Below are 254,278 nucleotides of genomic sequence, written 5' to 3'. Positions count from 1 at the left end.
CTACTTTAAGTAATTTTGTTTTCAAAATGAATGTTGATGGACAAAAACAATTTTTTTTATATGAAAGAGGGTACATTTTAAATTGAGTGATTAAATTTTAAATTACAAAATTATTTATTAGAAAATTACATAAACAAAAGACAAAAATAAAAAAATGAGCTAAGTTATGAGAATAAAATTAGATGCATTTGTCGAAGATTATGTCAGTGCGAGGATTTATCGAGCCGTCAAGCTCTGAGAAAATGAATAATTGATTTCCACTTGACTCCAAGTAAATATCTATTTACAATGGAGATAGTGACGTCAATTGATTTTTAAAACTTACGTCACCTAAAGAAAATAGAAATACGTATACAATTTTTTGATTATTATAAGATTATAAGGCCAGAACACAACGTTGGTACTTTGAGCAAGGCTTAAAGCTTTCTCTCTGTCTCTGTCTCTCTTTCGCTTTAAAACGACACAGAGGGAATTTTATGTCTTGCTTAAAATCAAAGTAAACGTTGGTGCAACCGAACCTTGAAGAAGAATGAAGAAAATTATCTCTTATTATTTTAATGTCTAGTATGTATTATTAATTGAAATGAAAATAATATATTTAACACTACTTTATTTCTTATAAATAATTTTAAAAGATCAAAATACTTATGGGTGCAAAAATTAAGAAAAGAACATTGCATTTTAATTAAATTTTTATTGATTTATATTAATATATTAATATATAATTATATTAATATATTTAATAATAAATTTTATATATATATAATTATATAATTATATTAATATATTATATTAATATATTAATATATTAAAAAAGATATATAATTATATATTACATTAAAATAAACATAATAAAAATATTATGACAGTGCATGCTTATTTATATACGCTGTTGTTGATCTGTTTTTAACTATGCAACCATGGCATTCCGGAAGTGCGGTCGAACTTCCTTAGGATGCACAGCGTCCGCGAAAGACCTTAGCAAGTTTGTGCGATGCAAATGTACTAACAAGGATGGAAGAAAGGTGATCTTTTCGTTTTTGGCACTACCTCGGTCATTCGAGGATCTGCATACGGCCTCTAGTATACATATACCGGGTGCGCTAAATGCTAAATGCTATTTTCGTTATCGTTTATGCCGGTCGATGGATCCGGCGATACACAGATACGACGAACGAGACCGTATTTATTTTCAATTCGGCCACGGCCAAAGCGACGACAACGCCGATCGGTACCGAGGATGCGATCTTACAGTGACACATGTGCCGACTATGCGTCCTCGTCTCGTTTCGATGCACCCGGAGGTTAAAATCCGTTTGATTGATGTACACACATGATCATCACAAAGATACTATCAAGATGCCATGGTCAAGTGCATAAAAAATTAATAATTGAAGGTAAACATCCCAGTGACGGACGCATGAAACTTTATACTTGTTTGTATTATTATTACTTTCAAATGTTTTTTAAAATAATCTTTAAATACAATTAAATTATAATATTGTAATAAAAATCATTTGAAATTAATATTAATAAATCGTATATAATTGTACATAGATACATTTCTGGTTATTCAGACGTGTACCTTGACTTTCCAATTTAATATTTTTTAAATTCTTTTTGAGTAAAGTAATGCAACTCTTAGTTTTATTATGTCTCAGAGATTTAGGGCGATGTTCATAGTCGATTCTTGTATTCAAGACCGTCTTAAGTAGGGAAACCAAAGTTACAAAATCATGAGTTACAAAAATTCAAACTATTAAAAGTACATCTAAATATAAAAATTTTTGTATCTTTTTCAATAGCATAATGTATATTTTAAAATTTAATAAGTATATATTTAGCAAATATTTATTAATTTTTAAGAAAAAAATAAAAATAAATTTTTTACGAAATGACTCATGGTGCCTCTTATCCGGGGTATCATAAGTCACACAAAATAATAGAATAGCAAGAAATAATAGTGACGAAAATTGAAAAGTATTTTCAGTTTTTAACTTACACATTCTTAATATAGTCACTAATACAATAAAATATAATTGCAACTAATAATTATTAAATGATACAATATAGAAAATTATAAGAAAACAAATGAGAAAAAACCATTAACCATTTATATAAGATAGAAAATTTATTATGTTAAAATAAAATTAATTGCTTAGAAGTGTAAACTTCTAGTATATATACTTTTATGTATTGTCCCATTTCATCATGAAAAATTTAATGCATGATCTATAATACTCCAATTATACACTTAATTATATATTTAAGAAAACAATAAAAAATAAATGTTCGATTATTACTTGTAACGTAGTAAGATGCGAGAAAAGATAAAGAGAACTTGCACTTTATTTTCATACATGTATGTTCTACGACAAAAACAATATTAAAACATTTTTATTTTTATCTTTAAAAAGTTACTATCGCACCATGAAAACCATTAATAATCGATGCTTTTCGATACAATGGAATTTAATGACTGCCACCTAGATAAAAAGTATGGGCAACGAAGTAAAGTTTTCTTTTATAATGTTAACAAATTAAACAAGTATATTAAAGTTGAAAAAGATCGTCGTATACAATCAACAAAATGTAACGTTGTCTACAAAATCGGTTGCAAAGAATGTGATGCTTTTTATATTGAACAAACGGGTAGATAATTAAAAACAAAAATTGCAGAACATTGCATATTAATTGGAACACGACTATCCGTTCTGTGATAACTGAACATAGGTTGCAGATGCAATACGATTGGGATAACATCAAAGTTTTAGACGAAGAACCATGTTACAATAAACGACTGATCTCGGAAATGATAAACATTAAAAAACAAGTCAATGATCTAAATCTTCAAACCGATACGGAAGGTCTTAATAAGGCATATATATTTATTAAGTAAACAAAGTTTGACTTTGTGACAATGATGATATATCAATATATCAAAAATTAGTGTTGAGAAGTCATACTGATAACATGTCTTAGATCGGTCTTTTATAATGTCAGTTTTTTACAAGTACAATTTTTAATTTTTAATTTTTAGACTGTGAATAATTTTATTTCACTCTTAATGTTTCGTTTTTTAACACTCATAATTTATTCTACAAATTTTTATATATATATTTGACTAGATGTTGTCTACGTTTTTAATTGTTTAAATTTTTAACCATCACATTTGGGATGTTTGTGTACGGTGACTGTGTAGAGATAAATTTGAAATGAGTTTCCTTTTATCATACCTTTTATCACACAAATATTGTAATATCATATTGTAACATGTGCAATATTTAGAAAGTTCAAACATTCGACTTGCAAATCGATTGAGAAGGATATTTCGTTTTCTTGGAAGGCACTCATTGAACAATGTTTTATCATGAACTAATTTGTAAACAGTCGATGAAATAATGGATACACTTAAAGAACTTAAAGAACTTAAGGAACTGCTAAATGTTTAAGGATCATCTGAAGAGGGCTTAATAAAAAGCTGAAACATGTAATGTCTATACATATGTTCATTTAAATTTTAATTAAATCTTATTATACTTTATTAATGTAACACCTTTAGTTATTAATATTTTTTTACTCTTATATGTCCTTTATAATATTTATTTAAATTGAAGTAATAGTCGTTTTGTACCAGTAGTATTAATTAAAACATTCTAGATTATGTTAAACAATCGATGACGCATGGTATTCCGGTTTCCCCTACAATTTTAATATGCTACAAACTAATCAGAGAGCCGTATTAGCATCTTAAGACGATCTTGAAATAAGAATGAAATTTGAACATCGGCCTTAGACTTTGAAGATAAATTTTTTAAACTTTAATAATTAAACTAAAATAAAATTTTCATTATTCTAAATTTTTTCTATATTATAATTATCTTATTTTAAACAGAAATATTCAAGTTAGAAAATATGGATTAGAAATATATTATTTAATTTTATTTAAGATATTGATAAGATAAGATATTAAAAGAGAGATAGAAGAAGTGGCATTTTTTTATATATTTTTTTTGTTATGTTATTAGGCAATGATCGAGTTGAAAGCTTGATTACTGTACTCTACACAAATTGTAGTTCGGATTAGTTATCTTGTCATACTAAATTTAGAATTCCACTTACATTTACTTTCTTACGATTCGTCGATGTGATTTGGCGCAAATTTCTCGAGCATCGCATAGGAATGTGCTAAAAAATGTGCAATTTCTAGTAGTCTCTCCGTATTCAAAGCACTTATCGAACGTGTAAAATTTTGTTGAGAGATTGTTTACTTAATTTTTTGTTGCCGTTTTAATAGATTTAATCTCTATCGCGTGACTACCGGAAATTTCATCGAAGTAGAAGGAGAAAAAGAGAGACTTTAAAATCAGCTGTACGATAATTTAAGAGGCAATCGAAGTGAACTTTTAGTCTTGCGTGGAAGTCGAAAAATTCGAAATATATAGAAGTTAATTATACATTCAAAATTTTTTTTTATTAAATTATTTAAATTTTACCTTAATATATTAATTTTCTATATAATATATAGAAACATAGATAATTTATAATTAATATTATGTTTGGATATTATTTTATCTATATAGAAAATTAATATAATATTAGATATATATAGATTTATATCTATATATGTCAAAAATTGTAATCTTTACTTGAATAGACTAAACTTGAATAAATTAAAACGATTTATAAGTTCAATATTTTTATAAATTTAATTCTTTTCATATCTAATATTTAAATCTATATATATCTAATATATCTAAATATATCTAATATTGTATTAATCTATATATATAGATTAATACCTAATATCTATCTATAGATTTATATCTATATATATAAATATATGTAGATTAATACAATATTAGATATATTTAGATATATTAGATATATATAGATTTAAATATTAGATATGAAAAGAATTAAATTTATTAAAATATTGAACTTATAAATTGTTTTAATTTATTCAAGTTTAGCCTATTCAAGTAAAGATTACAATTTTTGACATAAATGATGAATGAAAATAAAGATATTTAGTTAAATGACGCATTTAATATCCTGAGTCTTCTTCATATGTAAATACATCTGCGTGTATTAGGAATAGGATTACAACTTACTGATCTCGCTTGACCTAATTCCTAGATATTCATTTCAGTTTCGCTTCACAAATTTAGATACTCTCTTTCGCAGCATTTATGTTATATATAGGGTGGTCGGAAAAATGTATTTCTCTTTATATGTAGTGACCAATTTAGGAAGCTGCGTCACCTTTGAAAATTTATCGACAAAAATTTTGATTTTTATGATTCATTTTTTACAACTTTTATAATTGTGAGAAATATTTATACATATTAAAGAAAGATATACATACATTTTATTAAATATAGTGCTATTGATAATAATTAAAGATTATCGGAATTATAGAATATCAGATTTTAAACGTGGCATACGAAAATCAGTGAATGAGTCTCATAGTTAAAATTATAACCACGAATCACTACTCTGTTGAATCACAGAATCATTCCTGCAGTAATACAACAAACATCGTTCATGCGAGATACGCGTCGGTTCCTAAATTTAAGTTCGTACTACATCGAAAATATTTGCATCGTAAGCAGAATTGCTGCGTATCTGCATCGTCGATATTTTGAGTTTGTCACAAAATTACGAATATTGAAAGAATCGAAATAATGAGATGAGTACAGATTTATAGAGATATTATATGCACGATATTAACATGTCTCTCGTATATATATTTTTTATACAACTATAGGATATATATATATATATCTATCCTAAGACGAATAAGGATCGATGTAATGTCGTTGCTCTTTCATTGGGAACAGAACGAGGAAGCAGAAAGGACTTGGACGAGAGATAGGATTCTCGGTGTTTGTTTCTCGGTCTCGCCAGATACATGTCACGCTGGATGTTGAAATGCGCGGAAATCAATATGAGGCGCATAGCTTTCGTGAACCGTAAAGCCCATCCGGAGGACGCTGATCCCTCGACTAAATTGAAACTTATGAGTTTCCCAGTCTTGGGGCTCTCTCGGCCGCCTCTTCTTCTCACTCGCGTCCGCCATTCTTCTTCGCCGTTAAGGAGACCTCGTCTCCTTGGTAACTGATACGCCTTATTAGCTGCTCTCCTCACCTTACGAGCCTCAGGAGGATCATGCGCCCACCGGTCCTGAATTTCTCTTGCGCAGTAACCAACCTCTCGTCTCCATGTTCTAGCTTCTTCAGGAACGAACGCCCTGTCCCTTCCATGCGATTCGCTCTTATCGTTGCTACCAATATAAAACTTAGTGGAAGGTAACTACTGAAAGAAGTATACCAACTGACGTATTATCGAATCAAAATTTAGAAAAATTTATTTAATGAAAATGCCATTTTACACTTATATACTTTGTAAAAAGCAATGCTTTTTTACCTTTATGGTTTATTCAGTGATACCTTTTTGATTTTTTAAAAGACATGCTTCCTAAGAAATACAAAGAAATACATCCTTAATGCTGCAAATACTTCGTTGACTAATCAGAATAAAAAATTTTACGAATTGATCAATCAAAGAAAGTTTTACAATGTCTTGGAATGAAATTTCACTCCAAAAGAATAAAAAATCGTGCCACTATTGAAAAAGAATGCAAAATATTTGCTCTCTTAAATAAGAATGAAGCTCTCTTAAATTTTCATTCTTTTTTTTTAGGGTGAGATTTTGATCTTTTGGAGTTAGATTTATTTAAAAAAAAAAAAGTAAGACTTGCTTCTTTTGGAGTGAATTTTATTCCACACCGAGTGAAGTACACCCCAAAAGAAAAGAGAGAAAATCTGCTACTCTTATTCAAGAGTGCAAATATTTTTACTCTTTTTCAGTAGTGGCTGTATTTTTATTCTTAAAAGTGAGATTTCACTTCAAGTTATATGTAACTTTATGTGGGTTAATTATCATTTCGATTATCTACCTATAATATATTGAATATCATCGTGATTAATTGTTGTCGGGAGCTTCGTTGATACATCTCAGCATGGGATTCACTAGTGCATATATCGAATTGCCCATTGAAAGATATTTAAGCGATTTGGGTGGGCTACCGTTGAACCATCAGATTCATTCACATGGCCACAAGCCATTCTGTGACGCCGTCAGCTATTCCATGACCACATGGGCCAACAACAATACCACGCGGGCCGATACAATGAACAGAAAATACAAATATTTTGGACAGACGCGATTTCACGCGACAACGCCTCCCTTTGCGCGCCATCCGATAGATGAGAGGCGCAAGGGATCTTCCCGCAGTCTATCGTCTTCCTCTCGAATATGTGTAAATGACAGCTGAGAAAGCATATATCTTCCAATTCGTTGTTTTTTTTGCGGATTATTTATTTTTTGTGATATTATTACGAAAATTACAAGATTTATTCACGAATAATTCCTTTTATTCAATTTTTATACAGGTATACATTCCTTGAGATAAATTTAATAATATCGAAATATTTGTATCACATGTTAAATGTGCATGAAAGTTGAAATCCTTCAAGATTTATTTAAAATGTGTCTTACTTTTTTTGATATGATAGATTGAAGCAGAATTTTCTGCTACTTTTTCATTATGCACTTAAATCTTGAACTATTTTTATAAAGATGTTGTTATGGAATTCATCTTTTGCAAAGTAGAGGTTGATCTATTGTTAAGAAATTGCTAATCGAATTTATTCTGTACAGTCTAGACTCTATTCGTTTCTACAGTCTAGACTCTATCCGTTTCTTTTCAGATCACCTGGTGTGGTTTTGGGATCTATAAAACAAAATTTGTCAGCAGCTTTCTGTCGCCCTTTACACACTGCACAGTACATCGTGACTTTGGAAGCGATAGAAATTTTCGAAAGTTCACGCCCATTACCATTGTGAATGGGCAGATGCCGCATAACAAAAGGATGAAAGTCACTCGCATCTTTCCGCATATTTCTAAGCAATCCTTAATACACAAAAATAACATCTCTTGAGAATATATATATTTGAGAATCCATTATTTTTTAGAATTTTACTATTTTTGTTTGTGTTTATTATTCTAAGATAAAAAAGACAAATCAAGTTCATATTCAGTGTACGAAAATTTCTATACTCAAAATTTTATTTTTATTAAAATTTTATTTTATTTACAATTTGGATATATTAAAATATTATTACAATGAGAGAAACAATACAAGAGAGATTGAATAAACATTTCTAAAATATTGCGAAAAAAAAGTAAAAGAAAAAAGTAGGTCTTTGCGTGATGACAGGCAGTCGATTTTAAATCTCTCCTCCTGCTTTGGAGGCTGACATCGTATCCTTAAACGGCAGGCACTGACGTTTTTATCACGCGCTTGATTAAATCTCATCAATCTTTATTAGCCGACGAGGCTTCATATCGACAGCGGTGATTTCACGATGACGTTAACCGGGACCCCATGAAAACCCCCGTCGGGGCCATGAATACGTTTATGGTGGCGGAGGGTGCACCCCCTACCGACGCTTGAAAACTCGCTAAGACAATATCCGCTCTCACCCCCGTTATCCCGCACTCGCTACAGTGTACGTGTCTTCCGAGGATTACCCTGTCAACCGTCGTCGTCCACAATTATTTGACGACTACATTATTCGGTTTGTCGCGGTTAAATTGACGGCTGACTCGAATCGCATTTACGGTTTCCGATCTTATATTTTAATGTCATCGAATACACCGTGCCGATGGACAATTAAATATCTATTATTAAAACATGATAGATACACACGAAATATAATCTCATATAATGAGGATTTGTTATCTTCAATAAGTGTACACGAACTAAATATACTTATTTACAAAGATTAATTAAGGGCTTATCTCTAAGATTATCAAAGTTAAAAGAAGAATAAAAGGAACTTTAATCACATCATATTAAGAATAAAGAGTTACGAGTTAAAACCAATGTTAAATTTATTTATAGTTTTTCAGCACATTAACATTTTTCTAATATGCCTTATCGAGCATCAAATTGCTTGTCAATTTAATTTAATTCATAATATTATTACAGTAGTTTAATTGCGTTTATAAGGTCGGAAAACCAATTTGGCACGCAGTTCGAATGACTACAAATACGGTATGCATTTGTACACATATAATATATATATATAATTCACATTTTGAATTATTTAAGGATTAAAGATCCAGCTTCGATCGTAGGCATTTAATTTCTAGTATTGATTGTGTTCTCACATATACGGTCTAAAATAAGATTCTTATTGTAAAATATGTTAAAATAAATAAACGTTTTGACCTTCTGAGGTCTTTTTCAATGTTAAAATATTAATGTACTTTAAAACAATAAGCTAAATAAAATAATTAAAATAATATAAAAATGTTAAATAAAATAATATAAAAATGTGAAATACATATAAAAGGAACTTTATTTTTCTGTATTGCTGTTGATCACCATTTGAATATTGTAGCTGTAGATGTTTGAAAAATTGGTATTGTAATAAAAAAATTGAACGTAAATAATTAAATCGCTAATAACCACACAATTACATTAATGTTTTATTTATTGAAACGCGTTAGATGTTGCTTATAATGAGTTTTACGGTGAAGCTAACGCGTAAAGCAGTCGTATAAAGATCTTCGTTATAGAGACTGTAATGATCCTTTGTATCGCGTTACGTTTTATCCGGCTTTATTGAATGTTCTTGTAAATAGGGTCTAAGTGTTGGCGATATATCTGGTTTAATGCCACTGCGCCCCCTTCTTACCTCCCATCTATGACTTTCCGTCGCGTTTCGTTTTCTCGTGTTTCCACATTATCTCAAATGGTTTCGTAGCTAAATAAAAAGCGCATAAAACGATGCACTGTGCGGCATTTAAAACGATGCAGAAAATACCGTATAATGTTCCGCTATTTTATGCCTGCAATAGGCTCATTATTTTTAATTGGCGTTATTTGTGAAATTATTTGTGAATGCATTAAAATTTTACTTTTCTATAAATGCAATTTATCTATAAAATTAATTGATAAAAAGATATAATTTTATTTCTTTAAATCGAGAATAAATATTAGATAGAGATCGAGAAAGAGAAAAGAGATTTGAGAAAGAGGACATACAATGATAAAAGATTCGTTTTGAAATAAGTTGAGAGATATTTATATCTCCAATAAGATTTCAATAAAATGTATTGATGAGATAAAAAGAAAGAGAAGCTAAATAATAATAATAATAATAATAATAATAATAATAAACATAATAATAATTAAACATATTTTTTAATTTTTTGTCACGACATCATTTTGCATCTCTACATAATGATAAAGCCAATTTATTCCAGAAATCTTTTAAATATCGCTATATAATAAAACTTCAGACAAGTGAAGCTTTTTAAAATAATCAATTTAAAAGAATTTGGCTTGTTCTCTGTACTTGAAGTACGCTTCTTTACTGCGTATATGCGACACGTACAATATCGTGGAATAAATTTTCTTCGGGAGCCAATAAGAAATCAATCGTGCTTTAAGTGCGTTTACTTTTGCTGGCGACCCACCGACCGACCATCAGTCTTTCATATGTTAATGATCAGACATTAGACCGCCAAGTCTAATATCGACTAACGTAATCCAGGCTTAAGGCTTACAAACCCCTTGTATATATGTATATACCTTCTTTCTCTCTTACTCTAGTATTCGTTCTCGTTCACTCGGATGATGGTTTAGCTCGGGTTTCGCCTATATGACAAGTATATTACGTCGTGCGTTTATATCAATTAGCCTCTGACGTTTCGGGGGTGTGCTCGCTCGTGAGGCCGATGCTAAAAGGGTGCTGGGCGATGGCAAAGGGGGTGCTTTCCGTCGAACACACCCCTGGGGCATGCCCGCTTCCCCATTATCGAGGTGGGAATTTGTGAGCATCACTGATTCTTTCATGAAACAAGAAGTTGGGTTTAATCTTAGGACAGAGATTGAGATATATGCTCGAGAGAAGAGAGAGTACTTCTCTTCTGCAAATTTATTTCTTCTTCTTGTGATTCAATTAACTCAAATTAATTTCAAACTATTTTTTTTTAGAATATTTACAATAATTGAAATATTTTTATCGTTTCTTAGTGAAACGTATCTTGTAAGATTCCCAAGTTTGAATTGTCAATCGACACACATCGATCGCCCTTCGACACATTGTACCCATTACACCATCCTGAGACAAATTTTCTGAATGGGCGATGGCCATCGATCTCTCTTTCGAAAAGTAAAAAAGGAGGGAGCGGAAGGAGAGACGAAACGAGATCAGGAGAAGCGACGGAAACACGGGACACGCCTCATAGGAACAGGGATCGCCTCTTTCTCTCGCGGGGCCTGGAAACGAGGTCCCCGACAAGGACCCTTCTTTCTGATGCCCCCAGTCTATTCCCCGTGCAACGTCGTTAAATGGATTTAAACGATCGCCTCGCCGACAATGCCGGCAACACGCAACCGAACTCGGGCAATACGCACCAGCTGGCCGAAAATTTTGATTTATCATCGTTACGACTCTCGTTCGAGACACGCGAGAAAAAGAATCCTAAGTACACACCTCTGCTCCCGTCGAGAATGTACTCATAACCGAGCCGCCCCATCTCGTGAGTTCACCGCTTCGAGAAAGAAAATGAGACAACGAATGTCAAAGCCTCGGTCGATTTGTAGAAAAATACAACGAGAATCTAAAGTAACTGTCTCTATTAATGTGCCTTTTAGCCAATTTGCTTATTATTGAATTAATTATTAAATATTGTAGCTTTAATTTTATCTGCTTGCAATTAATATCGGTTTTTCAACTACTTCTTTTTCTTATAATATTTCTTTAATCTAAAAAATGTTAATACTTTATAAAATTTGACAAAAATACTTTTGACAAAAATAACATGTTTTTGTCCTTATTAGTGAGTCCTAAGCGGCGATGGCCCTATTAATGTGCCCTCAATTTGTGTGTCTATTTACATTTAACTCATTTTAACATATAGTTACTAAAGCAGGTAATAAATTTAATTGTTTATGTTAATATTACATAAATCATTATTTCAATTATATTTATTTCAAAATACACTCATAACACAACGTTCTCAGCTCCAATACAGGGCACATTAATAGGGACAAGTTTAAAATCTTGCGGTACGTATTACTGGATTCACATAAATTCCTCATATTTTTCAAAAAAATATTTAAAATACTTTAATACTCAAAAAATAAAATATTATTTTCGGTATGTATTAATAATTTAACTTAACAAAAAAAAAATATTTTTTCTTATTTATTTGTGCTAGTTTTCTTTATCGAAATACAAAAGCACATTAATAGGGACAAGCACAGTAATTGGAACAGTTACTCTATATTGCAGTTTGAAGATTTTGAGACTTTCATTTATCTCAAAGGATAGATGCTACAATGTCTGCTTTTGGCTACAAGTACTAATTGTTAGTATAAAAAAATATAATCTAATTTTTAATAGTAAATATGATAAAATAATTGAAGCGTTTATTTTTTAAATCATCATAAAATTCTCATTATTTATATGGAAAGACTTATTGGAAAATTTTATAGCAGATAACTTTTAGTTTTATAAAATGCGAATTTAACAGAAGATTGGAAATAAGCTTTTCTATTCTTTCTATTCATTATTTGATAGAAACGCGAATTTATATCTCGCGTTTGTAAAGTCATTTTTCGAAGCACGTTTTTACGAAATAAAATTCAAGGAGAATACAAGCAATCCTCGGACGCAACAATGATGGTACTCTTACGGTCATAAGAACACGGAAATTCGCGGCGCTTTGTGAATTTAATTTTATGTGTGTTTATTCTGGCGAAGGAAAAAAATATCTTTGGGGAGTGATACCAATAAGGGCCAATACGACCGGAAACGCGCGGGACCAGGGAAGGGAGCTGGAATTCGACCGATACGAGTGCACTTTTACAAATGAAAACGTAAAGCCATCCGCTGCTGATTTGCTGCTCGGCCGAGCGGGTGATTTGCCGTCGTTGTCGGGTTTGCATCGCGGAAAAATTAATAAGGTCGCATCGTACACATAAGTCGCGGCGAGCCGCGAGTGAACTCTGTTTTAAAAATATATCTTTAAAATGAAGTGATGGTTCGAAAGCTACCGTTGGGGTTGAAGCACCCTTACCAATATTTGGAGAATTATTAGTTTTGCAGTTGGCATTATATCGAGAATGCAATATATTATCTTAGTATTATTATTATTAATATAAATATTATTTTACCGCAAACAATATTTATTTACTTTTAAATATTTATAAAGAACCCCACACATATATAAATCTTATGGAAAATGGGTTTTAGTCAAATTTTTTAAATATTTTGTAGCTGATGTCAAGCTGATTCAAATTCTTTACGGATACAAATCTTCAAATGTCTTAGTTTTTGTTTCACGACCTTCAAAAAGTTTTTATATTTTATATGAAAAAATACAAAAAATTGAAATCAAATCAATCTTTTTTATTTTACTTGTACATGTATCAATGGTATATTTATAATTTTAGTTTGCATATTTTCTCAGAATGAATTATCCGGAATGAATGATGTAGATATGAATGAAGTAGATATTCCTTTGAGATGCTTGATTTACATGATCTTCTTGCTTCTCACAAAACAATGCTTAAGTCTCATTGCCTTTCTGGAAATCCCAACATGCTTTTTAAATTTAGGCAATAAAATAAAACTTTTTTTCAGGATATTTCATAGTGTAATAATATTTTTCAAAATGACTTTTTATGATATTATGTTCGACATATTTTTTCGACATATACAGGGTATCCTATCTTAACTTTGATACCGAATATCTCGAAAATTATAAAAGATATGGAAAAATATTTCAGACAAAAGTTGATGCCACCCAATATATATATATATATATATATATATATATATATATATTAGGTGTTGGAATTAATTCGTAGCGTTTTACAAGTGATGGGAAGTACTTTCATTAATGTATTTTTTAATGCTCATGTGAAATAAATAACATTCTTTCATTAAAAACGCTACGAATTAATTCCAACACCTAATATATATATATATTGGGTGGCATCAACTTTTGTCTGAAATATTTTTCCGTATCTTTTATAATTTTCGAGATATATATGTGGTATATATCCATGTACATACTATACAGTATTTATAATTAATATTAATAAAAAAGACTTATTTTGACTATTTTTATCTATAAGATATAATGATCTTTCGAAGGTCCTGAAGCAGAAACTAAGACATTTAAAGATTTATATCCGTAAAGATTTTTAATCAACTTGACATGAGTTACATAGTATTAAAATTTTGAAGCAATTTGATCAAAATTTATTTTCCATAAGATTTGTGTGATATTCTTTTATAAAGAAGTTTACTAAAAATTAGATTTTAATAACATAGATTGAAAAGAAGTCTTTATTGCAGTTTTCCGATTAAATTAACAAAACTATTTTAAATTAATAAAACGATTAAATTTTCAAATTTTTATTTAATAGTTATTACGTCAAAGATATGGACGTTTTGCGGTTTATGACAATCATTAAATGCGTATTTCATTTTAAGCTATTTCGCCAGAAATGAAGATAATGACGATTATGTATCCTACCCATCGATAACTGTGTCATTGATCGCGTGTCAACCGCTGGAATTCTTTGCGTTTAAAGGCCATTTCCTTCAAAATCGACGCTTTTCAGTCATCCCTAAACTGGTGAACAATATCGCGGGTCACATCGACCGTAACAATGGAAACATCCGGCCAATTGTCGCGCCTACCGTATATCGTGGACCATGGCCTATGCGTATAATTGTGGTCATGTTAGTCCCCCATTTGGACGTGCTACTGTCATACTCGCTCTTTCTCCCTTCGTCAAAAGAGATCGAATTTTACCTGGCTACTGCGGAAAAGTCAAAGCGATGAGAAGAGTGCTCGTTATGTTTCATGCTTTTGAAAGAATTATGAAGAGAGCGAACTAAATAATCACGTGAGTTCATCACTATAGAAATTTTATCGAGAAATATCAAAATTTCATTTTGATATTTTGACACCAAGTATAGTTAATTTAATTTTTGAAATAAGAGATAAAATAGAGTAATAGAACTCGAGAGAAACTATAATATTTATTTTAAATTTATTTTTTAGACAGATTAATATATGTTTAATTAGAATTTTTTGCAATGTGTTTGTTACTGAAATATTCAATTATGTAATTATTTTATAAGAAACTTTTTGGTACTTGTAAATTTTGCTCTCTAGTTACATTCTGTTGATAATTTTTCTCTTAACACGTAAATTAAATATTTATATATCGTTACATTTGAGAGTGATTTTCTATAATTACAATTGTATCAAGTTTTTCGCCTGTATAATGGATTCCCACTCTTTTAACGACTAAAACGCGTGCGAAAAAGGCTGCGATCGTTTGCACGAGCAAACGCGGCTTGTGAGACAATGGCCCGATATATGATGAGCTTCCACATTGGCTATTACGTTACTTCCGGTAACACAAACCAGCACTTTGCTGGCATAACGCTGACACGGTGATGTTTAGGTCGGATCTTAATCTATTAAGGGGCTTACTCGCTCCCTTGTGAGCCGCGCGTAGGATCTAGATACGCCAGTCAATTTGTTACAATCTTCATCAATTCGGCTGTGAATGTGTCAGTCTAGTTGATTTCTTTACTCGAAATATTTATCAAATGTTGCGCGAATCCATAGACTGGCACAAGAAAATCAGTAGTGCTAAACTAGTTTTAACGGATTGCTTATTGAACAATACTCACTCGATAAGAGATTATTTTTAGATTATCTCATCATAGATTTTTTATATGTTTGAAAAAGATGTAATATATAACAGCAAAAATATGAATTTTTAATATGAATAATATAGTAGTTAAATAATTCTGAAGAAATAATTATACACATTTCAGTTATTGACATTTGATTATTATTATCGCGATTTATTAAATTTATTTCTTGTACCATTACTAAAAATTACAAAAGATCTAGAGAGCTACATAATAAAATTAGGCTTGCACTTCATATTTTCAAAATCTCTCAACATGCTATTGCACATTTGTCGGAAGTTTTCATAATTCGTTGTTGAAGGAGTTCTTAACTACCTTATTCTTGATGAAAGCGCCTCTTTAAGTCTAATTAACTGCAATAGAGTGCTGCATTCAACCGATGTTAGAAAATCTTATTTGCACTCATAACATTACATGAAAATAATATGATTATCTTGATATTAATTTGATTTTTTGAAAAATTGTTTTTGCGACTTTTTTTGTATAAATATATACCTGATTTAATTTTCCCTTCTATTTTATCTTTTATTTTTTATTTCTTAAAATTATCTTTTTTTTTGTTAATTATTTGGATTGTTTTTGTGAATTAATTAATGTTAAAATCTAGGAAGCGTTAAGATTATTTAAGGAAAAAACGTCTAGTGAGTAAGAAGATACTAGTCGAAAATAAAAAAATCAATACAATAGAATTAGATTATGTTTAGTCTGCGATATTAATTTGACATGGTACATAGTATGTTATAAAATAAACGTTCTTACCATTAGTCATGTTGTTTTTTGATCCCTTTGCGAATAATACATAAGAAAATTAAGAAATGAAATAAAAATATATTAAAAATAGATAAACATTAAATAATTTGAAAGCGATAATTATAATTAACCTAAAAGTGTCTCAAGTAAAATTTGATATTGTTACGTACGACGTAGATAGTAAACAGAAGAACATTCCGCGATCTAGAGTTCCTCTCTTTCCCAGTTTGCAGTTTAGCAAATTTCACCAGCGTTTATTCTCATTTTGCGCAAAAGCCGCCGGAAATAATTCTTGATATAAGGGCGAGATATACGTTGCTCTGACAATAATGTCGTCGTCAGAGAGTGTCGATAACTGAGAGTCCTCCGGCTTCTCCTTCACTCTTTCCCCTCCTCTTTCCTCTTCTTTTCTCTTCTCTCTCTCTCTCTCTCTCTTTCTCTTTTTCGCCTCTTTTCACCCCTGAGCATAGGGGTGTGCTTTCCGGGGTAGTAGCCGCGCTATCGACCACTGTCGCAAAAGCCACGCCTTTGCCCAGGTGAGCATTCAGGGAGCTGTTTCCACCCTTCCCTCTAGGGTGGTATAATCCATATACGCGCATGTATACACATGCACGAACATACACATGCACGAACATACACTCACATATGTGAAATATACGCGCGTTCACTCTGGCACATCATAACTAACTTTAATGCAACTCGAGAGAGAGAACGAAATCTTTCGATGCGCTGTATTGCTATTCCGTTATCTAGAAATGAATCTTTTAATTGGAACTTGATTTATACCAATATGGAAATTAATTTAAACTCGTTGTGCTTTATCCGAGAATGTTTGAATAAATATAAATTATGATTTGTTTCTACAGAAAATTATACGAATGATTGCCATACGAATCATGTTAAATAAGAAGAAGAATTACTCTGAGTAATTCAAAGACAAGAAGATTCAAAATAAAAGACAAAGTTTTATTTTATATAATTTAAAATTTTTAATGAAGAAATATTCTTTACAATTGTTAAAATATCTGATATTTAAATTTAAAATATTCCAAACCCTTAATTAATTTTAATGTACCCAATTAAATTTTATTGGATAAAAAGTTATTTCAATATTTCATAAAAAATACTGTGTCAAAATTCATATGTTATTAGATATTGTGCATTAAATAGCGATGTAAATTTTATTTTCCATTTTATGCGTATTTGAAGAGTTTGTAGATTTTTCGTTGCGAATAAATGTGACCTAATATAGCAGCAGATTTGATTTCTATGAATATGCTGGCATTTATTCGCTGGGTGTCTACATTTAACAGGCTTATCCATGGCATAGTAAACGCGCCATTGTGTCTCAATTCGAGTAAATGCTGGCTTACGACTGAGGGAGGAAAGCTGCAGCCGGTGCACTGCGGGATTTCTGTGAAGAAATATTTGGGAGAAATTGAGCGGCAAATCAATGCACGCGTTAACGCCCATCGTGAATGCATCGTGTTTTCATGGAGTTTTCCAGCGGACGAAAATCCTCCGGATAATCACTCGCGTCTCCTACGCGTCGTTTCTTAAATCCTCCTCGCTAAATGCGTTATTGTCCACGTTAAAGCAAACGTTTAAGCGATTGCTACGATTCGATATGTTCAGAAACCATCAATACTTATCGTTTTTATAAAAAAAAAAAATCAAATTTTGCGCAAAAGCGTGAAGTGATTTTTTTTTTAAGTTTATGCTCATTTAATTCCAAAATATTAAAGATCAAATATTAAGATTTTTATAAATTAGTCAATCTTTAATTTATTAAGTCTTAAATTAAAAACTGAGTAATTTATAAAAATCTTAATATTTTATCTTTAACATCTTTTACATTGTCTTCTTTACTGTGTATATAAACATATTATAATAGATCAACTCTATTTCTACGTGAAATTAAATGAGCATAAACTCTTTATTCACAGTAGGCGTACATTAGAGCGTTAATGTGTGTGATGCATTATCTATTCACGACACACAGTTTATTACAATCTCAAGTGTGCTTTCGCGCATTTCGTGGTACGTTAGGACGCAGGAAGAGACGATAGGATCGCGGGAAATATGGTGACAGCGTGTCACCGCCGTCATTGTCGGTGATTCCCGAACGATTTTGTACATGTATCGGCGTAACCATCGGTTAATGGTTTAAGCGCGTGTGCACCCCATTGTCACGGGCGAAATAACCCCGATGGGGCGTGGGAGGATCGTCCGACACGTCCTCGTGAAATTAGGGTTCTCCGATCGGGTGCGTATTGTCCGGCATGGGCTTTTGATCATCCTTACTGTTCTTTAAGAGCTTTTCAAATTTTCATAAATCCCGATAAGTAGAATAGAAAGAATTTGATTTAATTTTTGACATGACAATTAGGTCTTTAGATTACTAATAGATCACACGTCAAATTAAATGTGTATAACAATAAATAGTGTATAATAATCATTACAGCCTGATTCTAAATAAAAATTTAATTCTAATATCTAAATGTTTTATATTCATAGATTCGTCCAGTGAAAAAATTTATTTAAGAATAGGATTTTCCATAATTTTTGGATTCAATTACATTTAGCTTGTAACGATTTTCTGCTTTTAATCTTTAAGTTATAAAGTCATGTAGTGAAAACACCTTGGGCGATAGATACAACGCCGAGTAAATCACGAGTGTCACCGCTGGTAGAAGTGAAAGAAAAAGTTGTCTCATTCTGAAACGGGCAGCTCGTTTAAGCAGATTTAGCCGCGGAACCGGGAAACGTTTAAGAGGGTGAAGGGCTTCGTAAGGAGACTGGCGCAAAGTAGTCGGGATTAAAAGGGCCAGAAAAAAACTCTCATCCTGCTCGGCACGATTCCAATTTTTCCTCTCAATCCCGCTGGCAAAAGGATCTATTGTATCGTCTTGTTGTATCTCGAAACAGCTTCCAGTGAGAATCGATATATTTTTCTGTGACGCATTATACCCTTCGTGTGATTCTCATCGATCGCTGCTGCGAATCACGTAATAGCTTTTCTTGAAACTGTCGGCCACATAGGTCGAGTTACACACTTAGTTTATATACTTCATTTTTTGTTTAGGAATTAATACAAAGAAATTTATAGGGTTTTTTTACATTAATTTTAAGATCTTTATCACGTGTGAAATTTATTTCAACAATGTAAAAATAATGATCGGAGATAACATCTTTTTTGAAAGGAAAAGAATTCTTATAAAGGAGGGGGATATACAATGTCAGTATTTAATAATTAAAGTTAGTTATTTACAGGGTTGGAAGTTAATGTTTTTTTTGAAATTAAGTTAAAGTTAATGGATTATTAAAATTAATGAAATTAAGTTGAAAGTTGAAGGAATAAAGAATTAACTCAATAAAAGTTAAATTAAGATTAAATTAATTTAAGTTTAAAAAAAGTCAATTGAGAAAAAAATTATTTTTGAAATCAGAATATCCTAATTTTTCTTAAAATGAGATTACTTTAAGTAATCCTTACAAATATAGATTATTAGGCAAATTTAATTTTATATCCACATGTAAATTACTTATATATAATAAAAGTCATACCATAAGGTGTTTTTGTCAAAATCTTGCGAGAGAAAAGGGTATATATTTGCATTATTTCTCTTTCTTTAACCTTTATCTAACTTTCTTTAACTTTCTGAAACGACGTTCATGCATGTCACTATATCGACTAGATATTTGTTATAAAAAATATATGTAAAAATTTAGAAAATGAGTGGATGTGCAACTCTTTGTCTACAACAATTCTTCATCTAAGGCTTATTTCATATTTATGTTGCTGAAATATAACGTTTATGATACCTAAAATTAGTGTGATTCAAATATAAGCGGGAATTGACAAAATCTAGCGAATAAATAAAAACTTCCATATAGTGTGATTCTTATCACAGAATTTCTCATCATAAAATCATTTTTTCTAAATTACTTCTCTAATGTTTAAGACTTTATAGAAAAAAAATATTAGCATTAAGAAAGATAGAACAATGTTCAATTTAAAAAAGTTAATAAATTAAAATTTTAAAGTAACTAAATTAAGTTAAAAATTAATGCATTTAAAATTAACTAAAGTTAAGTTAAGTTAAAAGTTATTAACTTTTTAACTTTTTTTTTAATTTTTAATGCGCGCGCGCGTTTCAATTCATTACTACGCAATCCTAGTTATTTAATATAATGTCGTCTAAAATAGAGAATTATTACGTGATTTTCCAAAATGTGTGGCAGTTATATCGCTATTATCTCAACTGAAAATGCATTTCGCAAAGATATAATTTTCATCCGAAAAATATCGCGTTCTCGGAATCGCAAGAGAATACACGCGAATATCGAAGACCTGCTGTTCGAGTCGGAAAAAAAGGATAACACAGAGAGACAGACACGAGACGGTTATATCGACGAGCGTAAACAGCGACAGCGAAGGCGGGTAATAATCAGCAACGCGTTATAAATCCCATTTATTTATCGGAGCATGTGTCAAATAATCCGACAACATGCAGTCGAGCAATGTTGCACATTCTGTAATCCGTTAGGGAAATAAGATGCAATTTTCTTTGCATCTCGCAGGATCACATATATTTTAAATCGAGATTTCGAAGCCTTCTAGAACAGTCGAGAAACAAATCATTTTTTTTTCGAGTATGAGGTCGAATAAGCAATCGAGAGAGGTGAGCGACACTTCTCCGTCGAATCTCGTTACGTTAAGTTGTATAAATCTGACGCGCTCGGAATAAAGACTTTGATTCGAGATTAAGTTGAATCGATCATTGGCGCCGATGGTCATAATCGTAACTATATATCACTGTCCGAATCCCGTAATAATCACTAAAAGTATAACAAATTAATTTTTCAAGACGATATTTTTTCTCAACAAAATATTAATTACGGACCGCTTCTATCCTGGTTGATATGAATCGAAACGCCATCGTGCATATCGAATGTCAATGTTTGGTCACTTAACTATGACTAACGATCTGCTAACTGTCGTTTAACCATAGTTCTGTTTGTTCAATCCACGTTTAATCGTTTCGTGCACGCGTCTCGTTCAAACAAACGACTCGACTTTTCGTTCCCAAAGGATGTAGAAAGCGAAATTTACCCGCAAGGGTGCAAATAGCATACCCTACAAAATTTGTGCCTTACGAAAGTGCGATCTACAACAGTATATTATATATTTATGATTGCTGTTCTTTTATTAGTAATTAAAAAATTTAATTATTGATAAAAGAATATAAAACGTATTAAATAAAGTTTGGCAGAAAATTTAAAAATATTTCGTGTTGAATCCTTAAAAATTATTAGAAAATATTTGATAAAATTAAAATTTTTATTCAAGCAGAAATCGCAACTTCACGTAGCGAATAAATCGATATAAAAGTTTGTAAAAAGGAAGTAAAAGAAACAATTTGATTGACACATCGCATACTGCAATCGAAAACAAGAGACAGCGCGGAAAGGATTCGTCAGGAGGGAAAAACTGAAAAACAAATCAGTTTTCCGTACGGCGCTTTATTGATTAAGTAATCTTAATACATCGCTGGGCCGCAATGTACCATAAAGAGAGCGGAACCGGAAACGATCCATTCTTAGTAGGGAATATGCTTTGTCGGCGGTGGTCGACTCTTGCCGTTCCGAATTTCTGCTTTGATTAATCTACCCCAACTTTTTCTGCCCGTGAGAGAGACTTATCATCTCGACTAGCGATGCACGCTCTCTGGCAAGCTTCCAGAGCATACTTTGCACTCTCAGGTTGCTGTCGTCTCGAGATATCGCGCGGGATGTTACGGGAAAAGTCGACGTGCCCTTATGAATCCCGGCCGTTGCCAAAACGCCGCGACAAGAAAACCGCAAACACCACTGTTATTGCAGTATACAAGTTGTGTCGGAAAGCATCGAGTTTCGATGAATTGCGACAAAAGGAAACTGAAAGAAAGCAATTCGTTGTTTGTCTCTTACAAAATAGCCAAACATGTTGTGATGACGTTTTTCTGGAACATTTTTCGAGAATGTTTAAATCAAAGATCTCGCAAGATAGAAGTACATAGTTTTCTACTGTCAACTTTAGAAGAGATAAATACCGGAAACAAAGAATTTATATGGAAAGAACAATTTGAAGAATAAAGTATTTAAAAATTTAACTAGATACAGATCTGAAATACTTTTGGAGATCAAAATAATTATGTAAGAATTTCAAATATGATAAGCAAAAAATTTAACGTTCTTGTAACCAGTTTAAGTGTCCTATATAATTTATTTTGATCCAAAATTATTTTTTAATCTGTATCTATCTAAATTTTGAGATACTTTAACAAAACCATTCTTTCGTGTATGAAATGTTTCTACATCGAAACTTCTTTAACATAAAACATAAGTCATTGAAACGTAAAGTACGTGACTCTATATCTTAATTATTTTATATATATATAAAATAATTATAAATTATAACTGCGTCACTCTTTGTGGTACACTTAAACACTATTTGAGATTGCAATACGTTTAAGCCAGCCACCGTAAATTAGTCACAAATTGTTGCTGTCAGCGTACAAACCGTGCGTATTTTTCTCGTCTCGTAATCCCGGGGAATTTACACACAATCTCAGGACGCGACGGATCGAGATCCATCTACGGCACGCCCGACAATGTTTGCACGACAACGCTCTCGAGCAACGCCGACGACGGTTCGACCGTTCGACATCCGTCCGACTCCTTTGAAACTCCTAACAGCACAATAAACTGCCCGCGGCGGAAAGTTTTTGGGATTGAAAAAGTTTCGGCCAAACTTCTGCTACCCCTCGACGCGGACGGACATTCAGATTTCCGTTGGACATACCGAGAGAATACCGATCGAACGAGTGCTAAACGCGCCTTTCACTCGGCTGTGAACAAAAACACATTGAACCCGAAATAAGTTAACGTCAATGACTTATTCTCTACGGTATTTTGGAATGTACGTTTCATGACATCTTCTTTTTAGGTCTGTAGATCTAAATAATGTGACCAGAAGACATGTAATGGAAGTTTATAGTAAATATATACCTATATTTGGATAATATACTTTATAATGAAGTTATTGATCATATAATAATTGTTTGTGAATAATATTCGTGAAATTCGAAATTTAAGATAATAATATAAAATGGCATAAATGAGGATGATAGTATATTGATATTTCTGTAAATTATGACTTTATGATTACTGAAAAATGATATAAAATACAGTTGCTCATACGAAGGTTGCTGAACGGCGTGACAGGGGGGGGGGGGGGTGGAAAAGAGCAACGTTGACTCGGAATCGATACCAATTAGGATGCTTCTTCCGGTCACGCGACTTAGCACCCTGGCATAATGTCGGCACGTGCCGCTAGCGTGGTCTTTAAAAAATGGTAAAAAGGGAACATCGCTTCCGGTTCCGACGGCAATCAGAACGGCGATTCGCTGGAACTTGGTTTGATGATCTCAAGGGTTATCAAAGATCATACTGTGCTCTTAGAGCCTTTTGCTACAATTCTATCAAAGCAATTATCAACGTTCACTTGCGAACAGGTTCACGTGAGAACAGGTATGGGAATAGATATCAAAGTAGAATGTCGTTGAATATGTAACTTATAATACAACAAAGCAGAAAATAATATATATATATATATAATTATTTTTTAAAAAAGATTTAGATAGAGGCACTAAAAGAAAAAAAAATGGTTGCATAATTTAATATAATTTATAGTTATTTTTTAGGGTAACTATACTGAAATATATAAAAGATTGACTGCTGTAACAAATTGGATGATAAAATGTGGCATAGCATTTTTAATCTGCTGCAGCAGCTAATTTTTGATTGTATTAGTCTTATCCGCAATATTAGTATAGGCTTTCAATTGGCTAACGCAGTCAAAAATTGACTGTTGCAAACAATTAAAAATGTTATGCGTATTCAGCTAATCTTTTTTTTCAGTGTATGATTAAAAAGATTATATATTTACAATTATTTTAATAATTATATATATGCTATTAATAATAATAATCATACACGTTGCTTAAAAATCCTTAATTTTTCCTTAACATATTTTTTAGTTATTATTAACAAATAAATAGTAGGTTTTAAGAAAATAATTATATTAACAATAATTGTGATAGCATTTGTATACTTAATAAAAATGTTTATTTTTTTTATCATTTACATCTTGACATTTTATTACATTAATATTGAAATTATTATAATTTATAGTACAATTTTTTCACATGTTTTTTCACAAAAGAATTATACATATATCGTTATTATTGTTAACATTATAACAGAAATAATTTAAAGAATGGTTAACTATAATTATTTTATCATGCAATTATTACAAATACCAAAGTTTTCTCTCAATGTATTTTTTTAGGTAAAGAGACTTATAAAAATTAATTAATCAGTGATATATCATGAACTATAAAAAAGAAAATATATATCCAGATAGACTGAATATACGGATATCTTGTTCGCGCAATTCACTGGTCGTAATTTTACGTATTGATACATTTTACGGACCGACTAAGAGAGGCTTGCGATAGCCTCCGCGAAGGGTAGAGGGTTAAAAGAGTCCACGCAAACATCTCTACATTATACGAAATTTCCACCCCACGGAAACCAGCCAATAAAACACCCCCGGAACACGTCGTCCACTCGTTCTCCCTCTCTTCGTGTGCCTATAACTGCATTGTCAAAGTTTTTTTTCGTTTTTTTCTCCTCGGCGACGTTCATCCTCGTTCTCTTTCTTCATTCGTTCTCCTCCACCACCCTCTCTTCATCCTCCTCCACCTCTTTTGTCGTTTTGTATTTTTCCTTTTTTTTCTGGGTTCTCGAAGAGCGCGCACACCCCCTCGATTACATTCGGAAATATTAGGGGACGTCCCGTCGCTCGACGAACTATCAATTTATTTTCGTCTATTGATTGGCATGGCTTTGGCGTGATACACTGACCCTGCGAAATTTTTATCTTCTCGTATGCATCTTCATGATGCTCGCGCTTCGCGATGTAGTTTGATATTTGATAATTTAAATGAACCATTCTGTGCAATGTGCCATCATATAAATAACGATTATTTATAATATATCATTAGTTTTACAATAATTTTCGTTGAACTGTAAAATATTTATTAACAGTATAAGAGCTAAAAACTGTGGCATAAATAACAAATATTTTTAAAGATAAAGTTTGACTAAAAGCTTATTAGGTCAAATCTTGATTTCGTGCACTAAGCGTGCAGTAAAACGTGCTCCTTACCAACCGCGGTAGGTACGTAGAGTAAAAGTCGGTGGACTATGTCCAAATCTATAGATTACGGCTGGTCATATAAATCATGGATTCGGGCTCGGTAGCGGGTTGAATGTTATCTCCCGCTTCCGGTTCGGCGCACCGCCGACATTTCGCGCACATCGCCGTTCGCGCTCGGAATATTCTACGTGTGGGGACAGTTTCGTTTTGTACACAGCAGCAGGAGAAATCGCCACAAAGCATATGCTGCCCGCTGTCCACTCCATTTACCTCGCTACATCATCCGCCGTGATGCGGGACGGAGAGATAAGGGACGCGGAGGGAAACCCTTTGTATCGTCCTGTTCCGATAGAAGTGGAGCAGCGATAGATATTCCTAAGTGCATCCTAATTTATGTCTCATACGGTTCATATACTTGCAATACAATATACGAGATGACCTGCGATCTTCGTGTTAATGGGGTTCTTTGAATTTAGAAAAATTTTATTCTGTCCAAAATTGAGACACTAATAATATATTACGTTAAGCATAAAAAACCGCCTTTCTGCACTTTATATTTTATAGGATCAAGTCGATCAGAAAACAATATTTTATAATTTTTAGTAAACTTTTATTAATTTTAATTTAATATTAAAAATTATCTTACACACAGACATAATTGTGATAAATAATAATTCCCGCGCAACATTTTTACTAAGAAAAAAATTAGTCCTTCAAATTGATAAAAAAATCTGCTATTAAAATTGAGCTTTTGAGTGATTATAAATTTTCAACTTTCTCTATAATACCTACTTAACGTTCCAATTTTAAATTATAAAAAAGATAGAACATACATTTATAAATAGATATAGTTAAATATAATTTATTTATATTTAATAATAGATTATTAAATATAATTTAAATTGTAGAAGGTAAAAATTTTCATGACAGGTTATCGCTTGATAATTCGTATAGATAAGCAATATATTTATTATCGTTTTGGGGATTTTTTTTTGCGAAACTCAACTGATTAATAAAATTCCCCTAAGATATCGATCGTGTTTTACACGATATAATCGGATTAGATATCGCGATTGGAGATCGATTATTTTAATCGCGAAAGGAAATTATAAAATAAAAAATTTGAATTTTCTATCAATTTCTTGTCGATTGAGTGCACGTATGTGGCGTCATAATGCAAATAATGAAAAGTTTTTCTGGGGGTTGCAGAAGTCAAACGTGATCCCCATCGAGACTCGATGGGGCGCCCTCAGGAAATCTAAACCGGTAACAAGATGGCTGCTCGGAAACGGAAACCGGAAGCTTGTCACTCAAGCTACGCGGACTTCCGGCGTGTCCCGAAAAAAGGGAAACAGTTCTAGAACGGTCGAGGAAAAGGGAAAGAGAGAAAGAGAGAGAGAAAAGAATGATATTGTTTCAAATGTATTGTTTCATTATATTCTCTACTAAAAGAAACAATACGGTATTAGAGTGAAATTTTTAAATCTTCTGCCATATTTTTTATATTAATTGTATTTGTAAATGATTATTAAAAATTTTGTAATAGAATTTATGTAACATATTATTAATATTGAAACAAAGCAATTATTATAAAAACAAAATAATTATTGTGCTTTGATATTAACTCGTATTGGTCGAAAGAAATCATTTATTAAAAACTTTAAAATTTATTCAAAAAATTTTTACATGGCAGAATATAAATCTCAAATCTCTCTTTGATTCTCTTTTTTAAATACGTTTTCTTTTTTTAAAGAGATTGAAAAGAGAGAGAGAGAGAGAGAGAGAGAGAGAGAGAGAGAGAGAGAGAGAGAGATAGAGATGGGGGGGAGAGGAGAGGACATGGATTATTGTTTTGTGATAAAATTGATAAGAAGAAACAAACAGAGAAAATTTGATATCTTAAGATCCAGATTTATTAAATATGCTTCTGATATATTAGTTTATTATATTATACACAATTTACATATATACAATTAATCTACAACTAATTAATTAAGGACGAAACATTGGATATTCTTGCGATTACTCGCAATGTTAGGACCTCGCATATATTCTTTGATTACTATAATATTGTAGTAAACATTACTACATCCTGAAACATCACTATATCGGTATAGTACAGGTATATTATTTAAAAATTCAAATATTTTAAATTTAAAATAACGATTTACAAGATTCATTCTAATATCGACAAAATGTTGCTCTCGTACCAAAGTTCTTTTCGTTTTAATCAAACTTTTAATACTTTTTAAATGCGTATGTGTATAACGAAATTATTAACAAAGCTGAATTTATTTTGACAAGGATATTCAGCTATAAAAATTCCGTTTTATATATTTCGGAAATTAATCTCTGTTTCCTTTTTTACGAAAATCTACTATGAGAAATGAAAAATATCGGAAAGTGTAGAATCTTGAAATTATACAGCTATCTTACAGGTATAGAATTTTATCTAGAAAATCTTGCAAAATGTCATATATGCGAATTCTTTGACGATATGAAGAAAAACCGTGCACAGTTTATTAGTTATGTGTGTAAATCGTGAAGAAATATCTATATCGTAAAAATTTTTCGACGATCGAATTAGCGGATCACAATTGAGCCACGAGTCGATCTATTGTGGCAGTAATCCATTCGTGTGATTTATTATCATTCCGCCATGAATGCTTGTAACGTTTTTCATTGGCAGAACTAGTGCGCACTCATTGCACATTAAAGCTGTTGTACACTATTCTAATTTAAATGTAAAAGTGGGATATCTTATTTGATAAAATGCCCAATACGTATTTTATCAAATAGCATAATAAAATGTATTGAATATTTTGCGGTTTTTAATTCGTTTCTATATTTTATTAAACGTATATCTTTATGTCGATTTGTGTACAACGGCTTTAAATTGCACTGAGAGTGCTCTAGTTCTGCCAATGAAAAAACGCTATTTGTTATACGATATCAAGACGTTATGCGTTTTATAATTAAATTGGAATTCCTTGCACTTACAGGATATTCTTTCTCGTGACACGCGTTTTAAGGACTAATTTAAAATCTACATACGTGAATCATTGTAAAGTGTAACAGTTTTGTACAAATATTTTATTTCGTAAGAACGCAACATCGGTACCGTCTAAAATTTCTCTACGCGTTTTTCTTACATTTATTTATAACTATTTATTTATAATTATTTACCTATTCACGTCAAACTAATTCATTAGACGTGAAAGTGATCTTTGGTTTCTGACAATATTCGTTACTGTCTCTAATTCTTTTATAAATATCAACACTTGTAAAAAGTTTCAAGTGGTCACAGTGGATTTTAATTATCTTCTATTGAAGAAATATAGACTTGCAGAATTATGAGATTTATCTCTAATCTGAATTATTTTTCGACGTAACGTTAAATCTTTCGCGCTTGCTTGTACCTTTAACGATAAAATTTTGTCAATTATCGAATTTATCGGTATCAACAGTTTGAAGTAAAGTTTACTTCAAATTGTACATAATCATATATACGTATTAAAGCTACGTATTACGTCGTGAATATAATTAATATATCGCGAACATCGCTCGTCTTGAGGAACATTAAAATTCCATTGTAATATTTTTTCAGAATATAATCGTATATAAGTAGATCAATTAATTCATTATAGTTTCTTTGTTATTATATTTTATGTGCGAGATATATTCGCCCATAAACTGTTTATACGCTACATTCCTTTGCGCATATTTATAAAAATAATAAAATATTTACCAAAAATATATTAGTTTCAATAAATATCTATTGATATCGTAAAACATTTTCTAATTTTCATTTTTTCGCAAATTTTTTTACAAAAAAAGTTGAAAGACATTGAATGAAAGATATATTGAAAGAAAAAGTTAAAAAATTTATATCTAAGAAACATTTCAAATTCATTCAATTTTGAAATATCTTTCTAGGAATGTAGTGACTGATTTTAATTAAGCTTGGGTTCGTTGGACGCGCGTGTTAAACACTCTCGTGAAACTTGTTCCGTAAAACATACGTCAAGCAATTTTACTTTGAGAAGTCCGATTGTATACGTTTCTCGAAATACACCTGATAGTTAAACATGTTGTCAAACTTAGAAATGATTTAGCTTTTCATTTTACGTCTATGTCTGTAATTACGTTCAAGAGGAGATATGCACGAGAAGTTGAACTTAAGAACCAATGTTCCAAAATTTATTCCGTCAATTATTTTCAACTAACACTTGTTAACCATTTATACTTTTTTCTTTGACGATAATATCGATGATGTCATCGATGAATTCATATTATTATTACTATCGCATTATCACGAACCTTCTAACACTTTAACATGTTCAACATCACTGCTATAAGATTATTCATACCTTCCATCTTGAATTTCTTCTTCATCTTTCTTCGTTCTCTTCTCTTTATGACGAACTTCTTGTTCACGACAATATTTTAATGGGATATTGCAATATCGTTTCGCAATAATCATTGATCAGCGTGAATCACCACAGATTCCTCTGGATTGTTTTTATCCTAGTCAGTTCAGTTAACTACTTTACCACCAATATTTCTGTGGTATATATGGCGCCATAGGGACCTGGCCGCTTCCGGGATATGCAGTAGGTTCCATCAGCTTGGATTGGCAGGGTTTGCCATCTCTCACTAACACTGGCACGGCGACTCTTCTGGGTGAGCAGCCGCTGCCACCGGCTTCAACACGTTCACTCGCCGCTCTCTTCGTCTTGTACCTGTGATTCTGGAACCAGATCTTCACCTGAGTCGGCGTAAGGCGAATGATAGAGGCCAAGTGCTCTCGCTCGGGCGCGCTCAAATAACGCTGCTGACGGAAACGTCGCTCTAGCTCGTAAGTCTGCGCCTTGGAGAAGAGCACGCGTCGCTTACGTTTCTTATGCTCGGTTTCATGGGGTTGCGACGTCTCGTTGCCAGTCTGTTGTTCGTCCTCAAAGTCCTGTGACTCTTCGTCCTTCGATGATTCGTGACTGTTCTCCTGTTGTGACGGGAACGACATATCCGAGATTGCCGGGCTCGTCGAGTCTGGTTGTTGAAGAACTGGAAAAGTAAAGGAAAAAAAAAAAAAAAGAAATTAAGATGACATTTTCTTGTATTTTAAAAGATTCTTGTTTTATCGCATTTTTTTCTAATTGATATTAATCTTCTTGAAGTATTATTTGTAGAAAAGTTACATTTTTAACATAATATGAAATAGTATTCAAAAAGAAATTGTTTTTGTAATTAATTAAATTAACCTTGTTATACACTTTTCCGTGAGTTATATTTACGTAGATCATTGATGTAGTCATCAAAATACATAGTTAGATAGAATGACGCAGAAGTATAGTGTTTAGTAATCAACCGACTCAATTACTTGATTGACGTTAACGAACTGCAGCTGCATTTCGATTCAACCGACACCATCGATTGCTCTTAGCGTTGATTACCGGCAGATGCTAGCTTGCATTGATTTTTTAATAGTTCTTCTAATCACACTTTATTCTAATCACAATTAGACAGTTAACTTTCGTAACCATTAATTTATCCTGAGTTTATCCTGAGTTAAATTTGACATGGAAGTTTTTTTCGGATATAAATTTTTCTTTCCATCCCTCTTTTCCAGATATAAATTTTTCTCTCTACAATATGTCTTTTATTTCAATACCTAAACTTTTGTTTCATGACGCTAAATAATGAGAGAATTTATTTAATTAATTATGAAAATAGAAGCGATTGAATATACAAACTGTTATTATAATTCACGATTTAACGCGACATAATGAAAGATTAAATTTAAACAATACGTAAAATATGAAACGATGATAAGGCAAATGTCATTTCGCTGACGCGGTAATTATGCTACGAGAAATATACATACAATAACTTTATTTAGCGAAGTGTGGGTAAATGTTACGACCTGGCCGAGATACTAGCTAATTTCGTGTACAACGTCGGGATACTGGCTTTCGTTGTAGTACAATATGCTTTTGTGAGCGACCCCTGAAACCCGCTTGGGGAGGGTGTGAACCAATATAAAGCCTATTTGATACCCCTGCTGGACCCCATGGGATCAACCATATCATTTTCATGGGAGATTAGATCGTGCTCGCAGTCGTACTGTGATTTCAATTAAATATTCGCCGCCGATTAATGTTTTCAAAGAAAGCTACGCGATGGCGACGAAGGAAGGACTGACGCGTTCTCTTTACTTATTTATCAAAAATGAGTCTTTCTGACTTTAGCTTCGTGCTTATATACACAATTGTATGTATTTTATACTCGAAAAAATATACTCGAACAAATATAAAATATACACTGAGAGAAAAAAAATGGTTGCAAGTACTATAATTTAACTATGATTTATAGTCATTTTTTAGGTCAACTATAAATTTATATAAAATTAATAATAATTACAATGTAAAAAAGGCTATAGGAGTTGACGCTGATTATAAAAAAGTGATAATTTTTAATAATAATCAAATATAATATCTGATACATATAAGTCTTGAACGTTTCAACTCTATTTCGAATCGTCTTCAGCAAAACCCTCCATTCATTAACGCAAAAAAAAATGAGATATTGCATCGCAAAATAATTTTTTCATTGGATGGAGGGTTTTGCTGAAGATGACTCGAAATAGAGTTGAAACGTTCAAGGTTTATATATGTATTATAGATATTATAATATATTCGATCATTATTAAAAATTATCGCTTTTTTATAACCAGCGTCGACTCCTATATCCTTTTTTACCTTGTAATTATTATTACTAAAGGAGTCTATAACTAGATATTAGTTCTTTAAATTGTTGTCATTGTTAATTATAAATTTATAATTGTTTCAACCATACACATTATAACTGTTTTAATATTAAAATGTGATCATTACAACTATAACATCATGCATTAAGATTTTCCTTATCATATCTCTTAGTTATTATTATAATATAAATAATTAGCAAATGTTAAAAAAATAGTTATATTCACTATGGTGATAATTGTATTTATAAAAATGGTTATTTTTCTTTATCATTTATATCTTATAATATTTTACTATTAGGTGTTGGAATTAATTCGTAGCGTTTTACAAGTGATGGGAAGTACTTTCATTAATGTATTTTTTAATGCTCATGTGAAATAAATAACATTCTTTCATTAAAAAACGCTACGAATTAATTCCAACACCTAATATATTAATAGTTTAAGTTATCATAATTTATAGTACAATTTTTTCATATTTGAGGGAACTATGCATGTAAGGTCATTATTACTAATATTTTTTTTATCTATAAATAATATAACCATAAAACTGGACTTCCTAACCATAGTTTTTTTAACCATGTAATAGTCACAAGTATCAAATACTTTCTATGTATATACAATTGCTGTTATTTGAACTTGAACTTGTATATCGAGAAATTTAGTGAGGAGAGTAGATCAATTTAGATTTAATCTAATCTCTTTCTTAATATAAAAATAGAGATAGAAGAAATTTTTCATATTCTGTTTGAAATTATAACAAATTTAACGTGACGGACGATAAAAGAATCTAACATAAAAGAGTCTAGCTCGTACAATTTTTCAAGATTTATCAGACCAGGATATTTAGCGTTTAAACTTTTTATAAATCAGCTTCGAGAGAATTTAGTGTAATACGCTATCCACTGAACAATGTAAATGTCTGATATAAAAGAGATCTACTCAATCGTGCTTCTCCCCTCTTTATCTGCTACAGGACCGCAATTATTCGCGCGTGATGCGTTTCTCAACGGTTTGACACGTTGCCTGAATTTTTCGCTCATGCAAACCGTGGCTACGGAAAAAGGAGACGGTAACGCGGGATAGGTCGTCGACGAATTTTTTGGGCGTGACGATACCGATTCATTTGGGGGGTCGGGGACACAAAACCCCTCTCTCGCATCTGTCCCCGATTCAACATCTGTCCTCTTTCGCGGACCAATCGCTGTGCGGTACCCACGAGGACCTTTTACAGAACCATTAGATCCTGCTTAACCCTCACGGACCAATTGTAGGGTGCTAAATAAATAAGGGTTTCTATCTCGCACCCCCTTCCCCGTCCGCCCGCAAAAGCGCGTGTGCTTTCTGCTGCGTATCAGTGAGGAATGGGGTGAGAAAACTTGCGTCTTAAACGATAGTGCAGCGATCGAAGATGATTAGATCTCATTCCTTAGGTTGCAAGTGATTTGGATAATGCAGTTAATATAATTTATTTATTACGCGCATTTTCTTTAAAAGATTAACTCTCTAAATTTCTTGGAGTGAAATCTCACTCCTAAAGATTGAAAATGCTGCATAAGACTATTGAAAAAGAGTAAAAATATATATACTCTTGAATAAGAGTGACAGATTTTTTGGAATGAGATTTTAATCTTTTGGAGTAAGCTTTACTTTACAAAATGAGTAAGATTCTTCTTTTCTTTGGAATGAATCTTATTCTAAAAGAATGAAATTTCATCTTAAAAAGGAGTGACTATTTTCATTCTTTTCACTGAGAGAAATGTTTTGTATGAAACCAAAGTTGTATTACACAAAAACTTTATTTGTTGATATATGACTAATTAAATCGTTGGTTACTACGACGATATTAATTTGTGGAATTTACTAAGTGAACTTATAATTTAATGATACAAAACTGTTTTTTATGATATTTATAGGTTTTTTGTGTAGTTAGAAATAGAATATTTTATTACTGGAATAAAACAATTACATAAAAATAATATATAACTCTCATTTTCTACAGATTGAAATTATGTTTGACATTTTTGAACTTCCTTAGCTTAGCAAAGGTATACAATAGATTTAAATTTTTGATTACCAATCGCTTTAAAAAAATGATTGATACCATGAGTGGCGAGAGCCGAAATTAGTCTCTAATTTTTCCGGCTTTATACAGGTAGATGTCGAATTTTTCTTACGAGAAGACAAGTCATCTTTGACAGCTCCGCGAAACACTTGTCGCTCTATCATAATGAATTATTTTGTTGAAATTACTAAAAGAATATTTATTTTGTAATGGCAATCAAATTTTACATTATTATTTACAAAACGTAAGTAACCAAATAAATTTGTACTATTAAATAAAAAAATTTTATTCATTCTAACAAATAAATATTATATTTTATTGTTGCTATTTTAACAAAATAATTTAATCAGCCGCTTGTGAATAATTCTCTCTTTTTTTTACCATTACTATATCTTTTTTCTCAGTGTTGAAGTAAAATGTCACTCCAAGAAATTTAGAAAGAATAATTATTTCTTAGTACAATTAAATATACACTTTCAAAATTATGCGATGGATTTTAATAATTTTGCTGCCGCGTATGCTCTCGATTTATAAACAATTGAATAAAGAATAATTATATTTGTTCGCTCACCATTCACCTCCTCCAAGGGTTGAGATAATGTTGTTGGTAATGCCGGTCCAGTTGGCCATCCTAATAATCCAGGTGGAGGCGGTGGTAGTGTACCCCTGTTCAGATTAGCGTGCATAGGTTGCAACATGGCGGTTGTGTGCTCCAGAAATTGCTGGTAAGCCGACGGCATGTCGGTAGCCGTTGGTAAGATCGTCGTGGTACCTAGAACACAAAATTATAGTAAATTTATTAATTTTCTTCTTTTACACTCAAGCAAAAATGTGCGTAGTAAAGAAATTTCTAAAACTTTGAAATTTTTTTGATTTTAAAATTACATTAATTTAATTAAGGTGAATTTTTTTATGAAATTAATATATTCATATTTTAAAATGATAAAAACTGTACTATTTTGTAAATTTTGTCAGTTTTAACTTGCAACAAATTAATACCAGGTATATTTTTATAATTATATTTAATTAATATAATAAAGATAGCAAATATTCTTCTTTATTACTAGTTAATCTAATTTAGTTAATTTAGTAATCTAATAATTTTGATATTACCTTGCACATCTGGTTCTTCTTGCGACGGTTTGGCATCGTTTAATTCCAAAATGTCGCTGATGGCAAAACCAGAAGTTCTAGCCGGCATTTTCATACTTTCCAATAGCCTGTAACAAAAAATTACATAACTGCTATAATTTTAGCCTTGAACAAATACTGTATATATAAATGGTGTTAAAAAAAAAAAATTTTGATATTTGTTATATAGAATTTTCATAAAAAATAAATTGTAAAGATAACATGCACTTGATTTTATACATCACGAATTTATGTGCACTTTTCGATTCGTAAGATTGTTAATGCAATCTTACAGCTTTGTTCACATGACAATACGTGCTTATTAAATCAGTTCTTCCTAATCTCTCGAGATACAGTAATGAATAGATTGATATGTTTCAAGTATTATATTATACTTATCAGCAATTAATTAATATATTACATAATTTTAATTTTAATAAACGTATATATCGTATATTCACAGCAAGTTTGAATGGAAGTTAAAGATAGATGTGTTTTGCGAATGGATTTTGCGAGGATTCTGCGTTGGACAGTCAATACAAAACTCCCTCCTTGACGGTAAGATTTAATTTTCGATCGTCACTGGTTTCGGAAGCTGTGTGACGACCGTCAAAAAGCCACCGTTCTTTTCAGAACCCGATTAAAGAAATGTCTTTAAGGGTACAATACCTGCGCGCGTTTGACTACAATCAACCTGTCTTCGGACTTGTGTATAGAAGTAAATTTTTGGACCCGCTACTAAGCCATACGAGCCATTATCGCGTCACGTTTGGCTAGACGTTCCAATATATTCCCAGCACGAAGTGCGGATGCTTCGATCTTCTTTGGAATCACACATTCTTTTACAGACTGCCGTTTGAAAATTTGGGTGGATACAAGAAATTTGCGAGTTGAGATGATAATTATTTAATATAATTTTTCGTTATGTTTTAACTCGGTTCAATTTTCAGTTACGAACGTGATTTTAACTACAACGACGGTTTTTATTTAACAGAGTTTTATAATGCAGAGAGAAACTTAATAAGTCTAATTTATTTATTTATTTTATTATGCTATCTTGATTTAATTATGTAAAAATCAAATTAAAATATCAGAAAGATGATGCCGGTGAATTGAAGTTCTTATAAAGAGCCGATAATTATTTGAAAGTTCCAGCGTTGAAATCGCTCGCGATTTCAATTTCTTTTAATTATAATATTTTTTACATTATTTGAATTTTATTATCAGAAAATCATTATGATTTTTGTCACTAAAGAGTTTCTCTTTATACAATAAAATTTCAATTATTCAAATTAGAGAGAGATAATTCAGATAAACAATTGCTCCAAATAATCAGTCAACTACAAAAAAAAGAATATATGAAATTTATATATGATATCTTATATTTTGTGATATCTTGTTTATTGTACGATATTTATAAAGATAACAAGATAAAAATTAGAAATGAACTTCTATATGTTTGTAGATTCCAAACTACTGATATTAGAATTATTAATAAAATCAACAGATATATAAAGTACATGAACAATACAGATATATAAAGTACATCTGAACATAATGTGTGCTTGGGCAAATTGACATAAATGTGAGTTTATTTTTATTTCTTACATTATTTCTTAGATCCGGATAATCTTAATGATAACAGCCATTGCTAAACATTGTTTGGACAAAGATTAGAGTGAGAATTGAATTACAAATACAGTAATAAAAGAACTAAAATAAGTAATAGACTTCGAAACTTAAATTTTAAAGCAGAACTATTTTCATACATATTAAAAGTATTAGAAAAAATACTTTTATTTATCAAGATTTATAGTTCATAGTATTTAGATCAAATTATACAATTCTGATTCTCTCTCTCTCTCTCTCTCTCTCTCTCTCTCTCTCTTTCTTTCTCATGTATTGCATTATATTATATTATGTAATATATTATATAAATTAAATGCAATTGAATTATATATTATCTTATATAGTCGTTGCATCGCCGAGAACTTAATATACGTCTTGTCATGTAAACATAAAGTATTTAGTGGTGATTTTTTGGTGTTGAGTGTATGTTCAATCAATAAGTGTTCTAGTAAATATCAAGGATATCGAGAGCCAATCGGATATTCAACGATATCGCACGATAATAAGCGATATATCTTAATGAAGGTAATAAAGTCACGCGTAAGTACTCGAGGGTCATAAAAATCCATAAAGATATTTAAAAAATGACATTACGATCAACAAATCCAAGTTTTTTTTTCAATTTATCTATTAGAAACTTGATTATTTCTTATATATTATTTATATAAAATTTAATAACTATGATATGTTCTTATAATCAATTATATAAAGAAATTTTTATTTATAATGATATATCTAATAGGTGCAACGATTCTCTTATTATTGTTTTAAATTAAATAATTTTAAGAAAAAAACTAAAAAAGTAAAAGGAACTAAAAACACATCAATCTTATATTTATTTTATTTACCTAGTGTTTAATGCAAGTTGACTGTACCAGACATGATTCAAAAGACTAGCCGAATACGGTAGTAACGGCCAGGGTAAAAGCTTATTCTTATCTGCCATTTTGAGAAGATTTTTAAATTTATGATTTTTATTTTTATTAGCGTCGATACATGTTACACTCTTTAACGACGACACATATCAAGGTTTAAAAAAATCTCTTTTAATTCATCACGTATTTGTTTTTAACCCTTGCTTTCTTATCTTTTTCAACTGCTCAATAATCAGAAATTGAAATTAAGTTCTTTTCGTTTAATAATTTAGAAGATTTCTTCCTCTATCTTTCTTTTTACTCCTTCATTTCATTTTTCTTCTTTCACCTTCACTCGTTTTGCATAATACGGATGAAAATTGAAATTTTTGTCTTCTATCTTCCACGCGTATAGATCTTTAATTTATAATTTACCTGTTCTTACTTCAAGAAAATTAACGGTGCATGTGTATTATATCTTTTCTATAGTACATTCTTTATTTCGATCGGCTTTTATAGAAATCTGTCTGGTCTCTTCTATTTTTCCACGATTGCAGCTGCCCATGATATTTTCGGTTCTTTTTTTCTTGTTCACTTTCTTCTATCTTTGTCACACAACACTGTCATCTCTATTTTAGCATAAATAACTGATTTTTCACACAATGGCAATTCGGATATGTGCAACGAAAGTCTAGCACATATATCCGAATAATTAGTCCGATTAATCCAATCACCGATTCTTATGCCGTTTTTTCGAGACACTCGTCAATTATCGGTCGTCAATTATCACTAGCACTAATAACTATTAATGGATTACGCGAAAGGCGACTCTGCTTGAGTGGCATGAAAAGCAGGCTACCGATTCCTTTTCGGAGCTGCTGAAGGACTCTCCTTGTAGTTTTTGAGTGTCCTCGACGAGCACTTGACGGCTAGTGTTCCCTACCTCGAGCAGTTTCGCTTGTCAAGCACCCTCAAAGCGCAGGGCGGGTTCTACGTGGAGGCGGGGATTTCTCGTTCATCCCTCCAGTTCGTTCTCCTCGTCGCGTATCCCTCCCTGCCATCGACACCCGGCTGTAACTTGGGAAAGCTTTTTCACGGCAGAAGCGTCGAATAGGAGATTTTTTTTATTGTTGTTATATTTAGAAGTCTTATTTAAAAAATAAATACAATGATAATAATATATCTCTGATGAAAAGTTCGATTGTTTTATCTTATTTAAACAGCAAGTAATTTATTAAAGTTGTAAACTGATATTTTTAAATGTGTAAAATAATTCATTTTTGACAATTACAAAGAAAGCAAAAAGTATTCGTAAATTTTTCAAGATATGATTTATTGCGATCATACAGAGACCATATCAGCAACTAAGAGTTCCTTATATATGAAAAAATTTAACTTTTTTGAATAGCACAATTTGATATAATCTTTTTTTCCAAAATATGATTTGATATGTAACTTTAGCAAATTGTTTTTGCTAACCAATTCTAAAAATTCTAAAAATATTTATCGCTATATTTTTTCATGGAAAATGTGCCATATTAATTTTTTATATATGTTAAAGTTTCACACTTGTGATATTCTAGCAAAGTTTTGCCACTTTTAGCGATCTTATATGGAAGGATATCCCTTGCTCGGGAGACTCCGTGCGACTGGTAATGTTACCGGGGCAAGTTGCCGAGGGGTGGAACCGTCGGCCAACCAATGGGGTAGTCGCGTGTCGGGAAACCCTCGCCCGACAGCCCGGGGGTTGATTTCAATCCAGCTCGGCGAGCGAGCCAATCGCCGGGCTTCATCGATCAGGAGGCTTTTTACACCGAGAGCATACTTTACGTCGAGTGTTAATGTGAAAGAGCATTAGCGGTGCTTTTACCGTGTCATTTCGATTTTTCACTTGCACCCGTTCCCTCTATCCCCGCCCTATTTTCTCCCTTTCCTCTCCATCCCTCGTGGCACTCAGATCGCTGCCTATTGATACGTAAAACTGGGTTAGAAGCGTGGTCGCGACTTACGGGTGAGTGTTACACAAATGCGAACGAAATATACGTATGATCAATCAGCTCACTGTCCTTTTTTAAGGGCTTGTTTGCAAAAAACCGAATGTCGTCAATTCGAGTATAATTGAAAGGACAAGAAACTAAAGGAAGTATATGCTTAATTTTATGAAATTATTCCCATAATAAAATATCGTACATTATTAATTTAATAATACGATAGGTAATTAGTATATTAAATGAAATCTTATAAATTCTCTGAAATTGAACTTTCTATATATTTTACAGTTCCATACAGCACAGAACTTGTAGTAACATTATTGTAACGTTTACTTGGTACTGTAATATTGCTGGAACGTTGCAATGTTGCTGCAATATTGCTGAAATGTATGGAAATCCTGTGCTATGTAGAAATCACCTGTCTACCAGATATGTATTTACTAAGTTCAGTAATCATATTGAGCGAATTTATTATTCTTTCAATTGTGATTCTTTCAGGTGCTTCTTACTAAAGTAAGAAATTTCAATTAAAAAATGCGAAATCAAATGAAGATGCTAATCTAAACCTGTAATCGAAGAAGTAAATGGACGGAGTAATCAAATAAGAAGTAAAATTTGTTGCGACAGGTAAATAAATCAGACTGCCAGCATAATTTGGACGAAGAGTGTGACGGCTAATTTTATAGTGAGACATTTATTACGTGCGCGTTCCGTGACGATCAGGTCTCTTTTTTTCCCTGATAATCATGATGCTCGCGCGCGTGAAAAAAAGACATAATGCGCAACGACAAGGCTCTGACCTGATTTCTTTTTTATATCCACCCACTCAGTTATTATTCGCGGACACGCATTTATTACGTTGACGTGGTAGATAAAGTCGGTTATTTTGCGATTATCATTTGGCCTAACACGTATCATCATCCGTCGCATAAAAATAATTTCGGACCCTGCGATTTAATCAAATCGAATTCGCTTCGACCTTTTTTCACGACATTTTGATCGCAGATAAAATATTATCACGGTAATACCGAAGCCATATTACATGTCAGGATCGTACAGTATTATTGATTACCAAAGATGTCAAGATATTGTCGTGCGATGCAAAATATTTTGCAATATTTTTCGCGTAATATATCGCATATATCACACGGAGAGAACGATGAAGGATTTAAAAATTTAACCAGATACAGATCTGAAAAAAAATGTTGTCAGATTATCAAAATAATTTTGTAGGAGCTCAAGCTAATTACTAGAATGTCAAAACTTTTTGCTCATTACGCTTGACTTTCTACATAAAAATTTTGATAATCGAACAAAATTAGATTTTTAAATTTGTATCCAGTAAAAGTGTCCTCTCCATGTATTTTATAATTCTAAGGAGAAAATATAAATGTATGTAAAGGACATAAAAAGTATAAGAAGAATAAGATTTTTATGGTGGGAAAATGTCTCAAAGAATTTCGCAATCCACGTTCTTTGGGGTCCCTAATTTATCTTAAACATTTCTCAATATGGTTAAATTTTAAGAAATATTTGGGTACTCCATTTTAAACAGGGGATCTCCCATACTTTTGATCTCCCAGTTCAGCCGACTCTTCGAAATTGATGATTCGTCGGACTCGTTGGTGTCGTTGAATGGAATCGCAGGTTGTATCCAATCGCAAGAAGAGAGATGCGCACCTGAATGCGAGCACTCACAATAAATGCACGCGACGGTAGCATGCTGGAAAAATGGGGTTTCGAAAAGCGCGATTCGAGAAACGTGGAACAGGTAAAAGGACAGCAGTGACGATGGGGCGAGTTTCCGGTTTATTCAGACCGGTCGTCATACAATCGCGCGGCTCCACCACACAGAAAGTCAAAAAGTGCGGAAGAGGGTGGACCCGACTTTTCTGCTGTTCTCATAGCCGCGTCTTGGTCAAATTTATAATCTGGAAATAAAATCTAACGGCTACCGGAAAGCAGGAAAACACTTGTATTATAATGGTCAAGATGCTGACTTTTAGTTATTTTATATCTGAGTTACTAACGTGACGGTTATGTACTACAAATTATACCATTTATAATATGTTTATAATATAAATTTGTAATATACATTGTAAATGATATTAATGATAATGATTACTTTTTATTTTATGAAAAATTCTGATAACTTAAATAGAAAATATAATTCGTTATAGATTGATTTGTATTTAAAAATTTACAAAGTACTTAGAAACTGATTATTATTTTCGGTGATTGGTGTTACATAAATATTTAATAAATAAAGGATTAAAGCCCTACAGTGCAAAAGTTGAAGCAACAATGCTGCAACATTGCAGCAATATTGTATGTTGCAGCAGTATTGCACCGATGTTGCTGCAAATTCTGTGCTGCATTCTATAAAATAGATTATGATGTAATTGATATCGATATTGTAACAGTTTTGTGTAACATTAAGACAATTATTAAAATTATTCATACAGTCTACCATAATTTTATAGAAAAATATTGCGCGTGCTATAAGACCTTTATTGTTAGTTTATAAAAGCTCAGAATGGCAGTTTAAGAGCTCAAAATGATACGTGCATTGCATCGTCTAACTCGGTTAGAATCGTGTTCAACACGAGAAAGAGACCCGCGAGACGTCCGTCGTTTTTCTCGGATTTCTCCTTTCCCCTCGATCCGCTCCTTGTCCAGGAAGTTCCGAGCGTTGGCGGGAAAAAATGGAGAAGTCTCGAGCTCTCGGGGCAATCGAGCAACATTTGCCGAGCTCCCACGACTGTTTGGCGATAGCTGTGCCAACTTGTTTCGAGCACGCAACCCAATTTGTCTGCGTCTCATTGTTTTACTGCTCTCTCTCCCGTCCCCCGCCGTGGATAGTAGTCGCTTCACCGGTGCAGTTGTGCCCGCAAATTATTGCAACCCTCCAATGATCGAGTGGAGTCTTCCCGAGTTTTCTAGTTTAATAACATTTTTGAACGCACAAATTTGCGTGAATGCAAACAATATGACGGAGATTTAACTCAATATTTGGAAATACTATTCGGTATTAATTTATTTGCAATACTTAATACGTTCATATATCCCAGTGAGAAATGACAACGGAATCGACGTTGATTTAATAATTTTGACATCGAATTAATATCGATTCAATGTCGATTCCATTGTCATTTCTCATCTGGAGAGATAAGAAATTTTTATTTGAGGGAAGATATAAATCATATTTTAGCCAAAAAACAGCATCATTTTTAGGTACTGTATTACTTATTGATATTACGTTAAAATTAATTTGAGTAATGAATATTAAGAGTTATAAGTGTAAGTATTAAAAGTGTTAAAAGTATATTACATCATTGAAATTTTATATTTCTTTTATTTCAATTCTAAATAAGTAGAATCTTAATGCACATTATTTTATTAAAGGCACATACTTTAAGTTTTTCTGCGACTAATTGATTTTATCGCTGACTCAACCCTCATTTTTACGTTGTAGGGATCGCTCTGTCTTCGTATTAGTACTCGTGATTCAAACCCTTAGTAAAATGTAGCAGTTAACAGTTTATCGCTTATTGTTGCGGTACACAGAAGTTTACTGCCACTAACTAGCGATTCAAATTAACCAGGTGGTCCAACGAAGACCCTTCTCATTCTCTTGTTCTGTCTCTCTTCCTTTTTATTCGAAATGGTCGGCTGCTGTTTTGATCGTTTTTTTATATTCTTTTAAAAATCTCGAAAGTACTTCTGAAATGCTTGTGAAAATCTGACAAATAAATTCATGTCTATGATCAATAGAAAATCATCGGAAGATCTTAATCGAGTTAAAGGGATAGTTTTTTCAAACAGCAGATTAACTCGGATGGTTATTCTGTTAGACCATTCATTTTTTATACTTTTAAACACTATAATCAGTATTTTACTGTTCAACTTAGGCTACCGCTTGATGCTAAGAATGCTTTGAAGCATTTTTTGGTCAATTAGTAAAATTCTTTCTTTCGATTGGTTAATCAAATCAAAATCTTCGAAGCATTTGTAGCGTCAAGTGGACCATATCCTTAATGTTTAAATAAATAAATAGATTCATTCAAATACATTTTGCAAATTTTTCGGCAATAAATTTGTACTCTGGCTATTGTACGTGATATGAAATTTATGGATAATAACTCGGAGATATATATCAACAGAATCTTTGGAACAACAATTGGATTTATTAATATGGATTAATTAATAAGAAGTTTTTTGTATTTCTAATAATGTTTAATAATTATTCAGTTAAAATTTAATAATTTTGATTAATTTATAATTTTGTTTATATTTATATATAATATTTTTATATATTATTATATTAATATTTACATGCTAATTATTAGATAGTGAGTATATAATAAGAAATATAATATTAGAAAAAAAAAAAGAATATTATTTTTTAATGTCAGCAGGTATTCTTTTCACCTCAAATCGTCAGGATTGGAGGGAGACGTAGGGTCGAAGCCTAGTTTCGTAAAAATACTTGTCGGCCGAGTGGCCACTTGACACTTCGGATCTTGTCGTTTTTAGAATTCGGGTATACCGGAAATCGGAAAACGTGCTATATTGAATGACCATTCACCCATTTTGCTGGATATCTCACCATTAACATCACAATATCGGTACCTGCTCTGATGTAGCAGTCGAAAAGAAAAACACCTGAGGTTGTGCCGACGATCCTTGTATTTTATTGCTGGTACGTGAAGAGGAAAAATTTCCGTTAAGTTTTTCGAGTAACCCTGACCACCTCAGAACTGAACTTTTTTGTTCGAGATATGATACTGCATTTACAACGTAAATAATTTCTTACAAATATGCGTGTGGTCATTCATACAGCAAAGATCCAGTCCTATGAATCCAGAGAATGATTTTATGTCCAATGAATGTCATAAGAATATTTCCAAGATATTTCTCAGATAAAGTATGCTATGTTAGTGTGCTATGTTTGAACATTAACAGTCGAGTATTATTATTTAATTTCAGATTATGAAAATACTCTACCTTTCTCTCTTTCTCTCTCTCTCTCTCTCTCTCTCTCTCTCTCTCTCTCTCTCTCTTTCCCTTTCTTTGTCTCTCTGTAAGATATCACTTCAAGTGGCTATTAAAGAGCATAGTAAATTTGGATAAACTTGAAAGGTTCTGAGAAAGACCGAAAAGGTCTTCTCTTTTCTCAAATTTTTTTTCCACATCGAGATAAAAGGACTGTATATGGCTTATTGTAAAAAATAACAATATCATCATGTATATTTTATGCTCAAAAATCTCTTTATGAGCAATGTTTTAAATAATTCTCTTCTTAAAATTCACAACTTCTTAAAATTTATTATTTCGTTGAATAACTTCCATACTTCACAAAATTTGACATAGTATAATAAATAATTAATCAGGAATGGGGGGGGGGGATAATGCATTATTTATAACGCCCCTATTGTTACTGCCTCTTTGTAATAATGATATGATAAAAACATCACGATCTTTTTATGACAATAATAAAAATATTAAATAACATTAAACGAATTAATATCGTATATTAATTTAATATTAAAAAGTAATTGATTTTTTATGTCATTATTTTTTGTAACACCATTATTTGCAAGGATGAAAAGTAACGTATTACTTGTAACATAGTTACTTTTTTTTAATAACGATTTGATATTGCAATAATTTTTTTGACGTAATAACTTCAGAATTGGAACAGTTTGATTTACTCTTATATTACTTTTCAAAAAACCATAACGGTGTTACAACAAGTAACATAATATTTCCCATTCTTGCAAATAATTATCTTCAAAAATGTAAAAGTGATATAAAAAGTCAATTACTTTTCAATATTTATATTAATTGCGTTTAATATTATTTAAATCTTATGCTTTTTTAAATATTTTTAATAAGCAGCTGATAAAAGAGTGGAATATATTCCGCTTTAATTGCATATTAGATAACAATTTCCATTGAACTATTTTCATTGAAATTTTTCCTTCTCGAATGACATATCTTATGGTTATAAATAATGAAAAAAAGATAATTTTAAAATATTTAATATTATTATAAATAATTAAATATTAATTAATAAAAAAGCTGTGCTCTTTATGCTGTCGCTTGAAATACTTCTCTCATTATGATATTGACTGAAAGAAAAGCCGGAGGAATTTGGCGGAAATGGATCGAAGAATATCTTACGTTCATTCATAAAGTTGCCACAAAGGGAGTGATAGGCCCTGCAGCATGAATGAACGTAATATTTAACTTAGCTTTGACCAGACGACGGGTAAATCTCCAGGGTCACTTCTTTCTTATTCAAGAGGTTTGTTGAGAAGATTTCTTTTCCACAAAGTAAGACCCTCGTTCGAGTCGCATGTCGTTAGACACGATCTGAACTTGGCATGGCTCGTTAAAGCCACCGACGTCGTTCAAGAATCGCTTAAGATGTTATTGTAAGTATAGTAGAATGATGATTTTTCTTTTTTATAGTTTTCACAGGTAGTGAAAGTGTTCTCGTGTGAAATGTTAAAGCACTCTCAAAAATTCCAGTTTTCCTTTAAACGCATTTATAAAGTATGTGAAAGCTATTACATTCCAAATCGGATAAGTTGAAGACATTGTTATACTACATAATAGAAAATTAAAGGGTAAAAATTAGGAAAAGCACAAAATATTAAAGATTAACAATCTGAATTGACTTTAATTTTAATTAAAACTTTAATCAATTAATCTAAATTAATCTTGAAACCCTTTGAAAAAAAGAGTAACTCAACATACATTTGATTTCTATTATTTTTGATATAAGTATATATATTACAGTAGAAAAACTTTTCCCCGTTTCTATTAGCTACACAGTTTTTATCGGTATATCCAGCTGTATAAAAACAATTAAATGATCGTAGGAATAGAGCATGTATAAAAACAAGAATTAGATGGCGATATTAAATTAAATAATTGTCTATTCGGTGATGCTTTGATTCGACGATCTCGCGATCTCGCAGGTGCAACGAACGAAGGAGGGAAGGAGAACCATACATCGTAGCTGAATACGATTAATCCGAAATTTATGATGGAAACCAACAGGTGTCGGCATACCGCACGGCCCTTTCGCTCCTCGTGTGTGTCCCAGTGTGTAACAAGGCGTACCACTCTACGCCGAAGGATTCGCCTAACCGATATGCGTGACTGCTCTTAAACGTTCGCTTCCGGTTTCCGGTATTATCGGCTTAATCAGATATGTTAATTGCCCGCGCAAATACGCGGAGATCGAGTAATCCTTTTAATATTTCGAGATCAACGATGAAGACGTTTTCGTTTTCATAAAATAATACATTAAATGTGTGTTGAAATTTTACAGAGCATGCTTCTTATCTCTTCTACCTCGATAGATTAAATATCTGATAGATTCATATTTTTTAAGACGTCTAATTTATTTGTAGATAACGTTAAATTTATTATTGTGAGGTTTTTAAATTTTCGATTTAAAGTGACAATTTTCAAATTAATTTATCATGTATCTTATAGCTAGAAATTAAAGTTATTGTTTAAAATCTCGTTTTAGTCGCTAACGCAAAAGTTAAAATCAGCTAAACATTGCTATTCTTAACTATTATTTTCCACACAGAATATTATATCTCTAAAATCTTTTTCGCTATTTTTTACCTGTAATCCTCCTCGTTGCTGACATAATCGGGCGGTATCAAATGCCAAGAAGCGTCGTAACAATCGTCATATCCGGCTGCCATTTTTCTTGTTTTTTTTTTTCACCAAATCGATTAATGAACGTGCTCGTTTCTGTAGCCGACACAAAAAGTTGAAAAATATCCCGCAGCTTTTCCGGTCAGAAACGTACCTCCGACAGCTGATTCATCGAAAAGACAGCCGAAAGAATTCTTTGATGACTTCGAATATTGCTTCAACAAATAAATCTTTTTTCTCTCTCTCTCTCTCGGACGCGATAGATCCGCATTTCATGCTCACGTTCCTCGAAAATCCGACGCGAATTTCGTAAGGAGGATCATCTCATATCTTCCTGCGACACGAATTCTATTTTCCGAACTTAAAAAACAAAGCGCAAGAAGGGAAATAATATTGATATAATGTGGATTACCTTACATAGCTTCAAGAATTTCTGAAAAAATTTATTTACAAGCATTCATCGACGTTAAAATAAATGTAAGGAACTAATAATAACGCGACCACCAATTGTCGGAATATGAAAAAATTTTTCTCGATAGTGAGATCTGTTCACAGAAAATTTTCACTTTTTTTTGACATTCTTGCGCATCTATCAAATATTTGTTGAAGAAGTGATTCGACACTCGAAAGAGGAATTTAATGAAAATTATCGTGGAAAATAACACCGAGATTATAACTCTCGTCCAACTGGTGATATAGCTTTACTGAGAACTTTGTGGTAATATATCGATCACCTATATATTGTATCAAAAATATGGCTACCTGATAGGAGCTCCGGCAACCTTATCAGTGTGATAACACCCTACATAGATTAGTTTGACTACCGCAAATCATAACGTCGAAAGGGGCCAAAATATTATCAAGTTTTCTCGATCTCTGATGACGCATTTGCATCATTATTTCCCCCTGTTTTATGTTTTTGATTACATTTCCAAAAAAATCAATTTTTTTGTCTTATATGTAATTAATCCATTATTATCATGAATTCACAAATTAAAAAGCATAATAGCTTTACGAATATAATAATTTTGTTTATGCTATTAAGTAAAACACTATTCTCTCACGTACACATTGTATATATAAATATGAAAGATATATTATAGATAAATATACTGTACATAATGTAGATTGTATATATTCAAAATGCGTTGCATTATTACAAAAAAAGCATTGGTTGCTGTAGCAAATTAGATGGTAACTCTGGTGAAAATTTTTTCTCAGAATTTTTCATATAATTTTTCAGAATTTCTATATAATTTTATCACTTTTTCACATTTTTTTATATGAATTGGAAGATTTCTCAGAAAATCTACATCTTTTCTCAGAATTTTTCATATATGTTAATTATGAAACATCGTAAGATTTCTAAGATTTTTTGTAAGTATAATTGCTCATGAAATGTTATAAAATCTAAAAAATTTAAAAATATTTTTTAAAAATTATGGGATGAAAAATTTCAGAATATTTCAGAATTGATTTGTATGAAAAATTCTGAGAGAAGATGTAAACCTTCCGAATATTTTTGAGTATTTCTGAAAAATGTTCTAATTATATCGTATAAAAATTGAGAAAAATTTTCACCAGGGAAAATAAGACATAGCATTTTTAATTGGTTGCAGCAGCTAATTTTTGATTGCGTTAGCCTATCCATAATGTTAATATACGATTTCGATAGGCTAACGCAACCAAAAATTGGCTAATGAAACTAATTAAAAATGCCATATTTAGCCAATCTTTTCTTTCGGTGTACGTGCAGATATGTTAAGATTAAAAGATGGAAAGTCTTTATCTATCATTTGTGACTTTATAACTGTAAAAAGAAAAAAAAGAAGAAAATTATAGATTGCCGTATCTATCACGTGTAAAATGATTTTATCGTGCATTACTAGGTTAGAATTTTCTACTAAGCTGTGCTGACACAGCGTAATTTCAGCAAACAAGCGCGTTTTTATTATTACTATTATCGATATATTATTTTGTCATTATGTTGTTTTGTTCTATTATTTGTATTTTGTATTATACAATCGCCAAGTTTCATTCTCAAGTTGAGCGATTCAGTATTAATACAATATACAATATATAATTAATCGCCGCAAAAATTATCATTTGGAATATTGTATTAGGTCATTTAAAAAGTATCCGCGGTTTTTTGTTCAATTTTTGAATGAAAAAACAGCGGATACTTTTTAAATGACCCAATATATTTTAGCAAAATCATAGAAAGAGAAAGAGAGAGAGAGAGAGAGAGAGAGAGAGAAAATTCATATAACAATGTTGCGAATTCCAATTGAAAACAGTAAAGAGGTAATAATCGACCAATTGTTCTTGACTACTTGACAGTCAGTTGTACCATACAATTTGTTAATGACAAGAGACCCTCGAGATGAAGTATCCACGGCTTACCGACAAGTGCTACCGAACGAAGCCCACTACGAGTGCACTTGATAAAGTAACATCGTTTCCCTCACTATCTGTATTTATTTATGCAGTGGTTCACACAGATAAGCCAATCCTCGCGTAACGTAATATTAATAACTGTAATTATTGCGGCAGGTACCATTTCGCGTAAGAAAATCGCGTTAAGCGTTTTATCATAAAAATCAATGACATTAGATGATGAAAACTACTATTTGTGGGAAAATTATTTAATGCGATCCACGATGGTGCAATTTAATCGCAGGATGTTGAATATCGTCGTCGTGTGTGTAATTTTTTTGTTAAATTTTCAGAACGCCACGTGACATCGTTTATCTATCCATCCAGCACATCTATAACATATGGGTCTAATCTCCGCTTATCGCGGTTAAAGCGATAAGAGTAAGTTGTTGCGTCGCAAAAATGGACGCGCTCGCGGACGCGGTATCTCTAATAATTTTATGAAAAGGTGGGATAAAGAAATTGCGAGCGTCGTAATGTGTAAAAGATTGATATAATTTTGAGCAACACAAAAATTTATGACTTGAAAGATAAGGGGGTTATAACGAGCAATCAATCATTTTGCTTGCTATTGATTTTGATTATTTTTATCATCGATTGTGTATTGACGATGCGTATTGTGAGTCTTAGTTTATATAATAATGCAATAATCGTTAAATAATTAGCAAAAAGCATATTTATACGGTTAAATAATTTATTATCGTAAGATCAACAGTCTACATTTATAATAACAATATTAATAATAACAATATAAAATAATCTTTGTTAAATATACATTCATAAAAAGGAAGATAGTATACTATTCATTTCAATATCTTAAGTAGAAATTATAAAACTATACGTTACATCATCGTGCCGATTTTTGTGCATTTTGATGATGGGAATTAAACTAATTAAAATTAGACACAAACAAATGATAGGATTTATAACAAAAAATAATCAAAATTACAGATACAAACAATGAGTATCTGTAATAATACTTATTCCATGATCATCATTGACTGAGAAATGTGATCGTTTCGAAAGAGGAATATATACTGAAAAAAAAGATTGGCTACTGCAGCAATTGAGTTGATAAAATACGGCATAGCATTGTTAATTGACTGCTGCAGCCAATTAAAAATGCTATATCATATTCAGCCAATCTTTTCTTTCAGTGTATACGTTAAATATTTTTATTATATTGCTAAAAAAAATAACACACATAATTATAACTTAAATAAAATGCTAAATTGAAAAAGTTAGACGACAGTGCTTTAACTAGTGTATGAAACTATGACATTTTTGTTTCGCTTTGAGAAATAGACTTAGAAAGTGTTGACTTACGAAGCGTTTTGTCACATTTATCTCAACGTATAATCTTTTTTTAAGTATAAAGAAAAAGTTTAAAATTTACGTTAAACAAATATGCGTGTCAATAAAAAAGAACTTATGCTGATTTCTTATTATAACATTTATTTGATAAATAAGCGAATATATCTAAAAAGAGAATCAATTCAACGGTGTTTTGGAAATAACACGCACAACTTTATATATTTTCGCACGTGCTACGTTTTGCACTATCGCGTTGTATAAAAATAACATTCAATTTATGATCGCAATTATGTAATTGTCAAGAGAGATACGATGTTTTGTTCAAATACACTGAAAGAAATAATTGGCTGCTGCAGTAATTTAGATAAAATATAGCACAGCATTTTTGATTGGCAATGTCAATATATGATTTCGATAGGCTAACGCAACTGAAAATTGATTGCTGTAATCAATCAAAAATGATATGCCATATTTTACCATTTAAATTACTGTACCAACTAATTTTTTCTTTCAATGTATGATAATGCTTCCGTACTTTAAACGTGCTGCGATTTAAATACAGTTACATCCACTTGTCTACAAAGTCCGTAATTTTGTAAAGCTTATCACTCAATCAGATTTAAAGAAAAAATCAAAATACATATATATTTCGGAAATACGAATAAAACGTAAACATTATTACTTTTTCCTCTCACATCGTGTAGACTATAATTATTATAGAGAACATTATTATAGAGAATGATTGAGCTCGAGTGAACGCGCGGTAATGACGATGTATTTTGAATCAGTTATACTTTGGACAATTACAGTTCAGATGTTTAACGAAATATCTGCAAGCATCTTAATTCGTTAAATAATTTTTAAGAGTAATTGACGAGCGACTGCGATGATTCGAAGATCTATACAAACTCGACTTCCAGATAAACGTTTTGATTATCTGATATCTCTTTGTTATATCTTGACGACGAACAGTTATCTATTATTCGAAATCATGTTTAATCTTCAACAATTGCGTAACTGTCAATGACGTTTGATATGCGATATTGTATATCGCGTAGTGATTTCTTGTCTCGAAGGAAAGCTTTCGTTCTTTTCTTTCCTCTTCTCTCTTTCTCTATCTTCTCTTTTTTGTTTTGCTTTTGTTAATCTATTATTTCTTGCTATTTTTTCTTGCGATGACTCGTGTGCTTTGTGACTTTTACTCATGTTTGTACTGTGCTTGTCCACTATTGTGTCGTTGTTAGTTTGCTTGGATTCCGAGTTTGTTAAAAAAAATATGTTGATTCTTTGAAGTAAGTAGACTTTGAAATAAGTAGATTCATAATTAACCCCTGGCTATACACATTGAGGTCCCAAAAACTCCAATACAATTTGCTAAATCGAGATTTTTTTCGTGTTTCTGAACGTTTTTTCTCCTTTAAACCTATATATCTCGAAGTTCCTTAATTCTATTAACTATTTTACATTATGGACTTGTTTCTTAATCAATTCTCCATCAATTAAAAAAAAATTAATTGAAATATGTTCATTTCTACGGAAATTACGATACAAATATAGATCCGATGGAGTTTCAGAGACCCGAGTATGTATATTAAGGGTAGAAAAAAAGTGTGTATAGAGGATTAATAAATTTACAATAAATTTGATAATACAGTTGTGAATCAATTTATAAAAAAGTGCGTAATTAGAATGTTATACCTGAAATCATTGATGCCGAGAATAGCCATTGATAAACTCTTTTATCTTTAATATTTTTCTTGAGACATTCTAAATGATTAATAATTTAAATATAATTAATAATTTGAATATAACTTCATTTATTTAATATATTATATTAAATAAATAAAGTTATATCGTGATTATATGCGATATTCGTTGCCACAATGATAGTTTTTCTTCGATTTACTACAAAGCTCATTGATGTCATTACATATAAAAATAGCTTTTACTAAATAATATATCGAATATTACGCGCGAACGCAGAAAATACGCGTATTACTTTAGCAAAGTGTTATTTAATAATAATTGGATTATTTCAAATGTATTCAATTTTGTATAGGAATATCATAAAAAAAAAAATTTTGTTTATTGATTTTTATTTATGGACATATCATATTTTACTTGTTTAACATAATGAAACATCACAAAAAGAATCTAAAATGTATTAAATGAACGTATTGAGACTGATAAATTCGATTTGTGTCCAATTAAGTGGATAACAAAATCATGAGATTTAATTCTAATGAATTACTTCTTCTAGAAATATTTTAAATAATTACCAATATTTTAAATGATTAAACGCAAACAATACAATATAAAGAGAAGTACAATTCCTTTCATGGAAGGATTAGCAATAATTATAAATAATTAGAAAGTCCAGTTGTATCAAAACGTGCACTAAATACTATTGCGACATGTTTCCAAAATTATAATTATAATGTTTCTGTTGGTGCTAACGATATATGCACATTTTATCCAAAATTCTAAGTATTAAATCGGTCGTGCAATTCTAATCAATTCCATTTATTTGCAGTTATTTAAATTTCTCTCTAAGTAATTTGCAGAAAACAATTGATTAGATAAACACAACCAATGTACAAATAATATTTTTTCACATGAGCATTTCAAATGGTGCCGGAAAATAATATTTCAAAAATCATATTTACAAAACGTATTAATGTTTACAAAATCGTTGATTTACAAAATCGTATTAACTTTCAATACAAACAATTTAAGTTCTGTTGTACTTTACTGATTGTTACTGTTGAGGAAACGAATAAAATAATTTAAATACAATAATTTAAATAATAATAAATAACCACATTTTTTAAAATGATAACTCTTAATATGTCAAAACTTAATATATAATTATACATTAAATATAAAATAGAATTATTTATCGCGTATAATATATATAAAACACACGTGTATCATAAATATAAGAGTGATTATCTATCTGTGGCCAGACTATCGAACTGAAACTCGATTCAAACCTCGATTGTTTTTTTGCCAAGTCGCGTAACAATAATGTTTACCGAAATGCTTGCGGCTTGAGGTTCGAGTTGCAGCTCGATATAATCTGGACGCACCCTAATAATACAAACAAGCAGTAAAACAAGCAGTCTCGTAGATTGTAGATGTCTATTCCATATGATTTTTATGATTTAATCGTCAATAATAATCACTCACACATTAATTAAAATTATTAAGTAACAATCCATCAATGCAAAATTTAACTTATTATATGTGTTTAAATGAAGGAATAGCTCAATTAAATGTTACTTGAAAGCAATGTAACGAAAGCGAATTCACATGCGGTGAAGACACAAGCGCAGGAATAATATTAGGTAGAGAAAAGCCAGCTCTGGAGCCAGCTCTAGTCGAGAGATCGTAGATGCAGACGCGTGGAGAATCACTTAGGTTTGGCGATCGACACCGATTTCCGGTCCTTTGGTGTCATTATCCGAATCAGAGCTGACTGGCGAATAGAAGCTAGGATTGTCTTCTTGACTAGATCTGTCGGATGTACAACACTCTAACGAATCGATATGCTGCAAAGTCGCGAAGTGCTCTTCTACCTTATCGCAGCTCTCCTTGGCCGACGATCTCTAAATAAGTTGAACAAGCTCATTGAACATTTACACATTATGAAGAATTCCATTCCTAAAGTGTCATCAATGTTCTTTCGATCTCGTTTCGCTCATACCGCGCGAAAAATTGTGTAAAGCGAATTTCGTACACGGTATAAAATTTTGCTGTTTGTATTTCATTCTGTTTGACGGAATAGCTAAAAAATACAGTGCGGCAGAATTTATTAAAGAAATGCAAAGATATTGTGCGTCTACTTCGCTTGAGTATGCGCTTTTTCTCTTTTATAGTTTATAATGTAATCCTGAGTAAACACGAGGTAGCCATGTATCGAGGGATTTCTTTTATTCCTCATCCTTCGATCATAAAGACAATCCAAAAGATTATTATTCGAAGGTGTTTACCTTTTCGCAAGTCGACTCGACGAGTTTCTGGTTAGAAGCCAACGTGAAAGTTCGCTCGTCATTCACAAAGTGCTCGATGATCTTTTCATTGAACTTGTCTTTGATGTCATAAATCTCATTCGAAGACACGTTGCTGTTCTCATCGTTGCTGTTCTCATCGTTGCTGCTCATATCGCTCGTCAAATATTCTGGCTAAAAAGACGATAGCAAAAACGTAGCCAGATAAATCTTTCCTATATATGTGCAGTAAAAGCACATATATGTACAACATTAAAAATATAAATAAAACAAGCAGCGTATAGCGTCAAAGTTACGGGCTATCTATTGAAGAATCAAGTCATCGAGTTTTTTTCGAATCCGTAAATTGACTGTGAACGGGAAGCCGGGATTATGAATTTGACAATATCGAATTCGAATCCAAAATGATAAAATGAATATTAAACAAAAATATAGAACTTACCTTAAAATCTTCATCGTCCTCGCTATTTTCCAAAGCGAGTCGATTAATCTTCTCAATCAGAGTTTCTTCCGTCTCTTCTTTTTCCTTCTCCTCCTCCTTCTCCTCCTCCTTCTCCTCCTCTTTCTCCTCCTCCTTCTTGTCCTCCGATTCGCTCATTGAATGTTTTGATGGTGTCGTAGAATCGATTGATTCTACTATTGACTTTTCTTCCGACCTTTCTTTCGGCTTTTCTTCCAACTTTTCTTTGGATGTCGTTACCTTAAAAGAATTTTTTGTTGTTTTATTGAATATTTTATTATATATTTTAATATAGCAAGAATAATTCTTAAAACAATAAAGTAGTCACGAACACATTTCATTTTACATTTACGATAATAGCTGCTTTTCATTTACACACAAATGAAACTGAGTCTAAAGTGAGTATTTCATATTCAGATTAATGACGTCATTATTTGCTTTGGTAAAAAGTTATTACATGACAATACGGGTTCATAATTTTACTTTTAAGGTGAAGACGAGACTCACTAAAGCACACGGTCTCGATCTTGTGCAGATTATAGGCAAAAACTCAGTTGTATCTCGTTTGTCAGAGTGTAAAAAGAATGCTTATTCAACTGAGTTATAACAAGTAAGAATTATGTAAATGGAAAGCAACTCAGACTCCGTTAAAAGATATCAATTTTTAGAATAAATAGTTAAAAATTCTAAATTTCTTGGAGAGAAATCTCATTCCAAAAGAGTGAAAATATTGCCACTATTGAAAAAGAGTGAAAATATTTACACTATTGAATAGGAATGGCAAATTTTTACTCTTTTAGAATGATTTACTCCGAAGAAAAGAATTCTCACTTCTTTTTTGGAGTGAATCTCCAAAGTATGAAATCTCATTTAATAGTGGCAGTATTTTAACTCTTCTGGAGTGAGATAATTTCATTTCAAATTCAGAGAGAAACATTTATAAAAGATATGTCACTAAAAAACACTTGAATGAAATACTCGGAGAAAGGATGGGTCATAATATCTTCAAGTAATTGTACAATTACATGTGATTTACGCTTGCATAAATTAAGATAGTTTTATTTACTGGATCGGAATCGAGGTTACTACTAATATAAATTTTAGGCAATGGTGATGGAGAGGGTTTGGATGTATTCAAGTAGGATAAGCTTGACAAAGTCAGACAAATGGACCTGATCAGGGCCTTCTTCATTGACGATCTCTTGTTTTACACCTACCACCGAGACTATTACCGTATTAATTTTATTATCTTTGCATTCGCTGCGTTTCACTAGCAAAAAATGTACATCTTACCTTGAGCTTACACTTCTCTTTTTTATCTTTCTTCATTGCATCATGCAGATATCTCCGATATTTTTGCACGAATTTTATCTGCGACAAAAGTGTTTAATAAATAATAAGTTGAATAATAAAGAAAAAATAATTGAACGCGAATGAAATAAAACAGACGATGTTAAATAATTTTTTACAAAAATATTCATCTTATAACGGAAAAATCAATTATAAAGTTTGGACTTATAAGTGTTTAATTTTACAGTATTAAAATGTTTTACTCTTGTCTTAATTTTTTAATCCTTAAAAGATGTTTGAGTTATTAAATTTTTTTTAATAAACAAAACACTATGTGTTTGGATTTAAAACATTTTAAACGTTTAAAATTGAAATATCTTTTATTAAACATTTGTTTCGCAAAGATGTTTTAATTCGTAAACATTTTAAATACTGTATTTTTACAATGTTTTTGTTGATTATTTCTTTTTGAAATACTTTTTATTAACCCTTACTGAACAAGGTCGGGTCACTAGTGACGATCGAGTGATTCTTGTTCGTGTAAGTTTCTATGAATCTTTCGATAATTATAAATTATATTACATTTTATTTTTTAAAACGAAGTTTCAATATTTATTTTAGAAAGTTGAAAATATGTTGATGAATTTAGAGATTTTTTGAACCGTTTTGAAACGATGGATTTTAGTGATCCATATTTGGATGAATGAAGCATCAAATTTTACCTTGTATTATAAGGATTAAGCAATATTAATATTAAAACTGTGAAGATAACATACCATTTCACTTAACTTGATTTTAGGATTTTTGGATATGAAAGCATCTATATTAACTATCATTCTGATTAAACTTAACATCATTAAGCACGGCAAGAATAAGAACCAAGGCAATGGTTTCACAAGTTTCATTTTTCCCGATTCTTTTTCATCTGAAATATAAATTCAATTCAGTCGTCGAGAAAAATGCATATTTTTCATCGTTTATCGTTAAAATGATGAAAAAATATAATTGATTCGCACCTTCGATATTCTGTTCAGGTAGACTCCATTCCATACACTTCTCTACGAGCGACAGAAAATAATCCGTATATTCTAGTATTATCTGACGTAATTTGCTTTGTAACATGATTGCAACAATCTCAATTCTATTCAAGTACAATTCTCTTGCGGCGTCTCGTTGACTGTCTATAAACGACACGAGCGAACAATAATTTACTCGATCAATCGCACGTTTATTCGGATATATTTTTTAACAAATATAATTTTGATATGCTTACTTTGTTTGATGAACTTGCCGTATCGGAAGTAAATCAATGCTTAGAAAGACTTCTTTCTTCCTTCTTATTATTGGCTCTGCAACCTGACTGATTGGTGCTGGACCACTGGATGATTTTCGAAATTGAATAAATCGTAAAATCTCAGAATGCAATGCATCGGCCACCTCGAACCTCGAATCGGGCAAATGTAACAAAAGGATGATCAGGATGATACAATCAAAATAGAAATGGCGATTTGGCGAAGCGCCTTCAGACACTGCAATTACGACACTTCCGCATCGCACGAACGCATGTTCAGATGAATGAAGAGACTATAGGTGCGTTTGAGGAGACGCTATTAGCGCTATTTGTGTCTCTCATTCTATCTTTGTTTTACGCCTAATAAACAACGAAGATAGAATGATCTCCCCGAATGCATCATATAAGTGTGTAATGTGTAATGCAATTGCACAATCGAAACCGGCAAGAAAGACATTTGAATTCGCATTTGAATAAATGGTTTGTTCACTTTAGGGCTCTTACAGACGAACGACTGTGAGGATCAACGCGATGCTACAAATGCTTTACAGCAATTTTTGACTGATCAATTTGTAAAATTCTTTTTTCTAATTGGTCAATTAAACGCTTTACAGCATTTGTAGCGAAATTCGCGACACTTTTCTCCGTAACTCCGTATGAACGGATTTCGGCGCTTTCGATTGTGGCGCTACAAAGTCGCTCGTCTGTAGGAACCCTTAATTATTAATTTAATTTTAAGGCGAGAGTAAGATTACAACATCGGATCTCTTTAAAAAAGAAATATCAGAAATTACAATTGTTGGAGCAACAAAAAAACAGAATAATATGTAAAATAAGTCGATCATTATTTCCAGAAAAGGTTTTTTTTTTATTATAAATGAATTTTTCTTTTGGTGAAAATTTTGCGGAAAACATAAAAGTATATTTATTCAGAGATTGTTGATAATAGATTGATGTAATAACTTTTAATATTATAGATCGTTTATTTTTATCATCTAAGCAAATATTTAATATAGATTCAATAAAGATCTGTATATAAAATGTGAATGCTTGCGTACTCGAATAATGTTTATATACGGAGACAATCTGTTGATAGTTCGCGATCAGAAATGCATGAATAAAAATTTCCTCCGTTAAATCTTAATGATTTAAGTTAAATAATGATCCTAATGACTCAGAAATGCAAAATAGACAATGAAGAAAGCGATGATGATAAATTATTATTGGGAAAAGGCACGAGTTCAGTTTATCAGAGTGGGACGCCGAAAGAAACGTATTTTCGTGGTAAAACACAATATATGTATATAATCACAAACGATTTTAACATTTCACTGAAAAATATCTAAAAATTTTACGGATTTTATCACACGGCATTGATCTACGCGTGCAATTTCTGTTCAAGCAGTTACATTCAACATGTTGTATCGACAATTTGTATATATCCAGAAATTCTTATAATTTCCAAAAAATTATAAGATATAGTTATAAGATTATATTAGATTATAACAAAATCAATTTTTTATTTTCAAATATATTGCAAAGAAAATAAACTTAAAAATAATTAAGTTGAAATTTAAATTAAATGTTTCCAACTTTAATAATTATATAGCTTAATAATATAGTCAGATAAAGATTTTTATTTATCTGCATGTATTGATTTGTTTATAGAAATGCGATAAAATTTTTTGCAAACTTATAGACGAAGATAATCTTTGCTAAGTATTCACAATGGAATTTAATTTAGCTCAATTTTTACGAGATTGAACATCTACAATTTTAAAAATCCCGTCAGAAAAGTGCTGCATGCACGATACATGATATATAGATAAAAAATTACTAAGTTATCAAAGAAAATTTTCCATATAAAATTTTGTGATTTATCAGATAATGACAATTTAATGTAGTTTTCCTCTCGCATGTCAAATAAATGTTAAATGGATTCATCGCGGTATTAATAGAATTATTATATAATAATTTGTCACGAAAAATGGTAAAAGCATTTAGGAAGTTATGTGTGCGTTAAAACAAGCATATTGATGTATTTAATTACGTAATTTCAATTTGTTCTGAATTCTGGTATTGAAATCTTTATAATATAAAATTTATATTGTGTGGATTGACTAATGGATATAAAATAATTAAATGGATTTATTAATGGATATATAATAATTTAATTGATTGACCGATAATTAGATTTTTAAATCAATTAATGTGATGTAACATAATTTCAACTTTAGAATACTTTAGATTAGCAAAGTGTCAATATTATTAATAGGCACAATTAGTGCCTAAAGTTTTTCGAAGCTATTCGTTCTAATTTTTAATGTTGAGAGATTAGAGAGCAAAATTTAAAAATTAGAAACATATCATTAGTAATATAACATTTTGTACAGTGTGCATAAAATTTTCTTTGATTATATTCTTTTTAATTTAAAATTTAAACAGAAGAATGATCGAATAATATCTTAAGCAACAATAAGTTTACATTACATGCCGAGAGATAACCAAGATTGTCTGTGTGCTCTAATAAAAATCTAATTCTATCACTAGTGTTTTACTAACTCGTAGTTAATCATTTTATCGTAATGTTTGTCTCTTTCGGTATTTATCGTGTTTTCGTTTGATTTGTGTAGCAGTCTTCTTGACCGTCAAACTTTGTATTGCTTATATCGACAACATAATATGACAGAAAAAGATGATTTTTTTTCCGTTCAGTATATAAGGGAGCGTGTCCGCATATACGTGTGAGTAATTAGAGAGAATGTGAAGCCATGTTATTTCAACAGAGGACAAAGCTATCTCGATTGCCATAAATTATGTATAACAGCATAAAATCGGTTATTATTCTTCGAAATATATCTTACAAATAGCGTATTTTTAAAAGAAAAAATTATGCAAAAATTATTCGACAATAAATTATTTATAAACATCTTCTAAGGCATTCTCTTATTGTATTAAAGATTAATATTTGATCATTAATTGATAACAGTGACGAATTTTCTTGCAAACGCAACAATTAAGAGAGAGACAAATAGTAAAAATAAAAATTAATCGTATAGGTACAAATCATTTATTTCTTCTCCGTTGATAAATTGACTGACTCGATGGAATTCGTTTTATTTGTTAAAATCTAACCGTTGAATTTACCACATAATTCAGTCGAATGTTTATAATGTTTGGGTCAGAAAGAACAGATTTTGAAATAGCATCACACACTGGTCAATACATAAATCTCCAGTTGATTTCAATATTAATCAAATCATGGAAAATCTTAATTAAATAATCGATTTCTTTCAATTATATAAAAATTGATACATATAATCTTTCTTAATACATTGCATAACAATATGTTTGAAGCACAGAATAATAGAGAACTTTTCCAGTTATTGATAAGTTTCTTCAAGGGATACAAAACATGATTTTTGCAATCTGTCTATAAATTTTAATTCTAATTACCTCTTATTGCAAATACAAAGACTGGATAGAGAACTATTGTTGCTACCACTGCTAATTGTGATCTTTGTTGCAATCACGTGCTGTAATGTCTTAGAAACGATGTTCTGTGAGATTGTTGTGGAAGCTGTACTTCTGATGTATACTCAAACACGCGCGAACGAGCCGACACTTTCGTGACTGTGAGATGTTGAGTGCGAACTGGGAAAGCAGAAGTTTCACGGACAGTAACATAACAACAATTAAGAGCATGTAAGCGGCGCTTTACATATAAGAGCCCATGATTTTTGAAATCTAGACTCCAGAGAAAAGAATCAAGCTTGTAACATGATACATCTCTTCGCCAGATTGCACGTGAACTAATTAGTAAAAATGCACCACGAAACACACATTTCTAGCAAAACAGTACGAAGAAATGCATCTGCCGCAGCTAGAAAAAGAAAATGAGACTTCATCTTAAATCTACTGACAGAAGAATATCATAAATTTTTCATCTGATCAATTCGGAAAAATTATTCAGTTAAAATATATTCGTACTTATTATTAGCAATATTAAAAAATTTTTCAAGTACTGTTCGTGGATCTTTGAAGCACATCTTCATGAATTTTTTTTCCTTGGCTAATTACGAGATTTACAATCACATTGTTTATCACTATTAACATATATACTTTATACCTCTAATATACATCTTGCAATAATACATGAAAAAAATTATGCCCCATTTATTACATCATGTGTCTACATCAAAATTAATTTTTTACAACGGATAATTTATCTGATAGACAGCTTTGTTTCTTATAAGGTTCTAATTCTACTAGATAATTACACGATGCAATTTAGTATTATTCAAGGCTTTTCTCTCTTTCTTTCTCGTATGACCTTCTCTCGCGAATTTCAATTAAAAAATTACAATTGCATATTTCACTGAGTATCAAATATATCGAAATATTCGAATACATTCGAGGATTCGAAAACAATCGAGTCGATTTTATTAAACGTTTATTATATCGGCATTAAAATTTTAAATTTTGAAGCACATATGCAGAATGATGAACAGCTAGAGCGCAAGCTAAATTGTATTCTTCTTTGCTGGAACTTAGTAAAGATTACGTAGCACGTAATGCAAATTACATTCTAGACAATTATGTCACGATAATCGACGCTTCTCGCTTAAATTAATTCGATTATGACGCATCTACAATCAATGTTGATCTCGAAACGATATAATATTGAAAGCACACACACATGTCAAAAACACGTAAGCGTTCGCAAAACGTCTACATGCCGTAACTCTTTCGCTCGTTGTCCCTCTCATTCCTCTGCTCTCGGAACGTATAGATTTTACAAACTCTTTTTTTTTTACGAAAATGAGATATAGCAGTGTCATAATTGACAGTGCCTGTACGATATAATTATATATAAAAAAAAAAAAAAAAAAACATTTCGCGTTTATTCGTGCGATTCTGAGTATTATACCGGAATCTCAAATTCACCGCGTTTTAAGGCCATTCTTATATCTCGAGAGACTGTCATGGAGATGCAAACATGATCGGTTCTTTTTTAAAATCGATTTGTACGGGATAAACATTAATAGATGAATCTTTCAATATCAGTTCTAACTTTAAGTTTCTCATATCTTTGTAAGTCAGTAATCGCATAAGCGTACCATTTTGTCTCGCAACCTTCACGAAGCGCACACTGTTTAATTTATTGAAATCAAAATATCTGGACTACATACGCGTGATGTTTATGTTTTTACAAATATGTTATGCAGTAGTTTCTATGTTGGTAAGACGCAGATAGAATATCAAAGCGGAATTGAATTTTTAATTATTAATATTATGTATATCCAAATTATTTTGCTGACGATGAAAATCTAGTGTTTCACATGAAACTATTGAATGCATCAGCCATATTGCACATAGAAAATGAATGGAACAAATTGAGCAGTTTTTGTTTGAACTCCTCAATAGATCTAATATTTTAGATGACTATAAATAGATTTCAAAAGACAAAATTATTGACGGGGGCTTCGTGATTCATTATCGATCAAACTTAATACAATTACAAACAAAACACTCACGCATTAAAAAAATGTGTAGTTAACGTAAGTCGCTACGTAACAGTACGGATGCAGATAACATTAATAGGCATCGGTATCCACATAAATTTTTGAGGCAATTCAAGAGCCATTGATCTTCGGAACTCTACCATTTTAACGCTATAAGGAATTGCAATAATTTGTGATAGAGATTACTAGTTGATTTTTTTTTCTAATTTTCTCCATTTCTTTCCCTCTTTTAGTAACGGCCAATAAAGAACAAGTTATTCAAGTGCACTACTCAACTTAAATCTATTCTAATGTTGTGCGAATCTTAATGATTTCAGTGAACTTTATTAACAAAATGTATGCACAATCCGCGCAAAAACGGTTGAATTTGCTCATGTAAAATAGCTTATGTAATAATTATGCAAGGGGTAATGATACTGGCTCACAGACATGATAAACTGAAACGCACTTGGATAATTTGCTGTTGTTCATTTCGATTACATCCGTAAATAAAAAAGGTTAATATTCCTCCTCGTCGTCAGGCGCAAGTCCGTCACCTTCCAATTCCTCAGGTGGTGCAAAACCATCCTGAAAAAAGACGAATAGAAATTAAAGCATTTATTCAAGGGAATTTTTAGAATTGCAGAATTATTATAAATGTAAATTACCTCTGTTGCATAAAGGACTTCTAAAATTTTCTGTACAATAGGTGGAGGATCGCCGCCGTTGTCACAGTCTTGGCACATGACTTCTATGTCACGTAATTTTCCAAAATAGAAATCTCTCTCCTTTTCCAGACCTTCGACTGACATTTTAAGTTCAACCAACTAAAATATTTCAATATTAAGAATCTTTAGTTTAGACTGCATATGTGAGAACACAATCAATATTAAAAATCAAATGCTTACAACGGTCGAAACTGGATCTTTAATGCTTAAATAATTCAATGTGAATTTTATATATTATATATATATATGCATGCATATATATATATATATACATATGTAATAAATATACATTCACATTGAATTATTTAAACATTAAAGATCTAACTTTGACCGTTATAGACATTTAATTTTTAGTAAGATATTTCATTAATTTTTGTTGAAAGATACATAAAAAATATTTAAATCTATTGAAAAAAATATTATGTTATATGATACCTGCGCACTAAGTTCCTCAATTTTTCCGTTATCGCCACGATTGCCAACTGTGTTTTTGGGAGGCGCACGGTACGGCTGTTGAACTTTATTTACTAGATAAAGAATAAAAATATATTACTTCAAAATAGTATCTCTTAAAATCATAAGTAAGTATTTATACTTCTGTAACATAAATTAGAATATTTTTTTGTGATTTATTTAAAAATTAAGAAAGCTACTTAAATATATAAAAATATACATGCTTTTTGTGCAAGCAAAACAAGGCATGCAGAAATACAGTTCAAAATCATGCACGATGTGTATTTTACAATCATAATAAATAAATAAATTTTACAGAAATATATATATACGTATATAGAAATAAAATCTTTATATCTTATTTATAATAAAAGAAAATTGCAAGGCAAGTACTAAGAAATGTGATTCACTCTTATTAACTTGTATAATAATATAGTGTAAATTTGATAGTGACAATCATTATAGAGTAGTAATGATATAGACGATTATCATAAATTAGTGGAAATTATAGTACTTGTATCAAAGTGAGGAAACAATATATTGTGATTATACATCTCATTCTTAGTTATGTGTCACTTTTCAAATTTTCCTGTGTCTTAATAATCATTTTTTTCATAAATTGCAATAATCAATATTAATTAAAACTCATTCAAATATTTTAATCAATGAATACAAAAACTACACACACATAATTTACTCTATACTTTCCTCATATACCTCAGTATTAAAACATGTACGGAGCTAGAGAAGCAAAATACAAGTAACGAGAGTAAAAACAAAAAGAGATATTAAATTTCACCTAAAGAGTTTGTACTATCTGCACGCATGGTAGATGGATGTCCCTCACCTAAAGGCAAATTTTATTTCAAGTTATTGAGGGGATATTATATAATAATCCATAATTGAAACTCCTGTTGAAATATTTAACAAGGAGAAGTATGTCAATTGATATCACGAATCCCTTATTATAAGATTACAAGATAGATTTGTGAGATCGTTTAATCCCCTTACAGACTTTGTATTTATTCTGTAATATTTACCTTGCCTGCTATATAAGGTCAATCCGATTTTCATGTATCAAAGGCTAATCAAGCAATCAAGTCAATATCAATTATTGATTAGTACAAAATCTGTGTTAACGTACAAGTTTCAAATTGTATTTATAAAAAAAACCTATTCTCTCTTCATATTATAAGATTCCATTCTTTTTAATGATGTTAAAATTCAAATTTTTTTGCATCAAAGAGTAAAGTTATTAAATGATGTACCAGTAGTACGAGGAGCCGGTTTAGTCGAACTTATTGTGTCACGTGGAGAAGTACGTTTCGCGTTAGAACCACCACGAGGTGCATTATTTCCGCCACTACCCATAGGCTCTCCTCCTCGCATAGCAAGCGCATCATACGGCTCTGCTCCCGAGTAGTTTGCATCAAAGAATTTCTTGAACCATTGCAAAAACTCAAAGTTGTCTTGGAACCTGCCTTTCACCAGCCTATCAATTGGCACAATCTGCAAAGGAGGAGTGGAAGACGTGTGCAACAAAAGAAAATAAAACAAAATTAAATATACACGAATCTCTAATAAACACGGTTCTATATTAAAATCAATCGATTTTAATATTAGAAAATAATTCCCTTACGACATTATTTAAAATAAACACTCCTGGAACTCTTCTTATCGCTCTGTACAAAATCAGGATAAAATGAAACAGTCTAATCTATGTATACATCTATGTATCTATATATTATACATAAGCTAGTACTTATAATCGATTCTTATATTAAAGACTGTCTTAAGTACAGTCTCCAGATATCATGAACCAATCAGAGGCCGTATTAGTGTCTTAAGACATTACTTAAGACGGTCTTGTGATAAATGGAGTATGAATACTAGCCATAATAATACATGGTGAATCATAATAACTATACCAACATTTTATCATGGGAGATAAATTACCAACTGCAACTGGAAACAGAAAGTATTCTCCCATGATAAAACGTTGGTATAACGATTAAAATTCACCTTGTATGTATGTATGTATGTATGTGTGTGTATGTATGTATGTATGTGTGTGTATGTATGTATGTATGTTATATACCATTTTGCAATAGTTAACAAGATAAAGATATGTATATATATATATATATATTAGTAATTAATATCTTTATCTTGTTAACTATTGCAAAAATTGCAAAATGGTAGAGGACTTTTCGACTCGGTTCGAAATATATTTCGTCACCCATCATGAGCAGGTAGAGTGAATCAAACTGAGTCGAAAAGTCCTCTACCATTTTGCAATTTTTGCAATAGTTAACAAGATATTAATTACTAAAAATTGCCAAATATTAGTTTTGAATAATTTTTTACTCAAATACTATCAACTTTATAGAAAAGCTGCAAGAAGAACAAAAATCATTTATTTTCTTCTCATAAAGTTCTGAGAATTTTTTCAGAATTTTTTAATATCATATTTTCTTATGTTGGCAAAAATAAGAAAATGCAGTACTAAAAAGTTGATAAAAAATTCTGAAAAAATTTTTAGATTTCTATGAGAAGAAAATAAATAATTTTTGTCTCTTGCAGTTTTTCTATAAAGTTAATAGTACTTGAGCAAAAAATTATTCAAGACCAATATTTGGCAATTTTTAATAATTAATATCTCGTTAACTATTGCGCAAAATGCAAAATGGTAGATGACTTTTCAGTTCGATTCACTCTACCTGCTCATGATGGGTGACGAAATATGTTAAAATCAGCCTGTATATAGGAAAAAAATTATTTCAACGCTATGTATCAATAATTTACATATAAATTAAAATATACGCAACATATTTCTATACATCTTCTATAGATTAGATTTCTGCATTAGATTTTCAAATCTGAATGACATATAAAACTAAAGAGTGCATGTAACGTGAAGTGTGCGTGTTTGCATGTAACATTGTAAAAACAGCTTGTAATATGTTTATGCACACAGATTTAAAATAATGTGGCCCAAATAAATTGAGATATAATGCACTATAAATTGCATGTGCATGTGCCTGTACACGTGTAGTATCGCTCTTGCAAAAATATCATTATCTAAACATACAACAACATGCAAGAAGCGGCCATGTAAAATTGAGACTGCAACAATACCCTGTTGCTGCCGCGGGACGATGTTACGTTGCTGTATATGTCTTTGTTGCATTTGCGGCTGTTTCGATTGTGGTGGCAAAGGTACCAACTGGGGATTCGATAAAGTGTGCGTTCCGTCCACGCCAGAACCTAGCGGTATGCAGCCGCGCGCGTCGTAAGCGTCATATTCACGTCCGTCGTAATTTGCGTCAAAAAACTTTTTGAACCACTGTAGAAACTCAAAGTTATCTTGAAAGCGCCCTTTTATCAGCTTGTCCACTGGTATTACCTGAACCATTTCCATGGTCGTATCATTATGATTTCATCCAGCCTCGCACAAAGTTATGCTATTACATGCGAGGCAATGCGATCTTCAAGTAACATCGCAGTTTATATCGCGGCGTTTATCACAACGGCTTACCTTTTATATATTTGTCTAAAATCATCTTTATGGATTTTAATCATTTTTGGATAAGTCTCTTGTTATATATCAGGTCTGTTTGCATTGCTTAAAATCCCCCAAAATTTTTGTATTCAAAATGAAATAAATATATGTTAAATGATGTTGAAGAGAGAAAAAGCGAAGACGCTAAGTACATAAAGATCAAGCAACGCGAACAGACCTATTTACTATTTTTAAAGCAATTTTGTCAGAGCTAGTGGAAAGAGAAAGCAGAAGTTCCTTACCTTATCCACATTCATCTTTTTGAAGCCACCTTGGAGAATTTTGAAATTCTGTATATACTCATGCTCCAGATTGGTCTTGAACTTGACCCTTTTCAAAGGTACACTGCCTGGGAAAAGCATGTCCATGAACTGACAATAGACTGCTCCAGTGCAGAGCTCTTCGATCTTGGTAAACGAAGATTGCAGACAGTCATTCACCCATGCCAGCATGTCGTGGCGACTAAGATTGTCCGATGTCATGTTTGTAGCGTACACGTTAACAGCCATGTTGCTCAGTTTGCTTTAACTGGAAGGCATAGAACAATAGATTAGGTGTTGAAATATTAGCATATTTTAACAATATCAAATGATGCAATAACAAGACACTAGCATAGCAACGAGTCATAATCGGCCTTAACTGGACTGATGTGCATTTTTACCAATGTAGATTAACTTTAATCTCGGTTTCACTAATTTTCTTATCTTTTCCTGTTTCTTAAGACTAAAAGAAGATAAAAAGTAAGTTAAACCGAGATTAAAGTTAATCTATACTGCGTAGAAATTAACGTAGGAACAGGTTATCACGATTATTATCAATCCCTAAAGAAAAGAGGAATGTTAAAATCGCGATTGCATTGCAATTCGGCGCGTTCGATATAAATAAAGTCAACGGACGGGATCTCGAATAATACGAGCGACGACCGAACTCTAGGAGATCCCGAGACGGACGGCATTCCATTCGCTTTTTTTGCTACGAAATTGTCGCGGTCGACATATTCGGCATTCTTTATTCTTGCGACTTCGATGCATGCGACCGCCGCTTGGGTGACCTCGTGCGACCTGCCATCGCCGTCGCCTGCTCGTTAATCCATCTCCTTCGGTCGCGTACCTCGCAAGGGCGCAGTCCGCCCTGAATTCCATGCACAACTTACCGAGGATCGCGAAAACACGGGTAACACCGCACACGGGAGTGGTTCACGGCACGCAGATGACAAATGTGCACTAGATCGTTCAAACACGCATACACAACGGAAACTCGTAACGGTTTCTTCGAGCGCGATTGGCTAGCGTGGCGGCACGGATCACCTGAGAAAATAGATAGCCAACTCCCGGAGCCTTCCGAAGCAGCTCGGAGCAGAGAGAAAGTTCGGAAAGCAACTGGGAAAAGCGGCGATATCACCAGAAAGCCCTGTTTCTCCGACTAGTGACTTATCAATACCCTTTCCAATATTTTTCCCTATGATGTAGTAGTTTCCCCACCCACGCATAAGAATAACCTCTAACCCTTGTCGACTTCTGTCAAATTTACTTTGGCTCTGTTTACTTGGATTTTTGCCGACAAGTAAGTGGTTCAGTTATCGACAATATGGTGTAATTTACGGGAATTTTCCGTAAGTTAAATCTTTTGTGTTCTCTGCTGTTTGAGACCGTTTATTAAAAATATAGCTAAGGTTACATTCCAAAACGTCCTCTCCGAGGAAGATTCTATTCTGTACACTGAAATTGTGTAAATATATGCTATCAGTGAACGATCACATTAGTGCAATTTAGTTTTTTTTAAAGAAATTTAATTGATTAACAAGGAGTGCTATTTAATTAATTGCATAAATAACAGAGATAAATTTTAAGGATAATAAAGATCAGAATAATTGACTCTTATATACATCTACTGACTCATCTGCCTATTTATATTTTGAAGCATTTAATCTATAATATGCTCTTTGCTTTCTGTTTCTTGCTTTTTTTCCTTCTTTGTGATTATTTTATTCAGATTATCATATGTTTCTTATCTCTTCCTTAAAGTTCTTCTTAAAAGTTCGTCAACTTTTATCTCAAGCAACAAAAAACAAAAAAAAATAGAATAAGAGGCAAGGTATAAAAGTCTAATCTACAATATTTAATCTTTCTCTTACTTTTTACTACCTTTTATTTTTTGTTTTTTTATTTATTATACTATTTCTTCATTTTCTGTTGCATGAGATAAACATAAAAGTTGACGAATTTTTGAAGAGACAAGAAATGTAACAAGAAAACAAATTGAAGTGTAAAAGGAAAAAAAAAGCAAGAAGTAAAAGGCAAGAAACAAGAAAAAGTACATTGTATACTTAGATAAGACTAAGAAATGATAAGCAAGAAATAGGAAGCAAAAAACTCTAATTATAGATTAATCTTTAATGGCGGTTTGTACAAGGGTTCATGCTTTTGTATTTCAGTTCTTGAGATGTCGTCTGTCAAGTTGCTAGAAGAGAGAATTGCTAATTTAGAGAAACAAGTATATGGACTTGGTAAGATGATGAATATCGATGATCCTGCACCGCCAAACGCTATTATCGATCGACTCACAGACGTCAATTCATTAATCAGCTCAGCATTATCAGGAAGAGAAAAACCAAATGCGCTTATCAAACGTTTGCCAGAATTAAATGGCTACTTGGAGCCTACTTGTGAAGATGTTGATATACCCACCAGTGCTAAAGCACAGCTGTTGTTGACAATGGAGCCAGAGATTATAGAGAACCACAAGCTGTTAAACAAAGTACAGGAACTCATGCCTGTATTAGAATCAGAACGTATCAAAGATGCACCCGAATTAAATAATACACTTAACAAACTGTCACTGTCATATCTCGAAGCTTACGAAGATTCCAAAGAGTTGGATGCTCATGTACATGATCTGCTGTCTAAATATAATGCAGTTATAAATAGTATATCAGAATCATTAATTATTTTAGATAATACAGTTATAGCTGCAGAAGTAGCAGCTAAGTCGAAGAAACAGACAGATGATTAACGAGATAATTGTTTGGTTTATTTAAATATCGATTAATTTATATGTTTTAATTAATACAAGTTAATATTGTTGCTTTGATTTTTTTATAATACAAAATCATTTTTATCATTTATCTTTTAACTTATTTATTATACAGAAGGATTTTAAAAGCGATTAGTCAGTGATGAAAGAAAATATCAGAATTGTTTAAAATACATTTATTTACCATTTTTACTCGAAATATATAAAAATACGCATTCATCAATGACTACGTATATGTGTAAACATACTTTGTTGTTTAATTTCTATAACAATGCATTTTATTAAAAAATAGTTATATATTATATACATTTATCCTATCTATTGCTTAATCGTATCCATTGTTCATTTCAGAAATCCTTATTTAGGATCTCTGAGACAAACTATTGATTCGTATGTAATCGGACATGCATATATATCGGTCTCTCGTATTAAATAATTAGATAGGTATATCTTATCAATTGTGTATATAAAATGTACTGAAAATATCCAAAATATATCACAAAAATTATTTTTTAATTCAAGTGGAACAATAATTTTATGTAAATAGTAATAAGTAGTAATTTTGAATACAAGAATGTAGAAAGTGTCTTTAAGAGACCCGTAAAACTAATAAATTCTTATACCACATTATCCATAATAAACAATTACTTTATACAATATTTACATAATGATTCCTTAATTATAAGTCGGTATAATTTTGTCTTTGATTTTTATTACAAGTAAGATTTTCATAATTCTCTAGAGTTTTTCACTCTCCCTGCGATCCCTCGTATAATAATAAAGGCCCTTAAGTTTTTCTCATGATAACTCATCGCTGTTGCGATGTTTGAGAATTATTAAAATACCTTTCGTGCTATCAATAGGAACATTAAAATTGGAAAAAGAGAAGACGCGAATGTAAATGAATATGGACTTTTTTAAGCACAAAGAAAATTAGGGAGATCTATTTGAATTTTTCTTCTGTAGTTTTATGTATATATAGAATCACGATCTTTTTCTTATTAAAACTATGTGATTCTCTTGTCTAACATGAAGTACCGGCTTCTTTATTTTCGATAAATTGTTATGACAATGATTTAGCTCTGCGTCTGCAAAGCTGGCACTGTTTCGCGCAACCACGGAAGCGCTGGTTCCAAGCTTGAGTAAATTGCTGGATGACTTCCCAAGCATTCTCTACGATGACTTAGTAATCCCTGGATTTCCCATCTTCCCGGAGCACCCTGCGATTCACTGGCACACATTAGTGGCGTTCCTTTGTCATTCTAAAAATACAAATTGATTTACCATTAATATGTAATTATAATTTCTCAACTTATTAAAATTACGTTTTTAATAATTTGTTAATATTGCATATATTTTTCAATTAATTTTTTAAGTTAAAGTTTTTGTATATTTATGATTTACGTGATACAATGATGCATATTTTATAATTACAATGAATTAATTGAATACGATTATTTGAGGAGATAAGGCAATATGTTAAGAATTACTTGAAAAAATTACAGATTAGTCTAAATTGTATTTAAAAGTAATATAAAAAATTAGAGACAATTATGACCATCTGGATCAAAAGTTACTTCAATAAAAAGATATTTTTAAAATCTGTTAAACTCTAATAGAAATATATAAAAATGTATTATAAAATAATGAAAATAATAAAAATCTCATTTTTTAAATATAAGCACTTTATGAATTCGAAAATATTTATGTAAAATTACATTGAGATGCAGACATTAATTATTCAGTAAATAAACAAAATATTTATTTGTTGTAAAAACTAATTGATACTCAATGAAACTTTATATAAGTCATTTTTAGTACTTAAAATATTTATATTAAAAAATTTAGATTTTTGTTATTATTTTTAAAATTTTTGTTTATAACAATAAAACTAATATCAAATAAAATAAATAATTTATAAAAATGTGTTGCTCAATAAAATAGAATGTTATGAACAACTTTCACGTAATTTGTTTAAAGCTTAAATATTAATATATGTGTTTTATGTTCTTAAAACCTACTTAAAGAGATGAGTATATTCGCAGAAGTTTCTTAAAAATTTTATTATTTTTTAAAAATAATTATAAAAATGTAAAAATTGAATTTTTTGTCAAACTTACGTAACAAGGATTTTTATCCATGCATATATCGTGCTTTGTGATGAATCCTGCATAATGGCTCGTGGCGTTACACTTATCGGAATTATTCAACGGAAGAGGCATGAATTTGAGATATTGTTGTAAATTCATTTCCCCGTTTTTAGGGAATGTCCATCCTACTGTTACGCAAATTTGCTCCGGCTGAAAAATCATCACATATATAGAGATCAGGAATGTGTTAATTAAACAATAATTAATTACACATAGCCTTATCAGAAAATTTAATTGAAAGTATACCTGGATAGGCTGTCTGGGAAGACATATGGCGCTAATGTTTCTGGAAAATACCAATGGCTCTCCTAATTCAATTAGAGCGATGTCGTTATTGTACAGGAACTGATTATATTTCACTCGAGGATAGGGGATGATATTTTTAACGGCGTTTCCTTTTAACATATTTCCATTGGTGAAAAGCTGCCATCCACTCTTTTCCTTGTGTCTATTAGATCAAGTGTAAAAAATTATGTATATTAACAATAATGTGTTATGTAAAAATATAAATATTATGTAAAAATAAAATATTCTATTTTATAAATCGAAATAAAATTATAAGATCCTTGGTGAAAAAATGTTTACGAAAAACTGCATGGATTGAGACAAGAAATTCGTAGTTTATTTTTATAGATAGTGGGACGTAGAGTAGCGTCATTTATTTGAAAAACTCAGAAATACTTCGTTTTCAAACAACGCCACTCTCATTATAGCTCTCATAAATATCTATAAAAAACTAATTATGAATTTTTAACTAAGATCTTATCTCAATCTATGCAGTTTTTCGTAAAAATTTTCTCGCTAGGGATCTTATAATTATATATATATATTTTCGGTTTATAAAATACTAACAATTATTTTTTTCCTCAACAATTACTTTTTTACTTAACAATTATTTTTTCCTCTTTTACAGATTTGAAATCCTTTTCCAGGATTAAAGATACGTATTAATACGTATCTGTGTAAAATTTATGCCGAGAACGACAAAAAATTTCGAAATTGAAAGGACTCCCGCTCTAATCTTATATGAAATTGAGTCCCGGTTCAGTAATAAAATATCGTTTTATACATGTGTACATATCTTGGACATTATATATGATAGTATGTAATTATATGTGGGATATAATTATATGTAACATCATACATAATATAATCATACATCATATAAGGAAATATTTCGAGACGGTAAAATATCTGGAAAACTATAAGTTTTATAAAAAAATGTTTTAGATAAAAGTTGTAGAGTTTAAAAAGAACTAGCCACTAGTTTCATCAGTTTTGACTTAGGGTGGCGTCGCCAAGGTGGGGCAAAGTCAACTTGAATTTTTTAAGTGAGACTCCCCACTTTTTCTTTCATTTTCTTATAGTTCTTGTTGAGATCTTTTCAAAATACTATAATTTTATCCATTTTAGGTCAGCCGTTTAGAAGTTATTGAGTGTTTTATGATGTCAGTGACTGTAGGTGAATCGAACACGAAAATCGTTAATTTTTTTGCGCTAAGACTTATATGTTTTGTTTAGTGTTTAACAGATAACATATGAGAAAACCATTTGATTTCACCGGAACCCAATTTCATATAGGATTAGGATATAGGATTAGGGTTCTTTTAAGAAAAAATTTTTGTCGGCATAAACTCCACTTCACAGACATATATTAATACGTATACTTTAATTCTGGAAAAGGATTTTCGAATCTGTAAAAGAAGAAAAAAGTAATTGTTATACAAAGATTATGATTTAATCGGTAATACAAATGGCTTTAGGATTCCCTTAAGACCGGAATCAGATATACCTATACACGCATTAAAAATTGAAATTGAAGACTAAAAGATTGAAATTTATGACCAATTAAAACAATAGGAGCTAAAATTCCTTTGTCTTCACATTGGTTAAATTTCAGGCTTCAATCTTCTATCGACTAAATCGGTACATTAAATCGGTAAACTAAATTGTTCCATAATTTTTAAGTAATTATTTAATTTTTTCCTCTTTTATAGACTCGAAAATTCTTTTATTGAAGTATACGAATTAGTACTACGAGGTGGAATTTATGCCGAAAATGACAAAAAATTGAAATCTTCGAAATCTTAAGAAAAATTTTTTTGTCCGCGGCATAAACTCTAATTCACCGACATGTATTAATGCGTATACTTTAATCCTAGAAAAGAATTTTCGAATCTGTAAAAGGAGAAAAAAGTAATTGTTTAACAAAAATTACGATTTAGTCGGTAATACAGCCGGCTTTAAAATCCTCTTAAGAAAACGTTACGCATTTTTAGTCTTTTATAGTTTCTGCTCTCTATAAATAAATTCGTATAATTTCTGTATCAAATTACCTATAGATGCAAGAATAACTAGTTAGAGCATGCATAGGGCCGATTATACTGGCTGTACAAACGGTCCCTTCTTCCGATTTCTTCAACAAGGCTGTACTAGACCATCGCTCAGGAGGATCTGTCAATCTTGTGGTCAATTCTTCCGTATAATGGAGACCACAAATGAATTCCTGACATGATACTTGCATAACCTTGTCTGAGACGCAGAATCCCACTTCCTCTAAGTTCGTGACTAGCGGCAGGCGATAATTAGGATTTGTCTTCAGTCTTAGGATTTTCTGGCTTCTATCCCACGCGAATGATTCGAGTGTCTCGTCAGATCCGGCGAATCCCAAAGCTTGACAATAGGAATCGCTGAATTCTTCGCTCCACCCGTCCGAGCAGACTAGTTGATAGTCGCCGTTATATTGTCTGGATCGAAATTTTATATTTCTTTTATATTGCAAAACAGTATGGAATACTTATTATTAATTTTTAGCATATTTATTCATTGTTTCCCAATATTTTAAAGAACTTTTTTTTTATTTATATAAGCACACGTCTTTATAATTTTCCTAAACAGTTATATTTATTAATACTCATATATTAATTCATTTCGATCTAATAAAATAATTAGGATTTTTAAAAATGATTATTTATAATTATTTTTTCTTGTTATACTTCAAATAGCACAGCTATAAAAGCGCTTACAGGTGCTGCTGTGCTACTTTTTTTAGTGCTTTTTTAACGTCTTATAATAACGTCGTTAATAAGGTGCTGTGTGCTACTTGTTTTACATCATTTTGCGTAATCTCTCTTCTTGCTTTATTTTTTCATTTTGATCGTCGTTTTATTAGGTCTGTTCGTGTTGCTTGCACTTTTGCCACTCGGCATCTTCGCTTTCTTTCTTTTAAAGGCCAAGTATATATCATTTTAAGTGCAAAAATATTTGGAGATTTCATGCAACACGAACAGATCTATTATTTGACTCTTTCGACATTGGAAGGCTATCAAGAGAAGAGATTACAGCCTGTTCACCTTTTTACTACTATATTTTTTTGACTGTTACATTGAAGAGGATCCAAATCTAAGATCGAAACATTTGTACGTTTTTATACAATATATTGAATAATATTTTAAGTTTTAATTATTGATTTAACTTTTTTACGCACCAATAACTGTGGAGACATTTTATTAAACTATTTTTTCTCTTTCTTTAATAAAATAGTACGTTATTGGTTCACGATTTCGAATTAATAAACATAATTTAAAAATCAGGAAGACAAACAATAAATTTATTATATTTATTTGGCATGATACCTTATCTTCAAAAATGGCACGCGATTCGCTTCGCTTGCCGTGTTGCTATCCGTTTCCGTGTTAGTAAGATTTCGATCCGCAGTAATATTGGCAATTAGGCAACTCCATTCGTCCGAATAATCTGGACAATTCTCGATGCCGTCGCAGATTTGGTTCCGGGGGATGCAACCACCGGATTGACACTTGAATTGATCTAGGGTACAATCGCATAACTTTTCGTCTTCCCCATTAACGCAATCGGCAACTCCGTTGCAATGCCACGCTTGTGGGATGCACCACTTTTCCGTTGGGCACAGATACTCATTGTTTCCGCAAGTTTCCGCGCAATTGTACTCGTCCCGATGTTCTTCGCAATCGGGCCGACCATCGCACCGCCATAATCCCGGAATGCATCTTCCTACAATCGTAAAATTTCATAATTCTGTCGTGATTCTGATAAGAATTATTATTTGAGATATCTCAATTATTATGATTATTAAATTTTATTATTCATTAGCGATATGCTCAAGATTTATTAAATCTTTTTGTATAGGTATGTAATGAAATTCTACTAATATTTTATTCAAAATTAAAAAGCTTTTGAAAGTCTTAACAAACAATCAAAAATTTGGGACTTTATTACTTTCCATTATCATTCTATTATTACTCTTGCATATCGTTTTGTACATCAATTATACTTACCGCTTGGGCATCTAAATTCATCAGACTGGCACTGCCAGTTCTCGCAGTTATGTTCATCACTGCCATCATCACAATCTACTATCTTGTTGCAAACAAGGTGCCTCTTTAGACAATGTCCATTAGCGCAGCGGAAGTTACTCGAACAATCTTCTGCTGTGCAGTTCCATTCATCCGAACCGTCGGAACAATCATTTTCGGAGTCGCATTTGGCGGACTGTGGGATGCAATACGCACCATTTCTAGACGTTCCATTAACGCATTGAAATTGACCTGTGGAGCATTTCAAGAGGCTTCCAGGAAATGGAAATTCCGAAGGACTGCTAGCTGTGATATTCTCGATCTCCACCTTCAACGTTGAAGTTTGCGTAGTCGACTCTTCCGTAACGTGATGCACTTTCGCTTCTTCGTGGTCGCTGAATACTTGATCCGAAAAAAAGGTGGCGTTTTGTCCAGTCGTTTCGTTTGCTCTTGTATTAGTTTGACCTTCGACTGTCGTCTCATTTGCAGCCGTTTTTTCTGTTTCGTTCGTTATGATCATGGGACGAGTATAATTTCGCATGATTACGTAGGGCTCCGTGACTGGTACCGACTCTATTATCTCTTCCGACACAGGTATAAAGCTAGGATAATTTTTGGGCTTCGTCTCTGCGATCACATCTTTATTTTCGGTTCTAGCCGTTGTATCTTTCCATTTCGATATGGGCACGATGTTGCCTTCCTTGTCAGCCACAGTGAATCTGGGTATATTTGGGTATATATCCGAGCTTACCACACTGTCTTGCAGTTCCTCATGGTCTGTAGTCGTAATCGTCGATGGTTCCGTTTGGGAAAGTATAGTCTGATCGAACTTTTCCGTCAAAACGTTGTCTTCATTCTGATCCTCCAGACTCAGGTCTTTTTCTTTTTTGTATTTGTGTTTATCGAATCCCTTCTTGTCGATTGGTTTTTTCTTGCTTTCCTGACTCTTTTCCAACGGTATTACTCTGAGCGTCTCTTCAGACAGTTCCGAATCAAGCAATATTGGTTTTGGTGGAATCGTGGTGAACAATATTCTATAATCTATCATAGGTTCCGTGTCGTCCAACATTTCCGTGACCGGTCTGACATCTTCCGTGGTGGTGACATCGTTAGGCATAGGCGAGGTTCCTTCTACGCCACCTGCAATATCTTTTTCTATCGTGAACACCATAGGAGTAGTCTCAATTTTTATGCTTTCCGTCACACTTTCAATTATCTGCCCATTTTTATCATATTCTATTTTTCGGCCAGTTCCTAAGCTGATGTTACTCTCGTACACTCTTGTCGCTGCCATGCTTCTTTCCGATGTATCCATTACATTGCTGGGTGTAACAGCACTCTCTTTCTCTGCTTCGTTTTTTTTCGTTGCATTGTTAGCATCATCCGTTGAAACTGTTTTGTCAGTAGTTTCCATTTTCTTGTCTATACTCGATATCTCTTCATTCAATGTTGTTGATAATATATCACTTTCTGTCGTTTGCAGCTCCTCGGGCAAGATTGGGATCTGAGCTGTAGTCTTAGTTTCTAGCGTGGCTTGAGTTGTTGACATTTGTGCTGTAATAGCTTCTTTCTCGTCGGATTGACCAACATTCGGCGGTTCCGTATTGTTCTCTTCATGTTTTCCATTACCGATTACAGTCGTGATTTCAACTTTGTCAGTTGTCGTGGACATTTCCTGTTGAATTTCTATAGGCAATACAGGTTCTTGTGTAGTCAATCTACCATCTTCCATTTGATTGTTTACAACTCCATCGGTTTTCGTAACCATTGGACTTTGTGTCATATCAGAAGATATCTTTTCATTCGTTTCATTTTTTTTCTTCATGACATCGAACGTAGTTAACGACGAATAAGGACCATTATAAGAAACTTTTATAGGATCAATGTCCTTTAAAACTGCTTTTTTGGACGATTCTATAACTTTAATTGGAATACCGGTATTATCGTGCTGATATCCTTTTGACAAAGTCTCATCCGTAATATCGTTGTAATGATCTTCGACAGCGTTTTCTTCTGGTTTCTCTGAACTTGTCACACTTTCTATTGTGATACCTTCAACTTCTTGTACTTTCTTTCCAGCGGAAGTTACAACTTCAGGTTCCGTTTTCTTATCTATAGGTTGCAGTGTAGTTTGGGAAATTGAATCTACTGATTTATCTTCTACTGCCAATGGGATCACTTTCAATTCTTTATCTTCGGAGAAACCACCATTTTCCTGATCTGTAATGCCTTTTGTTTCGTCATTGTCGATTGATTTCGCTGTATTATTTTGATGTAATACATTCAAAATCTTGGATTCTGTATTGTTAGTATTTGTGCTGTTGTCTGCATTATTTGTCGTATTTATTTCATGGTTCTGTGTGATTTCCTTCATGATATCTACCTTCTTTTCGTTATTCTTGGAAATAACGTCAATTAATAAATCTTTGGTTTCAGTTTCATTTACTCTATCTGCATTATTACGTATTAATGGCCGATGCGTTATAACATCATCGATATGAGTTTCAAAAGGATTAGGACCATCTTGCTCGTCCTTATCTAAGCGTGGCTTCTTTAGACTTTCCTTTTCTTTATGAACGTCCGGTAAGAATGGTGACATATCCTCAGCCGGTCGATCGTCTGACTTTCCTGTGAAATGATCTACCGAATTTTCTGGAAATACCGCCGGGTGAAGAGGATGACTCGTTAAATGTTCTTGAATTTCATCAGGGCGTACCGCATGTTTATTATTGCTCGCAGGAACGATATTTTCATTAGTATGTATTGTAGATGAATCGATCGAGGTTGTATCTTCTACAGATTTGTTTTCTTTTGTTATCGAATTTTCTGCTTTCAGAGATTTATTTGTGGCTTGTTCTGGAATGAGTTCTGGAATTATCGCGTGTATCTCTACTGGTTGCTCGGATTTTGGTATCAACATGATATGTTCGTCGTCCGCTGATTTCACGATAGGTTCCCTGAGTGGCTCGACATTGTGAGCAAAATTTTCCGGTACTTTAGGGAAGATCGTAGTCGGCATATGTTCGATGACATTTTTCTCGTTTGAATCTGGTGTATTTGGTTGCAATGCGGGCTCGGGTACAAGTTCTTCCCGATATCCAAGTATTGGCTGAGTAAATATGTCAATTGGAGTAGTTTCTGGTATCGTAGTTGTCTCGTATACTTTAGTATAATTATTTGTTTCTGGGTTTCTATTATTTATGCCATTTATTTCTATTGTATGGATATGTCCTGTCGATGAATGTCTATCGTTAATGATGAATTTAGTAGTCGATTCTGTTTTTTCTTCTACTGATGTGACTGGCACAGTAGTTGTTGCAGTAGTTAAACTGACCTGTTCAAAAACATTTAAATCGATGTCTGATTTTTGCTTTGTTATTAAATCGTGTTCATTAGTCGCAGAATTACCATTTTGGATATTACTTAAATTTGTATCAAAATTTGTTTTTGTAGAGACATTTTCTTTATCTTTTCGAAGATTAGGATTTTCTGTAAATTGTTCTGTAACTGATTCCGCATGATTCTCAGATTTGGCTGATGTAACATTTACATCACCATTTTGTTTTAAATCTCTATAATTTAAAGTAGTAAGATCGGCTTCAATAATTGTACTTTCAGTAATTTCATCATTCTTACTATAAGATTGTATTGTTGTTGTTTTAGTATCTACATTATCATTGATATCTTTAGATGTTAAAGGTATTATCTGTAAGGGTGTATCATTGTCTGTTGGATTTTCATTAGGTTTTACAGTTGTGATAAGAGTTTCATTGTTGTTGGAATTATCGCTTTTATCTGTTAATTCAATAAGAGATTTGAATACATTAGTTGTACCAGCATCGTCTGAAGATGATGTTTGTGTAGATGATTCAGAAGTATCATCATGAGACATCGGTTTAACAGAAAATTCGGGTCGATCAAATATTTCAGTTTTTGATTTCAAATACGATTCTGTTGTTAAATGTTGCGATTCTGTTTTTGATTTTACCTCAGTGTCTGTTTCATTGATAGTTGTTGCTGATTCTGTAACAGGCAATAATTTTGCAGTAGATTCTCTTTCAGTAATAGATTCTGCTTTAATAGTAGATTCGACTTCAGGAGCAATTTTTGGTTTTGCAGTTGGCTCTGGTTCAGAAGCAGGATTTGGTACAGCAGTGGATAATATAGGTGTAGGCTCTGGTTCTGGTTTAACAGTGAGTTTTGGTGGAACAATAATTTCTGATGAAATAGTTGGCTCTGATTCAGCACTGAGTTTTGGTTCAGCACTGGGTTCTGGCTCAGCATTGGATTCTGGCTCAGCACTGGGTTCTGGCTCAGCACTGGGTTCTGGCTCAGCACTGGGTTCTGGCTCAGCACTGGGTTCTGGCTCAGCACTGGGTTCTGGCTCAGCACTGGGTTCTGGCTCAGCACTGGGTTCTGGCTCAGCACTGGGTTCTGGCTCAGCATTGGGTTCTGGCTCAGCATTGGGTTCTGGCTCAGCACTGAGTTCTGGCTCAGCATTGGGTTTTGGTTCAGCACTGGGTTCTGGTTCAGTACTGGGTTCTGATTCAGCACTGGATTCTGGTTCAGCACTGGGTTTTGGCTCAGCATTAGGTTCTGGTTCAACATTGGATTCTGGTTCAGTTGTAGGTTCTGGTTCAGAGGTAGGTTTTAATTCAGCAAAAGGTTTTTGGGAGGTTTTAATGGGAGGCCCTGCTTCAATGGTGGTTTCCTTCGAATGATGTACATATTCATGATTCCAATGAGAATCATCATTCTCGAAAACTGAATGTTTCGTCGTTGGTATAAATTCGGTTTGTTGTTCTATTGATATGTCAGATTGTTCAGGATTAACATCTTTTGTTTTAGACTTCATCGTCGATGTGTCTGTTTCTGCCGAACCTGTTTTGAAGTCCGTATTTTTCCAAGTATTGGGATGTCTGGGTTCGAAGTTTATCGCGCCTGGATCTCTGCTTCTACCTTGAAAATCATCAATTGGTTCCGTGGTAGATTGTGGTATTACATCATCCATTTCGACATTACTTAAATCGCTATCATCCACACAAGTTTTGCCATCATGATGCAATATTTCTCCTAATTTGCAGGTACATACAAATATTCCAGAAGAGTAATCGTATTTACAGTTTCCGGTGCACTCGAGATTGCCATATTCACATTGATCGATAAGCTTTCCTACATGAAGTCTGTTCAAATGATATTCTCCGATCATATTACCATTTTTTCGTAATACATCTTCGATGTATTCCTGACTCTCTTCAGGTGCATTCCGAGGTGGATGACTTATTCTGAATCTTATTTCTCCTTCCTTATTGATGTCGTATACTTTGATTATAGACATGCTGCCCGCTTTTCGAAGAATATTCCCTAGATGTTCCTCTATCTCGGAGCTTACTTGTCTGTATACTCGAGATTTGATGTCACTAAAATCATCATTCCAGTTAAAATCGTCTAGTCTCAAAGTTCCATCCAGAGCATCTGGTACAATATCGAATAACGTTTCATCAGTTGTAGGCCACGGTGAAAAAGTCGAAGTTAAAGGTGGTGGACTTAATGGCGGACCCTTCACATATTCTCGACTTCCAGCCGTCTGCACTTCGTTAAATTGGCGTGTGTTATTTTCTTCCACGTTCTCCAAGGGTTCCGTAGCCGGTATTGGAAATACACCAGCTAAAATACACAACATTTTTATTTTGGAGTAATTTTATTGTATACTTATAAAGTGTCTAATTTATTTCATATTATTACATGTATAATATTTTTTTATATTGCTATATGGATAGTATATTTTTTATATTGTTATGGATAATATATTATATTTTGTAAAAATAAAACTTGTAAAGTTGAAAGAATAATCCGTCTTACTTGCGGCCAAAATGGCGATGATTACGGCAATTACTATAACCAACAGCGCGCATCCCCAGGCCATTCTTCTCCAGTATGAATTTCTAGACCTTTTGTCCTTCGTAACGTAAAGTTTCTCGCCCCTGCAACACAATTTCGTTGTCACAGTAGAGACATAAATCTATCGCATGTAATGTCTTTCTTGTCCTAAACCCAAAAAGCGTATTTTATACAGCGTTGCGCATGTAATACGATTCCTAGCAACCTTCGTCAATGTCCAGTCTATGGGATTAGAAGCTTCCTTGGTCGCACCCAGTCTAATGCCTAAATTCTGGATCATATACCAATATATGTAGCGCCCCTGCTGCGCGCATTTCTTGCTTAAAGTTAAGTATCTCTGATTAGAGTTTGAGAACAATAATAACATGTCGCGAGATTTGGTTTGCGTTTTGATTGGTTTACGGTAGTACATTTCGGGATTAATCCTGATCAGTTAATCAACGGTGATGCCTACGTATGTTTATAGCAGCAGTATTTGTGTCGATCTTTATGATCTATATTGTTATCGATTCTCTTATTTGGAGAAGCCGTCTCGGTATCAATAGGACACGAAACAAAGGGTAAATTCTTGGACGTGCAATTTTTATGAAGAAATTTTCGTATTCGATTCGACTCGGGGGAGGATAGCATAAGCGTGTTAGTACGCGACCGCGTGCCCCTAAGAGATACCTAAAGTATATTCCACTAAGACAGTTCCCAGCTGTATTTTTTTTTTTTTTTTTCCCTCGAAAACATCCGTCAAGTACCTGAGGGCTGTCAGCCAGTGGGAATAGTCGACCAATCCGGCGGCGGGATCTCTCAGGCTGAGCCCCTCGCGGCCGACGCCGGGGCCCAAATCAAAACGCACTCCAGCTACGGTTGTTTCAACCTCGGCCTCGGGACCCCTGCTAAGTACCGTGACAACAGAAAACACCGTCTAACACTCTATGTGAGGCTTTTCGATCAGCAACTTGCCCAAGCTCTATGTGCTATTGGCTGGAGCTAAAAACGGTGCTAAGATATCTCTATCGCCTGACAATTCCCTCGACAACAGAATACTTGTACGCTTCTTTCTAGGAAATATACTTCTATCCTACACACATGTTCTCTCTCTAGACGTTTTCACCGTAATTCTATGACATACATAGTGCTAGCGATTATTCTAATATGGATATTGAGATATACGTATGTATTGCGCGTCGGGATTTGATAGTGTTGGTATGTTTAATTTATATAGCAAACACTCGCTATATAGCAAACACTTTTCATAACGTATTTAACTTTTTGTCGTGAGCAATACAACTTTTGTATTAAAAATGGTCTTCCATTAGTAAATCTGACAGCAATAATAGAAAGTCTTGTTTAAAAACGATCGTAATATCTGGTACATATGTATATATAATTGGAAGATCCTATAAGGACGTACGTTTTTCTCTTTTTTCTGAACTTGTTCCCTGTTTTTGAAATCCGGAAGAATTTTCGCATATTCGGTTTTCACAAAATTTATTTATTGGTTTTCACAAAAAATAGTTAAATAAGAGTTAGAAGGCGGAACCAGAAATGAAATAAAGAATACGTAAGCATCAGAGATACGTTCGCTTTGACAAATAACTCATTACCTGATATACTTTCGATGCTCGTTAACCGGCACGAAGTACTCCTCATAAGGATCAGCTGGTACTTCGCAGGCTTCTTGACCCTTTGTTTGAATATTGTTGCCTGTGTATGGCCTCATCGAGACCAGTTCCAGATTTACGGCCTCGATCTGCTCCTTCTTTCCGGAATCTACGGGAAAACGGGAAACCGTTTACCATCAAGGCATACATCCACGCGTATGGTGCAACCGGTTTTCATTTTCCGGTCACACACGAAACAGCGGAGAAACCGCATTCCACGAAATAGTAATGTGACTAAACAGAGCCGAGTTTCCTGCTGCATGCATAGCGTAACGAGGGAAGCAAATTCGCACGAAATATAAGGATATTGTATGTTAATAAGAGTACATAAACAAATAATTAATGAGGGGAAGAGATTGACGGTTTAATTTAATTTAGATAAGGAATACTTGAAATTACTGTTGTTACTTTAAAACGCGCGAGATTGAGAAAGACATGTTAATAATCGTGACGTGTATCAACGGATCCACCATGAAAAGTCCCGGATGCGATATTTCCTGGGATTTTATCGGCCATGAACGACTTTTTCTCTTTCTCGACAAACCGATAGTAATGCCAATGCCGGTAATTAACGATTGAAAGTCTCGCTCTTACTGAAATCGTGTCCTACGGGTGACGGTAATGGAAGATGATAAGCTTTTCTATAGCGGTTTTTTGTGATATCTTTCTTTCTATTCGTACATTATATTTACGCGACTAGACGATGTACAGTCTTTTAGAAGCGTGACTTCTAATTCTTATCAAATGCCCTTACTCATAATGTTTTAAATTCATAGGTATTCATATAACGTATTCAAGCCTCAGTGTGTCCATGTATAGTAACGGGATATCATATACGTGATATTATTTGTGAACTCACCGTTGATCTGTACGCTCGTAGCACTGTTGTTAAGGAAACTCGCGTCGTTATTATTGCCATTCCCATGGACGCCATTGAGCTTCGATTCCGGCACGGTTTTCTCCGTGTTATCGGCCGGCACCTCAATTCTCGTTTCCGTTTTATAACATGGCTCCGAGCTCGGTTTAATGGGTTCGACGTAGTGCTGAGAGATGAAGGATCGTTGGTGGCCATTTTCTACCGGCGCACTGTCCGCCGAGGACTTGTGATCCTGGTTCAAGGCTGCTTGCTGCTGACTGCCGTTCTCCAACTTGGAACCGCTGACGCACTCGTCTTCGTTGGCGAATGCCGGATTATCCGTGCCGGCGGCATCCGACATCTCTCGATCGCGTCGCCGAAAGCTGCTAAACCCTCACCTGATAACGCCCACCTGGTGTCGTCTGTCATGCGTCTCGTTTCTGTAATCAAATTGCCAGATTTATGTATCACGAATTCGCCGTTAAACTTTATAGTCTTGCTATAATCTTATTATTAGATTACTCATTTCATTAAATGGATGTCACAAAGAGTTAAAAAGCAATAAATTTGTTAATACGTTGTTTTAGCGATCACATTTCGATCCAGCCTACATCAATACAAACAATTAATGTAACTTTCGATTCAATTTCTTTTACCGAAATTTATTCAACTCTTCCTGCACTTCTCGTCAAGGTTGTTGTCAGGTTACGAATAATCGAACAAGTCTATTCAAATTCAATTTTATTTAGAACTATTCTAGATCTTTTGGACTGTTGAGTGAAATAGTCCATCAACCATCGACTAAAGTAGATCTATGCCAATGACATCAGCGATAGAGGCTGACTTGTATTTCTCGCACGAGATGGGTGAGGGAGATGCGAGAAGCGTGAGAGAGACGTCTCGCCAGTGTATTCTACCGATATCCTCACGAAACGATTTATCGAACCTGTTCGTTGAACGCAAAAATCAATTACCTCTTAACGCTGACTTAATCGCAGCGAGGGATCGCTAAAAGAGAAGGAAGATGTTTGCGGTCTGATCACATCGCTCGCGATTGTTTCGCTTGCGTTGCAAGACGTCATGAGTGAATCAGCAGCGACTCGAATTAAAGGCTCGTGATGAGAAATTTCGTGAGAAACATCCTCTGCCGCTGGCAAAGACGAATTCGCCATAGTTCGCTGCGCTTCTCTCTCTCTCTCTCTCTCTCTCTCATTCTGTTTGTCTCTCTTTCTCTCATCCTCATCTCTTCCTCCGTGCGTTTCCTGCGAATCTCCCGCCACTCTCGGTCCCTCGTATAGCAGTCTATTTGATTTATTTTTTCGACTTTGAACGGCGTCGAGCCAATAAACTTCAGGATCACCAGAGAAAAAGGAACAGCGGGGTTCAACCCCTTCTAACTGCCGCCAGACTCGACAATATGGAAAACATCGGCGTTTCTCTCGAAGTACCCACTTCAACCGAAATGAATCTCCTCGAACGTTTAAGAAACGATTGAATGCACATGCTCTAACGAGCTCTTAAGCAGCACAGAATGCTGCTTGATTTTTTTTGCTGATTGATGCACACGAGAGAGCTTTTTCCATCATAGCATTATTCGGTATAGTTACGGATACGATTGAATGCGTACATCGCGATGTTATATAATACATCGCGTCACTTTAATCTGTTTACATAAAATAAACATCGAGTAACGATTCTGAAGTCAGAAGAAGAAGCAAGGTTGTCTAACAACGCAATCTTTTTTGTTCTACATAAGAACGCGAACTTCATGTTTTTTAATTAATCGGTTTTTTTTTAATCGGATTGAGAAAAGATTAAACGTCACTTGGTTCTATTGCATGAGTCATTAGATATGTTTTTCTAAAGAAGTAATATTGGATTTACTCTTTTGCGTTTCCGTAGGTATAGCAATAAATATTCCGAAAATTTCATATACGTGTAACAAAGTTAATTCCGCAAAAAATATGATTGCTAGTCGTACGGATTAAATCTTATCTCATGCTTTCGAGAGGATGTGGCAAGTCGAAAGAGGCAGTGAATCAGTTTGAAAATACCTAGCTAGCTCAGTACTTGACTGTTGGCTACGCGGCGACTTTCAGGATACCCTATAGGCATGCTCGGAACGGGCGAGTGTGTTTGCGAGTGTACATACAAACCGTCGGAGGTATATACTGCACCGAAAGTGGTTGACCCTGAGAGTGCCCGGCACAAAGGACTGATTCACCCCGGAGCCAATGCGAGGAGTCCTTCCGAGGAAGGAGCTCGACACTCACCCGGGTCGATTCTGTGCAGGATCTTCTTCTGACATAATTCACGGAGACAGTAGCATATTAATATTTTTCAACCTGAGAAACCGTGTAAGCGCGAAGATTCACTCTCGAATACTCCAAGCGTGAAACTTCCTCTTAATAAAAATTTACTTCAGAAGACGCCTTGCATCATACTGCTATGAACGAGCAACAAATATTAGCTTGACTGCTGCAGAATCTTTTTTATTCATTTGGTATTTTATTTTATTTTTTTATCTTATGTATTTACTGGGAAAAAAATTGATGGAAATTATACAACAGAAAATTTTTATTTTTTATAATTTTACAAATATCTGTATATTTTAAAAAATAAATTCTTGCTAAGAAACTTGTTGAAATAAATTTCTACGTTAGTATTGACATTTTTAATGTGACAACAATTATACGGAATTCACAATCTCTACCATCAACTTCCTCTCATCATAAAATATTCTCAACGTACAATTATCTCAAAAATGATGAATTAAATTCTCGTTGAATTAATTTCTTTTTTATTTGAACAATGTTAACTATACATTTTGTCACTGTTGTTTTGTTACTATGTCGTTCTCATTTCATAATACTACGCGTAAGTTTTTGCTACAGAAATATTCAACGAATCTTGCGCATTTCAGTGAAAGCGTTCTTACGTTCGTGAAAAAAGTGCAGTCAGAATGATGCAGAAGTGCCATTCGGTATTTCTGGTTTCTCAGGAGAAGACTTATAATTAATATAGAAAGTAGTGACAAAATGTCATGCGATTTAACATAATAAAAATGTACCTCTTACTCATTTTTTAAAAAATAAAATTTCATTTTGTAATTAGCGTGAATTATAAATTGTTTCTTATTAGATTAATTTTCGAATATAGCAATGAACTCGAATTGAAAATTTTAGATGGTTGTACAATCTGTAAGATTGGTGTTATAAGATTCTAAATTGGTAAAAAATTTTGAATCTTTCTTTATCAATCGTTGTAAAACGGAAATTCTTCCATTTTGTAATTCAAACAAGACTTGAAATTTAATTAGTTAGTTTTTATAGTTATTTATATAGATCTTTATAAATTCTTAATAATTTTTTAAAATGCATTTTAAGTGAAGGTATCTTAAAATAGAACTTGTTATAGAGGCAGCCACTCGCTTTGTAAAAATTCCTTTACATGAAAAGTGATATTCTCCGGTTAGGATAAAAATTTGCTTGCCGTGAAATTCAGCGTGACGCACTAGACTTAATCTGCCTAGAAGGCGTGTATATGCGAGGCGACTCGATTTGCGCTCGCAGATATAAACGCGAGATAATTATACATTAAAAGTCTTGGAGACTCGTGGGATAGACATCTACATACTGCGGCGAGAAAATCGCTAGGAACGAATCCATATCGCTGCTGGACCGTGCCATGAAAAACGTGCGAGTCCACCGAGAAGCACGCGATTATCCTCGAGACAGAAAAGAGCTCCTTGATGCTCGTCGTTAAAGGACATTCTCCAACGACATTGCTTATAATTTACAGGACTCGCCTGATACCACTAAGTCTCGCTCTACCGAGCTCGAAGACTTTCACCTTGATCACAATCGCGACGGAATCTTGCGTAACTTTTCAGCATTATCTATGCACACCCGCGATTCGGTCAAAATCAAATTACTCTATGACGCAACGTGTACTTGCTATGAAACTATAGAACTGTAGAACACAATTCATTTGAGTATTGTGTACTAATTGCACAAGAACGGAAACTACATCGAACATATACCTACATATCGAATAGGAAATTGAACTAGCTCGCTTATGAAAATAAAATTCTATCTAAAATCTCTATTTTCTTCTAATAAAAAAATCTTTTGCGCCGTGGGAACGTATTCAATACAACTAAACTACTTGAATGCATCGCATTACCCAAAGTAACTTGTGTATTAACATTAATGGATAAAGGGCTTACGGTGCAAAATGACCGTAGGAATCACGACAGGAGGGCAGCACGACAGGAAGGTGTCCACCTTTTCCTGCGTCTGTTTTCAAAGTGTACATCAATCCGTTATTATACGTCGTACTTTCATATTTTATCTCAGCATTTTAAATTATACATTCAACCTGAGAAGCAAGAGAGATTCTACGTACAATCTTCATTTCTTTCTTCGTGGAATTTAACTGTTAGCAATTTACATCGGTAGCCTATCAAGAACTTTAACCCTTGCGATGAAGCATTCGCAAAGATCGTTCACGCCAGAACAGAGAATTATTACTGCGAGTCAAGCCGATTGGATCGAAGGATCCTGCGTAGTTTAATACAACGCACGCGAGACCAGTTCTGCTTGTTTTCCCCACGCTTCGTAGCCTCTCGGACCTTCGGAAACGGTTGAATGTTACCAATGTCCTTAGGCTAGCAAAGAGAGACAGTCTTAGATATCCTAAACAGATTTACTGAGAGATTACGCAAAGGGAATGTAGAGCAATTAAATGTCCTTGTTAACTGGAACATTGAGCAAATATTGTATATTTATACATGTATCACGATATTCATGATAAAGTCTTTAAGATATCTTTTAGATATGAGTGTTATCTAGAAACTTACTAACAATTTTATTTATATAAAAACTACTTTATATTAGCCTTCCGAGTTTACAATAATATAAATTTTTATTATATTACATGCTGTATTTACATGGACGATTTATATTAATGCACAAAGAAATATATAGATTTTTAATATAAAATTTAATGTCTCGAATTTTTTTTTCGTTTCAATCACGAAAGTTTCACTTCTTTTAAAAATTATCTTGAAAATATTAATGTAATATCAGTATTTTGATCTGATATTTAAGGAAAAATGTGCCCATAATTAGGCAATGTTGGCATTTAGTACTACCAGAAGGTTATATAAAATTGCTCGCAATGCAGGGTGAAAGCGAAGTCTTTTATCGAGAGAAAAAGAAAGAGAAAGAAGAGAGAGAGAGAGAGAGAAAGAAAAAGAGAAAGAGATCATGGAGTGCATCTCCGTGTGCGAGCGTGTGCGTATACACATATCGCCGATTATTTGCGGATATTAGCAGGTGTAAAATTTCTGTAAACGTGTTATTACGCTTATCGGTCGAGTGCCGAACTAAGATGAGCCGACTATTCGAACGTATAGTTGCGGGCTATTGTATGCTTAATTACAAGTGTAACTGGTCAATTTCACGGTGCGCGCCGCAGCGACGGATGATGGTCCGGTTCCATTGTGCTGAAGTCTTTTAAGATCGTTTCCTTTCTGGTTCCGAAAGCGAATATCCGATATCGAAAAAGTATGCCAACGGACGCATCGATTACGCTCTCTTTGAGATAAAAAGTGCCATCTACCTTCATTTGTATATGTATATATTTGTGCGAGGATGCGCGCATTGTGCAATCGCGATGTCTATAGTATCTTCGAAATGTCAAAGGTTTGTTGCACGTTTGGATGCGGATGCGCGTCGATCGCCTCCTTATGTCGTTGAGGTGCTTCCCTTACTCCACAGGTCACATCTATAGTTACCTACCTACAGATATTAAATATCATAGTCACATCGTTATTCTTCGACTCGATACAACTTTCTACTTACTAAGTAAGTAGAGATTTGGAATTTAAGACTAACAAGGAGAAAAATATATTAATTAATTCGTGAAACGCTTCGCCGATTGATACAAACAAAAACATTGTGAAAGTTTCCGCGGATAGGCAGCTTAAAATTTTCAAATTCGATCAATAAATATCGTTTTGTCTCGAATAGTTCATAGCATTGCAGTCAGCCGTCCGTAATGACCTTTCTGTAGCACGAAGGTAGCCGGCAGTATGATGGTGATGATGACGATGAAGATGATGATAGTGTTGGGAATCTCTGAGGCACATCCTTGCTGCTGAGCAACCTATACTCTTGCTCCCGTCGGGGCTATGTTATCCAAGATACTTTACTTTCTACATTCCTTGCGAGACAATACGTACACCCACGTAACCGTTTGTTCATGTATCTGTCTGTGCAGGCAAGACGTGGTTATTCAGACCGGTCTGGCCCGCAAACGACAATTACGACAAGTCTCCGAGCTCAAAACTTGGGTGTAATTGCGTTTAAATTTGCCGTTGCGATTGCAGTTGCAAATGCCATTGGAAACACGTTACCAGATTTATTTATAATAACATGATTTTACTTGGATATCAAAGATTGTTAAGAGATAATTTTGGAAATATTTTATCATTTAGATTTTGTTTCATTGATCCAAATACCGATTGTTGTCGACGAGATATTAAATTTTATATTAAAAATCTATATATTTCTTTGTGTATTAATATAAATCCATGTGTATATAATAAATATAATATGTATATAATATAATAAATATTTATATTATGAAGTATTTTTATAAATTCGGAAAGTTAATATAAAGTACTTTTTATATAAGTAAAATTGTTGATCAATTTCTAGACAATACTCGTTTAAAATTATCTAATAATAGATTGTACATACTTCGAATATTCAATCGAGGAAAGTGAGAATGACTGACGAAAGGCTCGTCGAATTGAGCATGACTTCATTGATTTTAATAAATATTGACACGAAACATTAATAAGTTTTGCACACGGTCGAGCTCATCGACGGTTACGTAAATGTTGAATCTCGAATTCCAGTTAAACCAGGCGGATTAGCATATGACAGTGGCGGACCTGAATGTTCTAATTGATTCGACACGGGGCAGTATTTAGGTTCTCACCTATTTCATCGAATTAACGCGTCATTTCAGAGTTTCATTTTCGTCGATGATCATCCATAGACAGCATTGCAAGGTCATCCGACTGTGTTGAACAGAGTTTATTATATTATGATTGATTTAATGTCCTTTTTTTCTGCTCTTGCGTTCATTATCCGATTATTTTACCGTCTTGCAGTGCACTCGCTCGGATCGTAACGCCGATAATTGTAGAAGATCACGGATTAATCCAGAAGATGAGCAAAGAGTTGTAATGTCAGGTAGCGTAAAAACTATTAATAAGGGAATAGGGAGTAATTAAATCGCTCTAATCGTTACGTTCTTTAGTTAAGCGACTCTCAATTAATAATCTTCATAATTCTTCGTAAGATAGATTCTCTATATAAAAGAAAAATGTTATTATTAAAAGCTTAAAAACGCGCGCGATATAATACTTTGGATTGAATTATTTGATTGAATGCAGTCATTACAACTGGTAGAATTTCAGTGAATTTATTGTTAGATTTCGATGCTGCAAATGCGGGGAAATTATTTCAGTGCTTATTAGCGGTGCTTATTAGAGAAATTGCAATTAAAACGATCATAACAATAATTTTGATCGCAACGTTTAATTTCTGTAATTCTTCAACTGTGCACAATTATAGCTCGTACATCTGGAATTATTACATGATAAGATTGGCGACTGCCTATAACGTATTACCAAATAATTACTGTATTTATATCGAAATCTTTAGTGAAATTATTTCTCACCAGGAAGAAAACATTCTCTCGTTGATATTCGAGCTAGCTGGAGAAATTGCAACCTCGACAAAGAATAAAACGTAGAAAAAAGTCATATTATGATTTATTTTATTCATTTTTTTATACAGTAGTTGTTGACAGATAGTCTCACAATCAGCTTATAATGCGTGTAAAAACTTGTAAAATGGTAATAAAAATGCGGAACATATGGAGCTTTCTTGCATCACTTGTATAAGTTGATCGGTAGACTTACATATTCTGCGTATTATACAGCTTGTTATAATTATACGATAACAATCGAATGGAAAAATTAAGGTGCAAAAGATATGTAAAAAATTATTACTCTAACTAGAGGTACTTAAAAGAAGGTATGAGTATTCATGTATTGCAATAAGCGTTTCTTTTGCGTTGCGGGGAGAATAATACGCCGTCATAAAGTATACTTGTATATGAAGCGTAAAGAATAATCTGCGCGATATAGAGCAAAGGGAATTCTTAAATAAGCATTTTAGCGCGAGCGTACCATAATGAACCTGCCGTTGAAGTCACCACTTATCCGTTTTCGCCGAGCATTGAAATCTCTTTCATTGCTGGACAGTAATTGCATTTAAACGGCGTGTAAGTCCACGGTGGATTCGAATCCCGTATATTATTTTCTTTTTCACACGTATTTGTGTTCTAAAAAAAAATAATTTTCTTTTTCGTGCGTATAACTGTATTTATGCGTCCGAAAAAAAGTAATCGATTAATTTTTGTGATTGGGATTCATATTATTTACAATTAAATACTTTCAACTCTTGATTGATAAATTATAGCTACGGTTTTTAGTTTCATATCTGAACTCGGCATCATATAATACTTAATTGATTGCAGTTAATTCTTTTACACGATCTTATCGCGGTGAAATATGAACACGAGCACGCGATTTTAAACTTCCGCGTAAGCACATGCTAGAAACGCTAGAAACAATTGCGATCCCTTTCACATAAAACGGAAGTTTGGAGCCATGCGATATTGATACAAATTCCAATTTCCAACAGCAATTTGTGATCCAATCCAGATATAATAGCTATTGATGTTTAGTTTTGTGCAATGACAGAGAAACTATTTCGCTGAAAATTTACAAAGTATTTTAACGCGCAACGAGAGATAAGAACGCACGGCCTTTTTTTCAGACAATCGCTTGTCATGCACGAACAATGCATTATAATGAATGTGATAGCATAATACCGTTTGGAGCGCATAAATAAAACGTCCGTTCGTCACCCAGGTCGCGAGAGCAAAAATGCGAACGCGGTAGATACATAAAAAAAGAGCAATATTGTTAAACAGAAAAATCGCAGCAACTACCTATGACGGCCTTGCGCTCACCGAGACGGCCCCTTTCTCGTTCCACTAACCGGTGGTCATGGACGACATTATGAAAAGGAATACGCATATATTATTGATCCATGTCTCCTAACTGCGAACGTTTAGTTACAAAATATCTGAATTTGAATAATAGGATTTTGGATACTCGGGCTATTGTGTTATCCGGATATTTACGACTCCATTGACGCAACAGAATTGATTACTGAATGTCAAATTTTCAGGCTGAAGCGTTTATGAATACTTAACAGTAAATGTCCATATGTATAAAGCAATCAAATGAAGTTATTACGTTTCCGTTATGTCAAGATACTTTTAAAGTGTGACATGTGAAATCTAAAAACACTCTGAAGACATCCTTTAACCGTGTGATCATTATGCCGTAAATAGTTAAAATTGAGTGTCGCAATACTCTGATTTGATCACAGACAACTTTTGCGGCAAGACGAATTGTCGAGAAAATTAGATTCGATACGTTAACCGGTAGAAGATGGGTACTATATTTATTCGCTCGTTAGCACAATTGGAAAATCATTTGATCATCAGTTTGACGAGATAATCGTCTCCTTAATCGAAAGAAATATTTTGGCACTCTTTCATTCCAAAATCTAATGGTGAAGAAAAACTTTTCAACCGATGGTGTAACGCGAAAGTACTATTTGGACGAAATTTATATAACAGCGAACTCAATGATCGGACAGAGCAGGTTTGAACGTGTTGTAAAAACTGCGCTACGGTATAATCTCGAAGGACATAGATTTCTCTCAATAATCACGGGTATTTAAGAGTATGTACGCGGTAACAAAGTGACAGAAATAAATGTAGACGAATGGCGTTCGCAATTGCCGCACTCACGCACTGGTCACCAGGCGCAGAATAAATGCCTGGAAAAATCTTCATGCCGAGCACGCGCCTCTCTCGCGAACCGAGATCGGCTCTTTGTAAAGTCAAATGGGCAATCCCAGTCAGACGACTTTTCTCGCCTCTTTTCTGTTCACTTTTTTTTTCACGACATGTGATTAGTCCTTCGACATTCCTCTTGGTGCTGTTGTATCGTACAGTCTTTTTCAAAAGTGCAGTTTATACAGAATATATGTTATAGTACATATGTTCACTTAAATGCGGTTTATTACTATGAAGATTATTTATGAAGAACAAAATTTAATAATCTTCCGTTTCTTATACAAGCCGACATGAATTTTGACCCGGTAACGGTAATATGTAATCTCGAAGGTTTTTAGCATGCTAAAACCAAACCCGTAGCCCAAATTGTTTCATCACGTCAGATTTTCGAGATATTTTAATCTGAAAGTGCCAAAAAGGCCTATTTCGGGCATTTTTAGATCAAAATTTCTCATAACGTGATGTGATGGAGAAATATGGGCTGCGGATTTGATTCAGCATGAAAAAATCTATGAAAATCATTTATGATTATAAATGGATTAACACAGTAAAATGGGGAAAAAAAAGATATATTGCATGTTCACCGGCCAGGTGCCTCCAGACGATATGATCAACAAATGACACATTAGCATATATCATACCTATTGTACATAACATATATAAAATTCATATTGAATGTATAAGTCAATATTTAGCGAATGTATGCAAAGTGACGTATACATTAGCCAGACTACTCTCTAAATCTCATGGAGTGAAGTCTCACTTGAAGATACTGAAAATTTAGCCTGTCTTGAAAAAAGAATGAAAATACGACCACTCTTATTTAAGAGTGAGAGCAGATTTTCACTCTTTTTAAAGTGAGATTTACTCTTTTGGAATGAGTTTCATTCTGAAGGAGTGAAATCTCAATCCCTTTTTTTGAAGTGAGATTCCATTTATCCTGGTATTTCACTTAAAAAAAAAAGGATTGAGATTTTCTGTGGAGTGAATCTCATTTCAATAGAGTAAATCTCACTATAAAAAGAGTGAAAATCTGCCATTCTTGAACAAGAGTGGCCGTATTTTTACTCTTTTTTTAAGACAAGCTAAATTCTCTTCGAGTGAGATTTCACTCCATGAGATTTAGAGAGTATGGATTGACGATTACGATTAACGGTTGCCCGATTCTACTTCAACCAATCACGATGTAGCGAGTCCATTATAATTGGCTGAAATAGAATCGGGCTAATCGGGCAACCATCAATCGTAATTGTCAATCCGCAGTCTGATAATCCTCTAAAGTCCGATGTCCACGATACTAGAAATCGGTCTGAGATCTCGGACAGAGAAAGAATTAATAATAAATCACATTTGAACAATTTGGTCACATGACTAATGCGATTGGTCAATTCTTTCTTTCTTCGAGGTCTCGGACCGATTTCTAGCATCGTGGACATCGGGTTTAAGGCCGGTGAATATATTTGCAATATTTATATCTATTTTTTTCATTTTACTATGTTGACATTTAATCATAGATGATTTTTGTAGATTTTTTAATGTTGAATTTGAATCCGCAGTCTATATTTCTCCATTACATCACGTTTATGAGAAATTTTAAAATGCCCATTTAAAGTATGCCTTTTTGGCATTTTTAAGTTAGAATATCTCGAAAATCTGAAGTGATTGGGCAATTTGGGCTACGAATTTGGTTTTACCATGCCAAACACCTTCGAGATTACATATTGTCGTTTCTGGATTTTTTCTGGTAGAAATAAATTACTGAAATCAATTGACCCATTTCAGTAAAATTCATACTGAAATGGGTTAATTGACACAGATTTCAGTGATTTATTTCCATCAGGGAGACTGTGTTATTGTTCTTCTTAATTTGTGAACGTCGTGGGTTAAATAATCTTTATATTTTGAAGTTTTAAATTTGCGACATATATTTTTCTTAAAATTTATGACAGATGTTCTTTAATTATCACTTACTGAATATTATTTACAATTAATACTTAAGATTTATCATAATTTATTAAAAATAATTTATATTTCATTCGAAATTGTGAGGAAAAAAATCAATGATTATAATATTAGATTCCTGTTAAAAAATGGCACGACATTTAATTACACAGATTAAATTCAATTTCACAACATTAAATTTAATGTATTTATTTAATTAAAAAGTACGTTTATGTACATGAAACGCAATGTATTTTTCATAAAATTTTATGAAATTTACTGTACTTTCCATTCAATTTTATGTAGACTTGCATGAAATTTAATGCATGTGAACAGTTACTTATAACTTTATTTTTATTGACAACATTAAATCTTAATGTACTGGCTTGAAATTTACTTTCATTGCATCATTGTATGTAATGAAAACAAATTTCTTTTTTGTAACAGTGTATTAATTAACATTGATTAAATGCGTGAAAAATAACATTTATAATAGCAAATCCATTTTTAAAAAACAGTTATCTTTAATATAAATCAACTGCGTTGATGAGACTTTCCGTGAACAGTACACAAAACATCATGAAATTTAATATATTTTTAAGTTACACGTTGAATTTAATTTTATAATATTGTATTATTTAAATACGTTACATTAAATTTAATGTATTTGTATAATCAAGAAGTTATTTGTGTACATATATGAAATTTTAATGTATTTTTCATACAATTTTAAGAAATTTAGTGTTTTCATAAAATTTTATGAAATTTAATATATTTTATAAAATTTTATGTGGATTTGTATGAAATTTAAGTACACATTCGTTATATTTAAGAGACTACTGTTAGTTTTCAGTTAAATCATTTATTATTTTTCAGTTTACCACATAATCACAAACTTCTTTCATAAATATGTTAAATTCATTCGTAACGAAATTTTTGACAATGTTAATACTCAGGCAACGATGGAACGCATCTGTAACAACTTTCCATGTGTTCCTTCCTAGCGTTCATTAAACAACCAATTATGAGATTGTAATTAAACGCGCCATAACCACATTTGGAAAGCGTCTTTCGTACAAATTCCTTATGCTGACGGATAAAACGCGCAAGAGAAATACCAAAAGTAGCTATGGCATGTAGTTACATCAAAGAATTGCACTTTTCACACTTAAATGATAAAAATGTCTAAATAAAGAGGGAAAAACGTGAGACACGAAAATAAATACGAATGAAAACCTGTTTCCTGAGCGATAGATAGCAACGAATTTTTGTTGACAAACCTGTTCGCCAAAACGGTCCTTTCAATAAATGTTGAGTTATCTAATTATAGTTAAAAAATTTTCTACTCTTTCAAATACCTAGGTCTCAATCGCAAATATTTCTTATAAAATTTGTATAAATATATTGAAAAAAGAATTATTTTAATTTATAATACAATATTTAATTTTTAAAAATGATTTTCTTCTATTAAATTTCTATAAAATCGAAACTTTGATAGTAGAATATTGTATCAAATGAACGATTGACCGAATAAAATCAAGTGGGTCAAGTATTTTCTCGAAAATTCTTTGATAATTACACAATTTATATTTATTCATAAGCTGAAGAATCGTTAAAAAGTCATTTGAAGAGAAAAATCAAAGGCTGAGGATCGATCCTGGTTAGATTGGTTTGACTAGAAAGTAGGACAAGTAGATTCGCAGTAGTCCGCGATACGATCCCTCGGGGCCTTTGTCGACCCACAACTTGCACCGTTCCGAGATTCGTACGTGCAACACGTATACATAACCAGGTCCAGATTTGCACGTGTGGGCGTGAGAGCACGAGCCTGGCTGACGATATAAATCGCACCACGGACGAAGCTTACGAACGCCTTAAGGACTGAGGAGCGAAGCTATGCTGCGATATTCGCAGCAACGCAACGCAACGGCTCGCAGCCGAGGATCGAGGAATCGGTCGCGGAGGGCACGAGCTAGCGACATTCCACGGTAAACTGCGTGATTGCGCTACAGGCTGTTTCACGTGTTATTCGCCGTCGTTCGAGGTGCGAGAGCGAGAGCGAGAGCGAGAGCGAGAGCGAGAGCGAGCTTTTCCCATCGCAGAGATGTACCGGTGAAGGTGCGTATCGTGTGCCTCACCAGGAAGAAGACGCCGCGACCGCGTTGGGATAATCGTCGGCGAAGCGCGCTCGCTTTGCGCCGCGAGCATTGCACCGTGATTTTTTTTCTCTTACGACCGTTGCACGCCATTGGATCTTTTATCGCGTCGCGTTTCTGGTTCTAGCCGGTCGGCGACTAGTCGTCGCTTAATAATTTAGGACGACGATTATCCTCTTTTCAGCTCATACTACTGAAACTCAATTCTAGCTTGGTAGTACATTAATCGCAATATATATTTATTTTTACAGGTTTAGGTATTTATATTTTTTGCATTATATGCTAATAAAAATAAAGATTTCTTATACATACAGTATATATGTATAAAATGTTAATTCACTTTATTCTATCAACTCGTTATACAAAATAACGATTATGAAAGAGTACATAAAAGTAATAACTTGATTTTAACTATCGAGTAAAATTATTTAATTATTAAATAAAATTATAGAATATATAAATTTTATTGCTTAATCATAATTTGCTTCATCATAATTGATACTTTCGTGGTACGGGTTGAAGAGATTAAACTAGTTGCGAGACTTTTTATGCAAAATAAAACTGTGATTACAAAGTTGATTTCCATTCTAAGAGAATAAAACGTGTCGAGGCTTAACATTATAGTTATAGACTGTCACGCCACGGCATTGTCGATGTTATTAAATTGGTGCTCGAGAGTGGCATTTTCGCGCGGGCTGCATTCCCGCTTTCAGCTTGCAATGCCGTTATTCTATGCTGCATAGAAACTCTTAATTTAAGGCCCACTCAACCCACCATTTTTAGTAGTCAAGCTGTGAAGACGCCGCGAGAAGTTAAACGGTAATGACCAGTTATAATACGTTAATGATAGTATAATCGTTTGGCTATATTAATATTGTAAGAGCTTCAACTAAAATTGCATGTATCGAATGTAGTTAAATGATTTTATTATGAAATTCATTTCTGCTCGACTCTTTATTGCATGGTTGTAAAAATTATTAATCGATCGTGCAATCCTATTTCAAAACTTGTCGTTGACTCGAATCCTTATCATACTCACGAAGCGAACGTTTAGATGAGTAATTTTAATAAAATGCAAATAATAATCCGGCGCGGCGTGCCGCGCGTTCTTTATTCTGATGCTATACATCTCGTCGTATGTAATTCGCCTGACGTGGAATTTAATTTAATAGCCATAAACGGTCGCGAGCGCGACACCGGCCAGTCGACGGTAAAATGAAAGTACCAGCCAGTCGCAAGAGAGAGAGGGAGAGAGAGAGAGAGAAAGAGAATGGGCGCGAAAAGGAGAGAGGCACGACGAGACACAAGAGAGAGAAAACGACCTTGCTGCAGACAAGTCTAATGCGACTAGGCGCGGCTTGGTTTGCGGATGATTTCGGTTTCATTAAAGCGAGGAAATCATCGTGGAATCATTATACCATATTTCGCTGGTAACGAGCATTAACAACGACTACCGGGAGAAGCGTGTGCGATCATTTTGATCTCTCGAGTGTGGAGATCATAAAAGAATGAGGATGCGAAGGAATTTTCGTAGAACTATCATTAGGAGAATGCCCTCTCGTTAATTTTACGGTAATTGCTTTTACGTTCTATTCTCGATTTCGATTTCGGAGATGGAAAGGGATCTTCTTGAGATCAAAAGTCGAAATTGTAATCAAAGTAAGTACTGTAAATATTTTAAATTATAAATATTATTTCCATACACAGGCACACAAACAAAATTTAATGTTTGATCCGGAGATTAAACCATGATATCCTTATGTATTTTGATAGTGTAAAATTGAATTCGATATTCAAATTGCTCCATCAAGTCACAATTTTTTTTTATCAGCAGAAAATAACTTGATTTTCCAGTATTTTTAGAGTTATTTATAGCCTGGTTTTTAATATGGAAGCTGAAGTAAATGAGAGAAAGTAAGTTCAATGATAATATGCAAGTTGGTAGATTAAATATATTAGAAAATTCAGCTATTTTTCGTCGATATAAAAAAATTATTACATGATAGAGCAATTTTGGACATCGAATTTGAACATCGAATTTGGTTTTAGAGCGTCAAAATACATAAGAATATACCATGATCCAAAATTTTTTTGTGTACCTGTGTAATTGTGTTACTTTTACTTACATTTTATCAATATATTGTATATTACTATTTATTCAAGCTAGGCATCAAATCAACACTAGAAAGTTGTAATCGCATCTATTGTGCATGATTACTTAATGCTGTATTGTTTATAAATTCTTTGTAAACCGGTGCATACAATAAAGCTATTATTATCATTATTATTATTATTATTATTATTATTACTACTTGGAAATATTAATTTCTATGTCTAGCAGCCCAGCAATTCATCGACAGGCAATTAATATTGCATTAGACATTCACTCGTGAGTTTGTTCACTCGCTTGTAATGGAAGAATTTTAGCTACCACCGTGACACGCAGTTTTCGTGCTCGTATGCATACCGAATGCTGTGAAAGTATTTACTTATGCGTACTTTTATTGCACGCTATCGCCGATTGGTGTAGATTGGCACGTGCGATTTTTTTGAGTGCAATACAATCTTGCTTTCACTCGTGAATTACATAACTCGCAAGAATGTACCGTGGTGGGCGACGATGCTTTGTCGCATCATTTCATACCGCATTTCATGCGTCGTCTATAAAAAGGTTTATTTCATATGAGAGAATCACGATCGTGAGGATCGTAAGGATAGATAGACGACGACGACGCGACGTGTATTAGCCGGATGATCTATCAAGGAGCATCAGGTTTGACCTTGACGTAGCCCCCATCATTCCATCGAGCCAACGGTGATCACTGTGGAACGAATCGTGGTTTCCTGATTGAGGAAATAAGCGTTTTTATACGCTACAGCGAGGCTTGTTCGCCTCGTGCTGGCGCTATGTGCGCATTTCTATCACTTTTGCTCGCTAACGCGCGTTTATATTTTTTCCTTGAGAGAATATTGCACTTCTATTCATAGAAATGGGAAAGTTAAATCCACGATAAAAACAAGTGTTGCAAAAATCTTAAATACGAAGGAAATTTAAAATGTAAATGGATTTAGTTAAAAAACAGAAGATATTTAACATAGAGAGATTAATATAGTAAACACATGAGACAAACTTGAAAAAATAGTTTTATTTTTCGTAAAATTACTATTTTGTTTTAATGATAATTCAACAATTTTCTTGATAAAAAAAAAGATTTAAAGAATTTTCTTAATATTTTTATGAGCCTGAAGATAACAATCATTATAACAAGACAAGAGTACACTCTAAAAAATATTGGTGTGGATTTAACATTCATGCTCTCTGTGTCTATATAATTCTGTTGCTGTTAATATTAACATAGTATAGATTTCAAATCTCTGATACTTATATTAACATCATGATGTGGACTTAAACCCATAATGTTAAATCATATTGATGTTAATATTATTAACAGTGAAAATTGTATAAATACTGTGTTATTTTTTTAAAATATTTTTTGTAATTATATTTTTATTTATATTTTATTTTAAGTATTATCAGTTATTATCGTCTCTATTTTAAACTACATATGATATGCGGTATATTAGTTTCCTTTGTTACAAATTAATCTTTATTAGATCGAATAGGTTTTGGTGTAGTAAATCACTAAAGGATCAGTCCTTGGTCCATTCCGAGAATAAATCGATTTCTCCATTTCTTGTCATATTGTAGATCAGGTAGAAAACAGTAGATTCTTACAGGAAACGTCTTTCTTATGATGTATAATATTACTTGACCTTTTCTTCTAAAACACATGTTACGCAAATGTTATGTAACTGAATAGTTGGTGGCACGAATTGCGACGATTTTTTTCAATAAAATTTAAATGTGACCTATCTGTTTGCAATCAATTCTGATTTCTTACGTTTCGTGCATCTCTGATTTTTCTTTGGAAATTCTTCAAAATTCTTTAAGTCATCTTTCTCGGAAGAGAATTGCGTTGTTTAAAGAAATGACAGATTTATTATTAATGACATTCTATATACATATTATCTTTTGCGCGCGTATCAAAAATTGCAAATACAACTATATCTGTAAACATTCTATAAATAATCTTAAACAAGATTGGCAAACATCATTTTTCACTTACTTTGTTATTACTTTCTATAGTAAACAATTTGATGACGATGTTGCAATTTTTTATGACGGTAATGCTAATTAACTAAACACTAAGATTGTGCTAAGGTTAGAAAAGTCATTTTGAAATAATTTGTCATCATTACGCGTTTAACTTATTAAAAAATAATAAGGAACGAGTAATGTTACACGTTACAAGTAACGCGAATAAAAAAGTAATGCGTTATAAATTAATGGAAAAAGGAGTTATTTTTTTCAATAACGAATAACTTTTTCAACCCGTTACAAGTAACGATTGATTTTTCTAATTCTGATGTTACCATTACCATTACAAAAAATTCATTAAAATCGTTATTATAACAAGGTAACGATCAACAAAGTAACGCGTTACTCCCAACCCTGATCTTAAATATATTGACTTATTGAGAAATCATGTTTGCGATAAAATTAATTAATATAAGTGCATATAATAAATATTTATTTAATATCGGATTTATTGTTACATGAAAACGATTTTACTGAAATATTTAAAAATTTAGCTAGATACAGATTTAAAATGAACACTGAGGGCCTCTATAAAGCTTATATTCCGACAAACAAAATCTGACATTGCAATACCAAGATTATTTTATTATTTGTCAATCAGTGTTCGTCTGTCGTGACAGTAACATATGCGTTTATCACGTGTCTATTTTAAATACATTTATATATAATAATTATTGTCTTTATTATAAAATCAACACATTGACGCTTATTAATAAAAAAATTGACGAGCATCTTCTCGATATGCGAAACTTAACTGTATGGCCAGTTCGATGAGTTATTTCTACTAGAGTAGACGTATTTGCTCGATTTTTAATTTATTTTTAACTTGATTTTTTTATCAGAACATCGAGAAATTTTAAACAACCGGTCGTCAACAACCAGCCATTTGGGAGTAATTTCCGTTTCTCTGTGAAACATCTCTTTGGTTATCATTACTATATTTATAATATCATCCATCTCTTCGACTGCGTTCATTTCATTGTAACATTACTTGTACATACAACTTAAATATTTGAAGAAGGTTCAATCGTGAGGCCAAAATATAATATATATATGATTTTCAATTAATTTCCGAGTACACTATATTATATATATACTTCCAATTCGATTTTTTATGTTTTAAAATAATTCTTTATATTTCCTCTTATATATCCTTGATCTTATATATTCTTGATATCATTTTTAAATTAAGAGTCCTTCGTTCTTTTAAAAATAGATTTCAAAATAAATTTGTTGAACTATTAAAATAATTATGTAGGAATCTTCGGCATGATGAACACACACTATAAAAAGTTATGACATTCTATTAACCAGTTTTAGCTATTATATAATTATTATTATGGTTCAACAGAATTATTTTCAAATTTGTATCTAGTTAAAGTTTTAGATACTCCAACGAAACTTTTCTATACCAGTGAAAATCTTATTTAAATACCAATAAGTAGAAAAATAAGTAGCAATAAATGCATGCATGCTTGTCGTCGAAGGATATGGGAAAAATACGCGCTGCGTTTTTATTCCCAGGTGTTTACGCATGCAAAATGCATTTCAAGGTGTAACGCTTTAGAATTGGCTGCACGTAGAAAACCATGCTGCTATTACTTCATTCCGAATTATGTGATTTCGCCGCATGACCTTCGATATTCTGCGGCAACGATTTGGTACCGAGATCGGAAATAATTATTATAACGCTCCGAGAGAGCTATTGTTTGTCATTCAACAGGATCACATGGTGCGACGAATATTCTTCGTGGTCGATATGACAAAGATATGTTAATCGCGCCGACCAGGCCATGAAGGAATTTGTTTGTGTTAAATGGCTACCGCCATATGGGTTACGAAACGCCGCTAGCTTGCGAAACTTAACAGGCTAAGGTGAAACTAACGCAAATTTATTACAGCAAGCTTATTGGATTTAATATCATTAATCTCGTAAATTGATAATCTGCTATCTCACCCGCAACTTAATTAATACGGTTGCCCGAATCGACAGATAGAGTTTCTCGTCATTAGGTCGCTCGCGTCTGTAATTAATGAATCAGAATGCCTAAGGGCAAGCGAACTGTGGAAATATGCATAACGATAGAGATAAATAGTTCCAAGCTTTTGCTATTTATAATATTTTTATCGATTTGCCTTGTGCTATTAGCAAGCATATATTAGATTGTTGCATATGGAATGTCGATTTTACGCCAATAAGATAACGCTCAAGGAAACAAGATGTGTACACACACACACACACACACACACACACACACACACACACGCGCGCGCGCGCGCGCGCGCGCGCACAGAGGGTGTCCTATAATTGTTCTGACAGAGTTCGTGGACATATAGAGCGGACTAAACTGAGACAGAAAGTTCTCTACCATTTTGCAATTTTCGCAATAGTTAACAAGATATTAATTGCTAAAAATTGCCGAAAATTGGTCTTCAATAATTTTTTACTCAAATACTGTCAACTTTATATAAAAACTGCAAGAGATGAAAATTGTTTATTTTCTTCTCATAGAAAAAAAAGATTTTACAATTTTTTTCAAAATTTTTTATTAACTTTTTCATCAACATGAGAAAATATGATATTAAAAAATTCTGAAAAAATTCTTAGAGCTCTATGAGAAGAAAATAAACAATTTTTGTCTCTTGCAGTTTTTCTGTAAAGTAGTATTTGAATAAAAAATTATTGAAGACTAATTTTCGATAATTTTCAGCAATTAATATCTTGTTAACTATTACGAAAATTACAAAATGGTAGAAGAGTTTCCGTTTCAGTTTAATTTGTTCCACATGTTCACGAACTCCGTCAGAATACTTAATGGACACTGTATATAAATTAAAGTAATACAATACTCCCAGCTGAGGTAATATTTTTCACAATAAAATTTGCAGTTTTTCAGCATATTAACATCTTTCTAATATGATACCGGATTGAGCTACTATTAAAATTTGCTTATTAATTTAGTTTAATTTGTGATATTATTATTATAATAGTTTAATTGCGTTTATAAGTTCGGAAAACTAATTGAGCGCGCAGTTCGAATGACTACAAATATGATATAAATGCATGTAAATAATATATTATATATATAATTCACATTGAATTATTTAAAGAATTAAAGATTCAGCTTCTGTTAGGCTTTAATATTCTTATTTGTATGTAATATACAATAATACTTTTTTATGTGTGCCTTCCAACAAGTGACACAGTATAACACAGTGATCGTCTTATTGTTTAACATTGGAAAATAACAAGGATGCAATGATTCATTGTGTCACACCGTGTCGTCTGTGTTATTGGAAAGCACACTATATTTTCCAGATATATTTTTATAAGTAATTGTGTTTTACCCAAATGTGGAAATTTCAAAAGCGGAAGAAGCTAAAAATCAGTAGTTAATTTGACTAAATGCGTTTAATTCGTAGTGATTATTTAATTCAAACATTTATATATTTAAGTTAAATATATGTGAGTCATATCAACAAAATTTTATAATTTTAAACATGTTATTTGTTTAACTTAACAAATATTTATTTGTGATAGACAATGATTTAGTTAAACTAATATTTTTAATTAACTAATTATTAGTTAACTAATATTTTTTTTAATCAGCAATTTTTTTCTCAGTGTAATATTTTTTTTAATTATGTCAGTTTCATTATAAAATTACTAATTAAATTGCTCTGAATTATAGTACTCTGAATTTTTTCAAACTTTTCCTAAGCAACATTTCACGTACCATGAGACACGGTAACTTTCATCACTTATCGTGCGTGTTCTCTCGCGAGATTAGATCCCATTCGCAGGGGAGGTCCATTGTTCGCACGACCGGATTCACAGTATCGAAAGACCGGATTGCTTGGCCAGTGGAACGAAACTGTACACGTCAGCTCCGTTGGTTCAGGCTCCGTGTACAGCGTTGCTGGAATTGCATTGGATCGGACATTGGCAGCGAGTGAAAGTGTCGCCAGCGTATCTGGTCGTACCCGTATGTTTATTGTGCATATAGGTGATCTCGGGGATTGCTACTTAGAAATCGTCAAACCATCGAACCGATCTGACCATACTGGGCGATCATCGTGTCGCTGATCTTCATGTTCATATTTCTATTTCCATGATTCAGCGATCGGAATCTTGCCTGCGCAGCAATGTCGACATTGCAACGAAGTTCTTTGATAAACTTGGCAACAATCCTAGCTTTCATATAAATTAGAGAATTATTTAGTAAAAATTGAAGTTTTTTACTGCAATCATCAACGCTAATTGCATTTTTACAGTTTTTTAAATATAATAATAAGGATATAAAATTTAGAATATATTTTTCTTCTCTTCACTATACGGAAAGAAAAGTTTGGCAGAAGTATCTAAAAATTTAGATACTTCTATATACAGATAAAAAAAAATTATTATATTGGACTATAAAAATAATTATGTAAAACGTTTAAATTGATTATTAAAATATACAAATTATTTGCAGCATTGTTCTTATCATGCTGGAATTTCCTAATTATTCTGATGATCCAAAAAAATTATTTTCAGAGCTCTAGTTAAATTTTTAGATATTGTAATAAAGTCGTTCTTTCAGTGTACTTTTCGTTTTTTATTATATAAGTAATGTATACAAATATTTGAAATATTTTGAAGGACGCAATATGTCACGGAGGTCGCTGTTTAGTTATGGGATTTAAATAAGTAGGTGTGTCAGGAAACAGTACACTTTCCGTCAACGAACGGTACAAAATCGAAGGGCACATATCTATGCGGGTAATTACCGTTATACGACATAACGCACGAAGACAATGCGAGTAACACATCGTCTTTTAATAATTTTTTTAAGCATCCTTGCCTAAAGCTAGAAGCCTTTCCTTTCAATTTTACAAGCGATTTAATATAATTAAAATTTAATATAATTAAAACGTAGACAATAGGATAGAATTAGATTCAGAGTAAAAGATATTGTGATTTCAACGACATATGAAGCAATTTACACTTTGAATTTAGTCCTTCTTTGATGTTATATGCCAGAGAAACTCATGATACACTCTGTTATATTGTGGTCTCGTCTTAACCGCAAACGTTATCACTGTACAGTCTCAGTTTGAACAAAACATAAACAAAATAAGTACATTTTAACTTGTAATTAATATACAGTAGTTTTAAGAGACCATATTATTGCCAGTGAGTATCGAAAAATATCTGGTTAATTAGAATTTTGGTTGAAAATGGAAAACAAATCAAAATTTGTTCGTCTTAAATCTATTATAACTCTGTTGAGATAACCAGAATTCAGATTGATATAAACCAGAATCTTTTGATTCGTTTATTTTTCAATCAACAATTTTTCTCAGTGCATGTCTCTATAAATATGTTTCCGTTATTTTAATAAAAAAAATATTAGAGAAATAGAAAATAAAATAATTAAATATTATTTTTATAAAATTATATTTATTAATATATTGACATATTTATTCGCATGTAAGAATATACAATTATTTTCCAAACAATTGATTTATTTACGTATCTCATTTCCATGATATTTAGCAAGTTAATTAGAATCTATAGTCTGGAATGATAAAAAGATAAAAAAAAAAGTTAAATCGATGTGTGTACACTTTTAGTATTGCCTGAATTAGATTAGCCATATTGATATGATTTTACAAAAAGTTTTTTTCTTTGGCTATAAAATAAAACATTATAAAGAAAATATGAGAAGAATACAGTGTTATAAAGTAGATACGAGAATAGATATACTATAAATACAAAGCTATAATAAAATGAACTACAAAAATTAATAATCTTTTAATAGTTACAGTGAGTTGACTCGCTTATAGCTTATTTTCAATATTTTCTTCTACTTTTACAGAATTTTATCTGTACTAAAACATACTGTGTCTTAAAATATTCACAAATTTCTTATTAATGAGCTCGTTTACGATTTCTCACGACTCTTTCAACGATGATGTACACAAGTATGCATAATAAATTCTTGCTTAATAAATTCTTGACGTTTAATTATATACAGATTCCATTCCTGCAAAAATAGTTTACAAACTGGATTTGAAATCATAAAATAATTCTCTTGATGCTTGAACATGAATTCGCAAATATGTAATCTTCCATGAAAAATGTCGCGTTTACTGTTACGACTGAAGTCAACTAACTATAAAAATAAATGAGATTTTAATATGTGCGACTGAACTTTATATATCTAATATTTATTGGACATAAATATAGATGAATGTACAAATTGAGTTTTATTATAGATTTATTATTGCAACATACTGCGTTTACAACATTTCATTACAACTGATACAAGCGCAAAGAATATGTATTAAATTAATTAAATTATACAAATTATAAATTACTTAAAATTAGAAAATGATTTTATTATAAATTATTAATATTTATAATAATGTTTATGATGATATTAATAAAATTATTAATATTTATTAATGTGGAATTATAATAATTTTTTTTAAATGCTAAATTATTTTTTCTGTATCTCTGAATGAATAAACAACTATTAATAATTATGATGAATGCCGAAAAAATATGTCTTTTTTTTATTTGTTAATAAAGAAAACGTTTTTGATAACAAATTTAGTGAATAAGTTTTAGAATCTTAAATGTTCGCATATATATTTCACGTATCAAATTTATCATAGATTAAAAATGTACAAAAATGGAAAAAAATTATCGGAGTTTTACTTTTTGACTGTATCTGATAACATAGCGCGGCTTGTGTATAACACGATTTTGTGATGTGTATTCATATATACAAAATCGATTAAAAAACAAGGAATAGCATAAAGTAAATGTTGATTCGAAGACTTCCCAGATAGAAAGAGTCGCGCGCGGTCATCTCTTCGTGGAGCTGTCAGGAATGACTTATACCCAGCGAAAGCTCAACTCGGCCTTAAAGGAATCTCGAGGCAGCGTCAAGGACGACTTCATTCGCATAACCGCACGACGATGCCTTCATCGTGGAAAGGTTAGACTAATTAATGCGGTCGATCAATTGGTTGGAAGATTCACCAGACAAAAAAATAAAAATTTAAATAGAGTTAAAAATATATATTTGTCCGGCAGGAGACACAAAGTCATATGAGTGCGTAGTTCTTTGAATATTTGAAAGAGATTACGTGAGCTTTCATTAAGTGTTATCAAAAAAACCTATAATTTATTTATAAATTATGATCAAAATATACAGGGTGTCCTAAACTTTTTGATACATCACTTGTGGGGTGATACATCGGATCTAATTAAATCGAAAAGTTTTCTACCATTTTGCAATTTTCACAATAATTAACGAGATATTAATTTCTGAAGATTGCCGAATAAATGGGTAAAACCGATGATAAGACATCTTTAAGATATCTTTCAGAATTTTTTAATGAAATATCTTAAGGATATTTTTTTTAAGAATTCTTAAAAATAATTTAAAGTTGTTTCATATATCAATTTTATTCATTGAGTAAAAAAAGAAATGTGAAAATTGCAAAATATTAAAAGATTTTTTTGACTCAGTTTAGTCCGTCTACTTGCCTACAAGCGATTTGTTAAAAAGTTTGGTGCATCCTGTATATCGGAATAATTAATCTTTTATAACATTGCATTAATTTTAATTAATAAAAATATATTAAAAACATATTACATTAAATATGTTATATTAAATATGATAATTATTGCATTCAAATATAAATGTTATATACTGTAATTACATATCTAAAACGTAATAAATAATATATTTTGCAATTTTTAATATACAGTAATCTCTTAAAGCAAATAATAGGCATATCACAATAATAACTTTGTAAAATGTACTTTCTTTTTTACAGAAGCAAATTTTTAAAATTCTTATTGTAAGAACTCATTGAATTCATAATATTACGAATTCATAATATTTAACATTAATTCCATTGTATTCTTTCTGACATACAAATTTACATGCAGTCTCAAAATAGCAATTATGCAAAGTAATTTATTCTTGATGGATTATATACAAGTCTCATCATATTTCCAAGGGGCAATTATTTCAATGTTGCAATGGCGTTAATTCGCAACCGATGACAAGCAATCTTAATTAATTCGTTAGTCGATTTTCAATGTTACGTAGATAAATAAGAAATATAAAACGTACGAAGAAAGAGAAACGCTTTAAGTGCCGCAGGTACAACAGAAAATTGCGTGGTTACTAATGAATGATCGAGCGATCGGTCAGTCGGTTAGAGGTGCGTTCGGAGAAAGCTGGGTGAATCGTCCTTAGGACGTCTGTGCAACATCATCAAGGCCGTTTCCCTCGACTGCCAGCGACGACGATTCTGCCGCGAAACCGTTAACCCAATTATTTATTGAACGGCCGATCGAGCGAATCGCATTCCTTAGACGCGACAGCACAGCAGCGCAGGAGGGAAATAACAGGAAACGTAGCGGCCAACGACGCATCGGCATCGATCAAAATGATTGCGAACCGTGTAATCGGTCGATGTGAGTCTAGCATTTTTTTTTCTCATTCGCTCATGCGATCGTTTGATTTATGAAACACGTCGTTCGTTTTCTAACGTCTATCGATTGGACGTCAGTCCATATTAATTTAAGTAATTCCTTAAGTGAATTGTGCATTAGAGACGTGCTTTCCAATTGCGTGAGATACTTTTCGACCTCGCGAGTCTCTGATCAAAATCATTCGTTATTTCTCCATTAATTATCGAGAGATACAAGAGAAATGAAGTTTCTTTAATTTTTATTTTTGTCGAAAATTTCTCTGTGCAAAAAGAAAGAAAGAAAATGATCGAATGTTTAATTTCGTGCATTTGTTCGTTCAAAACGGTACTTTCCGATTCCGTCTGCCAAGGACGCGTACCTCTAGTCTTTTGCGAATTGCCTAACCTAGTTACGGCCATCACGCGAGCATGCACTTTGCATGGTTGCATATCTCCCCGGGTGGGAACAGGGTCGCGAGAGAGGACGAGGGGATGAGATTAGATCCTTGAATACATTCCGTCATTTGGCGCGACCGTAATCGGCGATCTGACGTAACAGGTCTAACTGTCCCCGGCGCCATTTTGAGAGCGGTGAACGGAGAACACGACCGTTGTAACGTCGACTGTAACGCGATAAGCAACCGAAGTTTGTATCGAGCTATTGGCTCAAGCGGCTTTTGCAATTTGAGTCGAAACAGCTGATGGACAAAGATATAGTGCTACCTGCAACTTCCTATTGATTAACCCGGCATTGACTGTTCAGACTTAAACGTCCGCTTTTCCTTTTAATGTTAGATTGCACAAAAGCACCTTTCAAAGGTTCCGCGATTTACAATATTTAATTCCCCTACGTTAAATCTTTCGACAATGATTTAAGATTACGTTTAATAACGAATGAAAGAAACGTAGAAATAAATTCATAAAATATTATTCATGTTACAATTAGTGAGTTATTTTGTGCTCTTCTACATATACATTAAAAAGAATATTAATGATTTGATAAAAGTGTAATAAAATGTTGTTAAATTTGTTCATACATGAATTTCTTTATTTCGGCTTACAAAAAAGTTCTATTATGCTTGTTTTTAATGTAGATTAACTTTAATCTCGACAGAAATTATGCGTTTCGCGCATTCTTAGAATGCTAACATTTCGTGAACATTGCAATTCACTTCATCAGGAACAGCCTGATACTAATTGTAAGAATGAATTTGGACTCGCGAAAGTGCCCGTGGAAGCTTCAAGAGTATTAACTTTAATCTCGGTTCAACTTCTTTTTCTAGTTGTAAGAATTAGAAAAAGATGAAGAGTAAATTAAACCAAGATGAAACCGAGATTAAAGTTAATCTACATTGATGGAAACGGTCATAAACGCGAAATATATGTATGTCGACGTTTTCCCCGCTCAGTTTACCAAGCTTTTCAACTAAAAAAATTTCACGTTTCATAAATTTTATGTTAGCGACGACTTCTATTTTATAGAAGCCTTGCCATTTGCAGCCACACTGCCTTTATTTTGTCAAAACACTGGAACGGACAAAAGCGAAGTCAGCGAAGCGACGCACGAATAAAATCATCGGCGCGATTAGAATTATCCGTGCGAATGGCGCTCGTGACAAACTATCCATTACTGTATACTAACCAGTATATACATTGGAACGTCTATCGAGGAGTCGTAGACCCCCGTCGAAAGTCTAACGTGATAGAAACTCAAATGAAAGCTGCCCGGTGAAGGAAGCGAGTGAGCGACTAAGAAGTCGTGCGCCTCGATATGTATATACTCGCGATTGACTTTTATAACTATTCGATGCGGCAAGTTTTTTTTCTCATCGCGTAGAAACTCTCCGTCACGAAGATCGATCGTCGATCCGATCGACAATCGCGCACATTCTCGAGAACGGAACGCAGGTGAGACTCGCAAAAGAGACCGGTGCGACTGCATGCGTTACATTCCCGGTGAAAGAATCGGTCGATTTTCACTGTGTGCTATTCAAATGAGTAGCGAGACAGAAAATCAAGAAGACAAGAATCAACATTTAAATTTTATCCAATCTCTATTGATTTACAATTGTGGCTGTCCTCGACCGTTCGAATATTAGAAATCGACGGTGCGCAGACTTTCGGTCAACTACCACTTGCGAAAGTGTTGATAAGCGTGGTCGAAAAAAAGACATGCTCGAGCATGCATGTTATATCTATGGCAGCCAATTAAATTAATTTCCTCCGTTCGTATCAACGCACAGGTACGATCGCTCGAAGCGCCAATGAAGGGATCGCCGGCTGACCCATATATCCTAACTACGTTCCACAGCGTGCTGACAGAAAGCCGCGGCAAGAAAAAGTCCAGTTATCTCGGTACCGATATGTTAATTCAAAAGTAATAAGATATTTAGCGAGGCCTCCTTCTCCCGATCCGATCCGATCCGGTCTTGAGAGCCGGACGAACGATGACTCGGTCAGGTGAAGGCAGACGAATTTTAAATGGAGAAAGTCCAGCCGGAGAGCGCGATTGCGCCCGAAAAAAATCCACGTTGTCCCATCGTGGCAGCATTTTTGCACAACAACGTGAGAGAATTTACTCGGGAACGAGGGTTATGTTTTGCCGATGGTTGCGATCCGGCTATAATTTGTCGAAATTTACGACTTCGCAATATAGCTTCAAATCTTCGCGCGATGATGCATTTGTCGTGATATTTCACGACGTTTCGTGAGAGACATCGCGTTTCGCATCCGATTTTCGAGGTCTTTCGCAATGATTATTACCAGTAAATGTAAATCAAATATTTATTTTAAATTTATAAATTTAATTATTTATCATTTTTTTTTTTGAAAAAGGGCGACATTTCTTGATGTAAATGCTTGAGTAATATTACATCGAAAAGATTCGTATATTTATAAAACGAAACTAAATAAAACTTTAGCGAAATCGAAATAAAATTACTATGAACTTTGGTATATCTTTTTCTCATTTAAAGAGAAAATTTTCAATCCTCTTCTTTCAAAGAAGAATTTCAGTTTTCTAACTTTATCTGATACAAAACGTAATGAAGAACCAAACACATTATTTACATCAAGCTGATAATATGCGCGTCTTTTAACAAGCATTGTATTAACAATGATGATAAATTGATCAGGTAAAATCTACGTCGCACTATTGAATCTTCGATTTCTCGTTGGTCAGACGTTTTCAAGCAATATGCAAAATAATGGTACGTAATTATACGGAAATGAAGATGCTGGCGCCATACGTTGTGTATCAAACACTTGTTCGCCCGGTTCAAAAGCTGCGGAATAGAGTCCGCGAGACGTTTGCGATTCACGGGACGGTCCTCGCGCACATGCATTTGCAGCTACAGGTGCAGTCTCGTGACGTCATTATCCATTGTTCGCTGTTCTGCAAGCGGCGTGGCGGAGATGCGCGGATCCTACATGCGGTGCAATGACTGCATACCCCTTTTACGAGCCTTTCTTCGCCGAGCCGAGCTATGTTCTTTTTCGGACGACCGGACGAACGGTCGCTTCTCTCTGCTTCTCGATGCCGGGAGCGACGTTGCAGAAATTCATGGAACATGCACGGCGGCTAAGACCAACGCATAGATCGAATGCAGCAGCCATTATACTCTTTTCCTTCTTGAACAACGGAAACGACGAGAGTCTCGAAAGGAGGATGTTAAAAAGAGTTCGATTTCTGCCCAAAAAGATGTAAGTAAACGGAAGTGTTTTTTTTTTATAGATTTTGACTTTCTGAATACGATAATGTTAATAAAAAGTTCGGGATTGATATGGAACACTTTGAAAATTGAGCATAACATGATCCATTTAAAGAAATTTCAATATTTTTGTTTATTTTTCAAGGTATTCCCCAAATTTTATTATGTTCAGAAGGTCAAAATCTACAAGAAACATTATTTCTTTTATTAATATTTTTTAGGGCAAAAATCGGTTTTTTTTTAATATCCTCCAAAACAGAGCAGATTTTTGTTTGAAAAGATGTGTGTATGTAAAAGAAATATTGTTTTTTGTAAATTTTGACCTGAATATGATAAAATTATTAAAAAGTTCGTGATATTTGGGGAACATCTTGAAAAATAAACAAGAATATTAAAATTTCTTTAGATCATGCTTAATTTTTACGGTGTTTCCTGTCGATTCCGAACTTTTTATTAACATTATCGTATTCAAAAGATCAAAATCTATATTAAAAAAACGCTATTCCTTTTTGGACAAAAATTGGCCTCTTTTTAACATCCTCCTTTATTTCGTGTTATAAGAGCAGTTTTACAGAGGAATTACATATTATCGTTTTATTTTAAATACGCTATATTTCTATTGAAGTTTACAGAACTCTCGCTAATCCTGTAATCCAAATAGAACAACAGATCACAATAACGCCAAAATGATGTTAAAATGAATCGTGATTGATCAGAAAGTGACTTTTAATAATCATTTTAGAGCCAGTTAAAAGCATTTTGAAGCTATTTTGATATCATGATTTTTTTTCTTTTGTTGGATATTAATTGGTGTCTAATTAAACTTCGATATCTATCGCGACCTTGTAAGGAAACGATTATCGCGCGAATCCAGTTGCTGCGAGATCTCATTTCCTCGGAAAGTCGAAACCGGCGCGGCGCGGCGGTTCGGTCTCCCGTAAACTATGCATTTAATATGCGATATCGTAACGGGGAACATTCACTGCTTTCGACCGCAAGGAAAGCCCGCGATCCGTGCAAAATCGCGAGGTGTAAAACTTTTACCGCGGCGTGCGCTTTGCAGCCGTAACACGTACGCGTTTCAGGAGAAAGAAATTCGTCAGGGCACTCGGAGACCCAGCATCCACGAAGTTGCAAGGCTCGGCTGCCGTTGGAGTAAGCTGGATGCGTTGTAGTAAGTATGTGCGCGTTTGTAGCCGGTTCGACTACATTTTGTGACGGCGCACACCCTCTCGCACATCGCGCGTACACACAACGCAACGCACACAAAAGCATAATAAACGCGTCCCACACGGATGCGCACAATACAGAGAGATACGTTCAAGAGGTCCCGAATCTTTCTCGAGTGGGTCCGACACGAGGGGGCCTCACAATCAAACAGAGTCCATATGCAAAACACATGCGGAAAGCGATTGCCTCGCCAATGGAGACCCGTGTGGTTCATTCCGAGACTCGTGTAACGAGCTGTGGCGGTCCAGCTCCCGATACGAAGCTCGCATTCTACTTTGTCGCATGTTGTTATCGAGCGATTAATTCGGGCCCGCACACACTTTGCATGCCGACACTCTTGGGAGAGTTAGGGGGATAATGGACCGCGATGTAGGAAATTGCGCGAAATGGAGATTAATTGCGCACCCGTAGTTCGCACGATCTTCGTTCAGTCCGTTGAGCATGACGCTTGTTTTCTGCGTCCTGTTTACGCGAATTGAGGAGGAGGAGGAAGAGAAGGAAGAGGAGGAGGAGGAGGAAAGAGGAGCTAAAGGGAGGAAGAGATCATGAACTCGTCGTAGTGTTAGATTAACCTCGGTGACATCACATCGTATTGAAAATAAAATATCGTCGCTAATCAGAATTTATAAACAACATCATTTTTAAATGCCATGTTTCTTTTGTTTGCAAGTCATGTTGTTGATATTTCATTCATATTTTAAACATATGTTAAATAGCTAGCTATTAAAATATACATGTATATGACAAAAAAGCTATACGGTCTAAATATTTATTTTATTCTAAAGTTTTATTAAATTATATATAAAATTAAAATATATATAATTTAAAAAAAAACTCTAATATTTTTATTCTGTCGCTTGCGGCGATTGTAGAAACCTACAATTTGTCTTAACTCGTAAATTACTTAAATTAGCTACGATTACTCTCTATCACTTCTCGGTTAACAGGTCTGTATTCCCTTCTCACATTAAAGAGATGCTGCGTGAGATTGGATTCCTACGGGAATCCTTTAGCGATATGAAACCACAGGATGTTGAATCGCCGTCGAGATTCCAGCGTGGATACAACCACCCACGTACGAACGTGTTCGTTCTCGACATTAGACTAACGCGATTTGATCTTCGACGATGTATATATGCACGTACGCACGTACCTACGTCCATCCGTTCGTCCGTTCATTCGTCTGCTCGCCCTAATCTTCCCTTCTCGGACACGCCTGGAATCACAATTTCAAATACCCTAGCTGATTGTAACCTACACGCGGAATAGTCGAGTCTTTTTTCGGCGTAAAATCAAAGGTGCTTTATAAAACAAGAGTCAGTACCACGCTGCGATTGAAACCAGCTATTAATCGATAATTTTCTCCAAGTATTTCATACAACGGAACGTCGTACCATATGGTAAGCGGTAAAACGAAAATGTATATATATATATTAGTTCTTCAAACATAATTATATATATTTATTAAATCTTAAAATGAGACTAATCTTAAAAATGAGGCTTAATCTTAAAATAAAGTCAACTTGAAATATAATCGTGACCTATTATAATCGTGACCTATTTTTGAAAATCTAAAAGGAAAGTAGATCTATCAATTTTATTTTTTATAAACGGAACGAATATTCTTCTTTCTTGCAGAAAGACAACATAGTTTCGTCCATAGAGGATGTCGTTAAGACGATAAAATTACAAGAAAATTATTTACATTGCAACAGCAATTCGTGTAATACCTGCCCGTCTGGCAACAAATTGCAATGATATTTACGATCGTGCGTGTATCGTATTTCTGCTACCAAGTACGGAGTGCAGATACGGGGCATTTATGAATCGTAGCGTCTGGTGACTGCACCGCGCATTCAAATCACCGGTCAGTGCTCCGCTCGGCTATCTACCTCCATGGCGAGTTGGAGATCGCATTGCACTTTCGTGCCACGGAAATATTAACGTAAATATTGCGGAGACTCCTGCGTGTTCCATAGGAGATCGTAATTACGATTATATTTTAATAATAACATTATCATGTTCTTGCGATAATTAGATGAGCGTATTAGATATCGCCTTTCGATATTCGTGAAACAAATGTTCAGAAAAATTCTACAACTATTCAGAAGTATTATACAATGTAAGATTCTATAAACTAAAATTCTAGAAATCGTCATGTAAATCAATTGACAATTTTATTATTATTCACCTTTCCACAATATTCTATCTCTCTTTTACTTCTCATAAAAAGTGAATGGCACAGATGAACATATGTTTAAGACAATTTTATAATGTCATAAAGATGCTATAGAGGCCATTAGTGAGTTTATAATGTCTTGAATGGATTTATATTTTCTTATGTTAGCATTGATTTATAGAAAATTTATTCTTTATCTTATATTTAAGAAAGGAACAATAATTTATATAAATATGCGAGAGAGAGAGAGAGAGAGAGAGAGAGAGAGAGGGAGAGAGAGAGAGAGACATAAGCATATAAAACTCTTATCAATACTCGAAAACGGACACTTTTAATTTTTACAGAACGGGAAAATCTATATAGTCGCGTTGAAACAGTGTTATATTTTATGATAATGTCATATTTTGAGATAAGGAGTACAATGAAAATTATAAATTATAATAAATCTTACTTAAGGAGAAGCTGTAAAATTTTAAAAATAGACGTTTTCTAAGAGATTAATGTTCTCATCATTTCTATATCCATTTAAGCTTGCTTGTATTATTATCGAAAATTGTAAACGCTATTTTTTTAATTGTAAAAAACACGTAAAAAGATTAACACAATCTATTCAAAATTTTAAAATTTATTAAATTTTTCTTTGCATTTATAAATAATCATAAAACTGAAAGATTTAGTTTTCTTCTTTAAACAAAATATTTTTTCTGAGAAGTATTTGTTACATAATTTTAATCTCATAAAGTCTTTCGTATTCTTCTTTATATTTTTTAGGATTAAGTGAAAAAAATTTTGTTAGATAATGTAATTAACAACTCACCCTGACCGATGTTTCTAGATCCCCATGGCACAGTGCACACTGGTAAACACGAGTAATTTCTCTTTCTTTCTTTCTCTTTCGTCACTAATAATGTACCGAAATCCCAAAATCGTGCACGTTTCACTCGCGAACAAATCGCGACGAAGGGAAAAAAAAGAAAGAAAGAAGAGATGAAATTAAAGAAAAAAAAATCAAAACTAGAACTCGCGGAGGATGGAAGTTATAAACCGCTAAGAGAAACGCTGACGATCAGCACGTTCCGCGGCAACTTCCCTTACGACAGAAACGGACTTTGAGTCTCCGAAGTCGAGTCCCAGCCGTTCGCTCTCAGTGCAAAGGACCCACGGGTCTTTGCGCCTGCGCATCGGGACCCCTCTACCGGTTGACAGGGCGAAAGGTGGGAGGAACGACCGGCAACCCCCTTTCCACAGACCTGTTCCTTTTCGTTTACTTGTGTACGTGTGCGTGAGCATTATGTTTACCTGTGGGTGTACCTACTCAGGTGGCAGCACCTCACCTGATAAGTGCACCTGATGGTAGGTCGAGGAACAAGGGAAGTGTGGAGCAAGGTGTTACGCTAACGTACCTGTCTATATTTACACGACAGCTGATTTTTCGATATTTACAATAGTTATTCTTTTTTTTACTCCATAAAAATTATGTTGACAAAAACATTGCGAAATCTTTTTAGGACTTTTTAATCAAATATCTAAATAGATATTCTTTGCTTTGATTTTTACAATTTGATAGACGAAAATGTTTGATTTTAAAAAGTTATGGATCCTATTCTGTAACTTTTAGGCTCGGTTGTACCAACGTTACTTTAATTTTAAGCGAGACTTAAAATTCTCTTTGTTCCTGTCTCTTTTCGGTTTTAAAACGAGATAGAGTTTTAAGTTTTGCAAATTTTAAAATCAAAATAATATTGGTACAACCGGGCCTTAACGATTGTAACGTTATATTGTCTTTGCGCAGTTTCTTTACTTGTATAAAACCTGCGCAACAATTTAACGATATCGTTACAGTCATTAAGAATTATAGAATAGAAGTCTAATCTAATAACTCTTCTGTATAAATTCTTAACTGTAACGATATCGTTACAATGGATCATTGCGCAAGTAATTTTATATATAGTATAATGCTGCGCAACAACAATGTAATAATATCGTTATATTGTCCTTACGCAGGTTTTGTACGTAGTAAAAAAGAGTAACAACAATGTAACGATATCGTTACAATCGTTAAGAGTTGCAGCTGTTACAGAATAGGGTTATAAGCCCCCTATTCTGTAACTCCCTGTAATGATATCGTCACATTGTTGTTGCGCAGGTTTTAATATATGGTTAAAAAGCTGCAACGACAATGCAACAACACCGACACTGTCCTTAAAAATTACGAAACACGGGCCTGCTCTAAGAGAACTTATAAAAGAATTCTAAGAAGATTGTTTAAAATTTTCAAATTCCGATTTTACTAGATTTGAATTAAACATCATGTATTAATAATAACAAGTGTTTTGACTAATCATTTACCTCAAATTTTATTTTCTTTTGTCTATGGAATTCTTAATTCCAGCAGTATAACGTATGCAAACGAAGATTTAATTGCAAATTTAAAAACAAATTAATTTCGGACACCGTTTCTTCGATTACGTCACAAGGGAGCGATTATTACGTAATTGCAATAATTGCAATCGCGTCGCCCTCGACCACGCTGTTCCTTCCGGTCGAATTCTTGCATTCAACCAGCCGGGACGATAAGATCCGTAGGAATTCGCGACGTAACGCCTTATGTCTCGTCATTGAGAATCGTGGGGAAAAGGGAACCGTGGGGTGTCGGGTCGAAGGAAGGGAAGCTAGTGCTTCGGCGGACACTTCGATGCACACCGGTGAACAACGCCGTATGCGTTAATAATTCCCTCGTCTTCCTTTCGTTCCTTCACTTCGCTTTTGTGCGCGGTTGTGTTTAAAGAGGGTAAGACAAAGATCCTCAAATTCTCTCTCTCCTTTTCTTTCTCTGTCTATTCTCTTTCACTGCTTCCTTCCGCTCGTACACACGAAGTGCCTTTTCCATTTTTACAAACATAACTCAGTTTTACAAAGGTAAAATATAACTTTTGGTACGAACAATGTTAATATTTAATTGACGTAAATGGCGATTCTCTGCTTAGATTTATTATGTATTTTTTATGAATTATTTCACTTTAATTTACTTCACGCGAATTTGACGTATTTCATGTAAATACAATGGAACTCCTTAAAGAAATAATTTAATTTTGATATGTCAATCATCGATTTTATATGCAACGATCACATAATACATGCGAAAAGCAATCTTTAGCAAGAAGTGCCGAATAGAGTTTTGCTAGCACATTGTAGAAATAGCAGAATCATTTACCGACAGGTCGATGCACACGAGTGAACACGACGATCTACGGAATACGAAATAGTTACGGAAACAGTAGCGCGTTATTTAGCTTTACGTGTTGCACATTCTCGTGCAGATACAATAAAATTAGTTAGAAAGATGCTTGAATTCTCGCAATAAACTTAAAACGTTCGGTCAGTCAGATAAGATAAAGTTTAAACAGTTTTTGCATGTATTTCTTATTGAAATTGATAACTTTATAAAGAAAAATTGAATCGTCTGTTAAAAAAAAATTTAAATATAATTAAAAAGATATAGTTTTCATAATAAGATGATGTACATATAACTCCCAGAATTGTTATAAATAATATTTTTTGAATTTAATATTCTAAATTATACTTTCATGTTACTTTTAAAGTAAATTTAACAAATCAAACGTCACAATTTGTTTATGAAAATGCAAATGTGTTCTGTTGTATGATATAAATAGAACTTAAACTTTAAATTCAATTATTGAAAAAGGTATGTATAAGTTTAAACATCTTAAAATGGTGATCGAACATGTTAGCAATGTGTCCTTTCTCGGAATTATCTTTCACGAGATTATCTACTTTTAATATTTGAGTTATGAATCATCGACGCACACATTTGCACGTGCGGAGTTCACAGAACGCGCCTTTTTTTTCGTATTGTTATACATCCACAGACGGGAGCGAGGAAAGAGACAGTCGCGCATACATTGTTAAAGAATTCGTGCACGTGCGTGGGCGTGTCGTATGCGTGAACAGCTTGGAATTCAAATCGAGCGCAGAAAGAAGTACGTTTGTCAAGCACGTTCGGCAAATCGATACGGTAGTTAAAAGCAATGAGAGATCTATGAAAGTGAATTTCATGAAGAAGAGAGGAAAGGATACATATCTTTTTACAGGAATGCATCAGCTTCTAGTATGTAAGATGTAAACAGAGGGAAAGAGAAAAATATTATACGTAACATTATGCCATGTTAAAAAAGTCTTCTTTCATTTCTTTTTTAAAGAAATTCAAAATTTTATGTGTAAAAGGGAAGCTTTGTTAAACAGCATATTTTTAAAATTATTTTTTGTCATCAGATCTTCGTTATTTTATTCTCATTAGAGTAGTTAATTACATAATGTATTCATAAAACAATAATAGCATTCACAGAATTAAAGAAATTAATTGGAAATTATATTTTAAATAAAAAAAATCTTTATTGTGTTTGCAGACTTGTAATGTTACAATTGCTACTATACGCGTATTTATCCCTTATTATTTTATTTTTATGTATAAAATTATTTTACAATATTTTTTATAACATAATATTAAGAAGTGTTTTACTCAAACATGATACATTACTAATAATTATTCAGCGGTAAAATAATACTTTCTAAATCTTTTAGAATGAAATTTCACTTCAAAAGATCGAAAATTGAACCAGTTTTGAAAAAAGAGTGAAAATATTTTCACTTTTAAACAAGAGTGACAGATTTCACTCTTTTGGAGTGAAAATCAAAGAAATGAAGTAGGATCCCAAAAAGGAGTGAAATTTCATTTCTTTGGAATAATTCTCACTTCAAAAGAGTAAAATTTTATTCCAAAAGAGTGAAAATTTCATTCTTTTTTTTTTAAGACTAATGCAATTTTCACTCCAAAAGATTGAGAGCGTATGTATAATTAAAATATATTTACAATTTCGTTATTCAGTTTCCTTGATTTTTTCTCGTGTAACAGTTGCAATAATGATTGGCAATAATCATGCAGCAAACTTGTTACGAAAATCATTTGCATATGATTTCGACGACACCATTAACACCCACAACGTCCGTTACCTTTTTTGTTGGCGCTCGAACTTAGAATTATGCCGTTGCAAGTACAGGTTTATGCAACGGCATAATCGCATAATTCTAAATTCAAGTTCCATCAATTGAATATCAGCCAAGTTTCCTGACTTCCTCGATATTATAAAGTATAGCAAAATATTCGATCTGTTTTACATTATAAAAGAAAGCGTTAAAGAGAAGCTTTTGAGAGCCAACACAGGTTATATAAGTGTGTAATTATATATATTTGATTAAAAAAGATAAATATACATTTCGATTCTAATTTGGATCCTCTTCAGTATAAATTTAATATAAATTTTCACAGAAAAAAAAATTATAAATAAACATTGTCACGAATATCGGAGTAACAATCATCAAGAATTGATGTAAGAAAGTAAATATGATCAAATATTGACTATGATAATTCTCACATCTAACAAGATATGATTATTTATTATATTCCAATAAAATCAACGATATCTTGACGATTGTTACTTCAATATTCGTAACAATGTATATGATTATTTTTTTCTGTGAATATTAAGTTTATATACTAAAGAAGATCCAAATTAGGATCGAAATATATATTTATTTTTTTAACAAAGTATATGTACACACTTTTATACAATTTGTGTTAGTTCTTAAAGGCTTCTTTTTAACATTTTAATTTACTCATTAGAGCCTTTACTTGAATTATTTATAATATAAAAGCTTATATAGCAAAATGGCTATACAGCAAATTTGCTCATATAGCAAATTACGCCGTCTACACTATCAAATTTAATATTATATGAAATGAAGAATCTTTATTAACTATTACGTAAATTATTACTATTTATAATGCATACTATAAGGACAATATTTCTTCTTTAAGACGATAACACCGTTCAACGATTATCATAAGCCGTATTGATAAAATGTACATTCCGGATGAAATTTAACAAGTGCCTCTAGAAAATTCGAGAGTGTATTACAGATGCTACTTACGCATGTAAATTTCGTAAATAATCGGTCAGTGTGTGTGTGTGTGTGTGTGTGTGTGTGTGTGCGCGCGCGCGCGTGTGTGTAGATGTTATTATTGTAACAATAATAGTAGCTGAAGAATCGAGCTAACAGAAAGGGTACAGTGTAGCTTGAGTCCGTTAAGTAAACCGTGATAAAACGATCGGCGATAATGTACTCTGTGAATACTGCTTGAAGCGTTTTATGCATCCACTATATGTTTCATTCGACTTTCTGCATTCCTTGAGATTGGTTGTTTCATCTCTTAAATGTTGTAACTTTTTATGCAGTCTTTAAAATCTTAGATATAAGAAATAAAAAATCTCACAATTTACATATCATTATTTCTAAAATTACATTTACATTTGATTGCAAATTACATTCGTCTATTCGAATTAGTACTGTAAAGAGTATTGTAAAACTTACTTAAAAAAAAAATAAAAAATAAAAAAAGTAAAAAGTTAAAGTAGTATAGTTAAAATAGTGAAGACAGCGGGAGAAAGAAATTTGCGTATTCTTTTTTAATGTATTAAATCGTTGATTCGCGAGGAAATTTTTTATAATTTTTATGATAATGATCATAATATCTTACTCTATGATGATATAACTCGGTTTAATATAATTTAGTATAATTGTGACACATTATATGGCATCAAAGAAATGATACATATTCTATGTATGCATAGGTTAAAATTTTGTATTTGATAAAGATAAAATTAATTTTAATTTTACTGTGCTAATAGACATGCTTAAGTTATTTTTTTAATGTCAGTGCCACTTTATAAAAATTATCCTTTATCCTTTTATCATAATACAATATTATTGTAAATTTAAGTGGACTTTATAAAATTATGTATATATTATTATATAGATTTTGTTATAAAGATATATATTATAATTTCTAAATTAAACTAAATTTGTGGCTATTGTTAGCTTACCGATAAAACGAATAATAAAAGAATAGTTTTTGCCTGACATTCTTTTTGAATGAGAAACAGTTTCTTGTATTTTTGCAAATTGAATGATCTCGATGATGGGAATCAGAGAGCGACGAGTGGAGTGGCAGAATCTTGTACTTTTATGACTGTTTCCGGATACCATGCTGAACATTCGTTATCACGTGGTGAATTCCAGATAACGTTTGTTTTCTATGGAACCGTAACTATGAGAGTAGCGGCCGCTGTACGACGCCCTGGACCATGCACCGGCTCTATTCGAATAACTGTTACACACGATGAGCGAATTCATGCCGCCGGGCCTGTCGATCGGCACACCCTGACCTCGTCCGTTTTGATGCAGACTGCTGCTACCGCCTAATCGGCCACTCTCCATCAGTGGTGCTCTGAGATTCTCCACTGTAGTGATTTCAATGTATGGCTTGGGTGCACGACTACAGCTCAGGAACACTGTAGTTATCACGCCCTGCGAAAAAAATAATACAAGCAATTTTATTTATCAAGCTTTAGACACAAATCAATTATAACTGAACTTATTACCAAACTGAATAATTATACTGTTTGAAAATTCAAATTCAAGATATTCATGCAATTTGTAGATAATCGGATTGTTAATTCTCGAAATCCAATAATTTGCTTTTTCAAAGAGTTTATGATTATTTAAGTAAGACAAAGTTTTATGCCTAGGCATTAATCTGAGTATAATTTTTAATTCTTATCTGGGAAAAAATATTTTATATACAATATTTTATATAATTATATAAAATTATATATAATTTTTTATATTTATATATAAATGGACATATTTTATATACAATATAATACAAACTATAGAAATCAAAGTCTTAAACGGTCTAGCTGGATCTTAAATGCTTGTATGATTCTTGTGTGAATTTATATATTATATATTAATACGTATGTAATCCTTAGAAACGCGTGCCAAAATGAAAACATACCACTAGCATGTGAAGTAACACGATAAACATAGAACCATTTCTAAAACCGATGTTATCCAGTAGAATTCCAGCAATACTAGGACCGATGAAAGCTCCGAGAGCAAACGTACTTGTCCACAATCCGCTGATGAGGCCATAAGTTTCAAGATTATTTGGAAATCCGAATGATCTTGACATGGAACACGAATTAAAAGCATTATCAATTTTAACCTAGGAAAATTAAATTTTTTTTTGCGTTTTAGAGGAAAAATTGTCTTAAAAGATTTGTTTTCGAGAAGTTGTTCGAAATGATGTATTATACAACATACTAAAAGTTCTGATCGCCAACAAACTTGGAAAACTTTTTAGCTTCATAAAACTGATCAATAATGAGATTTTTCGAAAATATCTCAGAAAATATTTATTTTATCGAAATAAAGGCCATTATAAAAAAGAAAATTAATAAAATTATGAACAATTTCGTTTTTTCTTGAAAGTCATACGATTAATACTTGTAATAAAATTTTTTAAAGAATGTTGTATTTTTGGCAATTTGAATTTTTGTCTCTAATAAATATCTCAGATTTAGCTATTTAGCTACTTTTATGTACAAAATAATACTTATGAAGATTAAAGACTATTAAAATTCTACAAAATTTCCTATATTTTTATTCATCTTCGTATGACCAATAGTTTCCGATACACGACCGAGAAAGATTTACTTACATAATTAGTTTAAAAAGAATATTTTGTTTTAAGTGATAAATAAATTACTAACTAAATTTCCAAAATAATAATTAAAAAAATATCATATAAACAGGCAATTGGGAATTGGCGCTGTAGACGCGCGGTTTTTGTTTCTTTAAATTAATTATATATTATATCATTACTTGTACAGTATAACGTATAAATAAACAAAAACAAAATGATTTAAAAAAAATCGTATACACAAGCAATTAGGAATTGGCACTGTAGACGGTGCGCAGTTTTTGTTTCTTTAAATTAATTATATATTATACTTTCATTATATATTATACTTCATTACTTATACATGTTTCGGCTAATCTTTTAACCTTCTTCAGCGCAAATAACGTATACTATAAATTTGCTAAAAATGCTTCCTTATTTACTCATCCTTTCTACTTCCTAACCTTATAATCAACTATCAGTTATAATAAAATGCCTGTATATGATAATACTAAAAAATTATGCAATGTAAGTGAATTAATAACATATGCACACAGTGTAATATCTAATATTTAAAATATATAATATACTAATATAAATAGAGTTATGCGCGCGTGCGTGTTGAATCAAAACTTCTTTGAGATGAATCGCCCAATAAATTAATGCCTTTGTGAGACATGCACTGGATCTTGAAATGTGAAATCTCTGATCTTGACGTGTGAAATAATTCCTTTATTTAATCTCTCAATGAACATATGTCAGTTTCATCTTATAACGAAACTTGTATCAGGAAACACAATGATTTCGTCAATTTAAATGTGACATTGAAAAGAATCCAAACTAAGGATTGAAACGTATGTTCATTGAGAGATTAAATAAAGGATATCTTGAAACTAACGTGGTTCTAATATTAACACATATAAAAAATAAGAGCATAAAAAACCACAGCACAAGTTATAATTTGTGATATTTAATTATTATTACATTAATTAAAACATTAAATGTTCCGGCCACAATCTGGCCATCTTCAGTAATTCAATAATATTCTTAAAACGCAGAGTTACATCTAGTTGACATTAAATTCAACAGTCGAGAGTTGTAATTAAATAAACATGTTCTTTTATATGTGAAGATGCTTCTGAGTCAAAAATTTTTAGAAAGTTCTAGAATTGTTTATTAACGGAAAGAGACATCCTTCTTTAGAAGAGGAAAATAAACCTCAGGCAAACCTTCCGTGTCACTTTGCTTATTGATACCACTTGTTTGTCTTTTTATATGTATCATTTCCGAAATTCTTCTTTTCGCTAAAGATTGTTCTATATCTAAAATTCTTATATTATCCCAATCTAATTCATGCATCTCATTCATACGGTGACGTGAAACCACAGAAATTTCGGAAGAAGGTTTTCTTATATCGGCCTTATGTTCTTTAATCCGAGTTTTTAATTTCCTTTTGGTTTGCCCAACATAAGACGATTCACAGTTTAAGCAATTAATTTTATAAACTACTCCGCATTGGTCATCCTTAGGCAAAGAATCCTTTCCTGTCTTAATAAATGTATTCAATTTATTCATAGGTTTATAAGCTATATTAAAACCGTACACATGTGAAAGTTTTTTAAATTTTTCCAAAACTTTGCCCAAATATGGTATCGTGAAAAATTTTTTTGAAGTAACATTAGAGTCACATTCATTATTAATTTCTTTACGATTTTGATCTAAATTAGTTCTGTTTTCCAACGTTTTAATTCTATTATTTATTGTAGAAAATATAAACTTTAAAGGATAATCATTACTTAGAAACGTGTGAATTAATTCAGAGTTTTTTTCATGAAATTTAGGATGGGATGAGAATAGAATTCTATCAAATTGCCCAATAATAATGTCTCGACTGTTGAATTTAATGTCAACTCTGCGTTTTAAGAATATTATTGAATTACTGAAGATGGCCAGATTGTGGCCGAAACGTTTAATGTTTTAATTAATGTAATAATAATTAAATATCACAAACTATAACTTGTGCTGTGGTTTTTTATGCTCTTATTTTTTATATATAAAAATATCCGTTGTGCATAGGGATTTTTTTGTTCTGTATAGTGAGAGTTAATGTTCATATTTTCATGATTAAGATATGAGAAAAAAAGTATATACATCACACTTAGCCTTTGCGGCACCAATCAGTCATTATCAGAATTAACTGTCTGAATAAGACTATACTAAGTTGTATCTCCGAAACTATTAGTTCTAAAACTATGAACGCCAAATTCAAGGGAAATTATCTATTAAGAGATCAGAAAGTATCGTTATTCTAATATTTTTTCAAATACATCGTTTTTACACAATTTATGGACCATAAGTTTCAGACAAAAAAATCATCGTACAAAACTTTTTCTTCAAACAATTGTATCTTGCACAAAAATTTAAAGAGAGAAGAAGAAAAGCATTTTATAAACTTCAATTTGATATATTTTATTTTTTACGCAAATCCTTTAAAAACTGACATATTTTATAAAGTTACGGAAAACACGTTTTTTTAAAAAAAAAGTTGAAAAAAGGCAATTTTTCTCGAAGTTGTTTTTCCAAATATAAATTTTTAAAAATGATGTGCAACTAAAAATTGTAATAAATACATATAAACTTTGAACTGAGAAAAATGCGAATATTATTTTTTTCAATTTGATTATATACTTGTATTGATAAATAAACTTATATTTTAACGTAAATTGAGGATCCCATAATATTTTTGAAATACCATATTTGTACGTTAGAAGTTCATTAATTTATAACTTAAACTGCAATAATTGATTTGCGCGAAAATAATTGAAATTCATAAATAGAGAATTATTCTTTTGTACGACTTACATAGATGTCCGTAAGGCATCCGTGAAGCTTGCAACCAGTTGAGCAGCCATGCCTAAGCCATGGATCACAAGGCCGCTGATAGGCATCCAGATTATGGTGGGTGACGGAATGAACGGCGCTGGACCGACCAGCGAGAAACCGATCATTACAAGAAAACAGCCGGCAACAGTTGCTATCTGAAGAGCGTTATATCTTTTTTGCGTTAATATATATTTACGATGATCTTAAATTTGATATAATACCTTGGGGCGGAAGTTAACTCGAGATTACATTTGGAATTATTTGTGATGTAATTTATGGAGATAATTTAATTCAAGTTTAGAATTCTATGTAGAATCGTAATAATCTTTTTTCTATATTTACAATACGAAATTACCTTTGGATGCCAGTAACTGTCGCAAAGCCAGCCCCATGCAGGCGCAGTTAGCGCGTAGGTACCGCCATTAATCACAAACATCAATCCTAAAACGACTGGGCTTAAGTTGAATTGCCTCAGATGTGGTTCAAGTGTAGCTTGTAAAAATCCGATGCTCATGCTTGTTGCAATTATTGACATGGAGGCGATCATCACGCCGGGAATTTTTAAAACTTTCATTACTCCTACGAATTGTAACAAATAATGTATTGTACGTAAAATCAATAAGTCATGATCATATGATTTAAATATCCATTTGAACGAACAATACCTCCAGTGCTGTGTGCATCATTATCGTTGTTATTATGTACGGGTAAAATGAAAGCAGTACTAACTGCTGCTACAAACAATGCTGAGCCAAGCACTGCGAATGGTGTAGTATATCCACCTATCTAATATAACCAATATAATATTAATAATTCTAATACCTATTTACATTATTGGCATTTAGATAAAAATATCGCATGTGCTGCAATTAACGTGTTATTTTGTGAATATGTATAAAATGTAGATATCTGCGTTTAAAATATAAGCAAGAAAAGAGCAAATCATTAAGAATGTGTTACCTGATAGAGTGCCCCTCCTACAGTGGGACCTACGATAAGACCCAAGCCGAAAAAAGTTTCCAAACTGGCAAACGTTGTAGCAACATTGTTGGGGAATTCTTTGGCGATAATGGCAAAACTAGCTGTTAGAAATGCAGCATTTCCCATTGCCTCCACAATTCTAATCACGAAAGATAGGATTATGAAAGGATAATGACCGTTAACTTTGTCCAATAAACCGAAAAATATGGCGCAAGTTCCTGTAGTCAGGATACCGCCATTAAACAGTAACTTCGGACCGATTCGATTGAGCTGCGAAAGACAGTAAAAATTAAATTCAAAAGTTATGACAAATAATATCATTTTGAAGAATGTGTGTATTTATAAAAATATACTAATCAAATAATAATAAATATTTATGCAAACGTTTATTTAGGTTTACTTATTTTGTATAAAAGTTATTGACCTAAAACTACAGAGAAAAATATAGTTATTTTACTGCATAAAATCATCATAAATAAAACTATTTGTGGTTTTGATTTTTACAGTTTTCAGAGCATATTTGTGGGTTAATATCATCAAAATATTTTGAACGATATTGGCTGATATTAAATTATTTTTTATTTTTGATTGATTTTTTGACTGATATTTTTAGTTGATATTATATAGTTAAAATATCCTGAAATATATTATTAGTTAAAGAAATATTGATTTCAAATTGACGAAAGAATATATTAATAGAAATGAACCGTCTTCCTCATAAGTTTTATTTTTATAATAAAATATTTTTGTATATATTCTTTCTCTTTTCACATTCTTCAATTCTAAACTCTACAGATTTTAAAAGTAATACAACTTTTATATATATACGCCTTACATTTTGATGCAAAATTAAATGTAAACAAAATATTATAAATGTTTTAAAATATAATTTTTTTCTTGATTATCTTTTAAATAATAATGTTTTCTTACGGTGTGATTTTCGTAAAACAGTTCACTAAAATATCTATGTAATTTAATTTATTAATACAATATTTGGATCGCGCAAGGATCTCATGTTGTCCTATTACCATAAGATTGACTTGAACATTTTATTCTTTGGATTCTGTCTGACGAAATTTACAAAGACATGGTAGGAGGATCCTTGAGTCGACATTTAACAGAGTAAAAAGATTCTGCATTAGAATTGATCAATAACTGTAAGATATCTCGTTATATCTCTAAGCGTACACACATTAAGTTTTTATAAGTAACTGCATTTTTGTAGACTTTCTAAATTCAATTTCTAGAATAATTAGTTATTTGTATTACATTGATAATGATTTCAATTATAGGTCGAAACGTTTTTTGTATTATTTTATTTTATTTATTTTATTTTATACCGATTATATTAAATTGATATATCAGACATATTATCTCTGAATTTATTAAATTAATTGTATGTCATCTGAGTCGTTTTATAATATTGATGTATAATTTTTTTTATTGAAAATAGGTATTTGTAAACTTTTGATTATTTTTTTTGTTAAAACGTGATTATGCAAATATATAATATTGAATGGTAATTTATAAATATCCGCACGTGTAACATATATAGGTGAGCCTGAAAAATGGCAAGATTCAACGCTTCGTGTTGCAACCTTAATCATTACATAGGTTCACTTGCGATTCGAATTTTATGTACTCGTAAGATTTATAGCTCTTTATTTTTATTATTTTTCTTTTTTAATAATACTTACTTCTTCAATATTTTATTTGTAATGATAGCCACATTATTCATAACAAATATTTTTGCACAGATTAAATACTTAATATGAATGAACATTTATGGTCGAATTGAAAACTAAAAGAATAATTTATAATTTATTTATGGCCGAATTGAAAACTGAAAGAACAATCTATAATCTACAGATAATTATATACGGATAAATTTTATTACTTAGCTTTATCAATTTAATGTGATAATTTGATTTATAGCGTAAAGTTCATGTCGTGACATTGAAAATGTATCTTATACATTAATTATGTCATTACTTACATGTTGTCCATAAATTGGGCTAATAATGAAAACCACCAATTCAAAAATCCCGAAGACTAGTCCATATTCTGATGGCGATGCTCCTTTTTTTTCAGCCTACGAAAAAGGAATGTTTTTGCCAATTATATTTGCACATATATTATTAATTGCACATGGTATATATTAATTCATTAATATTTTGAGCCGTTCGAAATATTAGCAACTCGAAGATACAATGAGCTACGCAGCAGTTTTGTCGACTATCGCGTCGCATTGCAATTAATACATGTCGAGATAATATCCCGATAAACTTTAGAGCTTTGCTCCACGCGTCGAGACTACATACAAACTAAATTATCGAATGTCGCCATTTGTCTTGCGATAGATGAACAACATTCTCGGACACGTGTAGCATTCGTAGCACGCATTTGACATGTGTTTTTTTGAACATTTGTTTAAATTTGCGAAAGAGTAATTAATTTGTTGACATTTGTTGCGATTTACATTGGAATGATGTGTTTAATCTTATTTTTATCTAATTTAATTTATTGCACGTTTGCAATTATAGATTCAATATTATTAGAAAAGATTTAAAAAATAAAAATGAGATAAAAGTGATTAATTGATTAAATAAATGATAAGAAGAATTAGACAGTTCATATATTATTATACAATAAAGAAACAAATTACAATATAGGCTTATTTGCTGAGAAGTTTCATTTCCAATTCCTTTCCTTATTATAGGTTTGTAAGATAAGTACGTAAATTTTTAACTTATATATAGTCACAAATAAATTCTGACGTGCTATAACGCACGCAATCCAATAAAAATTGCTTTTTAATGAATATCCACTTCTTCTTATCATAGAAAACATGGCATATTGAGATTTTACATTTTTTAAATAATAATTTGATTTATTTTTGCGCGCGCAAAGATTCTTAATACATATTGTATTAAGAAATAAATTAATTGAACCTGCCAGACTCTTCGACTTATCGACAAGATTTCTTCAACGTAGGTTGACCTTTGTACTGTTGAAAAAAAAAATGATCTGAACTCAGATAATTCGACGCCTCCGAAAATGCTTCAAATATTGTAAAAATGACGTAATATTTTATTAACTTCTATCAATTGTTTTATTGCGTCTAATATTTCAATTATTGCAAATTTGATAATTAAATCTGTTTAAAATTTAATGATAAAGGATACATATATTAAAACGTATGTACAGGATGTTTGGTAAGTTTTGATAAAGCGTAAGCAGATAGAGCGAACTAAACTGAGTTGAAAAGTCCTCTATCATTTTGCAATTTTCGCAATAGTTAATAAGATATTAATTACTAAATATTGTTGAATATTGATCTTTAATAATTTTTTATTCAAGTACTATTAATTTTATAGAAAAACAGCAAGAGACAAAAATTGTTTCTTTTCTTCTCATAGAATTCTGAGAATTTTTTCACAATTTTTTAGTACCGCATTTTCTCATGTTGATAAAAATAATTGCCAATAAAAAAATGCAGTATTAAAAGGTAGATAAAAAATTCTGAAAAAAAATCTTAGAGCTCTATAAGAAAAAAATAAATAATTTTTGTTTTTTTGTTTTTTCTGTAAAGTTGATAGTACTTGAGTAAAAAATTATTAAAGACCAATATTTGGCGCTTTTAGTAATTAATCTTGTTAACTATTACAAAAATTGTAAAATGGTAAAGAACTTTTTGACTCAGTTCAGTCCGCTCTATCTGCTCATGAGCGCATTGTCAAAACTTATCGAATACTCTGTTTACATACATTTTATATAATGTTTATATATATTCTATTGTATATTATATTATAATTTATATTTTTATACGTCATTAAATAATTTATAATTCAATAAACGGAATGCGATAGAAGAAAGCCATAAAAAGTAAAAAATAATGCGATAACGATTGAAAACGTTAATGCTTGAGAGATTCCATCAACGTTACTTTAATTTTAAGCATGACTTAAAATTCTCTCCCTTTCTGTCTTTCTATTAGTTTTAAAAAAAGAAAGAGAGATCTTTAAACTTCGTTTAAAGTCAAAATAACGTTGGTGCAATCGGGTCTAAGGGCGCTAAATTGATGAAAATTGATTCAAAGCGTGAGAGAATTATCCACATTTGGTTTTAAAAACCCTCCGTTATTAATGAAATGTTTTTATATGATATAAAATCTTCTTATCTGAAACACGATAAATCATGTACTTACATATTCTTTGTATTTTCAAATTCAAAAGAAATGTTTATATATATTCTATTTCTGATGACCTTTTGTATTTTGATACATAACAAGGACAGCAAGAATGTTCAATTTTAAATATTTCGGCCATTACATTTGAAATTCTATCTTGTCGACAATAACGACTAAAATTTCTTTTATAATTCATAAATTACGAAGTAGACTATTTACGTTTAGTGGTACCATAAGTCAATGATAATAATTTTGTTATGTCTATAAACGCGTGCAGTTTCAAGTAATAAACATCTTTATCACTTGAAATTGCGTGAAAGAAACTTAAATATCGAGAGATGTTTCAGATGATATCCCTGGTGAAAATTTTTCTCATAATTTTTATACGAATTAGAATATTTTTCAGAAATATTCAGAAATATTAGGAAAGTTTACATATTCTCTCAGAATTTTTCATACAACTGAATTCTGAAATATTCTGAAATTTTTCATCCCATAATTTTTAAAAAATATTTAAAAATTTTTTAGATTTTATAACATTTCTTCAGAAATTACTTACAAAAAATCTTAGAAATCTTATAATATTTCATAATTTTAACATATATAAAAAATTCTGAGAAAAGATGTAGATTTTCTGAAAAATGTTCCAATTTGTATAAAAAAATGTGAGAAAGTTATATAAAATTATATAGAAATTCAAAAAAATTATATAGAAATTCTGAAAAATTATATAAAAAATTTTGAGAAAAATTTTCATTTCAGGGATTTTAAATAAAAATTACGATTATTAGTTTCTATCCCTTGGCGAAAAAAAATTTTTAACGAAAAAGTTTTAACAGAAAAACTACATAGATTGAGACAAGATTTAGAAATTTTTAATTTTGTATAAATATTCTCAGTATACAACGTAGAGTGGCATTGTTTGAAGGGAGAGGGAGATTTCTTTTTTTAAATAAACAAAGCTATTCTACGTTCCACTACAAATATCTGTGAAAAACTACAAATTTTTAAGATCTTATCTCAATCTATGTAGCTTCTTCTCTTCCAAATTTTTCCGCCAAATACACTCACTAATGTAATTTCCTTGAAGAATCCACAATAATCGATTCTTACCTCTTGAGGGTAGAACGGTGCTTGCAATGAGACACAAATGGCATTTGCAAAATCGGCGATACTGATGACAATTAAGGTAAGCCATTGTCGCTTGGTGAACTTAACCATAATGTCGATTTAATTTAGTACACTTCTTCACACTGGTATGAATTTTGTGCGTCGCAAGATCGGATGCACTGTATCAGTCACTTCAACCAGCAGAAAATCCGGGTCGAGGAATTTCGGAGAATTTAAGCGACAGACACCGATTTAGTCGTTTGAAAGACTACTCACTCTTACGGTAAATAGACATATTTAATACACAATACTTATACACACACGCACAGTAAGATAAATTTGTCTTGTCTCGTCTGATTCGTGGCGCGCGCACGTGTTTACTACGTGCGTGGTTGAGCGTCGTTGCCGCACTACTCAAGACGCATTGTTCACTTTTAAAGAACTGGGAAAAGAGGGTCGGAGGTCGAATGATATGTCCTACCACGATTCTAATTTCATTATCGGCCAACGCGCTGCCGAGCGTCTCGCAAGCGTGTTACAGAGTGTGAATCTACGAGCGTCTGGAGTGGCGGATTGGTTGTGCCTACTTTATTCCATTTAAAGTACTTCATTTATCTATGTTATGCTTTTTTGTAATCGCTTTTATATGTTCTTATTCTTTTTAGATATAATGTTATCTAAGAAATTACATTTTATTCATGTATTAGCGAAGACTTGAACATCTTTATCGTTAAACGAAGGTTTTTTAATCTAATTGTAAAATCTAATCTTGTAAAATCTAATTGTATCTAACAATAAGTCGTCTAACACAATTCAACAATTTTAACTTTCAATCAATTCCTTTATGTGAGGTCTTTCGACTTCAGAATAAGTTTTATTTTATATTATTTTTACGTATAAAATACATAACAATAATTGGAGCTATTGAATTTTATGTTTCTAAGTATCATATATACACACAAGGTACGTTTCATTTGACTGCTTACGACGCGAACATTTGTTTAACATTTACTTATTTAACATTTGATAAATAACAATGAAATAATTCCATTAGCGTTGCGAGTGTCAAGTGAAACGCACTCATAGTGGCATATTAAGGGAATAAAACAGAGTAAAGGCTTTAAAAAGATCTTTCTTTATCAATTTTTTTAAAAATAAATATAAGTCTTAGAAAAAATATGAATTGATATATCAATTGGGTACACTTTGAAGACATTTTAAGAATTTTTGTATATCTGAATATATTATAAATACATGGTGATGTTGCATTGTAGACTTCCGTGTTCAAAAAACATGATTTATCGGCGACGTAAAGAATTCAAATTGTAATTATCTGAAAAATGAAAATTTCTTAAAAATTTCGAATCTGTATGAGTATATAATAGTTTTAGTTAAGCGTAACAATTTTTTAAAATAATTCTTTTTTTACAAAATGGCATCGATTTAAAAAAAAAATTTTAATTTCACATATTTTGAGCCTCTTAACATCTCGCTTTTCGAAAACTAACTAATCAATAAAAAAAATTCTTATTATTCATTTTGTGAAGCTACTGTTTAAAGCTGAGGCCGATCGATTGAAAATTGTTCGAGTTATAGATGCTGCCAGTTAAAAAAAAGTAGTTCTGAGAAAAAGTTTAAAGCGTTTAAAATTTCAGTATTGATTATTTAATAGAAATCTATTTATCTATCTATCTATCTATCTATCTATCTATCTATCTATCTAGCTATCTATTACCTGCGTACAGTTTCTTTCTCAGATCAAATGATGCTTACTTTTATTATAGTACTATACGCCCGTTCGCTAAAACTCATGTAACTCGAGAAATATTTCGAATTTCATAAAAACCTTTTAGAGCATATTTTTAAGACATCAATCTTTTGAAAAAAGTAAAAATAAATTTTTCGATTTTTTGAAAATTTTATTTTATCTCCTTAATAAAAAGTAATAAACATAAATATCTGAAAAGAAAGTTAGAATTTTGAGAAACATTTTATTACCAATTATTGATTTTTTTCTATAATTAGAGTTGATTCGATGACAGATTTTTTCTTTAACTTATAATTTTTTTTTCATTAACTTATAATAATTTTTTCTTAATGGTAAAAATGCTGTATGGTTACATTTTATTTATTTCGAGGTAGACATATTTATATCGTTGAAGACAAATTTGTATAAATGTGATAAAATTACTAACACTTACGCGCTTTACTTAATATATCTATAATTTTATACAGTTTCATGATAATATTTCTGCATTATATTCCTGTGACGATAAATCTTATGACATGATAAATCGCAACATAATAATTTAACAAAAAAAATTTAATACTAAACATTTAATACTATTAGAATATAAATGTTTGTGAATTGCAAATTATTACATCAATTAACAAAAAATTTAATAATGTAAACTTGACAAAAACATAAAACAAAGTTCAAAAACATAAAACAAAGTTTGGAAACATTGTTTACATTTTATCGACCCACACACACATACACACACACACACACACACACACACACACACACACACACACACACATAGGCTATTTTCAAATCGATTTGAATACATAACTTTGTAGTTATGATTTATTTTAATTTAAAATAAGTGTAAGTTGCATTAAAAAAAATTGATTTTATTTGGACGATAGATTATGTATGTTTTATCAGCCCTATTCGTGAATATCTTTATAAATCTTAACAAATTATGATTACTTACTCACTATTTATTATGTATTTTTATAGTAAGGATTATGGTATCTATACAGCATAGATTATTTCAGCAATATTGCAGCAACATTGCAATGCTTCAACATTATTGCTGAAATAATTTATTCTGTATAGATATCTTTTTGCAATTATGAAATGTACGTTCATGTTTTGATGAAGTAATCAACAAGTCATGGATATCGTGAATTTTGTATGTCCGGAAATTGGGAAAAGATTATTCTATTACGTATCGTGCACCCAAACTTTTAGGGGCATTTTGGTGAAAATAGCATTCAGGAAGTCCTTGAAGTACTTAGCGATACTTGAGCTGGCTGCGGGTCTCATTTCCTCAATTATTTCTTTAATATTCTGATTCAGGAATTGATTCATCGCCTGACCGATAACGTTGTTGCCATTCAGATGATCGTTTATGCGAAATCTAGCTCGACCGAGACTAAAGTCGATTAGCAATCGAGAGATCTTCATGTAACGAATACCATTTTTCACTTCCTCGACACCTTGTATGCGAGCGATTGCCTTTACGTCACCTAAAATATCATAAAATACCAAAGTGTGAATATCAAATCAGCAGACTAGCATATTTATTTAATAAAATTATCATATATATATATATATATATATATATAATGTTTTGTTATACCTTATGAGAATTCTTACCGAATAATGCCCAAAAATTGCCATGACTTTGAATGGGAAAGAGAAGTACGTTTCCGTTTACGTCATAGCTACCATGAATATCAATCTTCGGCAACGAAAGATGCATATCGATTCTGTATGATGATATATTCAGTCGTACTTTGTTGATGCTGTAATTTCCTGTTCCTATCGTGGTGATGTTAGTGAAAATCGCCCTAACACGCACCGGACCTTGACCATTTTCCATCTTTAGTTCGGGAATTACCAGTGGCTCTATAGGAGGCACATCCAATTCCGAGATACCTATTAAAAAAATCCAATTAGAAACCATTTCCAATTAGCTCACAATTATTGAGAATAATGGCAGTGCATGGATTTTCATAGAAAGTATTTGATTATAGGATGAATTTTATTCTATCAAGATAATTATGTAAGATGCTCAAGCATAATAAATAATGCTGCACAATGTTTTGACATTCTAATAGTTTGAGCGTTATATAATTATTATATATAATTATTTTGATGGTCTAATAAGATTATTTACTATAGATTTATATCTAGCTAAATTTTTAGATACTTTAATGAAACCGGTCTTTCTGCGTATGTCAGTCTTCATACTTTCGATTCAAATTTCTCGGTAAATTTTGTAATGAAAAGTCTATACAGCATATTTGTAATATCGAGTTTTCGATCAAAACTAATTTAATTAAAATTAGTAGACTTAATCTTGAGAGAGAGATTTTGAATTGTATATTTGAAAGGATTTTTACAATCACACGTATCTGTATTTGAAAGGTCATACATAGTGACTTAATAACTATTACGTATTCTAATTAATGCATGAATTTTTTATGTTGTTAAATAGAGTGATGAGGACATATGATAAATTTATATAATTTTATAATCATGGTTCAATAGTTGTGACGTATAAAATATATTTACAGACAATAATTTAAGAAGTTGCTGAATAACGGCTGAATTCTGAAAGGATTGTTGTTTCACTTAAATCAGACTTACATACGTACGATTTACTGTACATTGACACATTAGTACATTAATGTCGGTCATACATACGTAAATTTTCGTATTATAATTATTATATTAATTTCGTATCGAATTAAGTCTGACACGAGATTGTTTCAAATTGCAAATGTGAAAAACTATATATATTAAATTTATATGTATTAAAAAACTATATATATATATATATATAGAGTTATATAACGCTATATATGTATAATATATATAACGCTACCAGTCGAAAGATCATGTTTGAAATAAATATTCTAGATAGTCAAATCCTGAAATCTTGTAGATTTTATACTTTGATACGATTTGGTACGAAACATATTTGGCCATTTTAATTTTGACACAAAATATTTCGAGAACAATACATTTTTGAACAAAATATTTCAAATAAAAGTTATAGGGTTTGAAGAAGACCATTAGATGAGATACTTAGACTAAAAAAAAATTAATTTGGGCTTTATTGGGCCAAAAATTGGCCCTGAACCCAAAATCTAAGTAATCTATTTAAACGACTTGACAACTCCAGACGTCATATTGAACTAAAAAAAATGGTAAAGATCTCAATTTCAAAAATTTTTTTGTTTTCGGCATTTTCGAAATTCCATCTATTAGGCTGCGTGTAGTATTAATGCGTGTAGTATTAATGCGTGTACTTTAATTCTAGAAAAGTATTTTTAAAAATTATTTGTAAAAATTTGTAAAAATTTGTAAAAGTATTTGTAAAAATTATATATACCAAAAAGGTATATGAAAATTATTGCATTTAATCAGTGAAACAAATGATGTCAGTATTCCCTTAATTTAATTGAATTGTTTAAATTATTATTATGAATCAAAATTGGATATAAAAAGAATTAATGAGCCGAGCTTATTATAATAAGCATTTTATCTTTCAGTTCGATTTATCAATTCTTTTTTATATCCATTTTTGGTAATTTTTTGAGCTTAAATCTTACAATCTTATTAATATTATGATTTAATAAAAATTTATTCAATAACAAAAATAATATATTCTTTTTAGATTTTAAATCTGTTTAAAACAATTTAAAATTTGCTCGATTAATACATTTTTCTTCAAATTATAAACGTCGAACAAAATGTTTTAAAAATTAAATTCTAATTTGATGCAAAGTGCCGATTATAAATTTATAATATATATTGTCTCTCTAAGATACCTATAGCTTAGAACAATGCAGTTATCATCATTATATACAAAAAAGGAAATATCGCGGATCTAAAGGACTACAGACCAGTCAGCTTACTCCCATATCTGCATAAATTATTCATAAAGATCTTAACTAAACGTTTTACACCTAAGTTCGATTTTTATCAACCCGTAGAACAGGCAGGATTTCGAGAAGGCTACGACACAAGTGATCACTTACAAGTCATAAAGCAATAATAGAAAAATCTATTGAGTATAACAAACCACTCGTATTGATATTTGTGGACTACGAGAAAGCGTTTGACTCCATCAAACACAACAAATTGTTTAAAGCGCTAGCCGAGTGCCGGATAGACCATATATATGTGGCAATACTGCAACACATTTATGAGAGAGCAACAGAGTGTGTAAGAGTGCATGAGAAAACAAATAAATTCAGAATAGAACAGGGTGTTCGTCAAAGAGATACAATCTTCCCTAAATTGTTTACCACTCTCTTAGAGTACATGTTCAAGAGCATAAAGTTGAGGATATAAATATAAATGGAGAAAATTTAAATCATTTACGCTTTGCTGATGATATAATGTTGATCTCGGATAGCTTAGAAAAAACAGAAACATTACTTGCAAGGTTGACATCAGCCTCACATAAAGTTGAGCTCAAAATAAATAGAAAGACAAAATTTATGACAAACTTGATTTTTAACTGAAATATCCTGATAAAAGACAAGGAAATTGCTCAGGTCACATCTTATAAATATCTGGGCTACTGAGATCAGGACCAAGAGAGATAATTAAACTGACGAAATTGGAAGGCGTATTGGATTGACATGGGCAGCCTTTGGAAAGTTGAAACATGTTTTTAAATCTGAAATACTTGTGTGCCTTAAACGTAAAACATTTGATCTGCTGACAATGTGTCCTGCCGGTTCTGACTTACAGATCGGAAACTTTAACACGAAAATTTATAAAAGAAATTGAGGTGGCCCAAAGAAGAATGGAACGCTCCATGTTAGGAATCGTATTAAGAGACAGAGTACTAAATAAGCAAATCCGTGAAAGAACTAAAATTCAGACGCAATGAGGAGGATAACATAAAATATAATTGGGCCGAACATATTGCAAGAATGCCTACTAAAAAATAGACCAAAAGAATTATGGAATGATAATCTAGGCAAAATGCCTTTAGAAGGGGTCGTCCACTAGCTCGTTGGACAGACGTTATAAAGCGAGTCAATACAAACTGGATTCGAAAGGATCGAAATAAATAGAAAATATTAAGAGAAGCTTATGTTCAGCAGTAAATAAGACAAGTTTGATGATGATTGTCTCTCTAATTGTAATAGGTTTGGATAACGTTTTAAATGATTTTAATAGGTTTTTTATTTTTTTTTATAACAAACAAAGTTTTAAACGGTTGAATCTTAAATAAATATGTTTTACAATAAAAATGAATTATTTACAGATTTTAATATGTCACTCAGCATAATTAAGATCGCTTCGAAGATGCGAAAAAGCATAAAAAAATTGTTAAATTGCTAGTCAATTTTAACTCGTGATATTACTGCGATAGTTTAGTAGAATTAATGTTTCAAGACCGAAAAATCATTTCGGCGCGTGTTTCAAAAGGACTACATACGTAGTATTATAAATTCACACAGAATCATAGAAGCATTTAAGATTCAGCTAGATTGTTTAAGGCTTTGATTGCTATAATCGGTGTTATCACATATACAGTCCTATATATTATATTTTTTATTTCTTTATTTTTAATTATATATATTTTGTACAAGCATCTTTTTATGTATTTTATAAATTTTCTATTTATTTTTTAGAAAAGGTGTCTCTACAGAGCATGATTTATTATTTCATTTTTCGTATTTGAATGATTTCGTATTTGATGATTTATTGGAATGATTTTTTAACTCTTTTGAAATTAATCGTATGATGCTAATATTTTGCAATGATGTTGTTCATGTAATTGTATCGCAATACTATTCTACGAAGTTCTGAATCCCGACTTCGCCTGTTACATCATTGTAAGTCTAAATCAGTTGTATAAATTTTCACGATATTTACTGAACTCGAGGAAAGTTTATGCTCTTACGACATGAGAATATACTTTATGTAATAATCGATATTAACATTTTATAACTTATAGATTTATTTTGGTAATTGATATCATATAAATTTGAAAGAAAAGAAAAAATAAAAATAAAATTTTTATTTATTAAAATAGCTATACGAAAATTTTTGCAATATACATGATTTATTGTTTTTAATATTTACATTATTTTAACTTTTTTAGTAGTATTTTTTATTTTTTAATATTTTAGTAGTAATTAATATTTTTCATTGATTGATGTTATTTTTATCGAACTAGTATTTAAGCAACAAATATTACAAGGCACATCTAAATTGATTGCTCAACTATAGAAGTGACAAATCGTATGCTTGTAATTTTAAATAAAATATTAATAAAGAAATACAATTTTATGGTAAATGAAATTAAACTTATTTTTAAGCAAAAAATTGATATAACCCCTAAAATTTACATGTTCTTTTAATCTTTTGACATATACTGTTTTTTCTGTTTTATATTAAAATCTTTAATTATAATTGTAAAGCAAATTGACGTCAACATCAAGATACAATACTAGTAACACTATTGAAGCGATGCGATTATGTAGTTTATGTTTTCTATAGCTCGTGTCATGTATTTTGCTATTTGATAAATTGTTTTACTCACCTTTTAGCAAATACGGATGGATATGGGCAAGCATGTTAAGAAAGCACGCTTCGATCTTTGGATCTTTCCTGCTGCATGGTAGTATGTATTCGGCTGAGGAAAAAAGAAAACTTGACTGTAGGTCAATCAAATTATGTAATGAAAATTATGTAATTAATAATGGGCATGCTAATAATGTTAACATAATGGTAACATGCACGATATTGAGTAATGCTAATCGTTAGTCTTTACAGGTAACGCACGTATCTGATAGTTCCTATTAATTTCCTTGAGTGTACATGTAATGTACTTTCCGGATTTAAATATGTGGATACTAGAATATCTTACTTAAATTAATGATTTTTGTGTACTTTATGTTTTATGATCTGAAAAAATATAATTTTACATCTCTGGAGAACATTCTTGATTTCATGGGACTGCTATGATGTGCTTCTAGAACATGAAAACAATGAGTAATTTTTGCATCGAAAGTGAAACTTTCTAAAATTATTTATAATTATTGCTTTTATCTCTAATAAGAAATGTTATATAATAATTATAGTAAAGTATATATAAAATATTAATAGTGTACAAAAATATTGAATAATTTAAAATTTATATACATGTTATATGGCTATTTAAAAAAATTTTAGTTTATGAAGTGACTCAAAGTTATTTTTTATTTATTTTAATATTTAATGATTTACTTAATATTCATTTCTTTTCTGTATTTAATCATCTCATTAATTAATTATGTCTGAGTGATGCACATAAATGTTGATCTAGGTTAATCATTTGTTTCTCTAAAAAAATCATTAAGATTTTTGCATATAGATTTAATATATTATAGAAGTTTGAATAATACTATGATTTCGTTATTATCGAATGAACAAAACCGATATTAATGCTATAATAGTTTCAATGATGGACTATTACTAGAAAATATTTGCCATTAACTCGAGTAATTCTATCGAGGTCTTCTTATTTTTTTATTATCATGTATTGTAATAGAATGATGTACTTGTTCTAATGGAAATTATTCGATATGGAAATATCCCCCTCCCTTCCCTATTTTTCAATGAATCACTTTGCAAAATCTTTTTAAATCATTACTTTCAAGGATTTCGTAATGCTAATCATCAATTAATTACGAGAGACTGAAATAGCAAGAAAGAAAAAAAAATAATAATGCAAAGACCAAGATAATTTTAAATGTATCAAACATTTGATCTTTGTTATTAAAATCTATGTCAAAGAATAAAAACGTTTAATTCTTTTGTATTATTATTACGTTCCGCATAGGAATCTGGACCACTTGACGCATCACTGGCATGGCTATTACGTTGCCGCTTTCACTCGAGACACCGATCGACTCGACTAAGAACGAGCGTGGGTAAAATAAAAAAACAAAGAAGAAAAAAGTATACCACGGGTTCTGTTTTATTGCTATCGAAGCAAGAAAGTCGATTTGTAGGACATGAAGAAAGAGTATTGTGGCCAATAGTATATGCTAGTATTGGTTATATAATTTTTTGGTAAATAATTCAAAAGTAGTGATGTCAAGCTCGATAATGAATCACGCTTTAAAGCCTCAGAAAGTTGAAGATATTGAATTAGAAGCTACTGGATCAAAATTCATCATAAATGTATAACAAATGCTCACATAAGTTATACTTACTTAAGCCATTATTTTCAAATATTTAAGCGTAATGGAAAAGATTCATAAAGAAGAAATTTAAGCAAAACAAGTTATGATGACTTAAAATGGATCATGATTAAAAAGAGATGTAATCATATTTCGGAATTATTTTGACGCCATTTTTATGTTATGATGACTTGTTCTACTTGACTTGTTCTACATGACTTGTTCTACTTGCTGTACTTGAGAAGTTAGATGTGAAACATTTTTTAAAGCTTCAGTTTTTCCCTCGTCTCCATGAAGTGATGAAAAGAAAATATGGTGTAGCTTTTGCATCTTTGTTTCAAGAGTTTAATTTACTAATCCAACTTGTACTTCAAAGAAATGTCATCACTTGTACTGTAATGTATACGGAATGAAGAATCGGTGCTTTGTGTACATCGTTATAACATCGACTTTACCAGTACTTTCTCCAAACGATTGCCGTCGATTCTCGACACCGCAAATTACGCAATCTCTGACATAACCTTCGCTATGTCGTTGAGAAACGTTACGTCATGATCCGAGATATTATATCGGCAAAGAGTACCATGACCAGTGTCGTTTTGCACACATGCATTATTTTGTTGGATTGACTATTATTATTGTTAGAAGAAACGAATTTCTTTACAATGAGTACTAATTATGATGAGAACAAAATGACTGCTATTGATAGAAAAATTGATGCAAAACGATATTATTAAATTCTTTATAAATTTTTTAGTAAGCTTCATTATTGCCTTCTGCTTTTAATATCAAGATCATATTACAATTTATGTGTTCATATTTTGATTTCTATACAGTATTGTTATATTTATGAAAAGATGCTGACTTGAGATTTTTTAAATTCTGAATGCTCTAGTATTAACTGTAAATAAATGACAATACAAAATTTTTGCTTTATTCATATGTAAAAATAAATACCTACGCTTATTTTATGCCGTTTTTTACTAATATTAATTTTAATAAAAAAAAAACAAGATAAATGTAATAACATTTTTAATATTCATTATTAAAAGTTATTATTAAAATTATTATTAGAAATTTTTATTGGCATTTATTTATTCTATTATCATTTAATAATTATTAGAAATTTAATAATTATTAATAATTATTTATTTATTTAAATTGCTATTTATTATTATATATTATTAAAATATTACCATTTAAAAAAAATTAAAATAATTTATTCACAATAATTATAAGTATTTATGTATCATTATGCACTGCATTTTCGAGAATTGCTTATACTATTATTAATTTAGTTTGAGATTTTATGCAGAACAGAATAATATAACAATGCAGAATAGTAAAATAATATAATATTTAATGTTATAAAAAGTTATTATATAAATTGTTATGTTAAACTTATAAAATATATATTTGTATATATATTAAACGAATAATTAAAATTTATAAAGTATTTTTATATTTAGTAATGCAAAAAACCTTGATCTTTAGCGTTTTAAAATATTTTAGCAAGTAAATCAATTCACAAAAATCAAACGTGTAGTTTTGATCAAATTTTGAAAATGCCGCGGAAAAGTTCGCGTGATTGATGGTTGACAATCTCATAATAGAGAGCACAAGTGTAATCAAGACAATGGGTTTCCGTCATGTAATCATACGGTATGCCCATTGTTTATATTTCTTCGGATTACGACGAAAAGAGAAAGGTAGATATGCTCGAGATGTTCAGTGGAAAATGTAAATGAAAATGTAAGATAAGATTACACTCGTGCGTAATCATCATTTCCTATTATCTTTTCCGTTCACACGTAATCAACATGGTTGCACACATTTTCTCTCTTTCTCTCTCTCTCTGTCTCTCTCTCTCTCTCTCTTGTCATTGTAAAATGAATGCTAACATAAAAAAATAAATATATATTTTTATATACAATTATAACAAATAAATAGGCTTTAACAAATTGTTAATAGCGAGAATTATCAAATAGAATAATAATAAATTTTTTTTCGAAAGTGCGTGAAAAAATAGATTCTTCCGCGTTTTTCTCGAAATTCTAATGATTTATTGAATAGAATTCTAACAATATTTTAACATAATTCTAATAATATTATAATAATTTGAATTTATTGAACAATAGCTGTATAAATATTTGGAAATTTCAACAAATTCCGACATTAAAATTCAAATAAATAAATAAATAAATAAATTATTATAAACGGTCATAAAAATACAAATATGTGTTGAAGTTATAATTTTAACAAACGTTTATGTCACAACGATGTTAGAATTTTTAATGCGACTTTTAATGTTAAGCTTCATAAAAAACAATCATTTATATGCGTCTGTGTTATTGTGTCTTAAGCGATCAAGAATATATAATGAATATTACCACCGATATATATGACTAATAAACGCGCACGCCGCATAGCAATTAGTGTTAGTTTACCGTCTCAGTTTCTAATAATCGTGTGAAGTACAATTTAATATAATGATATGACAATTGATTAATGATATGAATTAGGCGGAAGAGAGAGGAGAGAGAAATTATTTCATGATAGTCTTACGAGTGGGGAAATCTGGCTCATTAAGCCCACTGTTGATTTCCGTGACGTTCTGGTCCTCGCAGGACACCAAGACAGCTCCACAAAGAGCCAGAAGCAGAGTGGAAGCTATCCTCACGAAGGCCATCCTGTCAGTACTCTTGCCGAGAAACACGACACTCTGTACTTTCCTGTCCTTACGTCTGTAAAAATGCGAGCAGATCCTTATAGCGATCACGCCATACGATTGATTATCCCTTGCAAGAGGCTTAAAAAGACTTTTAACTTGAACACCAGCAACTCTTTCGACAACTCTTTGAAGGTCGCACAAAAAATGATCTCAATGTCGATAAGTTCGCGAAAGAGACTGGTACAAAGAAGGGACTCAATGCGAACGAGAAGACTCTTGCCAACAGAGTTGTACGGTTATTTTGTGATAAACTAAGGACGGGACCCCTTCATATCCTATCTTATATGCGCCGTTCCCCTACTCTGAAAGTGTAACCCACTACTGCCTGCTAACTTTAAAGAGCCAACCATCGTGATTACCTCTTTTCACATCTGCTATGACAATGCACTCTGAACCGATGTTCTATGATCGGCTACATATAAAATTTACATATGGTGCGATAATCGCAACAATCGTGATTGGATATTATTGTATCGAAGTTCTATGTTTACAATAGAAACATTCTTTGGGAAGCCATGGACTTCATGACTTTTATCACTTGCCCCTTTCACACCATGACATTTGGTTACATTAGGTTTCAACTATTTTTATAGTCCTTTTATTTTTGTAAAATTGTTCGTACAATTTTTCATACTTTCTCCATTATAAGAAATAAACGCACAAACTATAGTTGCACAAATTGTATGCACACAAGTTTCTATTCAACTAATTAATGAAAAATTATTATAATATTATATATAGTAATTAATATGTATTATATAAAAAAATATTACATATAGTAATTAATATGTAGTATATATAATTAAAAAAAATATTTTCGTATTTGTATATTTAATCATGTATTATTAGAATTATATAAAACCGATATTCAAATTATTTATAATACCATATATCAAATTTTATATTAAATTTCATGAGTTGCATAATAAAAACACTTTAATGTGTGATATGTGTATAAAATATATATTAAGATACAGGTATTAAAATACATAAAATTATAAATATAATTTAAAATCTAACAATAAATTATAAAGTACCTAAAATAATATTTTTAGTTATTTTATTAACGTTTATTGTACAACTTAGCTATTCACAAACATATTTTCTAATGCCGCGCTCGTCGACAAAACGGTTATTTCTAATTTTTAAATAAGCATAATTTTCTATTTAATTAGTGCTTTTAATTTAATTGAATTTACTTAAATCAATTTTATATTCATCAACTTTAATAAAAGTTGTAAGTATTGAATGCCAAAGCAATAAAATAAATTAATAAGACTACCTTTCTTCTTCCGTGATAGACGACAATAACGAACTTGATCGGCCATGACCGTTTAATGTTTTATTGTCTCTTAGAATTTGTCCTCCGAGAAACCTGATCTTGCATTTCTGAGACATGCACAACGGATAAATACCTTGTCGGACAGATAAATTGAAGTACATATAAAAATTTTGCATAGTGGACAACCAAGTTCACCTCGACTTCGTTGTAATTATCTTCCATCTTATTTACGTATCGTATACAAAAACCTTTTCTCGTTATATTGGAATCTTTATAGCTGAAAAAAGTAATGAAATATGATTTCATCTTAAAGATGTTAAGCATACATTCAAGAAATTGAGTATCGTGTGACTCTTTATGTTTTGACGCATTTTGTATTGTTTGACATTTGAAAAAATTATGAAATTAGCATTGTTTCTTTCGATTGGTGCATGGTGGAATCAGATTGGTGTATGCAAGGAAATAAGCTATGTAGCATGCGCTCAATGCATAAACGAATTCTAGCATACATCAGAGCAGACATGACTGTATGCATGTTATTATTCAAAAAATCGTGTGATTCCATCTTTATTTACGACTGCAACAAGCTAAGAGATGTATTGTAAACTAGTTTGTTGACATTATTTATTATTCTCCTTTTTGTAATACTTTAATTGCAAACGAATATAATATAAATGTCAATGATATGAATGAAATGAATAAATAAATATATACTATAAAATAATTTTTTTTTGCTCGAATATGTACATACAAATAAATAAGCAGATAAGTCAAAGCTTAAAAATAAGCTTAAAAACAAGCTTAAAAACAAGATGAAAATTTATTAAGACATTAAACTATAAAAGATGTGAATTTTTTTTACAATCATTAATATATGGAATGTTTTAACTTTACTTAGTTATGTTTTGACTTTACTTATCCTCAGTCATTAAAATAATTAGAGAAATTGTATAAGATTAAAACATTATTAGTAACTTATTACAAATAAAATTAAATATTAGAAAGAACATAGAAACGTAATCAACAAAATTATATCAAATTGGATAATATATTACATCAAATAAATTATTAAAAATTATATCTTGTCTTTATATGATAGTTGTCGAAACTTTCGTTTAAAGATGAAAAAAGTGGAGTCAACTGGATATATATATATATATATATATATATATATATATATATATATATATTATATATATATAAGATTTTTTTTTTAAATCAATAAGATAAATTAAGTCAATGATCAATAAAAGTTTCAAGGTATGTAGAAATATAAATAAAATTAAATTGAAAATATTGTACCGAAAAAGGGATCAAAAAACTTACTTAATTTTTCAAGATATGAATTATATAGGTAGAATCTGTAGAAAGATATGTCAAAAATATAAACTATGTATGTTCAAAGCATAAACTGTAGGTCCAGTCATTGAAAAATAAATAAATACTATTCAATATTAATTATAATTTTATAATATACTTTAAAAAGTTGTATATTAATTAATATTAGCGATAATTAAAATCTTTTCTTTGTTTCATGTTTTACTGCAAAATAAACAACAATTAAATATGAAGTAAGTAGAACTTCTTAGTAAGTAGATCTTCTTAGGAGGATTATGACAAGTTTCATAACTACATTTGTAAGAGAAAAGACTGTCGACAGAATTGCAGTGGGAAAATGCAGAACATAGTTTTCTATATCTTTATATGCAATTGCAAGCTTGTAAGAATAACAATTGCACTTTTTTTTGAAAAAAAAATATATGTATAATAATTGCTATTTTCTTAATTAAATAATTTACGCATTATGCTTACATTATTTGTTGTGGGTATAGATTTTGCTAATATTTGAAAAAGTTATTAATATATTTAGGATTATTAATACTATACTGTATACATTTTAAAAATAATTAATTAAAACATGTTATATATTATTAAATTACATATATTAATTACGTAATACACTATTAAATTAGATATATAATAAAAATATTTTTATCAATTTTTAAATAACTTATATGTTTTTTTGAAAGCTTGTTACTTATTTCTACAACTTAGAATTAGCTAACATTAATTTTTATTGCTTAACTGGTTTTATTTCTTATGGGCTGTTGTTTACAAAAGGTGTCGAAATTTAAAGGTAATATTATTGCAGTAAAATTTCGTGAAAAGTTAAGTAATAAAGTGGAAGCTATTTTTATTATAAAATGATGCACGGTTAGTAAGAAATGAATGGATATCTTATATAAATTAAGTTTTATAGGAAATAAATGCCTTAAACGGTCTAATTGGATCTTAAGTGCTTGTAAAATTCTGTGTGAATTTATATGTTAGGTATGTAATCCTTTGAAAATGCGCGCCGAAATGATTTTTCGATTTTGAAATGCAAACTTTACTAAACTCCACTGCTGCAGTAATATCATAAGTTATTGATTGAGCAATTTAACAATTGATGCTCTTTACATATTTTAAAATGACAACCTTAATAATGCTGAATGATACATTAAAATTTGTAAATAATTAATTCTTATTGCGAAAAATATTATCATGCCAAAAATTATTTCAGCGTGCATTTTAAAAGATTATATATGTAGTATATAAATTCACACAGAATTATACAAAAACTTAAGTCTGGACCGTTTAAGGCATTTATTTCTTATAGGTTGTGTTTCTCACATACACGATTCTAATCCCTGGGATTTATTATTTTGTTAACATAAGTTTTGTTTGAAATAATTTTAATCTTAAAGAACTGCTGACGTAATTTAATAATTATGGACGACGTAAATTACAGAATACATTAGGAAAAATGTTGAAAGATAAATGTGGAAGGAATTTTATATTGATTGTTGCTGTTTTTTATTATGGGACTATATTAACATCAATTTGACAATTCGAATATTAAGATTTTATAAGACTCTGCGATAAGAATGAATGGATGAAACATCTCACCGTTTTTTGAAAAGGAAAACTATATATATCAAATTGAATTTACTTTTTATTGTTAATAACAGCAATCATTTAAATAATTTTTATAAAAAGAAGCAACATAATGAGTTATATGATAAAGGATTGGAAGATTGATTATGCTTTTAGTATCATATATAGTATTAATGAAAACTAATTGTGTGTGTGTGTGGGTATTATAAGTCGAAATGTTTGTTTTGTAATTTATTAATAAATTGTATATTTTTTTGAACAATCTTTGCTTGTTAAAACTACGTTATTGTTTATATTTGAAAGCTATTTTGTTCTGTACAGTAGTTTAAGTATAAACTTTTAAAATTTGTCTAATCACAAACATTGATTAAAAAGTCTTCAATAACAATGTTTTGTTTAGTATTTAATACTAATTGCACGCATAGATACTGCATATAACATACATATATCATAAAATATCAATTAAAATAAAGATTAATTCTTTATTTGTAATTATATTCACAAGTACAAAAAATAAGTACAATAAATAAGTAAATGTTAAATTTATAAATTATTCTATCTTATTATTATTAAACATAAGAGATGCAAAAAATACGATATTTGTGTAAAAGAACATAAATAAAATATTATATATTATTGTGTTTAAATTAAAATATCAGTAAATATCTTTAACGATCTTACTCTCTAGCTGAATCTTAAGTGCTTGTATAATTTTGTGAATTTATATACATACTATGTAGTCTTTTAAACTGCGTGTCGAAATGATTTTTCCTTGAAATAGTAAACTCTACTAAACGCACGAGTATTATTGAGAATAATATGATTAAGGCCTTGGTTTAAAGGCTTAGGATATTCGCATGGAATGCTAATAAAGATTCAAATTTGATTCTCGAAGTAATATTTTTCGTAACAAGAATTAATTTCTACTTTTGTAAATTTTAATATGTATGTTATTTAGCATTATATTAAGTTTTAAGATACAAAGAAGTATAAGATTATTAAATTGCTAAATTGCTCAATTTTAACTCGTGAACTCACACAGAATTACACAAGCACTTAAGATCTAGCTAGACCGGCTTAAAGGCATTTATTTCTATTGACAGTCAGATGAGATTTAATATCTAATATTGTTAAATATCAAATCTTTTACGTGAAATTATGCATGTAATAATCAAGCAGCATTTATCAATACACAATTTTCATGACAGACGATTATATATGATAAAGTAAATCGGCCTTGTGTTTTCCTTAAAAATAGATACTTCAAGAAAACTTATCATATTCGACAGCCTAAGAGATATTTTCCAAGTATACTTAACTGTAAGGTTGGTCAACAGTTTGGAGGAGTCTAAAACTTTTAGAGTATCTAAAATCACGTGTGAATTATATTTGGGTCTATACATATAAATACCGAAAAGAGAGAGATAGTCGTTATATCTAAAATTATAAATTAAATTGATAATTGATTATTTGTGAAAAATATTTATTAATAAGTTATAAGTTCTAAGAAAAAACTTTAGAAAGTAAATGAAGATAAAATTGTTTATTTGAGATATTGTTTTATTTGAGATATTATTTTTGATTGAACTGAGAAATGGAAATTGGGACATTAACACTTTCTTTTGTATTTAAAGTTTATACAAATTTTAATAAAATTTATAATTATTAATTATGCTGTAGTCAAACTTATACTTAAATGTTAGAATCCAGAAAGCTCAGTAACGTTTTAAAGATACATTTAAAATGTACATATTGTACATTTTGGACATATTAGAAACATCCAGATTAGATCCATGAATATTTTAAAAACGTTTTAAAAACATCTAGTGTTATCATTTTGGACTTCTTAAAAACGTCCATTTTAAATCGCAATGGATTAAAAAACTGGACTAAATTGATATTTTAAACAAATTTTGACCACAATCAAAACAAAATAATTCTTGTATGAGTATTATTATTGATTAATATTTTATTCGAGAATACACATCATAAAGTTATGATAAAAAAAAATGTTTTTTCTTGAATTCGGGAACCAATTTTTTATAGTGTTTCGAAATGGTCACCCATCCAGTTGCATACCGTCATCCATTATCCTTGATTTTTGAAATTGTATGGAAACATGAGAACCGCTACGCTTCGATGATGAACGAACACATATACAATTATGGATGTATAGTTATCATACATCTGTTTAATATATAGTCCTGATAGATCAAATTTGTGCAGTTCAATTGAACATCCAATCTCAGTTGCTCAAGTTCCAATCAGTTACTGTCTAATATTTAATCTTAATGCTATAACAATTATTTTCAGGTTAGGAAATCACGTACTTTTACAATACCATGTATATCGTCTTCGATTAGAGATCTCCACAGTCTCTCTCCTGTCAATAATAGTACGCTGTATTGATACGGTACGGATTATGTACCATGATGTACCTAAACAATATGCAGTACAGGTACAGTGTTGATACGCTGTACTATAATATCATGTATTCTTTTTATGCTGCTATCGTACAGTTATGCCACCATCTCGTGACAGTACGGTAGTGGTATTTTGTGCGGATATCATGGGATATTGCTTGTTTGATTATCTGAATAGATTTTTTATCGTTGAAAATTTTCAATACATCACAGATATCCTAAGAACGTCCATGGGACGTTCAAAAGACGCTCGTACATATTAACAAAAATGAAATTCCTCTTAAAAAAATTTTCACTTGTCAAGCACTCATCAACAAAAACAACAAGTTGCGAGCAGATTTAGAAAATTTTTTGCATAAGATGAACATTTTTAAAATGTCCAAATGTGAACATACTTTATACGTTGAATAACGTACGTTTTTAAAACATTCATATTAAGTCCATGGACGTTCGAATAAAAATCAGATTTGGACGTTCAATGGATGTTGTGTGCTGTCTGGGAAATATAGACGAAAAAATTATTATTAAATATTTATTTAAGAATATAAAGATAATTTTAGTTTTACAAACAAATTTTAAAGAAAAATTAATCATTTGCTATTTGATAATATTCTTGAGGCTTCCACGGCTTTCTATATAAAGATTATCTTGGAATGTCCTTAGCATTCCAAGAATAGATCTGGACACAGAGAAAACCCGCGAAACGCATAATCTTTACATTTGCTATTATTTTTAAAAAATAAAATTTTGAAATTTTTGTATCATATATATACTTTAATAATTATTACAGGTATGTTAAAAAAACGTTGTTTTATTATTTAAATAAGATTGAGATGCAAATTAAAAAAAATATTATTATTTCTGTGATTTTGAAAATAAAAATAATCTTTCTAAAGAAATTAATAAAAAAATTTTTGTAAAAAATTTTAATAAAAATTTATTAAATTTATTAAATTTTTTTATTAACATTTTCGTTATTTAATAACAAATTATTCTGTATTATTGCATTTTGAGGGCTAGTGTCTCTTGCTACAGAGTACAAAGTTATGTCTCTGCAAATGAATATTCCGAATATATATCATATTTTTACATTTTATTTTCGGCATGTGGAATTTCATTAAAAATGTTGACTCATGCTAACTGAGAAAACATGTTTGGTTACATTTTTAACTAAATTTAATTTTAATTAAATTATGTAATATAAACTACATTCCCGGTTTAAAAGGTTAAAACTACATATCCAGTTAAAATTACATGTATTGATGTATTTACTTATTTAGACTTAACCTATTTACTATGAAATTTTATACTACAAAAAGATCAATGTGTAATTTTATATTAAAAAGCTCATTTGTTATTTTGAACAAGAATAATATAAATATATGTAAGCCTGGGATAAAATGTTTGATAATTATAAAAATTTAAATAAAAAATTATATATATATATATTTGTATATTTTGTATACAATTATATGTAAAATATGTCCATGTGTATATATATTATATATGTATATATATATATATATATATATATATGTACAATATATATATATAATTATATGTAAAATATGTCCATATATATTTTTTTCCCGGGGGGGGGGGGAGGGAGAGCTATAATTCTGTAATAACAGACCGGTAAAAAAATTAAAACAAATGGAGGATAAAAATGATAATAAATATTATACATAAACTTATTTCTAAAATATGTGCCATTTATGAAGAATGAATGTAATGTATTTAAGGAGGCAGCAATATATCCAATGGAAATTTTGAGTAAAACTTATTTGAAAATGTCTTAAAAATTTCCGAAATAGTATTTTTAAGAGCTGGCTTAATTTCGGCCGCTACAATTTTCCAGTTGTCATTTAAAAAGAGGTTCATAGCATTAGATAAAGTATCATCGCCGTTGAATAAATTATCTAGATGGATGTTGGCCTGTCCAACGTCAAGATCTACGTAGAAGTCAGTAACGCGATAATGAGTCTCATCAGTTCTTCGAGATTGATAATGTTCGCCTTGGATGATAGCTATGACATCAATATTTGTAAAATTGCCGCGCGCCAATCCAGTTCCATTTATAGGCATCATCAAAATTTTTCCTTCTATATTGTAGCGTGCGTTCATCTCAAGACGTGGAAGATACAGTTTTAATCTAATGCGATTATTATCGATATCGATTCTGAAAAAGATAATTCTGAATAAATTCTATGCAAAATTTTTGAGGATTTATGATAAAAATAATTTTAACACAATTTGATATAGGGCAACTCCGGTATATACGCTGCACTTAACAAAAACTTAATTTATTAAGTATTATTTACTATTTTTAAGGTAAATGAACTATATCAGTAAAAACTTTGTACTGTCTACTACGAAAGAAATATTAGAAATCCGAAATATTTATTTTCATATTAAAAAAAGAACTTTTTGAAACTCTTGTATTTTTGCCATATATTCCATAGGGATGGGATATACGGCTACTCGTAGGGCAAAGGTATGTGCGGCTCATAAAAAATTTATAAATAATACTTATAAATAAAATGTAAAATGATAAACATACTTGACGCTCTTTAAAATAAAACTCGTTCCTCCTTGAACCTCGATGTCGGTATATATCGATTTGATGGAAATTGGACCGACTGACTCGTTAATTTTAATCTGTGGTACGTGAAGTGGCTCACAAGATGGTATTTGTAATGCTGGAATGCCCGTTTTCAGATAAGGCTTTAACGAGTTGATACTTTGCTTTATGCATTCGTTCAGATTTGGATCATTGCGGTGGCATATCTTTAGAAACGGTGCTAGTAAACATATGTTTTGTGATGTGAATTTTTTTTTGTAAATATTGTTAAAATAATGTTTTATGTTAATAATTCAATAATTTAATATTTAATATTTAATATTTAATATTTAATATTTGAAATAAATAAAAATGGACTCTTGGTAAAAAAAATTGTAATAATATGGCAATGATAGTAATGGCGTAGTAAGTGAGCGCAAATTGTTTCAAATACATATTTATAGCCAATTTACTTTACAATAATTTTTGGACGTTTGATTTTTTTCTGATAGATCATTTTCAGCGGTTTGATGTTTGAAGAAAAAACCAAGCTCAGGTCATGATGTATAATTGTCTTTGTAGCAGGGATTCGGACTGAAATCGGATTTTTTTGTAATGAATCGAAATCTGTATCTAAATTTTGTAAAGTTTATAATACCGAAACGATAAAACTTTATGGTTTTCTTCGGTTCTTAATCTTTAATCTTTATCCCTGTTTTTAATCTTTATTTTCGCTCGTTTCTTCGCTCAGATAGATCATCATTATTCAATCCAATACCACTTGTTGCCGGCTCTCTTGATAACCGGAATGCAAATATCATCAATACTCACTTCATATGATAAGGATCTGGCAGGACTGCAAGACATATTTTTATATACGCTTTTTTAAAGATATTAGCATTTTGTTTATTTGGATCTTTCTTACCAATATATTGCAAGAATTTATTCTAAGTCATGAAATTTAAGAATACATATATAAACTTTATGTAGTAAATGAGATTTATTTAATAGAATCAAATATAAGAATAAAATAAATTGTAAGAAAAGAACAAGAGAAATGTGCTTAAAATAATGTTTAATGTAATTTTTGTTCATAGTCATGTGATCAGTTGATGCTTCTCTTCTACAAGACTCTTTGGATTGAACGAGTAAACACACACACACACACACACACACACACACACGCACGCACGCATGCACGCACGTACGCACGCACGAACGCACGCACGCACACACACACACACACACGCACGCACGCACGCACGCACGCATGCACGCACATGCACTCTCTCTCTCTTTCTCTCTCTCCCTTTTTCCCTTCCCTCTCCTTAATAGAATGAATTTAAAGAATAGATAGAATAATGCGTGTAAGTAGAAAAAAACTGTTAAAAACTTGTAATTTTTATGATTTTGATTTTTTCTTAAAAAAAAAAAAAAAAAAAAAAAAACTGAAATCGGAACATTTATTTGATATTTTATTAAACTGGAACCGGAACCAAACCAAAAAAATCTTTCGGATTTCTGCTTTGTAGATGTAGCTGGTATTGGAAACTATGAGAGTAACATTAATTTATCTGGGATAAAATGATCAAAAATCCGGATATGCTTTAATTAGATATTATAATTAAAAAAGAAACATACAGCCAAAACGCCAGTTATTCGTCGCGATATTAAATATTTGAAGTTATTATTACAAATTTATAAACATTTCGGCCGATATTTGGCCTTCTTCAGTATGTTCTAATATATAATATTCTAATGTACAATAATAATTTATTTCAAGTACATTAGAACTTTATATATTAGAATATATTGAAGAAGGCCAAATATCGGCTGAAACGTTTATGAATTTGTAATAATACCTTTAAATATATGATATTGCAACAAATAACTAGCGTTTTGGGAGGGGGGGGGGCTGTATATTCCTTTTTTATAGTTTATAATTATTAATCTATTATTTACTTTTATATTATTTTTAATTAGATAAATTACAATTAAAGATATGTAAAATATTGTTTAAATATGAACAATTAGTCAATTAGTATAAATGTCAAATAAACAATCATTTCTGACAAACAATATTTATTTGACTTTTACAATTAATTGATTGATTTATCTGGCTTAAATAATTGTTTGTCCAACCTTTATACTAATTATCCACATTTAAATGATATGTTACACATTTTTAATCGTAATTTATCAAATTGAAGTATATCCAGTATACTTTGACCAGTAGATCTCAGATAAATTGATGTTACTCTCATTGTTTCCTATACCATTTGTCATATCTGCAAAAACAATTATATTATCTGAGTTTGGTTTTTACTTTAATTTACAATATCAAATTGCTGAAGATGATCCAAAAAGAGACTAGAACATTCGGAAATTATTGTATTAAAAAGTAATAGATTAGTTACAAATATATTTGAAAAACAATTTGCGCTTGACTTATCGCGCCGTTACTACTATCGCCATATTATTATAATTATTTAATATTTGATTTTAAATATATATATATATAATATAAATCGTTGGAAAAATAAATCAAAATATCAATAAAAACTTGAATTATCATCTATTGTATTAGTAAAAGTTGTTACACATACAAAATATTAAATTTTAAAACTATTAGTTTTATGGAACGCTCTTGTAAAAGAATATGATATATTATGATATTAAGTATCACATTATGAAGTACCACATTAATGCGACTTCTCTTTTTAAAAAATTTATTTTACTTTTTGTATCATTGTTTTCATGTGATTTATCCAATTACAGGAAATTTACGTAAATAGTATTAATATTAAATTTCATACTTAAAAAGATACATACAAAAATTAATAAAAAAAGATTAATATTAATTAGAAATATATAAATGTGTTAATTTGAAAATAAATTGCTAATTCTTTCGAGTTCTTGCTATATTAAATAGAAATCAAATTATAAAATAATATTTTATTTTTTAAGAAAGTAAAAAAGAATCATTATTTTTTTTTAATTACTTTGTCTTTTATAAATTGTCTGAAAATTATTAATATAAAATACTTTATACACTCACATATATCTTTTTTGTAATAATAAATAAAAATAGATATAAATAAAATAGTATAAATAAAATTATTAGGTGTTGGAATTAATTCGTAGCGTTTTTTAATGAAAGAATGTTATTTATTTCACATGAGCATTAAAAAATACATTAATGAAAGTACTTCCCATCACTTGTAAAACGCTACGAATTAATTCCAACACCTAATAGATATACATGTATTTTTTTTGTAAAATAATTGATATTAATACTTACGTATATTGCGAGTTCTCACTGCAACAAATGCAGATATTAAAAACAAGAATGTTAATATATGTGCACTGATATGCATTCTGTTTACGATGAATTTCATGCGTATAACTCAGTACGTCAAAGTATCACTAAAAGTGTCACTGAATGCATGAATTTATTTCGACCATCGCAATGCGCTGATTAGGCGATTGTTCCTCTTTATGAATCCCATTATGAGTCGATATGCTTATTCGACATGAAACGATATTTTTCCTCTTTGTGAAACAGTTAAATTTGTATTTGATGAATGTGCAATAAAATACAATTTAATTTTTAATCTTATTAATTGATCTTTATTAATTAATCCTTTTAATTTATTCTTTTTACAAAAAATGTACTTACTTGAAATCTAGATTTTTATCTATGATAATTATTTGCAATACCTATTAGTAGGAGGTTATCCGAAGACCTTGCTCTCCATTACGTCATCGCGTAATGAAGGAATTTAAGAAAATGTTGTGTCGAAGAAAATATATTGATGTCTGACTAAGAACCACTTAACTAGCATCATAAAAGACTGATCCATGACCCAGATCTTCTATATCCTTCCATGATCAACTATAAAAACCTCTATCGAGTGCATCGCAGGCTTGTAGTCTACAGCCCTCTATGTTTGCTCGCGATTGTCAATCTTCCTTGAATATTAGTTTCCAAGAAATCGTAAATTATTATTCCTAAGATATTATTCTAGAATTGTGCATAAACTTATGAGATGCATTAATGAATGTTGAATTGTATACTAATATGTATAATTATCGTGTGTTTTTTATTGATACTTGTTTATTGATATCATACTAGTGTTCATAAATCCGATTTACGTTTGAAAGACGTGCATTATTGAAGAATTTTTCATTCAATTCTATAGATTTCAAAAGAATACGACTGAAAAATTCGACATTTTTATCAATATCTAGTGTCTTAAAATTAAAAAAAAGTTTGGCATAAGTCGTCGATTGCGACAAAATGGGTGAATTAGAGCAGCGAAGTATTCTTTACCTGCTTTTGATGCTCTCTATGATAACTTTAACGAGATGTGGATTGCTAGAGATGTCCCAAATGCTGTGGAACAAGACGGTGTCAGGAGGCATGACGAAAATAGGCAAACTGGATCCGATGAGGGTGCCGTTAATCAAGATTGATCAATCCGAGGGCGATGCTAATTACAGAGTGATTCTGAAGAACTTGGAGATTATCGGTCTTAACGGATCGGTCTTGGAAAGCGTCCATGTCGCTCGTGGTGGATTAAAGTCCAATCTGAGTGAAACGGAAGCCGGGTACGTAAGCTACAGCGATTTCAGAGATGTGGATTCTATCAGATATAGATTCCACACTGTGACAAGGGAACCCAGTGTGCCTAAAGAAAGTTTTCAAGCCATCATTTCGCCCACGAATCAAGCTGCTGATATAAAATCTTTTTTGCGATATCAAGATGCTCGTTTTGATCGATTGCAAGATCAACATGGCATCAGAATGTTCGAGCAAAATCGGCAATATGATCGCCAGATTCCTTTGCGTCCTGATATCATATCTGATGGGTCTTATAGAGGCAATTTGAGATTATCAAACAATTTTGAGACAAATTCTGGAAACGCCGAAAGTTTTAAGCGGCCGGCCTATATTCAGCCTATTTATATACAAAACACGAAAGGCGTTCAAGAATATCATAGAAGTCCACAGAATAATAAAGATACCATTGATTGCGATAATACAAAGACTTCCCAGTTTAGAGGACACCAAGATAGTCGATATAATCAACAAAATCTTAATGCCGAATATAACGGAGAACGAATTGGGGATGCTGAGGTTTAAAAATTTATTTTATCTTATAATAATATTTTATAATTTAATTATAATTCAATCAAGTCAATTTTTCTTTATAATATAAATAGCAAGTTATTAATTATATTTATTATAATATTATTTGAACAGTTTTGTTGAACTATTTTAAAATTTAGAATAAATATAGATTTAAAAATACTTTTGTTGAACTATTAAAATAATTTATATAGGATGTTCAAGTTGGTTACTAAAATATTAAAAATGTATCATTGTTCATTACATGCTTCAGTATTCTTTATAAATATTTGATGTACAACAACATTATTTTCAAATTTGTATCTAGCTACATTTTTAGATATTTCAGCAAAATCATTTTTTATTATATAATACTTTTGAGTAATTTATACGTATTATTAAATAAGGTGTAATTAATAAGCATTTTTAAATTACAAAATTGAATGAAACAGGTTTTTGCATCAGAAATAGTCGAGATTAGCTTGAAAGATCAAGATACAAGACCGCCTGTATCGTTTAATAGAGAACAATCTCAACGATTAGACATTGCATCTTCTAGCAAAATTAAATCGTCAAGAAATGTAACAAAAGAGCAATCCAATTACATCGACATTATTTATGCAGATGATAAAACCAATGGTAGTGTAAAACGTTTCGGGAATCTGCATACCGATTCTCAAGGAAATCGGCGAGTATATGGCATTGAAAACGTCATGAAGGTCTTTAAGATTTCATTTATCTTAATTTATGATCCTTTTTAAATTATTGTACTAAATATTGTACAAAATTCTATTTTTATTTTTAAAAGTTTGTATAATTTACAAGATGTTTCAATTGCAAATCCTTATTATTATTACAGAATATTCGGGAAAATATAAAATTCATTATCTACAATTTTACGGAAGGTGAAGCTTTAAGAAAGAGGAACGACATAGTTAAAGCTGTGATAGAAGCCAAAAGATTGAAGGATCTAATCAGATATGCGAAAGACTATCAAGAACAACAAGGGTACTTCGAGGAAGGCATGCAGCTGATCTATCATTATGGTGGAATGAATGTAAAAAATAATAGCGTCTCTCAAAACTTAAGTGATACCAAAAGAACAAAACGAGCTCATTCTGAATTGACATCTGATGAAGTAAGATTATTTAAATAAACATCCCCGATTTAATAAGAAAATTGAATTATTCGAGAATGTTTTTTAGTCAATAAATTTCTATAATGATAAAACTATTGTAATTTATTTATATGTTTGGAAACGTTTTAGGACAATGTGATGCATGTGATTTTGAGAATACGCGTCCCGCTGCTTCGAGTAAAGTCTCAATACACGCTTATGGGAAAAGTGGGAAAGGAGATGTTACATGGGAACGGTCTATTTGTTGGGAATTTTAGTAAGAAAATACTCGCATTTTGCGAAACATCGTGCTTGAAAATGATGCAAAATTATACATTCTTATTGCTTTCACAGCCGATGTAGTGGGCGACTTTACACTGGAATTGAAGAAAGTTAATGAAGACTTGATAATAGTTCGTGGTGCTAGAGCGAAGCTATCTGCGAAAGATAAGAAAATCAATCTTCAAGGTATGGACGAGAAAGGATCAGTGCAAGCCATTCTCAGTCATGGTAAGTTTGAACAATTTAAACATAGATGCAAATTACATTAAGTTAATCAAATCAGTAAATAAAGAGCATAAAAGGTCTTTTTGCGTAACAATTACATTCAAAGTTTATTCAAATTTTTGTGAAAAAGACCTTGTAACTTATATGTTCTTGTTTTATATATTATATTTATCGCTTTTACTTTTATTACAAATTTTAATATTTGCTTTTTTAAGAAAACTGAAGTGTTATAATTCTCAGCATATTTCATTTTTTAACGGAAACAAATAAGTATAAATAATTATTAGCAGTTAATTATAAAAAATTGGTTGACAGTTAAAAATCCGGTTCTTGCCAATTATGTGTAGTCAATTGTTTTTATTGTGTGACGCGATTCTTCTGTAATTACTTGATAAAATGAAAAGCTGAATTCTTTTTTGGAAAGTAACATAGATCGATCGGTAATATGATTATATCGAGAACAAGTACATCGTTGGCAATTATCATAAACAGTATATGTAGAGAGAAGGTAAAAATGATTTTGTATTTTAGATTTTAAAATATTTTGTATACATTCTTAAAATGTTTCGCTTTGGGAATACGAGGAAAAACAGGATATATACAAAGCGTTCTGATCTGAATCAATGTCGCGGATTGTCGGAGTCGATTGCAGTAACGTCGATATATTCGAGTAAAAGTTCTCGCTTTCTTGTGAACGCGACCGAATGAACTCGTAACGAAACGATCTCGCGCAACATTAACTTGGTTAATTTTTCATTCTGTCATTGACTTTTCTTCTCCTCCTCCTTTTCCTCCTTCTCCTCCTTTAGGTTTAATAGCTGCAGAGGCAGTCGCCGCAATGCTCGCTGATGACTTTGCCACCAAGGGACTTAGTGAGAGAACGGCCGACGCGCTGGTCTACAGAATGTACAAGGATTTACCAGTCAATTAAGCTGTCTGTTCGGTCGCTCGAGGTGATCGAGGATTTTATGTTGCTAATTTTTATTTTATGTATACTTATTTTTTATTTGATTTCTTTATTTTTATTTTATTGTACTTTTGTTTATTTTATTTTAAGACGTTCTTTAAAACATTTTTTTTATTTCTTACATTATTATATATTTATAATTAATACATTATATTTCCTACTATATATTTCCAAATTATTAACGTGTCTAACTGTACTTATTAGTATATACGCATTTATTATTTATAAGATTGATTTTCCTTTGTTTATTTATTTATTTATTTATATCTATTTAATTATTTATTGTGTGTAGAAGATAAATTAATTTCAAGGAATCACATTATTTATAAAATTATATTTTAATCATAATTTAATTTTATTAATCACAATATATTTATTAATTAAATAATCAATGTTAATAAAATAAATTTTAACAACAAAACTGAAGAGATTTTTTAAATATTTTTTTCTCATATTACTATTGTATATCTATAGGAGAAAGTGGGGAAATTGAGCACATTTAAGAGAAATTTCTGTGATTTTTGAAATTGAAGTCAATATACAAACTATAAATATCTTTCTATTGATATGCATGAATAATTTTATATTTGATAATGTTATATTTAATAAAAAATAAAAAAAGCAAAAGCAAAAAAATTTTTAACGCGTCGGATAATTGCGCGCAGAGCAAAAATCGTAAGAAATTAAAATAAAATTAATAAAATAAATATTTCATAAAAAAATATTTCATGAAATGTTGGTAAGAAAATGAAAAAATATATTATTATACTAATGTTAATACAAAATTAATATAAATTTTGAAAAAGTGGTACAAAAATTGGAAAAATTATTTAAAAAAAAATCGCATGTGTTATTCTCAGTGTCATCAGCTCCACATTCTTCATGGACCTATTCAGAACATGATAGCATTGAAACCACTCAGTCCACTCCAGACTAAAAGTAACATAATGTCAATGCAACTGCTAAGGAATATACAAAAGTCAACAAAAAATTAAAATGATATTAAAATGACTTTATTTGCTTAAAGTAAATAAACAGTCAAATTTTGTAACAAAAAATCATTATTTTAACGTCAAAGTACGTTATTTTTATTTTCTCTCGACTTGGTATGTTTCTTAGGCTATTTGTATGTAATACCATGGCTGCATTTCGGGAGACGCTATTAGTGCTATTTGTGTCATTCTATCTTCATCGTCCATTAGACGTGAGATAAGGATAGTATTATAAATGGCGCTGATAGCGCGCTCTTTGAATGCACTCCTTATGTTATATTATATTTATGTTATATTATTCCTTATATCATATTGTGGAATACAAAATTATAATATTAATATTATGTTACTTTTAGTTTGTCGATTGGGCAGAATTCCATCTTCCGAATTTCTTTGCATATAGTACACTTTTCATTGGGAGGAAACTTTGAATTGTCAATGCGCACAATTTTCCATGATTTGATAAGAAAAACGATTACTTAAAGAATTTTTTATTTATTTGAATGAATAATAGCTCAAAAGACGCTATTATAAAGTATTTCAGTAAGGTATATACGATTAAATAAATAAAATAAAAATTTACCATCTTATTTTCTGGATGTCAAATATGTAATTCCTCACTTTTGCTGTTAATTACATTTTCAGATTAACTTATGGTTATATTTGAAAAAAATTACGTCTAGCTTAGAAATTTCGCTGCGATAGCGGCTCTATCGGAAAAGTGCTAAACCAAAATACGCACAATTACCCGCTTATACACAATTACTTCACTTTCTCCATTTATAAAAGAGTTTAATGTTTTTTATATAATTTGCAAGCAATACAGTTACATTCAAAATACGTTTAATAAATGTTGGAAATCATGTAATACCTAGGAAAATTAAATTCTTTTTTGCATTTTAGACATAAAATTGTCATAAAAGATTTGTTCGCAGAAAACTGTTTGAAAAGATTATACAACACATTAAAAGTAATTGCCAACGGACAATGTAAAACTTTCCAGCTTTAAAAAAATAATAAAAAATACGTTTTTCAGAAATATCTCAGAAAGTATTCATTTTATCGAAATAAAGATCATTATCAAAAAGAAAGTTAAAATTAAGAACAATTTTGTTTTTTTTAAAGTCTTACGATCAATACTTTCTGTGAAAATTTTTTTAAGTGTATTGTATTTTTGACAATTCGAACTTTTTTTGTAAACAGATTTTGGTATACTTTTGAGTATAAAATAACTCTTATGAAGATTGAAGATTATTAAATTTTCTACAAAATGGTTTTTTTTATTCATTCTCGTATCAATAGTTTCCGAGATACACATCAATGAGAGATTTTATTTGCGTAATTAGTAATGAAAAGAATATTTTGTTTTTGTTTATTTGTACAGTACTACAGTTTATTTGTACAGTCTAGCAACGTATTTTGATGATACAAACAAGTAAATTATAAATTCTTATATAAAAAAACCTTAATAATAATACACACAATTATTTATAATATTATTTTGTTTTTAAAGATAAGAATCTAATAATTACTGTCATGCAAAAAATATTTTGCTGTTCCAACTATAATTATCACTGTTTTTTGTATTTGATAGAAAATTATGTATCATACGCGTAGAATCGCAATATTTGAACAACATATGGAAAAAAATTTAGGTCTCTAATCAAATATGAATCACTGCTAAATAATAATATGAATAACAATCATTTGATTGAACGTTACAGAGAGACTTTCTTGATAAATTTGACAAATATTTCACTATTTCGGATTAGCCCTTTTGAATTTTTTATATTATATTTGACCCTAAAAATCTTAATCCTCAGTATATAGAATAATAAAATCAATTCTGAAAGTTGTATATTTTTTTCCGATCCTTTCTTACTTATTGCAAAATATCTTTTGTGCTATGATTTTTTCGATTTTTTTACTTAAAAATTCTTATTTTTCACTCTTTAAACAATCAATTAAAAAAAAATTAATTAAAGTCGATGCATTACAATCCAAGATGCAAACAAAAGAAAATGTCAAGTTAAAAATATCATTGTATATGTATAGAGATTTTTGGGATTGTGTACTGAGAGTTAATAATCATACTCGTATTTTCATGATTATTAAGGTGAGAATCAAAAAAGAGAACCAATATATATATATAATATATATTGGGAAAAAGTTCGTAGCGTTTTTCCCACTAGATGACATTAAATGCTCAGCAGTCGGTAACTACTAATTGTATAGACAACACTAGACATGCGTTTAAAAAATGACATTTCAACCTTTGTTTTGAGCCGAAAAAGATTGAAATCGGTGAAGTGGATAAAAAGTTATTTTATTTTGAGAATGGAAATAAATAAGGAAAAAATTCGCTACATTTTGCAGTATTACTACGATAAGGGCAAGAATGCTGCACAGGCTTATGAAAAAATTTGTGTTATTTACGGTGAAGATACTCTATCAAAATCAGTAGCACGGAAATGGTTTGCTCGTTTTCGTACTGGAAATTTCGATGTGAAAGATGAACCTCGCTCCGGTCGACCAATCACTGAAAAGTCCGATGAAATCATAGAAAAAGTCGAAGCGTGATAAGCATGTGAGTACTGTGGAGATTGCCACGGAATTAGGCATCGACCATAAAAACAGTTTTAAATCGTTTGCACAAAGCTGGATACAAAAAGAAGCTTGATGTTTGGATTTCTCACGAGTTGAGTGTTAAGAACATGATGGACCGAATTAACATTTACGATACGCTACTGAAACAGAATGAAATTGAGCCATTTCTGAAGAGAATGATAACTGGTGATGAAAAATGGATCACGTACGACAATCGAACTCAAAAGATCGTGGATAAAGGAAGGAGATAAGGCACAAGCAATCGCAAAACCTGGATTGATGACAAAGAAGGTGATGTTGTGTGTGTGGTGGAATTTGAAGGGAATAATCGTTCACTATGAGTTGTTATCGCCCTATCAAACATTTAATTCCGAACTATTGTGAACAACTGGAGAGATTAGAATAAACAATTGAGAGGAAACGGCCAGAATTAATCAATAGGAAGGGTGTCGTCTTCTATCACGACAATGCTCGACCACACACATCTTTGATAACTCGGCAAAAATTGCGAGAGTTTGGCTGGGAAGTCTTAATGCATCCACCGTATAGTCCTGACATAGCACCCTCAGACTATCATTTGTTTAGGTCTCTGTAGAACTCTCTTAATGGTGTAAGCTGGCTTCAAAAGAGGTCTGTGAAAATCACTTGAAGCAGTTTTTCGAAATCACAGAAGTTCATACCCAGAAGTCATCCCATACTCTGCCATAAAAATTAATGCAAATCTCCCCCTAAAATACTCCACATTAAATCCTGAAACTAACTCTGACTCACCTTCTACAAAATCTATTGGAGTTCTATCGCGATGGGATTATGGTTCTGCCCCAAAAATTGCAAAATATTATTGAAAATAATGAAGCATATATGGTTTAAATAAATTGATTTTAATATTCTAAGAAAAATACTTGAATTTTACTAAAAAAACTGCCACAAACTTTTTCCCATATCCAACATATATATATATATATATATATATATATATATCATTCTTAGCCTTTGCGATATCAACCAATCACAATCAGAATTAGCAGTTTGAATAAGATCATACTTGTCGAAGTTGACTCATTTTTCAGTTTCGAATTTTTACAGATGAAATTAAAAGACTTACTTATCGAAAAAATGAATTCTACACCAGTTACTATATACATTTGACTACCTAATAATATTTTAATAATAAGGAGAAACTGATAACTAATATAAAAAAAATTCATTTTTCTAATGCATTCTATCTGATTCAACTAGCCCCAGAATTAGGGTAATTTGATTAAGATTATTAAAATGAAGATTAATGTATTTTAAGCTACATCTTTAGCTACATATTAATAAAGTTTTTATAAAAATATATTTTAAACACAAACATTCGCTTCGCAGGGCAGAACAATGCTTCTTTTTGCAAAATTTGTTCGTTTCGTGCAAAAATACATCGAATGAGCCTAATTTCCGAAATTGGATATGAGGGAATTAAACTTATAACACTTTTACAATTGAGGTAAATCTCTTTAATGGAATAAAGTTTTGAGTAAGTACTATAACAGTCGTCACTAAATAAGTCATACAGTTCTATGCTATGATTAGTCTATTATTCCCATCCGTTCATTTTTTAAAAACATTAATAATATACGATAACAAGAGACATAAGATATATACAATACGATAAAAGATACATAAACAAAAAAAAATCTGTTGAACTTTATTAAGTAAGAAGAACTACACTTTCTATCTGAATAGAAATCAAATATCTCAGACAATCATATACGATTATAAAACAAAAATTTTAAGAATAAAAATATTTTCTTAGGTGTACAATTTTTTAAAATTGTAGCATAATTTATAGATCAAACGAACTTATCAAGTGAAGTTCAATCATAATTATGCCGATGGGTCTCGTATGGATGGAGTAATAATTATAATAGTGCGCCCGTGCACGTTCAGCCAACAGAATTCAAAATCTAGGGGAAAGGAAAAAGAAATTTTTCCCTTTCCGTACAGCGGCGCTTTCGGTGCCGCGCGTGCTCGGCCATCTTCATAGTTTAGAACAGGAAAGATTCGGGTGAGTCATCTAGTAATATATACGCTGGAGAGGTCAAGGGAAGGATACTCTGTCCGGACGAGACCCATTCGACATAATTATGATCGAACTTCACTTGGTAAGTTCGTTTGATCTATAAATTATGCCTCAAGGTCTTATCCGGAGGGAGTAATAATTGTAGATGTTTAGAACGTGACTTGTCCGTGTCACCATAAAGTAGAAAGCGGAAAAATTATCTGAAAAGAAGTTTGGATATAGTTACAGCGTCGGGAGATGACGTGTTTTTTTTTATGTAAGCTATAACTATTTATGTTTATAATAATGCTTTTCCTTAAGCATATTATATATTTATATTAATGCACATGTAACAATAACCATTGAAGTTAACACCAAACAATCTGGAAAACTGCCGAAACGGCATGGCGCGCCAAGTTAAGATGTTTCTTGGTCTGCGCGTAAAACCATAACATTAGCAAATCTATATCTATAATCTGTCTATTACAAAAATTTGCGAAGACACGAGATTTGCCAGACCATCCCGCCGCACGCTTAATAAGATCTACCGGGTCACCTTTCCGAGCCGCGAGAGATGGCGTGCCGCGTGTGCGGAAAAGACATTGTTAACTCCGCAATCTGATAAGGTGAATCTAAGCGACTGATAGTCTGGGATGTGCCACTGCTGTGTGGGTATTTGAACGCGATAAAAAGAGAATTACAGATTGAAGGGCGAATATCTCGAGTCCGCGAAATATAATCAGAGAGCAAGGTGACAACGCATAGATTTCTGTGTCCCTCGAAGCAGAGAAATGATAACAATGGTTGGGACCGATCTGGGGTTTTTAGACAGTCTGGAATACAAATGAAAGCCCTCTCCGCCGAGATCGAAACTTGCGAGACACGAATCGCCGCTAGGATTTGGCAACGCTGACCTGGTGCCAGAGCCAGAAACAAAATTAACTTTTTCGTGAGAGTTTCTAACGATAAGGATTCGTGAGGAAAGAAAGTGGCCAGTTTCGTCACTAGCGGGGAGGGATCCCAGATGTAATCGTAGCATGGACGAGATGACTCCACGCTGACGCCTTTACAGAGCCGCCCGATGAGAGATTTGTCGCTGATCGCGTTAGTTGAAATAAGCGAGACCTGGCGACGTTAAGCGTAGAATAGGAACGTACTGTTTGCGATAGGCCTGACAGAAAAAGAAGAACGTCTTTGGTTTCCGGTGTAAACAGTGAACAGTGATGACGATGAGCGTATTTCCACCAGGAGCGCAGAGGGCTTGAATATTGGCAGATAGTCGATGGCGCGAGAGATGCTATAATGGTGTCAACGGCGCGCTGAGGGACGCCTTGAAAAACCTGCTTGAGACGTCCACAGACGCCCTGCCGCCAGGGAAAGCGAGCTGGCTGCTGGATAACGGATCCTAAAAGGAGAAGACAATAAATTATCCGCTGGGTTTAATATGATCGGTTCCAAGATCATGAGATGCCTGAAGAAAGGAAACTAGGATTGCGACGGCCACCACGGAACGGTTACAACCCCCTCCGCTCATTAATGATTTTTCATAGAACCCGAGGGAGTAAAATAAAAGGGGGGAAAGCGTAAAAATAAAGTTTCCCTCCAGTCAAGAGTAAACGCGTCGACTGCAAAAGACTCTGGATCCGGAAACCATGAAACAAAAAGGTCATTTCGTATTAATGTTGGAGGCAAATAAGTCAATATCGAAAGGAAGTCAATACCGAGTTCCCTGTCAATTAACTGAAAAGCTTCTCTGGACAGAGACCATTCCATATCTGCGTCCTGACAACGAGACTCTTCAGCCGCAATAGTGTTTTCGGCAGAGGCACTGTAGGAGGCGAACAGTCAGATATTTCTAGCTTCGCACCATTGCCAAATATCCCTAGAAAAAGATGATAAATGGGGATATTTAACGGAGTCGATTAATATAAGCATGGCTGTGGTTATCTATTCTTAGAAGAATCTTACCTCTGAGATGAGACGCAAAATTTTAAACTATAAAAGGCGGCTTTGAGTTTCATTAATGTGTAGAGTCTTTTCTTCGACCGACCACCACCGTGAGTTCAGTCCGAAGCCGAGGAAACGCTCCAGCCTATAAGAAAATCGTTCAGGTACAACACCGACTCGTAACCTTTGGGCCGAAGAGACGCGACCACTGGGCGCAGAATTTTGAAAATGTATAGGGCCGTGATTAAGCCGAATGGAAGGCAGCAAACTCGTAAGTGATTCCTTGCCACTGGAATCTCAAATATTTCCTGCAAGAAGGATAAATTAGTACTAATAAATAATGTTTTCAAGATCAAGCTATTTCGATATCCGGCAGCAATAAGCGTTACTACCGTCCGTTAGCCCTCTAACTTAAAATGATGGGGATTAATGTAAGCATTAAGATCTTTCAAATAATAATTAAGGATAAACCGGATAAAATAATTAAGGATAAATGCCCCCAGAGGATTTCTCGATTAAAAAGAAGGAAGAACGAAATTGATCCGACGATGGCTGTACCGGATTGATGGTCCCTTTATCTAGCAGTCTCTCTATTTCCGCTGTACAGCAGGCAGACGTTATGGTAGTAAAAATTGGTTCTTTGAGCTGAGAGCGCAAAGGTGGCCTTGAATTAAAAGGAATCTTATATCCTCGAATGGCGCTCAGAACCTCAAAATTCGATGTTAACGCTTTCCATTTGCGCAGAAAGTTAGTTAGACGGCCTGTGGCCTCTTATCGAGTTTAAAAGCGCGGGAGCGGGAGAGCGATCTACGATGTCGGTTCCTTGCTTGGTAAGCTCCTGCTCGGCGATGCGGCTGATTCGACTGACGGGCAGGGGCTTTCGCGTTTCCCGCGAAGCTTGCTTCCGTGTCGATTGGGCCTTTTCCACCGACTGAGAAGGGATTTTGAAAGTTGCTGCGGGAGCTCTGACGAGGAGCCACTTTTTCGCAGGCCTGCGCATCTTTAACCTTATCCATGAAAGAGGCGCCGAAAAGCCACTCATCTATCGGGACTAGATCGGCTGTCGATTTATCCAGTAGGTTCAAGGCAGGTTTTATGAAGGCTCGTCTGGCTAAGGATAACTTGTATTGATGATCCGCTAAGTATGGCCTCAGCGATTTGGCTGAGCATCAACTTTGCTCCTCCGGTAAAAATGAGAATACCTCAGGCTATGTGAGACAACAGAGCCCCATGCCCAAAGCATTCAGGGCAGCTGTCACCTGCGATTTTCTCCACACCAACTAACCCGGCGTTTTTGATGCATCTTTATCGGAAGCGTGTGCTTGTTGTGGGAATAGAGTAATTGTGTATGGTTGTTTGGTTTTCATTTAACATTCAACCGAGGACAAACGCATCACGAACATTCTTACAGGGTCAGAGCGTGTGTCTGGGGTCAAGATGCAAATGAGTGGGCCTCCCTGTGGTTCCCCGTGGGCGTGAGGCGCCTCAAGAGGACTCGAGACGTTTCGCGGCGAAACTGCTCATTCCTGCAGAAATGCCCTGCAGGCGCTGCTGGGTTTTTCCATCGCCATTTTCGGGGCAGCTTCGCTAGCTGGTAGATAGTAGTTTGTCGCATATCTCACTTTTGTGAGTGAGGTGGCATGTTCGCTTCCGATTGCGGGACGGAGCCGACTAACAATAACTGTCACCTGCGACTGGTATTCGTCCTTCTTAGATACCGTGGAAGAGGCCTTAAGTACCGGTAGAAGCATCTTGTTAGGCAGGCTTAAAGCTGAGAGTCCCTCCTTAACCTCAAATTTTGACAGCAGCTGCGTACGCAAATCGTTTGGCAGTCCCGTTCGAACAGTAGATCTGGTGAAATCGAGTATGGTCTGGTCTCAGGGTTAGATTCTCAAGCGAATCACGCTGAGTGCGGAAAAGCTGGCTAATGAGGGATGGTTCACCATCCTCGGCATCCGCAGTTTCAAAGGTGACCGAGCGATTTGGCGGATCAAAGGATCTTGGTATTAAAGTTGAGAAAACGCTGGGAAGCGGGTGATGGAATGTACATTTCTGTGCCGCAGAAGAGCCGTCGGCTCTTCTTGTGAATGCGATTTCGGGGAACTCAGAGCGTGTCCCCTAATCTCGTTTTCCAAACTATTTTTCGCTCCTGGTCCTGTACTGTCTCGAGAATTCTTTCTAGGAGAGCTGCGTCGTCGACCGCTGGAGAAGCCTCGACGAAGACGACTGCGAATGATTCTCAGAAAAGAGACGAGAACACTTAACCTCAAGACACGAACAAGAATGTGATTTTCCGCGTTTTTTCCCACTCTCATGAGAGCGTTTTCTATGTCTCTTATGTTCTCTTAATCTTGACCGACTCCGAGACTATTGAATCCGACATTATTAAGCCAAAAAACATGGTAAGATGAAAAAAACTCAAAGCTAGGAACATTGGTTGACGTGAACAGAAACACAATGAAGATGGCCGAGTACGCGCTGGAACAAACAATTAAAATATAAATACAAATTATTTTCGACTCTTGAAGACGATAAGTCCAAGCAAAAAAGTTTTATTTGTTCAATGCTGATGTTGATCCATTGTATGGTAAAACGTCGCCATATATTTTACAAGTTGCTTTTGTCTCATCTACTATTGAAATGGTATACTTCCATACATTCAACTTTTTAAAAAAAACATGATTAATGACTCTAAATTAGTCTAAATTCCGAATGCTCCAGGAATGTGTAATCGTAGAAAGTAAAGATTTGACATTAATGCATGAAAATAGCATTCTATTGATCAAAAATAAAAACCTGTACTGGTAATATCTGTCATCGGATAATATATCTGACACGGGTACTCGGATAACATGATTAATACGGATAACTGGGTAATACGACTAGTACGGATACCCAGGTATTACCCGCATGTTTCGAATAATGAGCGAGTATCTGGGTGCCCTTATACCCAGTATCATTAGCATTAGTTTCAACATTTAATGACCTTTAGCTGCGAAAACATATTTCACTTTATATTCCGAAAACTAATATGTTTGATGGTTTGATTACGAAAAGTAGTCTGTTTCACTTTATACCGTAAAAAGTAATACAGTTGTGGACTATCCTTCAAGAATTTCGGTGACTATCAAAGGTTAAAAGTAGAAATACTTATACCAATAATTTTATTTTTGGTTTCAAATAGTAAAATGAATGCACCATTATTATTGTTTTTTAGTATAATTTTGTTGTTGTATAATTTTATTTTTAGTCCAACGTTTTTACAGTGTCGAGTTAACATATGTACAGAAAATACAAAAAATTTGTGAGTCCGTAAGGTTATAAAGATATAATTTAATGAACGAACAAACGGAATTATGAGCGAATGTATGAATGGACAAAAGAAAGAAAGAACAAATGAATCAATGAATGCCTTAGCAAATGAATTAGCGGTTCGCCTTTCATCGCTGGAACGTGTTAGTTTTTGTGGAACGTGTTAGTTTAAAGGGAAACGTGCTAGGGTAAAGTCGCCTAATATGAGATGCCCTTTTTTAAAGACTTGTAATTTATTTAATTTGTAACCTTAACTCCTATTTTCGTGTCAATTTTATGAAAAATATATTCAAGATTTACCACCTAAAGTTAGCGATCGATAGTAGCTATACTTTGTTGTATGTGAAATTTTTTTATCGAAAGTGCTGATTTTGCTCATTCAAAAAATGAGTTCCTAATATGAGATACAAGGATTGTCTTGTATAAGGTGGTATCTCATAAGAAAACTAAGGAAAAAATAAAGGTAAGCTTTTTATACATGCTTTTATTATACTACATATAAGTAGGAACAAAGAATTTAAATGTTATACATAATAATTATATAATTTTTTGTGTGTATATGTGAATATGTGTGTACGTATGTGTGAGTAATCTTAATAATAGAATCGTCATTTTTAACATTTTGTTCAATAATATGCTTTGAGATATTGAATCGTTTAGATGCTGTCATATAGCTAGGAATATCTTGAGTATCTCATATTACGATTTCCATGTCTTGCGGTTTCATGATCACCAAAATCTAATCTTTACAGTTAAACAAATCATTATATCACGTGTTTTCCTATTAATACGACCTTACTCTATCACTGTATACACTTTATTACCAAATATTTATTTATTATATAATAAAATAAGATTTGAAGACTAACCTCAATAAAATTCGACAACATTCAATTTCAAAAATCTTTTTTTACAACTACTACACACATGATCTAATAATGAGTTTTCTACTAAATATGTTTCACTCTATAAATAACAAGTACATAATAAAATCAATCATATTACGCTTATTAGTTTAGCAGATATCCCGCTATCTCATATTGGGAATCTATCCCATAATAGACAACCTTATCTTACTCTTCGTAATAAAACATTCAAACATATTTTCGCGGTATAAAGCGAAATATGTTACTTTTCGCGACTAAATGCGACTAAACGCTGGCTACGAAATATTAGTTTTCGTAGCCAAGACCGAAACGTGATAATATTCGTCAATTAAATTGAACCGTGCTTCTTTTCGCGGAATCATGTATTAGGTGTTGGAATTAATTCGTAGCGTTTTACAAGTGATGGGAAGTACTTTCATTAATGTATTTTTTAATGCTCATGTGAAATAAATAACATTCTTTCATTAAAAAACGCTACGAATTAATTCCAACACCTAATAATATATTGTTTTTCTTAAGAATAAAACTCTTCGTAGTAGGCGTCAATATATTATTATCAAATGAAAATATTTTTTAATTTTTGGCGATATTTAATTAGTTAAAATACGAGATTTCAAAACATGTCTCTTTCATGTCCACTCTTTTATGTCTACTCAGTAGCGGATTTATACATTTTTGCACCCTAAGTCCTGTACTTTTCGCCTTTTTAATATACTTGATGTCCTTTTCAGATAAATAAACAATAAAGAATAATTTTAAGTACTGATAAAAAACGCCACTTTTTACGCCAAGCTTCAAGATTTTATTTTGTACGCCAAAGTATTACTTTAAGGTGCCACATTGGTGGAAATGCGCCATATCTGTCAATCTGCACAAATATAAAATTAACTTTAGGACCACTTCAACCAACTTTAATCGATGGTTAGTTCATTAGAATTGGCCATTTGCAGCTGAAATGACAAATTGATTAATTCCATTGAATTAATCATCGATCAAAGTTAATTGAAGTTGATCAAAGTGGCTCTTAATCTTGATTCTTAGAAAAATGACGTCTCTATACCGATATCCCTAGAAGGATGGCGTCCCCCTAGGCTCCTAGAAAGATAGCGCGAGCTTCGTGAATTTCGGTCTAAATCCACTACTGCAAATAGTAATATTATTTTTGACTCTAATAGTTTGGCTCTAATACGGAAAATCATTTTGTAATTCGAAACATGTGAATGAATTATTTTTGTGTTGCACATATACAAATGCTGTGATGAAAATGTAAAGCTTGTCGAAGTGTCAAAGAAGTGTTCACAAAGAATTTTAAACACTTCATTGACTTTCCATTGATTCTTAGTGGTTTTGTATTCATACACGCTCCATGAACTCTTCTCAAACGCTCCGTAAAGTGTGTCTAAAATACATCTGTCACAGTTCCCACATATTAAATTTTTTTTTTTTTCATAACGTTTTTTAACATTTCTCATACGCTCCTCAATACTACGCAAAGAATTCATGGAGCGTATTGATACAGTCTTAACCGTACTTCCTTCAACACTTTATTTATTAGTACGAGGGTACAAATCAATAAGTTCTTAGAAAATTTGGCAGAGGGCACTCGCAATGTCATGTCACATTTTTGACAAGTAGCATTTTTCAGCTGATTACTGCCAAATTTTGAGCGGAATTCATCACGTGGTTTCATTTCTGCAGATCAGTGCTCGGAATTAGTTGCTCATTTCGGCAGATTCCTGAGGCCCCCACTACCACTCGAGATTCGCCGAGCCCACGTGACGCTGTGCTCCAGAAGCGTCGCGATACAAAAAGTATGATAGAAGCATATCTTCCGGCAAATATCATTAAAATATTTTCTTTCCTACATGATTTTTATTTTAATATTTAAATTTTTTATTATTAATATATTATGTGTATATTCTACAATAATATAATAAGCAATAATATAGTAAGCAATTATTAATCATGCAGGAAAGAAAATATTTTAATGGTGGGTGCCGCGTTTGTTCACTGTGGACCATAAGCGCGACCGTGTGACGATTTCAAAACAATGTTTCAACGTAATTCAGACGAATTTCTGCGTCGATTTATTACTGGACGAAATATGGATCCATTACTTCACATCCGAGACGAAGGAACAGTCAAAACAATGGACTTCACCGAGTGAACCAGTTCCGAAGAAGGCGAAGACTGTGAAGTCGGCCGGAAAGGTGATATAGTATAAGGCCATAGTTTTTTGGGATGCACGCAGGATATAATTCATATCGATTACCTTCCGTCGAAGTAAACGATCAATGGCGATTACTACGCAGCTTTATTGGATCGTTTCAACAACATTTTAAAGAAAAAAACGTCCTCATTTGACGAAGAAGAAAGCGCTCTTTCATCAAGACAATGCACGGGTTCACGTACCCGATACCGATGGCCAAATTCAATGAATTCCGTTACGAATTGCTTCTCTATCCAGCATATTCGCCAGATTTAGCCCTCTGCAACTATTTCCTGTTTCTAAACTGAAGAAATGATTCGGAAGAAAGAAATTCATTATTAGAGAACAGCTCATGGCCGAAATAGAGGCTTATTTTGAAGGGTTGGACAAATCATATTATTCGGACGGCTTGAAAAAGTTGGAGAATCGTTGGATCGAGCTGAAAGGAGGACTATGTTGAGAAATAAAAATGAATCAATAAAAAAAAATATGTTTTATTATGTTTTTCTAAAAATTTATTGTCTTGCCTTCGTACTTCATTTACGCTTTCTAAACATTCTACAAAAAGTACACAGTATTCAAATTCGTTTTGTGTACACTTCCAGGATATAGAGATAAAAAAATTTATTTTAAAACAGAGCGTCATTGCGCTATACAGCGAACGTAAACGAAGCGTCACTGAGTAGTACGCGACACCGTCACCAGAGGGACTTAGTGAGAACTTCTCGAATTTAAAAAACCACACGAATTTAAAAAACCGCACTTAGAATAAAAGACGTAGCATTATAAGATTTTTCAGTTGTGTTTTAACGAAATAATTTTTTGAAGTAAGCTTCTAGAGCTCCAAGAAGAAAGCATAGCATTTTTTTTAGATATTTACCGAATAAATGATATATATTTTAAAATATCATTTACTTACCAAGGACCTCGATTACATTTTATTCACGTTCGTCGAAAACGTCGAAGAAATCGACGATGTTCCGTTTACATTCTCTAGACTGATTACGCTCCGTTTACATTCAACGAACATTCTGCTCGTGCTTGCCGAAGAACTTATCTTACTTTTATTTAACATTTAGTTTCTTTAACATTTACTTGACGCTTCCTTTACGTTTTATGTTCTAATTTTCGCTTCTTATGGATTTCATTTACGTTTCTGTTACGTCCTTCTTACACTTCCTTTGCACTTCAATTATTTGCGCTTTATTGACACTCGCGTCTTATTTTCATCAAGGTGTTCTCCACTGAATCGGATAATCATTATGCCTACTATAGAAGATTTTTAAAAAGCATAGAATATCATCAGTTTGTGTCTTGCTTCTATTAATGAATTTTCTCCGATTTAAACTTGCAATGACTTTAACTATTCGGCATTTGTGTTTCTATCTTTCTTTCCTCATTTTATTTTTTATTTATTCTTTTATTTGTTATATTGTTATATTATTTTCTACAAGCATTATTAGTCAAATATTATCATTGTGTAAGATCAATAAAGATGGAAAGATTTTGATTTAATAAGTATTTGCAGCGAGAATAATTATCAAGAATCTAGCCGTAGCAATTAAAACAATTGCTAGGAAAGAAAAATATATGTAAGCGAGAAACTTGAGAAGGAGAACAATTTATAGCATGCGTTGAAATAGTGATTATTCGCACGTTTTGAGATTATAGAGATAAGAAATTTAAATTAATCCGTACTGAAATCAGTTATAAAAATCAATTCGATTAAAAGTACAAATAATTGTCGACAGCAAATAAGAGAGAATTTACTGAAACTTTGTTTCACAATTGAGTAACTTCTTTTCTAATCTAAAGAAAAGGACATACTCGCAGATCGTAGCCCTGGCCTAAGATCTGAAAGTCCTTGTTGACATTTTCCAGCATCGGTATCGTAATCTTCGTATGTAACTTTGTATCTATCTTTTGCATACACTGTAATGTTACATATGTAACGCGCTTACATTACCCATCTCATTAGCATATTTTATTATGATCTATAGTATGTAATTGAGATTAGATTGCTGTTATGCTTTCGTGTTTATCAACGTGGACATGAGCAAGATTTTCTTATACTTTAATCTTATATTTTATATTAAACTAAGAATAACAGATAATTATACTATTATAATGTACTATATGACTAACCGAATTGCTCAATATTTACAGAATAGAATAAATTTACACAAGAATGAATTTAACTCGTTGAAATGACACATTAATTAGATGAAATAATATTTATGTTGTGTGTAGTACAACAATAATATTATATACGTAATTACAAAAAAAAAAATTAAAAAAGGAACAGCTCAAGATTTATAAAAAGCAAGTAACAATCTTTTACTTAATTTTACTTAAATTATTTACTTTTACTTAAATTTGAAAATTATTCACCTCCACAAGTCTTTTCTCAACGTCTTGTATACAAAAGATATTATATAAATATTATCAATCCTTAAATAATTGACATAGAGACGTAATGCTGATTATACTATACATATATGATTTGCATCAAGCAAAAAATCTTTATTTAAAAGAAAAAGAATATGTTGTGTCACTAAAGATCAGGAGATCGTTCAAGCGGACCGTCATTTTTGATTTATTTGATACAATGGCTTTGTCGCCTCAGGCTGAAATTATTCAGTGTTACAAATAAAGTTTCTTTTAAAATATATTATTAGTTATGCATATGCAAAAAAAATGACAGGAGAATTATTGCAGCAGCAGTATTTCGAAAGCCAGTGATCCCGTCTTAGAATCACGATGCGTACGACTGCGTCCTCATCCTTGGACATCGCGAAAAGGACTGCGTTTGCATCGTTGGAGATGTCGCGATTGCAATACTTAGGGTACTCCCGTAATTCCGGCGGATGTATGCAAGCCGCGTGTACGGTCACGTGCATGTGCATATGTCGTGTGTCAATCTTGGCTACGGCCCTGACTGAGTTAAGAGAAGGTATTCTACCGTAAATTCACCATCGCCTTCGACGTTGTTCGAGTGGGGTAGTAGCGGAGAAAGTGCTCATACTTTATATATATCCGCTTGACGGGGCCATCGTACGCATTTTCGACATCGCTGGTAGCTAATTGCAAACACACATAATCTCGTGACATAGCTAAAAAACATAAAATACACCGCATCCACGCACGCAGGATTATCGACAGGATGATGCTGATCGGGCTTGTACTGTTCGCCTTGTGGATCAGAGCTGCAGTGTCGGAGCTGCGTAAGTTCTCTTCGCCTTTTTTTTTGTTAAAAGCATAATTATTATATATAATAAACAATAGTGAGGCAATTAGTCACGGTTGCTTATAAATAAAAAACGTCTATTAAATTAAATTTAACTGTATTATAAATGATACAGTTGACGTTATATATAGCCTCTATAACTAGAAGACTGATAAAATATAGAAAAAGTTTAAGCAATAAAAAAGGAAGTAAAATAAAACAGATATAAATGTCCTTTAATAAGCAAGAAATAATATTATTATAAATATAAAATATACTATTGCATACATTAAAAGAAGTTCAAGTTACTTAAAAAAAATGACAAAATTATTTAATAATAATGTATAAACAAAAAATTAAAAATACTTTTTTTTGTCCGATAATTTCTTAATGATATCCTGCAATTTTTTTTATTTATTATCAGCTATAAAAATAAAATAAGATTATCATAAAATAAGATTGTCATAAAACGAAAATTGACTTAAATTCTGAATATTATTGATTAATCATAATCTTTTTTATGCTGTTATTGATTGACCATGATTTTAGTCTGAAATGATTTGCAAATTATTTGGTATACAGAGCATATTTTAAATTAATGTAAGAAGGTGACTCTATATGAAAAAGTAAATTAAAAAGATTTTTCTTATGTATATTTTTCTGATAAACTTGTGCTTAAAAGATTCATCAAGTATAAATGTATATAAAATTTCAATTTTATTTTTTCCGTAGATAGACATTTCTGTTCGTGTTTGTATGAATACTTGTTTTGTATCAAATCTACTCTTGTACATGTGAATCTCTGACGAATCTTCGAAATCAAAGATTTTTTGTACAAAAAAACTTATTGGCTATGGTTATTTTATTTTTGCACATAAAATTACTTCTTTTTCTCTCTTAGTTTCATCGTTTATTGACATCCTGTACATGGAAGATAAATGTTTTTATTCTAAGAAATTGATTATTTAATTCAAGACTTTGAATTTGAAAAGTTTTGCAAACCAAGATTTTATGACTCATGCAAATAAGATTTAAATATTGCAGTCTATCAATTGCGTTACAAAAAAAGCTTATTCAGAAATTATTAAGTAAGATCTACAATTATATCTGAATATTAGTTAAAAAAAACTTAAAACTAGATTTTATATCTGCGTAAATTGTAGATTATTAAATAAAATACACGTCAGCGTTTTTTTTTTAAATAAAATAAACTTATTCCGATTGACAGAATAGATAAGATGTAGAACAATTTACATCACAAATATGTATTCTTTGATTTTGTAATCATTTGTATAGCAGTAATGTTAAATGAATAATTCAGATAAAGTGTTTAAATAATTTAGATGTATTGAAGATGAGAGAAGGAATGCACTTGTCTTATAAGTATAGGACTTTTGAATTATGCGAGAAGTGCTGATGCATTTTGTATGCAATTATTGTAAAAAATTTTTTTTTTCATAATTTCTACAGCTTACGATTCACAAAAATGTGCATCATTAAGCAATGAATAGAAAACTCGAAAGTACAGAACGTTGAAGATAAAAAAAAATCGGATGAATATATTTGTTATGTGGAACGATACTATCGTTACTTTTATGTACTGCATACGTGAGACAATGTAATCTGCAATTTAATTTTGCACTTTTACTCCATGTAATAACTTTCTTATTGCCGCTTAAACTCCACCATGTAAAACAGTATAATTACGAATGCGTTTCTTGTTTTTAACTAGTGAAACGCAACATTGTTATTTTATATTTTTTTCTAGAGTTTATTGCTACCATTCAAATGTTTAAAAATAGGTGTTTTAAGAATACGAACGTATTCGAACATATATGTTTTTATCATTTCACAATCCACGAATTCCTTCGCAATTAATACACTTCCAATTCGCAATTTGTATAATTTTAAAAGAAGAAATAAAATTTTAATATTTACTAAACATATTGATTAACAAAACACAGCAATAATTAACTCTTGGTAAGTACACATAAGAATAAGAAACGAAAGCTTTTTGTCAGAAAGAATTTCGTATTATAAAACATAATATATTAAATTTAATTAAGAATTAATACAGATTTATATTTAGAAATATATTAGAAATATATAATAAAGTATTTGCTCTTTTCTTTCAAAATTAAAAAAACTTTAACTGTCTCTATTATTATTCGATCGTCGATCTCATTTTAATAGTTTACAATAAAAAATCAAATTATAGAATTCCTTTTTTAGAAGTTAATTTTTATATTTTTCTTTAAACAATTCATCGTATTTTTTTTTTACTGGTCATTTGTAGATTCATTTTTAATCGTTCACATTTACGTTTTCATCGATGGTTCACGTGAATATACATGACATCACATATTAAGTGCTAACAAAAAAGAGTAAAGAAGGAAATACTCATTCGCCTGCCGGCTTCGTAATTTCACTTTCTACCGTGCACTTTCGATTTTAGGCATGGCCGACCGATTGGCCGGAAAAAAGCCGCTCTCTTAGTCATCGTCGATTATCGCGTTCGCTCAACCGATGACGTCGCAACAAGGTGCAACGTTTGTGTTCGCTTATTTAGAGGTGTTTAATGACTATCTTTTATATCATGGCACTTGAACAAGTACAATGTAAAAATTTGTAACTCATTTAATTCTGTTAAGTTTGTTTGTTATTAAATTGTTGCGTATAATACAGTATTAATTTCGTGAAATAAAAAAAAAGATTTTTTAATAATTTCCGAGAAAAGAAAATGTGCGTAATTGAAAATTTATAAATGAACATTTAGAAATAAGAAACATATTTTCGATTTTATCAAATGTCTCAAATGTTATAATAAATGATAATATGATAAATGATAATATGATAAATGTTATAAATTGTAAATATTATAATTATATAACATTTTTTTTATATTGAATTAGGGAAAATTTTTTACAAGTTGGTAAAACTGCATTTCCTCATCAATATTTTCGTAAAAAATGATCAAAATTTAAATTTAATAAAGGATTTTAAAACTTGAAATCTCTACTTTCGAATGGTACTATATTTTTTGAATTTATGTGAGTTTTGTAATTTTTACATATAGAAAACTACGAGTTGCAAAAAATGAAAAATTTTCTTTGCACTTTGTAGGTCTGTAGCGTGCAAAATTTGAACAAATTTTCGATTATCTATATCGTGAAAGGTTGAAGCTTCCCCTACAAAATCGTTTATAAAAAAATGTTCCTATAATTGTTTGTTCCTGAGTTACTCGTGGATTAAGTAAAAAAGAACATTCTGATTTTATTGCTCGTAACTTAAAAGTCATCGTATCGCAATTGAAAATACAAATTTTTAAAGCATTGCTCTATCAAGTGATGTAATTGCCAATTTTTTAAAAATAGAATATATAAGTTGCTAAAAAAGTCTCTTTATCAACTTGTAAAGAGATTTTTTTCTCTAATCCAATATTGTACGTGTAATGTTATCAAAATTTTTAACAATCTTTTATTATCTATGAAAAAAATTGGATATAAAGTTTATCTGAAATAAGTTTTAAACACAACAAGATTTAAATTATAAGTAAGATTTGATTTACAAATATGCATATGCAAGTATTTAATCCAGATAATCTTTCAAAAAATTTATATGATTAATTGTATACTTTTTATATATTTTTTATATTAATTTTAATTAGACTATTCTTAGATTTTGTAAATTGAAATAATACATATAAAATTGATAGATCTTGTTTTCTTTTATTGATTTAATGATTTATTGTAATAAATTCTTAATACTAACGAGTAAACCTTTATATTAATATTAACATGCAATCGATATTTTCAGCTCCTGGAGTAACGTCATGCCCAAGAACGAACAACTTGTCGGAATATGATAAATGTGTTTTAAAGCAATTACAAGCGCTCACGCCATATCTCGCCAAGGGAATACCTTCTTTGAAACTACCAGCATTAGATCCCTTGTTTCTACCATCTTTAACTATAGATAGAAATCTAGAATCCTTGAAAATCAGAGCTAACATGAGCCAGATTCGCGTTTACGGTGGCACGAATTATGTCGTGCAGGAGCTCAAAGCGAATCCCAATGATTTAACGATTTCTATAAAGGCTCGAATGCCTCATATGTATGTAAACGGCGATTATGATGTTCAGGGCAGGCTGTTGTTGCTGCCTCTAAGCGGCGTTGGTAACTTTAAAGGAAATTTCAGTAAGTTTGCAAGAAATGAAATTTGAAATGATTTATGATGATAATCTATGATATACGTATAAATATATATGTATAAATATTTCAATATATAGGATGTTTTATTAGAACTTTTTCACATAAAAATATCTCGAAAAATATAAAAGTTATGCAATTTGCAATATGTACTCCTTCTTTTTGAAAAGCAACTATGTATCTTTATTAAAATAATTAAGTCATCTCATTTTGTGCATAAACGTATTAAGACAAAAAATAAACATATTTATGAAATATTTTATATCAAAATGTGTAAGAATAAAATACAGAATGTCTCATAAATTATTGATTTTTTGATATTTCTACTTTAATACTTTTATATGCAGAATAGTTAGAAAAATTCTAACGTGTAAAAGAAATAATACGTTTTTAAAAATGATCATAATTTTTATATGATCATGAAGAATTGATTTTTTCAAAAGTGGTTTTATTTATATTTTATCAGACTGTACAACTTTTGCCTGAAATATTTTTCCATATCTTTTTTTTCGAGATATTTTGATTTGAATATTAAAGTAAGGCAATTATGATATTATAAGTATACATATACAGAGTTTATTACGTTTCATATTTAGTTATTTTAAATAAAGTTTGAATTAGAGGTGTACGAATCAAGCATTTGCAAAGTTGAATCGAATTGAATCGAATGAAAAACTGAAAACTTTACTCCGAATTAATAATAAATCGAATCAAATCCTTTTAGAAAACGAATCGAATTTAAATCAAATTTTTACACACTAACAGCTAAAAAATCTTAAAAGTTGAAAAAATTAATTTTGAATATACAAGTATATCAAAAAGTTGATAATGTAATATAAATATATTAAAAGCGATACTTTTTTTTTTGATAATATTTATACGTAGAAATTGACTAATTTTTTCGTTTATTTAAAAAGATCTGGATCGTCATTGAAAATACTTCATTATTTAAAAAAATTTTTTTTTTTTTTTAGCTTTTATTATCTGTTTCTAGTACATAAAGTATCATGTTATAATATAATAATTATTGATAAATTAGAGACTTAAATCTTCATATGCGTATATATAAGTAAATAGATAATAAGAGAGAAGTATTTTATACATATCACCATCCATTTTGTTGATGTGACTAACAAAAACTATCTTATCTTTCATTTAAAATATATTGTCCAAATAAAAAATGTTTATTATTCTAATCAAATTTGTTGTTCTAATCTAAATTTGGTCGTAAATTTTAGTTAGGACAATAAAATTTTTTAATGAAAAAGTAAGAAAGTTTTTGTTAGTTACACATCAACAGAATGAATAGTTATACATACAAGCACCGATACAAGATTGGTCGCAGGAGATATGGAAAGGAGGGGAGGGGCAGGGAGGGAGGGAGGGAGGAAGGGAAGGAGGGAGAGAAAGAGAGAGAGAGAGAGAGAGAGAGAGAGAGAGAGAGAGAGAGAGAGAGAGAGAGAGACGTGCATAAATGAAGCATATAAAATAGGCGAGTGAAATTGAATCACCGATGATTCGAAATTTCAAATTTATTCGGTTTCGAATCTCTTAGATTCGAAAACGAATCAAATCGAATCCATTGTGATCATTGTGATGATTCAATTTTTCAAAAGATTCAAACAAATTGGCACATCTCTAGTTTGAATGATTAAAATAATAATTGATATAAAAGTAGCTGAACATCAGTTATTTAATTCACTAATGTATAACATTTAAAAAGTTATGTTTTTTCATAGTCATCTTTTCATTCCAGCTAACACTGATGCTCAAGTAAACGCACAAGCCAAGGAAGTTACTGATAAAAACGGCGTGCAACGGATCGAGATCGATAAGTTAGTTACTAAAATCCGTGTCGGTGATGGAAATATTATACTAAAGGCGCCTCCTGCACACACGTTAGCCGGTATGGATTACGTACATCTTATTTAAAACTTTAACACTTAATATTGTGTAAGAGGAATGCGTATTTGACACAATACTATTATATTTTAGCCGATGCAGCTGCAACATTCTTTAATTCGAATCCTCGTCTAGTCTTGGATATAGCCAGTCCAATTATTGAGGATACAGCAGCGACTGTAAGCAAAGCTCTAGCTGCTAGAGCACTCAGTGTTCTCACTAAACAAGAACTCGTCCCCTAATTCTTAAGTAGTCGAATTTTTTTCGGCTCGATATATTGTTTGGATTTTCATAAAAAAGAAAGAATAGAAAAAAGCGAATAGTTCGATGAATATATTAGTCTGATTTAGCTTTTATCTACTTTTTCATCGCGCATCATAATAATATTCACCGGTCAGTCGGTGAGGTATATAGAGTTGTTATTTTATGTCCAAAGAAAATATTTTATTAATTAATCATCTTGTGCAATTTCAGAGAGACATTCTTACACTTTTGTATGCGAAAGGCATTGGAATGTTTATTCTTTTATATAGCAAGATTTCAATAGAACACAATTTATATAAATTGATTAACTGACATTTATTTGATAAATTGTTATTTACATATTTGTTTGTTATATGTAATTTCATAAAATGTGATAGTTAAAACTATACCACATATTATATATATGTATATTGTATACAACCAATAAAAGTAATATTGTAATTAAAGAACAGTATCTTTTAACAAATGTTTAAACTCAATCAAATCACATGTATAAAATATGTTTGATAAGCCATAACTGCACATATTTTATTTCTACATTAATTTAAATATAATTCGTAAATTCCTAAATTGCCCAAGGAAAGAGAGAGAAAGAGATTTTCACACTTTTTCAAACTTGATTTTTACTAAAACAAATGGTACGAAAATTATCCTTTTAATTATTTTCTGTGTTTTCACATTACTATTGGGAGTGTGCATTAATTTCAAAGGATTTTATAATAAAAATACGGCTTTATTGTGAAAAAATGATTACAAATTGATTATTCAAAATATTGTCCATTGCTAGCCATTAATTTTTCCCATCTTTCTGATAATAGGTAGATTTCATATCGGAAGAACGACATTTTTGAGGCTATCCACGAATCAATTCATTTTTTATCTTCGTAAGACTATATAGAAGAGCTATCCAGACAGGCCATAAGTCATCGATCGAAATAGGTGGTAATCGGAAGGAGAAATATTTGGAGAATACGGCGGGTGTGACAGGACATCCCAGTTAAGCACTTCTAACGTTTCCTTGACCGGTTTCGTAACATGTGGCCGAGCGTTGTGCTGGAAAATCATTTTGTCTTTTCGCGTAATCTGACCGTTTTTGCTTCAATGCTCGACTCAATTGCATCAATTGTTAGTAGCATTTCCTATTGATGGTTTCATTGGGTTGGAGCAGCTCATAATACACTACACCCAGCTGATCTCACCAAATATAAAGTATGAGCTTGGTGCCATGAATATTCGGTATTGTCGTCGATGTTGATGGTTTGCCTGGCCTGCACCATGATTTTTTGCGCTTCGGATTATCATAGCGTATTCATTTTTCATCATCCGTCACGATATGATGCAAAAAACTTTTTCTTCTGTGTCTTTGAAGCAATAACTCACAGGTCATTTTGCGCCTTTCGACGTCCCTCGGCTTCAATTCATACGATACTCAATTTCCTTGCTTTTGAATCATTCCAATGGCCTTCAAACGTTTGGAAATCGTTGATCGATCAACATTTAATAATTCTGCAAGTTCTTCTTGCGTTTGACTCAGGTCTTGTAAAATCAGATCAAGTAAAACTTCCACTTCCTCATCTTCAAACTTTTTCGGCTGGCCTGGACGTTTCTTTGTTTTTCATATCAAAATCATCTTTTTTATAGCGTCGAAACTAGTACTCACATGTTGAAATTAATGGAGTATAATCATCATAAGCTTCTGATAGCATTCGTTGACTTTCAGCAGTACTTTTTTTCAAATGGAAACAAAAAAGCAAAGCTTCCCGCAAATTGCGTTTTATTGGCACAATTCGACATATTCAATGCTCAAAAAAACAATGTGTTTGCACAACTTCGGCAAAATGATACATACTGAAAACTAAAGCCACATGATGGTGTTTTGAACATGAAGGTAGGACCAACAATATGGTCCGATGCTAGTTACGCCATCTCTTTAAAATCCTTTAAAATTAATGCACACTCCCAATATTATTATTTTTATTACATTAAAAAGTAATTTTACAAAAAAAGGAAGGATGTATGAACGCATATGGACATGTTTCATATAAAATTATGTATATTTATGAATATTTATACATGATTATGTATGTTTATACATATTTATACATATTCATGCATAACAAATTTTTTTACTGGATGTCACGATTATTTGAAATTCGCATTATGTCAAAGCTTATTCCTCGTTATGGCAAGTATTCTTTTCTTTAACATTAATGCTTTCTCTTTCTGAAAACGATAAAATTGTACATTTTTGGATTTTTCTTTTCCATAAATATTTTTATACGTTGTTATTTGACACGTACTCATTTTTGCGATATGTCACTTCAATTATAGTTATCACAAAACTGTTTAAACACGGCTGCATTCGGTATCTGCATATCTGGCATATAAGCACATCTAGCTTCTTTTATCATGCTCAACCATTGTAAGTTATTCAATTTTACAATTCTTTCTCTCTCTCTCTCTCTCTCTCTCTCTCTTTTAGGAAAAAAACATATACGTATTTCGAAAAATTATAGTTTTACATATATAATTATGACATTATCGTTAATATTAATTAAAAAAAAAATACCAATAAGTTATATAATATTAACTGCTATGATTCATCTTACTTTATTCATTCGTCTTATTACTATTGCTAACGCTTAGAATGAATAACAAAGTGATTATCGTAACCAGCGGATGTAAAATCAGATCTCATAGTTCTAGGAAACTCATGCGTGCTATGATTATTTTAAAGCTTCTATTCGTCTTGCATTTTCACAAGCATTTACACATGCAACATAATTTTAATGTATAAAAATTTAATAACGTGTAGTTATTCAATCGAAGTCACGAATGTAATATACATTTTTGTATAAAAATTCTATTATGGTGTGCTTCTTTCCCATACAGCACATTTTATCCGAGAGATCTACTGGGAATGTCCTTCCTCTTAGATGTTCAAAGGACATACACCGTTAAAAATTTCATGAAATTTAATATACTTTTAAATTACACAATTTGAATTTAATTTCATGATATTACATTAAATTTAATGTATTTATAACTGAAAAATATATTTGTGTACATGTACATGAAATTTAATGTATTTTTCATGGAAAATTATAAAATTTAATGTACACGTTTATTACATTTAAGTAACTACTGTAAAATTAATTTTTAGTTAAATTATTCATTACTATTAATTTCATTCATTTACATGTAAAGGAAATTCGTGATTATATTTCTCTAATGTAGGACAATTTGTGCTGTATGAGTCGGTTAATATAAACTTTAACATTTTTTCATATTTTTATTTTTATGAAAAAATTAAATATTTTTTAAATTTAACATTCTCTTTTAAAATACATACTTTAAAATTGTTTATATACAAATTGCAAAAAAAGTATCGAAAAGAGACATTTCAAAATTCTCAAATGCAACAATGAAAAAATTTTGAAATAAATGTTTTAAATAAAAGTTTTGTGATTAATTTCAGTAGAAGAATATAACATGTCATTTTGGACAAATGAGAGTGTAAACGCAAAAAATTGTAGCATAATATACTTACAATTAGTTTTTAATGTAAGTTAATGTCTTCATATACATAAAGATTCGAACTATTATGTATTTGAAGAACTTACATTAAAAACTATAATAATTGTAAGAATATTACGCTACAATTTCTACCTTTATTCTCTCATTTGTCTGAAATTATTTTTTACTTCAGAGTTTCAACGAAGTTTTATTTCTGTTTAGAATGACATGTGTAAGAAATTTTATATATTTATACATACATTTACAAAATTTTGTATATTTATATATAGATAAATGTTAATTTTTATAAATAAGAATTATGTGTTAATTTTTTATTATAAGAAATGTATGTGATAAAAATTATTTGCAAATTTTTATTCTAAAATTTCCATTTGAAACCTTTTCTTGAAAAAAGTTTTGTCACCGAAGCTTTGAAAATTCCGATACTTTTTCTATGTCTTAAATACTAACAAAATGCATCATAATTACATTTAAGGCTTTTTAATGTATTACAAACTAATAAAACAATTCGACTATTGTAATAGTTATTTCAAAAAATAAGTAACTCATAAAGGTGCCTATTCATGCTGACGCTCGACGCTCATTTTTAGCGTCAAAATAAATTACGTGATTAAAATTGATGCTTGATATTCGTCAATTTCTAACAATTTCTAATTTATACCTGTTTGATAAATATTTTTTGAATATATATAGATATAAAATGAACATGTATGGATATATTTTATTTATAATTATATATGTTTATAAATATTTATATATGTTTATGTTTTACATATATATATATATATAATATATATATATATATATAATATATATATATATATATATATATATATATAATATATATTCATGCATAAACAATTTTTACCGGGTATTTTAGACACTAAATTTGTAAATAAAAAATTAATTACAATATCTAAAATATTTCTTTGAGAATTGTACATTGTGAATTATGTGACATTATTAGAAAAGTATTATTATGACACCCTATTTATATTTTGTACAATAACTTGTTTAATAATCAATATTTAAGTTTAAAATTTAACAATTACATTTGTCAAAATGTTGTTCAATCGATTCTAAATTTAAAGTTATGAAATATTTATTACTTAGGACGCTATTTATAAAAATGTGGTTACTGGATAATGGCGCTACTGGATAATGATTCGAAGAGAAACAGGATATGGCCATCCACAAAAATAGATTTAAAACAATAGCTTTATTTAAAAACAGTATTTGCTTATAAAATTGATAATTGTGCACTATAAGAGACCTAGCTCCGATTACCTAATATATGTTATCGAAGTCATGATTCTGAGTCACCTCTAACAGGCTTTAGCTGTCGCTCATTGTTCGGTAAAAAGTTATTAACAAAAAAAGCCTGAAAAATAACGTTTTATTTTTGGGGAGGATCTCCAATTTTGCTTACAAAACGATTGCCTACAGCTTTACACACAGCAATATTGCACACAACATATTGCACACATGACAATATTACACAGCATATTGCACACACGACAATATTATACACAGTTTATTGCACACGCGACAATATTGCACACAGCATATTTCACACACGACAATATTGCGCACAGCATATTGCACACAATATTGCAATATGTTGTCCTGTATGCAATACGTTGTGTGCAATATTGCCGTGTGTGCAATACGCTATGTGCAATATTGCTGTGTGTAAACAAAGTGTGTAGACAATCATTTTGTAGGCAAACAAAGCCATCCTTTATTTTTGTCATATATAAGATACTAAGAACTATCCTCTCCTGCTTAGGTAATGATTTTTTGTGCGAAGCGAGTTCCATTTTCTTCCCTGCCTAGGGAACGCGCAACTTTTCATACTAATAGATCTTGCTTTGCATGGAAAGTCGAACGTTTCTAGACAGGAGGGGGGGGGGAGGAGGAGATGGTACTTTTTAATTTTGTATATAGCAAAAATGAAACGTTATTTCTTAAACTTTTTTGTTAATAACTTTTTTACGAAATATAATAAGCACCGGTTAAAACTTGTTGGAGGTCATTCATGACCTTGACAACATATGAGAGCTGTGTCTCGTGTAGTACATAATTACTCAAAATTAACAAAAAAGTAAAATATTATAGAGTGTATGTATTCAAGTTATACAAAAAAATGTACACATAACTCTTTCTGTACATAAGTTGCTCAGTATTAAAAATTTGTATAAATGTAATATAAATTATAGATTAATAGTAGAGCTACAATTGATTTATGAAATAATTATTTAGATATATATATAAAACCTCGAAAAAAAATTGTTAGTAATCAGTTTAGTGGACCATACTAGCAAAATCAAACATATATATATTTGTGTGATAATAAGTTCAAGTTTAAGAAGAATGAGGAAGTATGTGTAATTAAATGCTAAATTGTACATTAAAAACTTTTCAAAATGTTTGAAAGTATAAATGCGTTATAATAAATATTGATTATTATGTATTGGCACATTAGCTTCATGATAGTAACGGCGAGTTACTAAGCAAATAATTTTATAAGTAATCATTAGAATTTGCCATTTAATAGCGAAGATAAGAGGGGCCATTGTATCTACTAGTTATATAATATCACCTTTTTATCTGCAGTTCTCTTAACACTTTGACTCATAACAGATTATTGATAATAAATTTGGGATTAAAGTACAATAATTAGATCATCTACTGAGATGTTAATGCATAATTTTTTTAAAAGATAGATCGCAAAAAAGTTTTTTTATTGTAATTTCTGCAATTAAAATATCAATTTCAAAACAGTTAAATGTAATATGGGATTGTATATTATATTAGTTATGTATGTGTTATGAGGTATCATGTAAAAAAGAGAACTGCAGAAATATTACAGAACTGCTATAGTTTGATCAAAATTTTTTTATCAGATAAGATTGGAAATTTCCGAAAATAAAAAAAATAACGTCTAAATCTAAAAAATTTAGAATAAAGAAAAGACAACGTATCAATCTAATTGAACAGTTAATATTGGATAAAAAGATAATCAAAATAAAAAGATTAATTATTCGGGAATAAATTATCGTATGTGAACTTCAAGGTGATCTTGTTTGCGATTCTTGTGAAGAGATCTGACAAGTTATCTTCCAGTACTGGTTTTATTTCATCTATTAAGAAGTCGCTATTTGCATTCAAAATTTCGTTGGTCGTTGATCCTGGTTTAAAAGAAAGAAAATCAATCGTGATGCAAATGTAATGACGCTTGTACTTTACAACTTAATAACTTTCTTGAAATATAGAGATATATTGTATGAAATAGTAACATACCAAGAATAGTATCGCCACCAAATAGGTTGTTAAAATTGATTATAGCTTTGTTTATTTTGATTTTGAATTTCATCTTTTCAAAGTTCACATATGTTTTATTATTTTTAATAATTTTCTGACTTTTCATGAAACAGTCGCTATTGTAATCAACTGCAAAATATGTAGTAAGTTAAACAGAGAATATTGTTGTAAATTTTTCGTATTATCTTTTTCTGTGAGTACGGAAATAATTTCGTTATCCTAATATTTTAATAACCATAAAAGTTTGTATAGGACTTACGGAAAGTTCCAGTGAGATCTCCCTTTCCAACTATGTTGAGCAAAAGAATTTGTGCATTTATTTGATATTTTCCTTTGAAGTCAAGTTTATCGAAACCAATTTTGAAAGTAACAAACACATTCTCCGGGTCAATTTTAAAATCTTGAATTTTAAACGTTGACGGCCCAAATATCTAATGAACATAAGTTTTTATATTATATTTATATTTCGGTAAAAAATTTTTCATGCATGAATATGTATAAATATGTGTAAACACAAATATTTTTAAACATGTATAATCATATCTGAAATATATTGAGCACATGGCAGCAGTGCACTGGTCTATTTTGTCAGAGGTCCCGAGTTCGCGATCCCAGTAGGAACTAAAATATTTACACTCATGTCTTCTCTCGGAAAAGACCGATAATCTCCCGAAAGTATCTTTGTCCATAGAAATACCTCTCGAAAAATCCGTTGTTCGGAATCAGTATTAAAACTGTAGATCCCATATGCTCGTGGTAATTGAATAACCAGCGTGCGCACTATAAGGATATGAAAGAGATATAACACAGGCCTACATTAAAGGCCTAACGTAAGAAGAAGAAAAATAAATATGTCCATACATGTTCATACATCGTTCTTTTTTTTGTAAAATTATTTTTTAGTGTAATAGAAATAATAATAATATTAATGTGAAAACATTAAAAATAATTAAAAGAGTACTTTTCACATTATTTTATTTTAGAAAAAATCAAGTTTAAAGAAATGTAAAAAAAATTACCTATGTATAATTATATTGTATATAAAATTATGCATAATTATGTATGAGCAATTTTTTTTTAAACAGACAATACGAAAATTATTCCTTCAATTATTTTTTTATGTTTTCACATTACTATTATTATTTTTATTACACTAAAAAGTAATTTTACAAAAGAAAGAGGGATGTATGAATATGTTTCATATATGATTATACATGTTTATAAATATTTATGTACGTTTATACATACTTATACATATTCATGCATGAAAAACTTTTTATAATTAATAAAGAATAGCTTTTTGAAAGAAATTGAGTATAAATTAAAGGTATATTTTCAAAGTACATTTTCATTAAAATGCATCATTTACTTAAAACGGACTTTAATCACTATTATTAATTATAACTTATTGTCATACTTTTCACGAGATTTCTTACAAGAATTTTGCAAACGTGACATCTATCGATGGATTGGCTTTCTCAATCTTCGGATGTAAATTTCATAGGAAGTATGCCTCGATAATAAATAATAATAACGATTGGATACTATACTAAGTAATTTATTTTAGTACATGTAATATATTTTTAAAATGTAATTTTAATTTTTAATTTTTTGCAATAAATTATTTACTGCTAACAATCTTAATTGCCACTGACTATATACGTGTTTATGTGTTTTTGATGAATAAAATACATTATTTATAATTTATAGACAATATTTACAGTTTTCTTTATTAAATCTTTAATTACATATACACATATGCATACATTCTAAATTATGCTGTAAGTAATAAGAATACAAGCTTTGATATATTATAATTACCTGTATATTTGTAAGATTGATATCAAGTCTTGCAGCTTGAGGACCTCTTAATAGCCGTACATGTTTTAATGTAAACGGTTCGATTGCTGGAACTTCTAATTCTGGAATTCCTATTTTCAATTTGCTTCGTAACTGCTCAATTGAATTTAATACACAATTATTTATCTCTGGATCCTTGCGATTACATATTTTTATGAATGATGCTGTAAAAAACACAAAACTTGATTTATGAATTTCCTCTAAAATATTAGGTAACTCTGGTATATATGCCGCACCTATCAAAAACTTAATTTATTAAGTAGTATTATTTACTATGTTTAAAGTAAACAAACTATATCAGTAAAAACTTTGTTTACTGTCTACTATTGTGAAAAAAATATTAGAAATCCGAAATATTTATTTTTTGTATTAAAAAATGAACTTTTTTAAACTTTTGCATTTTTGCCGTATATCTCATAAGAGTGAGATACATGGCTATTAGGGAGAAGGGAGAGATATGTATGGCTCATAAAAATTTATAAATAATACATATGACGTAAAATGACATAATAACTTATAAAATGCGTTTATAAAGTTTTATTAAGAAATAAGAATGATAAATATGTATATGAAATAATAAATAATAATTACAATCTTCCCAGATGTATTACAAGTGTGACGTAAGATATATATTTCATGTAATACGCTTATTGTATTTAGTGCACTGAATTCAATCCACGCACTTTGCTTTGGGCATAAATCCCACTTGTTAAAAATGCCATACATCCCAAACAGGTGGGATATACAAGACAACAAAGTAAACAAAGAACATGCTTTACTACTCCTCTACACTCATGTATCACGAAATAACCATTAAGTCTTTTGCGTGTCTTACAGTAATCATTTTATGTAGATTATAATTTATGATGGCGCTTAACACAGTAATAAATCGATTCAACTCTCAATAATATCATTAATATTAACAGTAAGAAACTGAAATCATAACACAATACTAATATAACATAAAGGCATGTAATAGAATAATTGCGAGAAAATTACCCCCACTCCTTCTATTTTTTTCTGACTTCTGCGGCGTAAATCCCAGCATGGCATATTTACCGGAGTTACCTTAAAACTATATATTCTAATAATAATATTTTATAAATCTTACAACAAATAATACATTTATATGAGAGACAAAGAATAAAATAATAATGATTGCTATTAGTTACAGTAGCATTTTTTTCCATAGTGCAAAAAATCATGTTTTTATATATTTATATAATAATTTATTAATATATACATTACATTCAAAAATATGATAAATAAAATTGAAATAAAATTAATAAACACACTGTTTATCAAATTTTTTGGACAACTTTAAATAAATCATCTTTACCTTTAAAATCATTTTCAAGCAATAAATGCATTAAGATAAAAAAGGAAATTACATTTATATCTAATAAGTATTTAATAAGACAAAGTAAATTAAAAAATTTACATGTAAAAGATTTAGAAGATTTAAAAAGAGGAAACGAGAGTAAAAGATGTAATGTTAAAAAGTACGAAATGTTTTGATGTACTCTTATGTAGACATATATATATATATATATATATATATATATATATATATTAATATATATATTATATACCGATATATTAATTGTATTGTATTCTTTACCTCAAAAGACATTGCCAATTGCAACAAATTGAAGTATTATATATATTTATACGAAAATATATTTAAGTGTTTTATTACGCGATTTAAGAAAATAAGATAGAGAGAGAGAGAGAGTGTTTAATAATTAGTAATCGTGATTCTAAATTATTTTGCAAATTTCTTAGCAAAAATTGATCATGATTTTGATTTATGTACTTTTTCTTCTAAAGCTATTAATAATAATTAAGCTATTAATAATCGTTTTGACAGATGGACATTAGTATTCGCTTATTATGATCGATGAGTTTAAATTTAAAACTAGTTATATAAATGGAGGTTTCCTTTTAACTTTAATTTTAAAAATGTTTTGTAAGTATACATACAGTTCTATTAGATAAATTACTTTAAGCGCAATTGCAGACAAAAAATCATAAAATAAAAATTTAATTTTATAAATTTTGAATATTAAATTATAATTTACTGAATTAGGTAATATAAAAATTATAATCTGGAATTTGTTTGTTGTTTTTCGGCTTTGATAAAAAACAATACTGAGCCATATAGAATATTAGCGTGAGTAGAGTAAGATCGGGTATTATGAGCACTGCAGATAATATAAGCACCCTTTATATTTCTGTGATGGTTGGTATTAGTAGTGTTAACTGTTATAAAAAGATGCATTTGTCTTTGCGACATTCCAATATGCTGCGAAGTTTGATTTATATTTATGTATTTCATATTCATCATATTAAATAAGTAAGTATGATATTTTTTTATTTCTTATGCTTTTTCCTCTAACTTCATGAAGTCCTCAATCTATTAGGTGTTGGAATTAATTCGTAGCGTTTTACAAGTGATGGGAAGTACTTTCATTAATGTATTTTTTAATGCTCATGTGAAATAAATAACATTCTTTCATTAAAAAACGCTACGAATTAATTCCAACACCTAATACATTGAGATAAGATATTTTGTTTTGCATGTTAATATTTATAAAGTAAACAATATTGAGCCATTCTAACTTCATAAAACCGCGAAACCATTATTGATTTATTAGATATGGGAATTTTTCGGATAGGTATGTATGGTGTATTATGAACATTTTAATTATTTTTTATTATTATCATTATACACTGAAAAAAGAATTTAGCGAGATCAACCACTATGGCAATCAATATACAATACATTTCTTTAAAAATATTGCGACAGTACAATAATGAAATAGGCAATGCTCAATAGTAGTACTATCAATACGCTAGTAATACGTAGTAGTAGGGGAGACCGGGGCTAATAGACTCATTTTTTTAGTTTCGAATTTTTACGGACAAAATGAAGAGACTTATCGAAAAAATGAATTCTATACCAGTTCTACATACATTTGATTGCCTAATAATATTTTAATAATAAGGGGAAACTGATAATTAATATGAAAAAAATGCATTTTTCTAATGCATTCCATCTGATTCAACTAGCCCCAGGACTGTAATTCGATTAAAATTATTAAAGTAAAGATTAATGTATTTTAAGCTACATCTTTGGCTATATATTAATAAAACTTTTATAAAAATATATTTTAAACACAAACATTCGCTTCACAGGGCAAAACAATACTTCTTTTTGCAAAATTTGTTCATTTCGTGCAAAAACACGAATAAGCCTAGTTTTCGAGTTTGGACATGAGGGAATTTATAATATTTACTATTGAGGAAAATCTCTTTAAAGGAATAAAATTTTGAGTAAGTACTATAAGGGTCGTCACTAAATAAGTCATACAATTCCATGCTGTGGTTAGTTTACTATCCCCATCCGTTCAGTTTTTAAAAACATTAACAATATACGATCACAAAGACACATAAACAAAAAAAATCTGTTAGATTTTATTAAATAAGAATTTACTTAATACTACATTTACTATCTAAGAAGAAATCAAATATCTCAGACAATCATATACGATTTTAAAACAAAATTATTAAATTTTAAAAATAAAAATATTTACTTAGGTGTACAATTTTTTAAAATTGTGATAAAACTTCTATTATAGATGTATTCGCAACAAGATGTTACAGCAGACTTTAACAATCGCTGCTGCGTGCTCAGACACGTTTACGCATGTCTCGCGTGTTTTTAATGTAGCCTCGATTATTCTACTTACCCCTATATTCAACTAACCCCAGTCTCCTCTACATAGCAATACATTAACTATACTGCGCGTAATAGATAGCAATACATAGGACAACAATAGCAATAAAGTGTGTTGTATTGCTATAATTAGCAATCATTGTATGTTTTTAGCAGTGGTTAACTCCCTTAGAGTTTGGTAATAGCTATTAAATGTATGGTAAAATAATGTCAATTAAATATTTGGTTAAATTAATACAATAATATAACCAAATATTATATTATAGTATTAATATAATCAAAAATGTTACTTTTAGAAATATTTAATAAGTCCTAAAATGTTACCAAACTGTTACCATTTAGTAATACTAAATATTTATAAATATAACATCATTTTTTGGTTATATTAATCATATATTTGATTGGTCCTAATAAAATGTTTCGTATATACGGTGTTCCCAAATAATTGCCAAATATTTTATGGGCGGATAGAGCGGACTAAATTGAATCGAAAAAGTCCTTTACTTTTTTATCAACTTTTTAGTACTATATTTTGCAATTTTGTAATAGTTAATAAGATATTAATTATTAAATATTACCGAAAATTGGTCTTCAATAATTTTTTATTCAAATACTGTCAACTTTACAGAAAAATTGCAAAGATAAAAATTATTTATTTTCTTCTTATAGAGTTCTAAGAATTTTTTCAGAATTTTTTATCAATTTTTTAGTACTACATTTTTTTATTTTTATCAACATGAAAAAATACGGTATTAAAAAATTCTGAAAAAGTTCTTATAGTTATGAGAAAAAAATAAACAATTTTTGTCTCTTGCAGTTTTTCTGTAAAGTTGATAGTATTTGAATAACAAATTATTGAAGACCAATTTTCGGCAATTTTTAGTAATTAATATTTTGATAACTATTGTAAAATGATAGAGGACTTTTCGGCCCAGTTTGGTCTTCAATAATTTTTTACTCAAATACTATCAACTTTACAGAAAAACTGTAACAAAAATTGTTTATTTTTTTGTCATTTTGAACTAGAGAGAATTTTTTTAGGATTTTTTCAAAATTTTTTAATACCATATTTTTTCATATTGATAAAAATAAGAAAATGTAGTACTAAAAAATTGATAAAAAATTCTGAAAAATTCTTAGAGCTTTATAAAAAGAAAATAAAAAAATTTTGTGTCACATTTTTTTTGTAAAGTTGATAATATTTGAATAAAAAATTATTGAAAACCAATTTTCGATAATATTTAATAATTAATATCTTGTCAAGTATTGCAAAAATTGCAAAATGTATAATAGTATTAAAAAGTTGATAAAAAATTAAATAAAGGACTTTTCGATTCAGTTTAATCCGCTCTACCCATGAAATATTTGGCGATTATGTTAAAACACCCTATATATTTTAATCTTTCATTTCTGTATAATTTCTTACAAAAAATCTCCTGTGTTTATATTATCCCTAAGGATGCTCATAGGATAATAAGAGCACCCGTCACCATTTCAACATTTGCATTAAAATAATCAATTTCAATATACTAAGGTACACAAAATATCAACAAATCTATTAAATGGTATGTATAAGATTTTTTATTCTTTAGTATGCTAGATATATCAAAATGTTTCCTTAAGGTGCATAATATCCCATCTTATCCTATAATATAATTTTAATGATTAAAAAGAATTGTGGCATACATTTCAATCCTAGTTTTTGAGTCATTATCAATACAAGATTAGATGTACATTGAAATTAAGCCTTGTCATTAATATAATATGTTATATTTTAGAACAAACCGTCGCAGAGCTTATGAGTAGGGTACATGGTCCATATACTTATAAGACAGACGCAGTATGAAGAAATAAAGCTGATATAACAGTAAGAGATGTAAAATCTTGTCAATGAATTTCTATCTTTCTTTTATGCGTGCATATTCATATTAAAACCAGAAACACAGTGAAAAGCACAGGCAATAAGAACAGGGAATAAGAGATTTCAACCTATCAGAAAACGTCTATTCTATTATACATGGTTTCTCATTTCAAGCATAGCTTGAAATTTGTTATTTCCTGTTCCTATTGTCAGTACTTTTTATTGTGTTTCTAGTTTAACAGAGAAGAATAGAATTTTCTTATCGTTATTTTTGCTCTTACTCAGTCTCTCTCACTGTTCTGTTGGCTTCATTTCTACTACAGGGAGGCATATTGAGTCTACTTTATAAATCTATGATATGATCAAACGTTAAAAGAGATTTATATTTAATTTGTTCAATAATAAAACAATTAATTATAATAAAGGACAAATGTCAAGCGCTGCGCGCTTGTGAAATGTAATTTGAAGTATGATAATATCGAATATAAGCTTATGAGAAGATCAACACAATGTTAGGGTCGAAACATTTGTTTACTTCAATTTTAATTTTATGTTAATATAATTCTAATTTATTACAAATATCTTGTTTTAGCTCACAGTCCTTCACTATTAAAATTAGTTTTCTAGTTCAAGGTCGATTAAATATTATACATGACAATATGACATTTATATTTCTGTTCATTTGTTTGCGAATAAATAAAAACAATATTTGTATAAATTGAATATGTAACATTTTTTAAAAATTTTTTATAAACAAATTAATGCTTATTTAATTTTATGGATTGGATTCTCTTCTTCAACTGTTTGTTATTTATTAAAATATAGTTGTGGTATAATACAATATTTTAAAGATTTTTATCTTGATGCACTTTAGTACAATTAATCAAACTTACTTTATATTTTATTATAGTTTTATTAATGAATGAGAGAAATTTACATAAAATTTTTCGAACAATGTTTCCAGAACAATAATGTTGTTTTTATTATCTTAGATATTAATTTTTATTCTGTTTTACACAAACTCATATCTCAAATGACATTAAATATTCATATAAATAAAATATTTTTTATTATTGTTGCTAATGTAATACACATTAAGATAATAATTTTAAACATGAAAAACTTCTTCTAACATACATAAAGAGAATTTTTTCTTAGAATTTACCTTGAAAATGTGGTAGTTCTGGGATTATTGTTCTGGAAACATTGTTCGAAAAATTTTATGTAAATTTCTCTCATTCATTAATAAAACTATAATAAAATATAAAGTAAGTTTGATTAATTGTACTAAAGTGCATCAAGATAAAAATCTTTAAAATATTGTATTATACCACAACTACCATATTTTCAGGATGAATTGTAAAAGATAATTCTCTCAGGATGTATATCACGTAACGTAACATACATGTGTTTTGATAATTTAATGATTAGCTAATTCATCTATTCTTTAATTTTACGATGCAATAGTGTATTATTTTATAACTATTATTTTATTCTTATTTTTCGAGTTTTCATTGATACATAAATTGGATACAACTAATTGTAATTAAAATTAGCGTACCGTTTTCTCATAGCTTAATTACAAAAATAAACATACATTATAATTAATTAAATTCAATTTATATATTAAAGAGAACCCAAAAATGGGGTTGACGTTTAATTTATAGTATTACCTATATAACAAATATATTTTACATGTTTATTCAATATTGGCAATATTAATTTATATTTTATTTTTGAAAAGCTTAATACTACATATTTATGAATATAATCTGTAAACATTCAAACGCAGTACACACACACACACACACACACACAGAGCATACATACTTTAATATCTATACATTACTCACGTATCTCGGCGAAGGTCACAGCAAGAAGTGCACAGGCCACACTGAAATAAAAGATCATTAATCAATACAATAGTTTTAGTTATTAATATTAATAAGCTAATAAAATTTCTGAAGGTCTGTTTTCGTTTCGAAATGTGAAATGATTGCTGTATAAATAGTTATAAAGCTAATTTATATAAAATTTTTTTATAATAATTTAATATAAAATGTATTCCAGACATATTATATTATTTATAAAAATAGTTTTCTTATTATTTTCATTATTTTAAGAATCAAAATTGTATTATAATCAAAACATTGAAATTGTAATAATTTTTAAATGGAAATATAAATTGTTCAAGCACGGCATAACGTGCAAATTTTTCAAATATTAATTTATCGATTAATGTCGATCAAAATTATTTTATCATATAAAGAATATTAATTGTTTATAACATATTCGATACGTGACAACTTCAAGAATTTAATGTACACATCGCATTTTATCAATAGAACTATAGAATATTTATTCAACTAGTGTTACATAAAATTTATGTTTCTGCTAATATTATGAGCGAACATATAGCAAATGAATCAGTTAAAAATTAATTTTAAACAGTCGACAAATTTCGATATTACTGTACAGATTTATGTACTGTATAAAGATTAATATTTAAAAGTGAAATGTCGAATCTAAATGCTTTGCTACTTTGTTTGAATATGTGAACTTTAAGACTGACTAATTAATTTCGATTTCCAAAAAAAAATTATTTAAATATTAAAACTTTTGCATAAAAAAGATAAAATGTTATTTTTAAAGAAAAAAAAAATATTTATAATAAAGTAGCCCGTACGCAAAAAATTTCTATAAATAAAGAACAAATTTTAAACTATTTCTATAAATAAAAACAAATGCTAAACAACAAAAAAATACGCAATAAAACCTACAACAGTTAAATTTTTATAGAATTTCGTAAAAATTACATACAAATTAGTATGTTTTCTGACGCTATATTACTAATTTTTATGGAATAAGCACAGCAAGGATTTCTTAATTTTTCAAACAAACAACGTCATGTTCTCTGTATCTTACTATAAATAGTTACAAAGAACTAAAAATTTTTAAGACAAACGTTACTATGAATATCTACGAAAGACTAAAAATTCATAAAATTTTGTCTCAATCTATAATAGGTTTTTTGTACTTTTTAGTACAAATTTTTCTGCCAGGATAACAAATTATTTTAATAACTTTATAAAAAAAAAATAAAAATTTTAATAAAAGAAAGTAATGAAATAACAATTACTTCAAATTGTAAAGGATCATAATTACATATTGGCATAAAAATTTGACAAAAACTCTTACAGTCAGAAGAAATGTTTAAACTAGTGCAGATAGGGCAGAAATTAAAAATGAATATTTAAAACGTTTGAGCAAAAGAAGGTTAGTAAAATATACAGCTTTTTAAAATACTGGATAAATATTTCTTAAAAATAAGAGAAGAGAGAATAGATGTATTTATTATAAAAAGTAATATTAAAAATGTATAAATTACATTAAATATACATTTACTTTTAATTCATTTTAATTGAGAATTAATCAAAAATACAAAATGTTATTATTTTATTTTTAACTTACAATTAGTAACTGTATTATTTAAAAATGAGATCAAACAAAGTAAAGTATTTAAACATAATTAATAAATATTTATATAATAGAAGAACTTAATGAGGTTTTTTTACGGAATTCTACACATAAACAATAGATCTTTGCTTGCTACAAAAAAGGAGCAAAGGTAAATGTCGTCATGCCTAACATACGTGCAGAATTTATATATCATAGTAAAACGGCCTCTGAATAAAAAAGGTAAAGAAGTCATTAATTAATTCATTGCACTTACTTAATATATGTTATATTATAAAGATCAAAATACGATTAGTAAAAGTCTTGCATTATTAATTAATAAAACTATAAATATGTTTTTTGAGATATACAATTTCTTTTTAGTAATGAAAATGATAAAAATGATAAAAATGTCTGTAAAGAATAAAATGTACATCAAGTATATATATTTAATTTTTTTGAAGATAAAAATCAAAATATGTGAAGTTTATATATTATATGTCATAAGTATTACAATTATATTCTTTCACTTTTATAAAAGAAATGCGTAGATAACTCAAAGAGAATAATATATTCAAATCAAGATTAAAAGAATTATAAAATTATTTTACGAATGATACAAATGATTTGAAAGTATTTTTTAAAAGTTGCCTTCCTTTTTTAAATAGTAACAGAGAAAGAGAAAAAAGAAAACAACAAAACATGGAAAAATGGAAAAAAATGTAAGCGAAGAATGATGTAATACGATAAGTTATGTGAAATAACAAGAGAGAAATTGGACAAGAATATCAGTATAAAAACAAAGAGGTGAGAAAATAATAGAGAATAAAGAAATCGCGTGCAAAAAAATTAATGAAGATAATAATTTGAATGATATAAATTGAATAAGAAATTATCAATAAAATTTTCTTAATAAGTAAGTCTCTGTAAGTTCCTACGTTTTTCTTAATAAGTATATATCTCTGTTTTCGGTTGAAAAGTTGTTTTATAAAAAAAATTATTTTGTTAATATCTTAATAGAAAAAATGGTTTTTTTAATCAATATAATTAGTAAAGTATTTTAATTATGAATTTTATTTTTCATACTTTTACTACGAATTGAAAAGAAATGTTTCTGTATTTCTCAATAACTGTAAGATCAACATGTCATGTCCGAGCAAAATTCTGTTTTTATATTTAACATGTATCTATTAATCACCGCACGTAAATGAATAAAAACGTTATTTCTTTATTGTATGTATATTTCTATTGTCGATTATTACGAAGAATATTAATGGTTTAGACCTTCCGTACGCTCGGAATACAAGAGATCAGAGTTCAAGTCCCGGTCGAGGTAATATTTTTTGCAATAAATTTACTAACAGTTTTAACATATTAATATTTTTATAATATGATGCTTGATGGTAACATCAAACTATTAAAATTGCTTGTCAATTTATTTTCGCGATTACTAGAGTAGTTTTAATTGCGTTTATAAGTCCGGAAAAAGAATTCGGCGTGCAGTTTGAAAAGACTACAATATGATATATATGCAAGTACATATATAATGTATATTAGTAATTCAAGATTGAATTATTTAAAGTAATGATGTTCCAACTTCGACCGTAATAGACATTTTAAATTTCTAATATTGATTGTGTTTCTCAATATGCAGTCTAAAATAAAGATTTTTAATACTGTTTAAATGAGAAAACCTCTTACAATTAAAGATAATATGTACAATAAATTTACCAAATGCAAATGATGGAAGTATACATGATAGTCAGCCCAGTTGAAGATCAGAGTTTATTTGATGATTGCAGGAGATATCGGTTGACAATGATCAAGATTGTGATAGCTGCAGCTCGAAGGTTTCACCAACTAACTTGGTTGACGGTGCTGTTACATTCGGCTGGTTGATTGCCTCGTGCTACTTGCCGATCATTGGTCCAGCCTTGAATAAGCAGTAGTGACGATTGGACGTTCGTTGATTTTTATTTCACGAGAAATCATGCACCAATATCGGTCTTTTCAAGTCGTTTTCGCTCGACCTTTCCCTTCTACTCTTCTTTCGCCTTGGCTTTTCAAATAGATTCGTGGGCCCGTATGCGCTTGGCCAAATATCGCTGTTATTTTCTCAGTCTTTTGCAGACGGACTGGAAAGCGAAAGGAATCGGCAATACGGACGCAATTCGCCCGCTATTTCGTAGTCGATGTATGTACTGAATCGACGTTGACGTAATTTCTTGCTGGAGTTGCAAACCAAATGTAGCGTATGCAGTTAGAGAAATTAATTGCGTAACAAATTTTTCCATTATTACTACGATCTGTGAATAAGGATGAAGTGTCACGGAATATAAGAAAGAGATAGTACTGCAATTTCATTATGCTTACAATAATATGCTTCGAATAGATATATCGGTCAATAAACATGTCGGTTCTATGTTTTGTATTATTTGTATATAATATTTAAAATTTATCACAGATCTAATTTTTTGCTATAAGAGGAATACATTTTTGCACTACAGATTTTAACACACGATTTATTTCGCACAAAATTCTCTTTCATATATTGCTTGTTTTTTATATCACTAATAGGATAATATATGTACATCGCATTTCACTTGAGAATGATAAGAAATATATGCAACAATTTATTATCATACGAATATATTAAAAATAAAGCAAACTTTTTAATTACAACATTAAATGATTTTAGAAGTGTTTTAAAAAAATTAAAAATTGAATTATCAAAATGAAAATTAATTGATCTTTATATCTATATTTAAATTGAAAATTTCAATATTATAAAAATGTAACAAGTTCAAGATAATATTTTATTAAATTTATAAAAAGAAACATATGTAACAATTTTCGTTCAATTTTGATAGATTTCTAATATGTAATGAAATAGCATAAAATGCGAGACATGTATCGAGATATTAGGAAAAAGTGAAAAAAGTGGAAAGGTGATTGATTTTTAAGAGAAAGTAAAGCAAATATGTGGAAAAATGTATTTAACAAAATCTATTCTTACTTTTTATTATTTGATAGACTGTATTTTACTTTATTAGATTAAACATGCTTAATACATACATTTAACAATCAATAATTTCACAAGATAAACTTTAGCATAAATATGAAATATTGCGTTCATATATTAAATAATTTTTTAAATTAAAAATTTAGAGAATTAAAACATTAAATTATTAGATTTATGTTCAAATAACTTTGAAATTCAAAAATTAAGAAAAAAAGAGCTACCAGTCAAGTAAGTTGTTTAACGCTTAATAATCGAACAATGAATATTTATTTATAAAAACGTCATCAATATTTCAACCGTAATTGAATCATTTTTAATGTTAAAAGATAATTAAATTATTTGATGCAGTACAAAATGTTCAAATATTAAAACAATAGTTGAAATTCTATAACAACATTTTCAAAATTATAAAAATTAATTTATAGTTCGCTTTTACATATATATTCGCTCACAGTTCTTATAGTTTATAACCGCAAACAATCAATAAATCGTAATAAAATAGTCATTGAAAAATCATGAAATACAAAGTAAAAATAATTTGAAGACAATGGTCCATTTCAATTTTATAACGTATTACATAACATTATTATTTAAATCTGATATTGAAAAATTCGTTTATAATAAACAATTAGTTATAAAATATTTAGCGTTGATAACGCTAAATATCTTATAACTAATTTTTTTTACATTATGAAATTTGTGCATTCTACTTAGTTTGCTGACAATAAGTTACATTTTCATAATTGCAAATGTTATGGAGTAACTTTCCTTTGTAACAACAATCTACAAATTATTATCATTTTGTCATTTCATGATTTTTGACGACTGCTTTACTATCACAATTTATAGGCTGTTATTTTGCGGCTATTAACCTACGAGAACTAAAACTATGAAACTGTATAAAATTTAAATAAATATATTTGTAAAAGAGCGAATTAATACTTTCTTAATTTTGTAAGTTTAATTATAGACTTTCAACTGTTATTTTAATATTACTTTTGTACTACATTTAAATTTAATTATCTTTTAATATTGAAAATGATGCGATCAAAATTAAAACGTTGATTAAATATTCATTATTTTTGATTATTAATCATTAAACAGCTTTCTTGAACTGTAGCTCTTTTTTTCTTAATTTTAGAGAATTAACGTTTTAAATTAAAGTTAAATTTAAATAAATGATATTAAATAGATTTGATTTTAATTCTGCAATGAAAGGTATATTATATATAGGGTGTCACAGACTTACTGTAACAACCATTAATAGAAAATTCTTAAGATTTAAAAAGATAAATATTTTAATATTAAATGTCGAAGCTATAATAGTTTTTAAACGAGAAGAGTTTTTAAAGTTATTCGATTAAGCTGTCCGAAATTTGCCCGCTTAAACACAATGTACAATAGTGAAAGTGTTTAAAATATTGTAACAGAGAATAGAGTTGATGTTTGAAAACATCTTCACTATTGCGCAACGTACAGTCGTGGACAGAACAATTGCAACACTTTTTTTTCGATGAATTTTGGAATGTAGCTTACTCACCGAGTGATTGATTCTTATGGATTTAACTATTTAACCTCTCTAAGAGCAAGAGGAATTCCGATTGCACAGTAAGAATACTTTGCATATATATATAATTTTATAAAGCTAGTTTAGCTTGAATTTTTCATAGTTTTATAATTCAAACATGCTCGTTGCTTACCAAGAATGTTTACTTAAAAAAAGACATAAGACTTAAGTCAGATAAAATTTTGAAATTAAGTGCAAGTGCCACGTTGGTATTGAAAATACAAGTCCAATGTTAACATTCAAAATAGTGCAATGTTGGATATGGAAAACATGTGTTTAAAGATAATATTAAGTAAGTCAAAAACTATCTACTAAATTACATTAAATTAATTCATATTTGTTGAATATATAATTACAATTAAGAATATAATGTGCTATATTAAAATATTACAAAAAATTAAGTTATATATAATATTTAAATAAATTAATGTTAACATAAATAATTGCCTGAAAATAAAAATTTTTGTTGTGACAAATACGTTTTTATCACTTAATTTATTAATTAAGTAATTTAATGTAATAATATTGTAATGATATGTTATAGTTAGATTGACATGTGATTGTATACATATAGACGTGAAAAACTAATAGACACTGCGGTTCGTATAATTTCGCGCATTAAAATTAGCGAAAGTCGCAAAATGGACTAACGATGCCCGAAAAGCTGCGACCCGTAACAAAACGCAGGTCTACACTTCCTATGAGTTATAGGAGGTACTTGTATTACCACTTGCATCTAGGACAGTGATAAATGTGGCAATCTTGGACCGGGTCACCATTTCCCTTTCCTTTTTAGCCAACTTCTTAATACTAAGGCAATTTTTGCTTAACAACGTATACAAATAACTTTTATTATTTAATAGAAAATTAAACTCCACGAATGAAGATCAATTTATATTTTTTTTGTTTCTGTTCTAATGATATTTTAATTTTATGAGACTAGAAATATATTTGGATAATCAAGGGAAACTTCGTAAATGAATATTTAATTTTAGAATGTTCTATTTATATCTTTAAATATCTTAAAACTATTTCCGAAAAAAAATAAAAGTAAAAATAATAAAAATAATTACACTCTAAAATAGAAAAAATGCTACTTTTTATTAAAAAAAAAAAATTTTAATATTATAATATATTTTAATATTATATTTAATATTTAAGTTATGTGTACAAGATATCAACTGTTTTTATTTGAAGTATTATATAATTATATGCAAGTATGTGTATAATTTCTTAAATATGTGCAGGTGGAAGAGCAGAGCTCCAGTTCGTCATTACTGTGATAATTTTCGACTTTAAATTTTCTCTTTTCGATGCGTAAGTATAAGTTTATATCCATCTAAATATGAATAAGAGATGCTCAAAATTGATTTCCCAATTTCATGTTTTGTAAATCAAATTTCTCTAATATATTCTGGCTTGCTTTAAAAAAAACCATCTAATTATTAATATTTTTATTTAAAAATAGATTTTAAAAAAGCGATTTATCTATTGACAATTTTACAATATAAATAATTGAATTCGAGCGATGTTGAAGATCAATGTACTAAACCAAATAAATTTTTATTTGATTTAGTACATTGTTTTTAACATTGCTCGAATCTTCTAATGTTTATATACTGTAAAATTCTCAAAAGTCATCAATAGAATAAAGTTATTGTTTTAAAATCGATTAATTTCAATAATAACAATTTTGATGATTGAATTACTCATATTAAGAAATGATGTTTTAACATTGAAATGAAAAAATATATTTTTTTTATATTTATATAATTTAGTCCACAGATAAAATACCTACTATTTTATTTTGCATATTTCATTATTTTACACTTGCATTAAAATAATGTGGTAGAAATGGAATCTTGCAGAATATTAAATCTTTCTGAACAATAATTGGGAACTTCATTCTAATATAAGCATATCGCGTACTGACGTGGAATGGATCATTGTGAAAATTATCGCTAAGACTCTTTCAATGTATGCGCATAATTAAGATTGGAATTATACTCCTATGTAGCAAGATGATATTATTTGTCATTATCTTGATGTTAAAATGAACGTCAACAGAATTCTTAATTTGTTTTGATGCCAAAATGATGATAAATAAGTTTGCTACTTGGGTGACTGTTTCTCTATTACATAAATTTTCTTGCTAAATTCTTATATTGATTAAATATTATTTTAATAAAAATGCAGAAGAAACCATTTTCGATGTAACATTAGTCGATTTTATGTAGGGTTACTTAGTAGTTATGTAGGGTTATGTAGTTACACTTAGTAAGAAAGAAATATCAAGTATCTCACCAAGTCTAGCATTGTAGCACAGATATTTTTATTTTTTAAAACCAAATTTTTATATTGTTTTAAAATTTATTTATAAATTTTATACAAGATTTAAAATAAGTAATAAATTAATTTTGTATATTTTTTAAGATAATTTTTTAAATTTTTCTTAGATATATGCTATTAACAATTTTATAAATAAACATTAAAAAAAGCATTAGCAAAATCTATTTAAAAAGTAGGTCAGTGTGTTCTTATTAATGTTCTAAGATCTAATGTTATTTTTTCTGATGGCTTGACTTTGTAAGGAAATTATGCTTTATATGCTTCATGAATCGAATGGTTATGCGCGAGAACAAAATTACGTGCTGCAATCTAACGTCACGGGTTATGTAACTTTATTCATCGTGCAAGTAAGAGGCGCGATGATGTATTTCGCTTTGAGAATAATATAGTTTTGTGATGGTGTCACGTTTGTTACATTACTATCTGTCGATATTGCGATACAAGTACAGTAATAGAAAGTTTAATACATCAATGTACGGTATATACTTTGCTACATTACTCACATAAATAAATATGCAATAATATGTAGTTATCTTTGTAGTGAGTTAAATGCCTGTTACGTCCTTCGTTTACGCGGCACAGTTTTTTTCGTTTTCTTTATCTTTGTTTTTTAATTAATTATATAATTATCTGTAACGTTTTTTTTTGACGATCTTTAACTATCTAACTGCTGGTTTAAAAATCTAGTTTTTAATAAACTTTTTATCTTTATTTTGAATAGAAAATTGCAAATGGCTTTTGCAAATTGCTAGGACATCAAAGTTTTAACTGTTAAAGAATTTTTTTCGAGATTAAAACAAATAACAATCAGAAAATGTTAATTTTTGATGAATCAATATTATATAATATATAATAGTTCATACTAATTTTTGTTAACTTTGCAAAAAAATGTGAGATCCATATTTTTATCCTAATAGAAAAGAATATTGTTAGCTGATTCTGTATTTCGTTGGATATATATAATTATCCCAATAGTTATGCTATATAGCATATCTATGTAGATTTTATATATGTTTCTTAAAGGTTGTAGAATAATGTACACAACATTAAATACATTCAGGAAACGTACATAAAATATATAAACCAATAAGTACTATCTATGTGTATTTGCATGAATTCAATATTTATTTCTTTCAAAAATGGAAATCAATTAATCAGAAAATAATTAGAAATTCAGAAACAAAAAAAAGTTTATTTAAATATGAGTCAAGAAATGCATTGTTTTCAAGTTGTAAGTTTTATGTTGAAATTCGAAATTGTTTTTCTTTTGAATATTTTTGTTAAAATTGAAAGAAGAGATGAGGGGAAGGATTTATAATATAATTAAATAAAAAGAGTTTACTACGTAATTAAATCAAAAATAAAAGTTGCAAGCTATTTTAGCACTATCCATCCATCTAGTAACATGGTCGGATTCCTGTTATGTCATTCTTGTTTAACATTCGGTAAATATCAAGGATGGAGTGATACTTGAGTGGGAATCTGAATCTAGCACAGCTTATAATATTGCAGTGATATTGCAGTGACATTATAATGTTATAATAATATTACAATTTCCAATGCAATATTACAAAAATATTATTGAGATATTGTATTGTAAAATATTACAATGTAATATTATGGTAATTTTACTGAAATATTACAATGTGATATATCACACTGCAATATTACCGCAACACCATACAAATATCACTGTGTGATATATCACACTGCAATATTATTGCAGTATCGTACAAATATTATTATGTGATATATTGCACTGCAATATTACCGTAACATCTTTTAAATATTATGTTTTATATGGCTGCGAGCAATATGCAGCACCGATAAATGGAGGCGGCGGAGTTCAATTTTTTCTAAGTTTAAACCAGACAGAATAAAATAAAAATGTGTGCAGCATTATAAGATTTTTCACCTATTTTCGGGTAATTTCAAATAATTTTTTTTAAATAGGTCCTAAAATAGGATTGATGAATGCAGTTCTGATATACACTTTGCCATAATATATAATAGAAATTCATATTATAGGTTTTTAATACTACTAAGTAACTGTCTCTATTACTGTGCCGGACCTTATTAGTGTACTTTTGTATTTTAATAAGTTATAAAGAAAACTAACACAAACATGTAAAAAAAAAATTTTTTAAGTTAAATTTAAGTTAAATTATTAAGATAATATTTTATTTTTTAACTATTAAAATATTTTAACTATTAAAGTATTTTAAACATTTTTCGAGAGATATGAGGAATTTATATAAATCTAGTAATATGTACTACAAGATTAAGCTTGTCTTTAGGATGCTTTGTATTGGAGTTGTGATATGAGTGTATATTGAAATAAGTATAACTAAAATAATGATATTATATTATATTATATTATATATTTAATATTAATTTAAGGCGGTAAACTTAATTCCTGCCGCTCGCTACTAAAGGATACTAGCGAGTTTTGACGGTGAAGTCGTATATCTTTTGTAGTTTAGACATTTTGTAGTTTAGACATTGCTGAAAGTGATTCAATTCTCATAGGTTAGATTTCTCGACGCCAAAGAGATTTTCCAATCGATTGAAAATGAACCGCGATAAGTTGTTTTTCTGACATGTGCTTCTTCACTACTTCGACCTCAAGAAAATCGCAGTTGAAGCGCATCGCTTATTATCCGAAGTGTATGATGATGAAACTCCATCAGAAAGAACATGTAGAGTTTGATTTAAGCGCTCCTGAAACAATGATTTTGAGACAAAGAACGTAAGAGATAAAGAACGTAAGAAATGTCCAGGACAGCCGAAAAAATTTGAAGATGTCGAATTGCAAAAATTCTTTGATGAGAATCCAGCTCAAACGCTTTTAGAGTTGTCAAAAGCGTTAAATGTTACTTTAAAGGCTGTCTCAAAACGCTTGTATGCCATGGGAAAAATTCATAAGAAAGGGAGATGGCTACCACATGAGTTGTCAGAAAATGCCATTTCGAATCGTTTGTCTATCGCGATTTCTTTGCTTGTCAGGCAAAAAAAAGAGTTTTTTGTGGTGCATCGTGACTGGCGATGAAAAATGGATTTATTTCATAATCCCAAACGGAAAAAATCATGAGTGGACCTCGGCTAACCATCCACTTTAACGCCGAAGAGAAATATTCACGGGCATAAGACCTTGCTCTGCATTTGGTAGGACTAAGAGGGTGTGCTGTATTACGAACTCTTGCGTCCAAATGAAACCGTTATAGCTGATCGCTACAAACAGCAATTATGCCGATTGAGTGACGGGTTGATGCAAAAAAGATCATCCGTAGCCAACAATCGACACAAAATCATTTTGTTGCATGACAACGTTGGACCGCATGAAAAGCATGAAGCAGACACTTTTACAACTTGAATGGGAAATCCTTCCGCATCCAGCATACTCTCCAGACTTGACACCGTCGGATAACCATCTCTTCCGATCGATGCAATACGCACTTACGGACATACTTCTTCTCTGAAGAAGTCCAAAAACGAGTGGATGAATGAATCGCCTCGAAAGACACCGCGTTCTACCGTCGTAGAAGGATTGTCCGGTCGCCGAAGAGATGGGAAAAAGTAGTAGAAAATGGAAGAAATTACTTTGATTAAAATTCATTCATTTTCCCTTGGAAACAAATCAATTTTGAAGGCGAAAAAACATTAGGAATTAAATTCATCACCAATAATTATATGTTAAAATGAATCAAATACAATACGAATAGGCACACAAATTGGGGGAACATTAATAAGGCTATCGCCGCTTGAAGGACTCGCAATAAGGACAAAAACATGTTTTATTTTTATCAAAAACATTATTAATATTTTTTAAATTAAAGAAATATTATAAGAAAAAGAAATAGTCGGAAAACCGATATTGATTACAAACAGATAAAATTAAAGCTACAATATTTAATATTTATTAATTCGATAATAAGCAAATTGACTAAAAGACACATTAATAGAGACAGTCACCCTATAAGTATATTGAAACACGATCTAAATGAGATTTTCTTGACAGTAGAATTTTTTGCTATTCTATGTAAAAATTAAGGACACATGATATTCTTAGGCTGCATTTAGTGAGAGCTTATAAAAGCTATTGTATTTCATTCCATCTTTATACATTTATTATACATGTAAACAAAGATTGAATGATGCAACAGCGCATTTCTCGGACGCAGTTTTAGAAATTAATATTACGATAATATATTAGGTGTTGGAATTAATTCGTAGCGTTTTTTAATGAAAGAATGTTATTTATTTCACATGAGCATTAAAAAATACATTAATGAAAGTACTTCCCATCACTTGTAAAACGCTATGAATTAATTCCAACACCTAATAATATTACCACAATATTGCAGAAGTACATTTCTGCATTGGATTTTTCGCGGACATTTAATATTGCAATATTTATTATTTAATATTGCAGCGATATTGATATATTATGATATTGATATATATGTAATATTATAGCAATTTTACTGCAATATTATATCACATGAAGATATAGTTCGCTTAGCATCTCTTGAAAGAAATTAGGACTCTATAAAACAATAAACTTATATTTATATTAACTTTTTTGTTATTTTTAGGTCCTTAATTATCTGCTGAATAATTGATCTTCAGTTTTGAAACATCTTATAAATAAGAAGATTAAATAATACATAATTTCCCTTTCTAATATCAGAAATTTTTCGTTAAAATTGGCTTCGGGTATGTTATATTTTTATTATTTTACAACTTTATTCCAATAACTACTGAGGATACAGAATTTTTATAAATTTCTTGACTTTCTGCGAGACGCGGTGGTAGATTCCTTGAATATTACTGTAGTAATCGGTATTTACCGATCGTTCTCTAAGCAATCTTCTAATTTAATATGTAGGAATGTTTAAGATATCTTTCTATCGTTATTCATGATGCAATACGACTCGACCATGCAATTCCGCTTTGTCGCAATATATTATGAGTAATAGTGGGTAAGTTCTGATTGAAATGTTATCTTAACCTTAATCTCTCTCTATATATAACTTTATTTTAATTAGCAACAAGCACGCCTATTGTTACCCCACTCTCATTGTGCCCCACCTTTAATATACGTAATACTAATGCGAATGTTCGGAGTAACGCGCACTGTTTATAAATTTATTCTTAATATATATAATAAAAATATTTATGTCTCCTATATTAATATATATTCATAGTTATAGTCCTTATTTCTAGATCATTTTAAGATACTAATATGACTCAGAAATAGTTTATGAAATTTTGTAAGGCTGTTTATAAGGCTGTTTGTAAGGCTGATTTTAAATAGAATAAGAATGCGTCATATGAGATTTTGCGTTGTCATGCAGTAAAATGACTCCGCGACATTTTCCCGTATCAAATATTCACGACGCTGTCAATACAGTTTATGTTTCATTTAAACAATCCATAATTTTCTTCATATAATTTGCCTAACATTAAACATCAATATTATCAACAATTTTAGAATATGTTGGTAAAATTCTAAATGATAACTTTATTTATAACAATATTATTCGACAAACATATGGACTACAAATGCACGTGATTATATATATAAAATGTATAATATATAGTATTACATATATATATATATATATAGTGCGTCCCAAAATTTTCCGAACTTTTGAAATAAAACAACAACGGTTTACTTTTTTTTTCAAATTCAAATTGTTTATTCAAAGTAGTCCCCGTCGGACTCAATACAACGTTTGGCACGATCTAAAAGCATTTCAAATGAGTGTTTTATGTCGTTCAAAGGCACGTCCTTCAGAATAGTGGTACAAGCCCTTTGGATGTCTTCTACGTCCACATACCGCTTTCCTTTCATGGACAAATGCATTTTGCCGAATAGGTAGAAGTCACAAGGTGCCATATCAGGCGAATACGGGGAATGGTTGATTGTTAAAATGTGATTTTTAGTCAAAAAATCAGTGACAAGTGTCGAACGGTGAGATGGCGCATTATCGTGTAACAAGCGCCAACTTCCTCCTTCGCGATATTCTGGCCGAATACGACGAATGCGGTGCACCAAACGCTTCAAAACGCTTACATAGAATACAGCATTAACTGTTTGGCCTGCTGGAACGAATTCTTTGTGCACAATACCCTTGGAATCATAAAAACAAATGAGCATTGTCTTCACTTTTGACTTCTCTAAACGCGATTTTTTGGGTTTTGGGTCGTTTCGCGCCTTCCATTCCGCGCTTTGACGCTTGGTTTCTGGATCGTATTGAAAACACCACGTCTCGTCACCAGTAACAATGCTATAAAGGAAGTTTTGGTCCTTTTTTGCTTCCTTAATAATGTCCTTTGAATGTTGAATTCGATGCATTTTTTGGTCGTCAGTCAACTTGTGTGGAACAAATCGTGCACAGACTTTTTGTAGGCCCAAATGTTCGGTCAAAATGCGATAAATCGTTGATTTGGGGATGTTCAATTCCATTTCCATGTATCTCACTGAAGATTTTGGCTCATGCTTGATGAAATTACGCACAACTTCGATGGAATTTTCGTTAATTGTCGATTTTGGGCGACCTGTATGTGCGTCGTCATTTATGTCCTCACGACCGTTCTTGAATCGCGTATACCACTCATAAACACTGGCACGGGCTACACAATTATCACCATAAACTTGTTTCATCAAATTATGGGTTTCAGTAAATGTTTTACCAAGTTTAAAACAAAACTTAATATTGGCTCTTTGTTCGAAGTTCATTCTCGTACCGATGTATACAACATACTGACACTTGAGACGCCATAACTTCATTTCCACTGAATCAAATGTCATGAAATTTTTACTGGAAGTCAGCTAGGGATGTACCTTTCAAACGCGCAATCGAACACACGGATGGTGCCACCCGACCTATCCCTATTGAAAAAGTTCGGAAAATTTTGGGACGTACCTTGTATATATATATATGTAATACTATATATTATACATTTTATATATATATATAACCCTATATATATATATAGGGTTGGCCATATTCGACGGAAAGATGTTTTTTTTTTCAATCGTGGGAAACGTCGTTACTCGATCTAACATCTCTGTCAAAAGTTACAGTGTTGCCAGATCTTTCCGTCGAATATGGCCAACCCTGTATGTATATAGAAGGTATAGAGAAAATTATTTTGTTACAATAATCAAACAAGATTTTACAAGATTTCAAAATCTTAATAAAAAAAGGAAGAGCAATTTTATTCAACATGATCGCTCAATCGAATTAAATAATGTTTCTCATCATAAACATCAAAAATTTTGAATTTGAACTTGAAGTTGAAACACAAATATTTTTTTAAGTAAAAATAAATTTATATTCTTATAATTTTGTTTTTGATCTGATTGAATGTTGAAATAAGTATAGTATTCTTTATGCAGGACAAAGCAATTTATTTAGTGTTACTGAAATAAACTTTTGTTTGAACATAGAATTTTATTTTTTATTAATAAAAAAATAAAATATGTCATTGATTTATACGTTTATATAGCTTTAAATAGTCTTGGAGGACAATCAAGAAATTAGAACGAATAAATCAAATAATTACAAAGTAAAAAAGAACTGGTTATTGCTAATTAGTTTTTTTTATTCACGAGTAAACTATATAATAATATCGATACGAAAAAATATATATAAATGTAGATCAGATAAGCAAGATACAAGTTAATTACAAGTTGCTTTATCTATTCCCTTTTCCGCTACTACATAGTCATTAAAAATTATAATTTAGTTATCTCCTCCTTCTCTTTTATTTCAAATTGCTCGATTAAATGACAATCATGCGCAGAATATACGGAAAACTGCATAAAAGCAAATGACATTTTCATTCTACGCATGTGCTATAAAAATTAGAATGACTATTGAGGGAACGTTTGAAAAAGGGGGAGTCTGTAATATATAAAAGCTCGATATGTTACACTTCAGTTTATGTATAAACTAAACTCTTAATTTACTTTTGTTGCACATTCATTCAGATTATTTGTGGTTTTGTGTGTTAGTCTGCAAAAAAATCTTTGTTTAAAAAATGTTTGCTGCATTCTTTGCTTTTGTGCTCGTGACAGTACATGCTGCAGAAGAAATACGTAAGTGAATAATAATATTTATAATACATTTATTTCCGTCACGACGTACGTATGCAAGTAATATTAATTTTTTATCAAAGGGTGAAAGAAATATACTTGTTTCAAAATTATATTACTTTATAAGTTTTTATAGTGGTTTTAGGTAACTTAGCAATTTGGTAAATGTTAAAGATTAATAATTAACTATATACATAATTCTCTTTAAAGAAAAATTTATTATTAATTAAATAGCAAACAAGAAAATGAGTTATATTTTTTTCTCACGCAAGTGTTCCATTACACATTTTATATTATTTGCCAAGGATGTGGAATCCTAAAGTAAAAATCACTTTAAAGTCTTATATGTACCTTTTATAAGCCGTGATAAGCCATTGGTAACTCGAGTAAAAATATATAATAAAATATAATAACAACTTTTTTTAAATGTTACAAAATAATTTATTATAAATATTAAGCCTACTTTAGACGATTTATAATTCACGATCAAACTTGGGACAGAATTTTATTTATAATTCTACGTATTGTGTACAATATAGAAAATATTTGAAGAAATACAATTTACATATATACAAAATACATGTTAGGATATTTATATTTAAAATGTGTGATATATAGAATTATAAGTAAAATTTTATTTTGAATTTTTGGTCGCGAATTATAGATCGTTTAAAGTGAACTTTAAAGACAAATTGCCATTAATTGTTTATATATTTCAATTGCACTACAAAAGATATACATTGTCTTTATTTTAAAATAATCCTTGTACTTCAATTTATTTCATCTTAGATAATTTAACATAAAATTGTAAGTTAAATAATTTAAAGTTGTTCTCTCTTCTTACTATATTATATTAAACACTTTTATAAAATTTAAACTCTTTATAGCTTCCTATATTCACGTATGTGGTCGCAATGATCCCAATTATGATCAGTGCATCGTGAACACCATCAATAATATAAATAGTAAAATTTGCACGGGAATCCCGGAACTTAACGTTGCTCCTACTGAACCAATGAATATCGACGAAATAGTTATTTATAACACAGACAATCTTAAATTAAGTGTCAAGGAATCGAAAATAAGAGGATTCTGTAATTTCGTCATAAATTCTTTACAAGTATCCTCTGATAAACGTCACTTCGACTTAAATTTTGTACTCAAACATCTTGATATGGAGTCTGTATACGATTTCGACATGCGTGTATTGGTACCACTTGCTAATAAGGGACTGGTTCACATTTCTGCAGGTATATAGAATAATCAATATTATATTAAAATAAACAATTTATTTAGAGCTATTTACTTTATATACAAAAAATTCAAAATTTGTTTTTATTTCATAAAAATTATTAATGTACTTATGTTTTTTCTCCAGATAACTTAGAAGCAAAAATAATTATAGACTTTAAAGAGGAAACTAAGAACGGTAAAACGGAAATATATGCATCAAAAGTAAAAACTATTCTTAACGTTAAAACGTTCAAATATGAGTTTGATGACAGTGAGAAGGATTTGGTTCAACTACATGACGCTCTTACTAATATTGTAAATGAGAACGAAAAGGATATTATCATTAAAGTTAAGCCGGCATTGGAAGAGGCGGTCTCCAAATTAATTATTACAGTTGTTAACAATGTAGTCCGTAACAGATTTGAGCAATTGTTTCCCAACAAAGCATAATGAGATTTATTGTCGCAAAGAGTCACTATATGCATCTATAACGTCCAATAAAAAAAAATAAAAAAAAAATAAAAAAAATTATGTGATATATATAATATAATAAATATGTAAAATATATTATAATATATTTCTGTTATTTATAATATAATAAATATGTAAAATATATTATAATTCCATTATTAATAATATTTATAAAAATTAGTGACATATTTTACTTGAGTTGGATAATAAATGCAAACATTATTTAGTCGTTATCGATAGATAGATTGTTAGTGCAATAGCACAGATTTGTATTAAAAAGTAGTTAGTTAAATAAAAATATTAAACTGTGTTATCTGATATGTAATAGTTACAAAATTATCAAAGAATTATCATTAAGATTGTGATATTATATTTTATTACATTTATAAGTATAACTCTAAAAAATACTTGAAGTCACTCTCTTATTTAAGTTTCCGTAAACTTATAATTTATATTGTTTGTATTATGTTAGTATTTACGACGGAAAGAAATTGAAAATTGTTTCTTATTATTTTTTACTTATCAAATAAATATATTACAAAATATAAGCTTTTTACATTATTTAAAATAATTCATGAATATTTTAAATCAAATTTCCCTGAATAAAATCTTAATTTTTATTCTTTATCGGTTGTTGTAAAATTTGCGATTATTATGAATACTTCAGAAAACCTTGGAATAAGATACGAATTTAGAATGAACGAACGACTAGAGGAAAGGTCACGAAAAAGTGATACAAATAACAGATCCTATACATTTAAAAAACCGGCTTATCCAGTATTTTTTCAATAAATATTACCTAGTTCTAAATTTATCGTACCTTTATATAAAATGAAAATTAGTTCTCTTCTGGAATGTTCTCCCACTTACATTTCCTATATGATCATGTGATCACATATAAAGTATGAAAGCGAATAAAACAGACGTATCAAAATAATCTTCATTCTACGCATCTGAATAAGAGTGAGAGTTGAGGAGAAAATATTAAAAATAAAAAGATTTTATATATAGACAATATATAGAATGTCGATCGGCTTGCGTGAAACTTTATTCGTAGTAGATATATTAAGATCATTCTCATATGGTTTTAGAGCTACTTCATAGAAAAATGTCCGCAATATTCTTCATTTTTACGTTTATAATAGCGTACGTTGCAGCGTATATACGTAAGTAAAAAAAATTATTTGTTACATATTTATTTATATCACATATGTATAATTTTTATTATGTAACTTTTTATTATATGTCCGGGAAAAAATATTTCATATAATAATTATATAAAATTATACAAAATTATATATAATTATGTATAAAATTGACATATTTTATATACATTTATATATAATTATATATAAAATATGGTATGTCCATATATATAACATCTTTTCTTGACTATTAAAAATTTTTTATATCTGCATGAAGTTTAAAAAATCGTGTCGTGATTATGATATAATAAATGTAACATTATTTTTTAAATTAGACAATTTATCTTGAAAAAATAACAAAAATTGTAATTTATTAGTGCTAATTGCATAATGATAATTTCGTACATAATGATAATAGTGTTATGTATTTGTATCGTGGTATCTTAAAAATTATGATAACACCATAGCAACATATACATAAAAAAAATTTAATTAAAAAATACTGCGAATTAAAAATAGTTTTCGCATATTTAAACAAAAGATGACGGTAGCAACTATCAACTTTGATAAAAGCTTTTTTTTCATTGAGCATTTAATTTGATCTACATCTTTGATCTACTATCTGTAATTTGATACTACATCTCATATACTTGGCTTACTGTGAACATAGTAAATAGATTCATTTTGAATGATTTCAGAAAAATAAAGTATACTCAAATATGTGAATTAAAAAATAGAAATATTGCATAAAAATTTTATGTGATTATGAAGGTTTTTATTATCTTGAAAAATATTAAGTAAAAATCAACCGAAAAGTATTTAAATACAAATAAGAGAAGAATGCTAAAGGGATTTTCGGTTAAAGTGGGTTTTCCTAAAAATACAAATACAATTACGAATTCTAAACTGTGTGCAATTAAATTAATTGATCATTGATTAAATGATAGTATTACACTAATATCTTAAAAACTTGTAATAATCGCAAAAAATATCACTTAAAATATTAATAGAGCATTATTATTAAATCGATGATTAATTAATTTAATTACGAGATTATTTCTCGTACAATTACAGTTTATGATTGTGTTTCAAATCTGATTATTCAAATCGGCGGACATAGAATTTAATTGTATTGATAACTGTATTTGTATATTCACATACACATATTATTAAGCAAAAAACCCACTTCGATCGAAGATATCCTTCTCTTATTTTATTTTTATTATCTTAGTTATTAATGACTACATATAATAATTTATAAACTATTATTAAGTGCAAGTATTTTTAATAAAAGTCATATAAAATTAGTCGAAATTATTTATGTTTAGACACTTTAAAATTGACTCATAAATAAGTTAATATTATTAATGTACCTAAAAAGATGCAAAGTTAAGTAGAATTTCAATATCGCTTTTCTTCTACAACAATGTAAATTGATTTCCTTGCTTTATTATGTTTGCGTCATATTGTGAATGGTTGTCATTACAGAAATTATGTATTTTACAGTTCCAATAATAAAAAAATTAGCAGATATGTTAATATCTTATTCGTTATAAATAATATGGTTTTATTTCGAAGGACGAAAGAGAAATGTGAAATTCGCATTAATACAAATTAAATTCTTATTACCTTTTTGGATAGTTTGATAATTAATGTTAAAGGTGAATAATTCCATTTATTAAAAAAAACCTAGTTTGACATTGATTTGCTAAATAATATAAACAAAATTTATTTATTTCTTATTGTGCAAACTTTTCGTTACTGATATATTTTAAATCTTTTGTTTTTGGAATATATAAAATCCTGAAGTACGGAATGAAGATTCAAATTATTATTATGTCTCTTATAAGTAGATAATAATAGAGATGTATAAAATTAGGAATTTAAATATCGTTTCAATTTATGATAATTGCAATAGAATCTATGCATCTATACATGGCGATTTTAAAAACCTGACGAATAAATATCAATATTAGCTGAGTCTATAGAAATTGATAGGACAATTTTTGTCCATACACATATATGCATAATTACAACATTGAACGTATAAATTCTTAACACCAATGTTTAACATTAATCGTTTATTAGGAGAATTGTGAGCACTTAAGGGGAATTCATTGTTATAATGTGATTTTTGAAATTGAAGTCAATATAAATACGGAAATACAAACTATAAATATTTTTCTATCGAGATGCATGAACAATTTTTCATTCGATAATATTGTATAATATTTAATAAAAAGTAAAAAAAGAAAAAATTTTTCGCGGGGCGGGTAATTGTACGCAAAACAAAAATCGTAAAAAATTAATATAAAATTAATATAAAATTAATAAAATAAATATTTCATGGAGAATGTTTCATGGAATATTGATAAGAAAGTGAAAAAATATATATACCAATATAAAATATATATACCATATATAAATTATATTAATGTTAATACAAAATTAATAAAACTTTGAAAAAATTAGAAAAATTAATTATTTAAACAAAATATGTAATTCTCAGCGTCATCAGCTCCACACTCTCTTTATGGATCCATTCAGAATATAGAGCAGCATTAAAACAGCATTAAAACCACCTAATTGATACAAATAAAAGTAACATAATGTCTATATTATAATTTTGCAATGTAACTACTAAGGAACACACATAAGTCAACAAAAAATTAAAATGACGTCAAAATGGCTTTATTTTGATGCTTAAAGTCAATAAATAGTCAAATTTTGTAACTAAAAATCATCATTTTGACATTAAAATATATCATTTTGACTTTCTCTCGACTTAGTGTGTTCTTTGGGCTGTTATGTAACACCATATGTTATATTACAGATTTACATTTATATTGTGGAATACAAAATTACAACATTGATATTATGTTACTTTTAATTTGTTGACTAAGCAAAGTCATATCTTTTGAATTCTTTTATATAGTGCATTTTTCATTGGAAGGAAACTTTGAATTGTCAATGCGCACATTTATTCGCCTCGAATCGATATGATAAGAAAAACGATTACTTAAAGATTTTTTAGCTAAATTCAATGAATAATAGCTCAAAAGACGCACATAATAAAGTATATAATACATATAATACTTTAGTAAGATATGCACGATTAAATAAACAAAAAAATACAGACTTACTATCTTATTTTCTGGATGCTATCAAAATATGTAATTTCATTTTCTCATTTTTGCTGTTAATTACATTTTCAAATTATATAACTTATGGTTATATCTAAAAAGAATTACGTTTAATCTAGATATTTTGCTGCGGTAGCGGCACCATTTATCGGAAAAGTGCTGAACTAAAATGCGCACAATTACTTAACTTTCTCTTAATTACGAATCTAAAACTTTTACAAATTTATATTTAAAATTATATTCTCCTTTTTGCTCCTTAAAATTACGTTAAAACTTTAATAAAATTTATAAAACGTTGGTAAAATTTTAATTAATGTATATTATAAATTTTATATAATTTAATAATAAATGTTACTCTTATTAAAAATGTATTACACATACAATTGTGTTAATAATACAATATTTCTAAATATTATAAATATTAGACATGTTACGGATATACATGTATAATAATTGATGTAATGTCCGCTCGTGTATTATATATTTCTAGTATATTTTTGTCGCTTCGCGAAAAATGCATAATATTTTGAAATATACTTGTTGTTACATTGAGACTTAAATAGATAATCTTATCTAACAATTTTTCCAGATATAAGAAACAATATACATTTTTTTTATAGCTCCTTACATTCATCCATGTGTGTAATGATCCAAACTACAACCAGTGCGTTAAAAACAATATTGACGATATAAAAGATAAGATTTGCACAGGAATGCCAGAATTGAATATTCTACCATTAGAACCATTAATTATAAAAAATCTGATTATTTTTAACGCTGAAGGTTTGAAGGTTAATATGAGAGATGTAAACATATATAGATTTTGTGATTTTGTCGTAAACTCTCTTTACACGGATCCTGACAAGCACCGTTTCAATCTTAATTCAAATTTCAAGCGTCTTCATTTGAATGGTACAGTTGACTTTGATTTACGAGTACTGATGCAAATTACTCATAAGGGAACGTCTCAAATTATTATAGGTAAGTAAGATAATCAACGTAAATCTTATATAAAAATAAAATGTGAATACTTAATGAAACTTAATTTAAAATAAGAGACTAAAAACTTACATAATTTTTTATTAAATATTAAAATTATCAACTTATTATAGATAATGTAGATATAAAAGTAGAAATTAGACTTGCAAACGATACTAAGAATGGCAAGAAATACATATATGCGTCGAAATTAAGCATGAATATCGACATCAAGGACTTTATTTACAAGATTGATGAGAGAAGAAAGGAATTAGCTGATTTTTATAAAATAGTAAAAGATATCATAAATAATAATAAAGAGGTTATTGTGAAGAAAGTTAAACCATCCATAGAAAAAGAGATCTCCGAAAATGTTATTTCAGTTTTGAACTATGTATTTCGACGTATTAATTATGAAGAGCTATTTCCCGAAAAAACAAGAATCTAGAATTTTATGATTTAATTAGCTTGTTTTTTGCAAGACTCTTGTAATTTTTGCCATAAATTTTGTCATAATATTTTAAAATTTGAGCTGCGAAATAACGAAAGAAAATAATTATTATTGATATTAAGGAACAGTGGATATTAGTATAAATTTTAATAGTTTATATAATCTATAAGAGTATAAGAGAGATCGCAATTATTGGCTCAAATTAGGCGTTCTATTTATGTATTTTTGATGAAAAAATGTAAAAGTTTTCATTGCTTCTGTTGCAAAATATTTCTTTTATAACATGAGTACTTTTCCTCCTGTTCTATTTAAATCAAATAAAAAAAAGAAAATCTAATTCAAGAGAAAGCAAATAAATTTTTAAAATTTCGTATTAATATTCGTTAGTTTGAGAGAGTAAATCTAAGTGACGATTATTAATTAGAAGAAAAGTTTTTACTAGTTACTAAATATGGATATGTTAATTTCAGTAATAATAATAATTTGTTATGATAAACAAAATAATTGAAATCGGACGTATATAGAGATAAAGATACATTGAAATAACTTTAAAAGATATAGAATTTGTATTAAGAAATACATATCTGTGATACAATCAGTTTTTTATTTCTATTACAATTTTACTAGTGTAAAGAGATTATCGTATGTGGGCAACTTACATCGTTTATCTTACTATTAAGATAAACTAGTTACAATATATGTTCGTTTTACTTAATACAAAGAAATTATATAGAATCATTCCTAGCAGAGAATAATAATGCAGAGAAAGATTTTCTTTATCATATTTAGTACAGTTTATTATAATAATTAATTGTTTAAAAAGTCAAATGTAAAAATTGTAAAAATTTGTCAAAAAGGCTCTTTTTTATATTTTTAATATATGTTTAATACATATTTTTTATATAATTTAAAAAATGTCGAAATAAGAATTTTAAATCGAAATATAATAGATAATGATGTAAAATTATTAGAAAATAAATGCTTAAATAAAGATTGCAATATGTATAATAGATATATTTATCTTATTTGTAGTTCTATTTATAACTAATAATAAAATCCCAAAATCTTATTTACAAAAATTAAGTTATCTGTTAAACTTAATGACGTACTTTTTTTGAAAAAATTGAACAGACATATTCTTTAGAAAAAGGCAAAAAAACATTAAAAACAAAATTGAAAACATTTTGTATAAAAAGCATTAAAAAAAATTTTAGAATTAGGAAATAAGCAAGCGTCTCGATATAAATGTGCTACGGATCCACGAAAGTTTGTATAGATAATCGAAAATTTATTTATTTTATGTTACACATCTTGGTCATTATTTTTCTTAAAGGAATTATACTAGGAGAGACTGGAGACAGTTGTAACAGAGATTAGTTGTAACAATGTATATCTTTAAATAATTAGAGATAAGATGATCATATGAAGAACAAAAAGTTAAATATAATATTTTACGATGCTAGTACAGTTCTCGGATTGACTTATGATATCATAAGAGTTTACTTAAGAGAGTGTTAAATGCAAGAATCGACTATGAATGCCAGCCTGCTTTGCGTTGTGAAATTGGGGTATTGAATCTTACTTTCCTAAATTCATTCCTAAATCGTTAAAAGTTGCAAAATCATGCCACATATATCTTCTAACTATACAACATATATCTTCGATTTATGTGCTACTTCCAAATAATTTCGATTTTTGCGGTGCAATCTTTAAGGGATTTCCCTCTTGGAAACAAACAGACCTATACATTCCTGAGTTGTTTAAAATTGCAAAATGACAATATTTAACTATGCAAAATATATTTTCTATTTATGCGCTTCAAAGCAATTTCGATTTTTGCGCAGCAACCCTTATGGTTAGCATGGTGATTATGAATATAAATTCAATATGATAGTAAATGTGATTATGATAGTAAATTCAATATGACAGTTACTACAAATTATTCTAACCAATCAGAGAAATATATCAATCACGTAACACTTTGCAAATCTTTGTTTTACTGGAATCTCTAGATTGTCTACTTGATCTTCATGTTTGACAACGCTTGGCAGCGCCATATTGGTATTCACTCCACTCTCACATGTATACCATAAATTACACAGATAATAACATTAGTATTTTCATATAAATTTATGCGATATTCACAGATAGGACGCCATACATATGCATATGTGAACTGAAATAAGAACAGTTCGGAATCAGGTTTATCTCTTTCTGTCATATTAAATTAGCAGTCTAATTATAAAAGTTTATGGAATGATGCGGTCTTACAAAAAAAAACAATCAAAATCAAATCATCTGTAAATGTAGAAACGTATGCGACAGAGACAAAGTCAAAGATGGCCACTTGTCTGTGGGAAAAGCGGCAAATGCATGTAACATTAATCTTATGACTGTGGCGGCTTAAAATATCACTAATCGAGTCGCCGAGGCGCGCGCGCGATTTGTGTCGCCCCTAAATCGCTTGCCCGGTGCCGCACTTTACGCTGATCGAGCGCCCGCCCGGTGCGAGTTCCGACTGTCGCCGCGAGAGGGCCACGCGGCAGTAAAGAATACGTGCACAAGAATAATTCACCATTCATAGAAGTAGGGCTTTGCGGGAGATCTTCAGCATCTTCTCACTAGAGTTAGAGTAAGCTCGATAAGGATCTCTATTCTAGTATTAGACATATCCTTGCGAAGCGAGCTCATTACCGTGCCTTCGCGAAGCAGAGCGAGTTCCATTCGGGCCTCTACGGTAATTATTTCCTGGCAACGAGAGGCGTACACACGGAAAGCGGAAGCGTTGCCGGGATCCGAGCACGAGCACCTTGTGGCGGCCAGTACCATCGCTACCGCTGCCTAAAGAATTGCGGGAATTGGAAATCGGGCCGCTGATTAGCCTTCTGCCAGTGACGCCCATACAACCGAGGACATCGGGACGAAGGAATAGGAGAATCAACTCGCGGTTGATCACGCCAGCTCTTTGGAACCGACTCTAACTCCGAGGAAAAATAATATACTAGCACACACACAAACGCGCCGAAGGGTACCAAAATAAATAGCAGAAGTACCAAAAGATTCTTTATACATAGTGTATAAAGCTGAATAAAGGGTAATATATTTTTATTTGTGGAACCTTCTTAATTAAGCGACACCCTTTCACAATGACTTTCCAATGACTTTTTAACTTTAATAATTAAAGAAAAAATTTTTGTAATAATATATATATTTTGTTAATTTTATATTGCAAAATAAATATTCCGCATGAAGTATTTCGTGTTTGATTTCTTGAATTTGCTTATAGCATATATATAAATATATATATATATATACATATATATATATGTACAGGGTGATTGGAAAGTGATAAATTCGCCCAGCCCAGCTAAATGCACGCGCGCGACGGGATAGGACTGCCCAACGCGGTGAGACGCGCATTCGCCGTTGTTAGGTACGTAATATCTAGCGATGGCAATTGCCGCTTACAAACAACGCTTATAAATAATGCCTAGCGACGGTGGATGCGCGCCTCGCTGCGCGGAGCGGGTACTATCCTATCGCGCACTTGTATTTGGCGGATGAATTTGGATATTTTCATAAGTTAATAACTCGTTAATTGCGACAATTATAAAATGATAGAGGATTTTCTTCTCAGTTTAGTCCATTCTGCCCCTGTGCGAAAGACTTACCTACTAATTTCGAAACACTCTATACAGGGTGTTTAGTCCGAGTTGCATTGAGGGCGTAAAATGAATCAAGTGGAACGAAAACGTCTTATATTATTTTGAGATATTCGTTGCAGTTTTCGAAATAAATAAGAAAATGTCTAAGCCAACGTGCGATGAAGCCGCGCCGCGCAAATTCGTAGCACGGCTCATCGCGCTTCATTCCATAGCGACGGCGCGCTAGGGAGGACGAAGAGAAGGATAGCGCTTCGTCCCCTCTACGCGCGCGCCGTCACTATGAAGTGGCGCGATGGACCGTGCTACGAATTTGCGCGGCGCGGCTTTATCGCACATTGGCTTAGATGTTTTTTTTTTAATTCGAAAACTACAGCGGATATCTCAAAATGGTATAGACATTTTCGTTTCCCTTGACCCATTCTACGCCCGCAATGCGGCCCGGATCTTACTTAAGAGAAACTCTGTATATATACACACACACACGCACGCACGCACACACGCACGCACATACGCACGCACACATATATTTCAAGTGATATTGTAAATATAACAATTTGCCCAGCTTAGTAACAACTTGCCTCATAGTGGGAAATTATTACAATTTACCTAGTGATAGAAAATCTTAATTTTCAATATTTAAAGACATAGATAAATCAGAAAAAAATTGATTATCTAGGTAAAGATATATTTGAAGCAATGCATAGGTATTCATTAATTTAAATGTATATATTGATACGGAAAAAATTACTAATCAACAAGAAATTGTAACGACTTGTCCTAGTCACCTCTATATAACCAGAGAATTACTTAAATATGATTGGAAATTTTTATGTAAACAGCTAGTGAAGTGGTGATTAGAAAAATGCTGATTGGTCTCTTTCAAAGAGACGAGTACTATAATTAGAGCTGCAAATACAAGGTATATTAAAAGACTACTATTTACATATTACATTTTACATATTTACATATTTACATATTACATTTATGCGTTTTTGTACGATAAATTTTTCAAACCTGTTGATTAGCTATATGATAGAGAGATCCGAGGACCTCCTGCACACATTTGTCATACGACAAAAAAACGCATAAATGAGATAACGGCCATAGAGTACCTCAAATAAGAGTTAATATGGATAGAGGCGAATGAGGCAAAACCGGAAATGCAATAATCTGCTACACAGACATTATAACTTGTAGACAAATTTATGTGTTCATTTTATTAAAATGATATATAATTCCAATGCAATTCTTCACCATTCACTTATTTTTGTTATTTATATTTTATCTTAAAAAAAAAACAATGATTTTAAAACATTTGTACAACGTGATTATTTAAACGGTTTCTACAAAACGATTCTAAAATAACCTTAAATGATTTTAAAACGAAAATAACCATTTCTAAACATTTTATAAACGTCGTTATTCTACTTGGAAAGTAATTTTTGTTTAGAACAGATTATTTATTTTTAAGTATTGAATTTGTGTTTTTAAAGCAGTGAATTTATGTTTTAGAATAGATACCATATAATTTGTTTTTAGAATATGTTACAACTTTCCCTAGCTCTGTTTCATTTTGCTCCAAATTGGAGCAAGATGTTCTTTACGAAAAAATATCCTCAATTCCAAATATCTTCAATCCCAAATTTTGAGCGTTAAACACTTAAAAAGAACGGTCAAATTTGGGTGTGTTAAACACTTTAAAAAACGCTCAAATTTGGATGTAATTTCGGACTATCAACTGAAGGTTACACCCAATTAAAGGTTAACGCCCAAAGAAAACTATCAAAATAAATAGCTTTATTATATAAAATTAATTAAATCTGTTTTATTCCTAAAATATTATTAATTTATAACATTTTCCACAATACACACGACAAAATTATAATTAAAACAAACGCTCTCTCTCTCATCTGGGAATTAATTTCCTTATTTTTCTAACTCATCCAATATCATACCCCATCCAACAGTGCTTGATCGCAATCGTATGGGAACTGCTGCTTCGATAATCCAAGAATACTGAATACTAGTATATAACTGTGATATATTTCAATAAAATTTCAACTTTAAGACTGCGTGAAACATCTTTTTGACAAACTTTATCTAGCTTGCGTTTGGAAACATCATCTGTATTTCATCATCTGTTATTGTTTTCGGCATTTTTTTATCATCGGTTTCTTTTTGCTGATTTGTTCTACGTCGGGTTCCTCTTTGTTTCGTTGTTCTCCGACGGATTTAAGTTCCTCCTCGATGGGTTCTTCTCCGTCGAGCTTCCTTTTGTCGGGATCACCAATGAAGCGACAAAAATAATCCGAATCGAGATTTGTATCGAAAAGTATCTTTATTCAATATATTTAATATATGCGTGGATGTTATAATGTGGTCCTGAAAAGGACCGATTAGTTTCTTCTCAATCGTTTCTCATTCTCCAGATTATTCTTGGAAGAATCGTAATGAGTTTTATCGGTCCCAGTATCGGTTTCTCCGAATCCTTTGAAGATAGCGATCCTCTCAGCGTATAGGAAGATGCTGATCCTGCTGGTATATAGGAAGGTGGTGATCCTGCTGGTGTGATTTGAAGAACTCTTCGGGAGTATCGTCAAAGTTCTTTCGGGCGTCTCCTCCCAGTCGTCGGTGAGAGTTCCTCTTGCTCCTTGCTCGCTGGTCGATGCTGGATTCCTTCTTTGGTGATCAGTAGTCGAGTCGTCGATAGTCGGTATTGCGTTCCTCTCATCACTCAAGCTGGAGGCTGCGTTAGACTTTTTTGGTACTTTCGTAGCGGAGAGATCAGCGAAGGTACCGTCTAGCCAGGAGAGGTGTAATGCCAGATTCCATCCAAAGATCCCACTTCGCCAAGGGCCCTCAAGGAGGTCGGGTAAGTCGCATCAGTGATAATTCCAAAGGGACGATTCTCCAGGTAGACAGCAGATCCGTCGAGCGTGGAGACACCGTCATAGAATCAATCCTGTTAAGCAGGTCACCAGGGTAAAATCGTAAAGTCAAATCAAAAATAGGTTACGCTTCAGCTACTCCAAAAGGAGAAGGCAGAAGTGATAATGCCCACATTTTGCGATCCTTTTATATATCATGTCTGGACATTTTTGAATCACGCGAAATTTAGCTTATTAATCTTTTCGGAATTTTATGCGAGCTGCTTCCCTGATGAAAATAAAAATCAAAGCGTAAGTCGAATGTAATGGGAGAGTAACAGAAGCGTAAACGAAATTTCTAGAAAGCGAAAATTGGAACAATAAAAGGAGCATTTATTTCTTTTACAATTTGATGTTTCAATTTTCGCCTCCTAAAAGTTTCGTTTACGCTTCTGTTACATCTTTACGCTCTGATTTTTATTTTCATTAGGGTTCATGTATTGAAACAATTGCACTCCTCTTGAAGTTTCACATTTCGAACGCGTGAAAGATATGTCAAATCGATCGCATATTTTGAACGCGCGAAAGATATGTGGTATCGAATTAACCGCCACAATAATGATTTAGTAATGACATTGTGAATTTTTTATGACGTCAGAGTTAGAGAAAACTCAATTATTATTTGTAAAGAGTTGAAAAAATCATTCGTTATTGTGAAAAAAAAAACTCCTAATGTGTAATGTGTTACTTTTCACTCATTCCTTGTAACGAGTAGCGTTACGCATAATTTGTTACTTATTATTTTTTTCAGTAATCCAAGTAGCAAACACAGGTCATTTTGATGTCAAATTCTGGTCATGTTCGTACGAATGATGTCAAGTGACCAAAAATTGACCAACCGATGTTTCCGTCACGTCATTATGACATCATATTTTAGTCTTGCTTAAGTTAGCAAATACATAATTTTGATTTTACCTGATTTTTAAGCTTTGATTTTTTATTGATTTATACCGATACAAATCAAAACATCACTTGTAATAATAGTTTCGTTTCTATGTCAATCATTCAGAATTTTAATTAATACATAAGGTATTTAAAGCTTATGCCTCTACTGACAGCAGAACTGACAGCGATTCCGGTCAGATAATAGAAGAATATGAAATATCCAGCAGCGCTGCCTGGTGAGGGGGGAGGGATAATAGTTCCTCGTCCTCCTCTCCTATAATCATATATAAGAATTAAATATTAAGATTTAAAGATTTAAGAAAAGCTATAATAATACGACAGAGTGTAGCAGAAGGATCCTTAATCATACTATTAGGTGTTGGAATTAATTCGTAGCGTTTTTTTAATGAAAGAATGTTATTTATTTCACATGAGCATTAAAAAATACATTAATGAAAGTACTTCCCATCACTTCCCATCTCTTGTAAAACGCTACGAATTAATTCCAACATCTAATATATGTATGTCAATAGGATAGAGAAGAACTTTTTAAAGTATTCGCAGAGTTTATCAGACGTATACCCAGTCTACAGTAAAAGAGAACATGATTAATGTCCTGTCTCGGATCACCGCAGGGGCTGGCGGGCGAATCAACAATACTCTTCCGATCCAGGCTGAATGTTGTAGTGGTTGGATCTGATTCTAGAAATGGTGACAATTTCCTCTCTTTTCAATTTTTTATTAGAAAACGATGGTTTGGGTGAACTCTTTCTCTGATAATTATCGTATAGCTGCCCTTTAAATGATGCGCAGTGGTCTAAATAAGCTTGGTATTTGGTCATGTGGGATTGCAATCAATCAGGAAATCTTGGAATGGAATTTTGAATTTGGGTCGATGGAGGGCAACCTCGTTGGCTAGTTGGACTGCAATTTCGTTACCTGGAATATGTCTATCCTGGTATCCAGACTAACGATGGTAAAGCCGTGCTGTTTCATATAAGAAAGACGGTTTTTTTTACATCATGAATGAGATAACTCGTGTTATTGGAGCTGCCAGATGAAATGGCCTATAGCGCGCTTAGGGAATCACAGCAGATAGTGACACACAGCATCGATCCTCGGCAATAAAGGTAGCCTGTAAAATGGCCCACACTTCGAGAAGATCGAAGTTTCTGGCAATTGATGGCTTGATAATTATGTTAAGTTCGGCTGAGAAGATGGCAGAGCCGACCAGACTTCCACACTTAGATTTAGACCTATCCGTGAAAAATCCGTGAGAGGACTTTGCGCAGAATACTTAGTAGAAAATATAATACTAATAATAGAAAATGGGCCCGGTGAATGCGGCTATTCGCTTTCCTAGCAATAAAAGTCAAGAATTTATCGAATTATTGAATAAATATATAATTTTAGTAGCTGTATATATACAGGGTGTTCGAAAAGTCTTGGACCGGGTGAATAACTTGAAAAAAAAAATTTTTTTGAAAAAACGCCGAAACACGTGAAACGATTTTTCAAAAAATCTATCTTTTGAGAGGGGTTGCGACCCCCCGCCTCCAATGGGGCACGTGGGGTACGAGGAGAGTCGAAAATCTTAAATAGCAACATAGGTCAAGTGAGGGGCTCATTTGAAAGGTCTTTTCGAGGCGAATCCAAAATACTACACATAGAGGGCGCTGCGTTCACTTTTGGGGGGAAATTTCAATTTTGAAGATTTTTGACTCAGAAACATTAAAAAAATTTAGTGTTTCGATAATCACCGGAACACGTGAAACGATTTTTCAAAAAACTTATCTTTTGAGAGGGGTTACGACCCCCCGCCCCCAAAGGGGCACGTGGGGTACGAGGGGGGTCGAAAATCTTAAATAGCAACATAGATCAAGTGGGGGCTCATTTTAAAGGTCTTTTCGAGACGAATCCAAAACACTACGCAGGACTTTTTGCACATGAAACACACCGTATTTGTTGTCACACATGTACATCAATGGTCGCGTTTTTGAATGCCGATAAAGACACTTGAAGTCAAGAGTTCAAATCATTGAGTCATTATTATTTTACACTTTATGTAACTTTCTTCTCTGATAAAGCTGTTTTGTCGTAGTTCATCTCTATAATTTTGAAATCAATCTTTATCGCTGTTTTTGTGATTATTTTCTTTTTCCTTCAACGTCGTGGATTTTTCCTACATTTAAGATAACATGGCTCCTCAGAGAACACGCACATCTTAAAAATCAAATAACTCCGCCGAAAATGATCTCAGCGCCCTCTATGCGCAGTGTTTTGGATTCGTCTCGAAAAGACCTTTCAAATGAGCCCTCACTTGACCTATGTTGTATTTAAGATTTTCGACCCCCCTCGTACCCCACGTGCCCCATTGGGGGCGGGGGGTCGCAACTCCTCTCAAAAGATAGATTTTTTGAAAAATCATTTCACGTGTTTCGGCGTTTTTTCAAAAAAATTTTTTTTTTCAAGTTATTCACCCGGTCCGGGACTTTTTGAACACCCTGTGTATATATATATATATATATATATATATATATATATATATAGTATATATATATTTGGATTTCATGTAGCTGAATCTTAAATGAAAGGGTATTTTAGTTTCTGCCATCAGAACGTTGATAGGTGTGGACATACGGAAGCCGAGAGCCAGGCGTAAATTTTTGTTAACAAGCCGCTCCAGTTGCGTAAACTCGCTTTTACTCGCTTTGCCCTTTAACTTGAATATTCGGCATCCGTATTCTATGGCTGATCGAAAGATGGACCTGTATAAATTAAGAAGAATGCTCGGATGTGAGTCCCACTTAGTTTCTGCTAGAACAGACAAAATGTTAGTTAAAGTCTCTTGTTAATCAAGGATTTGAAATAATCCTTGCCCTTCAACTTAGGATTCAATGTAATACTCAAGAAAGTGACGACGTACGCTCTGGAAATTTCCCTTTCCTGGATTTTAATTTTAATATCCGAGTGAGTGTTCCTTTTCTTTGTGAAGAGCATCCATTAGGACTTTGAAGGTGATAACTCCAGGCCTCTGCTTCTGAGATAAGTGTGTATATTATTGAGCGTATTGTTTGTACTGAGATTCTTGCAGCTTCGTCACTGTTAGTTGAGGATATAACTATATCGTTAGCATGTGTAACTGTAACAGAATGATGTCCTCATACAGACACTTATTATTATAATATCCGCGCAGTAAAGGTTAAAGAGAAGGGGACTGAGAGTGGACCTCTATGGTGTGCTCTTCGAAGTGATATACGAGCCCTTGAGTTTTCCCTCACAAATGAATGATACTGATCTATTGATAAGCAGGTTGCTCATGAATTTTCTTGTTTTGGATGGAATTCTCAAGCGATAGAGATCCTCGATGAGAATAGAGAAGATGATATTATCGAATGCATCCTATGTCCAAAAACACACCTATAGTGATAGCGTTGTCAATAAATCCTCTCTGGATATAGTTAGTGAGCGCAACAAGTTTATCAGAGCATGCACTGTGAGGGCGGAAACCAGTTTGATTGCAGAGAAATAAAGGTCTTGATTCCACGTATCATCTTAATCTGCAATATATAATTTTTTCCATAATTTTCAGGAAACATGGGAGTAATGACATCGGTCTGATACCCCGTCTACCCGATTTGGGAATCAGTACGACAAGAGATTCATTCCAGCTGTCTGGAAAAGTGCCCTGGCAGAAAATTCCATTGTAAATTTCCAATAGCATCGAAAGATATTCAGGCGTTAAATTCTTAATGATGCTGTAATTATTGATTAATCCTAAAACTAGGCACTGATTTAAATCTGAAAGAGGCGAGTAAGTAAGGTTGAGTAAGGTTGAGTTCGTCCATGGTTGTTTAATGATCCAGCGAAGAATACATTTCATGATCTGCGAGTGCGTCTTCTGATCTCATTTCCTGTGAGGAGATAACGTTACAGAATGGAGAGCAAATCTTATTAATTGCGTTCTCCTGTGCTGTTCAAACTTTCAATCGGAATGAGGTGATTGGGATAAAATGCCGGTTCTTGAAGGCATGCTCTGATCATTCTCATAATTTAGAAGTAGGTGTATAGACATTGAAACTACAGTACATAGTTCTTTTCATTTGTTTCTCTTTATTCTTCGGAAAGTCTTCTTGTACTCCGCCGCTACGCCCTTGTAGGTCAGAAAATTCTCCGAGCTTGATTGCCGATTAAACTGCTTCATAGCTTCGCGTCTGGCGTCAGCAGCCTTCTGACACTCTTCTGTCAGAGGGGAGGAAGTTGTTTGCTCATCACAAGCTTGGATTATGGGATGCGTGAGCCGGGGGGGGAGGGGAAGAAAGATGGAATAAAGGGCTTCCTTGATTCTGCAAGAAAATTGACTGTATGAAACAGCTGCATTATCCATTGGCGTAAGCTTAGAAAAGTCAGTACAGGAAATTCTGTGAGCGAAGACTTTCATCTGAAGAAAGTTCAACCTAATTTTGAAACGTATTTAGTTGTATCATAAGATTCATGCTTATCGCAACCGGAAAATGATCGCTGGAAATTGTATCTGGCACTATATGGCAGCTACTAACAGGCGGCACCGAAAGCGTGGCGATTACAAGGTCAATGATACCGAAATCCATGTACCAGGGGGAATCAGAAGAGTAAGCTTGCAATCATTGTAAATAATCAAGTTATGATCCTCTATAGAGTGCAGTAGATATCTGCCTGATAAGTCGGTTGAGGTGCAGCAAGCAACATTGTGCGAGTTGAAATCCCCGACAAGGATAGTAAAGTTTTGCAGCGCTACATAGTCAAACAAGCATTCAAAGACCATTGGCGGAGTGTGTGACCCCGAATGCTTGTATAAGTTAATAATGCAAAGAGGAATATTTTGAGCAGGAATAGAGATTTTTATGTCAATGAGCTCGATAGACTGATGGTGGTGAGAGTGGTAAGAAGATCGAATTGTACTTTTGTGCTGGTACACGAACTCAACAGAGTTGAAAATTCCTTTACCATTTTGCAATTTTTGCAGTAGTTATCAAGATATTATTACTAAATATCATCGAATATTGGTTTTCAATAAATTTTTTATTCAAGTACTGCCTACTTTACAAATAAATAGCAAATGACAAAAATTTTTTATTTTTTTTTAATAAAGTTTTAAAAATTTTTTAATAATTTTTTAGTACCGTATTTTCTCATGTCAGTGAAAATAGTGCTAATAAGAAAATGCAGTACTAAAAAGTAAATAAAAAATTTGAAAAAAATTCTTAGAGCTCTTTGAGAAAAAAATAAACAATTTTTATCTTTTGCTGCTTTTTTGTAAAGTTGATAATACTTGGATAAAAAAATCATTGAAGTATTTAGCAATTTTTAGTAATTAATATCTTGTTAATTATTGTAAAAATGGTAAAGGATTTTTCGATTCAATTTAGTCTGCTTTACCAGCACACGAAATATTTTGATCATTCTGAGACATTCTGTATACATGAAGAGCAGATTTTCAAAATGAGTTTTGTTCAAATATCATTTTTTGAGTTAGAGATGATATTTATTGTTGAAGTGTTTATTGTTGAAAGACTTATATTATTAAACTTCTCTGGAATGTTAAAAAAGCATTTTTTATCGTTAATTTATATGCTAAAAAAAATTTAGAGATTCAAAATTATATCTTTTAACTAGAGACAAATGCATTTATTTAACATTTTTAGCAATTGTTTAGCAATTTTTTAACATTTCATCCTATACTGATTGGTATAGTTCTCTATAAAGCGGGTAGTTTCCTTGTAGCTTTCTTTTTCGTTTTCTGAAAATTATAAAGAACTATGCACAGTTATAAAAAAATTTGGACCCCAGATGAACAACTTTAAGACATGTCTAAAATTTTAAAGTATCAAAAGAGAATAAAAAATTATATAATAAGTCCAACTTTATGGGAGAGATTTCCTGCTAGAATTACCCAAAGTTCGTTATTGATCATGTACCATTAATCTTATCCAATTTCTTTGCGTCCAGGGTACCTCCCCGCGGTGATGATGGTAACAAATTGTACAAAGACATTGAAGTAATATCTAAAATGTATTTGGTACAGTTCATTAATCCGACTAAGTCCCTGGTCGCTATTCATGCCGTCATGTCACATAAATTCGGATTTGCTTGTAATGACGGCGTTATCCCTGGAGTTCGCTCTGGGTGAAGGGGGGAGGGGGGGGAGGATGATGGACAAGCGGCGAATGTACCAATCGGGGTAAACCAGCCTTTGGTATGGGGTCACTCTGAAGTAGCTACGGGGTGCGATTCAGTAACTGTCCTTACACGCCTATCGACAGTTGTCGGTGTCGTTACGTAGATATTTTATATGGTGAAAAAGCTGCGCAACGACATCGACAACTGTCGGTAGGCGTGTAAAACAGTTACAGAATTGCACCCCTGATCACAATAAGATCTACTGTGGGCAACGTGGAAAATATTTAAAAAACCAGTCGCGTAAACATTTGTTGGCTGCTAGATTTCTTGGAACAAGAGCCTAGTAGTTCCATAAGAGCCTCACTCAACACATTTAAATATATATGTTATGCCTCTTAATGCCATTATAAAAGAAAGCGTAGAAACAAAAGATGAAAATGTTACAGTTAAAAATATTGAACTGCAGCCTCTTTGTCAAATCAATTAAAACCTTTTGTTTCATACTTTGAATGTCTCTCTCTACTCTTCATCGATTAATATATATCATTCATTATAACTATTCATTTGAAATCCAAAAAAAGTTTTAGTTGTTTTCGTCAAGATTAAACATATTCTAGATGATTCGAGAAATCGAATAAAACCAGTCTTACATGGTACACACTACATGATCATAATAGCGAATTTTGAATAGCTGTCAAGGGACTTATTTTACAAAGTTGTGCATATGGAACTTTTTAAGGATCCTAAAGCCTTCTACTTTATCGATTAAATCATGTAATTTTTGTATAACAAATACTTTTTTCTCTTTCACCGATTCGAAAATCCTTTTCTAGGATTAAAGTATATGCATTAATACGTGTCTGAAAAGTGGAGTCTATGCCTAGAACGATCAAAAATTTCAAAATTGATATATTCTTTACCATTTCTTAATGAAACATGACGCTTCAGCTGTCAAGTCGTAACAACATTTGAAATGAATACTTTGCAACTGTACGTACGAAATAGTGGTTCCCAGTAGTTTACACGAACAAATAATGTCGAGTTCTTAGAATTAAACTTAGATGACGTTTTATCGCGACGAATTTGTTATACGAAAATTGACACGAATGTACGACTGCGTGTATCATAGGTTACGTGAGATATTGATGTGGTAGTATAAAAACATCGATGCGCGGTGCACGGCGTGATCTCTGGTGACTTCGTCGATATTCGAGCTTCGCTTTAGGATCTCCTTAATCCTTTTTTCATGTTCTACAATCCTAGTTAAGTCTTAATGCTGTTCGGTGCCCAAACTGGGCATAGTCCTTTTAAACGCATTTTGAATGTCTATTCTTCATATACATGGTGGTCTACCTAAAATGTCACAAGTAATCTTTAAAAGTATGCATCACATAAATGAAAAATGTATTTAGATAAAAGTCTTTTTATCTAAATACATTTTTAAAAAGTTTTGTGTCTTCAAGGGGGACATAAAATGGAATCATTGATTTGACCTTGACGTTATAAAAGTTAGCAAGATTACTTTGAATTTTTTAAATAGAACATTCCATTTTTATTACATATTTTTCAAGCATATCTCGAAAGCTTTTCGAAATACAATAAAATATTTTTTCATAAGGAACTTTTCGAATTATAAAGTTTGAAAGTTGTAGAATCGCCGGCGTTACTCAAGGTGCCTAAACAACGGCTGAAATCTTTTGAATGCTATTTAAAGTCAAACTCTTAATAACATTTGTTACAATCATGATCCTGAACAACATTCAAGAGATTTTAATATATATCGTTTTTTAAACATCTTGGGTAATGCTAATGCCGGCGATACTGTAATTTTCAAATTTTGTAACTCAATAAATTCTTCATAAACAAATATTTTATCATAATTTTGAAAAGCTTTCGATATGTGCTACAATTGCTACAAGAATATGCAATGTAAAAAATGGAATGTTCCATTTAAAAAATTCAAAGTAATCTTGCCTTAACCTTGATAACACAACCCATCACCCGAGGTCAAACCAATGATTTTATCTTATCCCCCTCACAAAGTCACAAAATTGTTATCTGAATGCATTTTTCATTGACGCACACTTTCAGAGATAATAGTTTATATAATACCTTACATGGACCACCCTGTATATAAAAATATAAGGAAAGATAAAACTTGTTACTAAGTCGATGTAGAATCATACATCTTGGATTAAGTTGTGTTCCACATTTTCCTAAATTTTAAATAATTTATTAATAAACTGGATATTAATTTTCTTTTGTGATACTGTTTTACTTTATATTTAGTATAATATGATTACCATATCAGAGAAAATGAATGAAACAGACATACACGAAATATTTTCACTATACACACATATATGTCATTAAAACATAAATGAGGACTTATAAAGTAGCAGAGGATTCTATACTATATGTATAATTAATCGGTTTATGTTAATGTTATTTGATATTTGCAGCACGTGCATATTATTCACAGACGTAATAGACATAAATTGTATATTCCTTGCTATTAGCTTCGTTAGAAAGAGAATGCATGAGTATCTCTTTTCAACTCATGATTTGAGAGAGAAAGAGAGGGGAGGGAGAGGGAGAGGGGGAGAGAGAGAGAGAGAGAGAGAGAGAGAGAAAGAGAGAGAACGATACAAATCAACTTATTGCTTTATTTTTTCTAAACAGATAATGACAACTTCATAGGAATGTGTGATCTACAGTCTATAGGCCGGTATTCATAATCAGTTCTTATATTCGTATATTAAGTACAGTCTGAAAATATCATAAGCCAATTATACAGCCGTATTAACATCTTAAGACATTACTTAAGATAATCTTAAAAAAAAACCGAATAAAAAATATAAGCCTATATCACCTATATTACATTTATAGTATCATTTGTTTTACGCATAAACACAAACTTTGAGCATTCCAATAAAGAATTAAAAAGAGAGAAGTAACCTGGTGCATGTAGCTTTTCCTTTTTTTAAAATAGAAATGATAAGGTTAAATCACCTATCACTTATTCTATTATCTTTGTTAGATTAGTATTTTTCGGTTCTTATTGTAAGTCGTCTTAAGTAATATCTTAAGATGCTAATATGGCTCTATAATTGGTTATTTATCTTAAGACTATACTTAAAAGACAATTTTAAACATAAGAACCGACTTATGAATACCGGCCTTAGAGCATATATATTTAAGCTATCTTCTCACTCAAAATGAATTGAAGAGAACTACTGATGTACTTCAACATTTTCTTTCTAACGGAGTACAGATGCAGAAATGCTATTTTAAGATAGCAAACACGTAGTCTATGTATATATCTGTTACGTCTGTGATTTTACGCAATTTTCTTGTATCTCACACATGAAGACTTTGAATATATACAGGGTCGAAATTCTCTTACTTCGCCCGTGGATGTGGTATTTTTGATCGACGAAAAAGATGAGAGTACAAAATGATGATCTTTTTTTATTTTTTTATTTATTTTGTGTTTTTTGTTACCATCCCCTTTTTTACAATTGCGAATTGCGTCATTCTGTCTAATAATTAGTAAGGGATCATTTATATGCCCTTGTATTATTTGGTCGTAATCGTATGCTAGTAATTTGTAAGAATTGATTAATCACATTCGAGTATTTCCCTCTCATTCAATTGTAAGAGCGAACCGCTGGACTGTGATCAGTTAAATCTTATAGATAACGACATACGGCACACAGTTACGACCAGTAGGTATAAATGATCTCTGAAAGTTGAATCTAAGCTATGCGAGCAGTTGTACTGCCATCACAAATATCGTTTGACTTAAAAAGTTCACAGTTCATTTTTAATCCAATTCTTGGATTCCTTTGGTGTGAATTTCCATTAAGGTACTTGATACTTCTAAGATACTTCCACTAAGATAAATTTTGGGTATGGAGTGTTCCATAATTCTACACTATAGTTACCTGACCTGGATATATAAAAGCGATGTTTCTCATTAGAAAAAACAATAAACCGAATATTAACGTAAAATTGAAGTTGGAGTGTTAAGAGAAAGGCAAAATTCATTTTTAATATCATTCATAAATTTAATTGCTCAATAAATTCGTGTATTTCGCATATTGACATATTATAGTTACTAAGAATCCATTCAATATACTTTAATATTTACTGAGTAAAATATTAATCCTAAAAAAAATTATAACAATCGATTCTAAAACTATATTTATATTTTTATTTATTGTCGAGTTATCGTTATTTATTTGCAATTCTTATATTACATTCTTTTTTATTAAAAAAATATATTTAAAATATATTTAATATATTAAATATATTTTGAATATATTTTACCGAATTAATAATGTAATAAAAATTTCTAGCCACTATAAATATATTTTAACAATATATTTTAACAATTGATGTAATAAAAATCTAGCCACATTTTCCCATGTTATTATACTTTATTTTTCTTTTGTATTGTTCTATTTTATGTTATTAAGTTTTATATCAGTTTCATATACGTTTCTGATCTGAAGTATAAGCATCACAGATATATTATTAATAATAATTATATATAAATGTCAAAGTCTACTTTTTTAAAAATAATATTTATGATAAGTAAATACATTTAAAATTTAAATTTCGCTTTAATTTATAGAAGATTAGTTGTTTTTATAAAATTAATTTTTTTCTTGAACTATTTCTCTCTCTCTCTCTCTCTCTCTCTCTCTCTCTCTCTCTTTGTCTCTCTGTCTCTCTCTCTCTCTCTCTCTTTCTTTCTCTTTCTCTTTTATACGTCATATGATCGCATGCGCAGAATGAAAAAACGAGTTAATATAGAATGTATAACAGCATTTTCGTTCTACGCATGTGCTGTTAAAAGGAGAATTGAGGGGAGATTATAAAATGAGTGATTGTATAATATAGATTCTTAATTTGCATCATACATTCATCACGATTGTTCTCACTGAGAAGATGTTCTAGAAGATCCTACACCACAAAACAATATCTTTCGTTTGGAAAATGCTTATCGCACTTTTTGCTTTTGCACTTGTGACAACATATGTTACAGCAGAAATACGTGAGTAAATAAATATTTATCATATACTTATTTGTATTATATGTATAATTTAAAATATATCATTTGTTAGATTATCACATGTCACTGCGTAATGTTAAATTGCTTGTTAAGTTGGCTGCAACAGTCAATTTTTGATTGATTAGTCAAAATCCTATATTGACGTTGCGGATAAGTTAACACAACCAAAAATTGGTTGTTGCAGCCAATTAAAAATTCTATGCTATATTTTACCATTTAATTTGCTGTAGCAGCCAATCTTTTCTTTTAGTGTATGCGTGATTGTATGTAAATGAATGAAATATATAATATTAAAATTTTTAAGCATTAAGTAACCTGTGTTAAAATATTTTATTGAGTTGTTGATTTATAAAGTTCATAAAATATTGGTTTTACATCATATGTCTTAGTTTAATTAAAAGTATTACATTAAATTATTCAAGATCTGATACTGCTATGTAACATAATTTTTCAAATTAAAAATAAACAATCTATACGATACCAATAAGAGTCACAGTCTGATGAAGGTGCCAACGTTAAAATCTATATCATTAATCGATTGTGTGGAATCTTCTTTATTTTGCAGTTCCAATTGATTCAATAGAATGCATTTTGACTGTTTTTAACTCATTTTACATAGGTTACAGTTTACATTGGAAAATGAGGGAAGATAATTAATTTTTTAGTTGTGACTATTATTAAGAATAAAGATTACTTAGAATTTGACTGGTCACAAACCTAGTTTCTCAGGACGGTACTTGAATTTTTTTATTTGCACATCCTATATTACAGAAAAAAACAGTAGTATTTGGAATGATTGAGATAGAGCTATTTTATTATCTGAATCAAAATTTTATCAAAAAAAATTAGATTAGTAATCAACACTTTCGCAAGGAATGATTACCCAATGGAATTCATTTTTCATCATTTCTACAAGATTAAAATTTTTATTATATCTTCTAGACGTGTTCCTGTTGAACAAGATTCCATGTCCAATAATGACAATTCGGAAAATATAGAAAGAACTTCTTAGTTTTTAATTCCTTACACAAATATCACGTCAGATAAATTTCTAAAAATTTGTAAAAAAGAAAACCTGAAACCAGCATTTTACAGTAATAACAAACTCAATAGATTCATTAAGGCCCAGAAGGATATCCTCCCAAAGAATCAGAATAAAAATGTAATATACAAATTAACATGCAAAGATTATGACGCGTCTTACGTAGAACAAACTGGTAGAAAAATTGAAGTAGAATTACTTGGAGTAGAATTACTTTAGAATTACTGAACACCGTAATCACATCAATTGGAATATCAATTCACAATCGGTTATTATGAATCACAGAATTGAATTGAATCTTGAGTTTGATTGGGAGAATGTCCAAATTTTGGATCAGGAGAGATCTTTAAATAAACGTCTAATCTTTGAAAAAGCGCACATTCTCATGCAAAAAAATGGATTGAATTTATGGTCTGACACTGAAGAATTACATCATGCATATATGACGATATACATGCTAAATGAATTGATGACCAATTAAATCACTTCATAAAGAATTTATTGTATTTTTCACGTCTTGTGCACATATAATTTATGACTTTACGTTTATATTTGGAATATTATAATGTTAGTTAGGACTTAATTGTTTTGTTTTGCGGTGTGCAATTAAAAACTGTTCGTTAAACGCGTTTGACTCCCGGAGAGGAAGATTACAAATAGTGAATATGTATAAAACTGAGATAACTTATTCAATAATTTATTATAAATCTCCAAAGCTTCATGGAATTGTTAAACTTTCTGTTGGAGGTGAGTTACTTGGAATTGGTTTTTTTTTATTGACTCAATTTTAATTTTATATGGTCAAATCAGGATCCACTTTCAGTTGGGAACCTGTTAGTGACTCACATGTGACGAAATGTCACAGGTGATTCAATGATTTAGGATTAGAAATATGTGTTGCTAAAGAAGACTCCAAAGAGAGTTGAAACGTTAATAAAATAAAGAAGATTCTACATAATCGATTAATGATATAGAGTTTAATCGTTGGCACCAGCCTGTGACTCTTATTAGCCTTGTATAGATTGTTTATTTTTAAGATTTAGAGTCTGTAAAATTTGATATAATTTTTCAAATTTTTAATAATGTTTAATAATTTATTATAATAATATTCTTGAGACTTTCACGGGTGCTTTCTATATAAAGATTATGCGTTTCCCGGGTTTCCTTCGTGTCCAGATCCATTCTTGGAATGTCAACGTTTCATGAACCTTGCAGTCCACTTTATCAGGGCGAGGAGCAGCCTGATACTACTAATAAATTATAATTTATTATAATAGTAGTAATATGAGTAGTATAATAATAATAGTAAAAAGAGTATTTATTTTTCTTCAAAGAGCAAAAGAAATATGCTTGTTTTCATTTACCTTGTATTCATTATTAATAGTATTACTTCGTATTAAGCAATAAGTTATTGCCGCAATAATTATATATTTCAATAAAAGTTAATAATTATGTTGAAACAAGAAATTTATGGTAACGCATTAATATAGATTAAATCCTTTTTTCATGCGAATATTTTGTTACTTACTATTTTATCTCTTATTTAGAATAACAAGTTTTTGTGTAAAATGATGATTTAATCTTATTTTTCTTATAAATACTAATTAAAATATATGTTATAGCAGTAGAGAATTATACATATAAATCAAACAATTAGGAAAGAAGCCTATTCGGTCGCGACTAAATCTTAGTGTTTAATAATATTTTTACACGTCAAATACATTTTTCCGTTCTTTAAACTGTGCTGATTACTGAACTGGATTTGCAATGAAATGGACTGAAATAATAATCTCACAAATTAAATTATTAGTTTTAATGCATATTTTATTATTTTTCTTGAAGTATAAGTAATTATGATTTATAACAGATTAAATTTTTTAATTTTATTTTAAATTATAACAATTAGTTTATTTTATTATAGTTTATAATTGACCTATACATGTTAAAATTAAAATAGAAAACCAATTGAGCAATGATAAACAATATTAGCTGAGTTGTAGGAATTAATAGAGCAGCTGAGATATACATGTAAATCATAAATAATTACAGCTTTGAGTAAACTAAATATTTCCTTCATAACGGTAACAATCGCTTATAATTCTGATATTATTGGAATTTTAAAGACGTTATGTATTTATATTACATTAAACATTACATTTTGATAATGCAAAAATTTTACATTAAAATTTATCATAAGCGCATGTGACAACTAGCTTCATAGCTGAGGCATTCCATGTTAAACCGAAAGATCTCAAAATTTTTTCGCGAAACGCGTATTTCATATTTTTCTTAGTAGAATATCAACAAATTTAAAAAAAAAATGACGATGTTTCAAAAATACTCGGTTTGACATGGAATGCCTCAGCTGTGGAGCAACTTATTATTACAATTAATAGAATAACCTATCATTTGTAATAAATAAATATTAATTGTAATAAATAAATATATATAAAAACGTTCCGTTAATTACAAATACCGTAATCAATGCAGGCTTTTAATTAATTTTT

At 30.9% G+C, this 254,278-nt stretch overlaps 15 protein-coding genes and 1 long non-coding RNA gene across 25 annotated transcripts in view; 6 read left to right on the top strand and 10 right to left on the bottom strand.

Annotated features, from left to right (window-relative positions):
* Window positions 1-16,376: 16,376 nt before the first annotated feature.
* On the bottom strand, window positions 16,377-52,731 carry LOC105143731 (uncharacterized). 2 transcript variants are annotated; one of them, XM_011052205.2, is made up of 4 exons: window positions 47,933-52,731; window positions 35,791-35,897; window positions 35,249-35,449; window positions 16,377-30,913 (listed from the first exon to the last, which is right to left on the bottom strand). In XM_011052205.2, the coding sequence occupies exons 1-4, from the start codon at window positions 48,013-48,015 to the stop codon at window positions 30,399-30,401; spliced, it is 906 nt and encodes a 301-aa protein (XP_011050507.1). In that variant the 5' UTR covers window positions 48,016-52,731; the 3' UTR covers window positions 16,377-30,398. The 2 variants fall into 2 exon arrangements, with proteins under 2 accessions (XP_011050507.1, XP_011050506.1); XM_011052204.2 differs by lacking the exon at window positions 47,933-52,731 and adding an exon at window positions 38,286-44,537.
* An 842-nt stretch (window positions 52,732-53,573) lies between these two features.
* LOC105143730 (uncharacterized) lies at window positions 53,574-62,776 on the bottom strand. Its single transcript, XM_011052202.2, has 8 exons — window positions 62,226-62,776; window positions 58,752-58,922; window positions 58,495-58,659; window positions 58,255-58,403; window positions 57,482-57,559; window positions 56,171-56,428; window positions 55,711-55,902; window positions 53,574-55,326 (listed from the first exon to the last, which is right to left on the bottom strand). The coding sequence occupies exons 3-8, from the start codon at window positions 58,598-58,600 to the stop codon at window positions 55,135-55,137; spliced, it is 975 nt and encodes a 324-aa protein (XP_011050504.1). The 5' UTR covers window positions 58,601-58,659; window positions 58,752-58,922; window positions 62,226-62,776; the 3' UTR covers window positions 53,574-55,134.
* Window positions 62,777-63,205: 429 nt separating this feature from the next.
* Eb1 (microtubule-associated protein RP/EB family member 1) lies at window positions 63,206-70,318 on the bottom strand. Of its 4 annotated transcripts, none has more exons than XM_011052199.2 (7): window positions 70,170-70,318; window positions 69,259-69,544; window positions 66,723-66,963; window positions 66,254-66,301; window positions 65,437-65,528; window positions 64,942-65,100; window positions 63,206-64,861 (listed from the first exon to the last, which is right to left on the bottom strand). In XM_011052199.2, exons 2-7 carry the CDS (start codon window positions 69,523-69,525, stop codon window positions 64,793-64,795), a joined length of 876 nt encoding a protein of 291 aa, XP_011050501.1. In that variant the 5' UTR covers window positions 69,526-69,544; window positions 70,170-70,318; the 3' UTR covers window positions 63,206-64,792. The 4 variants fall into 4 exon arrangements, with proteins under 4 accessions (XP_011050501.1, XP_087268235.1, XP_011050502.1 ...); XM_087412109.1 differs by having other exon boundaries at window positions 70,127-70,246; XM_011052200.2 differs by lacking the exons at window positions 66,254-66,301; window positions 66,723-66,963 and adding an exon at window positions 68,593-68,860.
* Window positions 70,319-70,423: 105 nt separating this feature from the next.
* LOC105143727 (Dynactin subunit 3) lies at window positions 70,424-72,693 on the top strand. 2 transcript variants are annotated; one of them, XM_011052196.2, is made up of 2 exons: window positions 70,424-70,579; window positions 71,451-72,693. In XM_011052196.2, the coding sequence occupies exon 2, from the start codon at window positions 71,459-71,461 to the stop codon at window positions 72,026-72,028; it is 570 nt and encodes a 189-aa protein (XP_011050498.1). In that variant the 5' UTR covers window positions 70,424-70,579; window positions 71,451-71,458; the 3' UTR covers window positions 72,029-72,693. The 2 variants fall into 2 exon arrangements, with proteins under 2 accessions (XP_011050498.1, XP_011050499.1); XM_011052197.2 differs by having other exon boundaries at window positions 70,438-70,628.
* On the bottom strand, window positions 72,211-121,994 carry LOC105143732 (uncharacterized). 2 transcript variants are annotated; one of them, XM_011052207.2, is made up of 11 exons: window positions 121,639-121,994; window positions 86,949-87,385; window positions 86,033-86,198; window positions 85,181-85,321; window positions 84,396-84,517; window positions 78,516-84,200; window positions 77,835-78,231; window positions 76,536-76,946; window positions 74,446-74,647; window positions 74,170-74,349; window positions 72,211-73,311 (listed from the first exon to the last, which is right to left on the bottom strand). In XM_011052207.2, the coding sequence occupies exons 2-11, from the start codon at window positions 87,304-87,306 to the stop codon at window positions 73,126-73,128; spliced, it is 7,848 nt and encodes a 2,615-aa protein (XP_011050509.2). In that variant the 5' UTR covers window positions 87,307-87,385; window positions 121,639-121,994; the 3' UTR covers window positions 72,211-73,125. The 2 variants fall into 2 exon arrangements, with proteins under 2 accessions (XP_011050509.2, XP_011050510.2); XM_011052208.2 differs by lacking the exon at window positions 85,181-85,321 and having other exon boundaries at window positions 121,639-121,993.
* Window positions 121,995-125,209: 3,215 nt separating this feature from the next.
* Window positions 125,210-139,140, bottom strand: LOC105143733 (MFS-type transporter SLC18B1). Its single transcript, XM_011052209.2, has 8 exons — window positions 138,590-139,140; window positions 135,284-135,379; window positions 133,267-133,557; window positions 132,972-133,092; window positions 132,662-132,885; window positions 132,286-132,461; window positions 128,758-128,926; window positions 125,210-128,267 (listed from the first exon to the last, which is right to left on the bottom strand). The coding sequence occupies exons 1-8, from the start codon at window positions 138,695-138,697 to the stop codon at window positions 127,962-127,964; spliced, it is 1,491 nt and encodes a 496-aa protein (XP_011050511.1). The 5' UTR covers window positions 138,698-139,140; the 3' UTR covers window positions 125,210-127,961.
* A 1,344-nt stretch (window positions 139,141-140,484) lies between these two features.
* Window positions 140,485-151,519, bottom strand: LOC105143734 (protein takeout). Its single transcript, XM_011052211.2, has 4 exons — window positions 151,085-151,519; window positions 146,896-146,988; window positions 141,975-142,256; window positions 140,485-141,844 (listed from the first exon to the last, which is right to left on the bottom strand). Exons 1-4 carry the CDS (start codon window positions 151,206-151,208, stop codon window positions 141,540-141,542), a joined length of 804 nt encoding a protein of 267 aa, XP_011050513.1. The 5' UTR covers window positions 151,209-151,519; the 3' UTR covers window positions 140,485-141,539.
* Window positions 151,520-159,488: 7,969 nt separating this feature from the next.
* On the bottom strand, window positions 159,489-163,935 carry LOC105143736 (protein takeout). The gene is made up of 3 exons (XM_011052212.2): window positions 163,754-163,935; window positions 160,453-160,693; window positions 159,489-160,071 (listed from the first exon to the last, which is right to left on the bottom strand). The coding sequence occupies exons 1-3, from the start codon at window positions 163,848-163,850 to the stop codon at window positions 159,630-159,632; spliced, it is 780 nt and encodes a 259-aa protein (XP_011050514.1). The 5' UTR covers window positions 163,851-163,935; the 3' UTR covers window positions 159,489-159,629.
* A 110-nt stretch (window positions 163,936-164,045) lies between these two features.
* Window positions 164,046-172,668, top strand: LOC105143750 (uncharacterized). The gene is made up of 6 exons (XM_011052227.2): window positions 164,046-165,592; window positions 166,036-166,302; window positions 166,443-166,721; window positions 166,851-166,977; window positions 167,055-167,210; window positions 168,017-172,668. The coding sequence occupies exons 1-6, from the start codon at window positions 164,753-164,755 to the stop codon at window positions 168,136-168,138; spliced, it is 1,791 nt and encodes a 596-aa protein (XP_011050529.2). The 5' UTR covers window positions 164,046-164,752; the 3' UTR covers window positions 168,139-172,668.
* A 2,089-nt stretch (window positions 172,669-174,757) lies between these two features.
* Window positions 174,758-176,495, bottom strand: LOC105143751 (uncharacterized). Of its 2 annotated transcripts, none has more exons than XR_015546876.1 (3): window positions 175,783-176,495; window positions 175,580-175,696; window positions 174,758-175,219 (listed from the first exon to the last, which is right to left on the bottom strand). XR_015546876.1 is itself a non-coding variant. In XM_087411750.1 (3 exons), exons 2-3 carry the CDS (start codon window positions 175,585-175,587, stop codon window positions 174,819-174,821), a joined length of 453 nt encoding a protein of 150 aa, XP_087267876.1. In that variant the 5' UTR covers window positions 175,588-175,696; window positions 175,783-176,495; the 3' UTR covers window positions 174,758-174,818. The 2 variants fall into 2 exon arrangements, 1 of the variants encoding a protein (XP_087267876.1); XM_087411750.1 differs by having other exon boundaries at window positions 175,536-175,696.
* Window positions 176,496-176,841: 346 nt separating this feature from the next.
* Window positions 176,842-211,760, bottom strand: LOC105143737 (circadian clock-controlled protein daywake). 2 transcript variants are annotated; one of them, XM_087411749.1, is made up of 6 exons: window positions 211,279-211,760; window positions 207,945-207,985; window positions 200,453-200,655; window positions 198,891-199,062; window positions 198,611-198,760; window positions 176,842-178,239 (listed from the first exon to the last, which is right to left on the bottom strand). In XM_087411749.1, the coding sequence occupies exons 1-6, from the start codon at window positions 211,302-211,304 to the stop codon at window positions 178,097-178,099; spliced, it is 735 nt and encodes a 244-aa protein (XP_087267875.1). In that variant the 5' UTR covers window positions 211,305-211,760; the 3' UTR covers window positions 176,842-178,096. The 2 variants fall into 2 exon arrangements, with proteins under 2 accessions (XP_087267875.1, XP_011050515.1); XM_011052213.2 differs by lacking the exon at window positions 176,842-178,239 and adding an exon at window positions 196,508-198,498 and having other exon boundaries at window positions 211,279-211,754.
* Window positions 182,190-192,219, top strand: LOC105143738 (circadian clock-controlled protein daywake). Its single transcript, XM_011052214.2, has 4 exons — window positions 182,190-185,393; window positions 189,212-189,592; window positions 191,361-191,510; window positions 191,600-192,219. The coding sequence occupies exons 1-4, from the start codon at window positions 185,333-185,335 to the stop codon at window positions 191,746-191,748; spliced, it is 741 nt and encodes a 246-aa protein (XP_011050516.1). The 5' UTR covers window positions 182,190-185,332; the 3' UTR covers window positions 191,749-192,219.
* On the bottom strand, window positions 192,061-196,026 carry LOC147907714 (uncharacterized). Its single transcript, XR_015546877.1, has 2 exons — window positions 194,071-196,026; window positions 192,061-193,993 (listed from the first exon to the last, which is right to left on the bottom strand). It is a non-coding gene; the product is annotated as an uncharacterized LOC147907714 (long non-coding RNA).
* A 12,640-nt stretch (window positions 211,761-224,400) lies between the features above and the next one.
* LOC105152044 (Circadian clock-controlled protein) lies at window positions 224,401-229,699 on the top strand. Its single transcript, XM_011066069.2, has 3 exons — window positions 224,401-224,595; window positions 225,480-225,842; window positions 225,971-229,699. Exons 1-3 carry the CDS (start codon window positions 224,538-224,540, stop codon window positions 226,273-226,275), a joined length of 726 nt encoding a protein of 241 aa, XP_011064371.1. The 5' UTR covers window positions 224,401-224,537; the 3' UTR covers window positions 226,276-229,699.
* Window positions 227,371-232,345, top strand: LOC105152043 (uncharacterized). The gene is made up of 3 exons (XM_011066068.2): window positions 227,371-227,462; window positions 231,205-231,565; window positions 231,697-232,345. Exons 2-3 carry the CDS (start codon window positions 231,298-231,300, stop codon window positions 232,008-232,010), a joined length of 582 nt encoding a protein of 193 aa, XP_011064370.2. The 5' UTR covers window positions 227,371-227,462; window positions 231,205-231,297; the 3' UTR covers window positions 232,011-232,345.
* Window positions 232,346-250,529: 18,184 nt separating this feature from the next.
* The window catches only part of LOC105152042 (uncharacterized), a 21,517-nt gene continuing 17,768 nt past the window's right edge, over window positions 250,530-254,278 (top strand). The window contains exon 1 of one of the 2 annotated variants that reach the window (XM_087411633.1): window positions 250,530-250,711. Coding sequence is in view for 1 of the 2 variants with exons in the window: in XM_011066067.2 (XP_011064369.1) it covers window positions 250,654-250,711 (58 nt within the window). In the remaining variant the exon portion in view is untranslated. The remainder of the gene's footprint in view (window positions 250,712-254,278) is intronic. The other variant, XM_011066067.2, reaches the window with a different exon arrangement.

Source organism: Acromyrmex echinatior, chromosome 12, assembly GCF_024713525.1.
Source record: "Acromyrmex echinatior isolate Ae372 chromosome 12, ASM2471352v2, whole genome shotgun sequence".
Classification (NCBI taxonomy): Eukaryota; Metazoa; Arthropoda; class Insecta; order Hymenoptera; family Formicidae; genus Acromyrmex; species Acromyrmex echinatior.
This window is presented reverse-complemented; position numbering and strand designations above follow the sequence as displayed.

Bases quoted from the DNA above. Each gene is read 5' to 3' on its own strand.
- LOC105143750 (XM_011052227.2), top strand. From the start codon at position 164,753: ATGGGTGAATTAGAGCAGCGAAGTATTCTTTACCTGCTTTTGATGCTC. The intron at 166,303-166,442 runs GTCTTTAAGATT...TTATTATTACAG, and splicing joins GCATTGAAAACGTCATGAAG to AATATTCGGGAAAATATAAA. The intron at 166,978-167,054 runs GTAAGAAAATAC...TTGCTTTCACAG, and splicing joins TCTATTTGTTGGGAATTTTA to CCGATGTAGTGGGCGACTTT.
- LOC105152043 (XM_011066068.2), top strand. From the start codon at position 231,298: ATGCCAGAATTGAATATTCTACCATTAGAACCATTAATTATAAAAAAT. The intron at 231,566-231,696 runs GTAAGTAAGATA...AACTTATTATAG, and splicing joins AACGTCTCAAATTATTATAG to ATAATGTAGATATAAAAGTA.
- LOC105143730 (XM_011052202.2), bottom strand. From the start codon at position 58,600: ATGTTACAAAGCAAATTACGTCAGATAATACTAGAATATACGGATTAT. The intron at 56,429-57,481 runs GTAAGATGTACA...AATTCTTTTAAG, and splicing joins AAGAGAAGTGTAAGCTCAAG to GTAACGACATCCAAAGAAAA. The intron at 55,903-56,170 runs GTAAGTTCTATA...TCGTCTTTTTAG, and splicing joins AGGACGATGAAGATTTTAAG to CCAGAATATTTGACGAGCGA.
- LOC105143751 (XM_087411750.1), bottom strand. From the start codon at position 175,587: ATGGAATGGTCTCTGTCCAGAGAAGCTTTTCAGTTAATTGACAGGGAA. The intron at 175,220-175,535 runs GTATTGACTTCC...TTCTCCTTTTAG, and splicing joins GTTAATTGACAGGGAACTCG to GATCCGTTATCCAGCAGCCA.
- LOC105143732 (XM_011052207.2), bottom strand. From the start codon at position 87,306: ATGTCGGATGCCGCCGGCACGGATAATCCGGCATTCGCCAACGAAGAC. The intron at 84,518-85,180 runs GTACTTGACGGA...ATTGTGTTGCAG, and splicing joins CACTGGCTGACAGCCCTCAG to GGGCGAGAAACTTTACGTTA. The intron at 78,232-78,515 runs GTAAGTATAATT...TTACGATTGTAG, and splicing joins TGAATTTAGATGCCCAAGCG to GAAGATGCATTCCGGGATTA.
- LOC105143737 (XM_011052213.2), bottom strand. From the start codon at position 211,304: ATGTATACTTCCATCATTTGCATTTG. The intron at 207,986-211,278 runs GTAAATTTATTG...CTTTTATTTCAG, and splicing joins ACTTCCATCATTTGCATTTG to TGTGGCCTGTGCACTTCTTG. The intron at 200,656-207,944 runs GTGAGTAATGTA...TGTTTTTTACAG, and splicing joins TGTGACCTTCGCCGAGATAC to CATCATTCATAAAAATATGT.
- LOC105143733 (XM_011052209.2), bottom strand. From the start codon at position 138,697: ATGGTTAAGTTCACCAAGCGACAATGGCTTACCTTAATTGTCATCAGT. The intron at 133,093-133,266 runs GTAACACATTCT...TGGTTATATTAG, and splicing joins TAGGAGGGGCACTCTATCAG to ATAGGTGGATATACTACACC. The intron at 132,886-132,971 runs GTATTGTTCGTT...TACAATTCGTAG, and splicing joins TGATGCACACAGCACTGGAG to GAGTAATGAAAGTTTTAAAA.
- LOC105143731 (XM_011052204.2), bottom strand. From the start codon at position 38,383: ATGGCAGATAAGAATAAGCTTTTACCCTGGCCGTTACTACCGTATTCG. The intron at 35,450-35,790 runs GTAATATCAAAA...TTTGTGTTCTAG, and splicing joins AGAAGAACCAGATGTGCAAG to GTACCACGACGATCTTACCA. The intron at 30,914-35,248 runs GTGAGCGAACAA...TTACTTTTCCAG, and splicing joins ACCCTTGGAGGAGGTGAATG to TTCTTCAACAACCAGACTCG.
- LOC105143736 (XM_011052212.2), bottom strand. From the start codon at position 163,850: ATGAAATTCATCGTAAACAGAATGCATATCAGTGCACATATATTAACA. The intron at 160,694-163,753 runs GTAAGTATTAAT...TATGTTTACTAG, and splicing joins AGTGAGAACTCGCAATATAC to CACCGTTTCTAAAGATATGC. The intron at 160,072-160,452 runs GTATGTTTATCA...TATCTTTTTCAG, and splicing joins TTTATTTTAAAGAGCGTCAA to AATCGATATCGATAATAATC.
- LOC105143738 (XM_011052214.2), top strand. From the start codon at position 185,333: ATGATGCTGATCGGGCTTGTACTGTTCGCCTTGTGGATCAGAGCTGCA. The intron at 189,593-191,360 runs GTAAGTTTGCAA...TTTTCATTCCAG, and splicing joins TAACTTTAAAGGAAATTTCA to CTAACACTGATGCTCAAGTA. The intron at 191,511-191,599 runs GTATGGATTACG...ATTATATTTTAG, and splicing joins TCCTGCACACACGTTAGCCG to CCGATGCAGCTGCAACATTC.
- LOC105143734 (XM_011052211.2), bottom strand. From the start codon at position 151,208: ATGGCCTTCGTGAGGATAGCTTCCACTCTGCTTCTGGCTCTTTGTGGA. The intron at 142,257-146,895 runs GTGAGTAAAACA...TTTTTTTAATAG, and splicing joins CCATCCGTATTTGCTAAAAG to GTATCTCGGAATTGGATGTG. The intron at 141,845-141,974 runs GTAAGAATTCTC...ATGATATTTTAG, and splicing joins CAATTTTTGGGCATTATTCG to GTGACGTAAAGGCAATCGCT.
- LOC105152044 (XM_011066069.2), top strand. From the start codon at position 224,538: ATGTTTGCTGCATTCTTTGCTTTTGTGCTCGTGACAGTACATGCTGCA. The intron at 224,596-225,479 runs GTAAGTGAATAA...AACTCTTTATAG, and splicing joins ACATGCTGCAGAAGAAATAC to CTTCCTATATTCACGTATGT. The intron at 225,843-225,970 runs GTATATAGAATA...TTTTTTCTCCAG, and splicing joins ACTGGTTCACATTTCTGCAG to ATAACTTAGAAGCAAAAATA.
- LOC105143727 (XM_011052196.2), top strand. From the start codon at position 71,459: ATGTCGTCTGTCAAGTTGCTAGAAGAGAGAATTGCTAATTTAGAGAAA.
- Eb1 (XM_011052199.2), bottom strand. From the start codon at position 69,525: ATGGCTGTTAACGTGTACGCTACAAACATGACATCGGACAATCTTAGT. The intron at 65,101-65,436 runs GTATCATATAAC...GAAATATTTTAG, and splicing joins TTGAGGAACTTAGTGCGCAG to TTGGTTGAACTTAAAATGTC. The intron at 64,862-64,941 runs GTAATTTACATT...GTCTTTTTTCAG, and splicing joins AAGTCCTTTATGCAACAGAG to GATGGTTTTGCACCACCTGA.